The sequence below is a fragment of the Argiope bruennichi genome, chromosome 6, assembly GCF_947563725.1.
Source record: "Argiope bruennichi chromosome 6, qqArgBrue1.1, whole genome shotgun sequence".
Taxonomy (NCBI): domain Eukaryota; kingdom Metazoa; phylum Arthropoda; class Arachnida; order Araneae; family Araneidae; genus Argiope; species Argiope bruennichi.
In genome coordinates, this window is record NC_079156.1 from 84052101 (window position 1) to 84304260 (window position 252160).

General features: G+C 28.7%; 1 protein-coding gene across 3 annotated transcripts; it reads left to right on the forward strand.

The window, feature by feature from the left end:
• The first annotated feature begins 15074 nt into the window (after positions 1-15074).
• On the forward strand, positions 15075-201923 carry LOC129971401 (CCR4-NOT transcription complex subunit 6-like). Of its 3 annotated transcripts, none has more exons than XM_056085141.1 (11): positions 15075-15232; positions 20164-20310; positions 22752-23015; positions 38412-38513; positions 189528-189593; positions 190023-190180; positions 193671-193825; positions 195150-195301; positions 197314-197535; positions 198767-198944; positions 200778-201923. In XM_056085141.1, exons 2-11 carry the CDS (start codon positions 20172-20174, stop codon positions 201004-201006), a joined length of 1665 nt encoding a protein of 554 aa, XP_055941116.1. In that variant the 5' UTR covers positions 15075-15232; positions 20164-20171; the 3' UTR covers positions 201007-201923. The 3 variants fall into 3 exon arrangements, with proteins under 3 accessions (XP_055941116.1, XP_055941115.1, XP_055941113.1); XM_056085140.1 differs by lacking the exon at positions 15075-15232 and adding an exon at positions 15395-15425; XM_056085138.1 differs by lacking the exons at positions 15075-15232; positions 20164-20310; positions 22752-23015; positions 38412-38513 and adding an exon at positions 132051-133610.
• Positions 201924-252160: the final 50237 nt, after the last annotated feature.

Below are 252160 nucleotides of genomic sequence, written 5' to 3' on the forward strand. Positions count from 1 at the left end.
ATTCAATTTTCATCGATAACCAGATCAAATATATGCTTCATCGTATAATAGACACCAGGAATGTAGATATCAATAGGGTATTGCAGCTTATTACACGGTCAAAAGGGTTAACACAACTAATATTGTATAGTTTTGCTCCCCGTTGTATTATTTTCAAAATAAACTTAATAGTATCCTTTATTATATTAACTTAATAGTATCTTTTATCTTCGAAGTTATTTAAAACCCATTCTGTTGCTTTCTTAAAGAATCTCTATTTCACCGAATTCTCTTTTTCTTGCAAGTTGAGGAAAGCAGAATAGTTTATTTTGTAATATCATAATGTAACTGTTATCAATTTATGAAGAATATGGATTTCATTTTTTGAAAGTGACAATTCTATATTAATTTGATGTTCCTCCAAGAATTGATATTTTTTAGTAAATCTTTTTGTCGGTTGATTAAAATAATAAGAGATAATAAAATCCCAAGGCATCAAAAAATCCAAACGAAGTTTTCCCGAGCAGGCTTTCACCTGTAAATCCTTTTCTATGAAAAGATCATAAAAGACAAAATTGCATCATTTCAAAAAATAGCTTTATTATGCTATACGCATTTCTTTATCTAGCTCGTATAATAGATGGTTTTCGTACAACAGTTTTTCAGATCGTTTTCGTATAAAATTTCATTCGACGCAAAACCCAGTTTATGACGAAATCCAAACGATTCATTTTCCGACAACATCCTCTCTACTCTCCTGATTGAAAAATACAGAGATCAATAAATGAAATCTCATTCATTTGTAATATGATAAATAATATTTTTAAAATTCAGTATAATTTATACAAAATTGTAAATATTGTTAAAAAAATTTAATAATGCTTCTATGCACAGTCACTTTCATAATAAAGAGGAGAATTTTACTGTTTGCTCTAACAGATGCTGAATGGATGCCGATTTAATGATTTCTGTTCTTGGCGATAAACTAGGCAGTAGTTTGGCGACTTTGGAGACAAAAATTAAACAGGAATTTTCGAAATTTTGGGAATATTACGATTAGAAGCGAAATGACAATATCCATCCAGAAGATTCCTTTTCCTATACCGGAAAATGTAAAAAGCTGAAACATAGAGTTAAAGTCAATTAAGTTGAGAACAAGCAAGTAATTAAGTGGGTTCCCTCTTTGAACTGTTGGTCTTTTGCGAGTTTTCTCGGCGCTTTGTTCTGTTGTAAATCTTAATAACAATTTGCTACTGCTTTCCACGATAGGTGTTCCAAAGTACGCTTCGGTTGCATTTTGTTACTTATATATCGTGTTTTCGTGAAGATTGAAACGTCGTTATTTGTTGGACTTCATTGTACAACACCACAAACGGATTTTGGAGATTTTCCTTGACAGTTTTAATACCCAACGAAAGCACAAAAATATCTAACCAAAATCAATTAAAAATATTTTTCATTTGGATACTTTAGAGTTTTTAATTTTTTAGAGATTTTTAATCCTTATCCAAATAAAAGTCATTGTGTCTGCGAATGTATGTTTTTGTGTATATATGTATGGAAAGAAGTTCCATGTCACCTCTTAAAAGTTGTACTGAATTCAACCAAATTTTGTGCTCATATTATTAAAAAAAGAGATAATTAATATTGTTAAGTTTGCAAAGTACAAAAATTAATTAAATGTTGAATTAATCATAAAGTAAGCAAAATTTTGCATCTAACCCACAATTATTTCGAAGAAAATTATTCCAGAAAAAAAATTTACACCGTCTCAAAATTCAAAATTTTGTCTTTTTAATTCCGCACAATTTTTCTTCATTTATTAAGATTTTTTCAAAATAATAAACGCAGACGATTTTGAAGTAAGAAAATCTGTAAGTACTCCATTTCTAGACAACTACTTGATTTTTAAATATAATTTCTCAAATTTATTTAATAATCGGAATATTTTTATTTTATTCGAAATAATTTCTTTTTTGAATATAATTTCTATTTTCATACTCATCATTTGAGCTACAATTCTTTTTTTTTAACTTTTAGCTACTACAAATTGAGTAGAAATGTTTAGCAATAAGGCTCTACAAATATCCAATTTAAATATTTGTTTTTAATGTTCTTAAAGTAATTATTTAATTGTCACAAAATCTCTTTAAAATCTTTCTTATATTTTGATATTTATGAATAAGATGTACCTTACCAATACAACAAATATTAAAGGTTATGAAGAAAATTAACTTTCCGTTCTTTTTAAAAATCGTCTAGATCAATTGATCCTCTAATTTTAATTAAAAAACGTTACAGACGATAAAAGTATTTTGCATATTATAATATTTTATGCAAAATTATTTTTTTAATATAAAAATATCAAATATAAAAAGATTTTAAGTCCAAGCAACCCCGGGTATATCTACTAGTATGTTAATAAAAGTTTGTCCATAGTGACTTGCCCTAAACACGCAAATAGAAACACTGCTATCAAAAGTTAAATTGCTAATTGTAGGAATGTATAGGAATTTCACAATATTAGCATAACATTGTCTTATGATCTTCAAGCAATGGTGTATTTTCTCTTGTCTTAAGTAAAATATTGATATACTTGTTTATTGATTGCACAGTAGCTCCCCCATTTCCTGTTACCATGGAAACAATCTCAAATGTAACATTCCACAAGGGAATATGGTAATTTACTCTATTTGATATGCATTTAGTGATCAGATTTGCATCCAATTTCTTTCATGTGCTAATAGAACACTTCCGATCTCAAGTTACAGTATCTTCCATGCTTTTCAGGAGCAGATTATTTCTTTATTAAATGAAATGCTTTTATAGTCAAGTGATTTTCAATATTTTAGAACGCCTGGAAGGTTGTTGTTAAAGATTTTAGCATTTCGTGTCCAACGATATTTTAGACATAACAGCATAACCTATAAGTCCTATAATTGTTTCTGTCATCTAGTAATAGGCACTATATATCTAACAACAATTCTTCAGTGCAAATAAAAAATTCTTGTGTATAATTTTGAAAATTAAAATATAAATATATTCTAAGTTCCATCTCAAATCCTGTTTCAACTGCATATTGTTACTCATGGCAAAATGTAGTCTGTGCAATGCGTAATAATATGTATTTAATTAAAGGCTCTGTTCAAAAAAGCAGAATCTGTAAATACCATAAGAAAATTATGTTTCTAAAGCATATATTTAAATTCTAATTCATTTTGTGTAATCAATTAATCAATTAGGAATCGACTTTATTTATTGCTCTTTATTATTAGATTTGCAATAAATACAATATATAACTAACAGGACTGGTCTTCCGAAAACTTCTTCGCACACTCTCTAATAAACTTGTCATGTCAGAAAACGCTTTGAATGAGACTGGCGTACTATAGTTACGAATTGTTAACATTTGGCGTGAACTTAGCATTTTTACTGAATCTGTTGTGTCATAGTTTGCGACTTTTTTGGCGATTAATCCCTGGCATGCGGTTTTAATAGTATCCGAAAATCGAATTCGTGTTTTAGACGCGTTTTTTCTAAAGATCTGATATAAACTGCATTTGTTGTCATAAAATACTATACATAAATTGATATATTTAAGTCGTTGTATTTTTTTATTTATCGCGTTTACATGTTTCTGAAAATGCAGACCGAAAGACAGTCAACCCATTGTTGATATTATCTCAAACTTTGACAGGTGTCTATACTATAAACGATAAATCTTTGCACCGAATCTTATTTATCTAGCTCTCTGCTTTTTCCAGTTATCGTATTAACTTATATTCGAACAGCAAAACAAATGGACTTTCTCTGAACAGATTTTACACAAAATTTGATAGAAATTTGCAGATTTGGTGTAAGCACAGTATACCAAATTTCATCCTTCTAGTCCAAAGCTTGTTTGAATTATCTTTTTTTCAGAAGAAAGATGCTCAGACAGATTTCAAAAATGTGGTTTTTGAACTCAGGAACATCTAAAACGTGAATATTGTGAAAGTCTCGAGTTCTAATTTTTTGACGATTACTATACTTTATACTACATATACGTGAGAGTAAAATGCAATAAAATACGAAATTGCAATAAAAGAAATAATATCTCATCGGTTGCTGTTGTTTTATTCGTTTTTCGTAATGTTTGTTGACTTTTCCTTGTTGAGATTTTGATTATCTTAAGATAAAAATCATTTATTAAGAACATTTTGTCGTTATAGTTCGATCACGAAAATCTAAAATTCCATTTCATGGCGAGAACAGTTCGAATTTGAATTGAAAATCGTGTGGCTGATATGATGAACAGCCAATAACTGGAAAGGCGATATAATCAAGTCCTTATTCAAGCTACAGAGTTCAAAACTCTTCTCTAGTAGTGTAGGGAAATCCAAAGCTGCGAATTCTTCAAATCTCTTTTTGTCTTCTGTGATGAATATCTGTGAATTGTTCATGTTTACTAAAAATACATATCCTTTTTACCATGTATTAAAGTTTTTTTTTCTTTTTCATGTGGATTTAAATAAAGATAATTGCTTTTTAATGATATATTTTTTGAAGAACGATTTTTGGTCAGGGGCCCAATTTAACTGATAAAAAGTAAATAAAATCCTATTCAATAAATACTTTTGAACAGCATAAGATTTAGCATCTAACAACGAAACGTAAGATATTTTATTTGATGATGTCTCAAGGCACTTTTTTATCTTTCATGACACAGCTCATTTTACCAATGACGAACTGGGCCACTACTGAGCAAAAGCTTAACACATATTGAAATGTACATGTCTGGTAGCTCCTTTAAATGGAACAATTATAATATGAGCGGTGATTTGCTCTTTTTTTGCAGTGGCCTTGTTTTTACAGAAACATATTTTTTGCTATGTCTCCAAAATGATAATCAAGATCTTGAGTTCCACTAAAATGGCGCCTGGGGAAAAATAAATTTCTTTCTCCCCTTATTCTCATTAGTTATTTAACAAAAATAAGTGACGCCTAGGCTTGGTATTATTTTTGCGTCCCCTCCACAAATTTAGCTTGACAAAATGATTCAAACAGATTCATTTTAGTTTCTATAATGAATCCTAAGACGGCCTGAGTCTGTTACATCCTTTCTTAATACCCCACTATCACTACGACTCGTAACTTAAAATGTAATTCCAGAGCATAATAAATAGAAGCGAAAATCCGGAAAAATTCGATCAGAAGAGTGCAATACTACAAAAAGTGGCAAGTTAAGAAAGAAAAAAATTTTAAAGAAATAATCTATGTTTACTGAAGAAAAGTTAAACAATGTATAGTAAATGTTATAAAATATTACTTGGAATTTAAACAGCAACCTATTACTTAAGTCGTGTCAAGGAAAAAAGTATCGACATACAGTAACATTTTTTTCATTAAAGCTATCCACTGCCTTATCAGAAACGACAGATTTTACAAGAGATCGAATTGGTGATGGGCTGGATTATAAGAATCTACTGTTATAGGAATATGGTCAATGCTGGTTTGTTAATAATCTCTAAATTATGAAATTCTCTAAATTTTGAAATTATGTAGTTGACCACAGAGTTTTGCCTTCCATTTTCGGGAAAGCAAGCTAATCAAGAAGAGTTATCTCGTCGATTTTCTTATATACTAACGCAATAATGCACACTTTTTTTTTGTTTAATCTTGTAATATGATGGACATAAAGATATCGGTCCAAATTTTATCACAGTTCCACAATTTAAGTTTCATATTCCCCAATCAATTTTTTTTCTAGTTCGTAACGTTTTGAATTATAATATTCATGCATAACACAGAGAAGTCTAGTTTAGTAATATTAAAGTTCTGTTTGAAAGCAACACAAGGGACATTTTAGGACGATTTATAATTTTTAGCTCCGGTCACGTAAAGAAGATGATACCTGATCTGTCTACTCCACCCCAGCCCCCTCTTTTCCCAAATTTCTGCATTACATCAGAGGGAATATAACCCGTAGAAACAAAACTATAGATTTATTATTAAATTTAGAAAGAGATTTTCCTTTTTTTTTTCTTTTTGAAGCAGAATTAAAAAATAAAGAATTAATCTTGATCTCCAATCCGATATTTTGAAAACGGCATGAGAATTCACAAATAAAATTTAATGAGACATTCGGGGAAGTAAAAAGCATATATCAATTTATTACTTTCAAGTGTATGTATTATAGAGAAAGCTCGTCAAAAAATTCAAATTCGAGATTTTGGATATTCTCCATGTTTTAGACCTCTATGAGTTCGAAAAACACATTTTCCGAAAATGTCCCACCGTCTGTCTGTTTATCTGTCTGTAAAAGATAACTCAAAAATGCTTTGAGCTAGACGGTTCAAATTTGGTGCACGGTCTTTATACCAAATATGCAGATTTCGGTCAAATTTTGGGGAAAATCTATTCTGAGGAAATTCACCTGTCCGGCTCTTCGAATAAAAGTTAATACTATAAATTCATAACGAAAAGAGTTAGATAGATAAAGCAGATTTAATATCTATATTATAGACCCTTGTCACATTTTGAGCAAATCAATATCTGTGGATTGATTTTCTGTCGGTCTGTACTTTCAAAAACATGTAAACGCGATAATTCAAAAACGCAATGGCTTAAATGTATCAATTCTGGTAAGGGATTTTGTGACTACAAGTGCAGTTTTGTGTCAAATTTTTGTTTCAATCGGTTCAGAAAAACGTTCTAAAACACAAATTCGATTTTTGAATACTATTAACACATGCCAGGGTTTAATCGCCAAATAACTCGCCAAGAATCATTCAATAGATTCAGTAAGAATGCTAAATTAATGTCAAAAGTTAGAATTTTGTAACTATTGGACGCCAATGCCATGTAAGACGTTCTCTGGCATGACAAATTTATGAAAAATTGTGTGAGGAAGTCTTGGAGAGCCCACTCCCGCTGGTTTTTTAAAAAAATAGCCTGTTAAGTCCGTACACTAGTGCCATTGAAAACAAACCTCACTTTTCAAACTTTGTGATCAGTTGGCGAGAAAGGTTCTCGCTGTTTCATTTCTGACCAGAATTATAATCCACTTAGAGACACTGGACAATTCTATTTAGTTCAATACCTTATTTTTCAGATAACTTCATGCATAAAAATAGATTAACTAGCACAACGCACATAGTATAAGCTCACAAATGCTGCAAACTTTGGTATAGTCCTGTTTTGAAAATTGTTTCTTATGGCACTTGCCATGGACAAGCCCGCTGTTACGAAGACAGCGATTTTAAGCAGGTGGGGAAGCGTCTCTTGTTTTTTTTTTTTGGTAGCGGCAGCTAGGGACAAGAGTACGACTTTGCAACTCACGCATCACTCATTCGCTTGCACAATCCCCTTTTTACAGGAGGGCACATTCACACATCTCGCAGATAGAACAACTGAAGAACAACCATGCCCAAACCGGGACTCGAACCCAGGACGTCCAGATCACGGGGAAGACACGCCACCCCTATGTCAGGACGCCGGCTAAATTTTGTCTTATACTTTTGCATGGTACTCTGCCATATTATCATCTGGCTAAAATACGTGAAAAAAAAATTACTAAGAGATAGCGGTTATTTTAATAAATCCTCGTCGATTTTGTTTGTTTGTTTTTTTGTTTTCCGAAGGCAGATATATTAACGAAATGTTCATCTCTTTAGTGACAAAATTATGTATTATCTAAACTGTGCACATTAATAAGACGAACAATTAAATTTCACATTTTAGTACATTTTAATATGCTGTTTATTTATTTATTTCATTCATTATTTAGTTCATATTTTTTGTAAATTTTATTAGCTTTGTTTTGTTTTGAATATACATTTGTTTTATTTATCTATTACCATGACCGCTGACTGCCCGGTTTCCATGTTTGTACACAATATTATTGAAGCAGATGTTCCGTTTTTAAAATATTCTAAGAGCTTGGCGAACGTAAAGAAACATCTAAGAGTCTGACCATTCAGACTTGATTAAGTGTTCATGTATCCAAATATTTTAGCACTTATAGGAATTTCTATTTTTTTTAAAATTATTTATTGATCAATTAGGAAAATAACATTTTTCAATCTATCAGATAGCGGTTCCTTTTAAACAAACTGCAAAACTAGTTGGAAATCTGTTAGTGTATCTCTTAACAAAACTCTATGGGCATGATGTGTTGTAAATAGCAATATGAGGAAAATTTTAATTTTTGACACCTATCTGAAAGTTGCGAAATTGACGCGAGTCTGTAAAATGAGGAAGCCTTGAAATTTTTACTCATAAGATGTGAAGTAAACAGTACAAGATAAAACAATACTACATGATCGACAGTGGCAATTTTTTGCACAGGCGCTAGAGAACCTTGTTTTAATAAAGAAATTCCGTTTTTATTTTATCACCCAATATTTATAAAAATTAAAGTTTGTTTGTGCATCTTTCATACTAGAGTTTTTGTCCGATTATGATAAAACTTAGCACATGTTCTTCTCCAATTTTTCAAAATCCAAAAGTTAATTTAAATGCATCAGTTCAAAAGTAAGCAAGTGTTTGACATTTTCCATTTATATCTTCCTAAAATATTTTCAAGGATAATATTTACATTACCTTAGGAAAAAAAAAATCACCTTTTTATCGATATTAGTAAAAATTTGTAACATTGCTTCTCTGCTCAGTAAGTCTCCTAGTAAGGAAGATAGTTTTACAGATGTGTTGATGGTTGCAAAATGAATGCCAGGTAAAAGACCCAACTTTGGCAAACTTGACAATTTTGTGGCTCTGTCAACCAAAATGAAAAACTTAGTTCCATTAGGCTCGCTTTCCGACTTTTTTTCTAGAACATTATGCACCCTGTCTCGAAATTTTTTAAAAAATGAAAATCAGTCGAGTGAGTAAACAACGTGAGTAGTTGAATGAAGTCTCTCTCTTGTGAGTTCTCTTCGAGCGCTTCATGTTGAGATGACTGTTTATTATTTATTTGCAGCTTGTTCAGTGCTGTTTACTGCAAGCTCTATTTTGCATACGCTTCGTCTTTGTTTTGCTGCTGTGTATTTATATTTCCATACAAAAGACACAAAATTCCCCACCGGCGCGATTTTGGATATTTTCTGCAATAATATTCATTTTCTATTCCTGCAATTTTATCTCTAGTTTTAACAACTTTTATAAAATTAATTGTATACAAATTCTACAAAAATGATAATTGTTATAAATTACATTCTAATGATGAAATGCCTGATGCAAGCTAATTTCTTTTTCCATTAAAACCAATGATAAAATTAACATCAAAATATCAAGATTGAAACAAGATTTTTTTTTCTTTCTTTCTTTTTAGTGGCATAAAAATTTGCAATTATTTGTTGATTCCAATAAACTCACATTTTACAGTCTTATCGAACACCAAGCACGATAGTTTAAATTAGCATATTCTATATGAATAATTTAATAACCAAAAAAGCCTCTAATCCGGGTATTAAGCTGGATTCTAGTAGCGGCTAGTTATTAATGTTTTTCTAGCAATCATAGAGCTATGGCAATTAATTCTGTAAAAGAAGAATCCTTTAAATACCCATTTATTATTATTATTATCATATTATACTTTAGTGGTCATAATGATCAATATTCCGGTCAGTAGGGTAAAGCTTGTTTCATAAGAATTGTATAATGTTAAATATTTATAATCTAGCATACTATATTTAAATTATACGACATGCATGACGAAAAAAAATTGTTCAAAACACTCTCTGTAAGACAGAACACTGAATAAGAGCTACCAAATTTAGCATTTGTGTAACAGTTGCTCACTAAATGAGAATTTTTCAAAATAATAATTAAAAAAAATTAAATTTTGATGTTTTCTCTATAATTTCAAAACATTTTATCGTACAAAAGTTTCTTCTGTAAAACTTAAAAATTAAAAAATAGATAAGCATTTTAATAATATTAATTTTATTTCCATATAATTTTTTCCCTCTCTAGTTTAAAAAAATATTTTTCATTTTATGGATTTATAAACACTCTCGTTGAAACGATATCAAATGCAGTTTTTTATTTATTTATTTATTTTGCTTGCGTTTTATCACCGCTAAGTAATTAAGAATAAGTTTCAAACCTTTAATAAAATGTTTCGAACTGAAGGCTCAAATCTCATCAACAATTATGTTTTCATACCAAAGATTTATCCATACTTTTTCTTTGAACAAACAGAACAAGTTGTTTTGAAAATGAATTTGAATCATAAATATTTTTGCTTGTTGAAGTAAACAATACGAAAAAATCTAACCTCAATTTATTATTTTATTAAATAAAAGTAGAATCATGAAAGAGATTATTATTATTATTAAGATTATAATTTTGATATTATGGACTTAGTTGATATTCTTCATTATCCAACAAATACTTTTTTTCCCTTTTCTTTGTATTTCGAAGGTAGAGTTGTGGACATGTTTTTAAGAATGAAATTTATAGTACAATTAATAAGTCTTTACTTCTTGGGGCAGCAGATAAATACAGATAAAAGTTAAACGAATATATAATGTAGTAGACCATGTTACATAACCTTTACGAAGGACATACAATTCTTTTGAGTTGGTGGAGATGATAAGAATGGATTATGCATAATTGAAAACGTGACACGGTTTCGCAATATTTTTTAATATTCTGAGTAGATAATGTTGCATCATAAAGTGGGGGAGGGGGGGATACCTATTTACTGCTTATAAATGAAAAGCGAAAAAACAAAATCTTCAAAGTGGATTATTCATCTCATTTAGAAATAAAGTCTAAATCTGGTATATATAATGAATTTTATAGAAGGAGGGAGGGGGGGGGGATAAGAAACGAAAGAAAAGAAAACTTGGAAATTAAATTGAAATAACACAAATTGTTACCATAACGACTAAGAATAGAAGCATCAATCGCACATAACTATAATACCATATCTCACATCGAATTACAAATTTATTGATGTTTAAATTAAATTGAAAATAATTACTTTGAAAGGCAGAAAATACTTGGACCCGCTTATATATTTCAAATACACTACGTTCTTTTATTGATTGAAATAACAATTAATACAAAGTCGCACAGAAGTGAATGTGCGTCCTTGGCAGAACTCTCAAAGCAGTACTCTTTCTGTTTGCTACATTTTGTATAATTTATCATCCTTTCTATGATCCTCTTCACTAGGAAACCATCTTCCTGCAATTATTTATTTATTCTTTAGACTAGAAAATAATTTTTAATAATTTTAATAATTTAAAAAAATAATTTTATAATTTTTAGTAGGTTTTATAAAAATGATATAGCTTTGAAAAATAAGATCTTAATGAACTATATTAATGAAAAATAATATAGACATTAAATTAAAAGTATCATATTAGTAAATAAATTACCAGTATTCAGTTTCTAGTAGATCTGCAATTTAATCAGCCGAGGAATTTTGTTCTTGAATTATTTTTTTTTTATTTACACAACATTCCATACACTTAAAATATTAATTTATCACTCCTTTTTATTTGTTTGTGCCCTTGTAAGGGGTTCATCTTTTTTCCTCCTGATATGAGCTTGAGTAAATATTCCTGCTAGGATATTTCATATAATGAGAAGACTGAATAAATCCGTAGGTAAAGAGGTTAAAATAGTGTAATCAACCGCTCAACATCTCTGTGTTAAAAGCACAGATATTTAAGCCTTCATTATCTTGAATAAAAGTAAGAGCCAATTTCAAATTAGTTAAAAAACTTAAAATGAGTTACATTCTCACTCAAATGTGAAAAAATTAGAGATTTTTTTTCAATTACTTCTTTGTATTATAACCTGAAAATAAACTTTAGGCAAACAAGATATAAATAATGTCGTTCCTCTAGTTCGAAACCTAGTAACATGATAATGTTTATGGCTTGATTAATCTTTATTCGTCTATTTATCATCATCTTTCTTGATTGCATCCGCTGTTACATTCTGCGCACAGCCATTCTTATATCATACAATTTACAGAAAGAATGTCTATCTGTTTTTGCCCTTCAATCCATCTATCGATAGCAACACTTCCTAGTACTAGTCGTCCTTTTTATTTACTTAATGATTTTCGCATCAAGAAATTATTGAAAGAGCTCAAATTAAAAAAATGTTAACATATTAAAACACGAATGTGAAATTTCTGTTGTAAAATATTTAAAACAGCCATTTTTTCATGGATGTGTCAGCTCAATATGATTGATTAGTTAAGAAATCAAATAAAGGACAGGAATCCCGAAAGCAACAGTGATGGATGTCTGATTCAATTATCGATAAAATAAGATAGTTATAATAATAAAAATCATGAATAATTATCTAATAGTTAAAGAGAATGCACGTATTAAGGCTTTGAAATTAGTCTGTTTTACCAATAGTTACAAAATTTGGCACAAAAACACTTTGGAAGGGAAAAAATAGGATAATGCATAATACATAAAAATATTTTTTTATGTATTATGCATTATCCAATTACTATGCACATATTAAAAAAAGATTTTTTTTTCTTTTGAAAAAATAAGAATTTTTACTATTGTAAAATTAAGAAATAATTTGGAGTTTTCTGTAATATCTTTTAAAAATTTACAAAAATTATTTTCATACTACAGTAAAATTTTAACAAACTATCTCTTCAATAATACTTTATTTGATTTTCATTTAATCTTTTTTTCTGAATTTTGATAATTATCTAAAAATATTTTTGCATAATTTTCAACAATAGTCTTCTTTTTTACAATGAAATTCAACCCATTTTCATAGTTTCATCAGATATTTAATCGTATGAATTTTTTCCCAATGTAAAAAAGAAAGAAAGGTCCCATCTGCAGAATAAGACAGTGAAATTAAAGTTCAGCGAGAAATTGTAAAATAAATTCTTTGAATAGCTTTTACTTTTAATGGCATAATGATGTCATGGGATCTGATTTCACTAGTAAGGTACATGTGCATGATAAGTAGAACAAATGTAATGTTATTAAAGCAACACATCTTTAAATATAACGCAATTTGATTCTTAAAACATACCCATGGAAGGAGGAAACCATATACAAGTTATATAATAGAGATTTAATCGAATTAAACATTACGGCGAACTACCGAAAATTGGATAATGCATAATACATTAATCAGCAATAAAAATGTTACTGATAAAAAATTATTATGATTGCAATAACTTTTCTCTAATTTTTTTCATGTACATTAACTGGTGATAGTTTGATCGGCACAATGACGTATTTATGCATTTTGAAGCCCTAGGCAGTGTATATCATGATGTCTCTCTTTTAATAAGATTGCCAGTTTTGTTTCAAATTTCAGCATATTTTAATGTGTTAGGATTTATTATAGTTTAATATTTTTTTTTATTTTAGTATCTTTGTAAATATGTATTTAGTTTTATTTATTTATTTTGATTCGAAATTGCTCGATATAACATATAATTGGTTAACGTATAATGCATTATCGTGGATAACGTATAATCCATTAAAATGCAATAAAAATGTTACCAATGAAAAAATTATCAAAAAATTATTACGATTGAAATAACATTTCTCTTTTTTTTTATATACATTTATGCATTTTGAAGCCCTAGGTAGCACACATCATGATGTCTCTCTTTTATTACGTTAATGACTCATTTTAGGTTAATATTTTTTTAAAAATTTTACTAAGTTTGTAAATATGTTTTTAGATTTATTTATTATTTTGATTCCAAATCACTCGACATCTACGTTTTTATATCATATTGTTATAGCAAGTATTCGATTTCAGAAATTTTTTAATCACTAAGTGAACGTAATGAACGTAATAGGGACTGAGTCAATTGTATTTGATAAAAAGTTAATATTATGCTATAACATGATTAGAATTTGCATTTTTTAAAAACTTTCTTATCTATTTGGCAATAGAAAATTAAAGATTTTTAATCAATTACTCTCAACTTTTTCTGGGGATTTTCAGGTAGGCAACTGCCTAGTTGAAAAAGCCACCACTGAATCCACTCAAGAAATGAGGGAAAGTTGATGGATATTGCTACCTAAAATCCTCTTTAGTCGATGAATTTTGCCCATGACTCAATTTTTCATTAAATGCCAAAGGATTAAACATTTTTCTCCTTTTCATTATTATTCCTTTCTAGTGTACTTAATCTGTATGAAATGCACCAAAAAAGAAGAGGATATGGACATTTATACATTGATTCAAAGAGAGTAAGCCCAATGATTCCTAGGTGTTTCCTAAAGCATATTATAAATGTAAGCCGATTATCGGCCCATTATACTTTAAGCATTCGGCAATATACGGAATAGGGATCCACCTAGATAGCACTGGTTTCATATATAAAATGATATAATGATTCATTCAAAATAATAGGAAAAAAATGTTTAAAATAATTACAAAATTTTTATGTCAATAATAATATTTAATGGTGTAGTAAAATGAAGAGTTACTTCTCAAGTTACAAGACATGGTCATTTTTCGTTCTGGCAAACTTCCTGCATAATGTTTAGATTTTTATTTTATAAAAGTTTTTAGGATTTTTTTCAGATTTCTTATAATTTGTTTCCTTTTTGAAGAAGTATTTTCATTGATCTTCTAAATAAAATATTGCAAAATTTAAAATCTTTTGTTTCCTATTTTGATATAAGCTAACAAAACTCTGGCGACAAAATTTTTTAAAAAAAATCTTTTTTCCATATATGATACATTTCTTCCATAATTTGCAATAGAGTTTGTGCTGTTCACAAATAAAATTATATGATTATTTTTTTTGAGTGTTCAAATAAAAAAATTAAACTTCTTTTTTTATGCTTTTAACAAAAATATGAATTAAATGATTATTCAGAAGGTTTCGATTTTCAACCGGGAAACAAGAATGAACATTTTATTCGCGAGTTTTCTGCATCTTCTAATGCTCGTTTTGTTAAAAAATAAAACAAAGTTTCAGAAGAATTAAAAATTTATTTTTTAGTATTTATAATAAATGAGGTTTTAGAATAATAATAATTAATCCAGTTTTACTAATCTAATAACATTTATAATTTTGAGTTTTCTGAGGTCAATGTCGCCACGTTAAAAAGACAGCTCGGTCGCAGGATTGGCAGCATGCTATTTTGACAATCTGGCAACCTACTTGATCAATCTTTGCTAGAATTAAAATAAACCGGGCAATTTGGTACGGAAATATTGTCAAGTTTTGTGCGTTTTTTGTATAATTTTTAAGAACTCTCGTCTTTGAAAGTTTTCAGATTTTGGTGTTTAGATGAAGGTAAGTCAAATCAAGACATTTTAGGTCTTGTATGCTTCCGTCGAAATTGTAAACATCTCATGCATCGCACAAGGCAGATATTAATATTTTTATTTTTTAAAACTACATGCATATATTCTTATTTTGAGAATTAACAGGCCTCACATAATCCATCTGCTAATTTTTATCAATACAATAATGAAAGTGCTTTCTTGTGAGTTTTTATTATTTCTTAATTTTACTATTTAAAAAAAATTTGGAACTAGTTTGTAGTCTCACGTAATTTTGCCCTAGATTTTGTATTAATTTTCTTCTAAATTTTATATAATTAGCATTTGAATTTATTGCATTTGATGGAAATTGCTTTTTTAATGACTCTGAATCGGTATATTATTAAGAAAATATGTTTATTTTCATGTAAGAATGTCTTAATTATGAGCCAATAATCTATGAAAAAACGAGTTCATGAGTGACAACATATTAATACATCAGAAACTTATTTTTTTCGCGCAGTTTCAAAATTAATAGCCATGAAGCTTATCAGTTTATTCTGAATTTTGCTTTTAAAGTGGTTCACAATATATTTATAAAATATATATATTTTTAATCTTAAGTTAAACTTAATGGTTTCTGTATCTTAATTGAATAGCATTTTTTTTAATGAATGGTTTTTTTTATCGGTAACTTATTTGTGTTTTAAAAGGCAAATCTTGAATGTAAGTTGAAATTTTTTATTAGTAATTTAGTTCGATACATTTGTAAGATATTTTCTTTAAACAATAAGTAGTATTTCTCAAATTTTAAATTTCTGCTTCATTTTCTCTTTTTTGGCAGAATTAATTTTATTCAGTTTTTACCTGCATTTACTGTATTAATAAAAAAAAAAATCAGATAAAAAAATTACGACTAATGTTTAGTTTTTTAATCAAGTTTCATTTGTTTTGAAATTTTTTCTCTTATTCCTCATGGTCATCACAATTTCTTTCAATTATATTTACTTGAGTTCCACCAATATTGTTTTATGATATTTCTGAATTATTCTATCAACATAAGATTGAATTTTGTATATTTCTAAAGCTCTGTTTTTATTATGAATATAGCAGTATGTTTTTCCTGTTTTTAATTTAGTATCTGTTTATTGACATATTGTTGATTGGTGTAATCTTGTTTTTCTGTTTTTTAACCTTTAATGTTTTTCCATTCTCTATTTGGTATTGACATTTTAACATTGCAATAGTAATTTTGGATTACTGCATGCGATTGAATTGTTGAAAGCTGAATTTGATTTGTGTATAACAGTTTTGAGTTATAATGTATTGAACATTTTAACTAGATTATTGAAAAGAATTTTTGTTATACGTCTTAAAACTTTTTGGTGGTTATAGCAGTGAAATTTTTTTTTCTATTTTTATCCCATCAGATAAAAGACATGACAGGAGTCATTTAAAAACTGCTTCGATTCCTTTTGAATTACTTTTTATGTATACATTATTACTTTTTCCCATTACTCTATCGTTTTTGTTTTTAAGTGAACTTATATTAAATCTGTTTTAACTTTTGAAAGTTTTTAAACTTGCCTTGTATATTAACCCTTATGTTCATTTTGCATAGTATACCATACATACAACTTTATAAAAATATACTACCACTATAAAATAAAAATATATATAAAATAAGCTGCCTATATACATTTTTTTTTTTTTTGCTTTTCTTCAAAAAAGCAATCATGCCATGATAAGGGTTAAGGTTTATTTTATATTGACTTTTATTTTTTTCATTACAAATCTTAAAGTTTTTTTTGTATTTTACTCTTAATTTTTTTCAATTAATATAATTAACATGACAGTAGTATTGGTACAGATTAACCACTTGATAGGCATTGAATAATTTTGCAAGTAGACTGTCATATCATTTATAATGAATCAAATTGAGTTAAAGTGTACAGTATATTACTTTGTTTTGATGAAGATGGATCTAATTCAATTTTTATTATAATTATAAAGTTTATTTTTTTCTGTACTTCTTTAGCATCAGGATTATTTATAACTATTTTTCATTGTAATTTTATTTTTATAATTGTGTGCATACATATTTTAATTCTTATTTTCTCTAGATCTCTATCTGTTTTTTTTTTCTGCTTTACACATGTTTTATTATCTTTTTAAGCCTTTTAATGAATCAAGTCTTTCATAATGAATATTATAACATAAAACTTTGTATTGATTTGTAATTATTGTGTGATTTTCTTAAACATCTGAGAATCTTAGCATCATTTTTTTTTTCTAATATTGTATAGTTTTGTTGTTTTACTGTGAAAGGGAGTCATTTTGATAGCCAGTGTTTTTGATACTAAGACATCTAGAACAGCCATGCCTTATGTGGGATTTGAACCAGATTCCTTTAATATGCCAGCAGTCTATTCCAATCCACATGACAGAGGTAACTGGAAAAGTTACTAGTTGTGGAAATAATGTCAATAGACTGTATGATAGCTCTTATTCCAAAGGTTACATGAAGATGTTTTTAATAACTAACAAAATTTATGAGTTATTGAAATTAGATTTCTAGTTATCTTTATCTGTATAGTTATTAAAGATGAATATATACAGAAAAGACAGACCCATTACAGAAAAGTAATTTTTTTTTAATTTGAAATTTTGGCTTTATATATTGGTTAGAAAAATTCTTGAGTTTCGATTTTCACAAATTTATTTTTGATGAAATTTCTAGATATTCTGCATTATTTCTATATAATATGGATAATATTATTTATATTGTTTACATTTAATTTCTTTTTGTATGCCTTATAAAACTTATAGGAACTATAAAAAAAAAGAAATTGCATCTTATTGTGAATGTTGCTTGTAAAAAATATGAAACTGTATTAAAATGATCTTTTAAAGTATGGAAATATGTTTTTAAAAAAGACTTTTATTGATGACTAAAATGATCCTTCTTGAATCTGTATATAAGTTTTATTTTTCAAGAGAAATAATTAGTATTTGTGGAATCAATGAAAATATATATTAATGATAAATATATTTATAATATATTTTTGTATGTATAAGTATATTTTATGTATAAGTATATATAAGTATGTATAATTATATATAAGTATAAGTATAGAAGCATGTTGATTGGTTTAATCGTGAATATATTTTTCTGCATTTTTCTTTTGAAGGTTCTATAGTGAATAAGTAACTCTATATCTTTAGTAATGGAATATAGAAATTCAAGAATGTATTTCTTTGGAATAGTGCAATTAAGAACTTCTTAAAAATGCATATAAGTGTATGAATTGAACACAAATTTGTATTTTAACTAAATGTGATAATTGCCACTGTTTTTTTTCTGTGTATATTATTTAGAATATCATACTGGCTAAGCAGCTTATTTCTCTAAGTAATGAATATTTAGATTTTAAAAGCATATAACCAAACAATGAAAATGTTTATTGAACTACTGTTAAGAATAACATTCTGTTAAGTAGACATCACAAATTATATAGAGCTTATGGCATTGATCTGGTAGTTACAAAGTCTTAGATTTTGATTCCTGAGGTATTTATCTTTTAGAATACTAAAAATCATTATTATTTATGCAATAGTATTTGACTAGTTAAAGAACCTTTAATACGATTTTGTGCATGATAATCTAGGCCAGGAGAATCAAACTTGTGACTACTCAAAAATATTGTTGTATTAAGGAATTTGTAATAAATATTATAATTCTATCTTTAAATTACCTATTTATAATAGTTTTTGATAGTAAGACACTATTCATCAATTTTTGGTTGATAATCATGTTATATCCAAAAATTTAAATCCTTGTAAGAAAGTTTTTTTTTTTTTTCCTCCATGAATATAGAATTGATATTTAATGTATGCAAATGAAGGTAATGGAGATCCCTTTGCTATTCATATTTGAAAGTAGAATTCATTGATACCTGAAATTTACAAACATTTGCTAACCAGGTTTGAAAATGAAATTTCCATGTTTTGAAGTACTTTATCTGTTTGAGGAATTCATTTCACTTATGGAAGGAAAAAATTCTTCTGCCAGATCCAAAATTAACAAGAGATCCCTGAAAATAATTAAGATAGTTTCAGAGAATAGATGTAATATTATTCTTGATCTTTAATTGGTGCTTTTTTAAATTAATTTGGTTCTATAAAAACTAGACTATTTTTTGGTGGTGGTAGGGGACCTTGATGAATTTTTACCTTGTTTAATTGACACCTACTAACATGAGATTGATGCCCCTGTTCGAGACACAATTAAATTTTGTATAGTTTCAGTATTGTGAAGGTGTAGCGTACTTTCTCTACACATAATTAGTTATTGAAAATTTGATGATGACAAATACCAGCAATCAACTGATAAATAATTGTCATATTTAGAAAAAATACTATATCCTGCAAATATCATGAATTAAACTTAACTTACAAACCATGTTTACCTTATGCTATTTTAAGATTGAATACTTTATCTGTGGGGCCAAGCAAACAATTTTATTAGTGTTTATTATCAGCATTAGGTGATGCTGTATTCTCTCTGCTATAGGGGTAACTGAAATTTGAAATATTCTGCAGAGTTTCTTTAGACTAATGATAAAGTGATATTGCATTATGCTGGCAGAGGAAGCATTAAAAAGGTCGAAAGAAGAATGGACTGAATTGGAGATATTAAGTTATTCTTGTTCATTACGATTGTTTTGATTTCTCATAATATAACAAACTGTTAGTAATGTTAAATGCAAGTAAATATTTTGTCCTTTTTTTCCCCTTTTGTATAAGAATAAGAAAATTTGTTGAAATGTCACATTTTATTTTATAGTTTTTATTACATATATCTGAAAGTAGCTGTCTGCCTAAAATATCCTGTAGTGTATGCGATTATTGCTGATAATTTTGACACTATATTATCATGATTTTTTTCTTTTATATTTGCAGCTGACCTTATGTCAAAACGATTACCACCCAAGAAAAAAGATCGAAACCAATATGTACATCCAAATCCACGACGCATATATTGCATTATGCCAGCGGAGGAAGCGGCAAAAAGGCCAAAAGAAGAATTCACTGAATTGGAGATAATAGGTTTATAAATTTATATTTAAAATTTTAAGTCCCATAATTTTCTATATATTGTACAACATAATAAAAAAGTGCTTTTCATGTAAAGTGTTCTACATATTTGAATTATAAATTGATTTTTAATGAAGAATAAGAAATGCAAGTCTTTTAAATAAATTGAATATAGAATAATGTTGCATGATATTAATTATAATTTTGTTTTTCAGAAAATGATTTTTTTCTCTGTAATTTATCTTGTATATTTTCAAACTGCAAAGAAGATATTTGATAATTGTATGCATGCTTTTGAAAACTTGCTCAATAATATGCCTGTCATGAGCATATTATTAATATAAAAGAAATTGCTAATAAAATTCTTTTAAATAGCTTATTATTCAAATTAGATTTTTCTTTTCTTCCCACCACACCTTTTGCATATAATGTAATCAGTGAAAATAGACTTGTATATTTAGCTTTGATAAATTGCATGAGAGAAACTTGAGCATTTTAGAGGAATTTTGAGATAATTTCTGTAAAAAAAAATCAGGAGTTTTCAGATTAATTATAATATCTGTATATTTTATTGTGAATTGTGGATCTTGCTCATTTGCATTAGCCACATGAAGAAATATTTCTCCAAAAGTTATGTATGGTAACTTAATTAAAATGAACTTAATGAACTATAACTATAATCCAGTTATAGTTCATATAGAGAAGATAAACTCAATATGAATAAACAACATACGTTAATTTTATTTCAAAAATAAAAAGAAAAAAATTCTCTAATAAAAAATATTGTATTATGATATTATGATTCAAATTGAAATATTATGATTTGAAATGGCCTATCCTTTGTAGTCTTTATTGTTTTATTCTACACACATTTCTCATTGCTATTTGCAATCTTTGCATTTTTTTTATGTCCGGTTTTGCAATTTCTTTTAGAAAAAAATGATGATTGTTTTGCAATTTCTTTAAAAAGAAATTATATTTTTAAAAATTGACTTGTATCTATTCCCTTCTGCATTTTAATAAAATGAATCTGATATGTCTTTAATTATGTATAAGAACGTTTAATAAAAATAAATATAAAAAAGGCTATTTATGCAAATCAAAATATTTTCAAGGCACAATAAATTAAAATAATTATCTTTAAAATGTTTATAGTAAGGAACTTTTCAACTATTTGCATAAAGTAGCTGTTATGTTTTATTTTAGAATCAGAATGATTATATAAGAAATTAAATTTTTAAGAACACATAATTTTACTTCCAAACAGGAAATGTAACAAACAATATAAACATTAAAAAGTATCAATAGTCATGTAAAAAAAATATTAATATGAATGGGTTAGTTGTTTAAATAAAGTATATTCAGTAGTATATATTTCTAACAAAAGTGTTCTTGAAATATTGAATAAAATATTAATATATGCAATTCCTTAGAAATGTTTCAAAAATATTCTCAAAGTTTGTGTGAAAATTGGATTAATTATTGGAATAATTAACAGTTGGAGAAAATGAAATAAACATCTAGAGGCTTATAAGTTGGAAACAGAAATATACTATTAACTCTGCGTGTTGGTCCTGAAAAATTGTTTTTTGGAATTGTCTAAGTTAAGTTGGGATTTTCAAAACACATAATTTCTTTTAAAGTGTAAAATTGAAAGAAAAAAAAAGTAATTTATATAATTCTCATACTCTGTCGAGATCTATTCTTTTGTAAAGTTTGAATCGTTTAGTCATTTAAATGAATAAATATATTTTTATTTCAGTTCTATTATTTGCTTTTTGGAATAATATTTTGTTTACCTCTTATTAATTACTTTTTATATTTGTTGATGATAAAATCAATTGTGAATTTGACACTGTATGTGTAATATAATTTAATCATTTTCTTTTTATACTATGACTGTCAAGGTGAATAGTTAATAGGATAATAGTTAAATTTATCCTAGAAACTAATTTGATTTAATGATTTTAAAATTCTATGAGATAATACATAGTCAGTTTATTGCACAACATTGTTTACTATGAGTTTTCATGTTTGTATACTCTTCTTTCTTCAATAATTTTCACTAGTTATATCTGCTTCAAGGTGATTTTCTCCACCATTTTTAGAAAGAAAAATGTCATTGATTTATCCACTGACATTTTCTTCATGCTTCTTTCTGATGAAGAGTAGGAGTAAGTTACATTCTTGAAAAACTCAGAGTATAGAGAATTGATTATCACTATATTTATTATATAAAATTTGTGTATTGTTTGGAATAAATGAAGTTTTTTAAAGTTAAATGTACTTTGGTAAGTTAATATTATTGTATTTTGTATAAACTCAAAATAATAATAGTAATAATATATTTTAGAAATATGTGTGCACTTAAATATTGTCTCATTTCAAAGATGCTCTGAAAATTATGTTAAATTTAATTTTATTGTTCTGAATATTTTTTTTTTCTTTTTCAGGAAATGTTTCTCGTTTGAGCTCATCTCTTTGGCAGATGACCAGCTTGACTTCTTTGTACCTGAATAATAATTCCCTTACAAGTATTCCGGGTGAAATATCCCTTTTAGTTAACCTCGCTCATCTCAATGTATCATGTAATAAATTACGATCCATTCCTCCAGAAATGGGAGACATGCAATCACTTCGAGAATTGCTTTTAAATCACAATAAGCTTGTGTCTTTGCCAACACAGTTAGGAAAATTATTTAAGTTATGTAAATTAGGTAAGTTTCTATATTTATATGATAATTTTATTATTACACTTTCTATTTGAATAACTTTTATTGTATTATGTGTGCAATTAACTTGTTAACAATATGATGAATTATTTCAACGCAAAATGAGTTGAATATAATTATCTGGTTAATAGGTTAATTAAAATAGCTGATAACAGAATTTCACATATAAAACTGATATTTTTTTTAAAGCTTTGTTGGTAATAATTCATTTTAAGTATGATCTAAATGGTGTTTTATTTATGTATAATGAAAATTTCTGCTTGTTGTTTTTTACTTTTTGCACGAAAATTGGCTATAATTGTCTGTGATATTTCAAAAATTTAATTTCTATTTTATGCTCAAAATTGATTTAACCTGTAAACATTTCAGTTGAGGAAAAAAAGTGATTTCAGTTGAAATTCAATTTTTTTATTGATTTTAATTGGTATTATTATTGCTCAACACAAATGTAAATATATAAAAATCTCCACAAAGATTAACATATAATATAAAGTACAAAGAAGCATCATCAAACAAAACAGCACTATGGCCATATTTATAATAAGTATTCATTCCATAAAATTTTTTTAAAACATTGTACATAGCATCATTAAAAGTCATTAAAAACTGCTTATTTTCGATGGTCCTTTTATAAAAGCCTTAAAAGTGTCTTATTTTTTTATCCAGTTGCTTATATTTTTCTTCTGATTAAAAAAAATTTTGCTATACTATCTGCCCAATTAAAGACTGCATTTTCTTTGTGATGTCGAATCTTTCAATGTTTAATGGATTTAATGAATCTGAAGGTCAGTGGGAAAAAGTTTTAGGGACAGATTGATGATAGATTGGGGAAAATATATCCTTTTCATTTACTTGACTCTTTTTCACTTAACTCTTCTTTCACTTCCTTTTGTTTATTTAGAAAAGGAAAAAATCCTTTCTCTTTAGAAATAATTTTATGTATTCATGTTATGTTTTTAACAGTAACTTCAGCTCATCCTTACTTTTCTGTACTTGATTTCTTGTTTTTAGAGCATTTGTCAGTTATATTTCAACATCATTTAGTGACTTTCCATTAGTGAATTATTTAAATATTTTTATTTCAATTAAATTTTGTACAAAAGTTTAGAACTTCTTAACAATATGCCAGAAATTCATTATGGCCATTTGATTTATTATGGACTTTTAAAATGAATACACTGACTGAAAAAGCAAAACCAAAATATTCACGATACTCAAAAATTACTTGTAGGTCATTTGTTATTCTTTCAAAAAGATATTGAAAATAAATTGATCACAATAAAATTCCTTTTTTACTTTTCATACATATGAATTATTCAAAGAGAAAGAACTGTAATCGTCAAAAAATTGGAGTTCTATATTTTACTCTATTTCCTTGATTCAAACCTCCAAAAACACATTTTTGGTATTGCTGTCTATCTGTGAACATATAACTTGAAAAAGTCTTAGCACTTTGCTTCTTGATTCTAAATTTGCCAATTTCAGTCAAATTTTGAAAAAAAAAAAAAAAAAAAAAAAAAAAAAACCATTCTTATTGTTTTTTTTGTTTGTCTGAATGCAAGTGAACAGAATAATTTCAAGACACAAATTGCCATCAATAAAATGTGGCATGCAGTTTTAGCATCTAAAGTGTAAATCAATATCAAAATTTTGAACCAAATTCATCAGCAAGTTGACCATCTGTCGGTCTGTACGTTCATATGCATATAAATGTTGTAATAACAACAACAACAACAAAAAAATTAAATAAATAAATTTTTCTAAGTTATCTTGTTTCTAAAATTGCAGCTCTGTCATAAATTTTAGATTTAATTAGTTGGCCAAAAAGTTATGGAGCATACTCAGTTTTTTTTTTTTTTTTCCTTTCTATACTGGATCTCTGAAAATAATAATCTGTGTATTTGTGGCATTCATGGTCTTGCTTTTAAAGTCTTTAATTTTTATATCAGAGAGAGGGATGATAATTTTAATTAGGAAGTAAGCAGTGGTGAGACATTCTCAGTTGGTTTCACATGTATTTATGGCAAAGCACATAAAACCATTTCTTCAAATGTATCAGTAATGACCCACTTCTGCCTTTTTATACATATGATATATGTTAGTAAAACAACAATTTTGCCTTTTTAAAAGTTTGAAGAAAATTTCTCAGTTAAAACTGACTGAGTGAAATAAATGATGAAATGATTTAAAAATGTTAGCTTAAGGGCTTGTTTTTATTTTTTCTCTAAAGGTGCTTAAAAAAAACTTAGAATGTGTTTACTTTTTAATATGGAATCTGTCTATGCACTCTGAACTTGCACTTTCCTTTTAAAATTTGGCAATCGACTGTATAATAAATTTAATATTTATTTATTCTCTGCAATCTCATTCATTTATCATTAAACAAATACTATCGATTCTTAAGTTAATGCCATTTTTTTAAATTTATTTATTATTATTATTATTTTTTTTTGCAATTAATGTTTTGAAATTACTGCTCATTCAAGTATGCTTTGTTAGATTACTCGTATATCTTTATGTTGATTTTGATTTGCCTAAAGCAAAATAATTATTTTTTTGGATTAAAAAAATTTTTTTAAAGATTTTTTTATGTTCTTTCTGTCACTATTGCATTAAATTTTTGTTTATATATTTCTCTTTGTTTAGCGTATAATCACTAAAAATTTTATATTTCCTTTTGGTCTGATTGTAATCTTTAAGAGCTGCAAGATTTTTTCTATATGAAGCATTAATTCAGTATTTCAGTTTGAACAAAAAAGATTTTAATTGTTTTTATCTAATTTGTTTTTAATCAGTTGAATATTTTTTTTGTTTAATTTATAAGGGTGAAAGCTTCTTTTTATTAAAAAGAAGATTGCTATCATTCAGTGAATAGTTTTCTTATATTATAAAAAAAAAATTTGCGACCAGTTGAGTTGCTGGGATTAATGGTTCAATTATTCAACTAAATATTTTTGTTCCAAATTCTGATACACATAATATACATTATTTCAATAACATGGCACTTTTGTGTCCATTTTGCTTTGTATTTCTTTAATTTTCTGTCCGCGTTTTTATATATCCAGTTAGAAAAGCATCAGAGCATGGAAACGGTGTATATTTGTATATATTGTAAGAATTTGCCAGTATTGCCTGATTCTGTACTTAAGACCTTAATTTTAAGCGCAACAAAATATGATAAACCTATCAAAATATGCTTTAATATTGAATACTACTCAAATTGGAAAAATAATGGAATAAAAAAAATATTTTTTTTTAAAATTGCAAAAACTGAACAAAAATTCACATGACAATTAGATTGATATCATTAAAAGAATAATTTTTTGTTTAAAGTGCTTTGCTTTCATATCATTTTAAAAATGATATGAAATCTATTTTTTGCAGTAATATTTTCTATTATTATGTAAAAACACCAAAGTTAAAATTAATTTTTGATTAAAATTCTATTTAAAATTTGAAGAAAAAAATTGCTCGAAGGTGCATATTCAAACTGTCTTTCGTGTATATATACCAAATTTGGAAGCTCTTGGTCAAATGGTCTAGTCTGTAGAGCACCAACACTGAAACATGCATACATATTCATGTTTGTCATCAATTTAGATATATTCATTGGAACAAAAATATATGCAGCTTCTGAAATTTAAGTTTATCTTTTTTGCATAATGTTGTCATAAATAATTTTTCTTTCTTTTTATTTAATTTTATTCAAGCCATTAAACTTTAGTCCATGCGAATTAAGATGAACCCGCTCGTTCGCCAGGAATATTATATCTATATCAATTAGCTATCAAATCATTTAGATGTAACTTCATATCTATGATTCTGTCAAATTATTTGACATTAAAGCTGTTATTTTTGTTGTACTTATTTGTACATGAACCTTTCTAAATGAGATAGTTCCATAACATCATAGCACTTAGAAAAACTTAAATATCCAGTTCATCTATCTTCTATATTTTACTGTATTGCAACTTCATTTTTCTTTTTATACAACTTGTAAACTAGACAATTAAACAAAAATTCCTTCTTTGACTCTCAACAATGGGGGGGGGGGGATCATGCAATCAAATAGTTGGTAAAATAATGGAAATAGTTTAAACTTCAAGGCAGCAGTATAACTATTGTTAGATATAGTGCAATATATATAAAATTGCCAGAATTCAGTAAAAATTTGTGTGGTTATAAAACTGGTATCATTTAAATATTTTTGTGTGATAACATTTTCAGAAATTATTGTAGTAAAATGCCGAAATTCAGCTTAATTTTTAATTAATGAAAAATTCTAACTAAGATTTTTAAAAAAATCTAAGGTGCCCATTCCCATTCTCCAAGGTATATATGTGTTAAATTTGGTAGCTGTGAGTGAAATGGTCTGGCCATTTTGTAGGACACCAATACTTGTATACATACATACACACACATGTGCACATTCATCTTTATTTTTAGTATAGATTAATGAATGCAAATTGTTATCAAAATACTGTGTTACTGTGGTTCTTAAAGCTATTTAAATGTTTTACTCTTTTCTTTTTGTATTTGAAATGCATTTTATGACAATAGCTGAATTTTTTTTATGTCCCAAATTAATTTTTTTCCCTCTTTGCAAACTCCAGAATAGCCTTCTTTTCTGATCCCTTTTGATGGCTTTAAATACATTTCTATTTGCATGTTTATTTTAACATTCTGTTGTCCTAATTTGTCCTCAGATTTCCATTTTGATAAAGCAATGAATTTAATGCAAAATGAAATCTAATGAAATTAACATTTCATATTGTGTATGACTGCGTGATATTTCATACTATGCATAAAAAGGCTAATTTTTGTTATCAGTATTCAATAGATATCATTTTTACTCTATAATTGTTTAGATTTTTTTTAAAATTTATATTTCTTTACAATAAATACTTGGTCATTTCATTCACATTTGATATATAATAACCTTTTGACACACATTCTGTTATCAGTGTTTTATTTTTTTCTTCTTTTAAATATAATATTGTTTACTTTTTCATTCTATTCTATACAATGTCATATAGTTTTCAGTTATAATTGAAAGAGTAAGTGCATAAACAATTGTCTTCAAATTTGTTTATAGATGGCATTTTCTGATACTAATAATAGTTACTATTTAACTATATAATTTTCGTTCTACATGTAAAATGATGCATATATTGTGCATTTTAAATATTTTTTAAGTGCTTTTGTTTATCTTGATGCCATATTAACTTTTATTGATGATTTATTTTAATACTTGCATTGATATATAAATTTTGCATTAATATCTTGTTATTTAATGATTCATTAATTATAGATATAAATGTTTTCTATTCACATCCTTTTCCTTCTTGTAATATTTATATTGATATTTAATTGCTTTTGTCAATCAATTTTTTTCACTGGAATATTGATTTTATTCAATTTTATAACCATCAAATTGCTAGACATCAAAGTTGTGTTAATTATCTGACATATGTTCGATTAATTGTGTACATGAACCTTTCTAATGAAGATCAGTCCCATGACATCATACCATAATAAAAGCGTTAATGTCTGTTTTCTTATAACTTCAGTTTTTTTTTTTTTTTTTTAATTTGGCATGTAAGTTATACATGTACTAAACAAAATTCTTCTTTGTTTTGTTTTTCATCAATGGAAGAAAACCATTTGATTAAATATTTGAAGAAGTAATAAAAACCCTTTTGAATTTCATAGCAACAATGTAAAGTATTGTTGGAAATTAAGCAAAAAAATATTTTTAAAAAATGCCAAAATTCAGGAAAAATTTGCAAGACTATTAAAGTGTCATAATTAAAAAAAATGTTAATTTTTTAAAATTAATTTTTGTGCTATAATATTTTTAGAAGTTATCTTGGCAAAATGCCAAAATTCAGTTTAATTTTTAATTAAAATTTCAGAGATTTTTGATTAATTTGATAGACGTTTGTCAAACAGTCTTCTCTGTAGAGTGCTAAACATACACACACACACATTTATCTTTATTAATAGTAAAGACCTTTCTACAATTTTCCTTAGAAACTCTTATTTGTATGGAATTTAACTCTTTTTGCTTTCATTTTTGTTTCATTGTGAATATTTAACAGCTATTATCCTTTGTAAATCAGTTGTGAGTAATATTGTTTTTTTAAAGATATATGCAAAGATAAAATAGTTATATTAATTTATATATACTAATAATTATCACCACTATGTATTAGAATCTAAGCTTAAGAACATTTAGATTGAAATTGACCCTTTCGTTGCATGCCCCGCAATTTCCATGAGCAATGTAGAAGTAGCAAAATTTGTGCAACCTGGGGGGATGGAATATTTCTGTCTACTTAGCTGTGCAACTTGCTCTTTTCCCATTCATGGTTTTATTTTGGCTTTTTTGGTTTCACCCAGATCTGAGTTAACAGATAGCGTTAGTTGTCCATGCTTCTGCAAAATATACAAGCATGTTTTGCAACATTTTGTGGACTCTTTTTAAAGCTCAAAGATATAGGACAAGAAACGCTTCCCAATATTTGAACCTATTTTGATAAAAGAATTATGCTGCGAGAGGTTTAAACAGAACCCATAATTTAATTGCTAATGACCAATTAGATTTGCCATGATCTTTGAAACATGGTTAAAAATAAATTTTAATAGCAATATGTGGTGAAAAGTTGTAATGCTATCTATTTTGGTTTTCTCAAATGTTCCAACTGAGAACACTCTACTGGGTCAGTCTTTATTGCGGTCCATTCTAAAATGCTGAATCAACTAATCAACTGAATGAACTAAAATTCTGAATTATATTAGAATATAAATGCTTCCCAATTTTGTTCTATGTATATCTGTTCCAATTCTACTTTTGGTGGGGATGGGTTTTGTTTATTTCCCAATTTCAAAAGAAAGATGTCAATTGGAACTGTTGCTTCTAGAAGATGAAATTTTTCCCATGAATTCCCACTTTTTGGATTCTTATAATCTTTTTCTGTGTTTTCTGTAAAAAAGATTTTTGTTCACAATTTATCACAATAAGAATTTTCTGCCATGGTGAGAAAGTAGAAGTTCTTCCTTTATTGCCACACAATATATGACAAAGCTTCAAATTGCAGAGAAATATTCATCAGAAAAAATAAAGTCTCAGGACACTAATTTCTTCCACATCTGAATCTTGTACACAAAATGAAACTGCTTGTGAACCAGTGTGACTAATGTTCAAAAGCAAACTATGAAACATCAATTGAATTATAACAATGAAAGACTTGTAAAAAAGAAAGAAAAAAGGCAGTAATATATCCGAGATATGCTACATATATCCATTTACTATTTAAGGAGAAGTTTACTAAAATATTTTAGTCAGATATGCTCACAATTAGGAACTGGCTTTCCTTTCATATGTTGTCTTTTGTGCATTTATATAAATTTGTCCTGACAATTTACTTCGTGAGGTGACTTTGGGAAAATCATAAACTATTGATTTCTTACTTTTATAATATTTTGAAATGAATATTGATGAAAAGGAAAAGTCAATTGTACTATAATTTTTATACTTTTTTCTGTACATTGATTATCTAATTCATACTTTTTGCACATTTTTCCTTTGTGTGTTGTTTCTTGTCACTTTTTTGGAATTCCTTTTTCTTTTGTGTGTGTGTGTGTGTTTTTGTGAATTGCATCTCTGTACTTCAGAAAATAGTTTTTTCAAGTTGCAACTTTTCAAAACAATTCTTTTATATTTTTAAATTGCATATATATTCAGTATTCAAGTCATATCAAAACTTTTTCAAGTATAAATCAACAATAAAATAAAATCAATGTAATTAATCATCTTATTTCTTTAGAGAAATCAGTTCATTACTTTCCTTTGAAAATAGGAGACATATCAATAAATCATACAACTTCTGTATCAATATATATTTGTATCAAAAATATCAATAAATAAAATGAAAATGAAATATTTTAATAAATTAAAATATCAGTAATAATATATTAAAATGCATAATATTGCATTAACATGATTAAAAAATTACAGAATAAGTGTTTAAGGTAGACATGAAGGAGCTCTTTTTATGTATGCTATTCTTTTGATTGCAGCAGAAGTTTGGCTTTGGGGCTCTATCATAATGTTGCCCCTACTGTCTTGATATCTTTTTCTTTTCTCTCCCCCCCCCCAATTCTTTGATATCTTTGTGGGACAATTTCTGTTTGTTCTTTTAAGAAAGGTTCCAAATAGTCCCTGGAATCTTTTAATTTTGTGCTCATAGTTCTTTTGGTTACCCAGAATGTTGTTATTAACTAATATGAAATATGATTAAGCAAAAGATTTAATATCAGAAAATTTTGGATTTTGTATGAATTTGAGGACTGTAAAAATTTCTGTTAATAGATCAATATTGCTAGTAGAAAGAAAAATGTTACATATATATTTGAAGCAGTCATATTTTTGTTTCATTACCTAATAAATTGTTCCTTTAGACCATATGTTATATGATGTGATAGGAAATTTTTTCTATTTCTACCAACCAAAGGCTTCGTGACAATATTTGCTATACCTACAGTTTCTCTTTTAAGTCCATTTCAGTTCCCCCTCCTAATTATCTCTGGACATTACTATTTCATAATTCCATCAGGAAATAAAACAGTAGTACATAGTGTATCTGTTTTATTGACCTAGTGGGAAATTGTTCATTGATATATCAAAACAAATGGACCTCTGGTAATTTTAATAGCAGAGCTTTTTTAGGATCATTGTAATATTTTGATATGTTTTATTGATTTTTACTCTAACATCAGATGGTAGGATTACCATCCGATCTTAGAGGAAGAATTAGAATTATCATTGTGCTATAATACACATTTCAAGCTTTAGGTTGAAATATTTATAAAAAAAATTTCTAAAGCTACTAAAAAGTAAAAAAATTTCTTATTCCTAATTCTTTAAACTATTATTTTAAAATTTATATATTTGACTTCTACTTGAATCTGTATTATAATATATTTCTTTCAAAATCTTACTGAATAAAAAAAGCATTTTTTAAAGCTATAATGGCTTTTTAAATTCTTTAAAAGACAGCATAATTATTTTGATTAACAATCAAAATTGATGGCTGCAATCTCAGTAGTGATTCTGTCTATACTTTATGAATAAAAAAAATAAATATTTATTTTAAATCTAAAGTATGCATGCAACTCAGTGTTTCAATGTCCCCATAGTGGCATCAGTGGATTGCTGAAAGTTAAAAGCAGAAGCTTGCATTAGTGACTGTAAAACAATTGAAATGTTGAAAATATGTATTTAAAAAGAAAAAAGCCCATTTGACAAAAGTAACAATCTCAAGATACCTCCACCCTCCAAAAAGAAATGAGGGGGACCTGTTATTAATCTGAACAGGTTTAATTGATATATTTTTATATTAATTTATAGAAAAAAGTAAATTTTAAAATAATCAAATAGAAACTATAAAATCAGTATTATGGCAAATAATTGTTATTAACAGTGAGGTATTTAGAAAAAATGAGCATTATTTAAATTCAATTAAAATATATAGTATTATTTAATTTGAATTCTATGAATAATTTTCATTACATTAATTCTTATGCAAGAATAAATATGGGCAAATAAGTTAAAATTACATCCCCTTTAATGTTTCCTCTTTATTTATTTATTTTTTTTAACTTTACATTCAGAATAGAGGTTAAATAATTTTTCATTATTTGTGCTAATTTATTAGCCTCAAACAAAAACTAATTATGTTAGTTTTGAACTTAGATTCTTGATATGAACAATACCTGTTACAACAGTTTTACAGCATGATTTTTGGAACATTTCTGGAGATTTTTTTTAACTGTGGTCAAGCAGCAAAGTTTATATTACTATTTGCCTGTGTTAACTTGTGAACAACATAACTCAAGTTGTTTAGTTAAATTTGAAATGTGCTGAGAGATCGGTCTAGGCCAGCCGGTTCAAAGGAAGTGAAAATGGTAGTGGTTGGGTGAAACTGGAATTTTTATTATCCTACTAGCCGCCTTTGGCGACCAGCCGGTTCGCCAATCTTAATGTTCGTTTAAATTTTAATAATTAAATATTTTATGCAATTTCTACTTTAATAGCTTCTTCATCAAAATATTTTAAAACTTCAAATTTTGATTATCATATAATTCATTCATAATATTATAAAGGCCTTCAGTCATAACGTAATATGTATCTCTCTCATTTTCTGTTACCCTCGTAAAATTTATGCTTTAAATTAAAGTGGAAAGAATTTATCTTCAATTAATATAATATTTTTTACTGAAACGAAGCATTTTTTTATAATCTGATTACTGAAAATAGAGTCACTCAGCGTTTAAACTTTATGGGCACTAAAGAATATCTTTTTTAATTTATGTAATATCTCAAGAGTTGGTCAACAAAATTTTCTTAGATTCATTATGAGCAGATCGATTCATTAACAATGTTTAAATTTAAATGCATCAAACACTAAGAAAATAAAACGAATCGTTTAAAATAAACGGTTGAAAACAGGTTTTAAAAAAACTACTTAAAAAACGATGTACTTAAAACTATAAGCATATACAAAAAATATATAACTCACATAAATACAATTTACTTACAAAAGCATGCAACTAACCCAAAAATAATTTAAATCATCCATTGATAACGTTGTCATAGCAACAATCAGAACAGAATGCGCATGCGTGAATTTTCTTCGCCGGTTACGTAACGCAAATAGGTGATTTTTTTCTACGCCAGTTGGGGTAACGCTATGCGGATTAGAAATTTTTAATTTCCTTTACTCTGTTTTATTTTAATTCAAAAGTACTTCAGAATGAATCTGAAAGATTGATTCATTAACAATGTTTAATTTTAAATGCATCAAACATTAAGAAAATTAACAGAACCGATTGAAATAATCCGCCGAAAAATTTTAACCCTAGCCTCATTACTGTTGGGAGAAAAAAAAAACTGAAGCCTTTCTCGTTTGGCGCTGGGGATAATGGAAGATTTTTTTGGCGGAAAAGTTGGCGGTGGGGAAAATAGAAGATTTTTTTGGCGGGAAAGTTAGTTTTTATTTAATAATTAAAATTCTAATTAAAAATTCGAAAAAAGAAACCCCAGGTGCACATTCCCAACCTCCAAGGTATACATGTACCAAATTTGGTAGCTGTATGTCAAACGGTCTGGCCTGTAGAGCGCCAACACACACACACATTGAGCTTTATTATAAGTATAGATAACTCCTCAAAGTTAGAAAAATAATTTAAAATTGATGCCTCATCCTTATGAATAGCTTTTGTCTGATTTTTTTTTTTAATTGAAGTAATTTAGAAGTCGAGCAAAAAATCGATTTTCAACCACATAATTATTTTTTGATCTAAACTTGTAATATTTTTTTGGATAGCTTTAAAAAAGGGCAGTACCTTCCATTTCTTTTCAGTTGTGTACCTCCAACTCTTTTTTTATTAAAGAAAATTGCAGAGGAGGTGGTGATTCCTTATTGCCTAGATTCTGCTTTTTCTTACTCCTGCCGTATGGTGAAATGTACATAATGAAATGTTTCTAATGTTTTTCTAAAAATGTTTGAATGTTTCTTTAAATGTTTTCTATATTATGAATATATAGGGGAGGATATATTTTTAAATGGTTAGTTTAAAATGTATCTAATTTCATCTTTCTTTCATTCTGTCCTCGCACCTTCTTGGCATTCTAATTTTCTGGAATTTCAGCAGATCCTAATTTTTCTGTTTTCAAGTTGAAATTCCCTGCCTTCAAGAAGTTATTTTTGAAACTAAATTATTTTCTTGTTCAGTTTTTTTTCTTTCATTTCTGAAATCAATTTGTTTTAAACATATGACTTCATTAAAACACCTTCAAGATAAATTTTTCCAGTTTTAGTGTTTCAAAATTTCTGCACTAAAAAAACGTTTTTTAAGGCAACATAATGTTTTGAAGTTGTAGAAACGATGTAAGCCATCCAACATTCTTCATTATATCTGGAGATGATTGTGGTGTTCTGTATGATTTTTTAGTTTAAAAAAGTTGTTATATGTCTTCATGACTTCAAACATGTCATTGTAACTTTATATAATTCCTTTTATATTAGTCAACTGGTACATATACTGAAATGTTTAATTCATTGCTAAAGAAGTTCCACCACTATTTTTTACTACTCAGTTGAGTTTTGTATCGTTTTTATCTTGAGTAAAACTTTGTCAAGGACATCTACATCTAACTTAAATTTGTGTCCAATTTTCTTGATGAAATTTTATCCATTTGTAGAAATAATATTTATTATTCCCTGCATATTAACTAGTACAATAGATTCTAAAAGATTTTTTGAATTGTTTTTTTTTGTCATTGATATTTCATTTGGAGGTAATTGGCATTTATCCATATCAGATAAATCTGAATTTGAAATTGTTTCCATAAAGTTGCTATGAAGTAGAAAACGAGATGTGAAAATTTCTTGAAGTGTAATGTTTGGGAAATTTTCAGATCTTATATTTATTGAGCTTTGAAAACCTGTTAGCATCTTATTTTGTCATTCTTCCAATACCAAGTACCAATGCAATTATTAGTGAAGGTGTAAATTTCTGACAAATTTTTCTCCTCTTTTCTGTCTATATATTTTTAAACTATAACATTATTTGGTTTTGGAAACATACATAATCTACAATTTGCATGATTATAAGCTGAAATATCAAGGATTAAAAGAATTTTCTCTCTGAAGGGATGCAGTTCCTTTGTTAAAACCTTATTTAACAATGCTTCAAATTTGAAATATACTGTTTTAAACTTGTATACCTTTCTAAAATGTCACTATAAATATTTACTTGTATTGCAAAATCTTACACTTAACTCATTTTTATGTATGTAATAAATAACAGCTTATTAACTGAAAAAAAAATTACCTTTAATAAAATTTACAATAAAAAGCACCAAAAGTCTAAAAGAAACATTAAATTTTTGTAAATCATTAAAAAGAATTTTATAAGTTTAAAAATTTAATTTAAAAGAAAAAAATCACCTCAAAATATCATTAAAAACATTGATAAAAATTTTTGTGTTTTAATCTTTATTTATATTGATTCATTATCATGATTGCATTCTGATTTTGAAACATTGGTGGATAAATAATTAAGATGAACTGTTTAGTGTGAGTTTTAATGATTATAAAAATCAGCATCATTGTTTAAAAGTTAATGTAGATATTGAATTTTTTTATCTAACAATTTGATATCTTACCCCTTTTTTAATTAAATATTTTTTACAATTGCTTTTAAAAGTTTAAAAATAGATTGCTTTTAAAAGTTTAAAAATAGATTGCTTTTAAAAGTTTAAAAATAGATTGCTTTTAAAAGTTTAAAAATAGAAGCAATGATCTGGGTATGAATCCTAGAAGAAATACAACTTACTTCTGCTTTTATTAAATTTTCAATAAATTTAAGATATGGAAAAATTTTTTTAAAAAATTTGCATTTAGAAATTGAGACTTAGCTGGTTTATGTGAATAAATTTACTATGTAGGTATGAAGAATTATTGCAAAATATTTACTTTATTTGTGTATTAAGCTAAATAATTGTTTTTTCTTAACTATATTAATTCCTTTAACAAAAAAGGCTTCACGTTTTTCAAGAAGCAATTAAATATAAACACATTTAATCATTACTGTATTAGAGGAAAAGTAAAATTCAAAAATATTAAAAAAAAAATATTAGTCATAAATTGTCTTATTATGATGTAAAATATATAGATATTAAAAAAATATCTTTGTTAAGGCTATTTTTTCAAAGAAATTGACGTTATTCCTCCTATTTAAATTAAATTATAAATTTTCAGAGAGATTACTTGGGAACATTTACATACTTTTTTTTTTACACCAACTACTTAAGGGAACATTTTATTAGGAAAAATGTCAAATTGGAAATTTTAATTTGATTTTAATCAATAAGCATTCCACTTTTTTTTTTTTTTTAAATATTATAGCTGTAGTTAATGAAAATACTTAAAATTATGTTTTGTGTATTAACTATCTTACTGTTTGGAATGTTTCTTTATGTAAATCTTGAAGCATAATTTTAGCTTTTTTTAAAATTATACTCATATGTTTATTGTTTAAGAAATAGTTTTATTCTAAGAAATATTTTTTTGAATGCATGAAATAAAAATATTGGTCTTATTAATGCTACAAGTTTGTGTTTTTGTAATAATAATTGAACTATTCATTGATGTCTATGTACGTTTTCTTATATTTTGTGTAAAAATTATGTATTAATTATTGTTAAATGATATTTATTTAAAAAAAATAGCTGACTATTATTGCTACAAATATACTGTGACCATTAGATTTTAAAATGAGTACATATTGTATCAGCAGTTTTTTGTGTTTTGCATGATTAGCTGCAAAATTTGTATGTAAGAATATCATAAATAATAATGTTTGGAACTTACTAATGCTTTTTAAATCATATTTGAAAATAGAAATTTGTAAAAATGCTATCTAATTTTATATGCAGAAAAAACATCTATTCATTATAATTAACAAATGCATAAAGCTCAGCATTTTTCATTTTCATTGGAAAGTGTGGAAGTTTAACTACCATTTTTTTTTCTGCTGCTGTAATGATATTGATATTAAAAAAATTTAGTATTTACAGTGCAAATATTGTGGATTTGAATCTTCATTCCCTTATCAACAGTCTATTGTTTTATGTAAGCTGTCAATTAAGTGAAATCTTGATAAAGGGATTGATATTTTTTCAAGCGATGCATCTATTTGATTACTGTCATACCTATCAACAGATGCTTTAATTTTCAACTAAAATATAATCTTTGGAACTCAAAGTCAATGTAAATGTAGTATAAAATAATTTTCTTTGCAAGTTTCAATTCTTCTATTTCTGTGAGATAATTAAATTTGAATAAATGAACTGAAACTATTCCTGCTGTACTTTGTTTGGTGATCAGACTAAAGTATTAAGGTCTTCCTTAATGAAAAATTGTAAAAATTTAGCTTTATTTTAGTGCTGAAATAATAAATACTTCTCTGTTAAAATACTTGAATCTCGTTTTTATTAAGGTATTCTCCTTTTTCATTTTGTTTGCATACAGTTTGTTTTTCCCAGTCAATTTGATATTAAAAAAAATTCTGTGAATTATGTGGTAGAATGTTTATTTTAATTATTCTGCATTCTTTAGTAGTTAACATTTCCAAAGCATTACTTTATTAAAGAGAAAAAAATTTACTTCATTTTACCTTAGATATTAACTTAAATAAATATGACTTAATTAAATATTTAGTAATGATAGAATATGAAAAATCTTTATTAATGCATCTATGACTTGCAGTTTTTATTAGAATATTTTTAATACATTTTAAATTTTATTTCAGAACTGAGTGGAAATCCATTAGGTGGTCGCATCATGGAAATCATTAATCGTCCATCATGCCGCACTGAAGACATTTTAAGTTATCTTATTGATCATTTACCAGGTATGTTACGATTATATTTTTATTATGTCTTATTTGTCAAATTTTAGAAATGGAGAAGTTTTGATATCTACTGAGAATTGTAATTGTTTTGAATTGGCAATGGATAAAACTATATATATAGTTTCATATATATACTATATACTATATATATAGTATATAGTTTTATCCATTAATTCCTAAAACGTCATTGGCAATCTTTGATCTTTGAAATATTTTTGCAATCCAATGATGTTTTATTGCAAAAATGACTTTTTTCTATATTCTTGATCTGCTGTTAAAATTTGTAAAAGATCTCTCTCTATATAGATTGATATATCACCATAAATTATTTGACTTGTCACAATCCTAACTATACTTTTCATATATATTATTCAAACATATATTTGTTATAATGCTTGTAAAAAGATTTGTATCTTGGGTAGCTTAATAAGCTCAGACATATTTTAGAATTCTGATTTGTAGGTCATGAGTGAATGATACAGTAAGTAATGAAAATTATTTCTTAAATGTGTTTATTTTCAGTTAAAACATGTTATAAATTTAGCTTCAAAAATTTATATTTTGTATATGTTCTATACTAACAGCATTTATATGCTTTAACAAATAAATAAAATAGCACATATTGATTAATTTGACCACATTGCCAATAGAAACATATGAAATAATAACTGTAAACTTGAAAATATTTTCATTGTGTAAAAACTTTTGTTATATTTTTAAATTTCAAAAATTTTTTTATCATAAATTCAAAAGATGCACTTTTAAAATTAATATATCTGATGCTGTTTGGAAGGAAAATATTTTCATGTCTTTTAATGAAGAATTGATTATTTAATTATCACAAAGTATTTTGCAGTGCTTTACTTATAATTTAGAATTTTTTTGAATGTTGAAGTACTATATGAAATGTTAATTATCACATATTAAATCAGCTGTTGATGGTTTAAGGATGTAAATGTAATAAGGGAGATGTTAAAGTAAATGTATTAAAGCTGTTATTGGATTGCAGTGCAATTTTAAATAAATTCATTTATTAAAATAATATTTAAAAAAAATTATATAAATAGTATTAAGTACCAAGTCATCTAAAACTTTTTTAGGAACCTCTCTTAGCCATGTGACATTGCATTAGTCCAACCTTAAATGCAATGTCGCATGGCTGAGATTTGAATTGTGGACCTCGCGCCAGTTCATTGCATCCACCATATCCCCCAGATGACAAGCCCTGATTCTATATAGTCGGTGAGGGACCAAAATTTTCATCAGATTTTAAGTATTTTTTTAGTTACTGATAATCACCTTTTAACCTTGTTGAGAATAAATACACTCTTGCACATAATATTTCCTATTTAAATTTGTGTGATTATTTTTTTCCAAAATATTCAATTGAAAGAGTATATTGTGTTGCTTCAATGAAATTTATTTTACTTGAGAAGTTTTACTATCCCGATTGCACTTTCCATATTTCCAATTCTAGTGTTCTGTACTAGATCTTTTTATTCCTTACTAAATTTGTACATCTTATGGCATTTAGTTTTCTCTTCTAAATGCCATTTGACAGTTTTCAGTAAAATGTGTTATCTTATTTTTCTTTAGTTTGCATTTAAGACTTTTTTAAAGGGTATATAAATTGATTTCCTGTATTATAGATGCTTTTCACTAATTTAAAATTACTTTGTAGTACTACATTTTTTGAGTTGAAGGTATTAATCTTTTAAAAGGAGTTTTACAATGTTTCTCTATAAATTAGAACTAATTCTGTGTTTAAAGGATTGGTATACGTTCATATTTCAATAATTTCAGTACTACAATTCCCATTAAGACTTTTTTTTTTGTCATTTCTTTATTTTAAATGCCCTTATTTTCGCAAAATATTCTGTTGGATATATATTTCAATAAATCTGTAATAATCGATGAAATTCACATCTGATTTTTTCGAAATTCTATTTTCTGCTTAAAATTTCTGATGTACGAATATTTTTCTTTCCTTAACTGATCCAAATCAGAATAATTGTTACGAATTTAATATGAATTTTAAATAGCTGAAATTTCAAGTTAAGATTTTGAATTAACCAAGTTTCAACACTTAGTACAATCTCAGTGCTTCTTTAAAATTAAATATTAGTTTTATGTAATCAAATTAAATTTTCTGTGTCTGAGAATTCTTTTATGGTTTTTAAGTATGACTCACTGAAAGGGAGGCAGAGAAAAAATGTAGTTTTCTTTTCTATTTTAAAAATAACATTTTGAAAAGAGGACTTGTGCGATTGCAGCCATAGTTCTGAATTTCAGGAGTAATTTATAAAAATACTAGTTACTTTTCGGATTATTCCCAAAGCATATCCGCATGCAACCGTACATTAATTTTTTCAAATTTAACTTGTATTTTCTAGACTGCATAATGCGAATTCAAATGAATCGAGTTAAAAATGTTTTATTTGTAGGTCGTGCATATTGTACTATTTTCGCGCTTTCCGTTTCCCTATCTCTTTCCTCACTTCCTCTATTTCTGTTGTGTAGTCGTAACCTATAACTGGTGACGACCGACGTCACGACTTGAAAGAAAGGAAGAAAAGAAAAAGCACTACCGAACAAAACTGCTGACTGACTGCCCATGAACTCGGCTATAACGGAAGACAATTGAAGAAAACCCCGTTTGTTCATATGCGGACAGTTTGCAAAATCTATTCTTACGTCCACCTTCTTGATTTGACGTCTTGGCCGCCTCGTTAAAACAATGCCCGTTGCGCGTATGCATTCTCGTTTGTTATTTTTATTTTATGGTTGGACTTTGCCTTTACACCTTCTTTTTCTTTGTGTCAAAATTCCGCGTTTGAATTTGTATGTGCCTGTAAAAATAAGACAACATATTTTCCTCATTAGTAATTCAGTCGAGATGGTAAATTTGGTATTCATTTCTAAATGCTTCGAAGTGCAGGTCGAACCTCTGTATTATCGAATTAGAAGATTCCTCGAGGTTTCTCCGATGTATAAAAATTTTAGTTTGCAAAAAAAAAAAACATATTATTGTATTTTTAAGTTATTTCCGTTCTAAAAACAACTAAACCTACTTAATTTTTTAGAGCCAGCAAAGATTTAAAAAATTAAAAGTATCAAAGAAATTTTAGAAAATTGTACTTATATGTAAGTTATTTGCAAATTTGTTTACAATATTATTGTCAATGTATGTTAGTATGAAAGAAAAATTAAATTTTTATTTACTTTTGAACGCATTTTTTCATCTCGCTTTTTAATTGTCATGGCGCTGAACTTCTTCACAATGAGAGATTTTGATTTTCTTATATATATTATATATATATAAAGGTTCTATTCTATGGAAAAATTTCTAGAATATTTTCATAGCACACTAGCAAATGGTTGGTGCTTTTTCGTCAACAGTTTTCGGTCTTTCAAAAATTTCTATTGCAATAAAGAAATTGCTGTAAAATTAGGGAAACCGTGTAAAGATAAATTGGAGGTTGATGAAAGTCTCTGACGAATTCTAAATAGGTTATATTGTGGGGGAAAGCGAAAATTTCAATTCCATATACTTTTAGCTATTGAAAACAAAATAATTACTCTAATTGAATAGCTTTTGAGCTAAATTTTCTTCCATTGCTTAGAAGTCATTAATCGTTAACCGTAACCTTAGTCTTAGTGCGTCATAGGGACTTTTATTTCCTTGCAGAATTTCGATTGGGAGCGTTGTGGCTTCCAAATTTAATTCTACGGACATTTCGTTATGCATATGAATTGCATTCATCCTAAATAAAAAAGAATATATTTTCACCTTCAGATTTGCCAAAAGAATTTTTCTCTTTCAGATTTTTATTTTTTTGTTCTGGCCTCCAGATCTTATTGCTAAAATGGTTGCATTATGTATAATTAAGGAGCTTTATGTTAACCTAGCTTGGCAATCTTGGCGGCATAATTTTAAAAATCCTCAAATAAATCCAGGATCTATAAAACTAAGCAAGTGTCCTGCTTATAACCGAACCCTACAATTGAATGTAGTTTTCGGTGTAATTTCTTCATTTTAATTTTATCATTTATCTTCTTAGTTTGGGAGGGATTAAAAATTAGTGATGTCAGGTATTGAACCAAATAACTTTCTATGATATTTGTGATAATTCTTTTCATTCATATTTGGAATATAGCGAATGATGTCCTTTATTCTGCATTATATTAAACAAAAAATAATTTTTCTTAAACTTGTACCTCAATGTGTTTCACTACATAATCTTGCTGAAACAAAGTCAGAATATTGGTGTCCAATAATAATTAGTTTTCTTTCTTTATAAATTCCTCAATGGCTGAGTAACTTTAAACTATTGTTGTTAGTAAAAAGTGAAAGATAATAACTGGCTTGTAGCTGCTAGTTATCTTCAGTTTCTGATGAATGTTTTCCTGTTAGGTCTGAAGAGCTTTCAGGTACTTCTGAGGAACAGCTCTTGAACTGTTTATTTGTTCTTATTTCAAATCAAATTTTGGCGGACTAAACTGTATACATACATTTTCATAGATCATAGTTTTTGTTTTATTTTGGAGCTTATTGTTGAATTTTGTCTATTGCATAGCGATTATTATTGATTGTCAAGAAATGGACTTCTTACTGAAGAAACAACGCCCCCGAAAATGGCGCCCACAAAAACGCATCATCTAAATGAACTGAAACTTCAGTTTATTTTCTTTTACATACTATACAAATTTTACGATGTGCTTTGTTATCATTCTTTTCCATCAACATTTTAATGTGTGGAGGAAAGAACTTCCAGAACTCTGATGTTTGTCCGATATTTCAAGAATGATAACAGATGTTTGCAACTTCGTTTTGTTCTAGAAGATCGATGACCTAGAATCTAGAAGACCAATAAAACTATAATTATGTTAAAAAATTAAATATAAAATTTTTTCAAAAAATTTAATTTTAATCCCTGGTTAACTTTGATATTAAGAATAAATTATATTACAAAGTATTTTTTAAGGGATTAAATCGAAATTTACGGATTTTAATAGCATATCATCTTGTGTAATAGATCGTGCTGGCATTGATTTTAATTTCGCGGCACACTGAAATTTGGAGCAAATATCTCTTACGTCAATTCGATACTATTCATATAGCGACATCAGCAATCATCACTATTATACGATGGTAATCTTTTCTAACAAACAGTGCATTGACAGTCTTTATATATATATTAATGCTTCGACTTAAGTTGTTTTACTTTCGAAAATAATAACGTGATTTTTATTTTCAGCTCCTATTACTTAGATCATTTTCCATTTTAGAATATGATGCAAATGCTCAGTTTGAAAATAAAAAAATGTTTTCAATTCTTCTTTAAAAAGAGAGCCGATAGCAATGTAAGAAAATAATCAAATCGTTTATTTTCAAATCATTTAAAAATTAGTTTTATTTTGTTAGCTGTTGACAAAAGTTGACAGTTCATGAGCTTATAGATAAGTGTTGGTAAATGGATACTACAAAAACTGATACTTAAACACCAGATCCATTGGAAAACAACTGGCATTTGCAAATCTTCACAGGTTTTGGCTCATTTATAAAAAGTGTCAAATTTTGGAATTGGTGAAGTTTTAAAGAAAGGATTCTAATTAAAAGGCAAGGAATCGATTGATAGTATGCGTGTTTGTGATATCTGGACGAATCTATTAAGCCAAGAAATTTTGCGCTCAGAGTTACTTTAATGGCAACTCAATGCACCTCGGAATCAGAATTTTAAAACTAATTGATAAAATTTAACATTTTATAAATATTTTGTTATTTTGAGAGATTTTTGCCTGTAATATAGTTTCTGATGATCATAAGGAGGCGAGAGAGGGAGATAGATGTAATATCTATCACTACCAACAATCATTCTAATCAAGTTTGCTATAAACGTCCAGCATAATTTACTTTACTTTGAAAAGTTTTTATAAGCATAGTCAGTTTTTCCAGAAAAGTATTAAGAACTAAAACTGAAGTGCCAGCATCCGACATTTTAATTTTGCTATTATTATTTTTTAAATTTTGAGGTTACAGCTCGAACGTTTCTCTCATATATAAAGCAAAATCAATCAAAAATATCATTTCATTGATTTTTAATTGTTTTCTTGATGCGGCCTAATACTTCTTTCTTGGTTCTATAAAACAAGAGGGATTTATTTTTGCGCTAACTTGGCAAAGAGCCAAAATAAGAATGCTCCGAACATGAAAATTATTTTTGCATAATTTCAATTCTACTGACATTATTTTGCAGAAGACTTTCTAAATCCCCCCCCTCTCTCTTAAACATGCCTAAATTTTTAGATTATTGTTCCGTTTTGTATCAACTGCCGCTCAGTGCTCGATATCATTGTCGTGAAGAAAAAAGTGTAAAATTAGAACTATTTTTTTCTTCAAATATTTTTTAAATTAATTTTTTTTTAATTTCGCTGACAGACAACATTGAGCAGATACTATTTAGGGAAAAGTATTAACTCGCTTATTAGAAATTTTATGTGAGAAAATCTTTAATCTTATACGAATTTATTAGGTTTTGTTAGCCCATCGACATCGTAAAAACTCTATTTTATTTTTATTAGCATTTAATTGTTTCGATATATATGAAAACTATATGTTTTATTTTATTTTTTTATTTCAAAGAACTGTTTCTTTAGCCCTTGTCTCTAATTTTGATGTGTTTCTGCACAAAGTTTGACTTAAAGCGTCTTTTATAATTCCCACCTATCGCATAATTACAAGGATAGTGACGAAAAACTGGTTATTAATAAAATTTAAATTTGATGCTAATCTGAATACTGACAAACTAATTTTTTTAATGGAAGGCACAGTTTTCTATACTATTAACATCTGTGATTCATAACATAATTATTTGCTGACAATCAATAAAGGTTTTCAAACTCAAGAAACATTTTCTAATGTTATTAAATAAATTTTTTTTCTTATATTTTTTGAAACTGAACTGTGTAATTGGCCGTGTCCACTATTAAACTACCCTCTCATATTCAACATTTCTTGAGAAATAAATGATTCACCTCTTCCAGTTTAAAAAAAAAAAATCTTTTTAAAATTGTTGAAATGTTGAATAAAATTGAAATAAAAATTCCAACGCACTATTTAACAATCATTATTATAAGAATTTTTCTTTTTTTTTTCGCATTATTTTTACAATAATTCTGCTTTTAATTTCCCGTTATACAACATAGATGTTTGCATTTTCTTTGCTCTGTGATGTTATATTAGCAAATGATTCTAAAATTTAATATCCTTAAAAAAATGCTACGAAAAAAAATTAGTCACGGCTTCTTGAAAGCTATTTTTGTTTTCTTATGTTTATAAAAATGCCTTGCAGAATATATGGGAATATTTTGAATTACCCAAAGAGGTTTGAAATTATAAATCAACATGTTTAAGTTTGCATTTGTTCGAGTAAGCGTTCCCACCTGATGCGCCATGGGAATTCTGAAAACAAAAATAGTTTAACGATCGAAAAGTTTATTAAATGTTGGAGGCAAGATCGCTGTCCCCGAAAAAAAAAAGACTGGGAAGGATCGGAATCCTTGGTCCATCGCTGGTGACCTCATCTGAGCATCCGGAACGGTGAGGTCATCTGGGCTGCTCGTTTCGCTTAAAAATTTGCGCCTAAATTAGCGAAACGTCGCACTTCAAAGCGTAAAAATAAATAAAAATAAACACAAATGTTTTGAACATTTTATTGAGCATATAAAGAAATTGTGACTTTTATTTTTAAACATTTATTTTAATATTCTAAAGACGCATTAAAAATTTTTAGATTTTTAAATTTTAATCACTGATTCTAATTTCTAAAGAATGTGATTATTATTTTACGTTATGATTATTTGTTTGGCAATTATTTTTTTTCTGGAATATTTAACTATTAGCTGATTCTGCGCGAAGTATCTGCGCTCAAGGAACTTTTTGGAATTAAAAAAATATATATTGATGGGTAAACTTCTTTTAAGTCCTTTAAATTCAAAACGACATGTCGTATTGCACGGAAAATAACGTGTACTTATAGTAGAGTGACTACTCTGAATTTATTCAGACAGCTTACAACGCTCCTAGCAACGAAATAAGGAAGTTACAAATATTGTATGCTTTGGTATTATACAGTTTTTTCGATTTAAGCAATGAAGTAACGATTTATGTGAGCAATGAAGAAAGTAAACAACAACAACAATAATAATAATAATATTGAAAAACGCTCTCGGGAAGGGTTCTCGGAAGGGTATGTTGAGGGTATAATTTTCAGTTTTTGGACGAATCTTTTTTGAAGTCACGGAAAGTTTATAAATTTAAACGCAAATATTTCCATCAATTTTACAAATAACGTCAAACTTTTTTCCTTTGTTTTTAATATGATATAGCACGCATTTTTCTAATCGAACTTTTTGACCGATCTCTCTCTCTCTCTCTCTCTCTCTTTTTTTTTTTTTTTTTGTACCTTCCTTATTTTGCTGCCAGGGGCGCTGCAACCTATTTCAATAAAATCATATTGTTTAAAATATAAGTGCAGATTTCAGCGTCATACATATTTAAAACTTTTCTATGTACACAAAAGCTGCTACTCTTCGATTTTTTAAAAAATGTTCTTAGTAGGTGGCCAGCTGTTAGGCTAGAAATATTGATTATGTTTATATCCGTTAAATCTCTTTTGAATAACTTAATGTTCATAATTCTCTACGAAAAATATTTTTACGCATTGGGGCCGTGTTATTTTTAATAGCCTGTGTGTTCTAAACGTGAAACTGCCATTGGAGGCGAGTCCATTGTTTCATAGTGCCATAAAAAATAAATTTAAATGTCCGAATAAATCTGTTTCAAACTGTATTTTGCATTTTTTGACTTCTGATTTCTCGCGTAAACTGCTCAAATAAGCGAGATCTTTCTTTCTTGGCTATTAACAATGAAGAAAATCACACGATTAGGTGTTTGAGAAAACAATGAAAACTGTTTGGATTTCATTGTAATAGTGACATTTGTCATTAAAAATTATACAAAAATTGTTTAAAAAATTGTTAAAATTCTAAAAATGTTTGTATGATTGCTAAATATGAGAAAGACAATTTCTAAGATTTTAAAATGGTATAAATTTTTTTGTATTTTAATATTTTCGGTAGTTATTTCTATAAAACTCAATTTTTAAATAAAATTCTAATTAAAATTTCAAAAAAGCAATCGCTGTGAATTACACGTTTTCACTTTTCGAAGTACATCTGTACTAAATGTTTTAGCTCTGCTTATGTCAAATGATATATCCTTTAGAGCGCCAGTACTCACGTATTCTTTTTTTTATTATTAATAGGGACGTGTACACACACGCGCGCGCGTGCACACACACGCACGCACACGTTCTGTCTCTCTCTCTAAAAGTATATGTCATTATCAATTATAAAAATATAATTATGTTTTATAAAAAGAAGTATCCAAAATTTTCTTATATAATTTTATATTTCAGAGGGTAGGGTATCTCACTTTTGAGGGTCCAAATAATAATAATAACTGGTTTAAAGAAATCCAGCATTTTTTTAAAATTTCATTTACGTGTATTTATAGCTATTGAACAGATTAATTGGATAGGGAAATGTTTACAATTAATTTTTACTTCAGTCTCTAATATTTATCCAATTAATCGCAATGCCTCAACCTTGTTGTTGTATTTTTATTCTTTATAATATGTACTTAGAAAAGCATAAAAAAAGTCAAACTTTTAGTTTGTTGACGCCATTTAGAAATTCTGTGAAAACTCGTCATATCCGCAATATTTGTGATTTAGCTATGCATGCATTTCTTTAAAATGGATCTGGTAAATGCAAACAGGCGATTAAGTCAACTTTAGTATATACTGTTTGCATATAACATTTTCCCTTATTATTGTTGTGTGTTTTCTTAGGAACGGGGAGGAAAAAAAAAAAAAAAAAAAAACCCTCGTTTATTATTTAGTATAAAAATACAACCGAATGCTGGCCTATTTCCGTGTTTTCTTTGAAGACCGGAAATAAAACGTTTTAAGAACCTTTTCATGAATTTTTTAACTGACCCATCTCTAATATTAATAAATCTAATATTTATCCTGTTTTAATGCTTTTCCTGCGTTTTGAAACGATTTTCTTGACTAGTGATTTAGTTCGAAAAAATGTTTTTTTAATGAATGTTATGGAATGGGTGTAACCTCTAATTCTGGATTTTGTGAATTTTTGATGTTCTTTTTAAATTCAAAATGAATAGTTTAAATTGTATTAAATTAATATTTTCGTCTCAAAAGTTTCTTTTATATTTTGCGTATTCTTATCAGTCTAATCAAATGTTATTCACCCCATACAGCCGGAATTGGAAATAATTGCTCTGAAAAAAAAGTTTGTAATATTTGACGCATTACGTGCTGCAATCTCGAAAACTATTTGGGAAATTTGGATTTTTAACATCCGTATTTTCATTTTTTTCTGGGATTTTGAAAATTATTTGTGAAATCTGTATTTTTATTTTTACAGAACAATAAATAAATAAATTATGTCAATATATAAATATGAAATTATGTTATATACCTTTCTGGTTTTTTTTTTTTTTTTTTTTTTTTTTTTTCAGAGTCAGTTTTCTTTATTAATTGCTGCGAATTTTCTTTCCAAAATATTTTTCCAGATATGTGTTTTTATTTCATTGTCTTCTCTTTAGAACCTTTTTATTTTTATTTGAAGAATTTTTCATAATGGACCTCAATTATTTGAATATATATATATATCTTAATCTAATTTAAATCCCAATTAATTTCCTAATCTTTATCTTTATTTAGCTCATATTAACGTTATTCTAAAATTATTTCCTGATTCAATTACTTTAATTAATTACTTTTAACACGCACTCTAAAAAACTGTAAATTAAGCAGGTTCTCACTCTCTTATCGAAGGGTTAAAACTCCTTAATGCTTAGCACATCCTTTTAAAGATACCTAAATTTTCCTATCCTAAATCGACACTGAAAGAAATCCATATCAGAATCTCATTGTGAAAACCACTGAAGGTAAAATTTCTGTCTCCTTTGCACGTCTGCTCTTGTGTCACGATGTATACTGACGTTATCACGGCGCTTCTTCCTTGTGCATAATAGTGCTCCCGTAGTGAAATAAATCGAAGTTTTAAAATTTTTTAAAGTTTCTTCTTTTCTTCAAGGAATTTTCCAAAAGTATGTTTACACGCACACGCGCACACACACACACACACACACACACACACACACACACACACACACACACACACACACACACACACACACACACACACACACACACACACACACACCAGGAGGGAGGGGGATGGATAACTTCAGTTTGTTTATCTATGTTTGCCCGATCCTTCTCCTTACATATGCTTCAATGCAGCGATTTGGCTTGATGATTTCGTCACTTCATCTGCTTAAAATCTTACAACGATATGGAATTTTAAAATTCTAACCGTATTGCATCAAAATTGAATAATTTTCTTGAAAAGGAAAGTTTATCGGAAGATTATTTAAAATAAGTAATTATATAGCGTTGGTAATAGCTTAAATCTTGATATATTGCTTTCACACAAAAAAAACGTAATGTATTTCAACTTAATTTTGTGTGTACGTAATGAGACTGTGTACCAACACTTCTTTGCATAATACGTTACATTAGAAACTTATAAAAGATTATTTAAAATAGGTAATTATACAATATTAAGCTTGTGAATTAGAATAATCCACAATTCTTTTAATTGCAAATTTTTAATATCATTGTTGTTTCAATAATTTGAATGGTTATTCTTATTAATGACGTGAAATTATCTTATTAATTATATGATGAAATAAATTATGGTAATTTAATCTATGTATTTTTTTTAATTAAATTTTTTTTTCTTGAAATTCTTATATTACTGTATATACAGGATTTACAAAGAATTCCTAATTTTTTTTCTTCAAGTATAGGTTTTTGTACTTAGAGATTTTTTAGAACAATTGTCATTAAGATAATATAAGAATACAAAACTTTTTGACTATATTGTCAATGAAATAATCGCAGTTTTGTTTGAGTATATTAGTTTAACCCGAGTGTCTTTGTTAAAATAATACTGACATATGTGCGCGCGCACTCTGTACTAACATACACACATTAATAGTTTGAATTCTTCGAAGTTCTCCTTGATTTTTACACCACTTTAGTTTTCAAAATGTTTAGAATGAAGTCGCAGTCATCGCTGATATATTTTTAATAGTCGATTTAGCGACTACCATAATTGTCGGGATTATGGATTCATTTAATTTCTATTAAATTTCTTATGCGTAACTTAATATCCATGATTCCTTCAACAAATAATTTTTAAATATCAAACAGACCATGCTATTTTAATATCCTTATATATGCTCTATTTATTCTGTACATGAAACTGTTTAATAAAGCCAAGTACAATAACATCATATTGCTACTTTAAAAACTTGGATAATATATTTCAAAGAGCATCTTTTATTTTGCATAATGTATTTTCACTTTCTCATTTATCTTGTAAACTGCCATGTCAAACAATAAGTAGAATCTTTTTCTTAAGCTTTTAACAATGGGGGAAAAATATCATGCGGTTATATAATTCATGAAGCTGTGAAAACGGAGTGAATTTCAATATAACAATGAAATCTATTGTTAAAAATTACGCAGAGAATATTTTTAAAAAATTGGAATAATTTATGGAAAATTGTCACGGAAACTAATTTGATATCATTACAAAAAATAAAAAAAAATTTTTTTTGTTATAATGTTAAAATTAATTCTATGGAACAGTATTTTTTAAATAATTGTAGCGGAAAACGCTGTAACCTCGTTCAATAATTGATTAAAGTTTCAAAAAAAAAAAAAAAAAAAAAAAAAAATCTTAAAAGTGCATTTTTTTTCTCCAAAGTATATCTGTCAAATTTGGTAGCTGTAGATCAGAGTGTCTATTCTGTATAATCCGTTCAAACACGTTAATTTTTATTTATTACTAGCTGGTACCCAGAACGCTGCTGCCGCAGAAAAAATAATTTTGGAAATATTATTTGAAATTTGAAATAGCTATCTCGTTTAATTAGGGACGATAGGAAGAATTATGCTTATTTTCTTGTCGACAATGTAAAGGAGAAGTATAAATAATATTTATTTGTTTATTTTTTTACTTTAATATTCAAGTACACTTAAAGGTAGACAATATTTTTCGTTTTTCATTTTCTGAAAAAATAAACTTTTTGGTTGTTCGACTCGTGAGCATCCAACATTCAACTGGCCATGTAAAAAATATAGATTTTCTAGGCTCAAAGCAATTAGTTGGCAAAGTTTTATCGCCATCGGACGAATGATACGGCAGTGCATAAAATAAGAACAAACAAAAAATCCTTTTTATATTAGATATAATAATTGTACTGTGCCTATAATCTTCGTGCAAGTGCAAGTAACAAGTTGGCAAAGTTTAAACGCAGCACTTAAATTACCAATAAAAATTCATTTTTATATATTAGAATAGTAGAGATGACAGTAAAAAACTGCTGTTTGGAGGCATGCGAAGAAAAAAAATTATCATCGATAGTGAATCATACAAAGATGATGATAATTTTATGCATTTTTCACATTTCTTTACCTTATTCAAGGTTTTATTGGTAAATTTTCTTTTCTCTTTTGATATGTCAACTTGCAAAGATGATTTGCAATTGTACTCAAACGCATGCAAAGAATTAAAGAAATGCCATGAAGGGATTGATCCTTGTACATACCGGATATATGTGCACTTAAGTGCGACATGGTTGGGTTCTCCACGGTCAATTCCTGTGCTCCCGTGAGCACACTCGTTCACTCGGTCAAATGAATACACAAATACCGAAATAGAGAAAATTGGGAACAGATGAAGAAAGCAGCATTTTCATGCTGTTTGGAAAGGCTTCTACTCTATTTCTTTTGAAGCCAAAAATTTATTTCAATTTCCTATTGAATAGATCTCTAGTTTATGCAAAGATACTGATATCAACTGCGGTGCCTTATATGGCCGAATTTACTATCTTTTTTTATTTTAGAATACAAAAAAGATTGATATAGTTGTGACAGTTTCAGTATGATCCTAGCTAGAAATCTTTAAAAATGCATTTTTTCTTTTATAAAATATTAATCAGTTAACCGTTTCGACCTCTTCGGAAAATGTGTTTCTAAATTGGGTCGAAAAAATTTAACAATGACGAGTCAAACACAGAGTATGTGTAATATGAAATTATGTTGTATTGAAAGGACTTTTATTTCAATAAACACATTTATGTACTTACTTTAATTAACATACATTTGTTTGCATATGAACCGTAAAAAATGCCGCCTCTTAAAAACATGTAAAAAAATGATACAAAAGGATCCTCATTTATTACCATCCTCGGTTTTTATTACCAGGCGTGCCACTTATTGAATAGTCTAAAGCAATTTATGGTTGCCTAATTGTTTCTAGGATGACCAATACAACACAGCGAATTTACATACATTTAAGAAGAACAATTCATATTATATGCGGATTTTTTTCATAATAATTATTAATAATCTTTTAATTGTACCTTTGATTTCGATTTGGCCTCAAAAATATTTTAAACAACTTGAAATTTACGAATATGTATTTTTACTAAAATTGTAATTCAAACTGCAAATTGTTACTATTTGTTACTCCTGGCAATTAAATTCTTCATAATGCAAAATGCTGTACTTTTTTCCATGACAAAAATACTCGCCATAAACAGTTAACTAATTAATTTCGGTGACTTTTTTTTCTCTAAATTTCATTGTAGGAAGTCCATTGTGTATGGATAATACTTTAAAGATTTTTGAATTTTCTATTCCCCGCAATTAATCTGATGTTTCCATTGAGAAAATTTGTGCTTTCAGGTCACAATGCATTCGATAGCAGATATAACGTGGAACTTAAAATGGGCGTAAAAATCAACTCTTGTTTCATTATTTATTCACTATTGTTCTTTATTTGGTATGATATGGCATCTCTTGTGATGTCATTGAATTCATCTTTAGGAAATCTATTTATATATGCCTTGTTCAGTGAAAATTTACAGATTTACCATGTTCCAGTAAAATAAAACTGATGTTTGATTTAGCTTATATATGCTTCACCTACCTTGCTTAAAAAGCCACGGCAGTTTAGCAAGAAGGTTACTGTAGCGAAATCTCGAAAGCTTTCCTGGTAGTTTCTGATATGAATATATAATGAGATTTGATTGCTTTTTCTTCGTTCTCAGAAATTAAGTTTTAATAGAAAAAAATAAATTCATTCTATCTAGGGATTCAATATCGGACCAAACGTTCAATACCGGTATTCGGTATTTTTTAGATCTTAATACCGGTAGTAGATATTTTAGAAAGAGAAATTTTAACATAGGTGTTTCTTTGCTTTATTTGCCAATTTTATTAGAAAGTGTAAATATCACAAAAAATAATTTGTAACTTATAAATTATAACAGTATATAAAGAATCACAAAAAAGTAAAGGAACATCTTATTTATTTAAATAACAAAAAGTGTAAATATCACTAATCAGTCCTTGGTACTATTACAAATTTTTGAAATGTGATCTTAAAAAACATAATGCATTAATTGTACTGTCATTGAGCCTGGAACGTAATTTTGTGCAAAAATTACCAGCTGTCGAAAACGCTCTTTCAGCATCTACGCTAGTTGGTGGTACTGTTAGCAATGCGCAATATTTTTTCCCCAAGTATTTACCTCTAAATCCCTCATCTTCAAATAAATCGATTTCTCGTCGGATGGTTTTGGATATAGCTGATTTCTGCATTCTATTTTGGCTTGTTTAATTTTCTTTATTTATCGCTAATACTAATTTTTGTTCAAGAGACAATTCCTTTTCACTATCGACATTAGTGTCATCAAAATCTTCGATAACTGTACCGAATTCTTCTGAATGTAGATAGGTTTGTGGGTAAAACATTTTAAGAAAATTTACTATAAACTTGATCAGATTTGAATGGCTTCGTCTCTTTTCTTCTTTTTCATTTTCATTTTTTAAATCATTATAATTATGTAAATACCGTAAGACATTCTGAATTACTAATTATCTGTAATGTTTACGTCTCATAAAACCGCGAGTCTTCATTGTTAAATGTAAACATCTCCTTTCACCTTTCCTCTCAGCTCTATTTTGTCGAATTAAACCCAACCTAACGCATGCGTAAAAGCGCGGGGGTTTTACAATCCGTTGTCAAACAATATTTTATCACTTCTCTTGATTGTACGATGCAACTTTGTCTAATTTCACCCGTTAGGGAGACATAAAAACAAAAACGTATACTATTTTGCTATGTTGAAGATCCCTGAACATCTAGTGGAGACAATTTAAAAAATTTCTAGTAAATACCGAAAAAACGGTATTTAAACTGGTGAATACCGGTATTACAAAATTGTACAGATGGCTCAAAATACCGGTATTGTAATCCCTAATTCTATCTGATTTAGATAGAATTAGGGATACGTCTGATGCTTTCCGATTAACAATTCTATTCCACTATACATCTAATGACTTTTAGTTTTGTTTTTCAATACTACTTCGTCATGTATAAAAAAAACTCAATTCAATATATATATATATATATATATATATATATATATATATATATATATATATATAATATTATAATATTCATTTTAGCACATTGACTGCCGGATTACGTGCCTACCAAACCATATATATTATTAGATGATCCTTCTCTACCATAGTTAAGAGATACAGGACCTGAATATTAGGTGTGTCTTGGCAAACGTGTTAAGAGCTTTTTGAAGCTTATCGAAAATCAGTAACATTTAATTTATAAGCTTTGTAAAAAACGTCTATTAAAAGTTATGGCTGCTTGAATGCATTATTTTAATTATTACAGTTCTTTTTATCAACATATCTTTGATCTTTTAGGTATAAGCATTTTATTCCGTATCTATAAGAGTACATAGTTTTCTAAACCCTTGATATACGAACTTATTTTATCTCCTAATTTGATGACACATCCTATTGGGGCATTTATTATTATTTCAGATCCTACGAGGATGTAAGATACTTGCTGTACTTGAACCTAATTTTTATCTTTTAATTTAATTTATTAATTGCTAGTTTCTCTTTTTATAGTTTTAAATATTAAATTCTATTATATGAGGCATGAGTCATACATTGATATAAGGGAGAGGCTAATTAGCGAGACTATTTTCTTTTAATAAAAACATTTGAAAATAATTAGCGTATTATTGCACAACAATAATATTAATTAAAACAAAGCAATAATAATAAAGGTGCGTAGAACTGATATGTGGGCTCCGTATTAACTATTAATTATTGAAATTTCATTTTCTTCGAACCAACAAAACCCTTCTTTGCCCTATTTAACAGTGAATGAGCAAAAGATGAAATGAATTGTGCTAATTAAACATTTTACTTTGTCATGTTTATTTAGTTTTTAGGGCATTGCCATCTTATTGGGTTTTCTGAAACTTTCCGTGATTGGTTGGTTGACCTTTCCTAACCAATTGCCCAATAAATGGGAAAACGCAGATATATGCATATGATCAGAAACCAGTATTTCTCACATTGATCAAGTAGCATCTTTTGTCGTGTTCCTAAATGGCTAAAAATAAAGATTGTGCGCTCGACCCAGTGATGGGAATTAATCGTAAAATTATTCATGTATGACATAAACAGCGCCAAACTTCAGAGTTCTGGCCTTGCTCTCAGCGTACCTCAATTACCTCTGTGTATGTGTGAGTCATTCCCTTCTTGGAATAGCTGTAATTTTTAATGCTACTTTCTTTGAATGCGTCGATTCGCGATTTATTTAATGTGTTTACACACACAAAAATAAATAAATAATAATAATAATTTGTTTTATTGACATTTGTATGGTCAATGATCGCGTGACCTTACTTTTGGTTAGAATGACTAAACTCCCGTTTTTTAATAATAAGCAGCAATCCATTAAAAAAAAAAATAGCGAGAGAGAAAGAAAATGGCAGTTTTCTACTTCAGTAAATATTAATTACCGATTCTAAAAATCTTGCTAATCTCTGTGTAGATAAATGTGATGATAACTGACACAAGGCAAGCGTGTGAAAGATTCTGTTGAAGATCAATCCACTTCTCGTAATTCTTTATTTTTCTGTTCCACGGAAAAGCGGAACTTTTAATCTATTGTTTTAAAATGTTAATCGAAAATGCGATCAACACTTCTTTGTTTTTGAGGGGAAAAAAAGAAACTCTCTTCGGAAAAAAAGTCATATGTTTTGATAATTTCACGACTAAATAAGAAACCATTCTCAAACATATTCTTTGTTCTTCAAAAGTGATTCTTTTCAAAAATTTGGACTTATAAGAAATTTCAGAGACGAGAAACATTAGCGAAATTTTAAGTAATCTTAAGACTAATCAAATTTTAAAAAATTTTGCTTAGTAATCAACCGTGTTTACTGTGAAAAAGTGCTGTAATCGTCAAAATATTCTCTGGCAATGATAATTTTAAGAACATCTCAGTCAAAGTCAGTATATGCCACTGTTCCAATGAGAAACTTTCACCGCCACATCGGAAGTAGATGAATTTAGCGTTGGACCACCCCACCACCGAAACGAATGCCTCTTTTATATATTGCGAAATCTGAAAAATAGACAAAATTACTTATGACAAAAGCTGTCAAAAATAATGTTAGGTAGAGAAATTCCTATAGGAAGATCACATATTGCAAAGGTTCTCATGACAAGACTTCGGGAAAATTTCTTCAGTTCTTCACCGATTATGGTCCCTATAACCCAAAACCACACTTCATTAATACTTTACTTATGTTATCTTGGGAGCAGTATAACTAGAATAATTTTGTTTGGATTTTAACTGGTTTGGAAAGTATAGAAATGTAAAAGTGTCGGACGAGTTCGTAAATGATCCATCTGACTCAAAGGGGGTGGAAATGGTGTGGGGGTGAAATTTTCATTTCGCTATAACTTTTTTTTATTATTGAAGATAGAAAAATAAATCAAATTAGCCGAATTAGCGCCTCATTAAGACGAACAACTTTTTTGTTTGAATTTTTCTATAATTGCAATGTCTATCAATCTGCTATCTGCACCAACAATTTATGTTGGTGTTAGTAAGAGTACTAACAACAGTTAGTAACATTTAGTTTGTACATCTAAGTGCTAACAACAATTAGTAACTTAGATGTAAAAAAATCTACCTTTGCCTTGTAGCTTGACGAGAGGAATTTTTTTAAAATTTTGAAACAAGTGTGTTTCATGTGGTCTTCGAAACCAAAATTGTTAAGCAGACCAGGCAAACCGAAAGATTAACATGTTTGATTTTGTTGCGTATTCGTAATTCATTCATGTTGCATACATAATATTATACCACAAATTTTAGTTTAATATATAATTTTACATAAAGATATATAACATTATATAGATGTATAACGTTAACGTACGTGGCACAAAAGTCTCATATCGTTTATTGTGGAATAGCAACATACAGATATAAATGAATTATTACACGAATTTCAGATTGCTTTATTGAATTGAATTCAACGCTTCGTGTAGCTAATTAATAGAGCTGCAAAATATTATCGGAAATTTTCTCGAATCGGTACACCATGTCATCAAAAATTCCATTCATTCAGAGAATAGAAGAAATCAAGAAGTAGGCTTCGAACAAAAAATTTAATCGAGAGGAAAAATAGACATGGGTAATAGATGACTTGCCCACGAAAATTGATGTTCATATCTTCAAAAACAATTATTCTACAAAAGTACTCTTTGTATTACCTTAGACTAAAAGGACAATCTTTTTAATGGTAAATTTCATTTCCGTTGAATTTTCCCCCCTTAATTCTAATAATATTTTTAAATTCTGTGGTAGAATTCAAACTCATCCATCAATGCATTCAATCCAGTGTTTTTTCCAACCATTAGCTCTGTTGCAGGATTTTCACTTCTGCTTTTATTTCGTAATATATACACTTTGCAATAGAATACTCAATGGAATTCGTGTTTTCCAATTGCATCAAATAACAAAGTTAAATATTTTTAAGAAATTCATTTCATAAATCATTGATCAGCCTAAAAAGTTAACAATATGGGCGGATAAACTGATCGTCAAATGCGGCTAGTATATATAACAATATTTCCAATAGTTAGTGGATAATATATTATCTGATCAAGATGATACATTCCAGGCTACCACGGACAGATACAAGCGTTTGAAGTTAGCGATTCCACATCAAATAATTCAACAAGTAACGAGATAAAACATTTTTTAAGGGAAATGTCGTAAGCATTAGGTCATCCTGTTTATTTTGTTCAATGCGCTACGTTTTATCAGTTACTATGCATTTATATGGCTGTGAATCGTCATTGAGGTATTGATAAAAAGGCCAAAAGATTCCACATGAAGCATATGATCCATACGGCCCGAACAAATAGATTATTTGTGAAGCAAACTTGTTTTGCGTGGCGACTAATATTGTAAATATAGATTTTAGTTTTACGTAAGAAGGGAACGAAATAAATTTGATATTTGTTTATATAAAAAAAAGATTTTTAAAATCAGTGAAAGAAAAAGATTTATGCCATCATGCCGGGAAGGAGCCACTCTTTTATTTTAGAGAAAAGCTGATTGACAATTGATAATAATTAACTATTCAATAAGTGGGTAAATAAGTGCTGTATTTTTCTTCCATGCGAATCAAAACATACATGTAAAGAAGTAATATAATTAACATTTTATGAAATGTTTTCAGTTAAAGCGAATGCCATTCTACACCAACAGCAAAATCATGATGTTTGGGTGTTCTGCGGCGTGACGTCACGAGCACCACCACATCATAATTTGGAATAGCAATTATAATTTGTAAGTTTAAGGGAAAGAATAAAATTAATTAAAACTAATTTAGACGAGCGCTTAAAGCTCTAATGTCATGAAATTTGGTATAATTGTTTAATACATTATAATCTAATTATTAATAGAAAAATAATATTTTGATTATTTGTGTGGTAGTAGAGAAATATAATTGATTTGCTTTTCACATACCTTTTTATAGGGACTGATTTAATTAACTATTTCGATTAGTTATTTTCGAAAAAAATCCAGAAAATTTCACTCATGTAGCTTATTGTAGCTATCTAAAGCCGAAACATAAATAATTTTGGGGAAAAAAAAACTTTAATCCATCAGATTGACTACGGAGTTATAAATTCTCGGTCTTTTTAGAGAGGGAAAAATTAATATAAATATTGTCAATTGCAGCCCTAGATCTTGCCGAATAGTTTCCATAGTTGTCGAAAAATATCTGAATGACAAAATCGTAGAGGACGGAAATTACAAAAACGTCTATTGAAAATGTGATTGGGACAGTGTTTGTGTGTGTGCAGTGTTATGGTAAACACTCAACTCGGCTTATAATACTTAACTACACAGTAATGCCTTTCATTTGCAGTTTCTTAAGTCTTGTTCTAATTGATTTTATATACTTAAATGATAAGTTGATATAAAAGACTAATTAAATTATATGTCTGCTGTAGTGAAATTTATAATGAAATAGTAATGAAGCACTTACTAATTTTAATTTAAAAGTTAACATAATAATAAATTTCCTCATTTATTCTTCTTGCAGTTCATCTTATAGTTTATGAAGATTAAGCAACACTTATTGAATATCAATAATAATAATTTAAAAATCGTGGATTAAAAGGTTGAAAAAAATTACATATGGAGTAATTACTTCCATACTTATAAAAAAAAAGTTATATGCATTCTTTTTTAAGTAATTTTAGTTTTTCGTATACAAAGAGAAAATACTGTAATCGTCAAAAAATTCGAACTCCAGATTTTGGCCACGTCTGAGTTTTAAAAACATATTTTTGGAATTCACTGACCTGCTTGTCACTCTGCCTGTGGAAATCATAATTCAGAAAGGCTTTGAGCTTGACGTTTGAAGATTGATATGTGGTCTTTCCACTGTATTTGTAGATTTCAGTCAGATTTTGAACGAAATCCATTGGCAGGAAATTTTTTTTTGTCTGATTATCCTAGAACGAGTTAACACGATAGTTACAAAGTATAGAGATAATTAAATAAAGTTGCTACACAAATTTATCATCCAAAGTGTAGATATTTATCAAATTTTGAACCAAATCCTATTGGAGATTGCTACACGATCATCCAAAATATAGATCTGTATCAAATTTGAACCAAATCTGACTAGAGGTTGCTACACAATCATTCAAAGTATAGATCTGTATCAAATTTGAACCAAATCTGATTAAACTTGACTATTTGTGGTTTGTACTTTCGCATGCATCTAAACGCGATTAAAAAAAAAAGCAGCACTTTAGATAAATGAAATTTGATACGAAATCTAAAAACTTTTGAATATAAAATTTAGATCCATATCAAATTTTGAACTAATCTGACAAGAGATTGACAGTCTACAACGATTTAGATAAATGAAATTTGGGACACAACTTTGGGCATATAAAATATAGATCAAATCTTGAAGTATCAAATCTTGAAGTAAATCTTTCTAAAGATTATCCGTCTGCTCAATGACTTAGATAAATGAAATTTGGTATTTGATCTTGTTATTAAGTTTGTAATTGTCTCAAATTTTGGTTCATTTAGTACAAAAAACAAACAAACCCCAAAGTGTTTAATAAATTCCCTTCTCTATTCAATGAAGCAAAGAACGCGTATATGCTAGAATCTTGAAAATAAAAATCTGAGTACTTGTTTCTGTCGTGGCCTTGTCTACAATATTATATGAGGAAAGCTATTAGCCTTATATTTGTGTTCTATTCTGCCATTGCTTTTTTAAACATAAGATACACTGAAAAACTTAGACGATTTTCAGCATAAGTTTTTACTTTTATTTTGTAAGAAAATTTTGCGTTTTGTTTTTGAAATATTTTGCTGAAAGACAATCAGGCATTATATTATATTCAACATTACCGCCAGTTGATGCTATTATCAACTTTTTACCTGATAACTTAGTTTACCTTTGCGTTTGGTATTGAGCTGATTTTGCTGTTCTGTTAATAATTAAAGTTTTTATTGAATATATTGATTATTGCTGACTTTCTTTTGTAAGAAAAACACTATTTTCACAAATTTTATTTTGCTAAATCTTTTCGTTATTTTTTTATTTATTTACTTTTTGCAAATTTTTATGAATTTTGTTATCCTAATGAGTTTTGAAAACTGTAATTAAAGAATAATGTCGTGTTATTCTGAATTTATTGCAAAAAAAAAAAAAAAAAAAAAATCTTGTAAATAAAAGGTATTTGAATAGATGTGATTGTATGTATGTATGTATTATTTTACATTACTTTTTTGTAGCATTAGTTTATTACCCTAATTGAAGGTTTATCTTTCAGAGGAATTTCTATAAATAGTATGTTGAATAATGCATCCGAATCATCATTTTATATAATAAAAGGCTGACTGACCTTAAATGTTTCGCTTGGCATATAGTGATGTCCTTTTAATTTTTCGGTACTGTATTTTTTAAAAAGGAATATGAGGAGGAAAAATTAAACCTTGATTTCAAGTTAGAGAGGAAAAAGGAAGGATTACGACCGGTAGAAAACAATTAATTGACCTCTAAGCTTGGTCTTCCGCTAACTCTGCAACAGCAAGCAAACTTAATCGTTCCATTATGGTGTCTGTGGAAGGTTATTATTCTTATGGCATTGACGTTTTAAAAGAGCCTTTTTTTCACCCATTATCTCATCATTTTCAAAAGGTCGATTTACAATACTTTTTACGGGAGGAGTCAGCTGGCCCGTTGAATAAAACACGGTTTTTTTAATAAACAATTTGTAGAGTGTGAGGTAGGGAGGGGGGAAGAGACGTCAGCGTTCCATAAGGCTGATAGCTCAACCAGGCGGAAGTCTCGACATCCAACCAAAGTTACAAAAAGTTATAAATTAATATCAATAAAAAAAAGAAGCTTACCCATTTCCGTGACATGCATCCATGCTTTTGGGTACTTCATCGCGGAACAATTACACGATCTCTTGACTGTGTAATTTATTATATTTTTCTGCTATGGTTTAATAGTTTTATTAAAAAAACGGTAGTTAATAATTTTTTTCCTTCAGTTTTTAGTAATTTACAATATGCATCGAATTCATTAACTTCCTAAAAAATAGCATACTTTGAATAATTTTTTTTATCAAGTAATTAGAGTTGATCGAAGTTTCATAACTCAAGCACATATATGCAAATTTAGATTGTTATTCATGCTTTCATCTTCCTCATGTAAACTGTGCAGATAATGAATAAACTTCTTTCTTTCTTAACTTTCTGTAATGGGGGAATGATAATGCAATGAAATATTCTATGAAAGAATGAAAATATTTTGAACTTTATTTCCACAATGAAAACCCTCTTCGAAAAGTTTGCAAAAATATATTTAAATTTTCAAAATTCAGGCAAAAAAAAAAAAAAAAAAAAAAAAAAAAGCACAGTAATTAAATTGGTGATATTGAAAAGATAAATTTTGGAATTTTAAAACGATGTAAAATTTATTTTGCGTAAAAATGATTTGTATGTAATAATATTTTTTTGTAACTACTGCAGGATCTCGTTTTATTTTTAATTTGTCAAAATTCTAATTCAAATTTAAAAAGAAATCGCACCGAGGTGCACATTTTCATTTTCCATAATATATTTGCACCAAATTTGACAGCCTTGGGTCAAATGGTCTGGCCTATAGAACGCCAACATACACACGCACATACAGACACATTCTTCTTGATTAGTAATAAAGATTTAATCTTGAACTAGGTACATATTGCTACTTTATCGGTGTAGATTATGCAAATGTATGGAATTATAATCGCATAAAGAATTTTTTCTTGCTTTTTATCCTGTGACTTTTGATTTAGAACCACTTTGTAGGAATACTGCATTCCTTTCAGAATGAAGCTTTTTAAGATCTTTATCTGGATGAAGAATGCATGTGTATCTATTTCTTAAACGTTTCGATCTTGATTTTTATCTGTAAAAGTTTTCATTGTAGTTGGATTTGATAAGCGAACTAATAAGATAAATGGAATACAATAAGTCTACTTTGATAAGGAATTATGAGTAAAAACCCTCTATTCTATTTACATTTTATTTTAAATACAAATAAATCGATCACACTTTTAGCTTATTGTTTTATCACGATTCTGTTGAATTACCAATCGAGTTTATTAAAACGTTTTTCTGGAAGTTGGAAAGGCTATATTTGGATTCTTCTTCTTCTTTTCCTTAATTCATAGATGATTTTTTTCCCTCGTTGGGAATCATTTCCATACTTTTTTTTTTAATGCTAAGATCATGAAATGTTCTTTATTTTTGAAATACAGGGTGTTTATAAAGTCCCGGACATATTTTGATGTTTAATAACTCATAAAATAATAAAGATAGATTTAAATTAATAACATAAATGGTTAAATAGACTCAAAAAGTTTCATGACCCTTGTCAATGAACGTCCACGTGTGCCCCCTTCGTCGCACGGAGAATATGAAGTCGATAGTCAATTTTACGCCAGGTAGCGACAAGCATGTCGGCATCCACAGAGCCATTTGCGCACTTTATGGCGATTAACAATGCCAGAAACATGAAAGGATGCTTCATCGGAGAACATTATGCTCTTCAGAAAATCAGCAGCATCTTCTATCCTCCTTAGCATATCTGTTGCAAAGGCCATCCTCCTAGGTCTATCGTTCGGTTCCAAAACTTGAACAATTTGAACTTTGTATGCATGCAGTCTTAATTTTTTCTTAATAACCTTGTACACCGTCGAAATTGGCATATCCAATTCTGTTGCCGCTGATCTCACAGATATTCTAGGATTGTGTAAAAATGTCTCTCTGACACGCTCAACATCAAAATCACTTGTGCAAGGACGTCTGGAACGTTTCTTATCTTCGATACTTCCAATTTCTAGAAAATTCTTTTTCCACCGCAAGATGCTGTTTTTGGATGGAGGATCTTTTTGGTAAATTCTTCTGAAATTTCTCTGTGCTTGCACTATCGATTTCATTTCTATGAACCACCATAAAATCTGTGCTTTCTCTTGTGGTGTATGCATTCTCCTTAATATCCGCTCGAATAAAACATCACATACAAAAGTACTACATAGAACAAACACATCAAAAGTAAACATAACATTGCAATAGTTGACAAAAACAAAAGAGAGAAAAATGCAATTAATAAGCAGACGATATTTAGAAAAGTACAGATATTTAGACTGGAAAATGAAATTATCTGAAATTAACCACACGCGCAGACGATATTTACAAAAGTAAAAATATTCAAACCTGAAAAGGAAAATATATGAGTTATTCCATCAATAAATGTCATAAGTGTGTTTATATCTTTATTATTTTATGAGTTATTAAACATCGAAATGGGTCCGGGACTTTATAAACACCCTGTATTGTATTGTAGATTCTAAGATGAGGGCAGATTCTTGCAAAATTTTGATGTCTTCAGAATTTGTTATCACTGTTAATGACTTAATCCTTAAATGCATAATTATTTGTTTTGAATTTTAAAAAATCATTTATTATAGGAAAATAATCATAATTTACGTAAAAAAAATATAGTTATAATATGATATATTTATTTTGAAAAAAGTTGTATGGAGACTTTTGGCAACATACAGCATTTACCAAAAATCTAGCTTGTATCTAATATAATTTTCAAATACAACAATAAACATTGATAGCTAACTTGACAAAAAATAAGAAGTAATTTGTTAACAATTAGATAGATCACTCCTTTATAGGGAACTCGATGATAGAAACTATCTCTTCAGGTTTCTTTTATCGAGTGAACTTCATCACCCACCACATTTAAATGTAAAAAGCGATATAACTTACCCTCCAAAAGCGATGTCGACTTTTTTCTTTCACACGTTTTATTGTCCATGGTTATCAACGTGCGTGTAGAATCGGGCACACTGAGATAAATCTCACTTGAGTACAATTAAGTGGAACTGGATGTAGACAATTGGCAACAATATACATTTAAGGGTTAATTTGCTTTTTGGTGACTTTTCATACATTTCAAATAACAATCCCTACAATTACTGAGAAATATTAATATCAATTATATAAAAGAAGGAAGAAGTCTTCTTTTAAATAATTGATATCTTTTTTTCGATATTATTGGAGACTCTATGGGTAATTATATATTCAGTTAATCTAAAATCTCCATTCAATAAAACACAACGAAATTCATTGAAAGTTATATAGGGAAAGAACAACAATAATAAAAAAGCAGTTTAAAGATTACTGAGAAATATTAATTTCAAAATATCTCTTTCCGAAAAAAAAAAAAAAATTAAGTGGCAAATTAATTTTATCATACCTATTGAATGAGAAAGAACAATCATCAGTAATGATTCGCAGAAAAATGATTCACAATCGTCTAATTCTGAATCATATTTATACGCATTATTTAACCGACCAGTGAATTTTTTCATTGGAAAATCATTCAATGTTTAACAAGGTAAAGTCATCCTCCTCTCAAGAACGCCAGAAAAACTTTTCTTAGTAATGTTTTCACAGTGTTTCTTGCCTAATAACTTGTTCAGTAATGTAGAAAATGTGATAATAATTATGCAAGTGAGATGCGCTCGAGTTTGTGATGGAATTTCTGAAGAAAAACTTTGTATGTCGTATGGTATGCATGATGATGCTTTCAGTTGTTTTGCTCTGTCCCTGATAATGTGGCCTGTGGTATCCGTTCATTTGTAGGTCTTGGAATTCTCTTGACTGAAGAAATTAGACCATCATTATTAAGGTTGGTGGAATGTTTTGAATTTAAGCATAAATTTCCGCTATTTGATTTCACAACTAAATCTCCTGATCTATCCCACTTTTTTTATAATATATAACAATGTATATAGCTTATTATGCAGTTCATAGGTTCGTGACATTTTCAGAAATTTTTGAAATTCTGCCGTATCAAAGCCTCAAATATTTGCATATTATGTTGTTATGGAATGTCAGTCTGCTTTTCAGTTAGATTATGTGGTTTGGAATGATTTTTTAAGGATACAGTTAAAATCCTCGGTTTCATTGGTGAGATGACCGAAACCAAAATGTGTAAATTAAGTAGGGCTGATATATTGGGCTTATCAACTCTGAGAATTTGTACATTTAGAGATATGTGCAGTTAAAATGGAATTCCGTTGAATTCCCTTTTGAAAAGCTGCAGATTAATAGAAAAGAAGTTGAAATAAAATAGATGAACTTCTTCGATTGGAAATCCATTATTGTTCCCCTCATATATTCTTTGAGAAAACATTCTAATCACCAAAAAAGATAAATACGCCGAAATTTGATTTTGAGTTTAGAGAAACAAACCATTTTTGGTATTGTAGCTGTTCGCATATATATGCATATGGTAATTCATAAGCCAGTGAACTCGATGAGTAGAATTTAGCAAACTTTTGGTTACAGTTTCTTGTGATATATTTTTGTGGAAGCATATTAGAACGTTCCTGTCTTTTTCCAATCAGAACTCTTGTACTGAGATTGAATATCAACGTTATTATGAAATAGTGAAAATTTCATAACAGCTTTAAATTACTAAAATCGAAAATTTTCAAATAAATACTCAACTGACATGTTCTTAATTTTTTTTTTTTTTTTTTTTACTTTTCATTCACCAAGTTTTAATTATTGCTGAAATGCAATAAAAAATATACCTTTCAGCAAATGCTACCCTCTGGCGTATTCATGTTAATGACTCAATTTGCATTTTCTGTCTGTGGAAGGCTACATGTGACCATTCAGTTGACTTTATTAATCAATTAGTGCGTTAAATCTGTCATTTCGCTTTCAGTCTGCGACCTTACGTCTAGATGAAGCAATGAAAAAATAAATCAAGATTTCTGAACGAAGGAAACGAAATGAAAAGTGTGGCCTGCCCTTGGACAGATCCGCTGTTAAGTCACTGTTCGACATTCCCAAAAGCCCCACGGCGACGCCCTTTTTTATTCCTAGGCTTCATCCTTATCGGTCACACCTGTGGATTTTCACATTTTCACGGACACCGATCTACTTACCATAATAATGAGCACGATACATATAACTGTGTATCTGTTTTGACCATCGGACTGGAGAAGGAAGTGACATGCAAGCTGGGATCCGTTACACTCCAAGTTTGGTGTGGAAAAAAAAAAAAGAGGTAACCGTTGAATGGACATGGAGAGTGACCTGCGGAAAAGGTTTTTTTTAAAGCGTGTCCGTCCATGCGTACAGGACATAGTTGGAATACTAATTATTCCGCATGTGTTAGTGGCGGAAATCGCCGATGCGCGGAAACCCGACGATGAAACGTGGGGGTGTAAAGGGTTGTTTACCTCCTACTCATCATGAAATAGCCTTATTATGAAAGATAGGCCCTAGATCGCTTTTTCAGATAATTTAGTATTAATTTATTTGCTAGAAAGTGAATTCTATGCTGTTTACTATTGAATCCAAGATGTTATATAGTCATTCTTGATCCTTCTATCATACCCTTTCCCTCATCAGTTAATTAAACAAAATGTTTTTAAAAAAAGCACTATTAGTTGTGATAATGGATAAGGTCTAGCTCTAATCCTTCACGTAAAAACTACGTTTGTTGTTGTTTGTTGCTTATTCCTCTTGGATTGAATACCAATTCAAACAAGTCTAAGAGATCGGGGAGAGAGGGGTGCAGTAGTTTCTGAGGGTTAAGATCCCTGAGCACCCGAGGGCAGAAGTCTTTTAGCTCATATGAAGATAACACACACTCGCTTGCACAACCCCTTTTTACAGACGGGCTCTTTCACACACTTCGCAGATTGAACACAGGGTAAAGAACAACCATACCGGGTTCCAGGACGCTGGTACGTAATAATAATTATTGTTGTTCGAAAGAAATAACTTTTGGCATTAGTTGATAGAACCCTTTCTACGGAGTCGCAGGAATTGTGATTAAACGAAAGAGCCGTATTTTTTATAATTAAAAAAAACTTCTATTTGGAGTTATAAAAGTAGCGCCTCTTTTTTTATTATTATTTTTTTTCCGTAAGAAATGCTTTCGGGGGGGAAGGGGAGCATCTATAGTAGTGTCGGTGTTGAAATTCGTTTCAAAAACGTTTCTCTTTCCCGCTTTTACTTTATGAATACGTACGTATATAATCTACGTATTTCCCGATCCGTGGAAAGTGACCTGCTGTCAGTACGAATGGTAATAAATTTAGCCCTTTTGATTGTGCTAACTGAAGCGCAGAGAGCAAAATTCGACTGATAATTGTGCAGTGGGTGTTTTGGCACTGTAAAAGTTATGTGTAACATTAAGTGTAGCTGTTCACTGTACCGCTTAGTTATGGGAAGTGTGATGGGAATACAGTAATTGCGCAGGAAATTTAATTTGAATGAATGCCCATGTGCTACGAATAACCGAATTCATTCGCATTGTCTTCACTGTGGTATGTAGGTAATTGTGTGGTTTATTTAGGGATGAAAACAAAAATGTGTGGCACTTTTGTCTGTTGACATTTACTATTGCGTAATTCTTTTAAGTTGAATGTAGCTTTTGTGTACATAATAAAACTGACAGATATTTCTACACTGAATGAAAATTTCCATCTCTAGTCCTTTTAAGGGCAGAACATTTCACATGACGTCCAAGAATTGTTACAAATATCATGCTACACTTCGATTTCGCAAATTTGTAAGAAATGAATTATGGAGGGATCTATTCGAAATTTTTAAAATTTATCACGTGATAGACACTTAAAAAGAATTTAGTGATTTTTTTTTCAATTATTAATCTTTATTTATTATTTTATTGTGAAATAATTATACTACATGTTTATTAAAGTTAAGATTTAAGCAAAAAAGAAATAATTTTTTTAGATGCAAAACTGTAGATTAATTTTAGTTGGGAATTCTGAGCTTCAGAAGTAAAATTTAGATTCATTTTAATTAATATTTGCATTTTAACTTGCATCTGTTTTGATATTTTTTTATTAACTAGTAGAATAAAATTCCTTTGACTTATCAGTGATATATCCTGCTACGTATTTTTTTTTTTTTTCAAATGCCAATAGCTGTATTCGGAAAGTTGCTTGCACGCACCTGAATATATAATAAGTCCTGATACAATAAGATATGAATATTTCTCAATCTTTTCATATTTAGATACTTGCCGAACGAAATATGCAGAAAAAAAGTTTGACGGTTGACTATGATCCACTACATATGAAAGTTGAAAGATCAATAGTATGATTGCCTTACAATTCCGATAAATTAAATTTCTTAAAATTAAAAAAGACAATTTTGTATATATTTAACGCAATTTTATATCAAATTGTTTTTGATAATAATAATGTATGCACACAATCTTTATTTTTATCTCTACTTATAAATAAGTATGTGTTGATGCTCAGTAGGCTAGAACAGTTGACCTAGAGTTAGCAACTTGGCACATGATTGGCATATGGGTGGGAATGTACACTTTCAAGCGTTTTTTTTTTTTTTTTTTTTTTTTTTTAATTAGGCAAAATTTTACAATACAAAAATAATTTTTATGTAATTTTAAAATTTAAAAAAATCAATGATACTTGTTTCCTTTTTAATAATTTTTTTTCTATATTTAATCAATTTTTAAAAAGATATTTTAAACGTATTTTCCAACAATAATACAAAGTTATGGAAGAATTTTGATCAAATATTAAATGTATTACGGACGATAATAATAAATTCTAATAGTACACCAAAGTTACCGATGAAAGTTACTATTGAATTAGCAAATAGAAGAATAGCAGAGTGTATCTATTTTAGGGAAGATGACAAAAATGATTCGTACAAAAATGATTTTTATATTTTTTTTCTATATTTAATAAATTTTTAAAAAGATATTTTGTATGTTTTTCAACAATAATTCGAAGATAGGGAAGAATTCTGGTAGTTGACCAAAGTTACCAATGAATATTATTATTCAATTAGCAGATGGCAGAGTGTGTCTATTTTAGGGAAGCTGACAAAAATTATTTTTATTTCCTTTTAAAATTCAAAAGAAAAAAATTATCACTGATACTGGTTTCATTGCTTAATAATTTTTTTCAATATTTAATCAATTTTTAAAAATATATTTAAAACATGTTTTTCAACAATAATACGAGGATATGGAAGAATTTTGAACAATTATTAAACGTATCTCGAATGATAATATTAATAATATTATTATTAATAATAATAAAGAATTCTGGTAATAAACCAAAGTTACCAATGAAAATTATTATTCAATTAGCAAATAGCAGAAATAGCGGAGTGTATCCATTTTAGAGAAGCTGACAGAAAATAATCAAAATGTACAGAATATCGTACAACTTCTGAAATATTTGGAATTAGATATCTATCAAAATTTAAAGCTTAAAAATATTTTGCTGAAAAAGAACAATTTTGCATAAAATTGTTAGTTAAAAATTTTAGCAACTTTTTAATGCGACGAATCAGCTGTAACCAAAGGCGGCTGATAATATAATACATTTTTAAAAATGATTCTTCAGACACGCATTCAGTATTTGCTTAAAACTAAAAATTAGTTATTAATATTCTCTGAAATGATAGTTGAACTTGTTTATAGTTGGCGTTCTTCCTTTCTGCTCGTGGGCAGTTTCTTATCGTTAGTGTTTTTCCAAATGTTAGTATGTGTCTCCGAAACCGATAAATAAGAAGGGGGGGGGATCAAAATATTGTTTGCCAACGGATTCTTAAACCCTCCGCGCTTTTGCGCATACGTTAGGATGGGTTTAATTCGGCAAAATAGGGGCGAGAGGAAAGAGAAAAGGAGACGTTTACAGTTAACAATAAAGGAAATTCTGGAAATGCACATTTTAGTGACACTAAGATATACGGAAATGTGTCACCCCTTAGTGAGATAGAACAGCCGAAAAGTAGTCGTCTCAGAATACTGAAACGAACATTGGATGAAAATTTATTGTTATGTTTTATAGCATTTTTCTTACATCTCTAGTGATAATCCAATAAAAAATGAAATGACTTATTCTATTGCTATTTTTTTATGTGTGAAAAAATTTAGTAATTTTCGAAAATTGGAGATTTTTTAAATGTTTTTATTTGAACGTTTTTTTCCCCCGCCCCGTAATTTTTTTGATTGATGTGTTAGATTTTCCTGGTTACAACAGCGACAAATTGCTGGTGCACCTTAATAGCGTGGAGAACGTTGCATTATCATTTTATTGAATAACCAAATCCCGCTTACAAAATTCTTTAATCTGTTGTCAAGCGTTTGACCTCGAAGGGCTTCCGCTCATGTACCTTCGCAACATGACGGACAGAAAGAGCGAGTGAAAAATAAGAAAAGCCCGATTTCCTTGTGTTAAGAATATGCACATTTCGACATTTCCATCTGCTTCGTAGTGTGTCCGAATCTTTCAGCACTTCGCTCTAAATCCATTCCTTATTCCCTTATTCTATTTCCTTCCTTTTCCAACCTGAATCCTTGAGTTTTTATTGTTGATGTTGCCATCTTAAATCGTACGAAAGCGCGAATCCTGCCCAGATTCGATATTAACTACGTGTCGAGAAAATGACCTGACCCATATGCCATTTTAGTTTCAAGTTGACTAACAAGGTCAGGTATATCAACGCTACTCTGCCGTTGCGACCTGCGCATTTATTTATTATTTTTTATTATATATCAACAAATTTATCCTGGTTGTGTTTGGCGTGTCTGACTGTATAAGTTCGATTTGATCAGAATAATATAGCAATAAAGCCACCGCAATCGTTTTGGCATTAAATTATTTCATAGGATTATTTTCCTATCTAGTGAGTAAGGAGTTGGCTAAGAGTAATCATTTTTGTGTAGGAAGGAAACATAAAAAAGGTGTCGTTACTGTTTTCGAATTTATTATTAGGATTTTGTCACTCTTACAGACAATATTGTCTTGCTCAATACTATGAATTTTCTGTTCGAGACGCGGAAAGTTACAGCTTTTTTCTTACAATTGCATCGACGGTCATATTTTTGTGTGTAGCACCGTGTGACGTTTGATTGAAAAGGCCAACCAAGAAATTGTCAATTTTTGCTAAAAATTTCGTAACAGAAAATCAATATTAGAAATATTGCGTAATAATAATAATAAAGCAGGACGACACATGAAACGATCGTGATGAATTTGGAACATAGCTTTATTTTAAAATCATTTTTGCCTATAATCCAATTTGTTTGCCTTTTTTTTAGAAGGCTGATCGAATGTGGTATGAACTTTTAATTCATTTTTTGATACTTTAAAAAAATAATATTAAAAAACAGCGATTGCTTTAAATTTTTAATTTGTCAAGTAACCTGAAAACATCGTGTAAAATTTGCATAGAGGTAACTTGTTAAATAATATTCTAATTCAAATTGTTAGAAAGAACGTTGGCTTCATGAATATAGTTACGATCTTAGTCACCAAACTCCTATCCTATCTTTCATCAAAGATAGTCATTTAGATGAAACTGATTAAAAATAGATTTACACTAATTTAAAATCCTTTAAACCTTTAACTACTAACGGAACATATACAAAACACTAACTTTTTAAAATTACTTTAAATAGTTCTGAGTAAAAGTAGTTTTTTTAGTGATGGTAGTGGTGATGGAAGTGTATTTGACCATCATGTTCCAGTCACAGGGCCTTAAAAACATTAAAAAAAAAAAAGTCGATTTTTCTAATACTGAAGCTATTATCTTCATTTTCAACGGGATTGCAAAGAAACAGATTTTTAAAAATTCGTAGTCAAAAGGTTAATGGTGTGTGGAAGGGATGTGATAAAGGATAAGTACTTTATCTTTAAATTCTAGCAGAGAATTTCAGTATTCAGTGATTCAAGACATATAGTTTGAAATTGGAACTTTATTAATTTATTCATTCACATAATTATCGTTGCTCTACCTAAACAGTGTAAATCCAAAAACTTCTGTGATATGAACAATTGAATCTGAAATTTGTGTAATATTTTTTCAACGAGAGCATTCGCTTAAGAATTATTTCTAATGGTCCCCGAGAGAAAATAATTATTTCCCTTTCACCCATTATTTTTTATTTTCTCGTTATAGAAAGTATAATAATCGTCTAAAAATTCGAACTCGAGGTTTTGGCGAATGTCCACAATTTAGACCTACCTGAGTTCGAAAAACATATTTTTGGAAAACGTCCGTCCGTCTGGCTGTGACCAAGATAATTAAAAATAAAGCTTTGAGTTGGACGGATGAAATTTGGTATACGGTCTTTATTCTAAATTTGCAAATTTCTATCATATTTCTAGCAAAATTTGCTCACTGGAAGTTCGACGGTGTGGCTGTTCGAATATAAGATAATAACTACAAAAGGAAAGCACGATAAATAAAATTCGATACACAGATTTAATACCTATAGAGTAGACACTTGTCAAATTTTGAGCTAGATCCAACAACGGGTTGATTCTGTTTGTCGGTCTGTATTTTTAGAAACACGTAAACGGGATAATTCAAAAATGCAATGTCTTAAAAATATAAAATGTGGTATATTTTAATTTTTTTTTTTTTTTTTGCCTACTAGTGCATGGTTTTTTTTTTTTTTTTTTTTTTTCCCCCAAATCTTTGTTTCAATCGGTTGAGAAAAACGTCTCAAACACAAATTCGATTTTTGGATACTAATAACGGTATGGTAGGAATGAGTCGCCAAGGATAACACGATCGATTTAGTAAAAATTCTCACAAAAGTTATTATTGCATAACTGTTGTTCGGCTATGCCTTGCAAGACGTTCTCTGGCATGACAAGTTTATGAGAGTATGCTAGAAAGTTTTGAGAAGACCATTCCCACTGATTTGTCATATCATTTATATTATTTGAATTTTCTTCCATAGAAATCTTCTAGAATAAACGGGATTAAAAGTGGTTATTCTGAACATATTATTCTTCTGTGCGCCCGAGAAGCTTTTATTTAAAGATAATATTTTGGGCTGAACTCCAGAGTTTTTCTGGTTGCTCGAATTCATTGTGGAAACGAATGTTTTTTTATTATTTAAAATAAATTCAAATGCTTGTCACCGTGATATAAGAAGTATTTAGTTGGATCCAGCGATTAAGTTTCGCATTGTGAAAATAACAATATTTATAAAAGAAAGAAAAAGAAAAAACCGTGGCAATGTACGTATGTCTATTTTTTTTGTAGGTTGCTTATTATGAATATAACGAACTGAAGGATTTATTTAGGCAGTTTTAAGAATTTGGTACCCATTTTTTATATTCATTTTAATATGCTTTTTTTTTCATTGAAATTTCTTTGGTGGTACTTTGACCCTGTTTCTTAATTATGATAGCTGGTAATAACATTCTCTTATTTCCAATATCTGTTATTTTATAGATGTTGATGGAAAAGTAATTCCACATTGTGGATTCGGATTTGAGATAAGATGAAAGAAGAAAGTTATGAGAAGAGAATCCAATTTTTATTGTTCAGAAAGCTTTTTATCTTTGGTTAGACGGAGTTTGACGCTCAAATTGGATTGAACTTCGCTCACGTGGTCTGGCGAGATGAGATTACGTCTTCGTTTCATATCAGCTCCAGCTTCTTTTTTTTCTTTTATTGCAATTACCTCTTTTGATGGGCATTGTCCATTCCGCCTGTGAATGATAACTTCTTTGATGTCGAACAAAATAGACGTTCGTGCAAACCGATCACATTCCTCTAACCTGTCTGCCAGGAGAAAATTATTGCGGAAGTCAGCTGGTAGACTGCCGCCTTAAATTAGATGATTCCCAATTGTTTAAAATTATGGTTTCATAGTTGCTGTCCAGTTACTTCTGCTCGTCTTGTTAGAGTAATAGTTGGAATTGAATATGTATGAGTGGCGAATATGAATTGATTCGAAATTCTCAAACAAAAGAAAATGAATATGTTTGTTGCTTTATATCCTTATCGAATTTTATGAATAATTCTATATCGTTTCTCCGTCTTGCATTGATGTCTTGAATAACTCTCCTTGATTGAAATCTCTAAATCTAGATAGCACCGTTAAAGTACACTTACTACCCAACTATTTTTAAGCCTTGTTGCATTTTTGCATAATTATTTTTTTTATCAAAATCTTAATTTTGTTTAAAATGTTTGAAGAACATCTAAGCATTTCAAGACTTTTAATTGTTATGTTTCTTAAAATAATTTTATTTATAAAAGGTGCAATGTAACTATTTCTTTTTTTTTTGGGGGGGGGGGGGGTTGAGAGGATATAAAAAGTTTTAATTACTTATTATTTATAAAAAGTCTTAAGAAGAATTTCGATTCGCTTAGACTAGTATACATTTCTTGTTGCTATTTAATTCAAACAGTAACAAGTTTATTCAGTTTAAATCGTTTTAATTTTCATTAATGAAAATGAAAGCATATTGTACTCATAACCCTTTGTTAATAAGTAATAAATTTATTACTCCTTAGCATATTTAATATTTTTTGTTGTAAAAAAAATTATCTGAAACATAAATTTACTATTTCTTATGGATTATGCTGTCAACAACAGCGCCCCAAAATTTTTTTTATTGCGGTTTTGATAAATATTATAGAAATGCAACTGCGTCAGTTATAAAGCTTTGACAAGCTATTAAATATCATTTTTAAAGTGTGTATTATGCAATAGTGCATGCTTTATAGAAAATGGTTAATTAAAATATATCATTATTTATAGTATAAAATATATTTGAATTTTGCTTTACATATCAAAGTTTCTTTGGATTTAATGTTCTAGAACTGAAGCTCTAAAATTAAGTATTTTATTATAATTAATATCAGTGAATTTTTAACATATTTCCTTAAAAATAAATCTCTTGATATACAAAGAAGAAATATGCAAGATGTCCAGTCTGGTTGACCGTTGGCTCATTTCTTAAACGTTTTGTAAACTACATATAACACTCTTTTGGGGGGAAACAAAAAGGGGGAAAGAAAAAAAACCTGTTGGTGATGACGTAATATTTTAAAAAAAATTTGTTTGATTAATGAATAGACTTTGGCGAACAAATTAGTTTCTAAACTTTTATGCAACTTCTTGGTTCCATTAACTGTATTTAGTTATATGTTAGTGACACATTAATATTGTAAACAAACAAATAAAAAGTTCTACCCTTATGAAAACAAAAATTCACCGGCTTATAATATAAAGCTTTGAATATCACCTTTTTGGATGATTTTAGTGCATTTCAACCGCCACCTTAAGGGAAAATTACCAAAATGCATATTATAGAAGCGACCGTTGTCAGTTAAGTTGACACACCATGTTTTTTTTTATTATTATTATTTGTGCCGTATTTTCTCATACTTAGGATTTTCAATTTCTTTTTTAAACTTGATGATCGCTGATAGTTAATGAATTATTTGTGTGTCCTTTAAAATATACATTCAAATTAGGAAGACATGTAATCTTTAAAAATCATTAATATTTTAAAGTAAATTTGTCCATAAATTTTCACTGATTCAGTTTGACCAACCAGAAATCTTTGTAACGCAAGTAGATGGTCTATCTATTTTACTAAATTATGCACATTTACAATTTGTTTTAAAAAAGAAAATTTATAGTGAGAAGAAATAGCAGATAGTTATTGAAGGAAACACTTTAAACTTTCGTGATTCAAATAAATTGCTGTTGGAGTATACTTATCTATACAAATTGAAATATTAAAAATAAGATTAAATGTTATCTTCCCAAATATTTGTTTTATAAATTTACCCCCCCCCCTCAAAAATATTTCAAATTTTACGAAGTGGAAGTTGTTGCACTAAAATGTGTTATTTTTTCTTGAAAATTAATGAATTTAATTTCTGCGAGGTTTACTACATTTCCCTCATTTCTTTGCGTTTATTTGATTTACTAATCGAATGTTAATTATTCATTGCGTCAACAGTTCGGTGCACGGTCAGTGACTGAAAATAAATCTGCTGTTTTTTTAAAAGAAAAAGAAAGGAAAGTGGGTCATTGACACAAGGTCCGTGCGAACGAACATGCTGAAACTAGTCTTTCATCAAATCTTCTAAAGTTGTTTGGGCTTGAATCGATGTTTTCTTCATTTTTTTTTTCGATTCATATGTTTTCTGCAATTTTCTCGAGTTTAATTCAAAACTTTTAATTGAATCATTAACCTCATTCATCGTTTCACACCGAAATTTTTTTTTTTCCTCAGAATGAGAAAAATCATCCGATGCAACAGATTGTTCGTGTGTGTCGTTTCTATAATAAAACGCTCTAATAGATATTTTAGGGTAGATTTTTTTTCCCTCTCGTCTCATTCTCCATCTGTTCTCATTTTAATTGGAACGTTCTCAGTAGTTTTATTTCTGGAAAAGGGTTGGTGCATCATCTGTGACTTCTAAATCGCTTTTTGTTTTAAACCATGTAATATTCGCCCTGAAAATTTTCCTTCTTCTAATTTCATTGTTCTTTTCTGGTGAATCGTTTTAAAATGGCTATTTCAATTCAGTGTGAAACCTACATACAACAAATTTTCTCTGACTGTAAAATTTCATGTACTGTTCGTTTCAGTATCCTGTGACGACCATTTTTCGACGATTCCATCTCACTAAGGAGAGACGCGGAATGATGTGCGCATTTTCGGTATTTTATTTTATAGTTAAATATAAACATATCTTCCTTTCGTCTTTCCTCTCACTTCTATTTTGTCGAATTAACCTCATCCTAACGTATGCGCAAAAACGCGGAGGGTTTTAGAATCCGTTGTCAAACAATATTTATACTTTGATAGTGTATTTACCTACTTTATATATCATTCAGTTTATAATATTCCTTAAACAATTTTTGAATTTAACAATTACTAGAGTACGTATGGCATTGCCCTTTGTATGATAAAAGTCAGCAAATACCACAAAAACCTAAAATAAAATTATAAAAATGAAATAAATATTTTTTTTGTACATTTTTTTTTGTGGCAATAGTATTGCCTGGTAGATTAGACTATAAAATCAAAATAAATAATTGAAAATAAAGATGTCCTTAAAAAAGTGTAAAATAATAAAACTAGAAAGTTTAGGCAAATGGTGCTATTAGAATTTAAATTATATAAAAAATTTTATGATTTAATTTTCTAATTTGACTTCTTGCCAAACTAGCGAAGAAGTATAACTTCTTCCTGCTGACCAGCGTAGAAAATGTTAAGCTTACCAGAAAAACGAGGGAGAAATATTCGATTGATGACCTCAAACATTAGAGAAAGATAATTTAATTAGAATATTGGATGTCGGAATGTTTGTTTTAATTGTTAAAATTTTTCGTAAAAAGCAATTAAAAAATTCAAATTTCAATAAATTACGTTAAAAATTGTATACAGTTTTTTCGAACTATAATCGTTGCCTGTTGATGGCTCTTGTTTTCCTTTGCCTGTAATCATTAGAAACTGTGCTTCAATAAATATTTGCGATAAATCATCCTAAAGAAATATTCAATTACACACAATATTCAATTACAAAATACACAATTTTAAATTCGACCTTTGAAGCGCATTCAGTTACCTTTACAACTATTTATATGCCAGATTTCATGGCCATAAATTCTATATATTTGTCTGGACACCGTAAACACGCACAAAAACACTTCTTTTTATATCTGCTATGAAATTTCTAATGTAGTATATTTTTAAACTCTTTGAGCCCTCTAATTTAGGATTTTTTTTTTTTTTTTTTTTTTTTTTAGAAAAGGAAACTATCGACAAATTTCATTAATTTTTTTTTTTTTTACCAGCATACATTTAGTTCAGTAACCTATTGGTATTTCTAAATAAACACAGCATTTTAAAACGGAAATTATTTTAATTACTTTTTATTTTCACGTTGAATTTAAAGCAACGTGTCTTCGATTACGCATAATAATTCTGAATAAATTCTCGATTCTGCTGGATCGAATATTTTTTCTTCTCTGTTGATGCCTGATCTGTGGGCGCCAGGTTTTTCCGTGTGAAATCTGTGTTTCTGCTGCCTTTCAAAATTGCCTTGCTTAAATAAAATATCTGTTATCACTGGCTGGATGGGATTTCCTCTTACATTTCATTTCTCTAAATTTAACATGATATATTTGTGGAAAGTTTTATTTAGATGTAATTTTTTCCACTGTTAGAAAATATAGTGATGCATGTAATTCCTTTTTGATGCCGACATTTTAACTACTAGTTGTTGGAACTTGTTTCGTTTAAATGCTAAAAATATCTACGCTCTTCGAATCTGTTGTTCAGAGTAGTTTCATTGTTCATTAAATACACTTGTAACAATATAAAGATTAGGAAAATATTTTTAATTCGATTCAACATCCGGCATTTTCTATTTTATTTATTGTATTTAGCAAAAATTAAGATATTGTAGAGGTTTCAGCAAAATGAGAAATATTTTTAATTGAAGTAGTTTGTAAAGGCGAAACTCATAATATGAATAGGAAAAAAATGTTTTATAGCTTTTTTTTCAGCAATTTTTACTGAATATTTATTTGTATTAACCTAAACTTGTTTCATTTTCCTGAAAAAAATGGGGTTTCTTTCCCCATTACAGGTTTCAATTACTACTATGTTCGATACTGGTAGGAATCTTACGGAACTTCGTTATATTTAAAGATTTAATAAAGAGAATAATAACTTGAAGCATCATATGCTTTGTACTTATCTAATTAAAATCAATAAAGAAAATAAGAGATGGAGTGAATATTTACCATGGCAATTGCTTTAAAAAAATGGAATTTTGATTCTTACTACATTAATTAGTAGAAACAGAATCAGAAATATTAGTCGCATAAAATTAATTTGAAAATTATTTTAATTAAAAAAATGTTAAAGGTTCAAAAGTTCTTTAAAAATGTCAATATTTTACTTGCCTTTAAATGCCTCTAGGCCAATAAGATGTCTTCTTCTTATTATTTTTCAATTACGTCACTAAATGGAAAATAGAAGCCAGATATCACTTTGTTTGACAGCTCATGCCTTCAAAATGCCTGAATTTTTATCAACCTCGTTTTTTTTAGCTCCAAAAAAAAGTATTGACGTCATACGTTGTTTACATTTTCAAGATGAACTTCCAAAATCTGGTTTCAGCCGCTTCCTAAAAAAATCGTTTGGTTTCAATACATACAAAAAGTTAAGCTGATTCGATATCCCATACAGGCTTGAAAGTAAAAGCTTGATTTTATCAAACTTCGTGAAAAAAAAATTCATGTCATTTACTCCTCGTAGAATTAGTAAGTACGGCAACGAATACACATAGCTTACTTAATGTTAAGGATGATTCATGTGTATGTTTTCGCTGGCCGGTATAAACCGATTCTTACTCGTTCTTGCTTCAGACTGGATGTGAAGGAATGTGGCATGCTTAGATGGTCCACATATTTTTAATTGTGTTAATGTTTGAATTGTTGGTAACAAAGTTTAAAGTTCTTACTACTCGAAGGTATCGTTTAAAAGCAGTTATTGCCTATTACTATTAGACTTATTTGGAAACCCTCCTTTGCATGATTTTTAGTGAAATAAATCAGGGTGATATAATTCATGCTCTAGATTAAGGAAAAAATGTTTTAAAAAAATTCTAGAATAAATATATAAAATAATTAAAAACAGTGTGATGGAAATATCCATCATCATGCAGATTTACATGTTAACCTCAGTACGAAATCTTCAATGTCCTTCTCTTCTAAATTTCTCCACTCATTATCGCTTTTATTTCCAAAAAAAAAAAAAAAAAAAATCTAAGATTAGTTGTAAAAAATATTCAAGAAATCGCACGTTTCTTCCAACCACAACAAACAGCGGAATGGCAAGTTCAAACCCGCTATAATGATTGTTATGAAAAAAGTGATAATGTCCGCTTTAATGACTGGCTTGAATAGTCGGGATAAAGTTGCCAGCAACAAGCAATTTACCTGTTTTGCGTACAATTTTTTGCTCACTAAATGTTAGGATTTAAATTTCCATCATCATGCAAAGAAGGGTGAAGTCAAAATTAATGGAATAGTCGTGGTAAAGTTTGTTTCATTGTTAAGAAAGGCAACAATCCGAGTTACAAATTCGTCAAATATTGTCGTTGCCATTTTACTTCTTTTTGAAAGCCTTCTTTTCGGCCATTTACTATTATACACAATTCAGTTAAATTGCACATGTCGATTTTGGTAGGCAGTAGGTTATTGGGGTTTCTGAACTCGAGAGCTTTTAACCTCTGGATGTTGCTGGAATGGAAAGTGGCATTGCAAATACAATGACTTAATAAATTTGGAAATCTGATTTTAATATTAATAGTTATATATTTTTAATTTTGTCAGTTCAAATTGCATATAATAGATGAGAAGAATATTAAGCATTTTTGTCTAAAATCGAGTTTTTAAACATGGTACATATGTAATTAGTTTATGAATTCAGTAAGCTCAGTTTTTTCCCCTCATATTAACAAATAGCTTTTCAGTGCTATTTACAACAATGTAATTTTTTTTATTATTTTATAATTATAAAAATAGTTGTTTATAGTGCTCGTGGGCCATTATTCCTCGCTTCTCAGCCTTTTAATGAGATGCAAAATTCGGTGTTGAAATGTAAACATATTTTCTTATTCTTTATTTTTTTAAATAAATTATTATTCAAGAAGAAAAATAAGGCGTATGTTTATTTTCAAAATGGAGTAAGGGAGTAGTACATTCATCGATCTTAATCTTTCCCGGACGCAAAATATAATTATTGTTTATTCTACCTAGTTTTTACAAATTGTCTGAGGGGGAAAAAAAAAAAAGAAGCGGAAGATTTGAAACTTTGTTCTATTCTTGTTTATTTTTTGAAAATAATGAATGAGGAATCAATAAAAAAAAAAAAAAAAAAAACTATTACCTTTTCAAGTTTCAATGGATGTATATGTTCTGTTTGCGGATTATCTCCTCAATTTAAGCCGTTTCTATTCTTTTAAACTATGATGTTCTAATAAATGTCGCATGGCATATTATTTCTCTATTTTTTACATAGAAAAATATATTGACTAGATTGATGATATACGCTGATAAAAAAAATGTTTCCTGATTTTAATGAATTTGTATACTTTTAAACTTCCCAAAGTCTATAACATTCACTGCCTTGCCTCTAACAATATTTGCAAAATTTTCTGTTCTGCACTTTGACATTCTAGTTTAAGAAAATTGCTGTATAAATTTCTTCCATTTATATTTATTTATCTATAGTCATTCGCATCCAAGAATAATGTAATTTTTTTATATATATTTACATGTGCATTTCTGTGGCTGTGATGTTAATTACTTTTATTTGTGTGGAGATGATACATATAATTAAAAATAATATTTTTAACGTTGTAGAAATCAGAATAAAAGCAGTGACGATCGATATGATAGTAATGATTGATCATTTTTTTAGACTTTGTCATAAAACTCTTTTCTATCTTATAAGTTCTCGAAGTTAAGTTAATCCCTAAAATCACAAATTATGAAATCGAAAAAAAAAAAAAAATTGTGATAGACAAAATGGTAGTGATTAAAATAATTTCCAGTGCTTTTATATGAGCTTCATTAATATCAGCCGAGAATTTTTTGTTCCCGTAATTTTAATTATTTATTTTAAATATTTATTAAATTTTAAGCGAATTTTTTTTTTACCTCAGATTATTGGCATGCGTATGTAGAAATATATAAGAATTTTGAGTATAACCCACTTATAATATTTTTAAAATATAATTTTACGTGATAATTTTTATGGGCTAGCAATTTATGTGTACATTACAACTTCCGTGCTACCATCATCGATTTATGTGTCAGAACTTTCAACGTGGAGCTGGCAAATTTGATGGTTAATTGCTTTTGGGGTAATAAGTTATTAGTAAGAAAAGCAGGATTGCCATGGTACCGGGGAAATCAAGAAAGTACAAAGAATTTAAAAATTGTTTATGAAACAGAAAAATTGCTGAGAATTTTGAAATTTTCCTTAAAAACCGGAAAAGTACTAGAAATTTTAAATTTCTTAGGTTTTATATATATTTAAAAAGTACTGATCACGCTGCAAGAATGCATAGCGTCAAAAACAGTATAACACCATTTGCGATTGTTAAACGACGAAAAGTTGGTAAGTATGTTACTCAGCAGTTTTATTGTATGATATATTATAAATTCCCATAAATATAAATTTTCAATTTTTCTCTTTTTCATTAATGTATGTATGTAAACATATTTTGGCAGATGCGTGACCTAAAAGAAGAAACGTTTGAAATTTTAATTGCGATTTTTTCACCACAGGAGTAATGGCAGATGCATGTACAAAGCGAAGCGATGATCAAATTGACATCGTGATATAAGAGCAAAGTATTCCTCCCTTTAGTGATTTTACTATAAGAATCTGATAGGAATTTCTTTGCCACGTGTCGATTTAGGCAAGGGAATCGTATATATCTTTGAAAAGTATGTGTGAATGCTGGGAAATTTTATCCCTTTGTCCCTGATGTGGGAGTTACGGACTCAGCAGCTTTACTATCTCGCGTGTTATAATTAATTAAATAAATAAAAGTGGGAATTATATCAGGAAATGGGAGAACATTTTAGAATGAAGAAAATATGGACTAAATTAAGATAAAAATGACGAAATTATTTCAGTAAAAAATATATTTAGGGAATTGTAGCTATTTCTTTATTCTGAAATTTTGTCTTAGACAGTATTAGTTTAGCGTTGAATTTTAATTTAATCCCTTTTCTCTCTCTCTCTCTTTTTTTATTTCTGAAACCGGAAATGTATTAGAAAAATCTTTTCTTGCTTCTGAAAACTCTGTAAAAGATCATCACGGAGAATTTTTTAATTATCTTCCTAGAGCCAATCCAGGTGGTTGATTAATTTTTTTTTTTCAATTACATTGTTTTTTTCCAATCTGAATATATTTTTTTGGCAGAATTCATTTCATATTTCTCTTCGAAAATACTTATTTAAAATGTGATTGTTTAAAAAAAATCAGATCATATCTAAAATGCGAAATTTTTTTGCTTTGGAGTTCAAGTTTAAATTCCACGTTTTTTCTGCATTCAGGTTTTTTATCCCCGGATAAATACGATGATATTTTCAATGTTTACTTAGCAGTTAACTTGATTTCTTTTGCAAAAGTAAAATTTTTTCAAAATTCTTTTCATAGTTTAGTAAAAGTTAAATTTCCCCCAGCTATTTTAATAAGCTCTGAAAATCCAGTTTTAGCTATCTTTGTTGGGAAGAAGAATCTATCTAGAAGTGTTGTTCTACCATAACATGCTCTAGAACAAGGTTCGTCGAACTTTACACCTCAAAGGGTCGAACATAGACTTTTATAATTTAAAAATCATTAAAATACCTTAATATATTTTTCAATTAAAGATAGAGTGCATTATAAGTTTAATAATTTATTTTATAATAGGTAAAAATTTGACCTTTTTTTTTTTTGTAAGAAAATAAACTAAGAATTATTCTCAATGATTTTAATCATTTTAAAATATGAGTTTGCGTTTTCTAACAAAGGTTTTTAAGCCTTTGTAATTTTTTTTTTTTTTTTTACTTCAAGACACGTTTCTAGATTAACCTCTAAGTATAGTATAATAAAATTTACCTTAAAGAAATAATACGTGAGAAATACTCCATACACATTTATCTTAAAAATGCTAACACGCATTTGTTGCTACTTAGAAACCAAACTGAGTTTTAAGCAATAATTGTTTCTGACTCGAGATATCTTTCTATTAAAAGTTAATTTCATATTATATGTTGGTACTTACTAAAATGTAATTTGTAAAAACTAGCTTAAGTGTCTGAAGCTCTGTCAAGAATTATTAAGCAAATAAAATCGTTTTTTTTATATAATCGCCATGAATATATTAATAAAATTTATAAATAAACCTTTGATATTTTATTTCATTGCAATCTTGCTTCAAAATCACATAATTCTAGTTCAACCTGTAAATGTTTCTGTATTAGTTAATCTTCAGCGGTTTAAATTATTTTTTTTTTTCTTCCTCCATTTTCAATTGTTTCTTAAAAGTTTTTATTTGGAAGAGGACGTTTATATTTTATATGAAATACTGAACAAATGTTAACATAAATGCATGGAAAACAAATCTTCTTTGAGAATTTTCTTTCACAATATGATTTTATTTATTGAATTCATTTTGCAGTGTGTGTGTGTGTGTGTTTTTAAAACCGTAATTCCAGTCTCTCTTCGTTTCTTGTACGTTATATAATATTTTAGCCGATGCCTAGCCTAAAAGAAATTTTTTTTATAATTTTGATTTTAACCTGGAAATCATAATTTGTACAAAAACGATCATAAAAGATGCGCTAGTCTACATTACGACACAAGAGCAGAAGAGACAAAAAATTTTCCCTTCAGTGGTTTTACTATGAGATTTTGATAGGGATTTCTCAGACACGTAGAAAGAGTGCCATTTAGGTATCTTTAAAAGAATGCTGCAAGCATTAGGGATTTTTATTCTTTCGTTCAGAGCGTAAGAACCTCTGGAGTGAGCAGTTTTATAGAACGCGGTGTAAAATTAATCAAATAAAAAAGTGGGAATTGGATCAGGAAATAGGAGAACCTTTTAAAATGAAATCAATATGAGTTAAATTAAGGTAACAATTAGAAAATTTATAAGAATTTAAATAAGATTAACCGATATTTTATATAAATTGGATATATGAATGATTGACCGACTGAATAAACGTCCCTTATTATGAATCGACTGTCGTGCTTTATTAAATATTCTTTTCTATTTTTGATTCGCTCAATTAAGTTTGTCGATATTGTATACTTTTGCTGTATCATATTGTGAATTTGATTATTTTTATGAATTGGAATGTTTTTTGGAAATGGTTATTAACCTACTATAGTAAACTGTGCGTAGGTATTTTTTATCAAATAGCTGTGTTTGGAAATTTTAAATGATTTAAGTTTTCTTATTTGATGAATTGAGAAGAAAAAAAAAAAATTTGAAATTTCTGATGTAAACTTACATATATATATGGAACACGTGAACGCAATTAGATATAAGGAAATAGATTGACTTTTCTCGCATCTAACGTGTCTCAAGTTATTTAAAAACAGCAAGTGTTATGCACGTTTTACATATGTTGCAGCTGTGCATTCAGTATGCGTAGAGTATGCAGTTGATAGACCCCACGTTGCATTGGCACGTTACGCTGACTTTAACGTCAGAGCTGTCATTAAAGTACCTCTGCTTTCTAGCTAATTGTGCGTGAATATTTCCAACCACGAAATCGACCGAGGTAACCTTTCTATGCAATTCGAAATCAATCATTTGCTTCGAGATCGAAGCGTAAGATATATTTTTAAAAAATGCCTGCCGTTAACCTTGAATCGTTATATTATGCTTGGTCTTAGCTTTCCCTTTCTAAGGACAGTTTTATTTTATTTATTTTTCTCTCTCGCTTCTTTCCTTTTCATACCTGTTGAGAGAGGCCTCCTTCATTTCATATTTCAAGCAACTAAGCATCAAGTTTTCATTGATGCGAGTTCATCGGTCATTTCCCCCCCCCCCCCCTCAAGATATGAATTTGTTATTTTTCTGGTCTTAGATAACAAATTCGATTTTCGTTTGTAAAATCGGTTCTCATTGAAGATGTATATAAATTGTAATAAATTTTATCTTGTAAATATCATATTAGATTTTTTTTCCTCCCATAATTTTTTTTATGTTATCCTCAATGATATGCAGAATATAAATTCTATGAATATTCGATTAAATCAATGTGGATGATTGTATCAAATCAAGGTATTTTGATGCATGAAATGCGAGCTCAAAATTTTTTGAATGGATTTTAGTTTTGTTTTCAAAATCTTCTGCATATTTTCTGCATTTTCAGTTATGTTACATGAACCCTAAAAAAAAGACAACGTAGATGAATTAGGTTTATTTAAAATTGCATCACCGATTTGTAAAAATATATTTCGATGTACAAAATTCCGGTTAAGTATACATTTGCGTTTGATTAAACTTCCTGTTTGAAGCCTATTTCTTGTTTTCTTTTATATTTTCTTCCCTTTTCTGGAATATCCTTTTTGAAAATACGGCGAACCATCTCCAGAGCATTTCTAATATTTTACAGCTCCATTAATTACGTGAAGCATTGAAAGCAGGTGTAAAACATGTGGTGGAGAAATCTGAAATATGTGTGTTGGCGCTTTGCAAACCGAACTACCAAATGTTGGCTCAGATATACTTTGGAGTGGATGGAATTATCTATATCAAAGCGCTTAAAAAATTATGTAATTAATAACTAACCTGGATTTTTTTTTCTCCTTCGCGATAACTTCCGAAAATATTACCGTTTAAAAATGATTTTTACATCGTCCGTTTTACGCCGTTTTCAAGTCCAAAAAATTATCTTTTTAATGATGCCAATTTAGTTCTTGTAAAATTCTTTAGTATAGGTTTAATTAACTTTTAAACATATTTTTAAATACATTTCGCTCCAATATTTTTATTGTTGTGAATAGAACCGAAATCGTTTTCATTGTTTCATCAAATATTTGATCGCGTTATTTTTTTTTTCTGTTGTTGAAAGCTAAAGAAGAATCCTGTTCAATATCTATGTAGTTCACAGGACGAATAAAAAATAAGTAAAGTTACGATCTATTAACAAAATTTGATAACATAATAAAACATTTGATAAAAACATGATAACCATATGATGTCATAGAGTTGGTCTCCATTGGAAAAGTTTGTATGTACAATGAACAGAACATATGCAAGACTATTAAAACAAGTTGAAGTTTTGTTTAAACAACTTAACTAAAATTAAATGTAACCAATACCTCCCGGTAAACCAGCTGGTTGCAAAAGCGGCTAGTATACTATAGATTTGATGTTCAAAAAATAATTAAATATCGGTAAATAAAAATAGTTAAATATTGGTTTCATATCCGCAATCGAAAATTTATTTTTTAATATGTAATGTTTTAAAAAATTTTATATTCACGATGTATCTATCCGCTGAAACTTTTTAATGAAATCACCATTAGAATTTATTCTCCGAGATAATTGAACCATCCTTCGTAAATTAACATCCTGAACAATCTCTCTTAACATTACTTTCTGGCGGTGCTAAAACTCTTTTGACTTGTTCGGAATCCCTGTCGTTGATTTTGAAAAGATTTGATGATTAATTGAATTTTTAACTCTTCAATTTCTTGAAAATTTGAAATTTCAATAGAAAGAATTTTTTAAAAATTGAATTAAATTCTGTCGATTGAAAAGTTGTAAAAAAAAAAAATGAAGCACTTCTGTCAACTGTCGGATTAGAATGCTTACGGTGATTTCATTGTATAATTAGTTGGAAGTTCGGATGGAACTAAAAATACATTATTTGACTTGAAAAGGCTTATAGTAAATACAAAAACATAGGGAATGACTCTCGGGACTTTTATCATTTAAGTTGCTACATAATAATTGTATCGCTTAGAGATTAATCGATTTCAGATATAAATGCTTGTAATTTTTGACGTGTAGGCCTGCTCAAATAATAGAATAATAAGGCATTAAATATTCTGTATTTAAATTGCTTTGATAAATACTCATTTGGTGTAATAATTTGAATATACTCCCATGTTGTTTTGAATTGTTATGATATTCATATTGTTCTGATTAGGAAGTAATTTGACCAATACCACCCTGCTTATCATTTTGCTTTGTCTATTGTTTATGTTTATTCTTAACCAATCTTGTACCTGACCAGAATACTTTATTTTGCTGTTACAAATGCATGATATAACACCGCTTAATGCCCTGCAACTGTAATCGACAAGTTATTTAAATAGTGTAATTGGATCTCGGGTAACGTTAGGGATATGTTACGTGTAGTAAAAAATAATGTTGTATGGGATTATTATTTACTAGAATGGAGGTAAAATGTTACCTCTTTACTTTTTCATGTACAAAATACATAAAAAAAAAATTGTAATCGTCAAAAAAAAAAAAAAAAAAAAAAAAAAAAAAACGAGATTTTGACGAAATTTAATGTTTTAGATTAGGCCGGAAAAGAAATGTGTAGAATTGTGACCGTCTCATAACACGGTAATTCAAAAACGCTTTAAACTAAACGCATGAAATTTTGTATGTGATCTTTTCACCAAATTTTCAAGTGTTCATAAAATTTTAAACGAAAGCCATATAAAGGTCTATGTCCGACTATCTGAATGTAAGATAGCTTATTAACTACCAAACGGATAGAGCTTCATGAATATTTGGTAAATCGATTTCTCATCGAAAGTACAGATCCAAATCATATTTTCGCCCAAATCCGTTAAGGAATTGATCGTCTATTGGTCCGTACAAATAAGTGCAATAACTTAATTCATTGAAATTTGATATGTTATTTTGTAACTACAATTGTAGTTCTGTTTAAAATTTTGATTTTATTTGGGAAAAAACAAACATCCGAAATACTCATTCAATATTCTGATATTCCTATCCCAGCGTTTAATCGAGGAAAGAATGCAAAATGTAGCACTTTTATAGGTTTATTCAGCGCTTGCTATTATCCGCCAATGTTGTACGGTTAATAATTCACAAGTATATTTATTAAATAGTATAAGAGAAAGCCCCAGAGAGACTATTCCCACTGGCTTCATCGCTGGTGTGGTGTAGTGTGATGTGGAGAGCGGGGTGCCAGCTCAGGTGTCGTCCTCGTCATCTGACCGCGGTTCAAAATTACGAGGTCCATCCCAAAATAGCCCTCGTTGTTGCTTTACAAAGGGACGTTAATATTAGGGTTTATACAAAAACCGACTTTTTGAAAAACCGGTTTTCGAATTCAATATTTCCAAAAAACCGGTTTTAGCCGGTTTTCGAATTTTTGTCCCAAAAAAAAAAAAATAAGACACTGAAAGCTGAATTTTCATTATTTGAACAAACGAATAAAAGAACAAAAAACTTAGATTTGTAATCTGATGTCAAACTCATTAATTAGTGAACGAGTGTTTTCAATTTCAGGCAATATTTGTGTCCAAAATAAGAACGAGACTTAGCCACCGTTCAGTGGATATTTTATGTCTTTTAAAATCCTATTTTCTTAGGAGAAATTAAAATTAGTGAAAATAATATAAATATTTTATGAAATTTTTTGTTTGAGTTTTCGTTATTTTGTGTAAGTAATATGTATATATAATCTTTAATTTTGTTTTTTATATTTTGATTTTGATATCGTTTTTTGTTATTTTATATAAATTAAAATAAAATAAAAAGAATAGAATAGAGAAAAATATTTTATTTTTCCCTAATTTGTAAGTTTTTCTTCAGGGTCTTCAAGAAACTAAACAATTATATTATTTCCGACAGTTATTTTATGAACTGCTTTCAAATGATTATGTAGATTGCTCGTAGATGATCCTTTGCAGCTCAACATTTTATTACAATGATTTCAGATTGCCTTGTCTATCCCGAACTTTTTGAAACTATCCCAAACTTCCGACTTACTCATTTTTATCTAAAAATGAAATTAAAGTTATTGAATAAATATTTTTGACGTTTATTTTACATTTTTTTAACTATTAATATTAATGCAATTTAAAATAATCTAATCGACACATTTTCTAGGAATTTTGAAAAAAAAACAAAACAAAAACGCTTTTTAATCTAATTCCGATGCTTGCTAAAGACATAATTTATGTTAAAACGTTGCAAAAGAAAATATGGAATATTTTAACATCCTGTGTTTTATTTAAAATTCCATTAAACAGAAGCCAGAAATTCTTATTTTACACTAATTTTTGATAGAAGAAATTTATATAATAAAATTTAAATTTTAAAAAGTAAAATAGAAAATATAAACATAAAAATTAAACATACTTAATACTTACGTTATTTTTACCAAATATAACAACTTTATATTTTGGTTTCCAATTTTCACCTTCACAATATTAAGCAAAAATATCGTGACTCGAGACTGATCGGATTCTGAGACCACAATTCAACAATTCCATTTCATTAAGGGGTGAGACGCGAAACGATGAGCACATTTGACCTTGGATTTCTCGCATTAGATACTTTTTTTAGTTCTTTTTTTTTTTTCACATGTATGTGAGTGTTATGTCATTTCTGACAGTATTTTATTTTAACTGAATATTTCGTATTTATATGGTTAGTTCAAATGATATAAAAAAGCTTTCAGGAGTGATACGAAGAAAATTTTATATGATATCATTAAAATCTGTGATTAAGAAGCAGAAAACGGGGAATTATTTATTCCTTTCACACGCTCTTCGAAACGAGCCAGTCAAATTGCTGACGTTTCTATTAGCACCGACTTCATACCGATAGACAAAACATCCGACGAGAAGCAAGAGATGAACTTTATCAAACTTTTGTTTCACTTAGAAAAAAAAAGTGAAAAGGGATGTTGATGAAAAACATAAATTGACGAATTCGAGGCGCAACTGTGCGGTGCACAAGCACTGGCCAACGCAACTTGCAATGTTGAAAAAATGTGTTTGCTGCCCGTTGCATAGAATGAATAGCAAATCAAATAAGTTCAAAATTAATTTTTACATAATAATATGAATTCTTAAAACCGGTTTCCTTAATTTAAAAACCGGTTTTCGAATGTGACAAATTTACTTCAAAAAACCGGGTTTGAAAACCGTCAAACCCTAGTTAATATAACTAAACTAAACTAAACTAAACCCACTGGCTTCATTCTAATATCTATTTCACTGTTTATATATATGTAACAGAAAAGTGTACACATTTTCTTTTTAAAAAATAAATAAAATGAAGATCTTAAATTTATCATACGCTTAATGCAAAACTGTTTATTGTAATTATTTATTGTGCGCGATCTAGTAACTTTTTTTTTATCTTGTTATACAAATTCACTTTATACTGGATATGTATGTAGCACATATTATATATTTTAATTCCTCCTACCCTTTAAATAATGTTACCATTTCGCAGTTTTTTTAAAATTGATTTAACTTAAATATTTTTCATAAATGCTTTTCTTAAAACTCATTCGCAATATCTGAATTATATATAGGCAAAAAACAGAATATCTAAGAAGATATTCTGTTTGATAAAGAATGATAAAGAACATTAAAACAGAGATATACAGAACAGAGATAAAGAAGCCAAGCGATTCATCACGAAATCGTAATATGCACATTTTATCATGGAAAAGCAGCTTCCTTCAGCCGCGTAAAAAGTTTTGAACTACCCACCATCCTTCTTTTTTCAATTAGAATAAATAAAAATCTTTGAGGCAGGTGATGACACAACGACGGTGCAGACCTCCACAAGGAAGCGCTATTTACTTTCAAAAGAAAACAGACGACAATAAAAAAAATGTAAATAATAAAAAAAAATTCTATAGCTGCGCAATACTTGGGCAAACGCAATTCTGAGCAAACAGCGCGAGCCGTGTCACCAGGTCGTTGGGTTAACGCAATGTTCAAATCGCCCTCCGTACGAAATGTCTCTAGAAAAACTTTTAAGAATTGCCCAGGAAGTAGTTTTTGTGACACTAACTCTTAATAAAAAATAAGCATAGGTCAGGAGTGGGTGTACTCGTGTCGAAATTTTGCATGAAGTTGGAATAGAAAGTCTAAGTCTTAGAAATCCCGGAAATATAACAGATTTGACCGAAACTGAAATATTTCTGGATTTAAAAGTATTTAAAATGCTTCTTCAAAATGGTTTGAAGTACTGAAAAATTATAAATATTTAAGAATTTTTTGGAGTGAAATTTAATGACTTTTTGTAGACGCTATTGTTTTTATTATTATTATTATTTAAATTTTTGGTCTTATGATTACTTCAATATCATATTCAAATGTATTCAAAGACATCTAAATATTAAAATTGGGTTTGTTTGTTTTTTCATTCAGAATGCCGTTTAATATAATAATGGCATACTCTTTATAAAATGTGACGTGTATAATAATATCCTTGAATCGAGAGCTTCCGAATTTAACTCATGGAACTTCCGAATTTACTTCTTGGATAATAGATACTCACTAATAAATGTTTCTCCGTAGATTCCATTTGAGTTAAAAGTTAATCAAAATCTTATGTCTTCAGTGACTTCGACGCATATCCTCGTACGAAAGCAACTTCATTATTTTTTTAAATAAAATTTTTTTGAAAGATACTTATTTTATTTTCGCACTGTTTTTTCCCTTTAATTTTAGTAAATTTTTAAAATATTAAGTATATTTTATAGCAAATAATGCTGTGATATTTCAGACTGAAGATTGGAATCCCCTTTATTACTATTTTTTGTTGTATGTAGTTGACAGTGGTAACTTGTACTTAAACCTTATTTTTCGTTTGAAAGGGAAGAATAAAATGTGATAAATGGTGAAAATAACTGTTAAAATTTTTTTTTTTTTAATTCTAATTTCCTAGTTTTTCGAAATTTTGTTTAATTTTGATCTGCTGCAGAATTTATAAACGGTCTATAATATATATTTATATTGTGATTTAATTTTGTGATTATTTCATTTGTTTGTATACTTTTATAAATGTTTTTTAAAATAATATTTGTAAATGTTTTGAAAAACTTTGGTTCTCAAACATTGCCTTCTAATGCAAAAAATCTTTATTTTTAATTCAGATTCTTTTTTTCTTTTGTGTCTATTGAAAACTGTTGAACAGAAAGCAAAATGTGCATGTGTTCCAGTATAATTTATTATTAATTTTTGTTTGCCCCGCCCTCCTCTTGGTTAAACATTGAACAATTCTTGTTTATATATAAGTGTGTACCAAATTTTATTTAAAAACATTTCGTGTTTGGTCTTTGAAGATAACTGAGAGCATTACAATACTGTACACAAACTCGGCTTCTCAAACATCCACCGTTCATTCAGCTTCTTTTTCTCTAACAATAACAACAGAGAAAAAAAGAATATTGGTTCTCGTATTTTGTTTTGAAAATTTCACTTACCTCAAGGATTGCATTTAAATTTTCTCCGCGGTGAGTGGTCTGTTTATTGAAGTTCCAAGCTCTTTCAGTTTCAAAAGTTACTTTCATTTTACCTCTGCTAACATACTGAAATGCATTTTCAGTTTCAGTAGGAGGCATATATTCATTGATTTTTTTATTGTTGCGGAAAATCAAATTGTAAATTAGCTTGGCTTCTATCTCTGCCTCTGTGGGGAGTTGTTTTTAATTTGAAGTGCTCAATTTACTGCGATGGAAAAACGTTTTAAGAAACTGATATAACTGGTTTCAATATTTCCTCTCAGTTGCACCATAGATATGCCTTTTTTTATTCGCATAAAGCCATTTCCTCTATTGTGTTGTAAATTTTTTCTGATCTATTGATTTGAAGTGCCATCGAAAGCTGATCATTGCGTAAAAGTTCTTTTTACCATTTAATATTGTTTATAATTTTCAAGAAATCGCACTTGTTTTAAAAACAATACTAAATGAACTTCAAAATATTTTTTGTTTATGTGTTATTGAGATTTGAATTATTTTCCATTTAAAACAATGCTAACTGAACTTGAAAATATTTTTTATTTATCTATGATTGATATTTAAATTACTCGCCATTGATTCTAACTCTTGATTTCCCCTTGTCTTATTCATGTGTATGAAATCACTTTCTGGATTTTTAACAATTAAACTGATTACATTATTATTGATCTTCTGCGCTTTTTTAATGTGAAACTTTTACGAATATGTGGTTTTAATGCTGTTTATTTTTGCCATTTAAGATATACTTTTATTTTATGAAAGCAATTTTGCTTGCATGAGCAGCTTTGGCATCAAAAAAAGCCTTATTTTGAAATATCCTATGCTGTTATTTTGCATATCTTAAATGTAATGCTAATGCAAAATGTATGCATGTTGAATGCTCTGTTATTTTTAGTTCACCGTTGACATTCCTTTTCTGCTTTCAATTGAATATCATAATTATTTATATTATGTTTGTAAGCTGTTTGTTATTTCATCTTTTCCAATGAAGGTTAAAAAAAAATATTGTTTATAATTTTCAAGAAATCGCATTTGTTTTAAATGGCAAAAGTATTCTAATCATATAAGTCAACATGTTGAAAATTCTTTCAGACAAAAACAATGAAATGTTGCATATAATATGGTGTGGTTCTTCCGGGTATGTGATTACGTTCGGGATGAATTTTTTCAAAAACGTTCGAAAATAGTTATATTTTTGAATATTTGCATAAAAGAAGATTTAAAAGACACTTATGAAACCAAATTATACCAGTTCAGCGGTAATAAAAAAAAAAAAAAAAAAAAAAAAAAAAAGGGAAAAAGGGCTTTTTGGCTAAATAGAAGTATAAAACAAAAATCTTTTAGTTTAGACACTTATCAAATGATTTGCTTAAAATTGTGCAGATAACTTAAAAAATATATTACCTAGTTCCTGAAGTAAAAAATAAGCTGTATTTCAATCCATTCTTTAAATATTTGGGTTCAAATGACAAGTAATATGAATTTTTTTTTTTTTTTCCCTCGCGTTGTGAAACACGAAAACAGTTATAAAATATTTCTAAATAAATAGCTTACTTATTCTCCTGTTCTAGAACTACAGAACATATTGAAGAATTATTATGCCATATTTGAACAAGATATATAATATGCATTAAATTTTTATTTATGAGGTTTTTGTAAGAACATTTTATCAACGATTAGAAATAGAGGGAATGGCATTTAAAAGATGCAAAATAGCATTCAAACGTATGTAAATGTAAATATAAAAATCAGCATAACCTCCCAAAAAATTGACTTGAAAACAAAATTCTAAGGGTTTTTATAAAGAATCCTGTTCAAAAACATTAAGAATATTAAATAGAAAAAAAAAAAATTCATTACTCTGTCGAAAAGTTGACTTTTCAACATAGTCACCTCCCTTAAAAAGGATTATATTAAAGATATAATGGTCAGAAATTTATGTAAGAGTTGGATTCATTTATGACAAGCACTCACTTTTAAGAGAAAAGCTAGTATCAAAGAAAATATCTGATAAGTTTTGAAAATCTTAATTTTGTAAACAAAATGAAGCTGTTTGTTATAACAATGTGATTGATGCTCAGAAGCAAACTATGAAATGCTTGTTGTCTCATTTTTTAATGAGATACATGTTAAAAAGGGGGGGGGCAGTAATGTGTCTGAGATTTGTCTCAAACGTATATTGGCCATTAAAGAAATGCGTGCTAAAATATACTCATGAGGTATGTTTACAGTAAAGCACTGGCTTTCATTTCATATTTGTTTTCCTACATACATTTACACTTGTATAATATACTTCTTAAAATATTTTGGGGAATATCATACGCTGTTGATTGCTGAATTTTATAAATATATTGAAATAAATAAAAAATTTAATTGGGTTGTAGTTTTCATATTTCTTTTCCGTACATTGACTATTTATTTCATATCTTTTGCATCTTTTCCCTCCGTGCGTTTTTCGTAACGCTTTTTATGTTTCCTCTTTTTTTGCTTTTTGGTCACTCACATCCCTGATATAGAAGCGACAAGAGAGGATGACTTTACTAATATGCTTAATTAAACTTTTATTTCAAAGTAAATATTTAACATGTCTGTATTACCAAACTTAAATAAACTGTTATAATTAAATGCGTTCAAAAGAATGTATTTAATTTTAATTAATACATTCTAAAGTATGCACTGCTTTTGAGATTTACTAAATCTGACCAGATTTACATGGTGTTGCCAATAAATATTTGTGCTCCTTTATTTCTATTTAAATAATTTTCTTCAAATTATTAAACTCTAGACCAAGTGTTTTTAAAAAAATTCAAATTAAGGAATTAAATTAATTTAAATTATGCTGTTTGGAAATACATGCTTTGTCAGTGATCCTTTGAAAAGGTAGTCTTAGAAATTATTTATTTATTTAAGTGTGGCAATACAGATCATGTTAAATATAGTCGGAGCTAAAGGTTGAAATCTGTCTGTAACCCTTAACTTCTAAACCATTATTCAGGTATCAAAAAATTTCTGTTGTTGATCTTAATGAATTGCTAATTCTCCACATAGGTTTATTTTTTTGTCTTCAAATGACATTTTCAAACATCCACACTTCCCTTTTTCATCTAGATTTACGAACTCATCCAGGGGTTTATAACATATACCAGGGAGGTTAAAATTCAATTAGAATTATCGCGTTAACAAATTAACATGGCCAAATCTTATACGCATGTATATACAAACTTTTGAACGCACTGTGGTTTTTGGTTCTAAGGACGATGATCAGAGAATATCATGTCAATGACCATGATCAATGTATTTTAAGATGTGAAGAAAGAAAAATTCCCTTGTCTGATTTCATTAGGACTGCTGTTATGGGGATTAAGGGACTTTTCAACGATATGTCATATACATAAATTAAAAACCAATCGAAATTATGAGTTGAAGCTCATTTTTCAATCCATAATAGTTGTAGTTAATAATAAGCACTTGTAGGTAACGAAAAGCTTCTGTTTGTTATAATGATGGAATAATTCACCTAATTTGAATAGTTTTTCTACATTCAATAATAAAGGATTTATGGGGAAATGAATGTTTCAACCCATCGCCATTATCCAATTGGCCGTGTCAGGTGGTATTGTTAAGGCAATTCTCATCTTCTCCAATTTTATCTGGGTCCTCCTCGATCGATCGATCTTGAGCATACTGAAAGACATCACGATTTCAGATATCATAATCATATGCTTTTCCCATTTGTTCCATAAAATATTCTTAAAACTCACAGCTGGTTCCATTCCATAAATTGATCGGAGAAGGCGCGCGGATATTTCCTCAAAGTCGTTTCATAATAATCATTGCAATAGGTATCTTTTCTACAAGGAATTTGGACCCGCCGTAAATTGTTGATAAGATCTCGATTTCAAGATTGGAGGATACAAATTTTCCGAAAAACCTTGTGTATGGGAATCTGTCGGGACCCAATGATACCTCCTAATGATATGGTGGTGTTTGGAAAAGGGGAGGTCCCAGCGCAAGTATCTTCCTCGCCTTCCGAGCACGGTTCAGAATTACAAAATCTGTCCCAAAATAGCCCTAATGCTACTTCAGAACAGAGCGTTTTAATGTAACTATACTAAACGTGCAAGAAAAAAAGTGGAATATTTTTGAAGTTGTCATTTTTATTTATTCATTGTTTGAGATCTGAAAAAATGCCTATATTATGTTTTCAATCGCTTTGCTTTAAAAAAAAAAAATGTAAATTATTGTAGTAATATCATTTTATTGTTGAATAAGACAAATTTATTTACTACTGATAATGTCACTCAACAATAATGTAGTTCAATGGTAACCACGAGAAGTAAAATCTACGCATATTCATACAGACACCGTATCGTTTCATTGATAAGGAGAGGAAAGGATTAAAAAAAAACCTTTAAAGTGTGTAAAAAACATAGGTGAGTAATGTTATTTTAGCGTGACACTGGAATTGCTGGTTGAGTTATAGTAATTCTCCCTTTGATGCTTGTTTGTCACCAACTTCTGTTGTGAAGCTAACAGCTTGAATCATCTATTATAGTAGATTGCGTCTGAGAAAGCAAGTTTGCTTATTTATTCTCGAAATGTTTTGCTTTAATCAGTTCTCATCTGGGCTGTCATGTGAAACAAATCAGACTGTGCTAATCGCTTTTTTTAAGTTTTTAAATTATTAGGTTTGATCTCTTGTGGCTGGTTTATCACCGGTCCTAAAACTTGAAATCATAACAATGAAACTTGTGTTCCCGCGATCGTTACTAATTTCCATTACTGCAGTTCTTATTAAAATAGTTTCATTTCCTGAAACAGTTTTATTTACTTTTAAAGATAAACAGTTTTTCCCACTACTCTTACAATATGATTAAACCTTTTACGGTTTTTGTTTTTGCTGTTCTGAGTCAAAATGCTGTTTTTGTTTCGTTTGTTTTTACTGTCTTATCTGTATATTTGATTTTTTTAATTTTCAGAGCTTTAATTGCGTTGAAATTTTGAGGCAGTTTTTCAGTAATTCTTATCTCAGGAGAAGTAAACTAAATGTAATTAAAATTTGTTTTGAAGAGATTGAACGTGAATCAGAGTTTTCTAGTTCTGGATACTCTTTCTTCATAACACGCGAATTGAAGTAGTATCTGCAATGAGAAAAGGGAAATGACCGAATTCAATACGCATTCACATTTATAATAACCCTATTATTCTTCATAGACTGCTGTTCGCTTCATATATTCTTCAACGTCGAAGTACTACTGCCAAATGGCGTCACAAATACGAAATCAAATTTTAATTAAATTAATTGATTAAATGATAATTAAGTACACAAAAATATTAAAATAGTGTATACTATCCCCAAAAATGCATAAGTGTACAGAAATTGGAAAATTACCTGATCTAGAAGTGAGTGTTAAATCGATAACAAAACTCCGTCGATTATAAACATGAAACAAATCAAGTAAAACAATTTATATTATAAAGTTAACTTCAAATTGAATCAAAGATGTTGGTGCTCTTGCTTTTGAAGCATTAGGTTATTATTATTATTTTTTTTTTAAATAGAAGCCTTTGAACATATCACTAGTGAGCAGCACATGTGGTAACTATTACTTATAGACAAATTAAATTATGTCTATTTTCTATCAAAATTCTATAGTGATGACTCATCCGATTATTTTTCTTTGCCAATTGCAAACAACTTGAGCTGCATTTCGTTTACCGTGAATGCCCCTAAATTTGGTATCGCCAATGACTTCCAATACTATAAATTTATGTTGAATTTATAAGATGATATTGTAAAGCTTTTGAATGTAGAGAATTTCATTGTAACCGTGAAATATAATTTTTATATTTCCTTGTTGAATAATCTCATATTATTACAAATTTAAATAAATGACTATTTTTTTAATGATTTTTATGAATACATTTAATTTAGCTTTTTTTTATTTAGAATGCATTTCAGTTTGAAAGATATGAAAGTTTTGCGAGCTTAAAATAAAGGGTAATGAAGAATTAATCGATTATAAATTTTAAAAATTAGTTTTGTATACTTTTTTTACACAAACTTGAAATGAAACATGGTGACTTGTAAAATTATTTTTGCCTTTCTGCATTGAAATTAACAGAAAAATTGTTTTGGCAGTCCTATTTTACGTTGTGAGCTTTAGTTAAGGCGCCCTAATATAAACCTATCCTTGAACTGTAATCTTGGAAAATTCAGCAATAGTTTATAAAGTGACTTGAAAAAGAAATCATTATATTTATTAAGAATAGTCTTTGTTTCGTCTTTGGAGCATATAAAAATATTGTCATTTTTAATGAAGGAATATGAACCAGTAAATAATGATCATTTATGCAATAAATGATTATTACAAATAAAATTTCAGTATGGTTAATTATATGATTATTCCTTATGCAATTTTTATCATCCATTTTTATATGAAAATGCATTTTTAATGGATAGAACATTTGATCTTTTAAATGGTTGCTTATGCAGAATAAATGATTTGTTTTTTAAAAGCTATAATGATTTACTGATAAATTCGAAATATCTATAGCTATTTCCTCAATTTAATATGATGCGATCTGTTGCAATGATTGCATCGTTCTATAAGCATCTTCATTTAACCTAATTTTTTGTGGCTTATTTATTTTCCGCATTAGAAGGAAACACATTAAGTTCATAGAAATATGAATCAGAGAATATCAGAAGAGCGTAGTTCCGCGTCACCTAGTATGATAAGTAATTCTAGAAAGCCTCAGAAAAAAAAAAAAAAAAACATTTCATTGTTTCCTTATCATATGTCAGGCCAAAGAATATATTAAAACACAAAAGGATAAGCTCTTACCCTGCTCTTAATTGTTTATGAATGATATTATTCCGTCACTTTTGCCATCAATTTTTTTTATATCGTCATTCCAGATAGGGTACATACATTATTGAACTTCAGGAGTAAAACCTGCCATTTATTTATTTTTCAGTCGTGTAGTATGTGTGAATAGATAGTCATACAATGATCTTGTAGGTTGCCAAGCTGCGTTATATCTATATTTTTTTATCTTAAAAATTCAGTAAACTCAACATTACGAAATATAAAAATCGTATATTTACTTTGATGTATTTGCAAGTTTTGCTTTGAATTGTTGCTTCAGTGTTAAAAGAAAGAAAGAGAGATGAAGGTGTACGTACACACTAGATTTTTTTTTTTTTTTAATTTTAAAAATCCAGTTTTTTTACAGTAGGTCATTAATATATGTTGAATCTCATTTCAGTGAAAAGAAACCATATTACACTAATTATTAATTAATTAAATAATATTTAATGAGATAATTAGCATATTTTTTGAAACATGATATCTTAAATTCTAATTTGTACAGACACACAATTCTAGTTGGAAATTATGCCTAATATTAGCCTTCATGTTGTCTGCCTCAATCAAGTTATAAAAATTTATAGTTTTTTTTAACAATTTTTTCATCAACGATGAATAGAAAAAGCGAGATTTTTTCTGTCATTTTAACTTTTAAATAGCTATTAAAAATTAATTTCTATAAATATAACTTTGATTGAGGCACAAAACATCTGCTATTTCATACAGATTATTTTGATACATAAATCATTGTATTTGGTAAATTTCTTGTTGAGCTATGATTGTTTGAATGAAGCAACATAATGGAAAAATATCATTCTTCATAAAATGTTAAAAAAAAAAAAAAAAAAAAAAAACTTGAGTTTTTAATCAAAGCAACAAGAAAAATAATTATAACTCGAGAAATATTTCGAATATTGACAACATCTTGGTATCGTTTGAAAGCTAAAGGATAAGAGAACATTATTAAGCAATTAAAAATTATTCGTTATTTTGAACGATTTTCGAAGTTTCTAGTGTGTGCATGCACCTTAAATGATAATTCCGAATATTACGCGAATTAAATAGAGAGAATTCGTTTAATTCTCGGTCGTTTAATTTTTATATATATGAAAATAAGTAATATTATATTTCAAACTAACTGGCTTTAGCGACTAGCTTATTCTTCAAGGTTATTGATTCTTTAGGCTATCAAAGGATTAATATGGAATGTATTTTTTAAAAATTGCGTCTATTATTTGATAGGGCCGAAAAGCATGGATTTTATTAAATAAGTCGACTTTAAATTACGGCGTTTGCAATTTTAAAGTATGTACAATGATATAAAAGCAGGAAATGAAATTTCTGCTTCGGAGTTAATCATTGGGAAAAGCAGGCGATTTTGATGGATGAATAAGAATTTCATCAAAACCTTAAAAATAAAGCTACAGATATTGCATCAAATTAAATTTTAAAATTTATTAAAAGTAAGGAAAAATTGTACGGAAAGGAAATTAATATCATTAAAAAGATTTTTAATTTTTATATAATGCGAAACCCATTTTTATTAAATAATAATTTCGGAAGATATGAACATCAATTATCCACCAGGCGACAGCTAAGCCTACTTTTGTGTGCGATATTTATCATCTACATCTTTGCATCTTCTTCCCTCTGACGGAATATTGTTTTTAGTGATACGGAGAGGCTTTTTCCGAGCATTTCTAACAATATTTTGCAGTTCCATTAATTAGGTAAGCGAAGCATTTAATGAAATGCAGCAGCAATAAACACTTAATTGATACCATTCGTTGATTAAACTTTTTTTAATAAAGAATTATATCCAAATTAATTTAATTTCCCATCTTAATCAACATAAGTTCTATCCAATTTATTAAAGTAATTAGTTGTAAAGTTTTGATGAGTGGAATCAGTTGTGCTAGTACTTTCCTTAATAGAATTATTCCTGCATGTATATCCTCATTGTGTTAGATTCATAAAATACAGAAATTTTTCAAATTCATTCAGTCATTAATGTCGGTGCTTTTCTTCAATACGGTTGAAATCTTAAACGATCGAAATTTTCCAGATAATTTGACCAAAAGTTCTTTAATTTTTTTCCCCATCTTCCTCACAAAATAAAAAAAAAAATTCGCAATCATTTTTAAGTAATGTAAAGTTGAATTTCGTCCTTGCTTTGATCTCCCGCATCCGCGGCTATTCTTGATCTTTTTCCCACGTCTACCGTGCCCTTTTGTCTTTTACTTTCCATATGTACAATTTGGATGCTGAATTTTCTTTGTTCTTTGCCTCTAATCGTTTTTTAATTTTTCGGAGAACTTTTTGTTTACCTAGATACCGAAATGTTTCGTTTGCTGTTTGGCTATAATGTCACCTTCAGTTATTCGGGGGGGGGGGGTCAAAACCTGAATTTATTTCTTTTTGTGAAAAGACTAGTGTCTCAACCTAGGTGAATCCATCGCTGACCTTACTTTTCACAGGTAGGAATGTTTCAGAGACACCTAGGATAAGTGGTTGTCATTTAAATGTTAGAGGGCTAACTCAACACTTTTCTCTGTTCAGTTGAATCGTTTTTCACTGAGAATGAGGGAAAACGTTGTCATTGCTTTTATATGTGAATGTGCTTTTTTGTTAGAAATATTCTGTTATCCAGTTAACGAGAAAAATTATGAATTTTAAATTTCCCTCTTTGAACGTGCACTTTTAAATCGCTATTTTTTATTTGTTGTTTTGCAGTTTACAAACTTGTTCTTGTGATGTCTTTCATTTTCATAAACAGTTCATATAAAATTTTTCGAAATGCATAAATTATATTCTGAATGAAGAGGTAATGTGATGTTGATATTTAAGTTCTGTAATATGCAATATAAAAATAAAGCAAATCATTATCCATTTCATACATGTTGATTTGGTCATTATATTACTCTTGTGCTTTGTAGCTTTAAGTAAATGAATGCTAAATCCTTGCATACTGCAAACCTATAATTTTTAAATAACTTATTGAATTGTATATCAAGCCAAGCCTTTATTCAAGAAACAAATTTCTTATGTGGATTTTGATTTCATTGAGAGTGTTTTCAGAATTATTATTTTTAATTAATGTTTGATTGAAATTTGATTTACTGTATTCCAATATACTCGCTAATTTTATGAATGACAATGTTTATCTCAGGTGCCCCTCTGTCTCTAAAATGTTCCTATCTCCGAAATGTGCGGTTTGCGACGGATTCACCCATCCCACAGGAATAACTGTTGTGTTTGAAACGTTAGGGTCGTTTTAGTAATAATTTAGAAATCATGATTTTATTATGAAACTGATTTTGCTGAAATTTTATTTGTCCGCAATGTTTTTGTGGAAGTTATAATTTCATTAATGAATTAATGCATTTAGCATTAGGAAATTTTCCCAAGTCCAACAGGTATTTAGATGTGTTGATTGTATTCGAAGAAGAAAAAGATAAAATTCTGATATTTTCTTAATTTAATATAAACTTTCCTAACCAGGTATCTTGCTGATGGAGTTGGATATTGTGGACGAAATTTATAATGAACTAGTTTGTGTGTAAGCATCCACTATAACTAATAATGGCAGCCCGGTCTGAATGATTTTCTACGATAATCAGTAATTTTAATTTCTATTTGTTTAAATGATGCGTTTAAATTTCTAAATGTGAAACGCTAAGAAACTTATTTGAAACTTTTTACTTTTGAAATAAAATGGGAATAAGAAATTATTATATTTAAAAGTTATCGAAATAATGTTTTTAGTAATTTTATCGAAATAATTTTTTAAAATTATTTTACAAAATATGCGCTCGCCCTTAGAAGACTTTACTTTCTCAAGCCCTGTTCCGACGACCCGTGCGCGCATTGAGATAGGCACATTTTCTCCTCTCTTGTGGTCTTCCAGGGTTATTTGATGTTTGTTCATTTTACCGACCATTTGCGGGAAGCTCCTGATCGACGTCTACAGGCGGGGGTGGACCTACAATGGGTCAGATGGCAGATTTACGACCATATCCGTAATGGCAACAGACCGTCAGCACGGGGCTTTATAGGAATGATGACAAATATATGGTTTTCATAATTTCATTTACATTTTTTATCACGATATTTTTACAAAATACTATCTTAACTTATCACTGTGATGGAAAAAATGTAACAATGAAAATTTTGCATACATTCAAGATGTATTTAATGTTATTACTCCAGCTGCATTTACTGTTGCAGAAAAAAGATATGACCGATTTGTCGTATGATACTACATTAAATCTAAATTTATTAAAATGGAATTATCTGAATGTTGACTATGAATAAAAGGAGAATATTTCCTCCTCAGTGCTAAAACTCCGAAATTTGACAGTTGTTTTCATAAAATTTAACTCCATGGTTTAAGAAAATGTGTAAATATCAATAGGCTTATATATTTATTCATTAATTTCTCTTTTACGAAGAGAAAGCATTGTAATTATCAGAAAATTCGAATTCGAGACTTTGAAGAATCTCTTCGTTTCTGACTCATTGAGTTTGAAAACATATGTTTGGAATTGTGTCTGTCTGCTTGTGAAAATAGACTCAAAAGCGCTTTGAATTTGATGGATGAAATTTTATATGTGAACTTTACATCAGATTTGTAGATTGTATGAAAATTTCAACAAAATCCACGTATTAACGTCCAAAAACAAAAATCCAGTAACGTAAGTTTGTCTCTGACTTTCAAATTCAAATAAGCACAATAACTGTTAAATTGACAGAGCGAGATGGATGAAATTTGGCACATAGATTTAGCTTCTAAAATGTAGATCCGTATCAGATTTTGGACTGAATCTGTCAATAGGTTGACCATCTGTCGGTCTGTACTTCCACGTGCAAGTAAACGCAGTGCATGTTATGTATGCATCAAAATCGCAACGACTGAAATAAATCTTACTTGTTACTAAAATTTCATATCGAAATTTGATTTCAATCGGTCAAGAAAGGACGTCCAAAATGTATATTCAGTTTTTTTATAATATTATGAAGCATAAAACTTTAGTGTGCGGGATTCAATAGTGAACTATACTTGTGTATTAACGTATGTCTGCTATCAATTGCTAAAAGGGGGAGAAAAAACAAAGTTCGCATTCTAGATTCAATAAAAACACTATATTTATGCCAAAGATCGTTCTTTCATACCTGCTGTTCACCAATAAAAGGCAGTTAATACACAGGTATCGATTTTCTTTGCAAAGTGTACAACTCATATATGCCTCTCTGAAATTAAAAATCTGATCTCACGTGACATTAGCGGTCTTGCCAGGAGGCATATAGTTCTATAATAAGAGAGGGGTTAACTATTTTATTACATATTATACCAGAAAGTAATATATAAAAAAGTATTAAATATATAAATAGTGGGGAGACTGCTCCCACTACTTATCTGTATTAAAACAACTCAATAAGTTTTTATATAACATAATTCTTTAATTATTTTTTTTTTTTTTTTACTTAAGCTATATAACAATTACTGACTATTTTACAAATAATATTTAAAATTTTTCATTCAATGCTTTGGAAAAATATCTGGGTTCGTCAATCAAAACACCTTGGAAATCATTGGCTTAGAGATATTTATTTATTTACAGCTGTTTCGTTTTCTTTTTTTCATTTACATACTCTTCAATGATTTTGCAATTTTGGTGTACTGGTTCTTTGACGTGCTTTTCTGTCTCTCTTAAAAAGCTGTAGATAAATAAATAATAATAATAATAAAAACAGTGAAATTGTTTTGTTAGCAATGTTTTAATAAAACATTTATATCGGCAATTTTAAAACTATCTATTTTTTTTTTATTGAAATGTTCAAATAAATTTTGGTCTCTTGATTGCAGTGTTTTGGTTTTATAAAAATTATAATATCCTTTAATTTCAAATGACTATTGCTATAATGCCTTTCTGCTACTGTTATTATTCTCATTCTGCCTTCAAAACTATCTGTTATTATTATTTTGAAGTGTTCAAATAAAATTCGCGCTTTGAATATAGTGTTTTGCTTTTAGAAATATGTAATAACACGTAATTGCAATTGCTTTCAAAATAATATCTTTCTACTACTATTATTATTCTTTCTCTTCCCTATTTGATGTCTCTTGGTAAAATTTAATATATTTATCTAGTTGAAAAAAGTTGTATTTCTTGTATTTTGGGTTTCATTTGTATTATTATCGAAACCTGATTTACATCATCTGATCGCGGTTCAAAAGTACGAAGTCCGTCCCAAAATAGCCCTAGTGTTGCTTTAAAACGGGACATTAATATAACTAAAACTAAACTAAACTAAGAAACCCCGTTTCAATCGTGAAAGTCGCAGATTTTAGTTTGGGACCTGTAAAACTTTTAATATTGAAGGAGTTATATAAAAATTTGGAGGTGTTAATAATATTTCTAGTTTACAGAAAAAAAATCATTAGAGCTTTTAGATTAAAAATAAATTTGCAGAATTGGGATAAGAATTCCTGAAAAGTTATTTCTGAAGTCTATTAAACGCAATTTTATCCATCAATAAATTTAATATTAAACTGAGCATTTATATCTCGCCACATTTTGGGTTCAGATTTTTTTTTTATCTGCATATATTTTTCGACGAACCTAAAATCGTTTTTAAATACGGAACCTTCGATGTGAAGCTTTGTGTCAGGTGCTTTAATAAGAATAAATGAATTTAAAAAAAATCTTAATTAGAATTTTAAGATTATTTTAACCCTTTGCATTGGGAAAAGTAATTCGATGCATAATTGTTCATCTAAACAGGGACTTATTTATTTCTCCGAAAAATAAATGTATATAATTATTTAAAGTTTGATTTTTCGGCGAAATTCGTTTACATCTTCTTATCACTCTGTAAGTATTTTTAGCGATCAAAATTTTTTAAAAATAATCAATAAAATGTCAAAATGATGCACCGTCTTGAATGGTGACAGAGAGCAGCCATCCGAGTCCAAAGGGTTAAATTCATGTTCGGGAGTTAATACTTTTAATTTGTAGAAACCGTTGTAGCACTTTTTTAGAAATTTTATAAAGAAAGAAAGAGGGAGATTGTGGGAAAATATATTGATTTCTAAAATTAAATTTACAAACAGATTTTTTTTACATATCTATTTGTAGTAAATTTTAAAATAGAGAATTTTAAATATTTATAAAAAAAAATTATATATTCAACATTTTATAAACTACACCTAATTTTATATGCCATCAAAAGTTCCTCAATTTATTTTAAAATTCAAAAGAGTTGGGGGGGTTGGAGGGGAACAGAATCGCAATTCTTTTTAATGGGCGCATTTTTTTTTTTTTTTTTAACCTTCTTGAGATTTGGTAAATATCTTGTTGTTTTGATACAGCGTAGGATTAAAATTGAACCTTTTTTCATAAAAGTTTTTCTTATTTTCATTACTCAAAGTATATTTGTCGCATTCGCTGTGTGACACACATGCTTTCTCTAACCAATTTTCTTGTGGCCGCACGAAACGTGAAGGTGACCAAATTTGCTGAAAACTTGTTCCAGTGAACTTGGCACCGTAATGCTCGTTGGGATATACCTCCTTTAATTAGGTAATGATAGTTTTTACTATTCAGATTTAGAGTATGAGTCATGCTTCGTATGAATGACATGAATATTCATTCCAAGGTTCACAAATTTGCCTCTGTTTCTATTTTCTCGCTCCACTTCTTTGCGATTGTAGATTCTTAATTTCCACTTCTGAAGTTACCTAGTTAATTAGCCCCAAAGGTTTCGGCTCTGATTCCCTCGTTAACATTTCACATTGTTTTGTAAGTCCAATTTTTGATACCACCGTAGAGTCAGTCATCTGTAATCTGGAGAGGTCACGCATTGGTCCTGCCACTTTTGGGCACTGGTCATTTATTTGGCTTATACTACTTTTTTTTCTCCCCAAATCGGATTATCAACAAAATTCGAACGGATGTTACAAACCCGCCTTTCAATTAAGCGTCTCTTAACTAGCCTAATGTGTAGTTTAAATTCAGCTGCAGTGAATCTCTTTTCTTTGTTGAAGTACATGATGTATGCAGTAAATTTTTTGGTTCGCAACATTTGCGCAATATTTTTTTAGTTGGGGCTTGCTTCCTGTTTATATTGTGTAGATTGTAATGCTTTGTGTTCTATAAACACGCTGGGTTTCTTTTGTTTAAGTTGACCTCTTAAGCAGAAATTAGCAGGAAAAATGCAAATTCTCCTCCAACCCTGAAACTCGCATGCAATGCTTAGCTTGTGATTGTATTTTTTGATGCAATAGTAACTTCCTGCATTCTCACTGAAAGGAACTTCCTTTTCTCTCTGCAGGTAAAAGTAAACTTCAAAAGAATCGCTTTGAGAAATAAATTCTGAAGATGTCATATTGTTGCAATTATGTTACTGTTCAATATTTTGGTTAGTGTGTGTATTACGGTTAATGTAATCACTTGGTTATTCTTAATAGCCGTTAAAAATGATTTATTGACTTAATACTTTGACCGATTATTATTAATTTTAACCGGTAAATGTGATTCATCTGTTTATCACATTGACAAGTTATTGTTAATAATTAAGGTTATTAATAATAATCGATTAATCACTTTGGCTGTAACCTATATTTTCTCTGTAGATTAAAATTAGGAGCAATTTTCTTAAGAAACAAATTAGAATAAAATGGATAGCTTCTCTCATATTATCTCATAATAATATAGAGATATATATCATATTAATTTTTTTGACAAATTAAAAATGGATGTTTTACATTATTTTTAGATGCAATTTTTATGTTTCTTCTTTCAATTAAAAAAAATACTTGAATAACTACGACTTAATTTATCTGCCACTGCTTTAAAAATTTTTTAATGCTGTAATTTGTAACAGTTGAGCGAAAATAAGTTCATTCTTTCACATTTGCTTCCAAAATTTGAGATCGAAATTGTAATGATTCATCATTTATTTGTAAATGAAGTGTTCTTTCATAATTGCTGCCTGCATTTATCATTGCACAGAAAGATGAGTAAGTGCAATGATTAATAACTTAGTTTTTTACGTCTCATTTGCTTCATTGTTCTCTCATTATTTTTATCTCATTAAGGAAGCTATTACGCAATGATTTAAATAATTTCAATACTGAAACTGGAAAGTGCATTGTGTCTTATTGAAATGGTGCAACAGTGGTTTTATGAAACTAGCGCAGTGGTCTCTCCGAAAATCTTTAAAAGTGGTATTAATCCAGAGAACGCCATATATGGCATTGGTATACAATAATTACGAAATATCAACCTTTGACACGAATTTAGCATTTTTACTGAATCTATCATGTGATCCTTGGGGAATGTTTTGGCGGTTAATTCCTGACATCCGGTTAATAGTATCCGAAAATCGAATTTATGTTTTAGACGCGTTTTTCCCAATCGATTGAATGAAAATTTGATACAAAATTAGAATTGAAGTCACAAAATCGCATATCAAATTTGATGTATTTAAGTCACTGCTCTTTTGAGTTATCGCATTTATATGTTTTTGAAAGTACAGAAAGTCAACCTCATGTTGGATTAAGCTTAAAATATGGCAAATATCAACATTATACATGTTAAATCTGTGAACAGAATTTTATCTATCTAGCTGTCTTCGTTTTGTAATTATCGTGTTAACATATATTCCGACAGTCGGACAGATAAACTTTCTCTAAATGGATTTTGCTCAAAATTTGAGAGAATTCTACAAATTTGGTGTGAAGACCGTATACCGAATTTCATTCGTTTATAGCTCAAAGCGTTTTGCGGTTATCTTTGTCACATACAAATATTTTCCAAAAGTGTGTTTTTTGAAATCGGAGAGATTGTTCAATTTTGTTTTACTTATACAAGAAAGTAAAAAAGAACGTGAATTTCTTTCTTCAAATTATCGAGAGAATATTTAGAAACTGCATGAAAAAAGAAATTGTTATTGCTAAAGACAATCAGTTGCGGATTTTTACTGCTCTCAAATATTATTAAGTATGCGATGTACTATTACAGCGAATTATAATTACAGAGCAATTAAAAAATTGCAGATATATCGTATTTATCATTCATGTATTCTTTTATATAAAGAATAATTAATAAAAGCTATATGGGTTATAAAAATAACAATAAAGAGTATTAGGTCAATGAAAATAAATATTGCTTCGAAACGGGGAGGGGATTGTATCTTTCATTTATTTATTTTGTCTTGGCAGCTTTAAAACAAATTTTCAGTTAAAAAAAAAATTGATTTCTTGTAATATTATGTGAAGTTTATTTGGGAGGGGGGGGGGATTTTTTAATTTTGATGAAGCATTTGATACTTTATTTCTTCAAAGTTTGACTTTTTGAATTGAGTAATTTAATACAAGAAGCAGACGATGAAAATAAATAGCATGTATTCAGATATAATCATAGAAATATCTCAGGCGTATCTCTTGATAAATTTCTTCTGCTGAAATGACGAATAAATTGTTACAGTGTAAAACATCATTACGATTGTTTCAACTGCGGCATTCCAAATTTCCCGCATTTTCTACAGTGGCAGGAGTTAGAAGAAACGACTTATATCGCATAATATGTTTCTAATGAATGAAAGTATCAAATGACTGGGATCTTGATTTCAAGCTGGAAAATCATTTCGCAATTCGTTTTCTTTTCTTTTCTGTTCTAACTGGGCTGTCAAAGACGACCGAACTCTGATGCGTCAATGGTGTAAGAGGGAAAGTTTTTCTATATTGGAGGCTGGCCAAGACTCCATAATGCTTGCTTCTTTATTAGTTTGATCTAGACCTTGACATTCACCTTTTAGGCAGATTTCAGGTTATTGCGCAAGGTGCTGTTGGCGTTGTCATTTTTTTGTCGCACTGCTCTTTCCTCTTTTAACTGGTGGGAGCAATTTGTTTTCCATCGAGATATCGGCCGAATTTTCCAGAAAAAAAAAGTTTTCCTTAAAAGCGTTTGCTTTTTCTAGAATCAGATATCAGTATGACAGAAGAAAAAAAAGTGCGAAGTGCTTAGTTGCATTCAAACAAAACTTAAAAATTTTCCGCACTGAATAAATCGCAAAGTTTAATTCAACAAGTTAAATCGAATCCTGCGAGAGAGGAAAAAAAAAAGAAAAGAAAAAAGATATATATATTTAGATATATAAGTTTATGATGTATGATTTTTTAAGTATTTTTTTTCAGTTAAATATTTGTCATCTTGATCTTGAAATGTTCTGGTAAATTTATTAATTTTTTTTAAATATATATATTTACATAATATTTTTTAACGCACGTTTTCCCCTTTTTTTTAACCTTTTTCAGTTCCATAAATTTTTCTTGTATTTTAAAATGAATATAAATGTGTAGAATTTAAAAGTTCATTATGATACGTACAATTATTGCTAAGTAGTTTTTAAAAAAATTTAATGGGCTAAATATTTTGTGTTAGATAGTTTGTATAAAGGCGACAATGATTGCGCACAAGATAAATTACTAGCGTTGAATCAATATTATCAGTACGATAGAAAAAAATGCACTTTTTACTTACATATTACTGTTGAGTTTCAATTGATTTCATTCGTAAACAGGACGTAATTGGCAAAAAATTTTCGGTGGGTAACAATCTAATCACTGAACTGATTGTTGAACCGTTGTTAATGTTCTGTTATTCCCTTCTGTTCGTGTTGGCGTTGTACAAGACAGACGTTTAGTTAAAAACTATCAGGTTTGGCACTAATATACTTTAGAGGTTGGGAATGTGAACTTCAAAGCGATTTTTCAAAATTTTAATTAAAAATTAAATAAGATTTAAATAATCTGCCATAACTCCCGAAAATTGTGTTGCATAATCAGTTATGCTCATTTTTACACTATTTTAAAAATCTTAAACATCGCCTTTTTTGTGATATTGTTTTAATTGCTGTGTAATTTTTTCTAAATTTTAATCAATTAAAAATATTTTTTTTCATAATTTTTAACAATATGTTTCATCCGATATTTAATCGCTTGACTTTTTTTAAAAATTTAATTTCATGTTTAATAAAACTTTGTATGGATTTCTGGATGTTATATGAATGCAAATTAAAAGAAAAAAACAGAATTTCATTACAAATTCACATTCATTTAGTGTATCTTTTTCCAAGAAAATCGAATTACACACGCAACGGCTTTGTGGTTCTCTTCGCGAATTCACAATACTCCAGATGGTATTTAGAATATTTACTTTTTATTTTTTTATTTCCGCTTTACATTCGTGGTGAGTTTTCAAAAATGCAAATTAATTTGTTAGATCGCCTGTAGTTACAAGAAAAAGGTGTTAAGAATTTTTTATTAACTTTTTTTATTTATCCATTATTTATTCCGGAAGTGAAAGAATGAAAGCTTCTATTCGTGACTCAAGCCAATGAAATTTGCGATATTTTATTCAACTTTTACGTGATTCCACATATTCATCGTTTAATACTCCGAGGACCATCAAATCCGTTCGTTTCTGCTGTCTAACTAAGGCATCAAAACACCAACTCGAGCGCGTGTTTCGTTATCTGATTTTTCATATTCCGTGATATATTGTGTTCCATAAAAATGAGGCTGCTGCCACCCCCCACCCCCCGCCATATTTCTTCAGTAATAAAATTGTTGCTTTTCTGCGATTGTAAATGTTTTCGTAATTATTGCGATAATGTTCGTTTCGGTATTCTTCTCATAAATGTTTTTATGCCTTTATCATTTTTTTTCCACTTTAATACCGTTGAGTACTTGAATTCCATTGATTATATTCTATGTTAATCTTAAAGAGTTAATACTGAGTTGAAACGTATGATTGTTAACCATTTAACTGTTTTCGACGAGTATACTCGTTATGGAAAAAGTACATTTTGCATTATGACGAGTTTATTCGTCAGGAGTAATAAGTAGTGACAATTTGCAATTTAAATTAATATTTTAGTAAAAACTCAAACGTATTCGTGAATTTCAAGTTGTTTAAAATATTTTGAGGCCAAGTCGAAATCAAAGGAGCAAATAAAAGATTATTGTGCTTGTACCATGCTTTGCTCTATATCTTTCTCCAGCAAATTAAAATAATAAATTAATTTTTTATGCTTTTTTGTTGCTTATATGCGAAAAATGTATGTTACTTTAAGTAAATAAATAAATGTTATTATCGAAACAAAAAAAAATCATTTCATTACAACATAATTTCATATTACACATACGACGAGTATACTCGTCATCGCTAAATTTTTGCATCATAATGTAAATACGCATTTTCCGGAGAGGTCGAAACAGTTAACTGGTTAAAAATTAGTTGTTGATTCCTTAACTTGATTTATTTTAATCAAAAACGTGTAAAGATGCAGCAGCTCATAAAATCTATCATTGTAATAATTTTTAAATTTTGCTATTAAAATTGCAAATTTTCATATTTTTTCCCTGTTTTTAATACAAAGTTTCATTAATATAGAAATCATCTGTTGCAAAATGTATCAATCCCTTGGACATAAATTAGCTTGTCGCTTTTATATTCGGTTTCAACATGTTGCGGTTATGCACGCACATTCGCTTTTTTTTCTTTTTTCTTTATTTATTTATTTATTCTTTTTAGTAAACAAAATTCGAATGTCTACATATAGATATCTCTCAATAATTTTCTTTTGTAAATATTGTAGTGAAAAAAATATATATAATAACTGCCTCTTTACTGTTTCCGAAATGGCAGAAAAATTCGAGGCTTTCTTCTTTGCAGCCTGTTTTGTTTTTGTTTTTTTTCCCTGAAAAATATAATAATCTTCCAATTGCTTTGATTCTTATTTTTATGCTGTTATTGAGAGTTGTGTTGCATATATTTATATAATATTTACTTTATTATTTTTTTTAAATTGGCTCCTTTATAGGAAAATCGTTTTGAAAATATTATTATAATGCTGTATTTCTTCATTTTATTAATCATTACACCTTACTTTACATATTTAAACTTCAATGTTTTAATTTTTTTTTATTATTTATTTTTCAAAATAACATGATAGGATTGTTTTTATATGTTTTTCTGTTTGTCTGTCTCCTTTGTCTGTCCCAGGGAAAGATCCATTCCATTTCGAAAATGAAGAAATCGAAATGTCGAAAGTAATGAGGATTTAAAGAAACAAAAAAATATGTATTATGCTTAAATTTTATTTCGTAATATCTGTTTTTGGATCATTCACGGCTATGTTCTAGACTAAATCGACCCTGTTCCAAATAATAGATAACTTATGTTAACCTTGTCTGTTGTTCATATATCGTGGGATCATATGCAGAAACTACGAGAGATTCATCCATTTAGCCCGTATTATTTGCGTTAATAGCAGGGATGGGCTCTCCTTTTTTAATGCAATTTAACCTTGACCTTGGAAGAGCGTCATGAATTTCCAAGGTTACACAGTCAGTTGATACTGTGTCTGAGTTAGCTAGACGGGTGATCCTTTCTTGTAATTATAGCTTAGCAATTTTCGATATTTTGCTTAATGGTATTCCTGAGGGAATTGAGCGGTGTTTTATGTGAATTTAAAAGACATGCTGTAATATTTACCTTTCCTTTTCTTTTTTCTTTTAAGTCTGACGAGTTTCGTTGGAAGACAAATAATGAGTTTACTGTATTAGTAAGAGTATTGTTTAAAAAACAGACTTTTTCTTGGAATTACAGAACAAAAATATGTAAGGGATTGCAAATAGATAATAGCATGCTATTCCGTTTTGTAATTCACAATCATTGATGAGTGAAGCATATTGATAAAAATAATAAAGCTCTCAGTCTTAAATTGTCTGAATGGCTCTCCTTCCTTGTAATCAACTGATTCGGTGAATTTAATATTTATTTCATGTAAAAAAATGTTTTTTTTCCCTGATTTTAGAGGAAAATATTCATTTTAATGGTGGATTATAATTTTTCATTCAAAATCTAGTATTTATTAATTGTCGAATATTTCGTAAAAATAATAAGTGTTGTTCCTAAATTCTAGAGATTTATTTTATTTAAATTTCTCATCCTCAGTTCTGAAGTGTCTGGATGAATAAATGACTCTTCTTCCTTGTAATAAACTGTTTTGATGAATTCAACATTAATTTCCCATAATAAACTGGATTTCCTCCCCCTTGATTTTATAAGAAAATATTCATTTTGATGTTGGATTATAATTTTTCATTAAAAATCTGTTATTCCTCAACAGTCAAATATTTAATAAAAATGATGTGAGCTTCTTAAATTCTTCAGATCTTTATTCCTATTTTTCGATTTACTATCTACTCTTTGCTTTTGAATGTATTATGGCCCTATTAGTTTATTGGACGTAACTATGCAGTTGGAAATCGCATTTAAAATGCTCGATTAAAAAAATGAATTTGATTATTTTAAGCACAGTTGGAAAAAGCTCTAATGATGCATTTTTCAAAAATTAATTATTCCATTATAAATAGTATATTTCGCAACAAAATGGAATTGGTCCGTTCAATTTTGGATATCAAACCACTCTAATGCAGTGCTGTTTACAATATTCCCGAAATGCCAGAATGGCTGTTTGTTCTCAATTGCAGAATTATATTCTTTTATTGGATCATAATTAACTATAAAAAAATTACTTTTTTTGTTTTTGTTTTTTTTCCTACAATATTTCTTTGGGTTCTATATTTTCTTTGTATTATATTTATAATGCGTTGACATCCTGATGTTGTCTTTTTCGTAATTGACTTATCTTTATTTTCGATTTCCGCACTTATCCATGCATCAGACATATTGAAACAGATTATGTGCCTAGACTTTCATTTTTATTCTGTATTCTGAGTGTGTGTTATTTCATGGAAGGCCACTTATTCTATAAGAAACAGAAATCGAAAAGTTGTTTCTGTTGCTGATAGATCCTCCTTTCTTAGAAGTACCAAACATTTAACATGAACTTATGCTTAAGGTCTAGTCTTTTCTAAATATATTTGATCATCTGGTTCAGTTTTAATCTGTTGGTTCATACAAATAAAACTCTTTTGTTCTTGTTAGCTCATATCTTTGTCCATTTTATCAGTTGTACTAAATTTCGTTTTACATTTTTTTCCATAAGTGTTCAATAAATTGGTTTCATCCTTTTTAAAAAACTAAACATTTATTGAAAGTTTTCTGCTAGGTAAATATACAATGCAGATACTTTTAGTGGAGAACAAAGTGCATTCATGGCCCATTAATTTCAGAAATGCATCGAGAATGGAGGTTTTCTTGTTACACAGCAACTAGCGTATGAATTGCGAGAAGAATGATAGAAAAAATTGTAAATTGCAAGCAGCATTGATTAATCTAAATTGACAATCACGTTGTCGTAGAAAGCAACATCGAATCTTGCCTCAGATGGCCATTCAGCTAAATGCCAACTCCTGTCGAATAAACATTTGCCGAATTGTACATCGCTTGGTAGTCTATTTCGACTTCACAAGTCGAATAGTCTTGAACTCTATAGGCTTGTATATGGTAATAGCTGCTCAATAAAAGTTTGAGATGATCCCCCCCCCCCCCGCGCACTTTTCTTTCCGAAAAGAAATATAATGTTCCGAACGTATAATTGGATATGTTTAAATTCTAATTTAATACCATGTTGATCGAGAGGCACTCTATCGATTTTTTCTTGCTGAAATTGTCACCAAGGTGTCCAGACTTTCATTCCATAGAACACTTCTGGGAAAATTGAAACAGTAGTTCGTTTGTCTTCTGCCTGTCGGTGATCTCAACTAATTTTGCTAGGACACTTTCATATAGCTATTGAATTCATAACTAGTCATGTGATAACCGTTATCAAAGCCGAAGTTTCGTTTTATCTATATACTGCATCAGTTTCATTGATTATTATATGCATGCTCTCCTTTTTTCTTTTAGTGAATTGTGGGCTTTTCAGTGACATCATTGACCTTATGCCTGTAAATAATGACTCAGAATTTCTTTCTGAATCTACAGGTTAGGAGATTTCAGTAGACGAAACAAATCTCTGTATTCTTTGATAGTAATTTATAAAAGCATTAAATTACTTTGAATTTTTATTACATTGTAAAAATATTTTTACTTGGAAAGATGACAGATGGGGAACTAAAATAAAGAAATGAAATTATAAAATGGTCTCGCTAAAAAAATCATGTTGGTCTCATACACTTATCAAAAATTTCGGTTTGTCTAATGATATGTATGGAGACATTCTTCAAATAATATATTTTCGTATTCTCAGAAGTTTTAATTGAACTTAATTACTTCGTTTTTACTTTGTTGAGGATTCAACATTTTCAGATGCAAAATTTGTTGCTTAGGTACTATGCATTTTGTTTAGCACTTATGTGGTATACGGAGCGTCATCACTCAACAGCCAATAAGAAGCTATCTGATTCCCGCCATTAAAACTGTATTCAGTACTGTAATAGCGTTCATCGATGTAAAGCGGCCCAGCCGTTCGTCCAGTTCATTAAATACGTTTATGTTAAATTAGTGTGTGATTTTTGTAATATGAGCCATCTTTAAACATTCATCTCAACCGGGCTTTCCCCTAGGGCCCGTGAGAGATATTTGATTTGATATATAATCCGATTAGTAGAGGCCTGTTTTTCGAGCCACAGTTAACATGTCTCTACACTTATTGACTTTTCTTCATTCTACGTTATGCGAAGTTTTTAACTTTTGGACTTAAATGCAGAAGCTCACTGATTTTACATAGATATTCTAACTTTTTTACCAAAGGCTTCCAGTTGTGTCCAGTTCTTATGATGCCTTATTTATTTATTGCCAAGAATGTTGGGTTTTCATTCAGTAATAGAAATACTGAAAAGTAATTATGTATTTAACTGTCCAATATAACTGTCGATGACATAATTCTCTTAATACAATGATTAAGAAAAAAATAAAATGTTAATAACTTTCAATATGGCTTCTTAGTCAATAAGACCAACTATAAGCATTTCATGCATAGCTTATAGCCGTCTTATTTTGTTGTAATTTTTATCTTCTGATGATTTTTTTCTCATTGAAGGAGTGCAGAGACGGCTCCTTGTCTCCAGGAAAATAACAATGGGTATCCCTGCACGTTCGTCATAATAAAAATGGGAACGTATTTCGAAAATTATATTGCAGCGTCATTAAGAAAATAAAGAATGCGTCTAAGAAAAAAATTTACCATTCTTATTTTAGATCAAAATTTATAAAAATTCACGTGATATTATTATTATCAGAAGATAATTTTAAAAACTTTTTTGCAATTTAAAATAAGGAAGAGAATTTTATAGTGAATTGCAGTATTTGAAAGACAAATGGTAGTTGTTACAGAATCTCATCATAATAAAGGTACACCTTCTTTGAAAACATCATTTCTTCAAAAATTAATTTTGTGCCAGTTATGAATATGAAAGTACTGCATCAGCGTAACTTAAGAAAACTATAAATTGCTTTGGTTTGTATTTTTTTCACAGAAGGGTTACTGACATTTCTCTCTTTTTTAAGTATAAATTCAATAAACTAAACTGTGTTTTTTTTCCCCTTTATTTTCAATTGTAAGCGTGGGAATAATTTCTTTTCACATACGATTCGAAGAAAGTTTAGAAACCATTTCAGTAAACGATCTGGGTAATTACCTCACTCACTGCCTTTTTTTAGTTTTCACAGTTCTGATATTGCATTTTGATGCTGAAATCACCTAGTGATAAACTGGAAATAGTAACTGAACCATATTTTTTAGCTCTGTTGTGTCCCAATAGAAAAGAACTTTTTTAAAAATGAAATAAACATTGGAGCTAAAAAATTCTTAGAGGAGAAATGCTATTTTTGCATAGGAGTTCATGTCAATTTTCGGTCTTAATTATAGACCAAGATTTTTGATGCGAAAAATCTTGGTCTATAATTAAGTAAGAATTTAATTTTTAAATAAAACGCCTCGAGGTATGGGATAATGAGGAAAGCACTGATGTTTTTATATGACAAAGACAGGCAGAAATGTACAACTTTTAAGTGTGTTATTTTAACCTTTTGTGAAATCGTTGAACCGTTCTTAACGTTTTGTTAATCGTTGTGAACTTTTCATCTTCAAACTTAAACAAAATAAAATCTTAAGACATAAAGAATAATAAGGGATGTCCATAATTAAAGCTTTCCTTTTCAAAGTTCCGTACACATTGCAGAGCTGAAACCACAAACAGCCACAACTGTATACAACTATGAATAGGGGAAGATTAATTATGAGAGCCTGTGTCGTAATGATACTTGCAGCCACTTTAAAAAAATAATTACATTAATATTAAATATTCACATGGCACAAATACACAGGGCTTCCACATTCCTTGAATTTTATTTTGCTCTGTTCGGGATTCCAGTAAAATACTTGATTCGTCACTTGGTCCTTGAAAATTAGGTGAAATGTACATCCATTATTTGCTAGGAAGAGAAGTAGAAAACCAATATGTGATTTGTTTTTGCCTTGAGAGTATGAATTTATTTGTCAAATGAGCATCCAGTTGTAGTTTGTGTGGAATTAGTATCCTACCATAGCTGTTCAGTGGCTAAAAGCAAGGGCACTTGCATTATAAACGCGAAATCAATTTTGAACTGTAAGTATTGACTTATTAATAACAAGATGAGCGTAACAGATGTCCCTAGTCACTTAAGAACACAGTCTTTCACATAAGTGTCTAGAAATAATGAACAAGAAAATAATGGCGAATTTGAACATTAATGTGAAAATATTTTATTTATATGTAAGGATTGCAATATCGGATCAAAAGTTTAATACCGGTATTCGGTATTTTTTAGGTTTTAATACCGGTAGTAGAAATTTTAGAAAAAGAAGAAGAAGAAAAAAAAAACGAACAGGTGTTGCGTTGTTTTATTTGCCAGTTTTATCACAAAAAATAATTTGTAATTTATAAATTATAACAGTATATAAAGAATCACAAAAAAGTAAAGGAACATCTTATTTATTTAAACCATAAAAAATATAAATATCGCTATTCAGTCTGTGGTACTATGACAGATTTTTGAAATGTGATCTTAAAAAACATAATGCATCAATTGTACTGTCATTGAGCCTGGAAATTACTATCTGCCGAAAACGCTCTTTCGACATCTGCTCTAGTTGGTGGTACTGTTAGCAATGCGCGATATACTTTTTCCAAGTATTTATTTCTAAATCCCTCATCTTCAAATAAATCGATTTCTCGTTGAATGGTTTTGGATATAACTGATTTCTGTATTGTATTGAGGTTTGTTGAATTTTTTTTTTTTTTCTCTAATTCTAATTTTTGTTCAAGAGACAATTCCTTTTCATTATCGACATTAGTGTCATCATAATCTTCGATAACAGTACCGAATTCTTCTGAATGTGAATAGGTTTGTGGGTTAAAAATTTTAAGAAAATTTACTATAAACTTGATCAGATTTGAATTTGTTAGTCTCTTCTTCTTTTTCACTTTCATTTTTAAAATCATTATAATTATGTAAATATCGTAAGGCATTTTCTATTTCGGTATGCCTTTCTTCTGTGCAATTTTTCAATGTAATATATAATTCTTCAGATAGTGATGTGTGCTGTTCTTTCAATGACTGCAACGTGAAATTTATTGGTGCATTAGCTGTTAATAAATTAGAATCTTTCCGACATAATGCCTCAACAGCCATTATTTATTGGAAGTAGAGCTGATACAGTTCTGGATATTAAGTCGAATTCACTATCTGAAAAATTTATTTGCAGGTTTAAGTCGATTATTGCTTTTTGGATTGGATTTCTCAGTTTCAAAAATTGTTTCATCATTAGGAGTAAACTGTTCCAACGTGTTTTAGAATGTAATATTAACATATATTGTGTTTTATTTTCATTTAGTATATATTTTTGTAATATGTCGAATTAAACCCATCCTAACGCATACGCAAAAGCAAGGAGGGTTTTAGATTCCGTTAAACAGTATTCTTTCACTTCTCTTGATTGTACGATGCAACTTTGTATTCACAGTCTATGTAATTTCGCCTGTTAGGGAGACATAAGAACAAATACGTATACTATTTTGCTATACTGGCGATACCTGAACATATAGTGGAAACAATTAAAAAATTTTAGTAAATACCAAAAAAACGGTATTTAAACTTTGAATACTGGTATTACAAAATTGTACAAATGGCTCAAAATACCGGTGTTCGGTATACCGGTATTGCTATGCCTATTTATATGTTATTAATTCGAATTTTTATGCCTGAAATTTATAATTTTATGGTCTTTGAATTTCTTATTAAGAACCTTGAAAAGTCCCTGAATTTTTTTTTTCTTTAAGCATGGAAACAGAAGAATTCTTAAAAGAGGCAGCCATGTAAATGATCAATTAATTATTAACAAAATTTTATTCTCCAGGCTTTGGGTATATTATTACGAACTCATCATTATTTAAGCTACATGATGACACTGTTTTTCTTGTTCGCATGTTGTTTTGAATAGATGTGGCTTATTTATCTTAATATTTAAAATTCTTATTTGCGCTTTATATTATTTTTTAAAAATTAACTCATGATAAACAAAAGTTGTTAAAATAAATTTTATCATATTGTATACGAGTTTAATACATTTTGTAAAAACGAGTTTTAAGTTTCTGTGTTATTTCTATTGCATGTATACTGGCTTGTTCTCAATTCATAAAATACTCAATATTAAAGAAAGGTTTTAATTAAGTTAGAAATAATCTCAATAAATATATGAGATAATCAAAAAAAAGTCTTGAATATTAGTCATAACTTTGTAGTCTCCTGTCGATGTTGTGAAGCGATAATTTTCAAATTTTGTATTTAAATGCCGATTTTTTGAAGGAGTCTTTTCTGTTTCTTTCAGTGCACTTTGTTATGGATTGAACTCTTTGCACTTCGAGTGTGCCTCTCACTCACCATTCAAGATGGTGCATCATTTTGACATTTTATTTATTTATTTTTCAATTTTGATTATTAAAAACGCCTACAGAGTGTTAAAAAGATAAAAATTAATTTTTCAAAGAAATTCGATTTAAAACAATTATGTATGTTTGTTTATTTTTTCGGAGTAATAAACAAATCTTTGTATCAAGTGATTAATTATGTACCGAATTACTTTTCCCAGGTCAAAGGGTTAATAAGATTCGTCAACTGTGCAGTGACAACTTGCCTAATGTTACTTCTAACAGTTTCAAAAGATTTTGTGGAAGGAGAGAGTAAATTTACAATAAATAAATTTCTCTTCGTTCTTTCCTTATTTTGTAGACAGTAGGATAAACTTATGATTTCTTAACGATTTTATTGGTATACTACTAAAATTATTCCTTATATTACATTCGTATAATTTAAAAATAATGAAAATTAGATAATAACATGTTTAACACTCTGAATGTGGAATTGTCCGGCGTCTTTTTATATTGTAATCCCAACGAACTGTTACAGTTAAATGCGACATTTTTATAAAGGTTTTCGTGATTTTGCCCATAACTTTTCCTCTTATTCAAACCGGCACCATAGAAATTGATGTGATTGTCCACTAGTCGGAAGGCTTTTATTACAAGTTAGCTGCTTCTGCTTAATTGCCAGTCTGCACATTCCTAAATTGAGGTACCGGAAGCTAAAGCACACTGCACAGTAGGAAGTGTTAACTGACCAGTGTGTTGACCTTGTCCATCCGAAGTTGCATTTTTCTCTATCACATGGCCGGTTTGCCTAATTTGTTTCCGGACTATGTCCAGGTCCTTTACCCGTATTGAGTGGTGACAGTTTATTTTTACATTCTCTCTTACAGAGAGCCCGATACGCATAGATTTTTTTTTTTTTTTTCCCTTCCATCGCCGTTTCATTGACTAAGAGAAAAAGAGAAACTCTTTTATGCTACAATGGCTATTGTTCGATCAGATCGAGATCGACGGTGTAAAAAAATATAAATATTTTTTATTATATACCAGTTTCACTCTGTCTGCCGCATATTTCGTTTTCCTTTCAAAAAAAGTATCATACAGAGATATTCGTGTGCAGGCTGGCTTTTGGTTTGCGTGTGTATTGAGAACAGCCAGCTCATCACCAACAGGATGAAAAAAATTTCATAACAATTGTTTGAAAAAAATAATGTTTATAATATTTTTGAAAGATTTCAGAGAAAGTTTGTTGTACTGTTTCAAAAATGCGAATCCACTCACAGTTGATGCTATTTCTTTATAGCATTAATTAGATCATTTCAGCCAATGCAGAATTTAAATTCTTTTAAGAAGTTACCATTGTCAAAGAAAGAAAGCATTTATTTTCATTTACTTATTCTTCCTATGTTTGTTTTAGAGCTTCTGTATAATTTCGGGATGTGCGATGACATCCTAAATTTTATATGCTTAAAATTTGAAAGGATGAGGCGAATGAATGAGAAATGAAAATACAGTACACTCCTGAGTATTCGGTTTGCGACTATCCGGCTTCTATACTGTCCTGCCTATTTTTCTTTCATTAAATGTGGAAGACAGGGCGTTGCATTGGCAATATTGTTTATATTTCATGCATTTAAATTACGCATTACAGAATTTATATTAAAATGTGAGCAGTTGATATCCTTTTACTTATTTTTCTCTAATAAATTCTTGAAGCGTGCAGTGCAATATATAAAGATATATAAATTACCAGTACAGAGCCTTCTGTTAACTCGACGCGTTACCGGCAACTGCTTCTGTGATTTACCGGACCGCTGCCGCGCTCATATTATACGTGATTTGATATAAAGGAATGATTTAGTATTCAATAAGAAGTGAGAAAATATGTATTAATACAGTGTGCTTTGGTATAAAAACTTTTTTTTTCTGGTATTGGTGAAGAAGAAAAGAGTTCGTAGAACTCCGGCCTATTCGGCTATTTTTGTTATCTGGTCCACCCTTCCGCCATGTTTAGGCCGGATACTCGGGAATATACTGTAAATGCTTCTGTTAAAAAATTATCCGTTCGCCATTCTTTATTCTATTATCTTCTATTAGTAGATTTTTCTTCAGTTAGAAGATATTTAAATTTCATAATCTGAAATAGGAAAAAGACATTTTTAAAATAAATTAAAAACTGCTCTAATAACATTACTGCTCGACAATGTCTAGGAATTTGTATACATGTTTTTCTCTCTATATTCTGTCAAAATCTATAATTCTTCGTTGAATTTTCTATAAATATATTTAGCCTTAATATTTTATAAATATGCTTAAGATAAAACATTAATAAACAGCCGCTGTTCTCAATCAACTGATTAGCTGGGAATATCGGTTATACCTAATTTCAATTAAAATTTTTATGCCTTACTTTATGTTCATTATTTGAAACAACAAAGCATTTTTAATCATTACGTTGTGAGAAATATTAAATTTAAGATATGCTATTTTGTTTTCTCCTTAAAACTCTTAATTGTGTAAAGAACCTACTTAATGGAGTCAAGATCCATTACATGAAATGCTATTGAAGTACTTAAGTATATAAGCAGTCAATTTTGTTAGTATGTGAGCAATTCACACACTTTCTTTTTAATTACTAGTAAATTATTATATAGGGATATAAACTTATACTATCGTTCTATTAATTTAAAATTTTGCTCTCTTTTTGTTGTGTATTTCATTTTTAGTTGATTCTCCAAATGCAGCCTTCCTTAGATATTAAGTAAATTATGAAACGTATATGTTAGTATACTTTTTTATTAGAATTATTAATTGTTAGCATATTAATTTTCACCCTTTTCGCTTTCGAATTAAAACTCGCATTTTATGAGAGACCCGTTGTTAGTAAGCATGGACACAATACTCAGGACAGACGCAAGGTTTTTAAAACGGTACGGTTATAAATGTTTATTTCAATTTTCTGTTCAAAAAGTTTAGATTTCGTAAGTACATTTATTGACTGAAAATCATGAAATATAATTCGTTACCTCATTTAAAGATTTTTTGAATATATTAAGGTTATATGCCTCTTCTTAACGATTTAGGAAATAGCTATTTGGCCATAATTAGAGTAGACATCCTGATATATAATATTGGGATGTCCATTCTAATCCTGCTGTCTTATTGCCCTAACATTATGTCATTCTTAATTGAATTCTGATTAAATTTTTAATGCAAACGAATTGTTGATAATTCAGTTAAAACAGGTGACTTATTATTATTTTGATGACATTCACCTGTTTACTTAAAATGTTACCTGTAGTAAATAAGATTTTAAAAAATGAAGAAAAGATTATATTTTCTTTTGTAGTGATGCTCTTGGTGCTTTTCAGCTTTGGTTGAAGCATTTTAATGATTTCTTGCACCTGCGCGGCTCGGTGAATTCCCCCCCCCCCCTTCATAATGAACAAATGTCAATTCGTCAGGGTGGTGCTGTTGCTTGTATAGTATTTCTGGCGCTGATGCTCGCCTACGTTTTGTTTTTTAACAATTTTACCCATGCTCCTTTCTCCATCCACGCTCTTCATATTGCGCTGCTTCTTATTGAGTGGCGTGGGTAGTGGAAAACTCGACCTTTTTCTGGGCTGTGCCCTTCTCTTAACCTAACTCATTTAAGTGAGGTTATTTTTTAGACTATTTTTTTGTGTTGGAGGGGGGATGGAGAATCCTTTGTATATTTTTCCTTAAACACCCTTTCAATTTTTTTCCATGCCTTGATCACGTGCTATGAGACGCATTGTATTCGATATGGCTAAACTGTCTTCAGATAGAATTGCTTTAATGGATAAAAATATAATATTGTCCAAAGTTGTTTGAAACTTATATATAATGATATTTTAAACTCTTAATTTAATCCAAATTAATTTCCAAAACTTTATCTCAGTTTAGCCCATCGTAACTTCATTCTAAAATATTCTCTTATTTCGTGATCCAATTCCACTTTCGGTTTAATTAATCCCTTTGTAAAAATAATGTGCCATCAGTACTACGTATCAATAGAAAGTGATATTTTCTGTGCCCTTGAAAAGGTGTCAAATTTCACCTCCTGTATTGAATTGGCGCATGGCCAGAAACCCTATGTTATATAAGACTAATGATCATTTGTTTCGCCCTATGGCTTTCTTCTTACTTCTGCTTTTGTGACGCGCTACACCTTCTTGTAAATAATCATGTTTGCTTCCCGAGAGAGGATAAAACGGAATTAAAAATACCAAGTCTCTTCACTGCTTCGAACCTGCATTCTATTTAAACCAAAAATATGCTACATATATGTAATATTTGTTTTTTTAAAACAGGTTTGATTAATTATCCTATTACTTATCTTTTTATACTTCTTTTTTTTTTTTTTTTTTACCCTCGAATTGTTTCTGCAATCGAATGAAAAGCGTGTTAGTACTTAAACTTCTCGTATCGAAATGTACAAAAAGAAAATATTGCGATCGTTAAAAATTGAATCTCGAGATTTTGACGATTCTTTACATTTCGGACTCCCCTGAGTCCGAAAAATACAATTTTGGCAATTATGTCTGTTCGTCTGTCAGTGAACACGATAACTCAAAAACGTTTTCAGCTAGACAAATGAAATTTGCTATATGATCTCTTCTCCAAATTTTTAGATTTCTATCAAGTTTTGAACGAAATTCATTTTGTAGACATCTGTCTGTCCGGCTATCCAAATATAAGTTAATGCGATAATTACAAGACATAAAAGGCTAAATAAATAAAATTTAGTACACAGATTTGGCATTTAAAGTGTAGATACCTATAAAACTAAATACCTATACCTATAAAACTAGGTACCTATACCTGTAAAACTAGGTACCTATACCTATAAAATGTGGATACCAATAAATTTGGAACTAAATCCGTTGAAAAATTGACTATCAGTCCGTAATTGCACAAGATGTAAATGCAATGACTTAAATATATGAAATTTGATACGTGATTTTTATAACTACAAATGTAGTTCTGTGCTAAAGGAAAAAATCTTCCAAAATACACAGTCGGTAGTCCGATATTTTTGTATGAATAGTAGACCAGCGATTAATCGCCTTAGATCGCGCTCGAATAGGCTTTTTTGGCATCTATTAGAGAGTATGCGATAAAGTTTCTGAAAGGCCTTTCGTGCTAATTCGTGATGATTTGATTAATGCCTTTAAATGCAGAAAACAACTTTATTCCTCGAATTCAGAAAGTGAAGATCTTGCTAATTTCATGATAAAGTTCAAAATATTGTAATTTTCGAAAAGTTGAAAAAATATAATTTTCATGTATAAAATATAATAAAATCATTCTTAATTATTTACATTGCTGCATAAAATAAATTTTGTATGATTTAAAATTGTACCGATAATGCGATACACATCACTTTGGAAACAATCAGTACCATACATTTGAATGTGTTTTGAATAATGCTATATCTTCTATCTAGGAGAGAATTCCTTGCACCGAACCGGTATTATAATCTTCTTTTCTATTTATAAGATATTTCTGTCTATAATATGCATAAAATATTACATGGACAGGGAGAGAAACATGTGTGACATTTGTTGAATTGGAACTATTTAAGATTTCAAGAAACATAAGATTTTTCTTTTCAGTATTGAGTTAATTTTGTTGAATTTTAATGTGGACATTACATGCAAATAAGAAAACCTATTCTATATAGTTTGTATTAAATGATCTAAATTTAATCCGCTATTTTTTAGCTTTAAAAAATGGAATTTTTATTAAATATGCTAAGAAGGAGAAGTTAAGAATAATCTAAATGTTTCTAGATCGTTAGCTTGGCCTTTTCGATTGAATTTTTCACAAATTTTGTTTAAAAATCTATTTATAAGAATAACAGAGCATGCGAAAGAATCAAGATCAAATTCTCAATTAATCTTATTCCATAATTGTTATTTTTCTAACGTAAATGTAAATACAAGTTTCGTTTTATTTAAATTTATCTATCATAATTCTAAACTAATTTAAATAATTTTATAAATAACCTCTATTCAAAATGGGAATAATCAGATTTTAAGTAGATTAAAAAAAAAAAATTAGACTTTTGTCGATTACGTTAGTTTTTTTTTTATTATTATTTTATTTTATTTTTTATTCATAGATTACTTTTCAATACTCAAGTGCGAACTACCACTTTCATAAATAAAATTATTTTCTAATAAAAAATTATCTACATTCCATCAACAAATAGAATATTTTTCTGTCAGTATGCCATTAGTTTTTCAGTAACTTTTGTATTACTCGACATAATTGTTTGATAAGAAAGATTTAAATCGATACTTAAAAATTGTTGATTCAATTTTCATAGATTATTTTTCATTGATTTTGTGCTGTAGCACTTAAACATAACGTTGTTTTATGTATTTATTTTTTTACAAAAAGCATTTGTATTTAATCAAAGAAGGTACTTTTTCAGAAATAATTTGATCATGGTCGCATGTCTAAGATAATTAAATTTTTTGTTTGAAAATAGAATATTGAATACAAAACTTGTTTATAAAAAAAATATATTATTATGCCTGTAAGCAACTTGTTTCAATGTAAATTGGTATGCATTAATTTTAACTTCTATTCAGTAATTGAGCAAAACTTTATTTGCTTAATTAGTATTCATTTTAATGTAATATAATTAATTTATATTTAAATGAATATTCAACAGAGTTAAAAATTATGATAACTGTTATTGAATTTCCCTATGTAAATTAATCTTTAGTCGGTACTGTGAAACATTTGCCGACAAAGTCTGAATAAAAAGCATAAATATGCCTTAAGGCATCAATGAGACAATGGGGAAATTTAACCGCTAGAAATTCGATTTAGAAATTTTTATTTCGAAATTCAGATAAAGAAGCGCTTTTTGATGCACGGAATTTATTTTCGTCCTGCAGTGTAATTGCTCTAAAACATTTGATTCGAATTCTTAGTTCTTTATTTGCCCATTCATGGTAATATTTTCATACCATTATATTTTTTGCTCAAATCACCTTGTTAAGATTGGAAATTAAATCATGGAAATAATTTTTATGCATCCGTTTTTAAATTTAAATTTTAAAGAAAGTTTTAATAATCAATTTTCTATTGCCAAACTCTTTTTCGGTCTCAGAATTGAAAATGTTGGTATAAAGAAAAATGATAATTTTTTAACTTGCTATATAATTAGAGTAATAAAAAATAAATAGAAAATTTTTCTTAATAATTGTTGCGATAATAATCATAGTTTCGTTTATTAATCATTCACACTCCCATTTTATTAAATTCAATTTCATGCCAAAAATTCTACCTTTTTAATTTTTAATTCAAATTTTACCCTAAGTATCAATTGTGTGAAACCTCAGTTATTAAGCCTCTTTAGAATAGGATTTTTTTTTGTCATAAACATTTTAGATAATATTTAAGTTACATATTTAAGTTATTTTGTTTAAATGGTTTAATTTTCTCATTGTTTTTTTCATGTAGGTAAGGGCTATGTATTTGTTCATCTTTAATATTAACCCTTTGTTCTCGTTGAGATAATTCGATGCTTAATACATGGACCTGTTTATTTCATCAAAAAATAAATACATGCAACTGTTTTAAGTTGAGTTTCTCTGAAAAATGAATCTGTATCTTTTTCTATCTTTCTGTAATTATTTTAAAAAATTAAAATTAAATAAATAAATAAAATATCACATCATTAATAAATAACCATTCGAGTGCAAAGTCTTAAATAATTATAAGTGCTTATGAATGGAAAATAAATATCATTTGCATCTCCATCTCTGAATATTCTGCTACTTGTACGTTTCATATTGTAATTACATTTAGTGCGAAATATGGCATCTTGAAATTCAATAACATCTCTAATTAAAAATGAATTGCATATCTTGCTTGTTTTTATCCTTTTAAAAAATCTCTTTTTATTTTATATTTTTATACTACTCATTTGCTGCATCCTGTATATAATTCACGCGAATTCTTTAAACAGAAAGTGGTAATTGAAGGAATATAATAATTTGGTGATTGTATGAATGCTAATTGACTATCATTTCTTAACCTTTATCCGGGATTCCCTTTGTGGTGGCAAAGGATCAGACTAATAGGCAAAAATTGGGAAAGTGTTAACAGTTCCAGAAAGCTTGGGCGTTTTACTACTATAGATGTTGATAAGAGCAGAAACATAAGCCAGTTGACTTATTGAAATAGAGTAATCATATTTCATGTATAGTAAAATTCGGAATTCAAAAAATTAATTTTTGTTTCTGTTTTATAGTTATTTATTTTAGATTCGAGCTGTTTTCTAATTACTAAGAAATAGAAAAAAAAAAAAAAAAAACTATTTCTTAGCAGCTCTCGGTAGAGGGAGAGAAAAAAATAAACTTCATCTGTTTCAGTTAATCCAGACAGTCTGGTTACTTACGTGATTTATAAGCTGTTTGAATATTTGTAATCACTGTGTACCATTTCTTTCTGGTTAATCGCTATAAATACAGCTACAAATATCTTAGGAGTATCTTCCCTTCCTTTTCAAAACGATTCAAAGAGGGGGAAAAAATGTCAGATGCCAAGGTATATTTGTTTGTCCATCCTATACGCATGAATGCGATTGTAAGCCAAGTGTGGCAAACCTGTTTCTCGGAGTTTTTAAAGTGAAAGAAAAACGGCGCGCTTCTCTGCTGTGTGGCGTGCCGGGATAAGTTGCGCACGCATTCTGTGTTGGGTTTTGCTACGAGGAAGTTGTTTTCGGTCACAGTTGCGGTGGTCTCTCGCCGGCGATGATAACTTCGGGAGCTCGTGACACTCATTCACGTTGACAACAGATAAAGGAACGCACATCCTATGTTTTGGAAGCGGTTGGATTTTGGTTTTAGGAATATCGAGATGTTCGCTGGATTTTATCATCACATCAGTATCTGTTTTGTGCCTTACGACTCTTCTTTGTAAACAAATCGACTCGGACTTGGATTACGGAATCAGAATGACATAGGAATTTCTCTCTTGGATATGGGGCCCCATCCCGAAGCGCCTGTAGACGTCCAGAAATATATAGGATCGTGCCTTATCACCCAACAGACCAGATCCAAGCGTAAGTCTTGCCCCAGAAATCAACACCACCCGAAAGATGGGGGTATGTGTGGAGGGTACATGCCACCATGTAACAGATGTTGCAATACTACTGTTCAAAATCCTGGATATAACATTAGTAATTATGCATGGACTGGTGTCCCCCTAATTAGTGTTGCCCGACAAAACAAAAACCACCATCACCAGGGACATTCGGGTAAGAACAGACTTCCTCCTAGAAATAACGTTAAACAGCAGGATTATTCTTGTCCTCTAAGTGTAGAATCTTCAAGTAATTTGGAAGACATTTTGCCTATATCTCGTTTAGCCATACATGCCCAAGGAGCTCCCCTGATTCTTTCTCCGAAAGATATCGAAAAGCATAATAAAGACTCGGATGGGTACTATAGTTCAACCGCTTTTAAAGGTAGAAATTTTTACGTTGAAGAAAGTCATAGTAATAGTCGTTTGCTAATGCTTATGCCGGACGATGCTCATTGCTATTCTTCTCGAGAAGAAAGGATTGGTTGTTTCATAGAGGACGACTTCTCTGTTGGAAGTGATCCCGATTTGTCTGTAAATCCCTCCCGGACTGTATCGTCATCCCCTTCTCAAAGTGACTGCATCAGTACCACTTCTGAGGATTCTGGCACATCCGAAAACGGTCTCCCCAGGATTATCAAACCAAGGAAACGACGTAAAAAGGAAAGGCGTACTAGCGAAAGTGACGGGGCTAGTTCCTGCGGTAGCAGTACCATGGAGGAGATGTCCGGTACAATAGTGACCCTCAAGCCCTATCAGCCTCTGTGTTACCGATATGACAGCAATGGATTCAAGATTTATCCATCTCCTCCGTTGTCACCTAAACCGGAATCTGGTATTGTCCGGTTAAGTAATACGGTGGAAAGAATGGTACGGAAAGGGAGGTACCCTTACCCCCCATCACCCCGTTGTCAGTGTCCGTACTGCGTACCGCCTCCATCCACTTTCCTGACTCCGCCGGATTCTCCGGTGGATGTCTCGGAGAATGGATTATCCATGGCCATGATCAGACGAGGAAGAGGATGCAGATCACCGGATATTACTTGGATGCCCCGTAGAGAAATGGATATGAAGATGTTGACTATGGGCGCTTATGAAGAAGATTCAAATTTAGAAGAATCGATCATAAAGAGTCACAATACTCTTGTCCGTAAGTCTCAGTTTGCATTCTTTCATAGTTGTATTTCTATTTTTCTATAAATCGACTTGCTAATTAAATTTAATATTATTATTAGTTTTTCAAACTGGATCATCCTGTTACCCTATCAAGTTGGGCTTTAAAAAGTAAATTTTCGGATTTTAGATGTTTCTAGTTGTATTTAACTTACGCGCTTGTATCTATAGTGACACTCGATTAGTTAGATTATATTATGTCGGAATAGCAGTTTTGCTTGTAATAATGTCCAGGTACTGCTTTTAAGATACTGTGCAGTTCGATTATCTTGCCCTTGCTGAGAGATGCTTATTTATTTTTCATAAACTCAGGAAAACGCATGTATCATAAAGTAAATAAACATAATGATGAAAGATCTTATTTTATGCATTAAATTTATTTGAAGTATAATTTTCTGAGCGTCTTATTTAATAACTATTCTTTTTTTCTGCAATAATAAGTTAAACTGCTTGCATATATTTTTTGTTTGTTTCTTTGAATGTATTTTAATGAACATTAAATTTTCGGAAAGAGTGGAGTTTACTTCGTAATATCTTATCAGCGAGCATTTTGTAAGATTGTAATTATTCCGAATTCGATAAAACTTTTATAGAAAATATGTTTTTCCATTCAATTAAAAAATGTTTAAATATTTCTTCCATTAGTTATAAAGTATTTTACTTTCATAAAAACTAACAAATAATTTAACACACTATCATTAGTTCTAATATTCAGAATGAAAATATTGGTTCTTTTAAAACATCTGAAAATGGGCTTGATACTACAAATGACTAAGCAAGTAACGCTCCACTGCTTTATAAAGCAAATTTCATGCTACACAAATTTCGATGTTCTTCTTTCAGCTTGTTGAAAGCATAACCATGCATGATATCATCAAACGAATTTAGAGAAAATTTATTTCCACAATTAATAAATTTTCTCACTTTCCAACTTATGCGAAAGAAACCCGGAAGTTAACTTGGGCATTACCTTTTATGCAAAATAATGTATTCTTAGTTTAATCATTGTTTTCTATTCGATACGTTTCGAAAAGAACGGAAATCTATCAAACCAAATGATGGATAACAGATCATACGTACATTGTTTCCATATTTGCACTTCTTTCGCATGGATGGTTATGTGCGAAGATTCGCATTGTCAGCATCGAATATTTGTGTTTATTTCTTTGTTTAAATAGACTGTTTTTACTAATCTTAAGGATTTCCTAGTTTTGAATAGAGTATAGGCGTTTATATGGTCAAAAATATATTTATTTCACGCAGATTTATTTAATTGTTAAGTATTCTTTCTCTTACTTAGATTTTTTTTAATGCAAATTGGGTATATTATATATATCCAGATATGTCATTTGGATTGAACATTATTTTCGTATATTATGTTAGCTATTCAAAAACTGAACGATTCAAAAATAGCCCTTCAGTAGCTCATTTAAATTCGTGCGGAAACATTTAAAATATATAAACTTGTTACAAAACGGAAATAAATTCATATGAGTTGAATTTTGAAACATAATATCTCAGTGAATTTACTGAAATTTTAATTGCATATTTCTGTATTTTTAATATAAAAATTGGGAGATTGAGTTGATCCTGTGACAAAGCTTAATGTTCTGCATCTTTCAGGTCAATACTGATATTTGGCTGCTCTCCAACTTCTTATTTCTAAGTTTCCACTTTAAAAGTCCGTAGAATTGGTTTCATTCCAAGAATTTTCTGGCTGGCATGATATAGTTTTCATGATGACGTCTTTCTTTTAAGGTTGAAACTCTGGCAAAAGTGAAATATGAAAATAGCTGCTTAGAAAATTTATTTTATTGACCGATTGTATGAGGATGACCTTCATTTGTTGATGAATTGATATTTTGATATCAGAATTATGATTTTTCTTGACAACTAATTCCATTTTGCATGTTGAGCTTGGAGTTTAAGCATTAATGTTTAGTTAATACTGTGAGAATTAACAAATACGAATGTTCTTGTTTAGAATTTTAATCTGATATTCGCATTAAAACACTTTTAAAATATCGCCTGTTATTTGATACTTCGTAAAATATCGTCTGTAATTCGAAGTGTCGATAATTTTCTTTAATTCGAAGTCAAAAATAAAAACTAACATTAACATAATTTAATTTTCTTCCTTGAATACTCCCATCTTTCTGCCCATAATGTTTGTTTTACTTAACAGTTATCCCATCATTGCTGCCAATTTTTTTTATATAATAAAAATTCTAATTTGCAGCTTTTAACATTTATAGTCTACTTTTTTTAAAATTTTATTCTCCCTATTTTGTATTAAATATGACACGCAGTCTTAATTTATTGCAATTAGTTATTTATTTCATATTATTTATTCTAACTGGTAATATCAAAAATAATTCTTTGCTGCCGCTTTCAGTGTAAAAACCTTCCATTTTTCTTTTACCGTTCTCATCCTAAGACTCGGTTTTTCTTAAATTATTGGATAATTCGAATTTTGAAATCGGAAATAGAAATCTGGCTTGTTCTCTTTCCTCAAATATGCCCTAATTTAAGATAGATCGAATTCTAATTTTGATCCGTCCGCTTTCAACTCAATAAGTTCTACCGCGCATTATTTTCTGTGTCAGATAATTTTATTTATAGCTCGAGATTTTATGTTTCTAGTCTTTTTCTGTCGGAATTAAAATTTATTTTCATTTAGTTGTTTGGCAGATAGCTCATGCGTGCAAAATCGAAATGACTAATTAAATTACAAAAAAAAAAAAAAAAAAAAAAAAAATCTAAACATTTTTTTCCCCTTTTTAATAAAGATAAATGAGAAATTTCTCTTTCATATATCATTATTTAGTTATAGCCAGATTATTTCGATCAAATTTAAAAAAAAAAGCGAAACAATTTTTGAAATCTCACTGCTGTTATAAAATGTTATCTATTGGACCGTATTCTTCTGTGTTAATCTGTATAGTCTAAAAGTTTCGCAATGTAAACGATTACTTACATGTTATAATTGATGAAAGAAAAACCTGCCATTATTCATTTGTTAACACTCTTCTAATTATAGATTTGAATGGAGTGGAATTCTCCTGCCGAATTTATGTGAATTGGTTTAAAAGAATATTTTTTCTGCAAGCTAGGCTAAAGTGAACTTATTGCCATGAGTCGTTACATTGCGATTCTAATCAATCTTAAAACTGTTAAATTGTTTACAGTTGAAAAAACTTTTAGAATTTGTTTATGAATTCCTTTAGCTAAATTTGGTTCTGTTTCAAGAAGACAAAACAAAACAAAATGAAGTTGAAGTAAAAACTCGCATCTGATTCTTTTACAGCTTTAGTTTATGTTGGAAGTTTCTTGGAAAAAGAACATCGATTTGGCCTCCATATTTTTTTATTATTATTTTAAGTGTGGTTTATAGTATTAAGGCTCTAATTAAAAAATTTAATACTTTACTTGTGCTTAACCAAAGCAAAATTAAGGTTGATTCCTTTCGAGAGAAATTCGTCTCTTATAGAATAAAGCTGCATGAAATATCTTTCATGAGATGAGAATTATTGACGTCGGTTTTAATTTATGTATGAATAACTAACTATATTTGCGGACATAAATTTTGAATAATAAAGTTGGGTGAGGTGTTTTTTCTTTCTAAATTCTTTTTAAAAAATATTTAGTTTCTATAGATAAGGCAACTAATATGTAACAAAATTATTAAGAGAATGTAAAGGAGGCTTTTCCCATTTTTGCATGGGGTTCATACTCAAAAATTGTAGATTTCACTCTCTTCTAGGAATTTAATATGATACTTGAAGAATAGTAGGCTAAATGCTATTGTCAAAGAAATAATATAGAGGGGATTGTATTCTAAACCTGTTTTTTAATTACGGAACAACGAAATAGTGTTAATCCGAATATGCATGTGCCATTAAGCGGAATCTTGTGTTTGAATTTCAACTACATTATTTCTGAATTATTTTTTATCCAGTGATAATTAAGTCTTCTATTACCCAATTTTATATGCGATTGGAGTTAGGTTTAGATCTATGAAATATTTTTGTAAAATGGTGTCTTTTCAATTTCTGCCGATTGATATGAAAATGCTTTAAAAATTTGAAGTTATAAGCTGTTTAATGTAAAAACTTTGAAATGTTTTCGACTGCAAGAATGATGAAAGCATATTATCCCTGTTAAAGGCTGACCCATTTGAGAGGGACGAGGAGTAATCTTTTTCATACAGAATTCTGTCAGGTAGTAACTAAGTAATCGAACCCTCACCTCGCTTTTAACTTTTTTTGTCTATATTAATACGTAAAATCAGCTCACAATTTCAAAATTATTACTTTCTCTGTTCGAATTTATGGTTATATAATTGCAAATACTGTGGTTATCCCTCAGTTACAATCCCCCATCTTCAACGTTCCTCCTGCTTTCACAATTTTTTATTGGTTCATTTGCATTTCAGGGGGCATTTTTACCTCAAGTGGTTTCCCGCTATGCAAACGCTGGCGCATCTTGTTTCAAGCATTATTTCTCCAATTCCACTAGATTCGTGCAAAAGAAGGGTATTGCTTTAATTGCTATATAAGTTTAATAAAGCAAAAGTATTGATGGTATTTTGATGAAAAAATACTTTAAAATATCGATTAATTTTTATTTAAATGAGAATTTACCTTGCGCAGAATTTCTTGAGTGCGTATTAAATGTGCTGATAATAAAGCTTTGTCTTTTTGATGTGAGACATTTATAGAGATTTCTATTATTTGTTTCGATTTGTTACTGTTTCCTTGCAAAACAATGCTACATTAAATCATCAATTCCATAAAAGGATTAAATTATGATATTTAATATTTTTTTTTACATATTTATTATATTTATAGAGCACAGGAAAAAAGAGTTAAGAAAATTGATTTAGGTTTCTATTTAACGTATTTTGTGTTTATTTCGCTTTTTTTTTTTTTTTCCTTTTTCGAAAAAAGAGGGGGAAAGTACTCATTGTGCCTTAATATTTTATATATATATATATATATATATATATATATATATATATATATATATATATATATATATATATATATATATATATATATATATATATATATATATATAAAATTGTGAATGTACTGAGTTCTAGGGACAATAATTTAAGAGTTAAATGCAAGTAATTCTTTGCTTATCCGTGTGCCATGTAAGTTTGAGTTAAAATGATTCATTTTTTTTTTTAATCTTTTGTACATTGAGAAAAATTGGTTGTTTCAATTAGAAATATATTATTAACAAACACGAATTTAAAAAGTGAAATTCTTTGAAAAAATTCGCAAATAAAATAATAAAATGCAAATAAAAATAAATTAATCGCATCTTTTGCAACATTTTCCTGCCTACGTTCTTTCATTGCCATGAAGCACCATTTACAGCGGTCAAACGGATTACTGAAAATGTGTATTTCGTAGTACAGCAAAGCATGAAGACCCCGTTTTTGTTCCATTGTGTTCTTTTTCAATAAGATTATAATTTTTATGAGGAAAGAAAGCTAAGCTAAATACTTTAAAATTTAAAAAAAAAAATTATCTTTTTTTTTTAAGTGCGTATGATTTCCAAGATTCTTAGAATTAATGATTATTAATTAATAATCTGATATAAAAAAACAAGATTTTGAATTAATTTATAGCTTATCTTCATATATTTGTACTGTTTTCGTCAGCATTTTCCCTCATGTGATGGTTACAGGTATCACGTAAATGGTTTTTGACAATTAATTTATGTGACAATGCGCTCAAATCGTTGCTGTGTCATTTGTTTTGCATAACCCGCATTTTTTTACGAGAAGAAACTCACTATAATATCACTTTTCATCAAGTTTTAGAGGATATTACTTAAGAAGATAGGTGTTGTCGCAGTTTTCCCTTTTAACTTTCCTCTTAATAAGGAAAAGATAAACAACAGCATAATCAAAAACTACATTATTTCTTGTTTGCGCAATGAGCTTCAATTTTCATCAAAAATTTGTACACCTTGTAAATTTTTTCCCTCTTTGCGTGTCACTCCCTCCTCCACCTTTTTAAAATTAGCTTGTAGATTTGGCGCTTTTTATTTATTTGTTTTAGAATATCTCAACGAATGTCTTAGCTCATTAGAGAAATGGTTATGGGACAAGTGAAATGACTGCTAGTATGAACTTTTCAATTTTAGGAAGATGACAACTTCAAGAGTTCTTTCATTCAGGTGAATTATATGTCTGATACTTCGTTAAAAGTCGAATATTTAGTTAGATTATCGTTTTTAATTGTTTGCTGAAATGTACATACCCATTATAATTATAAAAAGTGGAAAGAAACAAATCGGAAATACGATACGGTTGCTGCTATTTGATTGATATGGAATTTATTTATTCCAAAGTGGAGGAAAAAGCTTCAGTATTCTGTTTCATAAATGCACTCAATTTCGGTTTTATTATACATCTTATTTCCCTTTCGTCTGTTATTGCTTATGAAAACATGGATATTCCATTACTTTTTATCATTTGATTTTCAGTTATTCGTAGAAAGAGGTATCCTACCGAGTATTCTATCCTATCTCAGTTACCTGGTGCTTTTTTTATTTATATTTCTCCGACTTAAAATGGAAAGCACAGTTTCTATATTTCTTTACAAAATAAATTGAATGATATCGATTCAGTTCCCTTATATCACTCCCCACCCTCTCCCATTTTGAACTTCATTTTGTAAATCAGTTTTTCTCCATTGACTCTAAATATCTTTAAAAACATTAAAATGTCATCTAACGTCTCTTTAGTTAGTAAGCCTAAACTGGTTCCGAGTTAATGGCTTGTGATGACTAAACCTGATACACATTTTTCTTCCTCCTTTTCTCACCTAACCTTACCCTCCATTTTTAATCTTATCTCCAAGAATGACCGTAACCTCGAACTTGTATGTGTGTGTGTCAGGAAACCTGTAGTCTGTTCCTTGTTCGAACTGATTTGTCCATACGCCTGCAAGTTCCTCCCTACCCACAATCCGCTTGATGGTTCTCATCACCCAAACTTCTACTATTCGGTACTTATTGAAAGAATCGGATAGTCGAAGACCCAAAAATAGGGGGAGGAGGATAAGACGTGTAGGTCCTCTTGATTGTTAAAACCTCTCCCAAACCTGTCTGCTGTGGCATAATGGCAACAAGGAAGTACGATCTGGTTCTTCATCGTCGCATCCGTTAGCGGGTCAAAAAAGAAATATGTCCTTTTTTTCCCCCCTTCTGTTGTTGGCGATGTTGCTTGCTGATGTTCTTTTTACGATCGCTTGGTGTTTGATTTTTCTGCGTGCGTGATCCGCGCGAGAATGTCTTGTCCGCTGTTGTGTGTCGCGAAGCCGCGGACTTGTTCGTGATCCATGGATTTTGTTTTGGGCCTCATTTTCTTTTGTGCCGTTCTTGTGGTGCGTAAATAAGGAGTGATTTGAGGTGGGGGAGCGGTGTTTAGGAAATGTGACCGAGTCTTGGGTAATGAATCTTCCGCGCAACTGTAACCGGGGCAGTGTTACAGTACACTCGCGGCACTTGGAAAACTGGAGCATTGAGAATATTGGGAATTTTATTTGAAAATCAGCTTTTGTGTTTGAATTGAGTTTGTGGACTAGGAAATAAAACTACCTTTGACTTTTCTGCCAACTTTGATTTTTTTTATTATCTATTAATGAATGACATTGCTTTGTTTTCGAGTTATGGCTAACTAATCATGCCTTTGACTTTTCTGACAACTTTGACAGTTTTATCAATTACAGAGTGGCGTTGATCTTATCTTTGTTGTCTTGTGATAGCAAACTTTTTAATGACAATATTGAATTCCACTTTTTAAATTTATTTCGATTTATACCCCCAATATTAAAAAGATTAAACTGTTGGTTAAAATGGATTTTGCTGAATATTTTGATTTTTTCAAAAAACAATTGAGACAATTCGTTCCGTGCACTATGTATTTCTGATTGAAAGTTAAATCTTTAAAAGTCATATCATTATTTCTGAACAAAATAACTCTCGGAAACGGCGTTTTCCGTTCTTGGGGAAAAAATATATAAAATTAATATCTGTAATTAAATGGGCTAAAAATATAATGTCTTAATTGTCGAGCTTTATTGATATTTTCATTATTCTAAATTAACGAATTATTGAAAAATATACCAGTATATTTTCAGAATACAGAACCGATCTTAATATATGTAAGTACTGCAAAAAAAATTAATTTAAAATTTCACTTTTGGGTATAAATGTGAAAGCTGATTTTGACCTGCTTTAGCTTTGGCCGTAACAGTGATCATAGTTAAAGTCTGGTTTATTTGGAAAAATGATGAAATCTGTAATAACATTTGCCTATTTACTACAAACTTTAACATTTATCATTACTTTAGAATTATTTGAAAAATATGATGATCTTATCGGCTTAACAGCTTGCGTGAAAGCTGCTTCATAGAGTGAAAACTTCAAGTCGTATGTGCAATGTTGTGATGTGGTATTGAAGTTTTTCTTTTTATAGACTTTTCATAATTAAATTGGTTATAAATATGCTTATTTAATCATTACAATTTTAGTTATCATTTAAAATATATACAGTTTGTATACAAAATATGTTAATTAAGGAATAAATCTGATGATATAGTAGACGCAAAAAACGAAGTAAAAAAAACAAACATAAGAGCTATATTCTTGCACATACATGAACTTAACAGACAAAAAAGTGTTTTTGCGTATTTAACCGAAACATTATATAAAAATAAAATATTTGTTTTCAATATAATACATATATACTTCAATATAATACATACAGGAAAATAATTACAGTTAAACATCAGTTGCTAATATTTCTTAGAGCAATTTTTCTCATTTAAATGAAATATAGTAACAAGAAATTTACAAACAAGGGATTTATTTGAAAAATATCATCGAATCTCTTTATCAGAAATTTTTCAAACCGTAGTTTACAAATACGATTTTTTAAACTCTTAATAGATAAATATATTAATGGAACAGGAATATTCGAATTAAGGTATTCATATTTCGATCACTGATTTCAGAACACATACTTGAATTTAAATACCCATTAAATCGTCAATAAAACGTTGACTTGTTGAATATATTAAATTTGTCAGTAAAAATCTCACGTTGACTGTGAATATAATTTAGCTACGGAGAAAATCTAAAGTTGCGTTGATGAAAAGGATCTTTATCCATGGATGCGTTGAAAAAAAAAACCTTGATGTTATAAAAATTAAAGCTTAATTTAAAAAAGGTTCTTATAATTCCTATTAAGAAGAATATAAAATGATAACATACAAGTTAAACGGATGACTTGAAGCTGGAAACAAAACAGAATCATCTTGGAATTGCTCAAGTTTCCTCTTGGTACTGAATGTTGATCCTTTTGTTATTTATCTTTCGAGATCTACCACCCATCACGAAATTCTTTTTTATTACCGTCTACGTTTTGTTTCTTTTCATGTTCTTTCGATCAACACCGGTCTTTTTGAAACTGATCTTCGATGGTATCGCCATTCGTTCCTTTTAATGGCTCTTCTAATCGACACTTGCGTGTGTGGCTGGTGGAGCAAATGCGTTTGGCTATTTCTTTTTTTCTTGGAAGAAAATTGTCATTGATTTCGTTGGAATAACGCGCTCGGTATAATGTCTTCACCCAGCTTCTCTCTGATGATCTTAACCGTCCCTCGGAACGGTAAAAACCCTTCGAGAATGGTATTGTTATGCCCCTAATAGACCAAAATTGCTGTGGATGATGTGGATGCGCATGCGCAGATGTGAAGCAAGCGTGTGAAATTGAGATGTCATGATTTTGAAACGAGATTTTAAAGTAAATTTCGAAAGTCATTTGACTTTTGAATGTGTGTTGTTTTTCTTTGAAGTTCTTAATGAACGCATAAGTAGAATTTTTTTTTTTCCGCCATTCCAAGTCATCGATTAGTAATTGATCCCTTTGATCATTTTAAATTTTGTACCGAAGTCCTCGTTTTTCTCATATTTGAACAATTCATCTGATAAAGAATTTCAAATGAATGTGATGTTCTAATAGGTTATTAATATTTTAAGCTGTTTCACATTCTTGCTCTCATACTTATTCATAGATTAATCAAATTCAATGTTATTTCGTCTGTATTGATCTGTGAAGAATCCTCTATTGGAAAAACAAATCTACTTTTAAAGCTAAATTCTTTGCAACGAAATCAGGTTGCAAGATGTTCCGTTATCTTGATAAGAAAAACTGAAAATATTTACTCATAAGTTGTATTTTTGGCGTCTTTAGTAATCTTTATCGCTTTATCAGTACAAGGTCCTGATTTCAAAAACGTAGGTCTGGTTGTAGTTATCGTTGTTCAGCAAACATGAAATATTAACGCAACGCCCATTATGTTTTCCTTTTAAATGTTGCGCATTTATCAGAGTATACATTTTAAATTTCCCTATTTGATTCGTGTGCTATTAAAATTTATTTTTTAAAAAAACAAATGAGGGCTTTTTGGTGTTTGCTAATTAATACACTTCTGCACTTTTCTTTTGTCATCGGAAGTTCTAATTGCTCTTAAAATGCCCCCCCCCCCTTCTTTCTTTCCCAAATTTAATCCGTAGGTGTTGAAGAAGAGTACTTTAAACAGGTCTCTTCCACGGTCACTTGTGTTTATTTTGAAGCCACTTTTTTCACTCATTCCGTCACTTTTGCAAGATAACGTTTATAGGGTAGGTAGGTCACCTTAGCGTAGGCTCTCCCATGCCCACGTTTCTAGACTACCAAATGAACTTAATAGCATTCCATCTAGGTCAGTGTCATTATGTAAAGAACAAAGCCCTTTTTTTACATGTTGTGAGATTTGGTGCATCAGAAAAAACTTAATTTTCTCGTGGCATTGTTTTCTTTCCCGTTGTTTAATAATCCCGGAGTCAAGAGTCTATCCATCTGCGGCTCTAAGCCGAGTTGGCCATTTAAAATAGGTTGTGTCAGTTCAAGTAAGTTAGAATGAGTAACGGACTTCTCCATTTTGCGTTAAGTATAGTTTGCATTACAATAGTAATTGAAGAATAAAATCTTCTGAAGGCATTCTTGTGTTTTTATATGCAAGTTTGTTTAGCTTATTTGATACTGTAAAATTGAAATTTTGTAATCGAATTTTCGCTTCCTTTTTGATTTGCTAGAACTTTGAAATTTTGTGCACCTGTGTATTGTTTGTGACAGTACATTGTTTAAATATTTTCATAGTTAAATTATCACTCAATCAATTAAATAATTGAAATTTTATTCCGTATATCTCATACTATCAAGTAGTAAATTTCATAAAATTAATTTGAAAATTTCACGTTTATTTTAATCAATAATAAAACTGAAAAATAGAAAATTAATTCTACTTTTTAGTCCTTCTATAAAAGAATGTTTATAAAAACTTATATTAATTTTTTTTTTTTTTTTTTAAGAAACGATTGTACTAACTTGCATGGCTTCAAGAACCATTTTGATTCTATGTCAAATTTTGAAGGGATTTTATTTAGAGACAGTCTGGCTGACTAGCTATTGAAGTACAAATGAATTCGATCATTACAAAATAAAGAGCTAGACAAATAAAATTTGATACACTGGTTTTCATATCTAAAATGTTGATTCTTATCAAATTTTGCACTCAATCTGTCATAGGATTAACCGTTTTTCTGTCTGTCGCATGCTGTAAACGCGATGACTTTATGAATCAATGAAATTATTTATATAATCGTGTGACTATAGTTGTAGTTCTACGTCAAGTTTTGTTCCAATCACACGGAAAATAAATGTCCAGAATACAAACTCGTTTTTTAAGTGCTTTTGTAATATCCCTTACGAGGGATTAATCGCCAAAAAATCACCTGATTAATTCAGAAAAAATGTTAGATTTGTGCCAAAGATCTGTATTTCGTAACTGCAGTTCATCAGTATCGTACAATCGTACAAGACATTCGCATAATTACCCAAGGCTCATAATTTCATGCGGGGGGGGGAGAGATAAGACCTTTATTGGAGAAAATACGAAAAATTTTGGCAAGACCACTCTCTTGCTATATTAAAGCATTCGAGCGATTAATCGCTACAAATATCATTAAAGATCGCACTCTAACAAACTCTTTCATAATTCTTCGCCAGTGGCATACAGATAATAATACTGTGTTATTAGAGAATGTGCAATAAAGTTTTGGGAGAAACTATTTCTGCTGATTTCCAATTTCTAAAAATGTTATTCCCTGCTTTGTAGGTATCGAGAATACATTGAAACTGATTGAAAAAAAATACTTCTTTTTAAGACTATTACTGACACGACTACGAAAATCATTGGAAATTCTATGATTCATTTTATATGCTGCTAATATTGCGATATTTTCTTCGGAGTAAATCTTGATTGTTGAAGCGTAGGCTTTGTAAAAACCTGCATCTTGATTATCAGTGCGAGTGCTCATGCATGTATAGTTGGAAGTGGGGAGCTTTCTTGTGCTACTTGCTTACTAACGCTTACAACGGCCATGCGGTGTGTTTTCCCGATGCACTTTATGATACGCTGGTTCATTCTTAATGAATTAAACTTTTTAGAGGTCAAGCTTCTTTTTTTTTATGACCGATTAACGTACGGATGGCCTACTTACAGAGCACTGGTTTCTTAATTAGCTGTGTTGGATCTTAAAGAAATATCTAGATTATTGTGTTAAAGGAATAAAAATATAAACTTTTTCCAACTTAATTATTGATTTTGGTTCTCTCTCTCGTCTTGCTGTGTTTTTCAATCGAACATTTCATTTTTCTATCGAGTGTTTTTGTTTTGCTTCTCTGTTTGTTAGGTCATTTACTTCTTTGCTTGTAGCATGTTTATTTAGCGCTCTCTTAATTGGAACAATTAAGCAATTAGGAACTCATACTATTTTGAAAAGTTTGAGACGCTATTTTAAACTATCTAATAGCATGTAGTTTACTATTCAAAATTTAGCTGATTGCATAATAGGCTACTTAATAATGGAGACGACTTGCTATTCGAACCTCCATATATCGAACTTGTAGTTTCGATGTATAGAAATTTCAATATACATAAATACATATTGCGAATTGTTTCGTTTCTCTTACTAAAAATAATTATGCTTCATTAATATTTTAAAGACTTTTAAAAATCAAATTCTCAAAGAAATATATATTTTAAAAATGCACAATGGCATTTTTTATTTGACATGAATCTTTAAAAAAATTATCATTGGGTTTTTATTCAATCCTGTGCCTAACCACACATTTAAGATTTACGTTTATAGGTCGTATTTACTATAAGAAATGAAAGCGCAACTGAATTTAAAATAAAAACTTCCAAGAACAGATGCTAAACGTAGCATGTGTCACAAAATGGCAGTATAATACAAATCCGAAAATTTCTATAGTAATTAAATTAATTAAATTAATCCTTCTTATAAGAGAAAGCAATTACCGCTTTTTTTATGCATCATTTTTTATACGAAAAGTTTTATTCGATGCTTAGAAACTTAATTGGATATACAGAAATTGTTTTTATTGTTGAAAGCCCAAGATCCCTGAAAATATATTGTTGATTATAGAACAAATTTATTGATATTGTCGTAATTTGTTATCATATTGTAATTAACTTTAGGCGCAATTCAATTCACTAAAGATCGTATTTCGTTCCTAAGCGGAAAAATAAGACCACCGAATATAAACGTTTCCCCTCACCCCCGCCCACGATATTTAGTATTTTTTGACATGTAGTGTTCCATTGTACTTAATTTTAAAACAACTCCCCCCATCCCCCACTTCCTTTGATGTTTATGTAAAAATCCGCTTTGGAGTTGATTCTCTAAACTGTAAAACAGCGACCAAATAGCTATAAACAAAGCGATATAAGTGGGAGGGGAGGCAATGGACGGTCCTTTGTACTGTACCAAACAATAGTTATAAACATATTTTGATACGATATGCTTTAAAATATATAGAGAGAGACGTCAGGTAATATGTAAACGTCTTGTATCCAAAAATAGCTTTTCTTTTGTATTTTAGCTGTTTCGTATTCTTCCGAAAAACCGATTCTGACAACCGATCTCATTTTGGTCTTTCTCTTCCTAGTTGAACTTTCGAACTGTTGACCCGATTTCTTTCGACAATCAGTGCGACATTGAAATCTGTATCGAAATAAAGATTTCTTTTTTCGCTTGTCTTCTGTATTTCTTTTGTTCTTCAAGTTTCTAGTAACTTTGTGAACTAGATGATAATTTTCTCCCTCTGTATTGTTCTCCAGATTTATTAAACCGAAATGGCTGAATAAAAATGAGAATTCTGCATCGTTGGATATCTCTGATATAATGCTTCTAGTTTAATTGATCTTTATGGGAATTCTTATATCAGTCATTACTATTTATGTTAGATTTCTTTTATTTCAAGTTAAAATTTATTCTTTATGTGAATAAATTCTGAAGAATATTTATAGTTGTTTAAGAGGACAGTGGACTCTATTAAGCACGTTTGGGAATTCTTCAGTCAAAGTTGTGAAATTTCTTATGCACATGTATCAAAATATAAATACGTCAAATTCCTTTAAAGCACATTTTAAAGCAAAATATACTATTTTTAAAAAATTTTTAATTTTTAAATATTTAAAATATTTTAGGCGTATAAATTTTTAATTTTTTTTACCCATTGTATATTTATTTGGAACAAAATTACGAATGATTTTTAATTCCAATTAAATGCTGATTTTTTAAAAATATTTAATGCACATTTACTGAATTTTATGTTTTTCTGAACTTAAAACTGACTGTTAACTAGTTAAAAAAAATGTCGAAACATAAATTGCATACCCCATTTTCTTTTAATGTTTGGCCAAAATTTTTATTATCAATATCATTTAATTTTTCAAAAATTAAGACACCTGGAACATTTTAATGATATTTAAATCTAATTACAATATCGTTTTAAGAAAAGTCATTAAGATGTATTTTTCCCCTCTTAACAATTCAAATAATTATTTTAGTGAACAATACATTTTATAACACTATTTTAGTGGAATATAAACATATATTTTGGGGATGAAACGATAAAAATAAAATTGTATGTTTTCGTCCATTTTTGCTTATATCAGTCTTCTTTTCTCTTAATATTAAGGGTTTTTTTTTTTTTTAAATTTGTATTCATTTAAATAATTTGGCTTTTAAAAAGCATATCAATTGTATAAAATATCTATAAATTTTTAATCATGATGAAAATAACAATTTAAGTTTAAAAAAAAAAGTTCGGGGTTGTTTTTTTGCTCCATCGATTCCAAGTTTACATTTTTGTATTACGAAGTATACATTCATTTTCTCAAAGAATTTTCATAAAAATTATATCTGAACTTGTATTTTTATTCAAAATTTTTTACCTCTAATTTCTTTTTAGTGATAATAACTAACCGTAGATATTTTGAAACCTCTTATTGTTATCGGTGATTTGAAACTTACTGGAAAGTTTATTTTCATTTGTAAGCTAATCATCATTCAGTAATTAGTTCGGAAATTTAAATAATTAGTTTATCATTACATTTGATATTGCTGATTGTCCACAGAATAAGTCTTTTTGATTGAGTGGCTTTTGTTCTCTTCTAAATTAAAAATCCAAATAGGGTATTCGTCTTTTTTTTTTTTTTTTTTTTTTTTGAAAAGTGAATCTATTTATATGAAAACTGGATGCACCGATTGAAGATCTTGAATTTAATTCGTAATAATCAGTTACATTTCGTTTCTTAATGCTGGATCTCATAAAATAACTTCCTCTGTTTAGTGACATCTGCAGTTAAAACTAATGAACAAAATTAAATCAAATTTTATTTACAAACTCTAGAAAGCGTGGGAAAGAAATTCTGTTAAATAAAAAAAAAATAAATAAAAAAAAAAATAGGAAATCCCAAATGCCACCAGTGTAATCTTGTGCACAGAAAAAAAAAAAAAAAAACCAGCAACATTTAAAATGTTGACATGGCTTAAAAACCTTAATGTTTATTGATAAAATAATATTTTTAGCGAGTTTCGTACTGTATATCATTCATTTCTGCATTCATTCCTTTTTTTTTTTATTACTTAAATGCAAAATATTTTTGCATAATCCATTTTACAAATGCTCATTATAATTATTCATTCATTTTTGTTTCGAAAATGCAAAAATCTCCCCGTCACTTTTTCAGATTTTATGGAATTCATTTAACCACGCCTGCTACTTCTTTATATGAAATTTGCTCTTATCCCATTCATTTGTTTTCCATAGAAATATTTCTAAAGAAAGGATATTTCAAAATCACTCTGTACTTTTCTTTGCATTGTGTGAAATTTTCAGACAAAGTGTAATAAATGCTTATGATCTCATATGGTTAATAATACTTGTTGTCTTTTACAGAACAATTTTGTATTTTTTATCGTTTTTCAAAATTTTAATATAATATGATTGTATAAAAATTTCAAATGGATAAGGAGTTTGCGATATATATATTTTTTGAACAGTGAAGTCAATTAGCAATCATTTCCATATTTATTTTTATTTTTTTTCATTTTGTTTTTGTACCATTAACAGCGTATGACTGTGTGGAAATTCATGTATTTATTTTTGCCGTATCGATATTACGTCATATATTGACTTTATTAAGATGTATTTCCCCTATCAACTTCAATGTATGAATGCATTGTCACTCTTGTATACAAATTTGTAAAAAAAAAAAAATACTCTAAAATGATTAATTTGTATTTTATAATAATTTTATAATAAAATCACTACCAGTTCCAATTTCCCCCTTTTTTTTTAAATGCTATTTGACAGTAATATATATAAAAAAGTGATAGGCTGATAGCTTATATATACAGCCATAAAAAGAAATAATGGATTGGAAAATCAACAGAATTCAAATTTTAAGTAGCATTATTCAAATTGACGTTTGTGATGTGATGTAGCGTGTTTTGAAAGTATGTTATGTATTTAATTTTTCTATTCATACTTTTTAAATAATTGCAGTTCATACCTTTCCAATACTTTTTTATGTTCTTTTATCCGTTGAAATTCGCATTTTTAAAAATAATTAGCTTATAACTCATTGTTTAGTTTAAAAGCTGGTTATTGATCGCTAACAAATTCTTGTTCAATTAAAGTTATTTTAACTCCTATCTTTATCAAATGGAAGTCAGCTTATTTTTATAAAGAATGAGCCTTTTTTAATGGGCCAAAATTGTGGATAATTTATCTGATATAATTTCTTTGTTTAAAATATTTTAATGTTATGAAGTCTGCTCTATAGTCTTCGCAATGTTATTTGCGAGTGGAATAAATGTATTTAAGTAAAACAGCTATATATCTTTCGGTTTAACGGATTATATTAAAAACAACCCATGCTAAACATTCATTCTGAATTCTCAGCCAGTTCATCAACATTTTTCTTTAATGTTCATATTCAGAATTTTCTTTTGTAATCTAATACTCTATATAGACAAAACAGACTAACTTTTGTTGCACTGTTCCAGTAATTTTAATGAAATCCGGATTCTTTTCCCTCAAAAAGGTATTTTTCAAAAAACAGCAGCTGGAATGAATTGGTCAGGAACAACAGGAAGTAGTACGAAATACACGTCATAATGATTCCCCATTTTCAAGTTCGTGACCGAATTCTTTTTTCTCAACAGATTTACTCGCAACCCCGTCGATTCAATCTCTTTCGTCATTTTTTTTTTTTTTTTTTTTTACTTTATTGCCATCCACCTTGACTTAATACATGGGGACAGTGCCGTCTGCTGAAGTTAAGAGGTCAGCAGAGACCTCATCTAGGAAATCGTGTGGGGAAGTTACTTTTTTTAACCTTTAATTTGATTCTTATACTTTTTATTTTTAATAATGTTTAAGATCGCGTACAGGAAACGGAACAGATCTTTTGTTCTGAGTGGGATGATTCCATGTCTGAAAGTTGGCTATCGAGCGTTTGGTGCTGGAGTGGGAAGTAGGAGTCTAGGTTAAATGGGGCGAGTTTAGTGTTTTTAAGTGGGTGTACGCGTCTCACCCATAGTGGCATAATGAAAGCGACACATTTTCCGGAAGTCCATCATTCATAATTAATGTGTCGGTTTGTTTATTTATTCTATATATTTCTTAGATTCAAAAAATTTAAATTTTATATAAATATTGGGTAATGTTGCAAATTTTGAATGTCCTTTATTAAGTGCTTTGCATGTATTTGGATTAATTTTCATTTCAAAAGGCATTTATTGAAAAAAATTTGTTTAATATATATCAATCAAAATATTTTCCATCATTTTCTACACCTTTTCCCCTTTTCGTCCAATGAGTCTTGCAATTGATTGTCTTCGAATTTTTTTGGTCCTTCAGGCTGGTTTTTGTCATTGACATCGAAATCACTATCTTAAATCGTTGAAACCAAAACCGACAATTGGGATATGATGGAGCAGCATCACAGTAAGTTTCAAAAAGTGTTTGATAGGCTTCAGCAGCAGATTTTTTCAAATAAAAAAAAGCACTGAATGTCGAAAATGCCATTTGGAGGGTTCCATGATTGGGGTCTTTATACATTGAATAACTGAATAATACTAAATGGAAAACTTTCAAAATGATGACAATAAAGTAATAGTAAATTGGTAAAACCCAAAACTATTGTCGGTTTTATAGATCGCATGTTTACCAATAAGATTAATTATATTAATTACATTGCAGATATATTGCGTGTAATTAATAATTTTAAAATATGCTGTAAATTGTGTGTATTTCTACTTTTTATACAAAAAAAAATCGGAATTTTAGTTATACATTTGATTTTAATGAAAACCGCTCATGATCCATAGTACACATGAATAAAAATTTCACGAAATGAACTTTGAGGAATACAGTAATTTATTGGTGTCTTCTAGTCATTTTGATCTAACATTATTATGCTCATTATTTCCTGTGTTATACTGCTTAATTTTCAGTAATCGGAAAGCGTGGGCATGTCGCGTAGCAACTCAATTTTTGCCCTGTTTCTTTCCACGTAACAGTTATTCCTGTTGATTTGTCCTTGTACGAAGTCACTGTCTAAGGTCGGGAATAAAAACTTTTCCCTTTCATTTTACCTTGAAAATCTAGCCTGTGCCGGTTTCGTAAAGGGATGTGAAAATATAAAAGCAAATAAATGAGAATTTCAAAAGAAATTTCCCTCTTAGCTTTCACGTGGCATGATTAGAGTGGTGCGCGGGTCGTTTTTCGGCGAAATAGTATTACGCAATTATCTAGCTTTGCTTTAATTGGTAAGGCTTTCATTTCGTATAATATTCAAAATCATGCTTATTTTTTGATTCTCAAAGGTCGATATTAATGTGTTTTTTACAACTGTTTGCATTTAACTTTGGGGGAGCGAATTCAACCCTTAGCAAATAAATAAATAAAGCCTCATATGAATAGAGTTCTTTATCTCATTTATTTTAACTTTAAAGTTTTAATTTTTTTAATTTTATACTAATTTTCATTTAATATTAAGATTTTTAAGAGTTTTTATATTTACAAAGAAAGAATTTGCTTAATATATTATTACTTTTGTAGTAGCACATAGTATGTTTGTAATTGTGCTATGATTTTGTAACAACTGCTTTATTAAAACTTATTTAATACCAAAATTGTTATTCTTTACTGTTTATGCAATAATGTTAACAATTTTGGCGCACTTTATTTGAAAAATAAAATTGCAGTTGGAGCACGTTTCATTTTTCGACATGTAAAATCAAATTATATTTTATGCAAAAATTCATTTATTTAATATTATTTTGATATATAATTCTAATGATATTGAGGTAATTTAAAGCAGTTAGTGAAAAAAAAAATCAAACACATGACGTTCTGATATGCAAAGCGTACCCAAAGGGTTAATACGGATTACTCTTAATTAAAAATTAAATCAATGATAATCAGATTAACCTATCGCTATTCATATCATTAAATATTCTAAATTTTGCTTAATTTTTATCGATAAATCTGATCCTTGAAAACGAAGATAATAAAAATGTACTTTTTGTATTTTATTATGCCCTACAGTTTTAAGAATATTATATGCAAATCCATGCACTGATTGGACTGATAGTTTCTATGGGGAAGGTGAATTGGGAAAGATGAAAATAATGCCATAGACAAGTCTTAAAATCAAATCCATTAACCGTGCCCAGCTCCTAAGGCAATGATCGTGCGTGCGAAACCCTCTCAACGATTCTTGTTGAAAGATACTAATCGCATGAACGATGTTACAGTATTTTGCCATATTTGTAAAAGAAAGAAAGAAAAATAAAAGGAAACCGTTGGAAGATAGAAAATGCTAACCATTGAATCGCCTAGGGTCATTTGGGCCTTCGTGCGTTTTGTCTTTACAAATGGGAAGCAAAGATTATTTTAAGAAAATCCCTCGCGTCTTTTTTTGCAGTGTAGCTAGCTTTATTATGATCGGTATGTTTTAACGGCTCACACGCAGCTAGTGATCCGCATCTTCGTGTGATTTCTTGCCGTTTAATGATTCTTTCTATTCTTACCTGCTTGAAGTCATAGGTTTCGATTTTGATATTGTGATAAAGTTAACCCTTTAAAGGGCCATTTTTTTCTAGTCATATTATGTTAAAATATTTTTGGGTTTGAAATTAGAATAAAAAAAGGGATTCATTTAGGTTATTAGATAAATTTAATTTGATTAATTAATTAATTGGCTAATTAATAATTAAGTAACAAACCAAGACGCATCATTTAGTGTGAGATAAAGAACTGAAGTATCTTAGTTTTTGTTTTACTAAAAAAATGTGTGAGAACTTATGCCAAACTACAAAATTTCATACAAAGATTGATAAATTTGGTGGGAAGCATACTTCCCACGGCCCTAGAAAGGGTTAAAATGATACAAATCCAATTATTTTGCATTGTCAACGCATGCATGTTTCTTATTCGTGTGATTGATATGGATCGGTAGAAATTTTCAATATTTGCCAAGTATTCCTTTGCAAATAATTTTTCCCCGTTGCTTGAATCGAAATAATTCCTCAAAAACTCAAAATTGGATTTTTCATTATTAAATAGAACTTTCAAAAATAGTGGAACTTTTTTTACAATCTTAATTTTCAGATTACTTTTGATTTCGGATTTAACATAAAACATCGAATCAAATAACATTATATCAAATAAAACAGTGAATTATTAAACTTGCCCAAGTTTGCATTTACTGTTTCCGTTTGTTTGTGACTTGTTCATTCAGTTATTTACTTATTTAATATATTGGTTTATGCTAAAATTAAAGTATGAAATCTATTGTTTTCATTGAACACTAACATTATTTCACGAAATATCGGATCAAATAAGGTGAAACGTAAAACTAAGCTGTATTCTTTGATTTAAATACATATTTTATATAGAATAACGGTCTATGCCGGTTATTAATGAAATAATTCCGTTAATAACCGATATGATTCAATATGTTTGTTAGTATCGACTATTATATTGCGATATGGAAGACAATTTTATGTAAAATTTCAAATTTAAAAATTTTTAAAGTCGGGGATTTATAAAAAAATTTTACATAAATAAACATTTTTATTTAAAATATTTTTCAGAAGCATATCTTCATATGAAATGTTCAAATAAATTTACGCAATATTAAAGTATTGGTTTTAGAGGTTTTTACAATTAGAAATACTATTTCAATCATCGATATTGAGAAAAATAATTTTATTGTGTCTTTATAAATATGTTGTATGCTGCAAATTCAGTTAAATGATTTATTTTGCAATTTAAATGTCTGTCATTTGTTAGTTCATAGAATTGTCAATTTCTTCAAAGAATAATTAAAGTTTGAAAGTTTTAATTTGAATACATTAACTGATTGAATCAGTTCTTTCACGAACTAACTGGGAATTCTATGGAATGTCCGAATTTCACATTTTAACGGTTACGTGTTACTAATTGTATTTCAAATGAATTTCCTTTTTTATTCATTTTCTTTACTTGGAAATATATCTATTTAATTGAAAGTTTTAAAGAAAGCAACGGCCAAACGTAATTTCGTAACCTGAATTTGACGTTTTCAGAATGTTTGAAACTTATTTTAGGCTTTGCTGTTTAGAGTTTATACAGAATGTCATTTCAGCTGTTCAGTTATCCAGCTGCTGGGAGAACTCGGTGACAATGGAAATGCTTTACTTGCCTTTGATCGTTTCATTGCCTCATGCTGATTTCATTTGGTTTGCGTTGAGTCACCAATGTAAACAAAACATAAAAATTAGCAACGCTACATTTTTTTTTTTTTTTTTTTTTTTTGCGGATTTAGCAACTTTGACGTTTTACCAAGGCTATAGAAATAATTTGATCGTTTTTGATTTACTTTTCTGTATATCTTGTTTATTTCCAACATTAATAGTGCTGATGCATAGCAGTTAATTTATCGATCCACGTCTCGTGATATTTTTCAGTTTATTCCTCATTACTTGCTATCTTGTGTAGGTGTGGTCCAAATGCATTGCGCAGAAAAATGTTTTTGTAAAATTAGAAATGATTATTAACTGAACAGAATATTTTTCTGCTCTAAATTTTGTTATTAAAAATGTATTAACGTATTGACTCATTGAATGAAATAATGAAAAGAATTCCATGGAAAAAAGAATTTAATGCAAGAATATGCATATGTGTTTGCATTAAGCTATTCTTTCATTATTCATGTTGAATATTATATTACTCTTCAATATGGAGAAGCTACGACATGTTATATTTTTGCTCCCACATCATAAATGTTTTTGTGTTCTGCAAATGTTAGTCTTGTTGCTACCTGCTTAAAAAAAATTTTTTTAATTTTTGCATATGTACATTTTTAAGGAACATAATGGCCTTCTTCATCGTATGAAAATAAAAATCGTTTGGAGCATGAATAAAAAAGAATATACGGAGCATGATGGAGTAAATGGAATATACGGGGTATCCAAATCCGTTTGGCTGGCTTTTAATAGATGAAAAGCAATTACAAAAAATTTTAGATTTGTATGTAAACAATTTCAGCTTTTACTGTAAATGTTGTATTGTAAATTAAATGTTGTTTTTTTCTGTGTGCCAATTACATCCATATATACAGTTGAACTTAAAAAAAAGAAAGAAAAAAAACAGTTCATTGCAATTTTAATTCAGGAATAAGTGTCGAATCTTACGACCTAATAAACTTTATTTTTCCTGTTTCATTATCTAGATTCAAAAATTGGTTTAAGCATCAAATTTGTCTAAAATACTTCTTTTTTTTTTGTTGTTGTTGTTGTTGTTGTTTTTGAATTATCTTTTCAACGCTTTCCTTTCTCTATTAAAAAACGACTGAGCTAATAATTTACAATGCATTCAAATATTATATATCGCAATATTTGACTTTTAACTATTTATTTTGATTTTTTTTTATCGTTACATATGCTAAAATAAATAGCAAATTTTAATAAATATTGCAGTTTGAAAGTTAGAAATGTTGTAAAAAATTTCTTATTTACGTGATACAATTTTCTTTAGATTTGGTGTTTAATTATTAATAATTTAGTAGATTGTTTATTATAAAGGATACAACATTACAATGAGGGTTTTATGAGTTTACTATTCTATGTCTCGAATATTTGTACTATTTGCTATAGGATTTTTAATATTTTAATTGTTGGATTCATATTTGCTCAATTATTTTATTCAATCCAGATTCAAAATAGTCTCGGAACACATTTTAATGTGTTCTGTTTCCAAAGAGAAAAATAATTTGTATTCGAAAAAAATTTTATTGGGCCTCTCCTGTATATGCAAATATGCATCAAAATAAAACTATATATTTATGAAAGAATTGCAATTTTGTAAATTTCCACCTACGACATATTTTTTTAGCCGAGTATTTTGTAATCAAAATTTCTTTGAGAAGTTTCAGAAAATAAAAATCAGTCGAATGCAAAGGAGTGAAATGTAAAATGTGTAAACAATGAAGTGAATTCCAAATTTTGTGCTTGAGGCTTTTTATAAGAAACATATTTTTCGTCACGTCATTTATGACGTCAATTGTTATAAAACTCCCTTTGTATCAATAATTTTAATTTTTATGCCATTAAAAAATAACGAATATTGTTAAAATATTATGAAAAATGACTGATTAGTTTACACTGATTCAATATTTTCCGAATAATTAGCTGCCAAAAAATTAGATTAATAAGTGACTTATATTAAGCTTCAACCTGGTTTTTAAAACCTTCCTTTATTAGATTTTTTTTCTTTACTTTTGAAAAAGTTTCAATCGGAATATATTTATTGATTTAAAAAGTAAATGTTTAGTATATTCATTCACTTGTGTATGAATCGACTTTTTTAAAGCTCAAAATAAACCACATGTCTTTTTATTGTTTTGTTTAAAAGGCGTTTTGACAAAATAAAGTATATTATCTTTATTATTTTTTTGCACTTTAGGGAAATATTTTTATTTATGTTATGCTATTTTATTTACTCAAGTCAATTCAATTACTCTCCAAACAGCTTATTATTTATTCTCAGATGATTGTGTACTTTTATATTATTGTGTTTTTAAAGAACCACAAAAGTATCTTGTGCAAACCAATTATTACATCACTAAAATTAAAAGAAAATATACTTTTTTTTTAACAAGTAAAAGAAATTTCTTTTACCAGGCTATCCCTGGCAACCGCTCGCAAGGCGTTTTTCAAGGCTGAGGTCGGTAACCGCCGTTCACCTGACCTCGAAGAACGCTCGATGCTAAGATCTCTTCTCTTGCTCTTCAAACCGTTACACCGTTTCTCTTGTGTTTTTTATTTTATTCTTGCTCACGTATGTCTAACCATTCAGCGCAAGGTACTCGCTCACATTGTTGTCCCACCCTTTCCACTCCCCTCTCTTCGTCCTGTGACGGACCTATTTGGTCCGGACACTCCTGCCCTTAATTTTCTTGTTTCATCATTGGTGTTGGAGCGTGTTTGCTATGTATCATAAGATTTTCCCTTTAATCTGAAGTTGGGCATTAGTGAAGTGAGAGATTGAGCAATAATATGAGTAGGAATTCGTCGCGTCTGTGTATCGCACTTTACGAACTGTTGTATACCTTGTATTGTCACTATATGGAACTTTGATTTCATCATGTTGTTGAGCATTAGGTGCTCTTAGGTAAAAGTTGTGAGATTTCTTTTCCTCGAAAAAAAAAATGCATTGCTGTAGGGGGGGAGGGGTACAATTGTGTTTACTTCAAATTAAGTTTCTTGTCAAAATTCAGATTGCTAAATTTCTTTCAGATCTATTCTTAATCTTTCATGGATATTTTCTGCCCCATAATTCTGACATAATTGCTGAAGAACTCTTTTGAATTTCATTCCGAATTTTTGTTTCCGATGAAGATAAAGAGCTTATAATTCAATAATGATGATTGATTGTTTTATGCTTATGATATTGAAATTTATTTTTAATATTATACTTGCATATATACTAAAGGCATTCATATTACCAAGATAAAGACAGTACAAGCAGGAGTTAAGCATTGATCAATGAGAAACTTTTTATTCCTTCTCTTATTGTTCAACTCTTTGCCTTAATTTCCTCAACCCGTTAGTATATGTAAAAAAAAAATGATTATAATTGTAATAATATTAAATAAACTTCGTTAAACATTACTGATGACAAAAAGAATGCTGTTTGGAACAATATCTGTTTTATTACAAATATGCTCAAACTGTAATGTATTAATTCTAAAAGATATAAGTAGAAGTTCATTTTTTTACTATATTCATTTTTATTCTCAGCCCTTTTATCAGATATGACACATTCCGTGAATTTCAACCGTTCGAAGCATAGAGTTCTCGACTAATATTTATAAATCCTTGTGAAAATTCTGCTTCTTTGTCTAATTCCCAGTAATCACATTTTCATCATGTAATTATCATAATGTGGAGGAGCTTGTGGAAACTTTGCCTTATTATCTCTTTGGATGCCGAAGTAATTCAAATCTTAATGCAATGTTTGAAATGCGGTTTGTTGTAATCTTCCCAAATTGTGATATGTTGGCAAATTTTGAACTATCAAAATTTGCTATTACATTCGATTTATTATAGGAAGTCCTTGTATTAAACTAAAATGGCATGCAAAACCCCATTGACTACATTTATAAATACATTGCCGATATGATCATAGAAGATGCTGAATTATTTAAATATTGCATTTGTTTTTTGCTGAATGTGAGAATTGATTTTTCATGAGAAGGCGTTCTCCAATCTTTTGATGACCAGTTGTAAGCAGCCAGAATAAACGATGTGTCTCTAGATGGATTGGACTGCAGCTTCAGAGGCAAAATTCTCGACACTGGAATTCTTGAATGAAAGGATTTTTCAATAAATTCCAAATAAACTACATGTAGGTAGTTTATTTGTAGTAAATTCATTCTATACAGCAGCACATAACCGAAACATGTTTCTTCATCATAGACCTGTCATGTGTAAAAATTCATAATCATCATGAATAAAATGATTAAGCTGGTCTAATGAACTGGCGGACTAATTTAAACCTACCCTACTCATTTTTATCCATAAGTAGGATCGTGGTTCAAAATTACGAGGTCCGTCCTAAAATAGCCCTAGTGTTGCTTTAAAAGGGGACATTAATATAATTATCTATTATATCCGTATGTCGTTTTTTTAAATGCAGTTAAATTTTTTGTTAAAAATACACAACCCATTCCGTTTTTTTTTAATCGATTGTTTGATTACTTTATTCAGTATGCTTGTTTATTTGTTCTTTTCACATAGAGGTAAATTATGAATATGAATGTTTTCATTAATAAACTGGCTACGCGTTGGTGCAAAGGGATGATTGTTGTATCAGAATTTGACCTCGGCGTCTCTGGGAAACTAACCTGAAATGGTCGCATTCTAAACAAAAGAAGCAGTAAGAGTCATATGATACTGTCTACGGCATGTGCCCTTGCACTTGAACTATACAGAACCTCCCTCCCCCCCCCCCAAAAAAAAGACAGACGGGAGCTTTCCTCTAACAACCTGTTAACTCCAGGCTATATCATCTTTATAAGACCACGATTAAGTAACTAAGACGCATAATCACAGCCTACAGATTTGCGTTTGTTGCTATTGGTTAAGGATGTTTCTAATAATGTTACTTTAGAATTGAATTAACTGTGGGACTCGCTCACAACTGACAGGTTGCGTGACCAATTCAAATTAAGGCGCACATCGCGTATTTACAAGCAGTTATAGAACAATAGCCGTGTATTTACACACGTACCACCGGTCTATTGATGCGGATGAAAAATTACAGAAATGGCCCAGGCTGTCCTTAAACGATTGTCCTATTACATTCAAGTTTCTTTGCCGGTTCACGTTTTTGATGAAGATCGCCTATATATTTCCATGATTTTGAGTTTTGAAGGGTAATTTTTTATAACCATACCGTGAGTTGTCGCTGTTTGTTTTTGTTGTGTACCTATTTATATTCCTTCTACTTCATTTTTTATTCTGCATTTTTATTCGCCATTTACTTGATTGTGAACATTCAATGCGGCATTATCTTTTGTCGGGACAGATTTTATCCTTTTGGCCTCTGTATCAACTCATTGCCAGCTGAGGAATTTTTGCAGCTTTACTTATTTAGATGTCAGACCAAACTCGTATTATCTGTAAGAGAGACACTCAAGAGACTGCGACGGTTTAATTCGTCAAATTTCATATAAAATGTAATGAAGAAACTTATGGAAAAACCTACTTTAGTCTCTTTTGAAACCTCAGTCTTTTAAAATAATGTTATCATTGTATTGCGTGTCTTATCGAATATTTATCGATTAATTTTATTGAGCAATTATCCAGAGCATATTTCGATATGGCCCTTTAAATTTTCCTTCCTCGTTTCAGAAAAAATCCCCTGCCTGTTAAAAATTTTGTTACCATAACGATATAATGTTAAGAACCTGAACTTGATTTTTGTGCTTTCTTTCTTGAAAATGCAGTGCAGAAATATTTTATTCTTAAAATTAACTCAAATTTAGTTTTCATTTGTTTAATATATCTAATTTAATCGTTGTTGTATATTTTCATCTGTTTTTTATAAATGTTAAATCCATATATCCATTAATTCGTTTTTTTTTTAATTCTGTCTTGCGAAATGGCATGTTTAAATCCTTTTAAACAAACTATATGTTGTTTAATTAAAAAAACTATATGTTTTAAAACTATATATTGTGGTGATTGTAGTGTTATTAAAAGATATTACAAAACTGCTTTTCTTGTTTTTCAAAATTTTCTTTTGGGCAGTGCCAATGTATGATCTAAATTGCCGGCTGCTGCTCTATTAAAATTTATTTACACCGTCAGATAAATTATAGTAATCTATTTCATTCATAAAAAAAAATAAAGGCATTGTAAAAGCATATATAAATATTTGTAAATCCGCCACTTAATGATAATAGCTTCTTTAGTGTTATATTTATTAGAATTGTTTTCATTAATTTATTTAAGAATGATTTTGAAAGTAATTAAATGAAACAATTGAAATTTTTTATGTGTTTGCAAAGGTGTCATCTTTTTCTTGTTTTATAGCACATTAAAAGGTCTGACTGTTTTTCAAAGATAAATATTTGTTCATTTATAAAAACTTACAAGTTGCACTTTTTAATAATGGGAATATATCGCGGATTTATAATTTCTAGATTATTGAATTTTTTTAAAAAACTGATTTGTCCTGAATGATTTGGTGTTTATATTCAGATTCTACGATACGGATTTGCTACAATTATTTGTGCTGAATTTTTTTCATTACAAAGTAATTCAAAATGAATATAGCGATTACAAACGGCTATAACTATTTAATGGAAAAGAATTTATCAATAAGATTTAACACAGAATGTAGATGGAACTTCAAAATTTCCCATGACCAAAATAATTGAAAAACTCAAAGTACGCATTTGTAATGCACTTACACCGGTGTCAGCAGACATGCTTCAGAATGTAGACGTGAAATGGACTACCGCCTAAATATTGTCCGTGTGACTATGGGAAGTCACATAGAACATCTATTACGTGTGTGTACAACATTTTGAAATGCCGTCTACATTATGTGTTAATCTTAACGATAAATTCTTTTTCATTAAGTACTTACAGCTGTTTGTAATCGCTATATTCATTTTGAATTACCTTGTATTTTATTCAGATTTTTCTGTGCACGTTTCAATTTAGTGATTTAGATTAAATGAATGAATATGTTTTGTTTGTTGATTTCTTCCAAATCTGCATAGTCCAGATTATGGCTATTTACCTTTATTTATTTTGATCACTTAACTAATATTAAAGAAGTGGGTCACACTCATCTTATTAAATAGGCTATTCTAATTTCTTACTTTTTTTGGTCCAGTTATGATGAAACAAACATTATTCACCTGAATCCTCATTTCCTTTACGATAGATGATAGCTATAATGCATTCGTACTAATCGAATTGAATTGTTGACTTTTGGAATTAATTTTATTTATATTGCCATTCAAAGTATTTCTGCTGTTCTTGCAGATTCACTAAAAAAAAATTTTGTTTTCTATAGATGGTTTATTAAATTTGATATTATTTTTCGGTATTGTTTTCTTTGTGTTTGATATTTTGTTCATCTGAAAATATAGACTGCGTTTTGTTTCTATTAATCTCTTATACAAAACTTGAGTGTGATTTCTTTAACAAAGTATTTTTAAATGTAAAATTGTGACATATATGAAAACCGTGGCATTTTTAATAACCTTAAACCTGTTAACCTTACCTGTCCATTCATTCGTGTGTATGAGCTATTCTAATGGTGTCAAGTCTCATGACATTATAGTGCTATTAAAAATATAATTGTTCGTTATAACATTTATCTCCTTTTCGGGTTATTGAATTTTATTATCTTATTCCTCATGTAAACTATACAAATATTAAATAAAATCCTTTTTTAATTTTCAAAAATAGTAGAAAATCAAGGCGATTAAATATTTTTTTTGAAATAATGGAAACTATCTAAAACATCAAAAAAAAAAAAACCATCAATTCCTCCCCGCCTTCTCTGTGATGCACATTTATACCTTCCAAAATATGTTTCCATGACATATTTAGTAAACGATATGTCCTGTTAAATGAAAACATGCGCACTCACACATGGATTCTTCTATATTATTGATAGAAATGAATGCCTATATCTGTATAAGTGAGTGGAATTTTCTAAAGCAAATTTTAAATAATTAAATAACAATCTATCTTTAAATTAAAAGTGTTAAAATTTTCTCAAAACTGAATGTTATTGTTTTTGTTCCAATAAGTAATGAATTTCAATGTGTAAGTTTTGTTGAAAATATGACTTCAAATTTCAACGAATTTAATAAAATTCACAGTAATTTTGTAATTAAACAATTTGAATCACACTCGAAAAGTAGACCTTATACTCCAAGATTGTTAAAATAATAAATTAATAGACTTAATTAAAATATAAAAATATTTATTGTGAACAAAATTATTCCTTCTATTTCTCTATACTGAATATGCATTTTTTTTTATTTTTAAATTAAATCTTAGAATTAAACTAACAAATCATAGACTTGTGTCTGTGCATTTCATCACATATTTTTTTCCACGTGAAATTGTTTCCCTTTCTTTGATTCCGACGTGAACATGAAGCAACTCATTCTTTGTTATTCTGCTCTTCGTCTCGAGTGGCTACTGTCGCATCCATCTCAAAACCATTCATTCTGTGCCTGCTCATGATCACGATTTTGAATAATCCATGCGAGCCGTCTTTTGACGTTTTTTTGCATTCAAACGGCTATCATAACAATTCGGGTGGCATACATTCGGAATTTCGCCTGTAAACTTCTACCAGATAACTTAAAATGTATAGTGACAACACTGTTGGAATGCTCCTTGCTTTCTAGTTTTATTCCGGATCTCGAGAAACTGTCAGATGATAGCATTGTTTCATTAAAATTCAGCGGATAGATCTTCACATTTTAAATTGTATGTGAACCATTTGTAAATTAGCTCAAACCATTTTACTATTCTACGATACTGTTATAGTGTAAGAGTTTTATTTCCTTTCTTGATAAACTTAACCTAAATTGCAGAGATGTTTTATTAAGAGATCAGAGACCTCAAACATGTCTTGTTTGTTTGCTTGGAAAAACTCAAATGGGGCTGCAGTGTCTTTTATTTTTCATAGATCTCTATTATAAATTGGAAATAAGTTTCCTTTGGAAATCCATCGATTTTCCTTCGGTCTTTTTTTTTTAATTTGATAGTGAGGTATTAACTATTGCTAGCTTTGATAGTTTTATCTAATTTATATTAAAGTACAGAACTTATCAAATAAAGATTTTTTTTTCTGGTTTTGCTCAAAAAAAAGTGTTAATATAACTTTGCAAAAGGTACTCATCTGCATTATTATCATAAAATTATTAAAAAACTGATGAAAGCGATTTTTTTTTATGTTTTCATTATTTTTTTTATTATATCCGTATAATTTTCATCATTTATTTAAATTTTGAACAAAAGAAGCTATTTATGTAAATATGCTTAAAAGGATTTCTATGCGGAATTAAAAAATAAAAAAAAAATCAAACATTACCTGGTCAGCTTAAAAATGCAGATATTTGAAAACTGCCAACTGGGAAATTGAAATTACGCTTCAAAAAAAATAATAAAAATAATCTTTTTAGCCATCATACTGAAGTATGAATTTAAAGTTTCTTGTAACTATTTTTAAAGTTTTCATAGGGATTTATTAAAATAATTATTGTTTACAATTTTTTCTGTGCCAACGTTTTGTGTTGTAAAGATTTCTTGCAAAATTTGTTATTGGCAAAAATATAAAATTTTGTTATATTTCTTAATATTTTTAACGTTTGTATTAGAAATCAATCCAAATCTTGAAAGGATTTATTTTGAATTCATTTTTCATTTCTGGAATCTTACGAGGAGTCAGATTATGACCATCTATTTTTCACTTCATTAATATCTGCTTTCTTATCTTTTTATTTTTTATATAAAAAGATGAAAAACTTTTTAATTCTCTCGAATTACTTTGAAAAAGAGTTCACATCTATTTCATTTTATTCTTCGCATGCTGAAATAGTGACGTGACTATCGGGGCACGAGGAGAGGAGTACCAATCTTAAGGAACGCCACTGAGACAAAACATTAGTGTTTTGTCCTAGTGTAGTTAAACAGTAGGCATTTTTTTAGAAAAATATCAATGGGGGGGGCAAAAAAATGACATGACACGGTTGCCACATACCTTTAATACGTTACTGTACTGGAAAGAGGAAAAGCTCTATGTCCGAATTTTATATTAGGCTGAAGTTGATGAAAATAGAATTTTTTAATATAAATTGCTTAAGATAATCATTACTACTGTGTTCGGGCTTTTTTTCCTCCATTTAAACCTGTGGGATTGCTTTCCTTAGAACACTCTCACATACTCTCTAATCTTGAAATTTTGTGTAAAATTAGCATTTTAATGATTCTATTTTGTGATCCTGGACGTGATTTTTTAGTGATTAATTTCTTGCGTACAGCTGATAGTGCCCGAAAATCGAATTTATGTTGTAGATGCAATGTTTCCAACCGATTAAAATCAAAATTTGTCACAGAACTACAATTGTAGGCGCAAAATCGCATGCCAAATTTGTTATATTTAAATCATGGCGGTTTTTATTTATCGGTTTACACTCTTCTAAAAGTACAAACCAATAGAAAGTCAGCTTTATCAAGGACTTCGCTCCAAATTTTATTGATATCTATCTACCCTTTAAATGTCATATCTGTGTACCAAATTTTATTCATCTAGCCCTTTTCGTTTTGTAGTTATCGTGTTAAATTGTATTCGAACAAGCGAACAGACAAGCTTCCTCTGAATAGATTTATCTCAAAATTTAATTGAATGGTACAGTTTTGTTGTGAAGACCATACTCATTTCCTCTATCTAGTTCAAAGCGTCTGTGAGTTATCTTTATCACAGAGATAGACATAATGCCAAGTATGTGTTTTCCGAACTCGGGGAGATTCGTCAAAATCTCAAGTACGAATCGCAATGTTTAATACCTCGTACTCCACAAAATAAAAATAACTGAAAACATGATAGTGCATATTGTTCTATGAAAAATCTTCGATACCCGTGTGAAATCAAGCGAATCGCTTGATTTGAATCGATTGCTGCAAAGGAAAATCCACGAGAAACAAAGTGAACTGTTTTGCTGTTGATCGAGATATTTCTGTCTGGACACGTGTCACCTGTGACAGATATAGCTAAGGCCGCTTTTCTTTACTGGTGAAGGATTTTAAGTTGCTTCTGTGAAATGCAAATCTGGTGGGTTGTGTATAATTCCAAGAAGATTAAAGCGTGGAGGCGAGCCCTGCGTGCAAATAAATGTTATTGAAACAGCAACGATTTTCTGTTTCGAATAAGTGATGGGCATTTAAAGATGGTTTTTGTATACGTTACAGTGCTGCCATTGTTTTCCGGTACTGCCCTCTTTTAAAGTGCCTCTGCTGCCATTTCGAAAAGAATGCGGATATTGATATCGTATTTCTTTCGTTGCTTGCTATTATTCGTGACTTCTTGCCCAAAAATTCAAATGCCCCAAAACGAGGGGGATGTTCTTTGTTATTATAGTTACATTTTAAGCTATTTACATAAAAGTTTCCTGCCTGGTTTTTGAGACAAGTCAAAGGTCTTTGCTTTTAAAAAAGAGAAAGCTGTACTTTTTTCTCCTTGGTAAAGGCATAAAGAACAATGGCAACGCTTGTGTTGTTCAGATTTCTTTCAATTGCACTGCGTAGCAAAATGAATTGCTTCTATTAACCATGCTCCCATGCTATTTCCGTCTTAGAAAATGGGTTTTTGAGTATAGGCATGAAGTAGATGTAAATATTAGTGTGTTTTTTTTTTTAAGGCTTTCTGGCGTTTTATCATTCTGTAAAGAATCTGTAGCAGAAAACAATCCCTTCTTATGCTTTTTTTTTATTAACTTTTAGAGAAAAATAAGTGTATTGCCCTTTTTAAAATTTCAGTGCTAAAGATAATAATACTACTAAATTGATAATGTTATTTTAACAGAAATTGTGCTGCATTAAAATATTCTAATTTTAGAGAAGATGAAGAAAAATAAAAACGTCTCTATTTGTTTAATGACTCTTAGGAAGTATTGGGTTTTGTTTTTAACCTGTGTAATTCCTTGTTTGTTTAAAGAAAAATTTAGTTGATTCTCTACGTTTTTTAAATGTTAATTGCAGGCAAGAAATAGCATGTTTATTCAGACATGAAAGGAAACATGTGATTGTTTCTCTTACGTTTAGTTTAACAGTGACCGTAGAGGTCATTACCGTTTTCGTGGTATTTTCTTCTCGTTCTGCAAATAGATTTAGTATGGTGCAATTACTTGTATTCAACTCTAATTTTGTAATCAGATTTATTTACGAGTGCAGTGGTGTTTGTATTGCTTGATAAAATTATATTGCTAGAGACTGTAAGGAAGCAAAACAAAAGCAAAATGACAGTGTTGTGGTAAAATATTTAAATTCGTACGTTACAATATTATAATTATAAATTATTATGATTTAAAACGTATTGGAATATTTTTTTTCTTATAAAACCTCAACTTCATAATAAAAAATGAGATCATATTTAATCTAAGAAATTTCTAACCAAAGGACTGTCGAATTAACGAAAGTACAAAATGAGTGGAAACTCATTGAAAAATAACTTATTTTCCTTTTAAAACATGTATTTATTTCATAAAATAAACAAAATTATATTTATAGTAAATAGTTCAAAATATAATTCAAAGCGTGAGTCTATCTGTTACGTCACCCCCAAATAGTATTGGCATACAATAATTTGATTTCCGTCAGCGCCCCCAGCTAACTCATCTGAAAACATTGAAATGTTATAGGGAGCGAAGTGCATTGCCAGATTACTGAGAATTCTATTTGATTTTTTTTTTTTTTTTGTAAAATATTGTTACAGATTTCTTGTGTATTTAAATTCAGTATGGCCTTATTTCATTTTAAATGCTAAATTTAATTCCAGCAATAAAAGTCTTCAAATATAGTGTTCATCGTCATTATAAAGCTATATTCTTTATACATTTGAAAATGCTCGCGAGTTTTGTTCTAAAAGCTTTCTTCCTATTTTGCATTTTCATTAATTTTTACCACTCCGTTCTTAAATACCTTCCAGTAAGTTATTTTTCATATTGAGGGAAAATACTGTATAATTTATTTTTTTAAGTATTTAATAATACGTATTATTTTAAATATCCAGAATATGTGCTTCAATGACACTGTAACTATGATCATAGTTTCAATATAATGATTCTTCATCAATCGGATTATTTTCAATTCTTATTTCTATTAATATATCTCTCCTTTTGCCATGTTTGGTGACTTTCTGATATTTAAAGTACAATTATATAATCGCTTTATTTCAGTTTTCTTTTCCTTTGCTTCAAACATTGCTGTTGCTGGGGGGAAAAAAGGTGACATTGCAAAATCAAGTCCCTATTAAATATGGAGATGATTTTAAAAACACAAAATGAATGCATAATGAGAGATAAATCGGTTAGATATAAATTGGTTTCAAATATAGCGCCTTTCATTTTAGAGTTACTTGGCATCAAATGTAAAAGCTTTCAAGGAGAAAGTCTGCGATACTTTACTGGGTGATAAGAGAAATTGCAAAAGACTCGATTTTAGATAGCATAAAACAACTTTCATTTTTTTTTTCTTTCATACACATCCACGTTTAGCAATGCCTTTTTTCATTCTTATTTCTTAATGAAGATATCGGTTGGGCGAAGTTTCATCAAAATAAATTGTTTTCTCGCTTAGAAAAGATGAGAAAAAAATTAAAGTAGTAGAGAAGGCATTTGATTCATTGTCCACACCACCGGTCATAAAATCACCCCTTATGCCATTTCTGTAGCCTTTTGTCTACCCTGAGTTGCCTAATTAAGAGATGGCATGAGCTTTTATTGGTCATGGTGAGTATCACTGAATTCTTTGACCCGTTAACTTTTTTGCTACTCTTGTTGGCTGTTTTTCTGTGGTTGGCCCCGATGTTCACCCACGTAAAAAGTTGGACACACAGACAATTTCATTACAAAAATCGAAAACTACCACTTTTTTCCCCCTCTTAGAAACCATTGACAGTTGTGAATTATGCCTGTCGTGAGAGCGTGATTGTGCGTTCGATTGCATCCATCACTTTCCCCCTCTGTTTAGAATAAACTATTTTCTCCACACACACACACAAAGAATATCTTTTTGTACTTTAAAATATGTTTCCTTTCCCAGTTATTCATGCATAATTACTAATATTATTTCGGTTTCCGTTCTCATTCACTAGGCATTCGCACGTGGAGATTCTGCGCCTGTTATAAAGTTATGTTAAGTGCCTCCCAGATGGCACATATGTTTTTAACGTTATTAGCAACACTTTGTCCCTTAATATGTGAAGAAAGCCTTTACAAATCTGGAAATTCTCAAAACATTTTAATAAATATGCTTTTTTTATCGCTGTTCTTCTGTTTACTGCCTTACATCAATGAAGGACAGCATTGTGTGAAGTAAATCTGGAAATATCATCTCAGTCAATTCAATTCCACAATCATTGTGTCTTCAACTAAGACATTTATGTACGAGTTTGATTATACTCATAAAAGAAAAAAAAAATTAAATTGCCGTGATGTTTGATGCTTTTTTTTCTGTGATAGCATAGTAAAACTCTAAAGAATTGGTAGCTGATTTCAACCTCAGGCAAACAAGTACATTTATTGTGAGAAGAAAAAAAATAATAGTTATTGTGTTGAACTATTACTATTACTATTATTTGGCGTATTATTTTCCTACTTTTCATTACTGATATATCTTCAATCTCATTTTATAAAGGGACGAAATCTGCAAAATTTTCCTGATGTAGCAAGCTTTGATTCATGTTTTTCCTTAATATATCTAAATAGCTCGTCTAATATCAGGCATTTCTTATGTCGCACCCGCGAATTCATTACATTCAGGCTATAGTTTTCATTCCAAATTTGCTTTTTCCTACTTTTGAAACAATTGCTGTATTAATTATTAGTTATACATGAAAGAGTTTTGAATGTAAGGATGGATGTTTTGATCTTAATGAAACATTTTGACGATTTTTGTTGAACTAACCTCTTTAGGGATCATTTTTCATTTTATTACTTTTAACTATAGATTGCATGTTGCATTATACAATTATGTCTAATTATTATACCAAGTTTTCTTAACATCATCTCCTTAAAAAATAATTTTATCTTGTGAGAACATGTCAAAACATGGGTCATCGCTGTAGCTACATTTAGTCCATCTATTCTTCAAATAGGGAGAAAAATTTGTCACATTTTGAGGCGATTCCAGTCAACAAGCCATTTCTTGACATATTCGCAATTGCTGAAATGTTGCTGGAAAAGTGTGTAAGAACGTAGACAAAAACAAATGATGGTCCAAAAAAAAAAAGTCTTTTGAATATCGCGGGTTGGGCCAAAATTCCCAGCCATGTGTAGAAATGATGTCTGTAACATCTATCACTGTGTGGTTTGAGGCGTTGTCTTACTGCAAAATCACTTTTCTATGTTTTGCAATCCAATCTGTTTTGATCAGTTGTTGATGGCAGAGAATGGTATTCGTCGTTTTATCAGATTTCAAAAGCTGATGGTATGCCACACTCTTTTGATCCCACCAATTGCAAAGGTGTGGAATCGCCACTTTTTTTATCGCCTAAATCAACGCATACTCACGTCATGTCTTAGAGCATTGTCACCGTAAGTTTTCATAAATACAACAGTCATTCGGGTCTTTCTTTTTGATTGAACAAAACAAGTGTACCTCAGATGCTCTTTAATTTGTTTTAAATTAGACGTTTTTACTACACAAACACATTGTCACGCAAACTCGAAATTGGTTATATATCAAAGGCATTTTGACAGGTTCTATCCTAGCAACAAACTAACATAATATTGAGACTATGAATCAACCCTTGCATTTGGCGCATCAAGGGAAGAAATTAAGAATTATTAACTTTCATATCTAGCAAAACCAATGTATATCACTAGATATATTTATATGAGTATGTGTACATGTCTGTATATTGATGTTTTGTAAGCCATTAGTAAGTAATACGCCACTTTTACATAAACATTTGCGATTTTTTTTGTAAGGTACATTAATATTTTATTATTATTTTTTTATTCGTCAACGTTATTTAAACACAACCCTGAAAGTGAAACTACAATGAAATTATCTGGCCAAATCGGAATGTTGTTAAATTATTTCCAAGGTTTGCGAAAATGAGCGTGCTTGAAATTAGGTTTTCTTGCAATTCTGCGAATAAATCCTCGTGAGGCTCACTAATTACATCCCTGTTGCATTTCATTAAGATGGGATCATAAGATGAGATAAACACATTATCCGTTTAACAAAGATTTAACCTTTCCAAATGCAAGGTCATGTTGGAATAATCACGGAATAAATTCTTTATGATCGCGTTTGTAATTTGTAAGTAATACTTTTTTAATGACAGAGTTTTTCCAAGCCATTTTTAAACGATAAACTGCTCATTGGAGCTGATCGGATTTCAGAGATTGTCTTCTAATTTAATCTGGAATTGAATAAGGTGGTTGGTTGCTACAACAGAGGCTCCCGAAACCGCCTCTTTCAGTATCCCGGATATTTAAACCAATTTTGCATAAAGTATTCAAGTCTTAAAGCCCATAGCGGTTTTTACACTACAATAAAGCTGATATCATCGATGCATTCAATAGCCGTCGGTCAGGTAGCACGATCTGTTACTCGCCAAACGCAGACTCAACTTTAATCAGCTTCCAAACCTGTAATCCTTACCACCATTAGACTTTCGAGGAAGTACATCTTTTTATGATTCATTAACATCCACAGGCATGCATATTATAACAAACTGGAGAACCGAACTGAAAAAAAAAAAAAAATAGAAAATAGTGCGTTAGGATCATCACGTTTGGGCCGAGTAATTTTATTTTGCCTTCCGTAATCAGCGGAACGAACACCCAAGCATTAAACGAACAGGCTGTTCCTCTCTTAACTTGTTTGAGATCCCTTCAATTTCACGTCTCTTGTTATTTGATAAGGGTTGGTCGTTCATCACTTTTCAAATTAAGCGTAACACACTGATAAATTTAAGAAAAGCCTTTATCTGATTATAAAAGTATGTCGATTATCTGCCCATTATATTCTTTGGTTTGTGAAATTTGCTATGCATGTATACATAATGTTGATTATTTTGGGGATGTTATGAAACAGTCATTGTTAGGTTGATGATTTCGGTACTGTTCCATTAAAAGAAATCATTCCTATTTGTTGCTTAGTCCAAGTGCAATAACACAATGGATTTATTAACAGATGCTATCCAATATACAAATTTTTTTCACTGCATCATGAAAAAGATATAAAAGCATGGAAATAATTCGTCAAAAATTGTAAACAATGGTCGAAAACAATTATTAATATAGCATTGAATACTAAGAACTGGAGTTATTAGGTATAGGCGATAAATAAAGAAACAGATTATTTTAAAAATCTCAAAAAATATTTTACCCCATTGTTTATACATTTATCATTTCGTGACATTAAGCACAAAAACGCCATGCTCGTAAGAATTCTGGGTTGTTCTTTGATCCATCTGCGCACGCATATTTAGACTTCGCCGTTCGATTGAAACTGTTTCCCCTTCAGTATTTTTTGAGTTCATTGGAGATATAAAAATAACATGGTGACAGATATGGATTATGGGCATGTGTGGCTCAGAATTTTCCTCTTGAACTTCTTCAGATATTCCTTTTTTGCATTTGCCGTGTTGAATCTGATGCTACTGGTACAAATAGGATATCACAAAAAAGTTGACATGGATGTTTCGATTTGATTGCCTTTTTATTCATTGTCATTCTAGATCAAGAGATCCCATTCAAGATCCTTTGCGATCGAAGAACGAAAATATTATTTTGCAATCGCCAGTTTGGACGTGTTTTTTTTTTTTTTTTTTTTTTTTTTTGTGGAGGGAAATCTGTATACTTCCACTGAAGGCTGAACCATTTCGATTCTCTCTCGGGAGAATGATACAGACTTCTGTTACTGCCAACAACTGCTGAAGGAAACTCTTTCATGGATTCTCTTTCATTGTTACACTGCAATAACCTCTGCATCATTATTTATTAACTGTATCTAATGTATTTAAACATAAAGGTGGCTTTACACTCGACCAACTATAATACGTCCAGTAAGACCATGCAGTAGCAAGTACTTGTCCCGTCGAGACAAGAACTTTCTACTGTCCGTTCATTCTGCGCATGTGTGACACTAGAATCTTATAACTGGTTGAGTGTAAACCCACCTTTATGTTTACTTTTTTGTTGTTGTTGCTATAAATAAATGTGTGTCACTTTGGGCATTTATTAACGCCCCCGTTCATCTGTCCTCTCTAGAAAAGACTAATTAGGCTCTAAGAGTAATTTGCAGAAATAAATGCTGATCTACGTTCCTTAAAATCAAGTAAACTGTAGCTAATTTGCTTACCTATAAATAGTACAACATAAACTAAAACGAGTTTCTTTCCATTGTTCTCAATCAATTGGTTTAAAACCCAACGATGGGAATTTCTTTCTAAAATAATATTCTTGTAAAAATTTACCTGGATGATACGAATACAATAGTGAAGTTTTCAAGAAACCTGTGTTGTTCATCTTTTATGTTCGGTAAGAAAATTTGTTATGCAAGTGCTGCTCCATTACCCTTTATTATACAACAAAGCAAGAAACTGTGTGAATTGGAAACGCTACAGTCACTTGTAATTTATGTTTAGTTTAATTATTTTTTTTTTTAATATTTTTATTTATCAGGTGATCCGAAATTGCTTTTTCTTTGTAGCTTTGTATGAAAACCGCTTCTTCTTCGCTTAGTTTCTCAATTATTTTTTTCGAATAGCTATTTCGATCTACATGTTCTCAGAATGCCGCCAAAGAGAATGAAAACTGGTTTTTAATCCCTTGACTTTAACGGGAACTTGCACAGCAATAATCTTCGATTAGTAATCTCCGCTACGAAATTCAGCGATCCTTGACGCTTCAGTTTAGATTTCTTAATGTTTTTCCCCTGTGGGACACGTGGCTTTGTCCTTTTCCAAAATGTTACCCTTCTCTTTCCCACAGGACCTTCGCGTAATAAAGTACAGTGTTTTCGGTCGGCCTTCTTGTAGTTCGCTTAGCGTGTAATTTGTTTAAATTTCTGTTCTTTTTTCGGGTTAACTGCATGTAATACGCTTTTGTATTCTTTTTTATTTAATATAGGCGATTGCTATGTTTTCTTGACGTATATATGTAACATTCAAGTATTAACGCATTTCAATTTCAATTAGTTCTACGAAATATTTATTTACATTCTTATTAAAACTGTTATAAATATAAAGGAAGAATGTAACATAGATTTTATGTCCATTAGCGCGTATTTGGGAATAAAAATGATTACTATTAACGGAAAAGTAAAACCTGTATAGAAATTATGGATGTGCATTTAATTTGCTTAACCCTTTGGGTACATTTGACGTATCAAATTGTTCCGTATTTCTTTAAATGTGTTTATTTTTTTTTTGTCTAATTCTGATTAGTTTAATATCATGTAGCCTATATTCTGAATAATAGGAAATAATTGAATTCTTACGTAAAATCTACTGCCTTCACATGTTCAAAAAATTAAATGTGCTTCAAATACAAAAGTCGTTTCAAATAAATGTATAGTTAAAGGGTTAGATAAGCAGATTTCCTGAATTTTATACTCAAGGCACCGTTGTACTTAGTGATGCGAGTTGTAATAATTTTTCAAAAATGATAAAATAAATTTTTTTTAAAGAAAATAATTTAAGTACGAAAAAGTAAACACAACAAATTTTTATTTACATATTTATTTTTTCCCAAATTGATTCATCCGGATTGTTTAGATTTCTTGCGCTCTTATTTTTTCCATGTCATCTTTTCATTCCAAAGGAAATCTACAGAATCCTTTTTCTTTGTTTCAATTTACATGTGAAAAAATAGTATAATAACTGTATTCTATGTATATCGCAGAATTTAGAAAATAGAAATCGCCAGAAAGTTTTTTTTTTTTTTTAATATAAACAGTTTAATTATGATTGGGAAACGGATCAGTCGAAGCAGAGATTTTCCTGATTGATTGGTGAATGTTTTTACAGTATTTGAATATCGTTACTCATTTATTTTATCTTAATTTTTTTTCAATCTTACTAGAAATTAAAAGATATATTAAACGATTTCAACGTAAACGTGCGTTATTATACATTGGGAATTTTCTAATCATTCTCCATGTAAAAAAAATGTGATATAATATATAAATATAAATGTGGTTGACAAGTGTCAAATCTTTAATTTTCATGTAGTTTTCTACAATTAATTTTTCAACCATATCTGTCTATAATAATGCGATTTGTATATTATTCAGTGCAAATGCCACTTTTTTTTTGTCATTTGAGTATTGTTTCAATTCTCTATATATTTCTTATTTTTCTGAATATAATAGTTTTCACATTCAAATGCATGAAAAAAAATTATTCCAAGCGTTATCAAATTGTTTATTTTAGTTCTATTGTGTGCTTCAGCAGCCGTTAAAATTACTGTCAATTTGCATTTCTTAATTAAGAGTTTTTATTTGTTATAGACGCATTCCGCTGAAGATCAATTCAAGCAGAACTATTAAAATACACCATTGTTCATTCGGAAAGGTTAATGAACATAGAATACCGTTTTTTTATGTATAATTTGTTTGTTGTAATAAAAGTAATTACTAGCGAATTTGTAGCTAATAACTTTCATTCTAAACACTGAAAAGTAAATTCATATCATGTTGCGTTAATTTGATAATTTTCATTTAAATGCTCCGAAAGTGATGCATTAACTATTTATAATCCCTGTTTAATTTGCAGTGTTTATAAAGGAACTTGAATTCGGTAATGAACTTCGCTGGCTTTCTGCTATTGTAGTACATTTTTTTTTATATCATGCGTAGGTTTAAATAATGCCAAATGAAAAAAATTTGGAACTTTTGCTATTGCCATCCATATGAACAGCTAATAAATTTTATTATTCAAAATTTAATTCATTAATGATGAGCTTTTGAAATAAGATTTTGTTGGGAAGGAAGAAAAGAGTTTGTGTCAAAATTATTAACATTGGTCATTAAGTCAATGCACGAAATTAAGTCAATGCAGTTGTAATTGTAGTACTTAAATTATTCTCATTGAATCAAAATTAAATCCCCTCCATTGGAAGACTTAATTTGCATTATAACTTAAATCATTTTCATTTAATCAAAATTAAAGACTAATATTTGCTTTATTGGTGCAGAATATTTTTGGGGGTAATTTTATTAAGCACTTCAAAGCATTTGAAATTTATTCAATTCCTGAAAATAATTATAAAAATATAGTTCGCTCCTATAACTTTCGATGAATAATTTTAACTATATTCGTGCTAATTTTTAACCTAACTTAATACCTTTTTTGTGCAAAGTGTTACCAAGATTAATTGTAATTATTGCGTTCGAACCCTTTTAAATACCTTGATTAATTAAAGACAAGAAATGTCTCAATAAATTCCATTTGAGTTTTTTTCTTGAACGCGACAACCATGCCATTCAAATTGCTTGTTCGCATAGCTTGAAAATTAACCCTCTGAACGAACATCTATCATCGTTAGGTCATTAATATTCTGTGAAGAGCGACTTGGCTTTTAATATGGTTTCGGTGCCCCAGGGAGCGCATTACATAAATGACCGCGTAAGTTGAGTGCTTTTTTAATTTTTCATTTGTAAATTTATTTTCTCCTTGTCCCTTGGCGTCATCTTAATAAAACTGGTAGACAGGTCTCCTCGTACCTGTTAATTAAAGGTAGACCCCAAACCATTCTGCATGTGGACGCATTCTTTATATATATTTTTTTTCTCTTTATTCCACGTGCTTAAGTGGTCTAAAGTTGCAATTCGACATTAAGGACTGATCTGAGGACAAAATATTGGTGTACTGTGTCTTCTGTGTTTGGTTGTTTACATATACGAATTTATATTTTCCGATACTCTCTGTTCAGTATATTGAAATCATGCTGACTGATATCGTCTATTTCCATTCAAGTGATTGTGCAAAAAATCGTCTACCCATTACCGCTGAATTGAATATTCTAATTTGTATCTATATAATCATTAGTCTGAGCATTAGGTGGTCGTTAAAACTGAGTCGGCAGCAACCTTGAATAAGTACGCCAACGTTCACGTGTGATTAGGGCGTTGCAAGATATTTTTCAAAATGTCTTCGACTTGAAATAACGATCATGATGCAAGTGGCTCCAGCATACCTTCCTTCATTTCGAAATCCTTCCTTTTCATCCTCAGTATGCTGCATTTATGAAATGATAGTCGGGTTCCTGAAGATCTTCTTTCAGCAAAATGCATAGCTATTATTTAAATATTTTTTGCATTTTTTTTTATGAAGATGAAAGAAATAAGAAAACAAATAGAACCTCTTCTCTCCGAACGATCTTTAGTTGATGCTATAATAGAATTTGATGAATGGTATTTTTGACCATTATTTTTCAAGACCTAAGAGTAACTAATTATTTTCGAAAAAGCGTATTAGTTGCTTTTACTTTCGTGATATAAGTATTAGAAGTATTAGAACTTCTAATACTTTTGATAAGTATTAGAAGATCTATATCCTTCTTCTGTTTGAATCCATTGGCTCTAAATTATTTGGGAGGATTTTGGTTAACCCTTTAGAAATTACTGCGCTAATAAGATATTTATGGCTTGTCTTTTCATGAGCAGAAATCTCGCATCTTTTTAGTTTAGCAATTTTCATAATATCGTGAATAAAAGCGTGAACGGAGTTGCTTCTATGTTACTTATTTATCGTGTTATCCTCATTTTGATGACGGTACTTAAATTGGAGCACTTTTATTTTAATTAACTTTTAACAAATATACTTAAAAAAAACATAAAACCTATCTTTTCAAATTAAAAGCCATTTTTCATAAAGAGTTCCGAATGGTCTCAAGATATCCACCATACGTTCCATAATCCACTTCACGTTCCATTATTTTTAATGAACCTATGTAGGAAATATATTTTTTTCCAGTAGGAATTGAATTATCGTTAAACCTTAATCTTATTTTCTATTATTATTAGCTACCTTTCCCATGGTTAAAAAAAAGTTCATTTTTATAACAACTTAAGCTGTTTGCTAAAAGTATGCGAGTACTCGGTTAATATTGCAGCGATGAGGGAGGGGGTGAAAGCATTCAAAGGTTGTATATTCTCAGAAGGGAATTTTACCAAATTTAAACTAAGCAAGTATTCATTTCAGTTGCGCTACTGTACTTGCAGATGTTAAAGAAATTAAACCTGAAAAATGAAGGAAAATCGGAACCCCGCACAACTCATCGGGGAGTTTGAATTCAAGAAATTAGAAAATAATATTCAGCACGTGGATAATTTGAGTTTGTTTGTTAATTATGATTCAAATTACTTTCAGTGTAAGTAATTATAACTTAATCATAACCGCAGGTGTGGTCTTCCCAAAAGGGTTCTGCTATATGCTCTGCTAAAGTTATCTGCCTGAACACGCATAAAATTTTGAACCCTGGTTAAGTCTGCGATTACCTTGTATGATATTGCCTGAACAGTAATTACAAAAAATTGATCTTTGGGGAAAAAAGTACTAAATTGAAGCCAATCTATTTTGTGATCCTTGGCGATTTTTTTCCGATTCATTTCTCCATACAGTTTATAGTACCCGAAAGTCAAATTTATGTTTTAGATGCCTTTTTTAAAATCAATTGAAATCAAAATTTGACACAGAATTACAATTGTAATCCCAAAATTGCATACTAAATTTAATATATTTATATCATTGCGTTTTGCAGACTGACAGATGGGCATCTATCTCCTTGTTGGGCTTGGCTCAGAATTTGATAGGTGTCTATACTATGCATGTTAATTCTATGTATTAAATTTATCGATCCTTGCTCTCTTCGTTTTGTTGCAGTTATCGTGTTAACTTGTATTCAAACAGCCGGACAGGCTTCCTTCTGGCGGATTTTGCTCAAAATTTGGTAGAAATCTCCGAATTTAGTGTAAAGACCATATACCAAATTTTATCTATCTAGCCCAAATTTTTTTTTTTTTTAGTTATCTTTGTCACAGACTGCCAGAAATATGTCTTTCGGAGGTTTAAAACGTGGAGATGCGCCAAAATTTAGAATTCGAATTTTTTGACGATTACAATATTTTATCTATACTTAGTATACGAGATAGTAAAAAGAAAAATACAAGCTTAATAAGAATTTTTATATTTCTTTTTGGAAAAGAAGTATCTAAATATATTGTCAGATTTAAATTTTGATATTATCTGTTATTTCAGCTTTTCAACATTTGTTTGTATTTCAAAATGATTGTCATTTTATGATTTTGTGCATTTTTATTATGTAATAAAATACTTTTCGATGTAAATTTTTTTATGGCACTCTTATTCTATATTTAAATAACTTTAATCTTAACCAAGGTTGTCAAACTCTTTTCTCACGTGACTTTTAATAGTAAGGAAAATAAAGCCTTCAATAGCGCCATTTCCTTCACAAAAATTTAACTTACCCTGAAAATTAAATGAATAAAACGATTTAAAATAATGCGGAAATTCTAATGAAATTCAGACAAGATTATTTCTTTTATTATTTTCGTTTACAAATGTCAAGAAATGCCTTAGAACAATTTCCACGAATATTTTTTTTTTTCAAAAGTCGACCAATAATTTCTGAAATCTCTATCTGTATCTCTGCTATAGCATTCTGTGAAAATCGAGTATAATTTTGTTGGGTATTTAATAGAATGTTGGAGAGATCGTATTAAAAAAAATATTTCAAATTGCTGTCTGCAAATTTAATTATAGTTATTTTTTTTTTCAAATTACCCTACTCTATAATTAATTTTTTTTATGTCTAACTCTGCAGCATTTATAAGATTCTGACATCAGTATTCTTTTCCTGTAAGATTATGGGGATTTTAAAAAAAATGTACTCAACTTCCCATGAACTTGAAAAGTTTTCTTCCTTTTTTTTCTTTGTTATTTATACTGTCTTTGCTAAATTATTTGATAAAGAAAACCATGTACATTTAAAAAAAACTAATTTTTTTATAGAGCAAAATTAAAAGGAGAATATTAAGGTTAGTATCCCGATGATGCTTCATTTATTTGAGGTCATTCTTTTTAACGAAGGTCTTAAGTAAATGACCCCTTCATTTGAAAGCGCAAGCTTTTTAATAATTTTCTCGTGGCAATTACATATTGTTATGGCAAACCGAAATCGTGAAAAAGTTTGATAATAACTCCATTGCGAGGGGGGTTTTTCCCCCTTTTTCTAAAAAACCTGAGTGACTTCAATATTTTGATATTGTATTAGATACCGTGATGAAACTTTTCATCAATAACTTAAATATTTTTGCGATTTTTTTTCTTTTAATTTTTAATCTTGCAGCACAGCTGTGCTGGTCATTCACTTTCATAACGCAAAGAAAAGCATCCGACTATTAAAGAATCCGCCGGGCATGTGGAGGTTAGTTTTTCGTAGACATGCAGTCTGTCTTTCATACCGGGGAAGTGCGTATGGGGGGGGGGGAGCTTGAACTTGTTTCTCATTCATGAACTTGCTCGGTGTTTAATATTTATTTATTTTATTATTATTATTATAGCATGAATTTCATACGTATTCTTGAAGTGCACAAGCCAGAATACTAAAGAGCATGGACTGATCTGACGATATTTTGTGTATGGTACATTTTAATTATTTGCAAGTAACGTGAAAAAGTTTCGAACTTGTGACTAGTGATTGTGAATTTGCGGTTTCTATGGATTTATTCGTACGGTGAAATTGATATTTTTCTCATTTAATATGCTATTGGAAAGTGTAGAATATTGATATTTTTTGTTTTGTTTTCTTTAGCTATTACTCACCCGCAAGTGCTTCGTGTAGCCATTTGGATACACGTTTTTATTTCCATTTATCAGCTTCACATGATTGTTACAAAGGGCTACAATGGGTTTTATAAACCCTTTTTCAAATGCTTTTTAATAAATATTTGTAGAAAACACCAACGTATCTAGAATTAAATTTAAACTGGAAACATGAAAAGATAGCAAAATGGCTGTTGCGTGAATAGTTTTTTTTTTTTTTTTCATTAAAAATACCATCGAAATATCTTTTTTTGCATAAAAAAATATTTTATTGGAAAAGGATTTTTATTTTTAATTCAGAAGTGTTATAATGTAATTAGTATCATTGACATGTTGTTTATCATAATGTAACCATGTGGTACATTTTAATTTAACGAAACAAAATAATTTAAAATTGCTTTCAATAATATTCCTGTATTATATGCTCAAAGAATATAGATTTTTTTTTTTGAAATAAATAAATAAATAAACAAGTCGTGCATTCTAGGGTTAACATATATAGAGAGAATTTTCTGTCATGCATTCTTATTTCTTTGTTACATTTTAGTGGGGAAAAAAAGCCTTATTTTCTAAAAATTCTTTCTTGCCTTAATTTAAAATTATAATTGATGCCTAAGAAGAAAAAAAATATATGAAAATTCACAATCTCTTTGATCAAAGATACAACCCTTTGAGATGTTTTCAGATACTAATCTAATGATAATAATAATAACATCGAATTTCATAATGCTTCGTTCTTCGCTATGTGAAATTTTAAGAAAAATCTTGAGCATTTTGGAAATTTCTGTAGTGGATGAACATTTATAAAATATAGCATTTACCATTACTCTCCTTGTCTTTTCGCCAAATAAATCCTACCTAAGCAATTGTGGCTCAAGACAAATCAAAAACTAGGAATTCCACTTGAATAATTATTCTAGAAATTAATAATTATTCTAGACCAATTAATAAACTTACAAACCAGACATAATTAATAAACCTAATTTATTGATAAGATATTATATTATTAATATATGTACTTTTAATTTGTAATAATACTATTGTACATCAATCAGATTAACTTAATTTACAGATTGATTAATCATTAGCTGTAAATTAGATACTATACCTTCTTGGTCATTTGTTTACGAACTGTTAAAAGCTGCATGTAGTCCGTCTGCTTTCATTATTCCACATTTGTGATATAAAATGGTATTTAAATCATTATTCCTATTTAATGCATATTAGAAAACAAATTGATAAAAAAATGCTTTTTTTATATATATTTAAAAATATATGTTTGAAATCGTTTAACGCCATCACGATAGAAATGTTTTTCGACTTTTTTATTCCAAACTTATTTCTTAAGACACCCTGCTTTACATTAAAATTTACTAATCTTTCTTAACACTTTGTTGACCGGCAATTTCATACAAAAATTTATTTTGTTGACCGGCCATTTCGCACAAAAATGTATGCATGGCACCCGCTATTTGATATAGAAAATATCTCATGTCACCGGGGCAAAAAATGTAATTGAATAAAATTCGAAGTGATTTTCAAAACATTTTATTTGCACAAAACAATAGTAAAACTAATAATAACAATAATAATAATAATAACTAATAATTTTTTTTTGTATGGTAAAAATATATCAAAGTGCAAAGACGAGTTATCTCGTCACCGGTCAACAACGTTCGGGCATGAAAAGACGAGTTATCTCGTCACCGGTCAACAACGTTCGGGCATGAAAAGACGAGTTATCTCGTCACCGGTCAACAAAGTGTTAAACAACTGTTAATCCCTTTTCATAATTGACGTCTGTGTAATTTTTTTTAATGTTTTGGCCTATTTATTACTCCACATTCTGATTTTCTTAATCCTTTGAGCAAACTTGTTGAATTACGTGTTAAATTCTTATTCGACCTCCTACTGTTTTTCTTATGCATGTCAGCTTACTATTCTGAAAGAATTAATATTTTGTTTTCATTACCAAGATAGAAAGTTTACTAAAGATAAAGCAGAAATTATGATTTCTAATTTTGGGGAGCATCTAATAATAAATTGACTGTTTTTAAATTGGGATCTTCCCGCTGTATGTTTCTTCTATTACATGAATCTAATAAACTTATTGGGGCTATTTCATCATATATAATGTTAATGTAATTAAATACATTTCGTATTAATGCCTAAATCATTGTCAGATTATCATATTGTAATATTATTATTTGCATTCTGGTTATCATCTAGCATGTATTTTTAGCTAATAACTCGTAGGATAGTAAAGAGTAACATCTAATTTCATTATGTGATAATAATTTTCAAAATCTGTGATTCTTAAATATTTTATAAAAATTAAGGTTACATTTTATTAGAATAATTTATTCTAATGTGCTATTTTATTTGCAAAATGTGCTCGTGATTATTTTGATACCATACATTTGAATTGTATATAATATCTTCCATTTGTTAAAATTCAATAAGATTTTTAGAATCCCATATTTATGATGAACTTTTCATTACATTCCTATTTATTTGGATTCTTGATTCACAAATTAATCTTTTAACCATTTGTGGATTGTAGTCATTCCGTTTCGAAAAAATGTAAGCAAAAACTATATATTTCCTTTTTATATGGCAAATTAAATAGCTTCTCTTCTTTTACAACTACTGGCATTGACTTGTTAGATGCCAGGGAAAATATTGATGACTTCAAAATTAGCAAAATCCCACGAGCACTTGTTCTACGTGTTTAATTAATACTCTGAAAATTATTACAGAGTTCGCTAACTCTGCTGTCCTCGAGAAGAAGGTTGGGAGGGCAAGGTACGATATTCGCTTCAAGCGATTCAACCTTGTTCGTCCCTGAAAACTGGGTGTTGAAAGCTGTAACTTACAATGTTGACATTCACTGGGCATCAGACGCCCGGTGAGGTTTTAAAAGGATATCCAACTGCTCGACATTGACATGCCTTGCTGTGATAGCCTTAGCCGTCCGTTTTTGTAATAAATCCATCTGCTTGTCTTCAGAGATGTGTCAACAGGCCTTCCGCCTTATCTTAATAACGTTCATTTGGATAGTAGATCGGCCTTGTTTTCACAATCCTTTATATAGATACAGAGGATTCCATTACTCAATAAATCCGTGTTCGTTGAAGGTTGGTGTTTGACTTTTCAACAACATACGCCTTTTCGTTTTTAAGAGACAAAGAACGTTAGCCGTACGGCCGAATGATTCTACGCAAAAGCAGGTGTATTTTGATAAAAATGGGTTCAAATGTTTCATCAATATGAATTGAGAGTAAAGCTACCGCTGTTGGTTTTTTCCATTGACATAATTCATTTATTACGAATATATGATGCGTTTCGAATACGTTTGCCTCCCACTTGATGTTCTGTAGATGCTAATAGCATTTCGTAACTTTCGAAAAATAGTTAATTCTCTGTACTGTCTTTGATGAAAGGTGGGATTGCCTTAGCATTTCCTTTCAGCCGCAAAATTTTATTTCCTCTTCTTTGTTTACGATATCTTTTAAGGCTGCTATTGTTTGTGAAACGGCTTTCTTTTTACACTGCTGATAGTATGGCCATAATCCATGAGCAGATGTAGGTCAAGATTTGTAATTTGCGCATACTGCTACCGGGAAAGTAAATCGACCGACTCTTTTATATATGTAAAATTCATTCATTTTGCTGTCAGAAACTTCCAGTTTTAATTTTGAAACACGAATATATATATATATATATATATATATATATATATTGCCATGATTTCATGTTGCAAAAAGTCCATCTTATCTTTTCAGCCTGTTAATCCGATTGTTTGCTTTAGATCCATTTTTAATGTATAACTATGCTGAAATTAGTTTGATTAAATCTGTTGTTGATAAGGGTTTTTTTAATCGTTTGAATTAATTTATCATAATCGCTGTCTGTAAAAAGAAGTTAACAAAAATATTATAGATATACGCATTTTTATCAAAGTTCTGTGCATTGCGTAACTCCTATTGCAGAAATTGACGTATCAAGTTTTAATTAATGCAGTTATGATAAATCATTACTGATAATAAAAAAAAGGCAGTAAATTTCGTCCACTGACAGATGCGATAAAACAACCTATAAATAATTTTATAAAACTGTTTCTTACAAATTAATTTTTTACAGGATATATATATATCATACCAGCATCGTAACTAGATATTTTATCAATAATCGAACATTTTATCATTGTTTTTAGCGGCATATGAGCAAAATTATTGACAGATTTGCTTAGTATCCTCCAAAACAAATTTAAGAAATAGGTCATAACAAATACAAATTTAAAAGATTGTAATATCTAAAGTTTGTAACGTACATGGATTGAATAGTTATTTGTCTATATGAATAAATTGTTTGCAAAAGACTGTGTGGTTTTTTTATTATTAATAATAATAATAATTTATTCTCGAACTTTCTTTTTAATCTTAAACCCGCAACTACGCAACTCTTGATAAAATATTATTGATTTTTTTTACCTATACTTGTTTTCCTACCCAATATCTTATTGATTGAAGTTTTATAAGTGCAGTGTATAAGATGATTGCTGCGATCTCTGAAGCTGACCTCGAGTGAATAGGCAGTCCGTTGTTCTACATTGTAAGAAGAAAAGGAATTGCCTGTTGATATTTATTGAGTAGTTCGTAATTTTGTCTTTGATAAGGCAACCCAAAAAATCTCTCCAAATGTTAACTTTGTTATTTAATTTCGAGCCTTATCAATAAAATATATTTTTTGGTCTCTCATGTAACTTTAAATAAACCAAGAAATTTAGAACGACTTCTGTTCTGATAAGATGAACGGAAATCTTTTCAAGGAGCAGTAGATATTTATGGTGGTATCTCTATACAAGGTAATCTATATTTACTATGAAGAATGGATTGATACTACCTTGAAAAAGGTACATTTTAAATGTTCAAATTTAACGAGATTTTAATTTGAAAATTAAAATCATTATTTAATTCGGTTTGAAATTTGTTATCTTGCGAGTGCATATCCGTATTTTTCTTCGATCTTTTATATTCAATTTATTCATTTAATTTAAAATAGATCAATTGAATGGTTGATTATGTAGCATTGGTTTGAAATTATATTTAAGAATTTGTTTCTGTAAAAAATTTCTTAGATTAAATTCAGATTTAGATTAGATGTCTTAGATTAAATTCAGCTCTTGAATATGCTTGAAATGTATTTGAGAGTATATTTCTATAACATTTCCATACATTTGTTCTGTTCTTGGTTTGTTTGTTTTTTCTCCCTTTACTGTTACCTTCTAATTTTGGATTTTATTGTGATAGAAACATAAAATTTAAATTCATATATTCCTTACATTGTTCAAGAAAAATTAGACAATTGAATACAGCTGTGAAGATTGGAAAATTCAGGCTGTTCTAATATAAAGTTAGAGTATTATTATTTTCCGTTATTCTTGATTTGCATATTGAATTTCTATAGGCATAGATAAAGTATGTTTTAAGATATTACTGTCTTATTCAAAACTGTATGCTACTGATAAATATTAGGAAATTTATGCTCTGCAATTTTTTCAAGCAGTCTTATAAATGACAAGGGACAGTAGTTTGATATTACTTTATGAATAATATAATAAAGATTATATTTTTGTTTTTCCTTCAATTTTGACGCTATTTTTAAAAGATACCATAGGTTCAACGATCGTAGAATTGCGGCTCTGATGGAGCAGATACTAAAAGCGGAGGAGATTGTCGAAATTGTCGTTTTTCTTTTTTTAGCTTATCCCTCTTCTGTGCTATGAAATGTTGTATGATTATCACTTTTTTTTTTCGTCGATTCCACCTGTACCAACAGTAAATAAAATGATGCTTTTCATTGTTCTTCCTTCGTTTGTATGCCCATACATTTATTCACAATATATCTACATAAAAATAACATTTAAAATGCGCAACAAAAACTCTAGATGACACACTTAACAATCAGTCCGCGACGTGTTGTTTGCTTTTGCAAATGCGAGTGGAACATGGCAAAGCATCATCTATGCTGAAGGAGAATAGCTGTGCTACTTTCAAGGTTAAAAAAGAAAATAGCCTCTATATCGTCGATTTTTAAAGTCAAGACCCGAAGGGGAAAATAAATTCCCTTTTTATTTCTTTTTGTTAAATCGTGCGTGTGGTGAAGCGTTGAAAATATAATTATTTTCTGCTGGGATAAAAAAAAAATCAACCTATTTTTTGGTGAACTTGGCGGTTTCCTTATATATGCGTTGGTGTGGATTAAAGGCTTTAAAAAAAAAATTCAGTGTCACTGACTTGTTTTCAAATGACCTATCTGACGTTTTATTTTATTTTATTTTTCGTTTCTTTACTTCGAAAACAGATTTCTTAAATGAATAAATGTCATCTAAAAAAATAATTGTTAGTAAAAGCTGGTTTTTGTTAGTTAATTAATTTTTTATTAAATACTTGTATTTTAGAAAAAATAAACTTGGGCAGGGGGGAGAAGTTAATTTATCTGCTTTTGTTTTGTGTGAACTTCATAAATGTAGAGATTATCTCTTCTGTATCTAATGTATTTAGTAGAAGAATCCTTATTAAAATTGTTATGTGTAGGAATTCATCATAATAACTTTTTAACTAATTAATAACTTTTGGATTAGATTCAGTACCTTTTTTTACTTTCTCATGTACGTAGTTTCGAGAAAATATAGTAAGTGTTAAAAAATTCGAACTCGAACTTCTTGTGACGAATATCAAAGTTTTAGACCTTCCTGAGTTCGGAAAATATCTGTGACAAAAATAACTCAAAAACACTTTGAGCTACAAAGGTGAAATTTGGTATATGGTCTTTGTACCAGAGGTGTAGATTTCTATCCAATTTTGAGTGAAATCCATTTCGAGGAAGTTTAACCGACAGTCCTAATATACATTAACACGGCAATTACAAAACGAAGAGAGCTAGATAAATAAAATTATGTTCACAGATTTAACATGTGTTGTGTAGACAATTTGTCAAAGTTTGAGCCAAATTCATCAACGAATTAAGTATCTGTCAATCTTTACTGTCAGAAACATATAAACGCGATAATTCAAAAACGCAGTGACTCAAGTATATCAGATTTGGTATGGGATTTTGTGACTACAAGTGCAATTTTGTGTCAAATTTTTGTTTCAATCGGTTAAGAAAAACGGGTCTAAAGTACAAATTCGGTTTTGTGTATTATCTCCGCATGGCAGGAATTAATCGCCAAGGAACAAACGATAGATTTGGTAAAAACTTTAAATTCTCGCCAGAAGTTAATATTTCGTAACTACTGCTCGCCAATGCCATGCAAAGTGTTCTCTAGCATGACAAGTTTATTAAAGAATATGCTACAAAGCTTTCTGGAGACCACTGGCGCTGGTTAAGATAATTATTTCGATTTTAAATTCTGTTGAATTATTTTTTGATAAAATTCTTAATATTTTAATTATTTTACCGTTTAATAATAAAATTTATAGTTAACAAATCTCGATTCATTTAAATCTTCATAAAAAAAAGAGCAGCGAAAATTTACAATTTGACTGAGAAGTTCTATTTTTAAATCATTCTATGTATATGCAAATAATAAGTCAAGAATCTTTCGTAAACGAAAGTTTCGAAACTTCTCCATTTCTACGAATTTTTTTTTTCTTGCATATTTGTTTAGTGCAGAAATAATTTCGTTAAACATTGAAAATATAATTATCTGCATTAATTTTCTATGTGTGTGCTCATGTTTATTTTCCCCATTTTACTTTTCAGTTCCGTCATCACATCCACCTCAAAGGCCATGGATTATAATGAATGAACAGGAACTTACATCTTCTTGTAAGTCAATATTATTAAATCCGTATTGTTCCAGCTGATTTTCTCTTTTAAGATTGGTACTTTAACATGTACGAAGTTCACAATCTGTTGGTTGTTCTAAAAGGTTATTTCAAAGAAGAAGCTATATTCATCTGCAAAATAATTTGTTTAGGTGTTAAGCAAAAAAAAAGCTTAATTTATAAATTAATTTTGCACATTCTGTTAAGAAAAATACATTATAGGCTCTGATATTTTTTTTCTTGATTTTAATTTATTATAATAAGCTGTACTGGAAAAATAAAAGAGAGAAATTGCTTTTTTTTATATAACGGCGAATAAAATCTATACATATACTAAAAAAAGGGCATTCATTTGTAAACAATAAGAATTTTTTTTTTTTAATAATGGAAATTTCTTAATATTTAAAATACTGTTTTTATTTTATTTCAGGTTCGTTCACAGTCATGTGCTACAATATTCTCTGTGATAAATATGCTACACGTCAAATGTATGGTTATTGCCCAAATTGGGCGCTAGATTGGTCTTATAGGAAAAAAAATATTTTACAAGAACTTCTTCATTATAAAGCTGATATTATTTCTCTACAAGTAAGTATTTTTGTTTTCTCTACAATTCGTTTAAAATTATATTGGTAATTTTAAAATATTAAGATTACATATTTTATTTTTTTAAGATTATATATTTTCATATATTACTTTAAAAAAAACTTTTTGTCGAAAGATCTTTTACTTCCCATTCTGTAGGTTTTGCAAGCAAATTGTGTTGCCATTTGCATTTAAAAAAAACTGCTTAAAAATTTGACTATACCTCATTTTTCTAATGTTATAGAAAATTGTATGAGTATCTTTGGTCTTTAATTCTACAGTTTAAATTAATTTTAAAATTCCTACATGCCAAGATTCAATCATTCTTCATGGATTTTTTTTGAAAAGCGCAGTGAAAAAATTATACATGAAACTATCCAAATAAAAAAGTAAAATAAAGTAATTTTAACCATGAAAATAAAAAAATCCAATTATATAAATGAATCATTAATTCTTCGAATAATCGTTGTATTTCTGTCTAAAATTCATGCTTACCGTGAATATATATATAAAAAAAATTGGATTAGATTGAGCCATTCATTTTTGAATAAACTCTGGGTGATTTTACATTCTTATTTTATACTAACCGAATTTGGTGACCAGTTGATTCATCGGGTATTTTGGTTGCGTTTACTTGCAACTAAACTTCTTATGCAGAACTTAATGTTCATGATTCTCTCTTGAAAATATTTTCATACATCAAATTGTGAATTTTTATGATACTTTTAAGCATGAATTGAAATATAATTCGTATTAGTTTAATAATACTTTTTCTGTTCTACATGTATATGAACTATTCTATTAGAATCAAATCCCATGACATCATAGCACTTAAATTCATAATTGTCCTGTTCACCAATTTTCTAATTCTCAAGGTGCTGTAACTTTTTTTTTTAGTCGTCTTGTAAACTATACAAATATTGTACAGAAACTTTCTCCTTTAGCTTTCAATAATGAAAATATTTAATAAAACATTGAAAGCAGTTTGAATTTCAAAGCAATTATGTGATCAATTGTGGGAAATTAGGCACAAAAAAAAACGTTGCTAAAATCCAGGAAAGAGACATACGATTATTAAAATTTGATATCATCAAAATAATTTTTAAATTTTGAAACAGTGTAAAATTCAATTTTGTGCAATAATATTTACGATAGTTATCGCTGGAAAACGGCGTAATTCAGCTTTTTTTTTTTTTAATTATTTAAAAAAAAAACGCTGCAAAGTGCGCATTTCTACCCACCAAAGTATATAAATGCCAAAATTTAAAGCTGTAGGTCACATTTTCCTGTAGATTGCCAATACATACATACATACAGATTTTCATCTTTATTAGTAGTAGAGATTTCATTAATGAATTTTTTCTACAGTATTTCCGGAAGTAATTGAATATTTTCAAACTAATTTTTGAAATGCCATTTAGAGTATTTAAAGTTGTTAATTGAACAAACATATAAGGAAGCTGCATTCCTCCTTGGGAACACATATTGGACACAATCATCAAAAGAACTTCAGTATTGGAACTTTCCTATAGCATTAATATCATTCTCAATTTCTAATTTTATCTTAATATCTCAATACGATTAATTATTTTAAATTCTATTTCAAAATAATCTTTATATGGCCTCAAAATGAGATGTTCAACTTAGCTAATCAACTGTTAACATATTTCCTGAACAGAGCATAATGAATAACATTCACTTGCTAACATATATTACCTATGGTTGTTTTTTAAGTAGTGTGTTTGTATTTTCCTTTAAATATCTTGTAGCAGTTTTTCCATGTATTTATATTGATTTTTTTATTTGCTTTTTATTAGCCTTGTTAAAGCCCTTTGTTGCCTTAAAAAAATATGAAAAATTATTTCAAAGTCATTTGTTAAACAGTTAGAAGTCTGATTATTTTGTTATGTATATATGAATTAAATTTTATCAATTCTTGTGGTATCTTGCCAATCATTAAATGTATCTTTCTTGTATCCTTAAATGTACATAAAATGTATCTTTTCAAATTTTAACTTATATTTAAAACAACCTGATCAACATAATAAAATATTAAATTTAATTCACACAAGAAGAAATTACTTTAAAAATATTGCATTCTTAGAAGAGAATCCTCAAAACCTTATTCTTGCAATTGTCAATGCATTTATTATTATACTTAATTAAATGTCTGTAAAATATTATGGCATTGATGGGACTTTTAAAATTGTTTTTTTTTCCCCGTAACTAGGTAATAACCTTTTGATGATTTATTAGAAAAAGTGTATTTTTAGGATTTGATGAATATAATAGTTAGCAATCCCAATTGTGATTTTTTAAATTATACTTATTAATTTTATGCATCCATTGACATTGTTTCCACACAGAAAAATGGATTCAAAACTCTGAAAGAGTTGGAATACATTCAAACCAGTTAACTTTTTTCCCTCTAACCATAGAAGTAACTAAAATTGTTGGATTAAGTGTTAAGGTTAAATGTATAAACTCTGACAGTACATTAAAAAGATAAAGTTGAATGCCAATCAGCATGATATTTGCTATTGAAATTAATCCAAGCAAATGCTCTAAATATAAATATATCTTAGGAATGGAAATATATTGTTTGGGATTTTATTGACCATATCAATAATTCTTAAGTTTTAATAAAACTAGAGTACATTTTATATTTTTGAGTACTTTTAATCTTTTATTCGTGCAATAAAAAATTCTCTTTCAATATTTCTGCAAAAGAATATTAAAAATTTAACATTTCATTATGGGAAATGAGAAAAAAAAATTTTAATGCTGGAAAAATATCTTTATTTTTATAAAGGCATTTTTTTTATACAAAATAAAAAATTTTAATTAATTTGATTTTGTACGAAAAAAAAATTTGAATGTCTCTTTGCCTTGATAACTGTAGACACTATATTGTTTTTTCCAATGCTCTTGTAAAGTTTAAATCATAATTTTTCAATATAGAAAGAATTTAGTTATTTCCCACTCTTTACTATTAAGCATATTTCTACTATTACTTTTGAATTATATGGGATAGTAAAAAAAAGAAAGAAAAGAATTCTTTGATTAGATTAATTAAAATTTATCATTTATTTTTACAAATTTCCTTATGCTGCAAATGCAGATAATTATTGGACCCAAAACCAATTCTATTGAATATCAATTATGTATGCAAGTTTAGTGCAAGATGTGTAGCTTATTGTTTAATGTAGAAGTTCAAAGGAGGGAATTCCTGTTCAAGTGTAAAATTTCTCACCTAATATAAGACAAAATTTTAATGTCTGAAACAAAATAACACTTTTAATTTCAAATTGGAATATTATGTCAATGAAGTTGGTTTTCCTTTTTAACTTATTTTATGTGTTAAAAATAGCTTTTCCTTAAATTGATATCAGTTTTAATTTAATAAAAAGTTAATAATTATTTTAATGCCATTTTTATTATTAAAAACATTATACCACCTGAAAAAAATCTAAATATATTTTTTACTTTTTAGGAAGTTGAAACAGAACAGTTTTACAGATATTTCAAACCAGAATTAAAGAAAGAAGGTTATGATGGAATTTTCTCACCAAAATCTCGTGCAAAAACTATGTCCGAAAATGAACGGAAACATGTGGATGGTTGTGCGATATTTTTCAAAACTGATAAGTAAGTATGCCATTGTGTTTTCCAACAAATTTGTCCTAAGTCTAAATTATTAAAATTATTTCACTCTGGGTTTTTTTTTTTTCTGAATCATAATTTAAAGAACTAATTATTCACTCTTAGTGATAAAAGTGGCAATGTGATTCATTGTATTTTAAATAAACATATGATTGATTAATAATTTGAAGAATACAAATACACATTTTTGGACATGATCTCTTCAATTGTAAGGAGAAATATTGTGATTTGTATTTCTTTAAACGTCATACATAAAAATTCTGGGATAATTTTATAAAAATGAATACCAAAAAATAAAATACAGAATTTATATGAATGATACATTATAAAAAAACTAAAGCTTTCTCTCCCACTTAAATTGGGCTAAATGAGATTTGTACTTTTTTCATTATTTTATTAACTAAAGAGCACAAATATGAACAATGAGAAAATTATAATGCCGTTTATTTTATTTGAAAAGTTTGCTGATTTTTAATGATAGTGGATACCTTTTCATTCGCATTTTAAATTAGACATTTACTTGTATAAATTAGTTTAGTTATATATAATTAAGGTTTATTTGTATTTTTAAGGACATATTTTTAGTTATCTACTTTAGTTTGAAAAAATTTGTTCAAGTTGGGAAATTCTTTTAAAAACAAGTGAAATTATTAAAATAATAATTGTCCGATGCCTTTAAAAAAACTTAAGGAACATTAATGTTAATTTTTTTAAATTTTGTGACAGTTTTAGGGGTAACATTTTTAAATATATTCATGATAGTATCCTGCTTCAATCAACTTGTGTAATATATTAATTTTGAAAAATATAAATAATCTTGAAAAATATAAGTTTTATTTTCATGGTGATTGCCTTTTTCATATTTAAACCTGCTTCTTATATAACATTAAAGAATAATGAAAAACCATGATTGTGGTTCTTTAGCTTAAATACTGTGTATGATTATGAATAGTTCTAAATTTTAGAAATAAGTGTTTTAAGCTAATTAACATGTGCAGACATTTTTCTTAAAATTCTGCACATACTAGTGTTTCTTCAAAAGTAGTTTATTTACATTCTCTTATTTTTATATAATAACTTCATCTTGAGTTTTCATAATGTTGACCTAATGACATAATTTTTGTGACTGCATTGTTGCTTTATAAATAAGAACATATTTTAAAATATAAACAAATCAAACTTGCAGACATTATCATGCTATGGTGAGTTGGACTAGATGTCCAAATCTCACATTTTATTATTTTATGAAATTGGTTTAAAAATATGCATTATATAGTGATTATTAATACATTTTTGAATTATTTTTCAGATTTACCTTGGTGAAAGATCACCTTATGGAATTCAATCAGTTGGCTATGGCAAATGCTGAAGGTTCTGATGATATGTTGAATAGAGTGATGACAAAAGACAATATTGGTTTAGCTGCACTTTTGCAGACAAAACCAGGGGCTTACAGAGATGGTAATTTTTAAAATATACCTTATATACTTTTTTTTTTATTTCACTCTTGATTTTTTAGATGTAATAAACTATATAAGAAAATTTTTCTTTCTTTGTTAAACTAAATACAAAAAACTACTATGAGAAAAAGATTAATATTGTTCTTTCTCTTGCCTTCAAATTTTACATTTATATGAGGTGATGGTTTCTTTTCAAGAAGGGGATTTAAAATATCTAGAAAGATGTAAATTATCTCCAAAGATTTAAATTATTTAGATCTTATTTTCATTTTTCAGTTGGGAACTTTTTTACATTTTTGTGTTGTCCATTAAAATTAATTTCAAAGTCACCCCATAAATCAGTCTCCAAAGATGTAAAATTTGCATCTTGGTGGTAGCATTAAAAGAGGAATTTTATTGGTTATATTGCGTAGACTATTAAATTACCAAATCTTATTTATTGAATAGACTTATACTTAAATGGAGTTTGTTATTATTTCTATCCAAAAAATTCCTTTGTTATTAACAAGAAGAGAACAAATTCAAGGTTTACTTTTTTATTAACAATAAATTACAAAATTACATGTGATAATTTCTATTAATATTAAAAGAACTGAATTAAATTAAGTAGTATTAAATATTTCGCCTTGTTTGTTTTCAGTATATTTTTTGTAGCTTACATAATATGCTATGAATAGATCCCTTTTCAATCTGTTTTAAAAATATTTCTAACATATATATTGTAAAGATAATAGAAAAGATAAATCCATTTAAAAGTGCATCATCAAAAAATAATTAATAAGCTTTACACGATAGTGAAATAATTTTTTCTGGTATTATTTATCTCAATGTTATTACCTTTAATGTATATTATAATATTAAAATATATTAACTTATAATTACTGGTTCATGAACTTGAATTTTTGTATTGCTGCTTATGATATATTGCAAATTAAATGAGAAAAGTAAATGTTCTCTGAAAGAAAAATAGTGAATAATTGTTGCCAAATTTCATTGCAATTTTTTTTAAAATATGCTGCCTAATGGCAATATATATATATATATATATATGTTTGATTTTTCTCCATGAAAATTTTAGTTTGGTATTGACCATTTATTTTGTCTTGATTATATAGCTATTATCACTAAAAAATTTTGCTTCATTGACCAACACTGGAATATAAAAACTATTGCAATTATCTACAAAAAAAAAGCTCCTAATATTATTATTTGTGAGATATTATTTACTGTAATGCTAATATAATTTTATGAGCCATTTTATCTTTCCAATAAAAAAATGTATTCTATTAGCTTATTAGTGAGCATGCCCTCTATATTAGCATGAAAAATTGTGTATTTCTAGATACATTATTATAAAATGTATTTTAAAGAGGTAAATTATTGAAATTATGTTGTAAAGGAGCAAGTCTGTTATAATAAAGTTTTTCACTTCATGACAATTCATTCAATTCTTTAGCATCTAGTTTTACTTTTCTTTTCAACACTTAGTCTTAGCTTGCTTTAGAAAAAAGGTAAAAATAAGATATTATTTGCTCAGTGTATTCTTTCACAGGAGTAGTTGCCAGCTTTCATAGACATTACTTTCCAAGTAGCTTTTTTTTATTATTTGTCAAATGAATAATGTGACTTCGGTTGCAGGTACATTATTTTTAAAATAATTAATGTTTTAAAACAACAAACAAAGAAGATGCAAAAAAAAAAACTTATCATTGATCATGTGTATTTCAGAAATAGTAGATTCGGAGAGTTCTATTAATGCCTCGTATTTCAAATCTTGACTTATAGTTCATTGAAAGGAATTGCTAGAATATCCAAATCCATGCTTTTGTAGACCCTTGTGGTAAAAATACATAAAATGGAATTTTTTTCTTGTGTGTCTCTCCCACTCTCATGTCCACTGGAAGGTTAATGATAGGAAGTTGGAAAAGGGGGCATGGTCTTATAATATTGTTAGGTATTCCGATTTTTTTTTTCCAGAACATAGATCTCTAACTCATTTTTCATTGTTTCTAGATACTGATATGTCTCAGTTGCTTCTGGTCTGCACTGCTCATATCCATTGGGATCCTGAGTACTCTGATGTAAAATTGATCCAGACTATGATGCTAATGCATGAAATGAAAACCTTTGTGGATGACATCCTTCAAAAGAGTAATGTTCCAGTTCCTCAAAAAGGCGACCCTAATGTTATCCCTTTACTTCTTTGTGGTGATTTTAATTCACTTCCCGACTCAGGTTAGCGTTGTTTGTTTTTATATCTCTGCTGATATAGATCATTATAATATTTGGATTTTCGTAATGATATAAAAAGCAATTATAATCTTCTGAGTTAAAAATCAACACATTTATATAATTTTATGAACTGACATAAAAGTATTTCTTATGTATAATTATTATTCATGATTATTTTGCTGATAGTAATGATGCAACTTAAGTTTTATCTTGTGTGTTTGAATTCCATAATAATTGAACTTTTTGATATATGAAGTATGCAAAGGAAAAATAATGTAATTATCAAAAAATATAAAATCAAGATTTTGTGAATCTTGCTGTTTTGAACCATCTTGAGTTAGAAAAATACATTTTTGGAATTCAGTCAGCCCAACTGACTGCAAACATAGTAATTCAAAAATGCTTTGAACTAGACAAATGAAATTTGGTCTATTGTTTCTTCTCCAAATTTGTAGATTTCTAACAAATTTGGAACGAGATTTATTCTGAGAAAGTCTGTTAACCTTTAAAGATGTAAATATATGTTAAATTTGAAACCATATCCATCAAAAAGTTCGCATTTGTCGGTTAATACATTCACAAGCATGTAAACATCATAACTCAAAGAATGCAATGACAAATATATATGAAATTTGGTATGTAGTTTTGTGACTATGATTGTATTCTTTGTCAAATTTTGATTTTAATAAGTCAGAAAAAAATGACCTTCTAAATTACACATTTGGTTTTCTGGTACTTTTGTATTAATCTTGTCCCTACTATTAATTGCCCCCATTTTGATTTGAAAATATTTCTATCCTACAGTTGATATGCATTCAGCCTCGTGTAATCTTTATTTATTAGAATATGAGTTATAGGGAATAGATTGAATTTCAAATTTAAATTAATTGTAAAATAATCTGAATTTATTGATCATTCCTTTGTCAATTTATTTTTATGTTGGTAATTTTTAATGAAAAGTATATCTTAGTTTATTTTGTTTATTGAAATCTCCAATAATTAATGCCTTCTTCAAATTTAAAGGATAATCAATTGTAAAATGTCAATTATAACGTTTTAAATGTTTTTCAAAAATAAGATTTGCCAATTGCCGTTACCTATTTTTAATCCATAATCTATTTAAACATCAACTTTTACCTAAATAAATGTTACTTTTACCTAATATAAATGTTTAAATGTAATTAAAGTTCTTATATATATTGTTGCATGTTTTAACATTATTTTCTTTTGTTAGGTGTGATTGAATATCTATCTTCTGGACGCGTATCAGTGAGCCACTGCGACTTCAAAGAATTTGTTTATAAAGACTGCTTAAGTAAATTTGGTAATGCAGCAAAAACTAATGAATTTACCCATCCATTTCAAATATCAAGAGCTTATAATGATGGTGTCATGCCGTTTACAAATTACTCGTAAGTTGTTTTTTTTTTAAGTATGATTTTCCATGTTCTACTTAGTTATCTACATTCAAAGAAAAGTCTCAAAAATTTAATTAAAATTTGTATGTATAAAATACATATAAAAATTAACTTATTTCATTTTACTAAAATGAAAATTTCATGAGTGACTTTTTTATATGATGTATGATTTAGTTAAATTGTTTAAAACAATTTTGCCAAATCAATTTAGTTTATTTTAATGCAATTTGCATATAAGCAATGTGGTGCTCATGTATTTTATTATTTTAATATACGAAAACCATACATAAGTATACGAAAACCAAACCATAAAGTATTTCTCCATAAGCCATAATATCAAACACCCATATAAAATGCATTATAATTTTGATCAGTATCATGCAACATGACTATGAAGATGAAAAGGCTTGTCATTCACATATGTGCAATGCAGCCCTCTAAAATGCTTGTCACCATCACGCACATATATGCAATAGAACACACAATGTGTTCAAAGAACAAAAGAATGGAATAAAAAGCTGGACACTCATCATTAAATGTTAGGTGAAATTATTTTGATTTTATTCGTTTTTAAGAAACTACATTTAGTTTTGACAGCAATTATTAAGATAAACAAATATTGCAATTCAAGGTTTAATTTATTTGTTAGTAGATTTTAAACACTGTTAAATCTTAATTATCTTTGTTAATTTAAGTCATGCCTCTAATTAGAATAATACTATAAAATTTTTATCCAGTCACTATAAACATCAAATTTCTTTGCGATGCTTAATTTGTAGGATTTTCTAATTATACTACCGGAGTTTTTCCTGTTATTTTTTAGTTCCAATATAAGAATCAGATGGTTTTTTAATATGCTGTTTATGCTTATATTAAGAAGTAAATTTATATTTGATTCAGTAAATGCATGATAAATTAAAATTGAATAAAAAATGATGAAATAAAGATAATTATTGTAATTAATTCCAAAAATGATATTGCTATTATTTCTTCCATATGTTTTAAAGGCATTTAAACTTCCATACTGGGTAATGTGTGTGTTCTTTATGTGAAATTAACTGCATCTACTAATATATATATTATAATTTTTTCCATTAAATTATTTTCTGTATCTTATTAGTTTTTCTAATTGAATTAGTTCAGTCAGCTTATACTTTAATGTATGCTTTTATATAATTTTTGACTGTCCAAATTATTTTGTTACAAAGTCTTTTTAACAATTATAGAAATAATTCCTTAAAATTTATCCTTTTGTATACATAGTCGATCTTTCTTCTCCTTCCTTACATGCTTTTATTTTTTAAAAAAAGCTTTGCCAATAATATGAATGAATATTAAAGATTTAGGCATATTGAGACATTTATTATTTGCTGTGAAAAGGGTAGGGTGATTCCTTACAGCCATATACACTATGATATTTCAAAAATAAATTTTTATTTATTATTATTCTTTTAAGCCGATTCATTTCAATTTCAATCAGCTATATGTCTATTTAATGAGTATTTATAATGGATTTTCTTCCAATTTGTTTTATATAATTGTAAATATTTTTTTTTTTGTAAGTGGAATATGCTATTTTTAAAAATATTATGAATATATTACAAAACATTTTGAATTATTTATAAAATGTTATGCCCAATGAACTTAGTGCTTACTTTTTTATATAAAGCAAATAATATTGCATTCATGAAAATTTATGTCATTTTGTATTATTTATTGCTAAACTAAAACAACCTGTCTATTATATTTAATCACTAATGATTTATGCCATTTTTATCTTAATAATAAATAGTTTATTTAAAATTAAAAATTCTTCTTTTCTTTCAGATATGATTTCAAAGGTGTCATTGATTATATCTTTTACTCTAAGCTTCATATGTCTGTTCTCGGCGTGCTTGGGCCCATCGACTCCAATTGGTTAGAAGAAAATCGAATCCATGGCTGCCCTCACCCCCATGTTCCCTCTGATCATTTTCCTATTGTAGTAGAACTGCAACTCAACCCCACTCTGCCCATTCAACTCTCCCCACCCAACGGACTCGTTCTGCATAGGTAGCAGGCAATTTCATAAATATCATTCACACACTACCTTCTACTCCATTTTGTTGCACAAATGTCCTCAACACTCCAAACTCCTCTATCTCCAAGATCTCATTTCTCGATGCTGCCAATAAACCAATACAAAAAAAAAATTGCAGTCTGAACAAAATATAAAGACTTATTTAGTTTGATGTCGTTTTCTGTTATAATAATTATTGAATTTGCCTGGTACAAAAAAGATGTTGATGTGATATTCATGTTCCCAATCAAATAAGACATAAAAGTTTTGTTTTTCTCATATATGGCATGTACATTTAGCTGGTTTTAAAAGTAACCAACCTTGGGATACCTCAGAGTTGGATGGAGATAATTTTTTAAATATATAATAAATCTTTTTGTAAGCGGCTTTGTGTATGTATAGGAAATTATAAATTTATAGCACTGCAGATTTTAAATATTTCACTATATCTTAATCATTTATTTCGTAGGTAGACTTTTGTATTTAGATATGATAAAACAAATCCTATTATCAGGTTTGAAACCGTAATTTGATTTTTAAAAAATATAACAGATCAGTATTATTATTCACCTACCCATGAAATAACTTACTTTTATCGGAAATTTTTGAAAAATGTATGTTTTATAAAAACTTTATCTAGTAAATATTGATTGCTTGTTTTAAAAAATATTGAATTTTGCTTTGTATGTTTTATTGATATTGATTTTGTAAACCTTTTTTTGTAAGATTTGTTTTAATTAATGTACATGTCTTCATCGTAATCCATTTTGATTGTAAACTTGCATTCATTGTTTAGCTGTGATATGCTGAGTATAATTAATTGTGAGTTCAGCTTGTATAAAACTGGTTTCAATCATACATGTGAAGGATATGCATCTCGTTTTTCTGTTGCTGAATATGATAACACCATTTTTTTTTAACCATTGAATTCTTTTTAGCATCATTTTAATAATTTTCTGGTGTTTTCCCATTCACCAAAACAGGTAAAGAATGAACATGCATATCCTTTGCATATATCTTACGTCTATAATTTCAGTGTATTTTGTATTTTGATTAGTATGTAATAATTAGTGTACTTAAATTGCATGGTTGTCTTCTAAATATAAAAATCTTGATTGGATTCGCCATCTAAAGGCATGTGTTCATGAAAAACAATTAATAAAAATTTGATTGTTTGTGTAAAGTGCTTTTTGTGTTAATCTCTTGTCAAAAAAGTTTGAAACTACTGAACGTGATATTATTAAATGTGTAGATATTTAAAGTGTGCATGATTTATTGATAATTCAAGTAGCTTTCTGATTTTTTATTCAATTAGATTAATTACTCAAGTTAAATATGCAATAAATATTTATTATGGTTTATGAAGATTTTTACATGTTTAATTATTATTTTGAATCGATGTCAATACCTTTGATTATTTGTTTTGAAGAAGTCTTTTAAAGTAACTTTACTAAATATGAATGTCTGTCTGTGTAATTTTTTATTAGCTTTTCATGTCTGTAGTCTTTTAGCTTAAAATAATAAATTTGCAGCTTGTTTGTCAGCAACTTAATTCATATAGAGATAGTTGGTGGTAAATTATTCTTTTGGGGAATGTGGTAGGAATGGTAGTGCTGCAGTTATACTTACTTTTTTTATGTTATTGTAGTCATTTCATTTAGTGGTGACTTTTGTTAGATATTATTCACGGCTATTTGTTTTTTACTTGGTTGCTACTGATTATGCAAATTCCATGGTTTTTGTGTTTATGGGAAGATCTGTGACGAAACTTTAGTGAATATATGTGTTTCATAGATTTTTTGTGTTTGGGGGGAGGTTCATCCTTTTTTTCTTTATTGGTTTTTTGTTTTAATGAAATTTGAAAAAAAAATGTATTGAAATTTCAAGAAGGGCAATTTTTATTTTGGGGAAATATGGTCTCTCTTTCTGTTTTTGTCTGAGGTTTTTCTGAATCAAATAAATATGTCATTAATCTGTGGCTTATAATAGATTTAGATTTGATTGACAAAAATTGGAAGCAATTGCATACTTAGTTTAATCTTTTGTGTTTGTGACTGTCTGTTGCACTAATTGCATTTTCTCGTAAAATGAATTGGTGTCTCTTTTATGCAGTGATTTTTTTAAAAGTACACTTTATCAATGTTGTGTTCCTATCCAGTTGACTGAAATATTTACTTTTCATTCATCTTGGTATGATCATTATCATAATCTGTACATTATATTAGTACATGTTGCATTCTAAATATTGTGGAAAAAATAAATCTTTTTTTTTTTTCGTGTATAAAGTTGTCTTTTTTTGTCCACATCACTTTCGAATAAAATTGCATCTGTACACAATTCAAAACTTCATAATAAGAAATTTTTTAAAAAATTAAAAAAGGGAATTTTGCAAAGCTATATAAATAAAACTGATATGATGATACTAAATATACTGCACTCTTTGGAAATTCAAATTTCTAAATTGATTTTCTTCACATTTTGATACACATACTACATAAAGGAGAGGGAAAGGTTTTGGAAGGGTTTTACAATAATTAATTAAATATTTTCTTTAATGAAAATCTGTTACTGCTACGCAAGCTAAACATGGTGGCAGCCAAGAATTTTTCAAAGTAAACTGAATTCAAAATAAAACTTTGGGAAAAGGAATATTTAAATACGATTTATATTCCCTTATTGGTAATGAAAATGACTCATTAACATTAAAATTGTTTTAAAATTCCTTGTTACTTAAAAATTTGTTCAAAATATGACTACCTGCTTTATAATGGGTGAAGATTTAAGGTCACTATTGAAAAGGGGTATTCATTCATTTTTCTTTTTATTACTGTATATTTCAATACCATTCATAATTACTAAATTTGGTATTATTCTGTAAAAATTATTAATATATGATAAAATTAAGTTTTATATGATTTTTAAAAATCCTTCAGAACTGTATAATTTTCCAAAATTTTACAAAATAAAAAAAAAATTGTAAAACAGTTTTTTTTTTTTTCATTTCAATTTTTTTTAAATTATTTATGGTAGAAGAATTCTATGCATTATAGTAATTTATATTTAATAGAAACCTACTATATTAAAATTATTTAAAAACTCCATTTGTTTATGTTTGCATTAGAATTCAGTTAAATGCAAGCCTTCTATATATTTTCTCATATATGATATTTGTATCATGTTGCTAAATAATTTATGATAACATTCAACACTGCTATAAATATTTTTATTAGTAATTTTATTCATGAATGCTAAAGTAAGAAAAAGGTTTAAATGAATTAATTATAATTGCATTTCATGCATTTTATGAATTTTTCATCAGTAAAATGCATGAAAGTAATTTCCGTTTTCACACCTTTCTGAAACTGAAACATACATGTTCTGCTTGTATGTGAATACAATAACTCAAACAATTTCAGCTAGATGGATGAAATTTAACATGTTATCATTATGCCTGATTTATAGATTTCAATCAGGTTTTTAATAATTTTCATGTAATAAAAGCAACTAAACATAATTACAAAGTATGAAATGTTAGATAGATAAAATTTTGCTATACAGATTCTAAAATGTAGATCCTTATCAAATTTCGAACCCAAACCCTACAATGACCGATTCCAATTGACTGTATGGTAATTTGTATATTCGTATGCTTATGAATGCAATAATTCTTATGCAAATTGGAGGAGATGGTTATGTTTTTTTTTCGGGAGGGGGGGGGGATATTTGAGAAAATTTCTGGGTGATTATTCCCACAGGTTGCAGGATTGAAATATACAGTGTCTTTGACACTTTCTAGAAACTGTTATCTCTTTTATATTATTTCAAATGCTGTTAGTATTTCTTCTTTTAAAATCTTTTTACTATTAATAATCGCTTCATTCTCATTTTCATCATTGCTTTTGCGACAGTTTGTAATCTGGCTTGCTCCTTAAATATTTCCTAATCACAATGTTTGCATCAATGTGGAGAAAATTGGATTGTCCTATACCTTCTATATAAAGAAAAAGAAAGGTGCGTAATGCCATTAAAGTTTAATAGATGTTTTTATTTTTACTTTAAAAAAATTGGGCAAAAAAACGAAAATTTGCATACACAATAATTTGTTAAATAGAAAATTTCTAATTATAATACGAAAAAAATAGACTATGATTATGAACACAAAATGTAATGTATTGTAACGTAATTTCTACTTCTACTGCATGCAGAAGTAGAAATTTTATATACTCTAATATGATACGTATCAAAAAAGGGAAGTTTACTTTAATTTTATTCGCATTGTCTACTATCAATGTCCAAAGATAATCTCATTTGTCATTCTCAGATTACAGCTGGGATCATTTTAAGGGATAATTTATCTCATTTATATTATGAAGATAATTTAAGAGAGTCCAAATATTTGCCTCAAAAATCTTCCTACCCACCGGATACTATAAACTAAAGGTCTTAGATTCAGTAAAGAAAGTTGTCAATCATCTTATATGATAATTAAATAACATGAAATCAAGTCTATTGATTTATCTTGAAATTATAATGCAGAATTTTGTTGAAATGGACCAATCTTTTTTAGATACAATCCAATAGCATGTGGTAATAAATTTGTAATCAGTACGTTTTCTTTGTGATCTTTCACACTGATTTTTATCGATGAATATTTGAAACAATTGTCCATTGTTTGATATTGCAATCCAAACCATAACAGAATTATTATAACGACGTTTAACGATTCGAAAGTTTTGAAGTACATCCTTGAAACTTACTGAATATACGACATCGTTTTTAGCATTGTAACACTTTTTAGCGCAAAAATAGCTTCTCATCAGAAATTATTACTCTGTCATCAATTTTACTACCGTGCCGAATCAGCAATTTCTTGCATTTATATAACTTTTTTGATTATTTATGGGATAGTGTAACTTTGAACTTTCCTTTTGAGATATGGCTTAGAACCTAAATCTTCATTAATGATAACTTGCATAATTCTTTTACTTACGGTTTCTTCTGTAATCATTTTGTACTCATAGCGGATTTCTTTCCATTTTTTTTCATAAATTCTCTTGTTTTCTTTTATCTGAACTGAACGCGGACGTCTCGAATTAGGTCGTCCAGTTATTAGTATCCAATGGCCAGTTTATAGTTCAAAGGATAAATATAAAAACCGAAGCATTTTAATTATTTTAGGTTTTTACTGGATGAAAATCCTCAATCAAAAAGAATAACCATCATCCTTTTGATATCCACTTTAAAAATAATTTAAATTATTGCCTTATACAAAATTAAAAAATCGTCTGCACTATTAAAAGTTGCTAATCACAGAAATAGATAGATAAATTGTTTTTACCAAACTATAAAAATATAATTCCTATTTTGTGAAAGTACATAATTTATCACTTTAATACTTCGCACCCGTCCCTCAATGTTACTTAGATAACAAATATTTTCCTTTAAATTAAATTTTTAAAAAGAATCATTCGAAAATTCAATTCAATTTTCTTTTCCAGAAATAAATACGTTTTCGGCTCCTTGATAAACAGTTCGAATAGATTCAAAATCCGTTTATCAGAATTACTGCACTTCGAAAAATATTACCAACAACAACAACTTTAATCTTTTTAAGTATATTAAAATATTTTTATTTCATTTTATGTCCTTTAAGTTTTGAGTTTTCTGAAAGTTATCAACACTGCTGTCACCCATTCCAAGACAGATTGGGAAACGACAGATTGAGATATTTTGCGATCTAGGCAATACATATTCTGATGATCATCTTTTGATACAATCAACTTAATTTCATAGTTCAGAATATTTTAAACATGTTTTTGATTTATTTTAGGCTAATATTTTTTTATTTTATTTGTAAATATAAATTTGTTTTTATTTATCTGTTACTTCTTCAGTCTACATACCTTCCAATCTTATACATAATTCTGTTTTTTAAATGTACTGACATGGGCAAATTGTGCTGGATAAAATGTTAATATTATCCTAATATTTTATTATTCATATAGAATTTATATTTTTGGCCCTAAGTAGCTGCCTAATTGAAATCAGCACTGATTGGAAACTTCAGCTTTATGCCATTATTCTACCAAGTTTAGAATAGGAAACTCCAGAGGCTCCTTTTTATATTCATCAATACAATTCAATATTGCAGAACAGAGTTTTCATTGCATATTTAGTTTCAAAATGCATAATTCATTAAAAATCATTTTATTGCTGGTGGTAAAACTGCATATCAAATCTCCTTCATATAGCTCGTTGAAGTTTAGAGGAGTCGCGTTCACAACATAAACATCGAGAGACATACTTTTATCCGATATTTCATAACTGTAAATTTGGTGTAAAGCCTTTGCAACAAATATTATTCGCCTAACTGGTCCTACTTTTTTGTTTATTGTGTTCGTGCCTTCCTACGGATGGACATAATCCTGAAAATGTTTCACTTATTTATACTGATACTTCTTAAATTGGGTTTGGGTTTTTGGCACAAGGGACATAGATTTGGCCATGCTGCGCCAGACTAGGTAAAATTCTTTCAAGTTAAAATTTCGAAATTCCTTGGTATAGGAATAAAAATTAATAGTTGATAATCTTCAAAAAAGGACAGTATGCTAAATATGTGAATAAAAACCAATTGATTTTAAAAAGGGTAAGAGCTTATCATGTGGAGTTTTTCCAAGTAAAGCAGATAAAACAGTATTATTAGTTTTAAAAAAATGTAAATGCTGTGAATAAAAATGTGAGCATTCAGAAATTATAAGTTGGACGGACATAGTGCAGTTGCACCGAGAACACATTGGAGCTTGTTCTCCTAACCGCAGATGGCGATATCGAGTATGACCCACTCGTAATCTAATAAGAACTGTATCCACTTTTTTGTTAATTTGAAAAGGCCAAAGTTCGACTGCAGGTTTAACTTCATGAAGCTTGTTTTCGCATTCAATATCCCATTCTCTTTGCCATTTGTTTAAAAGAAATATTTTTATGTGCCTTTTCTAGTCTGTCAAAGGTGTAATAGTATTCTTTGTGGCAGTCGCCAAAATGGTAGCCTTGTCTGCTCTTTCGTTGCCCTCAGTCTTAATATGGGATGGTACCCAGCATAATAAAACATTAAAATCTCGAACTAAACACTAAGGGAGTCTGTGTAAATGATGAAATGTTTTGTAGACTATCAGAAATTTCGTCCAGTGCATATAAAATAGCAGTTATATCTGCTGTGAACACTGAACAGAAAGAAATAAACATTACCTGGGAAAATGACTGAAAAAGATACACTATTAGCTGATTTGGATCCATCTGTATAAATTGGAATAAAGTCAGCATAATGCTGCCTGTGTTCAAGAAAGATTTGTTGATAGGTGATATCCGATGTGTCAAATTTGATAAAGCTTGTAAAAGGATTTAAATAATGGGAAACAGGAATTTTCCAAGGAGGGAACTTATCTTTCGGCTGAAAGGTTACGTTTAAATAGAGTAGATTTAAATCTGCAAGAATGTCATGTACTCAATCGAATCAAGAATGGGCGCAGTTCAAAATCATGAAATGGATGATTTATATTCGATTTAATCTTAAAATAATAGTTCAGTGAAAGCCATTGCTTAAACTGGGAGATTCAATTACAATTTTGTTGATCAACTTTTGGATGGTTACACTATTTCACAGAAAAGAAATTAAAAATGAAAAAATGTTTTAAAATTAAGGGAATGGGGTCAATTCACGGTCACGTGTCATGTACCAAACAAATCGTATCTGTTCAATTTTCAACCGTTCTGCGCATATCGGGATGTCTTCCGATAACGTTGTTAAGAACATTGAAGTTGAAGTGGAAGTTAAATCTTACGCTTGCCGATTAATTACTAAAAACTTTTGATTTTTTTAAACTTTGATTTAAAAAGAAATTCATATTTGAATTATTTTCTTAAAATTTTCGATAGTAATGTAACTTTATTTCTTAAATAAGAATTTTAATTAACATTTTCAATGTAGTTATTTTTTTTACATAATTAATTTAATACCGCTTCCTAATTAGTTTGCTGTCGTTTTATCTTTCTCTACATTTTTTTTCTAAACCATTTTTTTTGTACTGTGGTATGTGTTTTTTTCCCATGTGCATTATTAGTTTGTCTAGTTCACAAAATTAATAAGTCTTAGATTATTTAAATTTCATTTGAGTTCTATTATTTTTTTGTTAATAATTTTTTAATTAATATGTACACTAGCGTTATAGAAAATCCTTTATGCCTAGAAGGATTTGAACTCCAGCATATTTTAGAATATGCTGAAAATTATTCCACTTCGACGGGAAATAATAGCGTTGTAACGCGAATGAAACAAGGTCTCCAATTATATTATTTGAAACCAATATTGTGGCCTACCTATTTCTGTATCTACTAATTATAAAACTACTAATTATAAAAAGAAACTGCGAATAAGCGGACATGTCAGTATATGTATGCGTTGTCGCTCTATAGGACAAAAAGTTTGACATGGAACTACCGGATTCGGCGCAAATAAACTTTGGAGAATGGGAATATAAAACTCGGAGATTTTTAAAAAAATAAAGTTAGCATTTTAATTAATTAAAAAATTAATTAAATAACCTTGGTGAAAGATCATCTTATGGAATTCAATCAGTTAACTATGGCAAATGCTGAAGGTTCTGATGATATGTTGAACAGAGTGATGACAAAAGACAATATTGGTTTAGCTGCACTTTTGCAGACAAAACCGGTGGCTTACAGAGATGGTAATTTTTAAAATATACATATTTATATATACCTTTGGAGAATGGAAATATGGAACTCAGAGATTTTTAAAAGAATTAAGTTACCATTTTAATTAAATAAAAAATAAGCAATATTTTTTTTCTATTTTTCTGCGATAATTAAAAATATATATATAATTGCATAAAATTACTTTTTATTTCGTAAATATTGTTTGCCAATGCCTTACAAGGTCGTCGTGGCATTACCCAAGGTCTACAATTTTATGTGAAAAGAGAGGATAATATCTTTTTTATGCGGGAAATCTCTGGGAAGACCCCTGGTTAGAATTTATTTTTCATAATATAGCAACGATAATATGCAAACAAAATATTACGAAACCTGAATGATTGCTAGCTATCCTGATAGTATTTTCTAATAGAAATTGTTGATAACAAAAATGTATTTAAAATATTCTTAAAAGTTTATTAAAATTAAAAAAGAAATTGTACTGGAATTCAGGACATCATTGACAAGCTTAATTTTTAAATTGAAAATTGATGTTAAAATGGTTTCTAGGTAATAATATGCTCAGCACTTACTGAAGAAAAACATTTTATTAAAATTAATAAATTGGTTGGCTGGGTTTTTTATTAATTCAAATATAAAAACCAGCCAGCCAATTTACATTTTCACGTTTAAATCAAATCCGAAAAAGAATTAAAAGCCTCTGATGAAAATTGACCTTTCAAGCCTTGCTTTTAATGACCCGAATGAAAAAAAAATCATTCTTTTTAATTCATTAAAAAATTTCTTTTTTCTATGAAACTTCATAAATGAATAAGTGTAGAAAGTTTATGTAAATCGGGAATTAAGGTGTTTGGAAAATTAAAAAAAAAGAAAAGAAAATTAAAAAATCAATGTATTTGGGAAACAATATTTTTGATAAAAAATCTATTGCATAATTCATTTCATGAATATATTTTATGTAAACTCCAAAGACCAAAAATTAGAGGGTTCTTTTTCAGTTTTTTTACGCAATTTATACTCTTTGAAGTAATGATTTAATGAAATCAAAGGTTGATGGAGTTCAAAGTGTATAATGGTACAGATGAACAATCTATTTTCCCGTGTTTATAAAAATTGCATATACTTTCGCAATGTATATTTTCCTTGAAGTTTCCGGCTTAGATTTATTTACTTCAAAATATAAACAAATTTCAGATATTTATCAATAAAGAAATAATAATAGTAACATTTTTTTAGAATCTTTAGAATGGTTTTTAGTAGGATTTTTCTGAAAGAGATCTTGGGGTTTACTTTAAACATATAAAGCGAGATAATTTAAGACTGTATTTTTATTTTAAATAAAGTATATGGTGAACTATTTTTTCGGAATAACTCTACAAAATATTTTCTGGTAATATACATTTATGATAAAAGGAAATAAAAATTTGATTATAATTGATAAAAATTATTTAAATTGAAAATACTAACGACAAAGCAAAAATAAAATGCCCGAAACGAGCTAGATGTTTTAACTTCCTAATAAAATTATTATCTTTTTATTTTTAAACTTAGTTGCATAGAAGAATACTATGTTTAAAAATATAGTCGTAAAGAAAATCGAATATCTCTTTTGGATGCCTTTTATTCGATCGATAAAAAGAAAATTTGACATCAAACTACAGTTTTAATAACAAGATCACATTTTAAATTTCATTTATCAGAAATTATCATGAAATTTTCATTTTTTTTTTTTTTTTCACATTGTGAAACATTAAAACAGAGCTTCAGAATATTTATAAATGAACAGATTGGTTATGCTGTAGTTTCTGAAAATGCAGAATACATTGAGATATGACATTATTATACAACAAATTTGAACAAAAAATGTGCATTAAAATTTAATTTGAGAGGGTTTTTTTAGTAAGCAAATTCTTCCAAAGTTCTGAATTTGAGATAATTGCATCTACAGAAAAATGGCATTAAAACATGTATTGCGCAAATATAAAAACCAATGTTACTTTTCAAAGATACGCATAAAAACAAATGTGAAAATGTGAGCTATCGAATTCACATACATCCGAATATGCAAACCAACAAATAAATATTTACGATTCTGAAGATAAATCTGTATACCAAATTTCATATAAATAGCTCTTTGCCTTTTAAAGTTTCGTGTTTTAACTTCACTTGCTTATGAATAGACATACTTCTTTACATCAAATTTCGGCCCAAATTTAATAGAAATATACCAATTTGATGTTAATATTGAATATCCAATTTTATTGCTTTAGTTCAATGCGTTTTTGAGTAATTATGTTCACAGACAGAAAAATAGACCTAGTTCCCAAAAAAAAGGGGGAGGGGGTATTCTAGAAAGTCTGAAAAGTAAATGGAGTTCTCTCTTTCTCTTTTGACGATTACAGTAAAGTAAATGATGAGTCTAACATTCCTTTACATGTTGCTGGTTTTTAGAAATGGAATTCCCCATTTTTGCATGTTGATAGATTAAATTTTAAGTAAAACTACAACTTAGAATTTTCCGCTTTTTTTATCCTTCGCAAAAAAAAAAAAAAAAAATCGAATGTGTAAGTGTTATTAGAGCTTCGTCAAATCTAAATCCGGCACTGACTGACCGATTTCACTTAATTAAAGTGAGAAGAAAAATAGAAGAAATATTTATTTTTCATTAAAATACGAAAATATCCAGAAATTAAGTTCCGTTAAGCAATTAAAAAAAATAAAGCGATTGATTATTAGAAAAACGCTTTATTTATTTAATGAAAAACAATGCCTAGATTATTTTTAAATATAATTGCCACTATTATTGAAGTATATTTATCTTAGTAGGAGACGAGCTTTTTTCATGTCCTCGTCATAGAAAGATGCCGCCTGCAAGTATGAAGAATTGAACGGAAAATTTGAGGAACATGCATTAAAAATGTCGTAACATGGAATCTTCGGTTCTTCTTGATCTTCTATTCAACTTCTGCAAGAAAATCATCATCAATCAGAGACCGCCGCCTACTTCTTTCTTCATTGTGAACATTTTCATGTCCTTCATCGGAACTTCACACCCACTTCCTTACCATGGAAACAATCATCATGTTTGTCCGTAAATTTCACAAATTTATCTCGAATTTCAATTGTTTTGTCTTTCTAACATTAAAAAAGCGAAATATTCATATTTTCATATATTTATATTTTTTTAAACATTTTAAATCATCGACTTTGAACCTGCGCAATACTCAGCATTCTAAAAATATCTTTTATTTGCTAATGAGTGAGCTTATGAATAGACACGCATGTGTGAAGTCACGAACACAGTGATTCTGCTGTAAAAATAGAACTTAATTTAGGTATACCTCATAGGTATGCCGACATCTTATTTTTACTTGATTTGTTGTAAATTTGGAATATCTGAAAGATATTACAAATCATATCAATCCATATATGTATTCAATCCATATATGTATAATGCATACTCGTGATCCATGATTGCAGGCATTCAGAACATTCCGTAATAGAGAAGTTCATTCATTGATACTGGCTCTCAGGATCCTCTCTGTATCAAATTCTCTGTCAAAACAACTAGTTCCGGTATATTCACAACTAGTTTATTTCCTTCATCTAGTCACATGCAGCCTTTTCCTTGGAAGAAGAAATTTGTTTAATGGGCAACGATTCTTAAGTTCCAAAGAAGTGCAACAATGAAGGCAGAAGAAGACTGGGCCAAAGGAGGCCTGTAGTCGTCAGCATTTACATCTTTGAAGAAGCTATTACAAAAATGTGTAATTGTGCGATATACTTGCTTCAAAGGAAATTCTAAATAAGCAATTTTTATCAGTACTCTACCGAAATAAAATAAGTCTTGGAGCTTTTAAAACCTGATAGGATGACAGACTTTGTCATAAGTCAGTGAACCGGAAGAAATCTAAGATCTTACACCATTTAGTTTCCCTATTAAACTATTCTAAACATAAAACACACAATATTATGCAAGTAAAAATTGAAGGCGAAAGTATTTACATTGGACCCTATTTTGAAAAACCAACATGGATGGATTAAATTTTTTTTCTATCAATTATTTGTTGTTGCTTTTATTTTTGTCATAATGAGTAGGATCTGTGCTTATGTTCTATGATAAATTTTGTTAATCTTCCTATGTAAACTATCATTATTCTGGAATTTTCGAAAAACCTCTATATTTACTGATTTGCACTATAATTAAAGACATAGATTCTTCATCTGTAAGCTACGAATCTATGTAGGGTCATTTTGTATAAACGAAAGATTATAGATATTTTGAATTTTTTTTCTAAATTATTTTTTTTTTCAATTTTTTTTTTTTTTAATCTTAACATTGATAGTTCTGCCGATATCTAAGTATTCATTTAAGGAAATTAAACCTTTAAATAAGAAAAAAAATTTCATTCGTCATGTACCCAAGCCCATTTCATTTAATATAATTTTTATACATTCAAAACGAAAGTAAAAAAACATTAATAATACTCAATCATGTATAATTTTTATGCATTCAAATATGTATAAAATTTGCATATTTAATTCAAATATGTATATATTTTAATATTCAAATATGTATAATTTTTATGTATTCGAAGTGAAAGTAAAAAACATTAATAATACTCAAATATATCTGCTTATCTTAGATCTATACTTAAAAGTCTATTAACGATCATAATTATTTATAGGACAGTTACACTTTACTTCCATGGCTTAATTGAACACATTTTATTGTTTCTCTTTTATTGTTTTCAAACAAGTCAATATACCTATCTCTAATAAGTCCATATATATCATTCATTAGCCAAATTTCGAAGTGAAAACTTTGTCATTCAATATTTATTTTTTTGCATTTTTTTTTTTGTTTTATTTGCGAGATAATCGAAGGAATTCGTAAATAATATTTATTTTAAAATACTTTATTATATTCTGAAAATCTTTATTGTAGATTAATCGCCTTTGGTAACTAGCTCATTCGCCGAGATAAAAGTCAGTTAAAAATTTCACTTATATACTTTGTGTAATGACTTAACTGTTCAACGCGAAATAATTTTTAACTTTAAATTCTGATAAATATATAACTCATATTACTGTAAAAACTTTATACCATTCTATTCATTGTGCTATGCATTTCTCTAATTTTCTGTCTATATCTTTCAATATCTAATTATATCAATATTTAAAAAGAGACACATATTTTTTTTTTAAATTTCGCATTTTCTTGATTTTAAATTTAAACCTTAATTATAATTAAATGAAATTTCAAAAATTTTATTAAAAGCATACTCTAAAATTAACACAACATGGAAAAATAAGCCTAATATTCATATCTTAATCTTCAACAAAAAAAAATGTCTAGAATGAAATATTAATAGAAGGTATGAAAAACGTTACAGGTTGGTTTTTTTTTTTTTTTTTTTCCCCATAATGAAAAGATTTCTATTTAAAATCTTTTAATACACTTTTTAAATTTTATTGTACTTTCAATTAAAGTTTAACTTAACAAATATGCATTCATGAAAAATTTTTGAAATGCGATCATTTGTTTTATTGTAATATAATCTGTTTAATGCTAAGAGGTATTAAAATATAATATTGATCAAAAATTGTTTTCTTATTGTAATGTGATGATTTTTTTTTGTTATTGAACCAGAAAAATTCTTATTGAATAATCCTCTAAGTTATTATATAAATTACAAACATAGTCTATTAAATGCGGACCGATTCTATTTTCTCGCCTAAAATAAAATTTATTGAAATCTATGTTTTAAATTGAATTTCGCGTTAACAGATTAAAACTATATTTTATGACATTTTTAAAAATTCTGTACTTTCTGATTTCTATAAGCTGTTATATTTTAATTTAAAATTTCTGCCTTTGAGTTATCTGAAACTTGCACCAACACCTGCTTTTGAGCTGCTGCCGCATTCCGTAAATGAGTCGATATCGTGCTTGCATTTTGGTACGTGTTCAGAGAGCTTAAATCACACTTAATACTTGACGTCTCCGCTACATTATTACTGTTCAGAACGCTTTGCAATCCGAAACTGCTGGCAGACACGTTGTCTAGGAAACCATCATTTTCGAAATGTGAACGGAAAAACTTTAGTTCCTCCCCCCACCCTCTCTGGAATTGTGTTCTTGACCGTCGCGTCGTGTTAAAAAGTAGAAAAGCTGACTGCAAACGATTTTGATTTTGCGTTCGCAATGATACGAATGTGTTGTAGTTTCTGAGAATTTAAAAGAGTATATTTTCCAAGTAGGAAGAAGAAGTTTTGAATTAATTTAAAGTTTTTTTTTAATTTGAAATATATGTTCGCCTATGAAAAAAATTACTAAAACTCGAATGAAATTAAAATTATAAGCGAACTCGAATACTTTTGCCGTTTCTTAATTGAAGCAACTCAAATTTAGGTTTTATTTTATAATTATTTACCTTCCGTTTGCAACCAATTTGTTCGCCTGAAATATTGGTTTTCCAGGCTTTTAAACTATTAATGTGATATGCATTTATTTAAAATTTCGTCCTATTCTTTGATAAAGTTGCATTTAGTGGAATCAGTTCACAACAAATTATTGTGTGAAAAAATTTAAAGAAACTAAAAGTGGAAGTGAAAGTCATACTTCGGAGTTCGAATCCAAATAAAGCAATTTTTTTTAATCTTAGTTTTAGCATTAGTGAAGGTGTGCGATTGAATATTTTGATGAAACAATGAAATAAGTTTGAATTTTATCATAGCAGTAGAAACATTGTTACAGATTGAGAATCAAACTGAATTTTTAAAGATTATTAAATTTAGAGAAAAAGTACGGAAATCATTAAAAAGGTAATATTTTACGTTTTAAAGTTGTGTAAAAATCGTTTCTTGAGATAATATTTTAGAAAAATGTAGCAGAAAAGTATTAAAGATTTGTTTAATTTCTAATTTATTTATATTTTAATTAACTTTTGAATTTTAAGATATAAGATAATGACCCTCATCTTGTCTTTAAAAAGTTAGCTTTGAAGATCGAAAAAAAAGAAATGTCGATTTGTATTCGAGACATAAAACAAATAGTAATCTCTTAATTTCTCTCTATATACATATATGTAGATAAATACAACCAGATATATTCTTTTAATCAAAATTTTAGAGATTAAATTTAAAAAATACCTTAAAAGAGCGATGTAACAGTGAAATTTAAGATCATTAAAAAATATATAATCAAAGTCATGAGTTGAAAAATATGAAAAGAATAAACAAATCACGAAAGAAAACTACTAAACATTGATTACATATAAAATTATATTATTGCATATAACTAACTATGCAATTTTTCTATTTTTTTTTCAATTCATTGGCAAAGAATCCTCAGTAGGGGTTCTCTTTTGCCTTTGCGACGACATGTTCCATTGCGAAAATTATTTGAATTTATATACTCGAACTACTTTTAAAAATCATACTAGGATATCTGAATCACCCTAAATAGGCCTATATTATATCATCTAATCTCTTCGCCATATAATCTATGACCTCTAATCATCTATATATTAAAAAATAATAAGTCAAAATAACTACTCCCCATCCTCTATCACTGTATCGATATGGCTAATTTTTAATTCTTACGAAACTCACGGACCTTCGAAAAATGCTATTTCACGGTGTTTTTCTCTATGGGATAAATACGACAAAATCCACTACTATAGGGATTTTCCTAATTTTTATTTCATATAAAATCTCATGATCTTAATATATATGATTATTGATTGCCTTTTCGACGCTCAAGAAAAATTTCAAAAACACAGCTTCATTGTACATTCTCTATGAGGCAAAAGCATAACTGAATTCCCCAGCCACAACCATTCCACTGATTTCCTCAATTTTAATTTCGTTTGAAAGTTTGAAATCCCATGTTATTAAAATGTGTCATTAATAGTCGTCTGAAGCTTCTGCTATTTAATTAAATAATAATAATAAAAAAAAACCATCGCAAAATAAAACTTTTGCAGGACTCCTACAGCTAATTTTCCCAACTAATTTCCTAACTAACTTCCTAACTAACTGCATGTATGGCTAATTAATCCGAATGTTTCATATTTACTGTGTAGGTATAATTTAAAAGGTATAATTAATAATAAAGGTATAATTTTATTTTTTCATTTGATATTATAAAATGTAGTTCATCAAACAGATGATTGCTGAAGGTAGTTACTTTTAATCTCTTCATCAACTGATTTGTAATCTTGTATATTTTAGTACTTTTATGCGAATTTAATTGCTTTTAGAGTTAAAAAAAATCATTATTTAGATAAAAGACATTTTATTGCATTTGATATCCTTAAAAAAGAAACCAACCATGATTTCACACTTGTTCGGTAAAAGTATTTAAAAGAATGGCGCATAATTACATTCCAGACAATCATTCGTGACACGTCGAATAATCGTGAGCAGCGTAATCTTTAATTAAATGGGCAACATCATTCACGATTTCACAAGTAAATGTCAAAGGACGCTCTTTCATACTGACGCTCATTTAAAAACAGCGTGATTCATTCACTCTTTGTATTTGTTTTTGTTTATCTTTCTTTATGATAAAAATTGTTGAAAGGAAGCATCCTTTCCTTGAGAAGTTATGACATCATGTTTGGTTACCTGGTTTGCTTGTTGTTTTTTCCCCTCTAGCGAATCGATGTTCATTTTTATACATGTCCACATCTTTTTGAAATACAGTGTCCATTTGTTTTTTAAACAGTCGAGTCAGCCATGTATATAAATCGAGTTTTTATTATAAACTGAGAATTCTTTATCGAAAGAATATGTTTCTTCACATTTGCGTGCAGTTTTATAAATAAGCATAATATGGAAAACTGAAATGTTTGGCCCTCGACGAGCCGTATTCTTCTATACGGAGTTTATGAGAAAAAAACTGATTAGTTCCATACTTAAATTTTAAAGCGGAGGAAGTGGATATTGATTTTACAACATCACAAATTGAGGAAGTGGACACTGACTTTACAACATCACAAATTTACTCTAAATATCAACTTATTTGCTAGCTACAGTTTTCATGTTTCATATTTTTGTAATATATCAATGTGTTCGATAGGTTTTACCCTTCAAAGGGAACTGGTTTCTTCTTCGAAGGAGTGTCTATTTAAACTTACTTCAAACTAATCGAATGTTTGAATTGATAGATTAATTTACAAAAGTGTTATCGGATGTACCCAGTTTAACCATTTTGTTATAACTACAATCCCTAAAATTTTAAAATAATTTTAAAAAATTGTATCTGGTGAATGTTTTTACAAACAATATCGAATAAAATGAGTGTGTTGATCAAATCTTGAAATAACTCAACTGAATTTGCATTTTAATCCTGTAATTCTTCCTGTTATTATTCCCTTCTCCTCGCTGTTAAGATGCTATATAGCTTGGTGATGCTATGTGCTCTTGTAAACAATTTTTTATTTACGTTATTACTTATAAATAAAATTATTATTTTTCATAAATGTCCATGCCAAATATGTATGACATCAATATCATCTATATCTGTTGATACGTACATGATTTTTTTTTTTTTCAATTTAAAGGTTGAAACAGTTTAATTTTCAGTTTATATGTGATGACGTTCTACAGGACAGACCATTTGACGTTTGAAGCAAGTATATTTTGGAGAACAGAAATGTATATTTAGAAAGTGATCTTGTAAAAAAATTAATTAAAAAAATCTTAATTAATCAAAAAATATTCTTTTAAGGATAACAATTTAATTAATAAGCAATTTTTTCCTAAATTTTGAAATAAAAAAAATTTAAAAATACTTTCTGTATAATTTCAACAATATATTTCATTTGCTGCATTAAATTCAAACCATTTTCTTTATTTCATCAAATATTTGATCATATGTTTATCACATGATCAAATATATGATGATCACATTAATGAAAAATTTCGTTTAGTAATTGCGCGATTTACAGAAAGAACAGCAAAGTGAAATCATACAGTTCATCGAAAGATGAGTGTAATTAGAAGGTAAATTACATGGACAACTACACTTTTAATGTCAGTATGATGTCACAAGGCTTGACCCCATTAGAAAGGTTTATTTACCGAATAAGGTCAAGTTCCATGGGCTATTAAAAACGAAACTATCCGGAAAATGAATGTTTTAATTTTTTTAGGGTACTGTAATCTCACTTATTTATTTCTCTTATAAACTACACAGGTGTTAATAGAATTATTCTACCTTAGCTTTCAACAATGGAAGAAAATCATGCGATTAAATATTTAATGAAACAATAAAAAAGTTTGAATTTTGAAGAAACAATGAAATCTATAGTTGAAAATTATACAAAATATCATTTTTTTTGTCAAAATATATTAAAATTTTCAATTCTAATTTAATTGATATTATTAAAAAAAATAAGAGAGTTTTAAAATATTAAAATGGTGTAAAAAATAATTTATGCGCAGCGCTATTTACAGGGCGTATCGCAGAAGCCCGCCAGAATCTAACAATTTTCAGCGAATTAAATTTCAAAAACATCCCTCTGGTATTTACATTTTTATCCTTCAAAGTATATCTGTCTCAAATTTAATAACTTTAGGTCAAACGGTCAATCTTGCACAGCTTTAATACACACACACACACACAACACAGGAACACAATCACACACATACGCATACGCAGCACACAATACACAGGAACAAAGACATAAATTCATACATTCTCCTTATTACAAGCCGCTATTGACGACCAGCTAATAAGCTGGGATCAATGACTGCTAAATGTTTTAATTAAATATTTTCTGTAACATGGTCTTAAAAGCTTTCTCGACAAAATGGTTTTGAATTTAAAATTTGGATAGACATAAAAGTCATACTATTTTAGAAACCTCATGTCATTTTCTTATTTATGTTATGAATTTCCATAGTTTCCTGACTATATCCAATTAATTCCTGAAAAAAAAAAAACGGTAGTATTAAAAAAAGGGGGAGCATTTAAAAACAATTTCATCATTGCTCGATTCTGAACCTTACTTTGGCCTTAGTTATAAGCATAATAAAAATAACTCAAAAATTTTATTAAAATTATATCTTATAATGAAATCTTCTACGCGTGGAAAAATAAGCAAATCTCCACATTATGATTATAAACAATGTGGAAAATGTCAGAATGAGATACCATTTGTGACAATGAAGACGATTTGAATTTTGCCTCAGAAATGAAATATATTGTTGTAAAATGCACTTAAAACATTTCTTTAAAATTTATTAAATAAGAAAAAAATTATATGGCAAAAATTAAAATCATTGAAACGATAATTTTTTTTAAATTTTAAGATGATGTAAAAATTATTTTTGTGTGGCAGTATTGTTGAATATTTGGGAACGAACCGGCGTAATTATGAATGTCGCTGTAGCTAATAGTGATTAATTAATATATTAATTTGAAAAAAATAAATATTGTTTAATGAGTCTTGATCTTGATAATGCACTCACATAAATTATAGAATAGTTTTTTTCTAGTAAGATAGTTTTAAATGATAAAATTTGCAAACGCTTTCTCTGTTAACCTTATTAACCCTGTTAGGTTAACTGCAGACAATAGTTTTATATTATTCTAGTATTTTATTGTTTATAGAATATGCATTTTTTGCAAATTTATTTATTTAGCTGCCAGACATATAATTTTTAATCCATTTGCCCGTGCATCTAAACAGTTGCCTAATTGGATTCACCATTTGATGGCATACATTGCATAAAATAATAATTAAATTAAATTAATATATTTACTGATAATTAAATTAAAAAATATTTAAGTAGTAGATTTAAGAATACAACGGAGTACAATATTTCAAAACTCGTCAAAAAGTGAATGAAGAATTACCATATTTCATCATTACAAACATGTAGCATTAAAAAAGGGTATAAAAACAAAACAGATAAGCGTTTCCATTAAATGTCTAAGCCTTAATAAAGATAAATCTAACAAATAGGGATTGCAATACCGGACCAAAATTTCAATACCGGTATTCGGTATTTTTTAAATCTTAATACCGGGATACCGGTTTTAATACCGGTATTAGAAATTTTAGAAAAAGAAAGAAAACACAGGTGTTTCTTTGTTTTATTTGCCAGTTTTATTATAGAGTGTAAATATCACAAATAATAATTTGTAACTTATAAATTATAACAGTATATAATCACAAAAAATAAAGAAACATCTTATTTATTTGAATCACAAAAAAATATAAATATCACTATTCAGTCCGTGGTACTATTACAAATTTTTGAAATGTGATCTTAAAAAACATAATACATCAATTGTACTGTCATTAAGCCTGAAAAGTAATTTTGTGTAAAAATTAACAGCTGTCGAGAACGCTCTTTCGGCATCTACGCTAGTAGGTGATACTGTTAGCAATGCGTGATATACTTTTTCCACGTATTTACCTCTAAATCCCTCATCTTCAAATAAATCGATTTCTCGTCGGGTGGTTTTAATTATAGCTGATTTCTGTATTGTATTTTGGTTCGTTGAATTTTTTTTATTTGTCGCTAATTCTAATTTTTGTTCAAGAGACAATTCCTTTTCACTATCGACAGTAGTGACATCATAATCTTAGATAATTAAACCGAATTCTTCTCAATGTGGATAGGTTTGTGGGTAAAAAATTTTAAGAAAATTAACTCTAAATTTAATCAGATTTGAATTGGTTATTTTGTTTTCTTCTTTTTCATTTTAATTTTTAAAATCATTATAATTATGTAAATACCATAAGGCATTTTCTATTTCGGTATGCCTTTCTTCTGTGCGATTTTTCAATGTAATATATAATTCTTCAGATAGTGATGTGTGCTGTTCTTTTAGTGACTGCAACATGAAATTTATTGTTGCCTTAGCTGTTAATAAATTAGAATCTCTCCGACATAATGCCTCAATAGTCAGTTTTATTGGAAGTACAGCAGATATAGTTCTGGATATTAAGTCGAATTCACTATCTGAAAAATTAATTTACAGGTTTAAGTCGATTATTGCTTTTTGGATTGGATTTCTCAGTTTCAAAAATCGTTCCATCATTAGGAGTAAATTGTTCCAACGTGTTTTTGAATCTAATATTAACTTATATTCTGTTTTATTTTCAGTTATTATATATTTTAGTAATATATCCTTTTTATAGGGGAAACGTTTAAATATCTTAACAATTTTTCGAACTTTATAAATTATAGGAAGCAATTCTTGATAGGTTAATATTTCATCCTCATTAGCAATATCTCCATCACCAATTACATTATCATTTCACTCTCACTCTTTTCAAAGTTGGAATCCGAAATTTCTATATCCACAGTTTTTGGATTCGTCTGTTCTTTATTTTTTTGGTATAATACATCTATCACTCCTAATTGAATTCCATGTGTATAGCACAACTGCTGATTTGCACCAATCAACTTTCCAACTTTTTTCATAATTGTTGCTCCATCAGTCGTTATGGATACAATATTTTCTTTCAGGGATAATTCATGTTTCGCTAATTGAGATATAAGCAATTAATTAGCAGATTAATTTCGCCAGTTATGGAGACAAAAAAGCGTATACTGTTTTGCTATGTTCGCGATACCTGAACATATAGTGGAGACAATTTAAAAAATTTCTAGTAAATACCGTAAAACCGGTATTTAAGCTTGTAAATACCGGTATTACAAAATTGTACAAATGGCTCAAAATACCGGTATTCGGTATCCCGGTATACCGGTATTGCAATCCCTACTAACAAAACCTTTGAACAGAAAGGGTAGCCAAAAGATAAGATATATGTGAGAAATAAGAGAAAAACACATACAAAGAGGGAAAAGAAAACGGAAATAAATACTTCTCATATAAAATAATAAGCAGTTTTACAGATTTTAATTTTCATAGCTTTTGAAATCTTCCTTGTAATTTCTTTTTTCTAAAACAATAAAACTGTGAAATTTAAAAAAAATATATTTTATACACATTTTTTTTAAATCTATCCATAAATATTTACATTTTTCCAATGAAATTAGAGTTATTCATAATTAACAAATTCCTCTAAATTAAGACCACTTATTTTTTATCGAATCTTTTAGCACCAAAATATTTTGTAATTTATTTAAACTATTTCTCCTGGAAATATCCAAAACATGCTTGTTATTTAAAATAGAACAATATTAAAACAATAACGTAAGACTGAGTTCAATCATTTCGCTTCAGTAATCAAAGTTTTATGCTCGAGTTTCAAAGAAATACACGTTTATTTCTTTTATCAATAACATGTGGAGTTTAAATTTACAGCTAAAGATAAGAAAAGTAAACACAAATAGCAACATTCCGTACTTCAACCTGCAAATTGAGGCGAGATCCGAATCTCTTAATGACGGCCTCTTTTTTCATTTGTTTTTTTCCAGGTGCTTTGAGACAGGTGCACTTGTTTCCACCCTCGCGGAATTCCGCTTCTGCAAGAAGATCAAGAGCGCACAACTTGATCTCTTTCTTTCACGTAGTCTGGTGTGTTTGTTTTTCTGATAATGAAGTTCACGGATAATAAAATCTTTTGACGTGGCTTTATTGCATTTTAAATGCAGCTGAATCGTTAGTTTCATTACTTAGCTCTAATTTTTAAGGATTTTTTTTTTTTTCGATTCATCAAATAATGAGAGTTGTATTTGTATAGAAGTAGCTGTCTGATTGTGTCTGAAATGATAGTCGTTTTATCACTTATGTAAATATCATAGCCATTTCTTTGACAGTTTTGGCATCATTGAAAGATGTGATGTTGAGCTGTAGAAAGGAAAGGATAATGGGCGAGACTCAATTGTTTCAGATCATTTATATACCTAAAGCAATTAGGATAAAAATATTATCAAGTATTTTGCAAATAAAAAATTAACTGAAATAACCTTATGCTTTTCTATTTGTGAGTAAAAGTTTAAGAGCTTGTAATACAATAAACGCTTACAGATAGCACATAACAAATCAAACCTTTAACAACTACACATGGTAAATGCCGTATGCAAGAAAGTAAAAATATATAAACTATTAGTACACACACGTGTGTGTGTGTGTGTGTGTGTGTGTGTGTGTGTGTGTGTGTGTGTGTGTGTGTGTGTGTACATATACACACTTAAATAATACTTATTACACACACACACATAGATATATAATATTTACAAAATGAAAATACAATAATATAAAAGATTGTTACTCGCTTTATTTTTAATTGAAATGTGAATATCATGTGTTCAAAAATTATAAACAATGTTAAAGGAGTTTTAAAAACCATCAAGAATTTACTTCCCATAAATTATTAAAATGATTTAATCAATGGTACAAAATTTAACTAAGCATTTTCAGAGACAATTCTACAGCAAGTGAATAAAACGATTTAAGACGTGTTTAATGTTGTCGGTTTATAAAAGTGTTAACGCCATACTTAAAATAATCTTCTTTGTTGAAGGAAATATAATTTTATTTCATATATAAATTAACTAATTAATTAACTGTTGAGAAATTCTTAATAGCTTTTTCAAGAGAATTCTAGGGCAAATTCTGAAGAAAATGTATTCAGCAATTTAAATTGCCATAACGAATAAACTATTTATGAATTTAAGGTTTTATTAATATAGATTAAACAAAAAAGTTCTTATGGAACTATTGGCATGGATGTACAAATACGGGAAAATTTGACACTGATAGGATTTTTTGTTTGTATACTTTTTATTAAAATGCACTTTTTTTCCGTCCAAAATTTATAGATTATTATTGTTTAATTCTTTCCAGCGTCGTAATTTTCGAACTGGCAATCTGTTAATTGTCTCAGAAAGTTTAATAGCATTATTCAAACGAAAAACGTGTATTTAACTTCTCTCGTCTTACGAAACAAAAACTATACTAAAATTAAATAAACTCAAACGCAGTTCCGTCGAAAACATATGTGCTGTACGTATATTTCTTTTTGTTTACTGTTTTCTATTTAAAGCGGGAATCCCGACTTCGTTTTATCAAAAAATCTTATGAAAAGGGCAAAATAGAAAGCAAAAATGATTGCAATTGCTGATGCAGTATTAATTTCAATTACAGATGCATTTCGATACAATGAAACTTCAGCATTATGCTAAACAATGTAAGGTTTCCAGTGAAAATAAAAAATGGAAAAAGTCGAAACAACTATATGGATTATATTTTGAAATGAAATGTTTGAAGTGTGCGTTTATTGTTCGCTTTCTTTGTTTGTTTAAGAGACTGGTTTATAATCTTATTTTTTCTAGAAAATTAAACTCTTCCTAGCATATAATTGTCAAATCACGATGTACAACATCAATAGTTTGGATCGCAATGTTTTCACATTTTTTTAAATGGTTAGTTGAAATATATAAACACTAGAAAGAAAAAAAACTTTCCTAATAGTTGCAATAATAAGCTTTTCATTGTAATTACAACTTCAATATAGAACAAACATCTGTTTCTCTTTCTTTATTTTTCTTCTATATATCTTGAGAAATTTTGGACAAGCCTTGTTGAAGTTTAATACAAAAATTCAACTCATATTAAAATACATTCAGCATTATCTAAAGCACCTTCTACGTTGTCAGCATTTTTCAAAAGCACGAATAAACTTTCATATAAAACCGTAAGCATATATCTTCCCTTATTTAGTACAGACTAACAATTTTCTCTTTTCTATCTCGAGTTTTTTGTAACCTAATAAAATTATTACTTTTTAAAAGAATTTATTTAAATGTTCAAAAGAACTTTCAGATACTAGTACGAAAAATAAAAACAATTATAAAAATTCATGCAATTTAAATAGCTTGCACCTAAGCGAAAAAAATCACAAGATTTTTGTCATGCTTACCTATATAAATGTTCTTTATAGAATAATTAACTGTTTGTATCATCTAACACGTTGTCTTACATGATGCTATAATTTCATTTTATTATTATTAGTGCAAAATAAACATTTGCTAATAAAACTAAAAATGCTTAAAACATTTTATATAATGACGATAAAAAGAATCAAAGGTTACAAAGGCATGATTTTAAGAATACACGCTTGCTTTTTTTTATTGGTAAACATTATTTCAATTTTAAAAATCCGCTATTCTCAAAAAACTTTTTTTTTAAATATGTCTTTTTTTTATTTTTCTTTTAACCATGTAAAAATAAGTTTGCAAATATTATTACAAAAAAAATCACGGATTTCTTTTAAATTCTTTTGAATTGGAAAAGATCATTATAAAAAACAACTCCTTTCCATGAGTTGGCTACATATCTTCTGGTTACCACACGATTCAAAGCTAAATAAAAACATGTAGAATATTATTGATGAAGTTGCCCTTTAAATACAGAATTAAATATTTTCCCATATGAAACGCAGTTTCTGATTCCACAGAATCCATAGTTAAAGCAAAAACATCATTAATTTGTAATTAAATAAAAAATTAGATTAATTATGGAATATCTGTGGTTTTAAAAGAATTGCTGTGGTAGACGAAACTTAAAACTAACAATAATTAGACACAACTGATAAGGATGAAACGCCCAACTAATTAACCTAACTGCATGTTACTAAATTGAAAATTTCGCAAACTTTGATGAATCAAGTAAAGTGAAGTACTCTTTAGTTTGTGAAATTTAAAATTCTAAATATAAAATTCTTTTCTATATGTATTGATTATATTCAATAGTTATATTTCATAGTAAATGGTAGTAAAATACTGGATACGAATTTACGTTCATCTCAGGAAGAACATTATGTTCGAAACAACAAAATAATAAAAGGTAAGTTGAAAGACTAGATAATGTGACATGTTTGGAAATTGCTTTAAAACTATCATGAGATCACAAAAATTACGTAATCTAGTATAATCAATTATGTTAAGTAAATAACAACTGCAAAATTAACATACAAAATTGTTTATCTTATTTTATTTATTTATTGTCAACCGGATTTTGATCGTTTATTATCTCCATGTCAAAGAACATGGATTTTTTTTTCTCAATAAAAGAATATTGTCCAAAACTTTGTAAAATGAATAGCTTGGCGGATATGTATATTTTATATCATCTCAACAATAACGAAAGATTTTATTCACATTTTAATATCAATGCTTACACACTTTTATTTTTTTTAGTAGCACCTTTTCTCTCACCTTTTATTCGGTTTTTGCTTCACTCTTTAACACTTGTCAAATGGCTAAATAATAATGGCTGTTTTAAAGGACAAATCAATATTTTTTTTAAATTACACTAAATTAAAAGTAGTGTTCTCGTTTCTACTTTCTACTATGAGATCCGTTTCGAGATTAAATTCGTGGTACAGGAAAGAGAATCTTGTATATGTTATAGAAAAGATTTTCTTTCACTAAATCGTTTTGGTCAATAATTGTTTACAGAACTACAATTTTGATTTAAAACAATACTAGAATAACACTTTTCTTAAATTATATAATAAAAAATAAATTGATTTTTATTATTAAATAAATATGTATATTATTAATTCTAAATAAAGAACTAACTATTTATATATTTTTATTATTTTAATTCATGTATTAACTAAATTACTGCATTTTTATAATAATGCAGAGTGGAATAGAAAGAATATTTTTTTCTTATAATGTAATTATTAATACCATAAATTGTATTTAAAAAAGGCGCAAATTTATGAAATTGTAAGCGTTAATTAGAGAGAAAATGACTTTTTTAAAATTTTACCTCACAATTATTTTATTTGGCAAATATTTTCGTTGTACAACAGCCCTTCAAGTTCTTAATTGGGATTCCAAATACGGAGCCAAATTGCTATTGCCAAGGGCACTCATATTTGTTAAAATGACTATCATATTCATAGACAAACAGACAGACATGAATCCAAAAAGGCGCTTTTTGCATTCGGGAAGCCAAGCTCTAATACATGCATATTCATTAAAATGTCAAATATTCATTAGGAAAATAATGTCAATGTCAAAAAAATCTGTCAAATAAAAAAATCTTATTAAATATTTTGACGATTACAGTTCTATTTCTTTCTTATAGGGGAAAGTAAGAAATATCTTGTTTTGAAGCTACCAAATTTTTATGTTTTCGAGCGGACTGCTATAGAACTTATGTATGAATGTTTTCGTCGGATATCCAATGCCCAGTTCCTGTTGTAGCTAAAATGCGTATTAATCTATTTCGATCAATCGATCTGTTGGTCCACGTATTCTTTTACTGTGACCCGGAAATAAACTTCATAAGAAAAGTCCTCCATTGTTCTTCTGGCTGTCACGATCTTCTTTTTAAATAGAAATGAAGCATAACTTCAGTGATGAAAGAAAAGGACATTCACTTTAGAAAACGGATGATATCATAATGCACGCAGACTATATTTTTTTAGCCTCCGATGCACCATAAAAAAAAGGCAAGAATCGAAAACAAAATAAATTTATTACTGAAAGGTATATGCAGACATGGTTACTTTATGACATAATCACGGAGCATATTCATGCAGTTCTAATATCTTATAGATATAAGTATTTTTTATATCTTATAGTTTCAAGGCTTTCTTATATCTTACAAATTCAGGCATTTCTAGGTGTCCGATTTTCTTTGGAGAATGTTGCTGCCTTTGATGGACCTTAATGTTCCTTAATTTAATTTTTCATTATTCTGGAAGTTTTGGTATCTTAATCATTCCTTCAGTTCAGGACAGATATAAAAATCATTCAGTTCTAAGTTGTGTTCTTGATAAAGGGGCACAAGAACACAAGTATGTTGCAAAAGACGATCTTGTTCAATGATCTTATCAAGGGGTTAAAAAAAAACGGAGGATGTCGGAATTCTAAGCAAAGAGCTGGTTATCCAACATGCCTCAATTGCGACTTTAAAAGGTGAACCTGAGAAAACTTGATTTGGAAAACCTGGTCCAACGATATAACAAGTGCCTGAATTTTCACGATAATTATGTCAAAAAGTAACCGTATTTGTGCATAATTTTGGTAATATATTCCTGTTATTCTGTTGTTTTGTCTTTTTTTTATGGTTAATCGAAGTTGAAAAAAATGCCCTCCTCTGTTCATACACCATATATCAAAAATTTAGAATTATTACATTCCTTTTATACCTTTTTATTCACTTCATATTAAAAAATGCATTACAATTACATTAGGATATTTATGATATATTATGATAATAGTTCTGCATAAATGAATGCAATAGCATTCCTTTTCATATGATGCAAAATACCATGAATGCGATAGCATTTCATTTTTTTTTTTTTTTTGTTCAGTTCAATCTAAAAATTATTTGCCTATTTCTCCTTGAAACTCATCAAAATCTTTATCTTCCACAAATATATGACTCGAGAGGCTTAAGCAAATTTTAATTAGAAATTTTCCAAAACTACACTATCAGAAATGTTCACTCTTTGACTCTCTGTCATACATACGCAATATGGCGTATTTATTTTTAGCTACGTCATATGTAGGATAATTTTAAAATCATGAGACAGTAGGCATGAAATAAGTGAACAAATCATGGAACAGAAACAAGTCAGTTTTATTTTAGAATGGGGGTTACTAGTGAAAAGAGGGGAGGATTCTAATAGGCTCTTTGTCAACGATTTAAGCGAAAGAAAAAGACACATCATATTAAATATACGATACAGCTTCAGATGTATTGTTCATAAAATGTACCACGCTGGTCATCTGAAGCATGCATAGCTTCAGACGGCGAACATAGTCCTACGAACATAGTGAAGGACTTCCAATTAGGCATTTTAGAGATAAATAAACCATTTTTTTTTCATTGTTAAAATTAAAATATGAAGTTTCTGATTAATATTTTCTGTTTTTGCAGACATATAAAAATCAAGCTACAATAGCGGGAAATTTAGAAGATAGATTAACCGTGCATTTACGCTCTTAGTAGAATTGTGATGTCATGCATCTGATCTGCGTTAGAAATGTTCATGTATGAAATGTACAGAGTAAATAAACTAATTAAAATTACACGACTTTAATATCAAACAATTTGGTGGAATCATGAACATGAAGATATTTCTAAAAGATTGATTTGAAAACAAATAAAACCAATATTCACGGTGAACCAACTGGTCGCTTGAAGCAACTAGTAGATAAATAAAAACATTTTTCAAAAAATTAATAAAATGAAAAATATTCTCCTAAAACCAATAATTTGCATCTTAAAAATATACGTTGAAATGTTAAATTAAATAGACCAATTTATTTAAAGAAAAGCATAATAATATTCACTGCCTAGGGTTGCATAATACCCAAATCCGTCACTGTTTGAACATACATCTACTTTAAGCAATCCAAATATTTGTTGTTGATACTGAATCCTACTTATTTTATCGACCATGCTGCTATTTTATCTTCCATGTGCTATATAGACTTACATGTGCTGTATAGACTATCGACTCATGTAACTTAGCTTATTGTGTGATTGCAAATTTATTTTCCTCCCACAATCTTCTAATTACAAAATACCACTTTCTATTTTATTTATAGGTTATTGGTTCAAATCTATTTATAGCAAAATGTTTATTTAGTATTAATTCCTCCCTCAGAGCATTACACATTGGAGGAAAAAAAGGATTATCCACACGGGATTTTCCAAAAGTAATTAATTATTTCGGATGAAATTAATAATTTTGCCATAATCCTATTTCAATACATTTAGACGTCATTTTATATTTTTTTAGATGTCCGGAAAAGCCATTAGATACGACCAATACTAATTCTTAAGTAGGATACAATTGTATTTTTTCGAACTAAAAAGATCAATTAATTTCACCAAAATGAAATTACAGATAATGTATGGACTCTATAACTATATCAAATCCAATAAGAAAATAAGTTATCAAATGAGTAAAGTATTAAAACATTATCGAATTAAGAGGAAATGGAATTCAAGTTAAGAGGAAATTATTATTAGTTAAGAGGAAATGGTAATTCAAAATAACTTTTATCGTAAACTATTATCAAAGCTTCATTTCTATTGTCTCAGCTTTATAAAGCATAAAAAATATGCATAATAATTGATTTATAAATGCTTAGAAACTAGTCTCTTCAAAAACTAGTATGATTTTTCACTTAAAAAGTTGTTTTATAATGAGCATTTTATGCATAAAAAAGATAAAATTATAGAACACTTGAGATTGAATATACTTGCTGCGTATGTTGTAAAAGAAGGAAAATAAAAAAGACCCATGCAATATTAAATTATTCATCCTTGACCTAAATGCATAGATTTGGATTAAACGGATTATTAATTATTCTAATGACTTATTGAAAAAAATCATGAAATAAATAACCAAGAATATCAAGTAGATGCATGAATTAATGATACATGGGCCTGGAGACAGTAAATCTCTTTCCAGCTCAATATATAGTATTTTGTGTTTTGTAGTATAATGAAAAAAAAAATGTGCATGAATTTCGGGTGTTTTCCTTGCAATCGATTGAGTCCAAATTTCACTGCAGGTCTGTAATTTTTCTCACAAAATCCGATACGAAATTTTATACACTTAAATCAATATTTTTGTGTTATTACGGTTACATAACATACGAATAAACAAACAGCTAGTTCGTCACCTAATGATGCATTTAATCCAAAATTTATTACACATATACATTTTTGAAAATAAAATTATGTACTTTACTTCATTCTTTTAGTCCAATACGTTTTTAACTTATCATGTCCACATATAGACAGACAGACATAATTTCAAAAATGTGTTTTTCAAATTTATTGTGTTACGAAATATGATTATCAAAATCTGGAAATCGAATTTTTTGACAATAGCATACTTTTTCTTTATATATTTCTGTATAAGAAGGGGGAGGAAATGGGATCTAAACTGTTCTGTTTTACAAAATATTGAAAATGTGAACAACTTTTATAAAATCGGTATAATTTTTAAACATTTTTCCCAAATTGTGGCTTATGGCTGAATTTCTTTTTTTTTTATGAAAATATGCTTTCTTCTCGTGAATGTGGTGGGAAGTTGTTTTCCTTGGATGGTAAATCGGATATTCTATTACTACTTATTTCTGAACACAGAAAACTGATCTTATCATAACGCCTATTTCTTTATGTGAGCAATTTTAAATAAGAATACCATATATTCGTTGGAACAGCTGTCAGATCAATTTCTCTGAATTACATGGATCGAAATGTTGGTAAAAAGCGTCTGTTTTAGCTTTTGAAATACGAAAAATACACGCAAAAATTAATATAAAAGAAATTTCTGCTGGGGCGGTTTCATAATTTTTTTCGAACACTTAGATACTTATTTTAAAAAAAAAAAAAAAAAAAAAACATGTCTGAAAAATTTGCTTTTCGGTCTTATATATTTTTTTTTATATCGGATATGTGTGCAAGTTAATTTTATTCAGATCTTAAAATTAATTTCACATTTTATACTAATTGTAAAAAAGTGTGATTATCCTTTACAGTAAATTTTTTTCATTTTTCATCCGAAATTTAATCAAAAGAAATCCAAAGCAAAAAAAAATCAATATTTAGAACAATAATTAACACCAAAATAGTATATTTATACAGTTTAATAAAAGCTCAAAAATAAATTAATATAACGATGATAAGTATGATTCTGTGTTGCATTTAGTGTAATGCATAAATTCTGAAATTTCATTTTAAATATTTATTAATTAGAATTTTCATATTATGAATCATAGTGAAAAAATATTGAAATTCTTAAGAATATTTTTTGTTTGATTTCTTTAGAATGTTTTATCTAGTTTTCATTGCTCAAAATGGTGCAATGAAAAACTGTGAGCAAAAAATCCTTTTGTTTGATTTTTTACATACAAATATACAAAATGAGCAGGAAAAATATCCATTTCGATTGGAAAAATTTACAAATGATTAAATGTCTTTTTTTCCTAAGTCGTAAACTATATATGTTAGATATGAAAAATACAGATGTAAAGATATATACTTATAAAATAATAGCCACTTTTACTATGCACACAAATGATTAATTATATGTAAATAGAATAAGAAAATAAAGAATATGTAAGTAGTTATCGAGAAAAATTAAATGTAACCACAACCATTGCCAATTAGTTCTTTAAGCAAGAATAATTAAAAAAAGAAAAAAAAATTGCATGGAATCATTTGAATTGAAGTCACAAACAACTAAAAATCTTGCATTAAGCTAATAGCTAAAATCGCAGGAAAAAAAAATATCCTTCGCTATGGCTAATGTAAAACATACTGCTCAACACATCACGGAGCATATGTTATTGTCATCTATAATCTTAACGCTGTGCTTTGATTCAAATTACAAAAACCTTTTGAGCAGGAAAAAGACATATTCTTTATATTTTGGCTGTTATAATACAAAAAAAAATACGTTTACCATATGAAAATATTTTTAATTTTCCATTTCAAAATCTTAGTACTTACCTAAAATTGGAAGAGAAGTTCTTAAATCCAAATCGTATCATGTGTTCTTTTAGGCATAATATATTTTAAATACCTTTGTATTTATATTTGTTAATCAACTAATAAAAATTAAAGTGTAATTTGTTAATTGAATAAAATTATAACAAATTCAATAAAAAATAAGGCAATATTTACATTATACTTACTTTAATAACGCTAACGAATGCAGATGTTTCTAACAGAAACTGCAAACGATTTTTAAAAAGATTTTACGAAACTGACGAATTTATAAAAAAAAAAGACAACAGACTCAGAAGTTGAATTGATTCATCAAATAAAATATAAAGCAAAAAGGACAAATATTTCACTCAGGATGGCAACCACTGAAGAATAGAAAAACTCCTAACTTTTTCAAATGTATAAATTAACAACTAATTTATTTAATTTTCTCTTAATATTTAAATTTATCAAACTTTAATGGTGACTTTTTTTCCCTGAGAAACAGCAGGAGAAAACTAAGAGGTTTCAAATATTTTTATTTTATTGCTGGATAAGTGCTGTAATAATACGTAATTGTTTTTGTTACTTTTTTTAAATGATAATTTTCAGCTGAAGAAGCATTGAAAGAAACAACACTACTCCTGAGATCAGTTTTAAAGATTTTTTCTTTTATGAAGATATTCATAAATATCTCTTTATACTATTTAAATTTGAATTATTTTTTCAACTGAAGTTATTGTTTTTGTTTCCAAATTTTCAAAAATCAAACTCAATGAACTTTTTGAACTTCCGTACCTTAATATTAATGATGCAATTTATTCAAGTCGTGGCACATTATTCAAAAAAATGCCTGTCAGAGTGCAAGAAATAAACAATTTCAATTTAAAAAAAATTGTAATAATGAATTTTTTAGAAACGTCACAACCCATTTATAAATAAATAAATAAACTAATCACTGCTAAAATGTATAACGTATTTTTTTTTTCCATCTTTGTCATTATTTTTATTATACTAGAACCAGAACATAATTTTTTAGAATTAAAAAGAACAAAATATTTCCTGGGACCTACCACTGAATCAAAATAAGTTACTAGTTTGGCAACTCGATTCTAAAACCCACCGCGCTTTTGCACATGCGTTCAGATGGGTTTAATTCGCAAAATAGAGGTTAGAGAAAAGATGTTTACATTTAACAATAAAGTAGGTTCGGATAATTTTTTTTTTTTTAGTATTTGCGGATTTATGAGATGTAAATATTGCAGATGATTAATAATACTGACGGGAAAAGGTACAAATGCACAGTAATAAATTTCAGAGCAATTTACATCTCATAAATGTGCGTTCAGATGGGTTTAATTGGGTTTAATTCGCAAAATAGAGGTTAGAGAAAAGATGTTTACATTTAACAATAAAGTAGGTTCGGATATTTTTTTTTTTTTTTTTTTAGTATTTGCGGATTTATGAGATGTAAATATTGCAGATGATTAATAATACTGACGGGAAAAGGTACAAATGCACAGTAATAAATTTCAGAGCAAATTTTATTTAATGTAAGGGGTACAAACATTTAAATTATGAAGAATAAATGAAAAATGCTGCTCTTAAAATTTGGTAATTGCTTTTTTACAAAATAATAATGATATTTTTTCATATTAAAAAGATTCTTTTTTTATATATGTTATTGAATTTTTTGGCAATATTTTAAGATTAAAACAATGGATAAGCGAGTATTTATTCTATTTCAAACATTTTATTTTCATTTAAGAAACTGCTGTAAATATGGAATGTCTTAAAATATTATAAATATTATTTTTAACATATATGATATTTTATATATTTTGATATTTAAAAAAAACATTATTATTAATTTTTTTTTCTATTTTTACACGTTCTTGCAATGATTTCAATAGATAAAATATTTTCCTGGAGCACATCAAAAAAGAAACAAAAGTAAAAAAGAGTAAATTTTATTTTTAAATAACTTCGAATAATATTAATAGACAACTTTCAATTGAATGCTTCACTTGTCAAATTGATTAAATCCATAAAACAAGAAGTTGTGAAAAATGGTAAAATATTATATAGTGTTTTTTCAAAATTCTTTTTAAATTATAAGTTCAAAAATACGATGATTACTGCAGAGGTATCTTTTATCTAACGACATATTGAAATTATAAGATAGAATATCTGTGGAGTATTTGTTATTATTAGTACAATTTTTGCTCAATTAAGGGAGTTAATTGATTTGGGGAGTGAAAGAAAATTATTAATTCAAATTCAATCTTCGAAGTTTTTTTTTATTATTATTGCGGAAAAACTTCATTAGATATGTTTTATTAAAAATTTTAGCAAAAATGAACAGTAATTGTTCTGTTGCTGCTACATATATTGCGAGTATTATTACTTTTTTAACTTGATTCATCATCAATATGAATTATATCTCCTTCGTCAACTGTATTTGAGCTCCAGTCATGTCGATTTATACTTAAATTTTATTGTAATCATGTTTAATAGGAGGAATGAATTTCAACATGTCCATCACATATTTCCTCTTCTCTTTTGTCACAGTTCTACTTGTGGGAGGCGTTCACCTATGCTTATCTTTATTTTAAATAAGCCATTAAAAATTCTATAAGAAAGAAAATGATTCTCTAGGTTTTATATTTATATTTATGTTCTTCACCGTCACAATTATATTGAACAAATGTGGTTAAGGAATACAGATAAATTAAAAGAAAAAGTTAATTTTGGATTTTTAATTTTTATGCTAATTAATTGCTAATTATTTTTACCTACTGCAAAATAATAAACATAGTAAATAAATAAATTTTTAACATTAATATTCCGAACAATTATCTTATTATCTGTAATTAGCAAGTGACGTTATCACTGCCTGTGCAGTGTAGGATTAAAAGTTACCTGCTACATTGAGTACCATGAATTATAATGCATAATGCATTTCAGCAAACAAAATAATTGTTCGTTATTTAATTAGCAGCAAACGCAAGATGCCCAAAGGATTCCAATTCAATTAACGCGGATCAACTTATTAAGGATATCACTTAAACAAGAAGTTCCATCGAACAGAATTAAAATATTAAGTATCGACTTTCTTTCAGAGATATAATTCAACACATTTTTGTAATTAAAAAATTAATTAGTGTGTCAAAATCAATTTAGCTCATTTAAATTTTAACGAAATAGGAAAGGAAGTTTATCTAACTAATTAACTTCATAAAATAACAGATGCTGTGTGATACGAATGCGTTCTATCAAAATGGTGGCATTTGCAAGACTTTTTTTTTTTTTTTTTTTACACGAATACATACAACCTCTTTCGTATAGATCACAAAAAATTGTTTCATTCTTTTCGAGCATCTTTTTGTATCTCCTTCTATACAGTCTAGACTATTGAGACGAAATTTTAAATACAAGGAAATAAATTCGAGGCCATAGATTTAAAATTAAATAACTTCCAAAATTTGCTACAAATATAACTTCGATGCTATTTAAATACTTTCTCCCATTCTTGCTGAATCAGTTTTGAAATTAAAGTTACGAAAGTTAATGACAAAGAAAAAAATGCAATGTATTCTGTAGATAGTAGGAAAGAATTCATTTTTTGCTACGTATTCAGCAATTCGTTTGATGCTATCGATTTATTAATCGCTGACTTCGTAAACAATTTCTATATAAGATTTTCACCTCAAGTTTCGCATGTACGTAATCAAGAACAACAAAATTTCATCTGAGAATAAATTAAACATTTCAATTATTCTGTTCCATTAAATAAACTTGCTTCCGTGTCTCTCCCCCTCCCCTTTTTTTTTATTTTCTCGTTTACGTAGTATGGAGAAACTTAATGTATCAAATTGACGCAAATGACTTAAAGCAATGACTTAAATATATCAAATTTGTTATGGGATTTTGTGACTACAAGTGCAGTTTTGTGCAAACTTTTTGTTTCAATCGGTTGAGAAAAATATGTCTAAAACACAAATTTAATTTTTGGATACTGCATGCCAGGGATTAATCGCCAAATAACTCGTCAAGGATGGACATGATAAATTCAGTAAAAGTGATAAATTCAAGTCAAAAGTTAATATTTTGTAACTATTGTACATCAATGTCATATAAGGCTTTCTCTGGCATGACATGTTTATTAGAGAGTATGCGAGAAAGTTTTGGTGAGACTACTCCCATTGATTTTCTATTTTTTAAAGTATTTTCATAAACAGAATTCCAATAAATTTTGTAGCTTATTATTATCATATTAGTTGTTATTCCTTCTTTGAAAACCAACAAACTTTATCTATATGCCCAATAACAAGAAGAGCTAACAATAGTGGAGAAAAATATTCAAGATTTAAAAATGAGCTGAAATAGAGATCAAAGCGTTTGTATAATGCACTTCAATTCTTGAAATAAAGTCTACTTATTGTAATCTATTAAAATAAATATAAAAGTAATAAATCACCAAATTGCTTTTTTTTTCCTTTACTTTCAGATATAAATCCTTTATTCTGTTGGGATCTTTTAATTAAATTTTCAATTTTACGGAAAAATATGCTAATAAAATGCTGTTCCATAATTTTTTTACAGAAAACAAAACAAAATTATTATAAATTCTTAAATGAAATCAGATTCTCCAGCCGTAATCGCCAACAACGACCTTGCGAAATGTTCAAAAGCAAAGGAGCAGATGTTCAATTATAGTGCATAATAAAGATTGCCAGCTTTGGAGCGTTATCGCAACTTGGCGAAGAAGGGGGTTAAACTCCGGTTCAACCTATTTAATTATTAAAATTTAAACGAACATTAAGATTGGCGCACCGGCTGGTCGCCAAAGGCGGCTAGTATCTAATATATGATATCCATATAAGATACATAAGATATACAACTGGAAACAGAACACTAAAATTTTTTCTGTTCTAAAATACTAGCAGTTCCTCCTCCCGTTCAATTTACGTGGTCCGATTTGAGATTTTTTCTAAACTGAATTTAGAAATTGATTTTTTTTAACCGATCAATCCATTGTTTATTTATTTTAAAATGTATCAAAGCTTATATTGCACAGTAAAGCTCATTAAACTTATATTGCAAAGTAAATCTAATATTTAAATTTACACCAATTTAAATTGCAAAATAGTATTGGATCGAATAGATAGTTTTTTTCTAAACTGTCTTTTACCATAAATAGGGGCGATAATTTATATCAATTTCCACTGCTTATTTCTTTCGATAATTGTATTATTTACGTGAGTGACATTCAAAAAACTTTTTACACTTTTAAATGAACATTTTCAAGAAACGGGAAAACGCAATCGATAGCTAATCTAATCAATTTCATTTGCCATTTGAAATTCCAAAATCCATTATTAGCGTTCATACTTGAAAAGATGAATAATCAGTAAACCGATTTCCTCTAAATGTGGCTTTGATCCCCCCCCCCCCTTAATTTAAAAGCAAAGGAAAAATAAAAAAAAATTAAAGTTGAACTGAGAAAGTATGGATTTCTGTCACAAGCAGCCTTTACATTTTAACAATAACTAATAAAGGAGAAATATATATATATATATATATATATATATATATATATATATATATATATATATATATATATATATATATATATATATATATATATATATATATATATATATCCGAACAAAATTAGGACATCAAGAGCTAAAGCAATCACAGACTTTAGGAACATTTGGAATCCAGATCGGTCAATACTTTCAACTATTCCTAATATATATATATTTCTATGTCCTCGAATCAAATTGTCTATTGATGACGAATTGTTATTGAGACCAACAATTGCTCCCGTGTTAACGAGGCTTAATAATAATGCAACTTGACAATGATCAAGTATTTTTAATTGCTTTAATTTTCAAATAAAAAATTTTAATGAGTGTCTACTTCAGAAAACGGTAATAGGAATTACATGCATATTTGCATCTTTTTTTTTCTCTAAAAGCATCATATTTCAATGCATGATTTTGTTATGCTCTTAATTTGAAGATAAAAATGGATTAATTAAGAAAAGAAATAATAAAATTTAATATTGAGACTAAAAAGTAAATATTCTAATTAAAGAATGTTAGTTTGTTTGCGTTTTTTTAAAAATCTCTAACGTTGTTCCGTTCCTGTGAATGGAATTGTAATTTCTGGCACATATTTCAGAGACCTACAGTGAAGCAATGTAATCAATTGATATGCATATGCAATTAAGATGCGTTAATTTAAACTGCATAAATTGCAAGGTTAGAAGAGGCATTGTACCACAGCATTTAGATAATAAACCAATGGCGAATTTCCAACTAGACAGATATCTAGGGCAGCTAAAGTTAAAGCGAAGCAGCAAACAGGTCGATCAAAAAACTTTATTTTCCAACTTTTCAAAAAATACAAATTCTATAAATGATAAGAAATTAAAATAATATCGATACTTTAAAAAGTATAATTGGTTAGGTTGCGATTTGTTTCATTACCTTCACTTCATAAATATTGTAATGTTTATTATTAGAATATTAATGAAACAGAACAAATGTATGTATTTATAATATTGTGTACTAACAGGGATGCCGGGCAATCTGGAGCCACAACAGATGAATAAAAACAGACATATATTCTTAAAGAGAATAAAATAAATAATATTAAGCTAAAATAAACATTAACATATTAAAAATGCTCTGAAATATAAAATTAAATTGACCATCTCATCAAAGGGGCTTCGAAATATGCACTGTCTAGAGCCGCGAGATATTTAAATTGGTCACTGTGACAGTCACGATTATATTTATCACATGAAATGTGAATCCATTAAATACTCCTTATAGAAAGTAACCGAAAAATTATTTTTGGTGCATTTGTAATAGGGTTATTTTTAAACTTTTCCACTCGAGACTAATTTTTTTTTATTTCTACAAAGTATTTCCATGGTCCCAATTTGTTCAAAAATTACTTCATTGCTCTATGTAGAAAATGTTTGCTCCCTTACATTAAACAATTTCACAGGAGTGTTTGATATCGGACCTTTTCTTAACCTTAAAATTCGACTGAACAAAATATAGTTTAAAAGTCCAAATATATTCCAATAGTTCTTAATTTTTGGCTGAAAATGGCGGATAAGATTGCTTAAAGATATAAGAAAAAGCCATAAATCTCTGATGAAAAAAAGAACTAATTACTGAATTAAAATGACAAAAGAGATTACTTGTTAATAAGAACTATGTCACCCTTATAAACAAATAAAAATCAGTTGCATAAATGGTTAAATACCATTATAGTAATAGAAAAAGTAGCATAATTAGAAAGGTGCTAGTAAGACAGGTGCTATTACCAAGGGGAAAAAATTGTGGAATAAAAGAGTTCTGCTTAAATGAAAATTAGTTTTCTTCAACTCTTATTCTCCAGAACTAAAATAAAACTTCCTAAAAAATAAAAATTAAGATTTATTTCTAATAGTCAAATATCTAAATGCATTGAGTTATCTGGAAAATTCTTAACTTCAAATCAATATTTGACTTCCGTAAGCAAATATCGTATCTAACAATAGCAATCGTGTCAAGAACGTTTATTTTTTGACAAATAAACGAATACAAATGCTAGTAATATTTGATAAAATTAAATTCAATGCGAAAGCGATTGAATATAAATGAATGCAGACGATTATATTTTTACTCATCAAACATTTCTATCAATCAGCAAATAAATAAATGAAAGCGATTTGTGTTTTGAAATGGCCAATTGATTATTTATAGAATTGCTTCGCCTAAACTAAACAAGAAAACCAGGAATAATAAAAGTGCCAAATATAGAAATTAAAAGAAAAGAAAATGTTTTGTTTTTTTTTGACTTTATGAAAGTTGTACATAGACTAATGAACTATTACTATAACTCGAATGTTTTTGCTACTTTTTGTGGAGGAAATGAATTTATTTCGTTTAAGTTTGAATCAAAACCACCAAGAATGGAATTTCAGGCATTTTTCTGTCCATAATACTAGCGTTAGACTAGAAACAACTGTGCTTACATCTCTGCCAAACTAGTTCTTCAATAATCATTTAATTTATGCAGATTACTCAACATTAAATGATTAATCAGCAACTTATCTACAGTTACATAATCTAATTAAACTTCAAGACGGATATAAATTTCATAAAGATTTGAATTATTTTCATGTACTGTAATCTACTAATGACTTCTTAGTTTTTTTTTTTTTTTTTTTTTTTTGAAAATACAAAATTCTAATACCGTAATCTCCATTTTATTTCAAAGTTATTAGGATATTTAAAAAAAAAATTTTTTTATTATTCAACATAAAGAATATATGTTTTAATTTACTGAACGTTTTTTAAAGTTTACTGAACGTTTTTAAAGTGTACCAAAGAAGGTTTGCCTTGTTACCAAAAAGTTCACTCAGTCAGAGAAAAGAAGATGTAAAAGAAATCAATCTGTTATAGGATTTTCATTTCTGCTTTTGCTTCGCACACTTTTTTTTTGTAATAAAATGATTGAAATATGATGAATAAAATTATGCAAATTCACTGTCTACGGTTGTATCAAATAATAAGATAAATTTTTCAAAAAAAATTATGGCTTCATTACAATTTTATATTAGTCATTTAACGAACAAAAAAGTTAATAATCTGGGTCAACAAGCTGGTTGCTAAAGGCGGTTGGTAAGTTTCAATTTTACTCAGAAAAAAAAAGGAATTTAACTGCTTGTCAAGAGAGACAGTTTTCCGTAAAGAAGATTTTGCGATGATATTAAATTAATATGATAGTGCTTAGGTGTTAATTGTATTAATATGATAATGTTTTAGGTTTTATTCGTTTATTTTTATTTTGTTTTTATTTTCTCGTATACGAAGTATAGCAAAAATACTGTAACTTTGAAAAATTCTAATTCAAGATATTGACAAATCCACATGTTTTAGACTTCCCCGTGTTCGAAAAACACGTTTTTGGAATTATGCCTGTTTGTATGTCCATCTGTGACAAATATAACCCTAAAATGCTTTAAGCTAAACTGATAAAATTTGATATATGGTCTTTATATAAAATTTGTAGATTTCCATTTAATTTTGAACAAAATTCGCTTAGAGGAAGTCTGTCTGTCTGGTTGTTCGAACATAAGTTAACACGATAGCAACAATTCAAAGAGTGCTAGATGGATAAAATTAGGTAATTTAATATCTTATTATATCAGATTTAATATATATAGTGTAAACATCTTTCAAAGTGTGAACTAAATCCAAGCAAGTGTTGGTTGGCCGTCAGTAGTTATGTTCTTACAGAAACAAGTAAACGCGGTGATTCAAAAATACAATTATTTAAACATATCAAATTCGTTATGTGATTGTATAACTATAAGTGTAGTTCTAAGTCAAATTTTTGTTTCAAATGATTAGGAAAAATGTGTCTAAAAGATAAATTCTCTTTTCGGGTACTTAATGCTAAATGCCGAGAATTGATAGACAAAAAATTGTCAAGGATAACATGACAGATTCAGTAAAACTGCTAAATTCAAGACAAAAAAAAAATCATTTTTTCATAATTCATTTCGTCATTGCCATGCAAGGCATTCACTGCCTTATTCAAGGTACTCAATTTTATTGAGGGGGGGGGTATCTTTATTAGAAATTATAAGAGAAAGTTTTAGAGGGATCACTCTTGTTGGTTAAGCTTCACATTAATTCATATAGCAATCATAAAGCGTACGCAAAAAAAAAAAAATTAATATCGTCTTATTGGTTTTGAATATAAATCCAATAAATTAAAACACTGAAAAGTACTGTTGTAAAAATAAAAGATTTTGCGAAAATATCAAATTAGTATGATAATGATTATGTCTTATTATAATATTAACATAATAAAGTTTTAGCCTTTAGTCTATCTTGATTTAATTTTTAAAGTTTACTTTCAATCATATAGAAGTCATAAAGTGCATGTAAAAAAGTGTTTATAATATCGTCACAACACTCTTGAATACAAATCTAGTATATTAAAAAAGTGAAAATTATTATTTAAAAAATAAAATACAGATATTTTTTAGTAAAATATGATTAAAAATCTTTTTAAAAATATATTAAAATTAGAGAAAAATTCATACAAATTATATCATTAACAAGCTTTCTAAATTTCAAAGTAGTACAAGAATGGCTTGTAAAAAGTAATAGGTTTCAAAATTATTGAATTGCATTAAAATTTCGATTCATTTTTATTAAAATTCTAAATAAAATTTTGAAAATAACTTTCTTAACGAGCACTTACTATCCACTAAGTAACTATTAGCCAAATTTGGTAATTCTAAATCGAATTATTTTCTTGTAGAACCTTCTGCATGATTTTTAATCATACATATGGCATCACTTATACCACAGTTTATAAATAATAAAACAGCCTATAAGCTTTATCATGTTAAAAGAAGTTTAATGAAATGATATTTTTTTTCTTGCATTATATTTCTGAACAATCCTGGAATATGTCATATAAAATCAACCGAGTAAGTAATGCCAATAAAAGTGGGGTAATAAATATACGAGTAAGGTTAGATAAGAATATTCCAGATTTGTTCACTTGCCAATTCGTTTCACGCAAACGATTTCACTAGAACTGAGTAAGAAGCAAAATTTAAAAGTTAAAGTTATGAAAAATATGATGTCATAGAAAGATGACGTACTATCACAATGGAATAAAGTTTCAAAAAAATTACATTTCAAGCCTTTTATAAAACAGCTTCACAGCTGCAATTTTCCTGCTTCTGAGAGAAATCCAGCTGCTTCCGGATAAAATAAGAGACAGAATGAAACAATAGAAAAGAAAACATCGTTATCTGAAATTCGTGTTTAAGTGGTTTTAACAAAAGATCAAATAAGCTGAAACTTTAAATTTTTTTTTTATCTTATACTTATTTTTCAGACTTTTTTTTATTAATTTATGGAACTGCTTAATCTCCATCTGAATGTGCTTCGTGATATATTTTTCATAAAAAAATAATAAATTATAAAGATACGAATCTCTCTTTTGAAACATAACAGCATGATATTTTCGTCCTGTTGCAAATGTCTTAATATTGCTTCGAAATCGTGATATTGCTTCCCTCCACAGTTAGTTCTATGGTAAGGAAGGCAGTTTTATAGATATTTCTGAGAGATACTGAAGAGTTGCCGGACAAATGATCAGCTCCCAATCTTGGTGACAAATCTAACGACCACTAGGCCACAAAATAGAAGATTCCAAAAACAACAGTAATTTTGGCAATAGGTGAACTAGAACGCAAGTTCCGATTACTTTTCTAGAATCTTCTTTGCCTCGTCATGGAAATTATAAAAATCTGGGAGAACAAAGCTGAAGATTTTGAGAAAGTTTTGATTCGTGTGTTGTGCAATCATTTGTATAGTCGAGAGCGAATATATTTGTATAGTTCAGCTCAACCGAATAGACAAAGGAGAATAGCAGACGAATCAGAGCTTTAAATAGTCGTGCGGAATCTGTCTTCTGTGGATTCCTATGAGTGCTTCGTGCATGGTTATATGCTACCGTTTTGTTACTTGTGTGCTGTTACTTACTATTAGTGCTGTTCTTGTGTATTCTTCGGCTGTGTTATGCTGAACTGTGTGTTCGTGCTCAATAAATGTTGTTGGACTCTGTTTACAGTACACGTTCTGTAACAAACCCTTGATTCTTGAACTTTGACATTTCTGGGACAATATTATTTTTAAAAATTTACTCTTCATTAAAGCAATGATAACATGTACCCAATACTTTATTTGACATTGTCGCAACGGGCATGACTATGTAGCAGTATCTAAAACAAAAAAGTATTATTGTAAAATGAACTTAGAAATGTCTTTTATTAATTATTTTAATTAAAATTAGAGAAAAATAATGTAAGAAAAAAATTGTTGCCACTGAAAAGCTACACTTCTTGCAACCTACAATTAATTTATTAATTCATGACTGTATTATTTAAATGAGGCTTCTATTTATCTGTCCCCCCATGTACCCAAGCCCATTAAAAATGAAATTAGTCCTTTTCTTTTCCCCCTTACTGCAGATTTTTCATTTTCCCGTGCTTGAATTTGTTTAATAATTATAATAGTTTCTCTATACTTTGTATACGAAAAAATAAAAATCTCAATTTCGTACAATTAAGTTTATGGGCATCTTGGAAATAAAACCTTTCTATGCCTATCTATTGTTTATTATTAATGTTCGTAAGTTTTTGTTACTCTAAAATGTATATAAATAAGACAGAATATCAAAACTTTTGAATAATTATATTTCAATCGCACATTTTTTTTTTTTTTTTTTTTTTTGTAATTTGCCATGTTATATGTCTAATGTTTTTTTAGAGTATAAAAGTAAAAAAACACTATCCAATTGATTAATAGATCTGCCTTTCTTATTTCAGATGCAAGCGTATAGAATGGTGTTTTGTATAAGATAGCTTCCTCGACCAATTCTGAATGAAAGAGGAGTGAGAAATCGAAAAAATACCTTAAACTGTTACCACTTCAGAACACTTTGCACCAGCTACTTATGTAATGAATACGGATCAATAGATAAAAAGTATAAAAAAAATTTTTAAAAAAAGCTTATAGTAAGAGGGAAGAAAAAAGGACTCGTTTCATTTTTAATGGGCTTGTGTACTGGTGCGTGAATGGATCGATCAATGGAAGTCTCACTTGAACGATCCAGTTGTAAATTAATAATTTCATTGTAAGTTGGAAGAAGCGTAGCGTAAACCGTGAATGGAATCATACACTATAATCTGTCTTATTTTTTCTTGCAGATGGGTTATATAGTTTGTTCTTTTTTATTGTACATATATTCTCATATACGAAATATACAAAGAAAGGCATTATAATGGTCAAGAGAATTCGAACTCGAGATTCACACGACTCTCCATTTTCGAGTTCGAAAAGCACATTTTTGGAATTATGTCTGTCTGTGAAGACGATAACTCAAAAGCTCTTTCATCTATATGGGTGGAATTTGGTATGTCGTCTTAACATCAATTTTGTAGGTTTATGGCAAATTTTTAACGAAATCCATTTTATGGAAGAATCTGATTGCAAGCAAAATCGATAATTGGAACACGTAAAGAGTTAGATAAATGAAATTTGGTAGCTTCTAGTTTAGCATCTGGAGTGTAGATTCGTATCAACTTTTGAATCATATCTTTTAAGGGGTTTAATTTTATCTATCTGTTCTTCGCATTCTTATAAATGCGATAACTTAAAAACACAACAGTTTTTGAATGAAATTTAGTATAAAATCTTAGCATCTAAAGAGTAGATCTTTATCAAATTTTGAACCGAATCTTACAAAAAGTTGGCCATCGATCAAACTATGCTTTCGCATGCATGGAAACACGATCATTTAAAGATACAACGAATTGACTAAATAAAATTTGGCACGCTGTTTCAGAATACTTATCAAATTTTAGGGGCTCAAATTCATCCCCCTTTCTATCAAATCCGACAAAAGGTTTACTGTCTGTACTTTCGCATGCATATAAGCGCACATTTGTGGAAATTTAACGATTTAAATATATGAAATTTAAAATTTTATCTTTCATCAAGCAATTGCAGTTCTATTTCAAATTTTGATTTCACTCAGTCAGAAAAAAAGATGTTTAAAATGCGTATTATATTATGTTTTTTTTTTTTAATTTTATTTTTTTGCTCATTGTAGGTTTCTAAAAATAAATATCTGAGCAATCAGGGTTTTAACAACTTTGCCGAAAGTCCATGTGTGTGTGTGTTAGCGCTGTACATGATAGCTCGTTTGTTCTAGAGGCACCAAAAGGAAAGAAAAAAACACTTTTATTACAGAGTATATGAGAAAGTGTCGAAGAGACTACTCCCTCTAGTGGTTGTTGGAAATCTTTCGACAAAACAGCATTCGCTTTTGTAACATCCAACAACAAAAGAAATCAGATAATTTTCTAATGGTGAATCGAGTTACCATAGGTAACATAGCAAATATTTGGTTTTTACTTTGATCAATATAATAATTCTGATTTAAATAGGTCAACTTTGAGTATGTCAAGCATTGACGTAATTATATTAATGGGTTTGTTACGCTTTAAGAAAAGACATTTTTTTACTCGTTATGTAAAGAAATTAGAAATTTTTTTTTACTTGCTATATGGAATATGAATATTATATAATACGAATATTTTCATAAGTATATTAAAAATAAAAAAGCCAACATAAGTGTTCAGTTCCGTTGTCGAAAACTTCAGTAAAAACATTTAAAATATAGTGTCATTTGATTGTTATTTCTACTTACTATAATTATAATTGTGTGTGTGTGTATGTGAGAGAGAGAGAGAGAGAGTGAGTGTGTGTGTGTGTGTGTGTATCCATTTCAAAGAGATTCTTTTAAAATTTTAATGAATTAAATATTAGATGAGGTTTTGATGCTTTCCGCTATAACTTCAGAAAATATTATTACAAAAAACAAATTTTTACATCCTTAAAAAAATGTTTTAAAAAATAACTTTTTTTTTTTCAACTAAGTCAATTTTATTGTTGTGACTTTTTCTGCATTTTGGTTTTTTTTTTTTTTGTTGTTGTTGTTTATAGTAAAATTTTCTTTATTGTTGCAATGAAATCCAAAACATAATTCATACTTTCATCACATTTAAACATGTGTTTTTCTTCTGCTGTTGAAAGTTAAGGAAGGAAGATACTGTTTATTATTGCTCAGTTTACGTGGGGAATGGTAAAGGAAAGCTGCACTATCATGACAAATAACATGCAATTAGAAGATTCATTACCTGAACACACTCTACATTTTGACATTCGATATTTTTTAACACCCTTGTGGATTACGTATAGCCGGATATTTTCAGACACTCTGCTCTGCATCAACCAAATGGCACCAATCCAGAACCTATCATTGATGCAGAAACCTCTCAGAATTGGCATAGCGTAAAGTGGAAAGTTGAATGTTTGACCAGTTCATATTTGTGTACATTTCTGTACATAAATATTCAAGCATTCGGATAAGGAGAAAAAGACTTGAATTATGTAGCGGGTGGGGACTTGCAGTCTACTGTATTAAGTCATTAATCTATTGATTTGGAAGGAAATTCTTGAATGATCGGCTTAAATTATGGGCTAAGTTGGAATCTTGTGAAGTGCTACCATTTCATTGATGAGACTTGGAATGGTGGGGGATCATCAGCTTGAAATGAGTAGATAAAGCAGTAAAAATGTTGTATTTTCAAAATATAACATCTGTGTTTTTTATATGTTTTTCCCTTCAATTTTTTATTTGTTAAATATCGATATCGAAAGTAATGAGTATTTATGGAACCTCTAAATTTTGCATATTCCTTCTGCTTTAAATACATTGGTCTTTCGTTTTTAGACTTGGCTTACAGATTATGAGAAAACAATGATCACCCATATATATATATAAGCTATCGAATGATACTTAAAACAAATAGAAGAACCTGAAATAACTAATACAGATTTTAACTTCATAATAGTTTTAGATTAATACACTTTTTGTAAGTTACATGATCTTAAAGTCATTGTGTATAGAATGCAAAGCTTTTCAGGAAAGACTTCTGGAACTTAGATTTACCAAATCTGATAAATAGTTACTTCTTGGGTAATAAGAGCTCATTAAAAAAAAAGGTTTTTCAAATTTTCATTATGAACTAATTCAAAACTCTTCAAAAATTTCACTTTTTTTCTCAAAATCTCCTATAACCTCATTTTTACAGCATTTTTAGTTTTTGAATGTTATCAATTTTATTTCCATGCGACATTTAAAAATAATTTTAATAAATTTTTCACTATGATTTGTTTGAATATTTCTTATTGTTACAATGAAATTCAGACACATTTAATTATCTTTTCTCACTTTTCATTCGCACGTTCTTATTAATGGCAACATTAATAAAAAAGAAGCATTTTTTGAACATTAATTTCAAGGCATAATTTTCACTCTAATTAACGTGATTAAGTATTTAATCTGGTATTTTTTTCTGTAAATTACATGAGAAGAATCATTACTGTCAGAATGCAACTACTAATACAATCAAGTCGAACGAAGGCTATACAGATAAATCGAATCTGAAATATTATTACAATGTGATGCTTTAAAATAGATATTCGATTTTCTCACTTTTTTTTTTTTTGATAGACAGAAGAAATATTAATTATTTAGCTTAAGCTTAAGTTATTTATCAATCCATGCAACTTAATAGGTTATTATTTCACAGAATAAAGAAAAAATATAATATTTATAAAGAAAAAATCGTTACTTTCAGAATACAACGACTGATACAATCAAGTTAAACGAAGGCTACACAGATAAATAGAATCTCAAATATTATTACACTATGGCATTACATTACATTATGGACTAGATGTTTCCATTCCTCCTCGCCTCTCTTTTTTTCTTTGACAGATATAACGAATATTAATTTTTTAATTGAAACTTAAATTGTTTATTAAAACTTGCAGCTTACGAGGTTATTAATTTTCAGTTTATAAGGTTATTAATTTTAAATTAATTATTCAAAAATAGGCAAAAATTTTGAAAATTCTGAAATATTTCTTATATTGTTTCTTCACTTAATCCATTCAGAAATTTGTTTAATAATCAAGAAACAATAGATATTTTCTACCAATATAAAGTTGAATTCTGCATGAAAAAATAAAATTATATATTGAAAGAATGAAAAATTGATTATAAACAAATCATCAACTTTTTTAACATAACGGAAAGAAGAATGAGACATATCAAAGAAAACAATATTTTCATTAGACCTTAAAATCAGATATTTCTTGACTGTCCAGAATAATTTATGTTCGAGTATGTCTTACCTACACTAAGATTGATTTACATAACTATAGCTGAACAATAAAAATGTCATGTAATGTAGAGAGAAAATAAACATCCATGCGAAGAAGGTATTTTCTCATATCTATTTTCTAGAAAAATTTTTATGTCATAACTGAAATAAATATACACATAATCGAATTTTGTTTAATAGTATTATTAGAAATTACTGAAAAATAAAATTCATCCTTTTGACGTCCCAAGAAAATGAAAAAAAAAAAAAACTTTTACCACGACGTTCACGTAGATTTTGAAAAATATTTTATTCATTTAGATCATTTTAAGTGCATGCATTCTATTTTGAATTATAATACATCTCAAAAGATATTTTGTTTTGTTTTGGAAAGCGGAGCTTTGGCTCCTATGAATTATCTAAATGACACAATATATACAGGAGTTGTCCAGAATAATGGAAAAGCCTCCTGAAAACAGTGACTTCCATATGTGATAGTATAGGATTAAATTAAATACGTCACTACCAGTTTTATTGCATTACATTGTTGCTTATGTGCGAGTGTATTGTATATCACTGTCTGCTTAATTTTGTTTCGGGTGAGGCTAAAATGAGAAACTTATCAGAGTTCCAAAGAGGACAGATAGTGAGAACCTGTCTGGTTGGTGCAGAGGTAACCACAATGGCACAGCTTTTGGGGGTATCAATAAGCATCGTGTCGAAGCTCATGACAACAGAAACATACAACTATCATTGCTAAACAACATCTGCTAGAACGAATTGTGGAAGAAAAGCCAAATTCACTACGAGAGACAGACGGATATTAATTAAAATTATGACCACTAGAAGGAAGACCAAGGCAGCAAAAATGACTGCTGAGCTGAATAAGCATCCACAGAACCTAGTGTCGACCCATATAGTTCGAAGGGAATTGCATAAACAAAATATTTTGGGCAGAGCTGCGATTGTAGAATCCCTTGTGACAGATGTAAATCGGAAACGGCGAGTACAGTACACGGACCTGGACTACAATAAAACCTGGACTACAGTTCAATTGAAACATATTTTGTTTTCCGATGAATCCAGCTTCTCTTTATTACCCACCAAGAGACGGGATTACGAGTGTCGGACCTCCATAGAAACCTAAAACCCAGACTGTCGTTTTC

Bases quoted from the DNA above. Each gene is read 5' to 3' on its own strand.
- LOC129971401 (XM_056085138.1), top strand. From the start codon at position 132,359: ATGGGGCCCCATCCCGAAGCGCCTGTAGACGTCCAGAAATATATAGGA. The intron at 189,594-190,022 runs GTAAGTCAATAT...ATTTTATTTCAG, and splicing joins ACAGGAACTTACATCTTCTT to GTTCGTTCACAGTCATGTGC. The intron at 198,945-200,777 runs GTAAGTTGTTTT...CTTTTCTTTCAG, and splicing joins ATGCCGTTTACAAATTACTC to ATATGATTTCAAAGGTGTCA.